A 274,725-nucleotide genomic window follows, 5' to 3' on the forward strand; every position below is an offset into this window, starting at 1 on the left:
AAAAGTCTCCGCTTTCCTTTAATAAGCTCACCGGAACCTTTTTTCCGGTTGCTACTACTACGTACGAAGATGAGAAGATATAATACATAGAAAAGAAAAGCTTACCGAATTATTACCTTTTTAGTAGATTTCAAAATAAAAAAATATTGTCTTATAGAACATTCTTATCTTTTAAGAACAATAAATTATTTAATTTTCACTAATTTAAGTTTCTTTTTGTTGTAAAATGTTTTTTTTTATAATGTGCTAAGCATGAAAGAATTATGAAATCTTTTATGAAACATGTTTTACATGAAATTAATTAACGGAGCTCTAGTAAAACTCAAGAAAAGAAAAGAAAAATATCAACAACGTGATCTTTTTCATTTAAAATAAGTCGTATTGCTTTTCTAATAAAAAAAATGTCATTGTTTTTTTTCATATCTAGCCAACATTAAAAAAAAATCAAATCAATATAAAAGATTCATTTTAAAAATCTTTTGGAAAAATATAGTTTATGATAGTCGACGTATTATAAGCTGATATATAGATAAAAGAAAAAAAAACTAAGGCTGAATAATAATAAAAGAAAATAATTTTCAAAAGTGTAAAATATTGTCCTCTAGCTCTAGCTCTAGCTCTAGCTCGTTCTACTTTCTAAATGGTTGCCAAGATTATGTACGTCCATGAATCAAACCTCAAAGTAGAAAACAGAGGAATATGGCCGATGGATCGTTGATTATTATGCAGTGAATCTTTACCAGAAGTTAGCTAACTATTTATATTACATGTGACTCTTGTTAATTAATACTTGTATATATTGCTACGCAACATAATTAAAGCAGTCAGAATTATTAGAGAAGTAACTTTAAAAATAAATTAATATTATCACCTAATTAATTAAATAAACAGCTAATTTCCTTAAGCAACATGTACAAGATACAATTAAGATAGCATTGGAACACTTCAAATGAGTTAAATTAAGATGCTCATTTTTTTTAGAAAATATTGTTGTAGTAAGAGGCTTGTTTTTTTTTTAAAAAAAAAACAAATTTCATAATTTATTTCATATATTTGAAACTCGGTTTGATTAGAAGAATCGAGGATGCGTTTTTTGTTTCTGAGTTTGATTTTTGAATTAATCCATTGACGAAATAAATATGGAGGTCAGGTGGAGGTTCTAGCTTTAGGTGGAACATTATTCAGCATGTTATTTCTCTTCATTTAATTTATACTTTTTGCATATATATTAAAAGGACAACCACTCGTCTTAAAAAAGTAGATATGAATTTTATTATCATAATTTCTCTTTAATTAATATTTATCTAAACTATTTCTCATCCACCTTAATTATACGCATATTTACTTCCTAATTATTGTTTTTTTATTGATATACCTTTAGCCTGCTCTGAATTAAGTTGTACGTAGCAAAACAATTATTAATTTTCCAACCAAAATTGTAACAATAAAAGTAGATAGATTACTTACTTAATTAATTATCTTTATAAATTAGGCCTTTAAACATCTTCAAAGCAACGACATGGCATCTCTCCTTTGATTAGTAATTGCACAATTAAGTTAGTTCAACGATAATTCAACCTCAACCAACATTTACCGATCGAGCACTAAGAACTCACTTGGGATGGATGCCCTAATTATCCCTCCCACCGCCCATCTTCCTTTATTGCTTAATCTCTACTTAATTATTCTACTCATTCAATGGTTAATTAGGTACTTTACATTTAATTTTTTTTCTTTTAGCTATATATTTTCCTATAAGATTCCAAGATTTCTGACCCAAAAAATAATAAATCAACCATTAATAAAACAGTAATTCAAGAGAAGGGATGGCTATATTTTTTTGTTTTTTGTTTTTTGAGAAATAGGGATCGATCGATGGCTATTTTTGGCTACAAATTAATTAAGAAGATATATATAACCATCTCTAATTTGTTCATAATTTATGACCATAGCTAACTTCATTAAACAGCCCCTTTTCCTTTCAGAATATATAAAGATCCAACCTCTTTTTTTGGATTGGAACAAATTGAGTTGGCTTGGGGAAGGGAAAAAAAATCTATCAAATACAGATATGATTTCATTAATGAAAACCAATTTCGATGGAGAAAAATAAATATGCATATATGCTTGAATGAGATTATACATGTCAACTATTTATTACATGCTACTCCTTTTAAATATTGTATAGCTACGCAACAGAAAGTAGTCAAAATCATTCGGGAAGAAACGTCAAGAGAAAAGATATATACAATCACCAATTAATTAAATAAACAAACAGTTTACTCAAGCTACCTGCACAAGATACAATTAATTAAGATAGCGCAATGAATCTCAAATGGGTACAATTAAGATGCCGATTTTCTTAGAAAAATATTATAATACATAACATCTAAAGCATTAAACTCCATCCAGATGTACCCCGGCTAAATTCAGGTTACATAACATTTTAATTATGGTTTTAAAATTTATTTTGGAGTCGATCTAAAAATAATATCCAGGTAACGACGTGAAAGAATAATTAACTTAATTTTTTGTAAAAAAATTCAAAATATTCATTGTCGCATAACATTTTAAGTATGGTTTAAAATATAATATGGGGTTGATCTAAAAAAAAAATCAGATCACGAACCGAGAGAAGGCTAACTCATTTTTTAAAAAAAATAAATCAAAACATCATTATTTTGGTAAAAAAATAAACAATCATCCATCTCCAAAGCAATGGCATGGCGTCTCCTCTGGGAAGTAATTGCACGCTCAATCAAGTTAGCTGAATGGCAATCCAACGGCCTCAACCAACATTTACCAAGCACCAAGAACAAACCTGGATAGCACTGATTAGTTTCTATCAAATATAGATATGATTTCATCAATGAAAACCACAGATATATATATATATATATATATATATATATATAGGAGGACAATGATTGCGATGAATGGCTAGCTATTCAAGTTTCTTACAAATTTAATGCTGATGCCACTGTATTTGGACATGACAATGCTTGCGATAAATTGCCAATTAATTCAAATGGTTGGATATTGAGTATTATATATCCAAGTTATTTTTTATTTTATAAAAAGATTATCGTGATATGTTCAGTACCTACAAATTAAATGATGTAGTTGGGAGAATTCCTAATTAAGTATTGCTTCATTTATAGTAAAATTAGGACAGTCGTTTTTTTCTTGAAAAGTATCCTTCTCTTCCTTTTCCTTTTCCCTTTTCCTTTTTCAGAATTATCTTAAAACTATACGTATTTTAAGGAATTAGCATTAATATATGAATATAAAAACTGGCCCGCAACGTTTCCTAAGAAAGTGCAACCTATCCCATTTGCCTACCCTAATTTTGCAATTAAATTCACGAGAAAGAAAGGGAAGAAGATCAAAAATGTACAGGCTCAAGTTCTTGCTCAACGCGCGACGGTCAAGGCTTTCCTAAGCTTATCAGCCACAAAACCCCACAATTAAAACATGGATGAGTTTTCTAGGCCAAATTTCTTAAGTCGTCAACTAAATAAAAGTCAATGTTCAATACTTGTAATAAATGATAGATAGGTATAGATTTAGCCTCCCTAAGCTAAGTGCATGCTGCTCCTTCATAACTATTTGAGGAGGAGGGAACACTGGCTCCCAAATGAATAAGTGGTCAAGAGGAAACATCACCTCCTAGCTAAATATCCTGAGACAATACAAATGGTGACCATATTTTCACCATCCATATTTAAATCCTTGAAAGCGAAGAGATCATCACAAACAACATTTGAAGCGCACCCAAATTTGTTAAGAAATAAAAAGAGAGAAATCAAGGTTGTTAACAGAAATCAATAATGGCATGAATGCTGTTTGGCACTCCCTCCTGCTATCCATACATGCACATAATAAACCACATATACAGCTTCGATTGATGATCAGTACGTCAACAAAAAGTGCTGGATCAATGGTAAAATTCAATACTCTGATCCTATGGAAAATTTAAAATCTAAATCCAACTATTTATGCAACAAAAAAAATTTATCAAGCCCGATCCTTACCCGACCAAAGTTAATTAGTCAAACCTGTAACCTGGGTCATGGAATCAATAGGGTTCAACAATTTATTTTTACAATTCTTGATTTAAAATAGACACCTATAAAATTAAGAACTAACAAAATATTAAAGTGATTAGAAAATAAAATAAAACCAAAATAAATCATGTTGCTCAATTAATAATCAATCAAATATTAAGTGATAAAATTTAAAAAAAAAAAGCAAAAAAAACTCAGTCTCTCAGGTTAGGAAGGCCCAGGGATCCTGGGCCTCTAGAAAAAGGATCGGGCACGGGGGTCTTATTATTTTTAATTTTTTTAATGCTTTGAAAAAAAATAGCAGGTGATGTTTCGCCTACATTACCTAGATTTCAATGACCTTTGGTCGCGGGAAAATCATGTTGGTTTATTTCAGACCAAGAGAAGCCCATTTCCAACCATATTTCAACCCGAAAAAACCATAAAAACATCTCAAGCATCTTCTAACATTTACCTAACCTTTAACAACCCGAAAAATGGATCAACAACCCACAATCAATTCAAAACTAAAATTCTTTTCGGGTTCAAATTTACTATTTCATGCAAGTTAAGGGGGGAAACATGCACCTTGTATAAACTTTCTTCATAAAAAGAAACTTATTGACACTAAAACCACTCATTTTCTTAGTCGAAATTAGTCTCAACCAATAATTTATCTCTCTACAACTGAAATTCGATCACTTTCTCTCTCCTCTCTCAAACAAAGAATAAAAAAATAAAAAAAATAAAGTTTGGGATCAAAATGACCATTTAGTCCCAAGTTCAGAAACAGCGTCTTTAATTTTTTTTTTCACGTTTTTTTTTTTTATCATAGCCACCTATGTTTGAATATTATTATTTCTTAATAAATATGTTTTAATTCGTCATTAATTTGGGCCTAAAAAAACAAGTAAATGTGGCAATTTATAATAATTTGTTCTTTAATAAATAATGACGTGGAAAATAGTATTTTCCCAACGTTTTAATAGTTTTTCAGAGTATTTGTTAACGAGAGGCAATATTTAATTCCCCCTTATTGGGCCGGGGTATTTCGTCTGCCACAATTAATACAATTTGTGGCAATAATTTACCCTCTTCCACCGGTTTTTTCTTGCATCAAATTCACTTTCTATCACCTTTTGCTTTCTCCCTTTAATTTCTATCCTTACCCTCTAGCCCTACCCATAATTAATTAGCAACTAAAGAAAACCCCATCTTTTCTGTCCCTTCCTCAAAATCACTATATAATGGTGTAAAGGAAAATCTCAACAAGAAACTCTTGTAATTAGTTGTGGAGGATAGATGCATACTAGCTAGCTACCTAATTTAGGTACTACGTACTGTTCATATTGCCAATTCTACCTTTACCACTTCTAAGACTTCCAATTCTACTTTGATACAAGGTAGGCTATTTTGTTCAAAACTTAAATAGATTTGATCACACCTCTTGTTCTAAATTTTGTTTAACTATTTAATTTTCTGATTTTACTGTTTCATTCATTTTCTAAAGGAAATGAGTAAAGGAGGGAATAGCCCGATGTTGGATTTGAAGCTGAACCTTTCACCACCTAGGCCTAATCAACAGGTTGAATCGCTTTCGAATTCATCTTGGGATATGTCGGCAGACAGCTCATGTGTTTCATCGGAGCCTGAAGACATGAGTACTGTCAACTACCCCAGCTGCCCAGACACAACTCCTATGGTGCTAGTTGGCTGTCCTCGTTGCCTCATGTATATTATGTTATCCGAGGTGGATCCCAAATGCCCGAAATGCAAGAGCACAGTCTTGCTTGATTTTCTCCGCGAGGAAAACACCAAGAAGACAACAAACTGAAAGGAAGATCCTCGCTGGTTCTTCTAGCTGTTCTTCATTCAAAAACAAATGTTACTTTCTTGCCTAGCTAAGGTCTTTTTCATAATTTTGATCTTTATGTCTATCCAGCTTTACCTCTTTTTTATTTTCTAATTCTCTCTCTTCTGTTCAATCTCAGTTTTTGGTTTTGCTATCTTTGTTCAATGAAGTTCTTGTTTGAGAGCAGTACTTTGGTTGCCTACAAGACGGATCGCATACAATTTAGGTTTTTAATCATCAATACAGCTTCTTATAAAAAAATTTAATTGATCATGAGTACGTGTTTCTCTGATTCATGCCATGTTCTTTCTTCTCTTTTTTATTTCATGAATACAAGCCAAGTTCAGTCAGCCTATGTGTATGTAAATCTCTTTCAAGTTTAGTTCCTTAAAGATTTCCAATCTCTACATGAAATCTGTATAGTAATTACTGCATGCAATAGCATGGAAAAAGCACAGGAGTAGTAGTAAATAATTAGTTTCTGCAGCGTACTTTATCATTCCGACGGCGGTTTTTTTAAAAAAAAATTTTGTTATTGAATATATTAAAATAATTTTTTTATTTTAATATTTATTTTTAATATTAACACATTACAATAACTGAAAATTATTAAAAAAAAATAATAAAATTTCATGTAAACAATATCAAATAGACTTGAAGCGCCCAGATGAATCGGCAGTGGTGGCATTTGGTTCCATGGTAAATCAATTAAAAGCCCGTTTGCATCAAAATCAATGCACTCAACTGTTTCGTCGGGGTAGGTGAAACATCTTCTCTGATTTCCTGTGCGAACAACAAATAGTCAAATATCATGAGGCAGACACATGTAGATGTAAAATGATCTGCTGAATCTTTAAAATTAATGACAGGAAATATAAATGGAGCTATTGGTTGAGAGATTGCAATGCATTGTGTAATATCTAAGCAAAACCAAAGTACATCTACTTTATAGTTTGGTTCACATGGGTGAGCATCTGATAGAAGAGAGATTTGAAAGCTCTATTTAATTTGTAGCATCCAAAGAAATTCTCAAGAGTGAATTCAACAAGTGTGAATGTTTGATAAATATTGTGTTTTTTTTATTAAAAAAAAATTGAAATGCATGATATGGTTTATTCTAAAGTTGATTAATTATTTTTCCTGGTAACGAGAAAAAAATTATGGTACTAAAATTGTAATTAGCAATACTTACTCAATATATCAATATATATATATATATAGACTGTGTAAAAAGAGAGAATCATATTATTACATCAAAAAGTGATAAATATATTTTTATCTATTTAAAATTTAATTTTTTTAATTCTTTCTTTTATTGAACAAGTATTCGTCGAATTATGCCATGAATTTTCTCCCTTATAACTCTCGAGTGAGTAATTGTATATTTTAAAATTTGAACTCGAAACCTCAATTTTGAAATTAAATTGGAAATATAATTTAATTATTAATCAGGCCCACAGTCAAGAGATTTGCATATTCCATCTGTGTTTACCGTTGATATTACCGACGAATATATTCCTTCGGTATTTTATAGAGACTTCTAAAATATTTATTACTCATGCCACAATCACCGACGACCAGTCCGTCAGTAATTTACCGTTGGAAATACAGACGGAATAGGTCTATCGGTAAAGTTCTCATGGGAATTTTTTTTGGCGCGTTTCTCCTGTCTGTAAGATCGTCTGTGTTTGGGTTTTTTTTCCCGATCAAAGTAGCGACGGAAATGAGAATTACCGACGATCAATATTTCAACAGACGAATTTCATTGGTGAAGCCGTCGGTACAAATATTACCAACAAAGTGTGTGTCTTACACCGACGGAATGAATTCGTCAATAAAACTGTTTAATGGTGTAGTGGTATAATATTCCTCTAGCGATCATTCATATGTTGATGCAAAGCAAGAAATTTTAATTTATAATAAATCTCATTATCATTCTTTATACCTTGTATATTTTTTAAAAAAAAAAATGATTGAAATATGTGATATTTTTCATCAATTTTATGTCTTGGTTTTAGAATGCACTCTTGTTCCTAAAATCAAGCTGCAATGATCAAAGATGACTTCCAGGTCTCTCTACTTCACACACTTGTTCATATCAAACCCTCTATGCAAATAAATCCCTTCAACTGCTGAAGATCATTTACAGCATAAAACTTCTGGCCGTTCAACTGAGAAGAAAGTCGGATAAAGAGGCTAAGATCACACGAATTGGAATTAGGTAAAGGGTTTGATTGAAGTAGAGGGACCCTGTGTCCTTTTCAGTTGGTTCTTTTGCCCAGTATTAGTACCTCTATCATAAGAACCATTGTCGCATTTAACGATTTTACTGAAAGAGTATTGGTATTACACTCGCAGTTTGTCGGTAAGAATTTTATTGACAAGCTTACAAATAAAAACAATTCGTTGGAAAAATCCTTATTGATAATTTATGGTTTATCAATAATAAATTTACCGATAAATTTGCAGACGGACAAAGCACGTCAAAAAAAATTACTCGCTTTATTATGTCGGTATTTCCCTTAGAAAATTTGCCCTATAACCGATGGAATACCATATGTAATTCCATCAGAGATTAATATTTGCAGTAATTCGTTTCTAACCCTCTGGAATATACCAACATTAATAATATTTAAGAATATTTTTTAAAAAAAACATATATTTAACAGAAGTAGAAAAATAATTAAAATCAAATATATATAAAAATTAAAATAATATAAAAATTATAAATTTAAACATTTGTACGTTCAAATACAATAAATCTAAAATAAAGACGGCGCTGAAGGAGGAGGAGGTTGGTCGTCGTTGGGACTATGGGGCCAATAAAGAGCAGCACATGGACCACCCATGTGTGATCTCATCTTCATTATCACTCGACGGAGTTCTTCATAATCCACAGTGATTTGTGCAAACATCCCATAGTGGTTCGTTGGAATCTTTCAAAAGATCAAAAAACATGGCCACATTTGCATTAGGTTCTTCATCTATGATTGCACATTGATATATCAGCATGACTCTGATTCATTTTCATTGCATCCATAATCATATTCCTATAAGGATTACTATTGTCATCTACAACTCCATGCATGTTACTAGCACTAGAAATTGACTTAATCATCCTCTCTACCATGGTATCGTGAGGAACACATGGTTTTCCGTGTGCATACTAACATATGTATTTCTCTATGAACTATTTTTATAGAAAATGTATCGTTACAACATCTAGATCGATAAGTTTTTTATTCTCACACATCTTGCATGAACATCTAATATTGCCTCCACTAATATTTCTCGGATTAGATAGTGTATAATTAATAAAACCTTGAACCCCATTATAATAATCTATCATTCGCAAACTCCTGGGGTAAATCTTGATACATCCATGGACGATAATTCATTAGTTATATCAAATCTATTTAAATAATGATGACAGCATGTATTAATTAACTATATGTGTTAACTAAATAAATTTACAAAAATATTGGTTTATCTCAATTTTATTCAATCTGTTTTAATAGTTCTCTTGATTAATTATCAATTATACATCTATATAAATTTAAATTTCTATATATTTACCGAAAATTACAACTCGACAATAAAATTAAAAAAATATAAAATCAACTCGTTAAATAAGTCATTATTTATTTCATCACAAAACATCAAAGTCAAAATTTCAACATAAATTTTATTAATTTACAAATAAATCATGTACAAATCATAAATTTATATAACAAAGCTGAAAGTAGCTATTACCATTGTGAATTTATAGAGAAATGGTCCTACTCCTTGTCACTATTTGTTATTACAGACAGCATATATCGTAGAAGAATTCATGGGAGTAGATCCCACGTTGTGGAAATTTAGTCACAGGATTGAATTGTCACAATCACCCGACTAAGACCTAACTGAGAAAGGGGGCCGGAACTAGCAAAGGGTGGAACCATCCCTAATCGTGATAGCCTGACCAAGATGTTCAGCAAGGTGAAGTATATGTTTGTTATTGTATTTAGGATTTTTTTTTATTTAAAAATATATTAAAATAATTATTTTTATTTTTAATATTAACATGTTAAAATTATCAAAAAAAAAAACCCTTGAAAATGTATATTAAAAAAAATTGCTGTCCTGCATATTTGGCTGAGGGAGCTTCAGTACTCTAACCAATATATATACGGACGCAATGTGTCCCGGATAGAGCTAGAAAATAAAATAAAATTAAAAGAAGCTAAATTAGAAGAATTATTCTAAAAAAACTAAAATTTTAATTGTTTTACTATTAAACTATAAACATTATTAAGATTCATTTACTAATATTGAATTGATCTAAGCTACCATAGAGCTTTTCATGGATTGTTTGTGCATGAAAGGGTTGTTTGCTGATATGATTGATAATATTTTTAATTAAAAATACATTAAAATAATATTTTTTATTTTTAATGTTAACTAATCAAAATAATTGAAAATTACCTCAAAATTATCCATTTAATATTTTTTGAAACAAAAAATAATTTGAAAAACAATTTAAGAAATAAATTAAACCAAAAAACAAACATATCTATGCTTTTATTTATAATCATATCTATTTTTTAGAAAGATTCCAAGTGTTAATGAGACTTAGAATGACCTGCCTGCCTTCTCATTTTTTATAACCAAAAAAGAAAAAATTAATGCATAAGGTTAAAAAAGAATTTTCCTTGTGCTTTTGAAGACATTTTTCAAGATTTCAACCGCAGGCTACTTTATATTGTTTCAAATTTATTAGTACGAGCAGCATCGTTGATTAAATAAATAAAAATTGATGAAGAATGAGTCCTCCATTCGTTTGGAAGATACCTTGACTCATGAAGCAACCATATTTGAAGAAAATAAAATGATGAAAAGCCACCAGAAATTCAGGCTTGAGCTTGACCAAGTACTGGTCAACATTTTTTAATTGGATAAGAACACTTCAATACCATTTGATCATGCTAGCTAATTGATTAATCACTTGTTGGTAATTAATTACCTGTACAGCACCTCAGGGATATAGATTATCATGGTCATGGTTAGGCTAGAGGCCATGGTTTTTGTAATTTGTTCTGTTGGATTAAATTCTCTCATCACGCAATTCCAATTACTAACAAGTTTTTGCATGCATAAATAGTTTAAATCTAAGGTTAAAGTCCTAGAAAAAAAAACACAAGAAAATTATGTTTTGTTATAAATACATGAGTTAAGTAGAATAATGTTTAAAATATAATCAGAGTAGTATTTAATTCTATCATGACGTAGTTGTTAAATCATGGCTCAATCCAATAGGTTGACCTAGAAAATTCAGGATTCTAAATTTAATTCGGATTGTATTTCTAACTGAACTGATAAAATTTTATTAATCCATTAGATTCTTAATGATATAGTTGATCTAATTAAATTAATCCAAACTTGATTACATCAACAACAAGAAAAATAATAAGATTTATCTATGAATTGTTAGAGAATAGTATAAAGCATATCTTTTAACATCACCTAAAGGTTTAAACTTTTGGATTGAATTGATTATTTGACATAATATCATAGCCTTGATGACCAAGCGGTCACGAATTCGAATCTCATCATCCTCATTTATTCGATAACAACCAAGCATAATGTAGTGTGCATCTGTGTAAATTTTAAGATTAAAATGCTTTTACTCGAAAAAGTATGTTAGAGAATAATATAAATTATATCTTGTGATATCATTTAATGGCTTAAACTATTGGGTTGAAATGATCTTTTAACATGGATTAACCTAACAACCCAAGAATCCAAGTTTTTTTCGAGTTGATTCATGATTAGGGTCGGGCAACCTTGAATAAAAACATCATTACAAGGAAATTGACATGATGTTAACCAGGGTGTTACTAACGTAGTAAATATGGTTCCATGTCAATGACGAAAGAAAAGGGGCGATGGAGAGACAATCACGGGGCAATAATACAGCCACTAGCAAGAAAATGTCCGAGAAACCCAAGCGGCATGCACAGAAAAAAGCAATGAAAGCCCGAAGCCAACAAGAAAAAGAAGAAAGTGAATGCAGTCTGCAACGCTCCGCTCTATGTAATCATTGGAAAAAAACACGTAATGGCCCCATCTCCTCCTCCTTTCTGTGTCTCTGATCAGCTCCCACTTGATCCCATTACACAACAAGAGTGTCAAACGTACCTACCTACTTCTCTGTAATCTAGACACCCACCTAGGTACATTGAAAATGGTCCAAACTCCAAGTGAACGAGCCCCTACTTGCCCTGAAATAAATAAATAAAATAGACACTTGACCTTCTTCTAATCACCGTCATAAATAGTTAAATACACGGCATCCTTCCATGTTTAATTCTTTGTAGTATTAATAAATATGTATGTTTTTGGTTAGATAATATATCCTTAAATATTGTTTTGTTTTGGAAATGAAACTAGCAATTAGTTCTCAAAATTCTTAAAAATCAAACAATATTAATTCTCTTTTAAAAAATATAAACAAACAATATTTACATGTCACTTTTCAAAATTGTAAACTATTATCTTTTTTTTAAAAAAAATTTGTATCTCTTAATTGCAATAGCATAACGTTAATTCAAACATAAATAAATAATCAAGAGTGTCCTAGCATGTATCAAAAGGATAGAGATAAAGGCAAAACTCAAAAGTAGTAAATACATGATAATAATTAATAATGGAGGAGCCTCATGTGGACCGAGTCCAGAACCGTTACTTCCCTTAGTCAAATTGCGAACGCGCTGAACCTTCGAAGCCATGCACCAACACTGAACCAGCCAGCCCTTCTCGCTTTCCACGCAACTCCCACCTTCTTTTTCCCGTATATATCACCCCCCTCTCTCACGGTCTCTCCATATCCTCAGCAGTTCAACAAGAGCCAAGATTTTTTTTCGCTTCACTCCTCTTCTCTCTTTAATTATCTGTTCCTAGCAAAAAAGAAATGGAAGATAGCAAGGAAATTGCAATTCGTGAAGTTTGGTCGTGTAATTTGGAGTCGGAATTCGAGTTGATTAGTGAATTAATCGTCGAGTTCCCGTATATATCAATGGACACCGAGTTTCCTGGTGTTGTTTTCCGACCACCAGTGGACCCCACCAATAACAGGAATTATTTCCGACAGCTGAAGCCGTCGGATCATTACAAGATCCTTAAATCCAACGTTGATGCTTTAAATCTTATCCAGGTGGGTCTCACGCTTTCCGATGCAGAGGGGAACTTGCCCGATCTGGGAACTGGAAACCGGTTCATCTGGGAGTTCAATTTCAGGGATTTTGATGTGGAGCGTGATGCTCACGCTCCGGACTCGATTGAGTTGCTGAGGCGACAAGGGATTGATTTCGGGAGGAATAGAGAGGAGGGGGTTGACTCGGCGAGGTTTGCTGAGTTGATGATGTCGTCTGGGCTTGTCTGCAACGAGTCGGTGAGTTGGGTTACTTTCCATAGCGCGTATGATTTTGGGTACTTGGTGAAGATTCTCACGGGCCGGGACTTGCCGTCTGGGTTGGTGGAATTTTTGAGGGTGTTGAGGGTGTTTTTCGGGAATAAAATTTATGATGTGAAGCACATGATGCGGTTTTGTAAGAGTTTGTATGGCGGGTTGGACCGGGTGGCCAGGACACTGGATGTGAACCGGGCGGTTGGGAAATGTCACCAGGCTGGTTCGGATAGTTTGCTGACATGGCATGCTTTTCAAAAGATGAGGGATGTGTTTTTTGTGAAAGATGGACCGGAGCAACATGCTGGTGTTTTGTATGGATTAGAGGTGCTTTGCTAGAAAATTACGTGCGTGATTTACGCATAGATTATCTGATTTGTTAAAATAGAAATTTGTAAATTAAGTTGATGAGACTTGGAAAATAATTAAAGAAATTCTCTTGAGGTATGCTACTATTAATTCGTTGATTATGGTTATTTTGATTCGTTGACTCGGTAAGTCAAGAAATAAAATGATTTTTTTTATTATTATTATTAAAAAAAAAGCATCCCCTGTTTGATCTTGCATTTCCCTTGACACCATTTGTCAAATGGTTGACAAGTCCACACTCCACGCTGTTTTCATTTTGAGTTTCTTCGGCCTTTTTTTCTGTTCTTTTTTATTTTTCAAATTTCCAAATTTCTTCTACAGCTATGGTTTAGCTATTTGATGGACTTTGGGTCTCTTAGACGGGCTCCTTTATTATTGTTTAGTTAGGTCTGTTTTGTAAGTGCAATGCTGAGCTTCAGCAGGCCCGTAATCATCTTAAGGTCTATTCATTTTTAAAGCCCATATTAATTACCTGTGCGTCTTTTGACTACAATGGCAGAATGAAATGATCTCGTGAATGAAAATTTGAACCAGCACTGGTATAAAGAACTACCTTACAAGGTGGCTATTAAAGTGATCAGTGATGCTATGTATTCACTCATAAGTTCTTGAGTTTGAATCTTAAAATCAGAACTTAGAGAAATGCAGGTGGCTGATATAGGAAGATTTAATCTCCATTGATATGTAAACTAATGCCTGACAGCGTAAACAATATTGGCTGTGAACCAAGGAGATCCTTAAAGGAATTTCAGAAGGCTTTATGATCATTTCAGATGTAGATAACTGTAATGGTTCTCATGTGTTCATGTTGTAAGATCCACCTAAAAGTAATTAAATGCTAGCAAAAACATTGTAAAAGCGGATTATGATGAATTATTGTCTTAAGATCATGTGGTCGATCCACCCTCAGTTCATACATTTTTTGTTGACCTACCAAATGACAGTACATCTGGTAACTTATGATGACTGGCTATGCCAGCCAGCTCTTCACAGTTGCCACCACATGTTGCTGCATTACTAGTTTCTGACTTGATTATACAGTACAAGAAAGTACTGGTCCATCAGACCAAGACAGTCATGCTCTGTTTTTTATTGAGAAGTGGGATCTACTGTACAAATCTCTTTTGTGAGGTTGCAGTAATGCTCATCATGGAAAGCTCTAAATGATCTCCTGCTTTCCATCCAACCACAGCAAAAGATGCATCTTTTACAGTTAACACACTTGATCCCTATATATGCAACTTGAGAATAGATATAGAGTGCATGAGTGAGATACAGAGACACAAAGGTCAAGAAAATGAAACTCCCTTCAATCTTTAAGAAACAAGAAACCAATTTTGTTTCATGGAAATGGCCACCGTTCAGTATTGGGACATTTCCATTCCAATCTAAGGTGAATGCTTTAAAAAATTTCTACTTTGCTTTACGTGATGCAGCCAAGTTCATGACAATGCTGAATTCCTCATGGTCACAATCAAAGACTATCTCCTTGACGCCCAAGGAATCTAAAGAGGACTCGCTGGAGATTGCTGTTAATAAGGCAGTGAGATCAGAGAGGTTGTTCTTCGAGCCAGGTAACACGAGTTCAATACTAGATGATCATAACGATGAAGCTAGCAAATTCCCATTCCCTGAATGTGTAGCACTAGCTATGGAATCTGAAGATCCTTATGAGGATTTTCGCAGTTCAATGGAGGAAACTGTTGAGACTTGCGGATTAAAGAATTGGGAGGATGTAGAGGAGTTATTGGCATGGTATTTGAGAATGAATAGGCAGCAGCATCATTGCTTTATAATTGAGGCCTTCGTTGATCTATTTTCTGCTGCCCCACCGTCTTTTTTTTCTTGCCCTGTTTCTCACAGTGACTCTGCTTCATCTTCAAAATCAAAAGATTTGTGGATGATTGAAGCTAAGAGGTCACAGCCAGCTATGGAAAAGGGGAAAAGTCTAAAGAATTGCTGAAGTTATGGTTCTAATTAACCAGAAAACTGAGATAAATATCGTGCATCTAATTTTCAGTGTAGAAGCACTCATTTTGTATGTGTACTTCTGCGAAATAACTGGATTAATTACTTGATATCTTTAAAGAGTTGAGGAATCAACTCACCTCCTTCACTTTTTTTTTTAATTTTTCTTCTTGTATTTTCTATTTTTTTATCTCAATTCCATCGTTTAATATTTATTTAATTTTAAATTTGTCCTTATAGATTATTTTAGTTTGCTTCTTATAAGATTATCAAAATATCAAACTAATATCATAACATTTGATTTGCACTTGATTTACGAGTTTATATTTTTATTATTATATAAAAACTATTAAACTTAATAAAAATCATAATATGAATCATGAATTTAGTGGGTTAAGCCATGAAACTCGAATTAATCAATATTTTAATATAAAAAATTATAAAGCCAATTCAGAATCAATTAAATATTAATAGATGAAATTTAAAAAAAAAACAAATAAAAAAAAGTTAATACAAATTTAATATTAAAAAATAAAAATAAAAAAGCCATTAACGATAGCAAGGAGAGCCATCAGCCACCATCACTCAAGTTAATGAAGCTCTGGGTCATTGTGGTTAGGCATCCTGGTTTTGCACCATGAAAATGCATGCCCTGAAAAGTGATAATTAATTATAATAAGAATTAAAGAATGGTACGTTGAAGACAATACATTAGCATCAAATCATGCAGAAGAGGACTTTGAATCAGATAGCTTGCGTGCAATTAATTATAGATTAATTAAAATTACGTTTAACAGGAATAATTTTCAACTGATATTTTTAAATCCAACGCTATAAGAGATTTAGGAATGAGAGCAGATTTCTCTGTCTAGCTCAAAATTAAACTAGACCTCCCAATAAACATACAAAAAGAAGAAGATGAAAATCATATTTAAAATTAAGGACACATTTTGGCATGGGACTGATGAACATATAAAAATGGCCTTTTTGTTTCTCACTTTCTGCAAGTTTAGGAGCCAGATTAACCTCCGTTTTCTTTTAGGTTCCAGAAACACAAAAACTGGCCGAAATCCTTTAGCATCCGTCACCGGGCGGCATCACAAAACCGCCACTTACGCCATCTAATCATGGCCATCTCTTCACAAGCTCAGCTATAGATAGATGGAGTTATCTGAGATTGATCAGTTGGTGCTGTGATATTTGTTAAGTAGATGTGGTGGTGGTTATGGTGGTTCATGCGACAACTGGTAATGGTATCAATGAAGTCAAAATGATGTTCAAACACTCAAAAAGGTTTTGGAAATCCTGTCTTGATTTGAAGAAATATAATAATAAAATAAAGAGCAGATAGATTCTAGGTGCCCAGGGAGCTAGGTGCAGGTTTGGTGGTTATGCGGAGAAAAAAAAACTTTTGACATTTTCTTTTCCATGGGCTAATTACATCTTTGATTCAGAAGATCAAGAAAATCTGAAACAAATTGGATCTTGTAAAATGTCTTTGAGAAAACAATGCTTTTGAAGAATAAAACACACGTCAGGATTGATTCGGATAAAAACCTATATTTCTCGATCTCTTGATCAGTCACGAGTCAACTGTGCCAGTAGCCTCTACCATATAAAAATACACAGCAACAAAGAGATTGCCAACCACTGCCATTAAAAACAGCACAGCTAGCTATAAATGCTAATGTGGGATATGGTTATTATTATTTACATAATTTGTACACAGTTGCAAGAAAAATAAAAACTCACCAGCTGCCAAAGCATTAAACAAAATAAAATCGAAACAACCTTGAAGGTTCATCTCTGGCATCTCTAAGGTTTGGGCTTCTTTCTTTATTAAATATTATAATCTAAGAATCTCATATCCATCTTTTCTCCACTAGAAAGCCCTGTTGCGCCCCCTGATCTTGACCAAACCCTACCGAACACTAATCAAAGTTTCCCCATGTGAATTCAATGCCTTCACGTGGATTTCACGCGAGCAATTTCCATGCACAGCTAGGATTCTTTCATTTTTTGACTCACATGAACTGAGCACAGGGTTTCTTGACGATCCTCTTCGAGATGATCTCATTCCAGATCTCAGTGAAAGCTTGAACGATGACGCTATGGTGGCAAGGAGAATTCAGCTCCAAGAAGCAGTTGAGGAGTTCTTCAAGATCATTTCTTGAGTAGATATTTTTCTCCACGACCATTTGCAACATGGAATGCTTGAAGTCTTGAAATGGGTCGTTAGAATATTTCACCACAGCAATGCTGTCAATAATCTTGGATGCTTTTGGATCGGTTTCAGATTCGGAGTTTTGTGATGATGAAGTGTTGTCTTTGTTCAGAGTGATAGTGGTTGAGGTGTAATCTTCTTCTTCATTGTCCATCAATGAGAAGCCTACACTTTTGTCACAGGAGCTTGAAGATGAACAATTAGGGTTTGGATCTTTTTGGGAAATTGAGGTTCTGCAGGGTCTAGGTCTAGGTTTTGGTATCGGCTCGTATACATCTGAGAGTTTTGGCCTGCCACAGCCACAGCCTGCATTGGATGCGAGTATGGTTTGAAGGGTCTTTTTCTTCTTTGAAAACATTGAAGAGAAGAAAAAACAGAAAAAATAGAGTTTTGCAAGGTTTAATATACTGCTAGGATCGAGGCTGGAGCTAGGAGGTGATCGATCTTGATAAAAGTCCCTTTCAGAATTAACTCTAATTAAGGCCTTTGGGGACTAGAGAGAGGGGGGGGAGAAGTTGTTTTTAGATAGATAGAGTCGTTTTCTTTAGTGTTGTTGAGAGAGGAAGGCTTTTATTCCTATTAGTTCATTTAACTTAACTTATTAGGGGCGAGAGAGAGGTAATGAGCCTTTGTGAAGGGACTTTGGCATTTTCTAAAATGCCTTTCTAGAAGCATTTTTTTTAAATGGTTTCTATTTTCTCATGCTAATTAAACTATAATTGAATCAAATTACATGCTAGCATATATATATAATCAAATTATTAAATTAGATGTTTGATTTTGATTATTTTTTTTAAATCAAACTAAATTTTGACTTTATAGATTAACTTATCAAATTAATTATCAATTTTAACGAGATTAATTTTTATTTAGTTTAATTTAAAGTCAGACATGAATTAAATCTTAGATCAACAAGACACCAAGTTCTTATAGACTCATACTACTTATCATCGTAACATGTTTGGAGAAGTCAAAAGCACTATAGTTAGAGCTTCCTTGGCATTTTTAGATGGGTTAACCAAATCAAATCTATGTACAATGCCTATAGTAAAATCATATTAGGTGATAAATTAACTATTGATGAATGGTCCCAGGATTCCCCCACACGAAATTTCCGTTCCATGTGACATGAATAGAAAACTATTTGAGGGCTTTGAATTGGGATTAGCAACTAGCAATCAAGCCATGAGATTTGCTCACCGGCGTTCTCAATTCATAATGACGATGACTTCCATATATAAAATTATATATTGTAATTAATTTGGAATGATTACAGGTAATTTGATGCTGCAACTTGGACAAATTCCCTTTTTACTTCTTGGGTGTTTTTAGACTTGTAGCTAGCAAGATCGACATTATTGTATTGATCTCCTTCGTGTTGATATATAGATAAAACCTAGCTACGTACCCCTTTGAGACAACTATCACGGAAATGGGGATATAACCTCCACGCTCAAGATATAGCTAATTAATTGGATGTGAAAGGTCATTGATCAGGAGCCTAACAGGATTCTTGTGACTCGACTTTAATTATAGCTAGCTAGGTCAAGTATGAACTACGCCTGCTAGATCGATCAACGAACTTGGAATCAATTTAAACCATACCATATATTAATTTTGGGACTAATTGATGACATGAAGGAACTCCATATATATACAGCTAGGTGCAATGTTTTGTATTCAAGTTTATCTTAAACATTATTTAATTTTTTTTTAAAAAAAAAAAGATGTATGCATCCAGTACCATGGCCATTTTTATTTTTTTAGAATAAGATCAGATACGATTTGGGAAGATATGATTTTTTTTATGATTAAGAAGATCAGTGAAGCCAATGATCAGAAGATGGCTAGAACAAATTAATCACAAAAAAAAAGGAACTAGAACATAAAAGGAAAAAAAAAACTATCCTCCCTGATTAGAGATTAAGAAACTGCCATGCACAATAATGGCAGCAGAGAAATTGTTCAACAACAATTACTAAAGAAACCGCAAAATTCAGCACATGAACTTAAAATTATTGCCACAAGGAATTCTGATTCGCTGGAAATTAACGTCAACGAAGACTTATCCATGAGAATTCAAAGAGTTAAAACATATGACTAACTAGACAGCATAAATTGCTCTTCGTGTCCTATCAAGAGAGCATGTGTAATCTTCCCAACTATGTTGCTGGCTGTTGATGAACTTCAGACAAGTATTCATAGGAGATTAACTTGTTCCAAACGTGACCCCGAAGGTATTTTCTTGAAGCAGTGGTGGTGGTGCTTAATTATGGTTTGAGGCGTAGGTTGTAAATAAACCCATGCAGCCTTTTGGACTGGAAGATTGCTTATTGCTATCTGCTCAGCTGATTGAACAGTACTAAAACCACCTTTTGATAGAGAGGACTTGATGATCCCATGGCTTTTGACACAGAAAATCAAGTCCTTTACTGCAGTGTACGTACGTAAAGGGTAGCGAAGGAGAGCTTAGATCAGTACTATACGATGGTTCTTCACGAAGCGCTCTTGGAAAGCTATAATTGCTTTTAGTCTTGGCTATGAAGGCAAATCTCTTGGATCGAGTTGGAGAGCATTTGGTGTTTTTGCTTTGCCATTGTTTTGGTTCTTCTGAGAAATGTGGAGAATTTTGAGGTTAAAATAAAGAAAGTAGGAAATTAATGAGGCTTAGGAAAGATCACCTTGGATATATAGAATATCGTATATTCTTTTAATTTAATTTTTTTTTTTGTTATTAATTTCAAGTTTAGAATTTGAATATTCTCAATTTAAATCACAATATTCCATGCATATTCAACCATGCATAAATATCCACGTAACATAAAAAATTAAGATAATTTAGTATGAGCTCATCCTTTTTCTTTATTTAACCTCGGAATATATAAATTATCCTTAATATATAATTAAACTATCTTATCGATCATTGTGAAACTGACCTCGATATATATCTCTCCCTCTCTCTCACGTTGGTTATTTATTTTACAATTTAAATCCCTGAATTGTCTATAGTTTCCTTTATGAGTTACAAGATTTGTTTTTTATTAATTAATTACTAGGTTACAAAAATATCATATCTTCCTATTTATCTCCTTTATTTTTACTTTTTATACTTGATAGATATAAAAAAGATATAAATATTTTTTTGTTAGAAAACAAAAACATAAAATAAAATGTCTTCTTAACAATTCTAGAATATTTTTTTGTATTTTCAAAATAAAAAAGATAAAAATTTTATTATCTATATTTCTTCTATTTCAAAATAGTAAATTAATATAAATATCAGAACTCTTTTTATCCTTTAATTCTTCTTAATTTCAGTATTAATAAAAGAATGAAGGTTTTTTTTAAAGAAAGCAAAGAAATGAATTTAAAATGGAGAAGGATCTAATTAATTTCATTTAAGGTAAAACATGTAATTTTTTAAAATCTCTCCTTTTGGAAATATTGGTGTGCTTGTGCAGCTGCTACGTGGCCCTTCCCCTGGCCATATACGTTTTAAAAAGCTAGGAGCCACAATGACCGAATTGTTCTCGAGCTTAACGAATCAATTTTGTTGGGCCCAAAACAAATACTCACTAGCATGTTTCATGGATTAGGTAAATTAACCTAAATAAATTCATATTTTTTAAAAAAATAAACACAAAAAATAATATAATTTTTTAAAAACAAATCTGAGTTTTTGTACTAACTTGCCTCTGTCTATATGCTGGGTCTGTAGTTTAGTAAATCAATTCATAAGTCGAGCTGGATTTCATATTGCATAACAATTAATTTAGCAAAAAGAAATTTAGTAGTTTAATTAAGAATTTTTTTATTTTTTTATTTTAAAAGTGTTTTTGAAAAAAATTAAAAAATACTGATATGTTTTTAAATCCTTTTAATATACTGATATCAAAAATATTTTTTAAAAAAATATTATTTCAATTTATTTTTAAATAAAAATACTTTAAAAAACAATTATTTTATACATAAAATCATTGAATTTGTCCAAAATCTTATGTTTTCCAAGCCCATCTCAATCCAGTCCACTACAAAAAGGCAAAGAAAACTGTGAGGGGTAGTAATGTGATAAAGATTTTCAACTTTTTTCTTTTCTTTTTTCCAGTAATGACCTTTCTTGATTGGCTTAGGTCCCCGATAAAATCTCCTTTTTTTTGCTGTTAAGTTCCAAGAATTTGTGTCACCAGTTAGAACTTAAGAGCAATGGCAATGGCAACAACAACTCTGCAAGTGCAGCTCCCTCCTTTCTCTTCTGCTTCTTTCCTGAACAACAAAAGCTTCAAGAACTACTGCTGCTCTACTTATATTCAACCTTCCAATTCAAGTTTTAAACGCCTTCAAACTAGAGCTATCAAAGAGAAAACTGAAGAGAGGGAAGCCCCATCATCATCATCATCATCATCTTCTTCTTCTTCTTCTGTTGAGGAAGTTACCAAGAAGTATGGTCTTGAAGCTGGTCTTTGGAAGGTAGGTACTCCCTTCTCTAAACTCTTTTCTTTGCTCTATTTTGTTTCAATTCTTGCCTTTCTTGATTTGAATTTTAAGTGCCCATGATGTGGTTTCTTGGTTTTCTTTACTTTCTTTGCATAAATTGCGGTTAAAGAAAGTATAATCAGAATCCTTGTTCTAGCAAAGCTCTATTTTTTTCCTTTCAATTTAGTGTCTTTGCCTATTTGTGGATAAGAAACTAACTGGCCAAACCTCCTTTTCTTCAAAAAATGAAGATATTCAGCTCAAAAGAGGAAGAGAAGGAAGAAGGTGAGAAAACTAAATCCAAGGGAGATCAAGCTAAGGAGCTGCTAGCAAAATATGGAGGAGCATACCTGGCCACCTCAATTACTCTGTCCTTGATTTCCTTCTCCCTCTGTTATGCACTCATTAGTGCTGGCATTGATGTTCAAGCGGTGCTGCTGAAGGTAAAAAACATCTATCCATGAAAACATAAACTGGACTTGGGGTAATTTTTATGTACTGGAGAAGGAGTAATGGATTTGGAACTGGTTATTGTATTTGTATTTTGCAGGTGGGAATTTCGACTGATGCAAATGGGGAGAAAGTTGGGACATTTGCTTTGGCATATGCTGCACACAAGGCTGCATCTCCGATTAGGTTCCCCCCAACTGTAGCTCTTACTCCCATTGTTGCTGGTTGGATTGGAAAGAAAGCTGACAAGGAGAAGTAAATCATCTGGCCATCCTTCAGATTTAGCATACAGCATTTTGTTCCTGGTCTAGATTTGCTATTTTTCTTTGATGTCAGTGATAATTTTCGTGTAATACTCCTTGAGAATGAGACAAACTTTTATAGTGGGTTTTTCTTTTATTCAAACTTGGACCTTGCATGTAAATCATATTCAATATGCAGGCCTGTAGCTTGGAACAATTGGAAACAAAATCTTTGAATTCAGATCTTCATCAATCCCCCCCAAACGAATTATTTCATAGTTTTTCAGTCCCTTAACTTTGTAACTAGCAAAATGACCAGAGTTCCCCTACTTGTGTCATAAACACTGCCAAACATTGGAATTTAGGAATCGTTGCATCACAGAGAAACAATCAATCCATTGATGGAGACGGGGATGATTCAAGGAGGTAGCCAATGCCCTGCAGTTATCAGGGTATGCTTCAACCCTGCCAATTGCTGCCGTGTTGTAGCACAGCAGTAGAGATGCCAACACATCACAAAACAAATCTATTCGGCTTCATTTTCAGTTTCTAAACAAGAGTAATAGTCATCTATATATATATATATAGATGTCAAGTTTCTAAACAATATATATATATATATTGCTGCCTAAACAGATGTCAAGTCAGTAAATACAACAAAGCCATGACGTGGAGAAATATACAAGGACCGATCAGGAGTCAGTTGCCTTCTTTATTTGCCACTAGATCATACGTATCATGTACATTACTTAAGCTGTACAATGAACTAGCTAACTCCCTACCGTTCTTTAGTTTCTTTGGAGGTACCTCAATAGGGTAGCTTGCAGGAACCTTCAATCAAACCTCAGAAGTACTGCAACGGTAACGGTAGATGATGGATGTCATAGGTTCTTGACTAAACAAGACATTTGCCTTTGACTTGATTCGTCGACATTTCCCTTTCACCCGGCAGTAGTGTTAGCAGCAGGAGGCACTTCTGTTGGATTAGATGGAGTTTGGGGTTGTGGTGTGCTGAAATTTGGCATGACATAGTCATTATGAAGCGTATCCAAGTCATTCCATTCAACCACAGCTATTTTTGCAGTCAAGGAAATAAAAATTTTTGCTGGTCCATACTTTATGAAGCATTAGAACACATAAGGTTAAATACAATGTAATATCTTAGCAAGGATACGTTCGTTGCGCCACATGTCTGTGATGCTAACATCAGCATCTGATAAAAGCCAGTAATCTGCATCACTCTGTAGATAAACAACGAAATTAGAACCTGGCAAAACTTATTAACTTTGCAAAAGAAAGTATCGTTCTTTAATAACAGATAATAAGGAACATGCTAAGAACTCAAATCTTTGTTGGAAAAAAGAACAGCATGTTAAACCAATCAATTATTCCCAGGTCAAATCCTACTATTTTCAGACAATTATCTGAACATAAGGTGCTGTCCCTATCCATTATGCTCAATTGTATGTGCTTGCAAGTGTTGTTGACATTCCCAGCAAACAAAAACAGTTGACATCTTGCATCTTTCTGAAAACAATGACAGCAAATAGAAAGAGAATTTACATTAACATCCGAGGGGACAATCTTCATGATCCCACTCACAAAGTCATGTGAGGTGTTAGGTTCTGAGCAGATTCTATGACCATCTTGTTCTTGCATCTCAAACTCCTTTGCTCTGCTCTCCTCTGTGACCATTGTAGTAGCGGCATTTTCATTAAAACCTGAGGTTGACGAGTCGCTTGGAGGTGGTTCAGCACCTTGAATATCTTCAAATTTCTCTTCAAATTGACTGTGGGTGTGGCCGAGAGAGAGAGAGAGATCAGAAAGTCAGTTGCATAAATTCTTGAGTGACCAATTAGTCAGCACCCTGCTAGAATGAAGATTTGGCCTCACCATTTTCATAAAATAAAGGAAAAGTTACCTGACAAGATAAACATCTATTGGACCCATTGTACTCCTGAAGACTATCCTGTATCTCCTCTGGGGATAATCAACTGCCTGCTGAGGAAAGGAAAAACTATAACAAGGAACATATATGCACAAACACTGTAACTTTTTTCCTGAATTGACTACTTTTGGGATTACCTCATCAGGATCTGGAACTTCTAGAGTGGTACCATGTGGAGCTTTGATTGCTATCAAGGTTTCATTCTGTTAACAGAAATAAAATTACATACTAATTGCTACAGCAACAAACAAATTTTGTTTCAGGAAACGCAGTGACATTCCAAGCACCAAGCCTGTTACTTGGAAAGAAAACCAACCTGGAAGCCAGGTAAAATCTTGATGTCTTCCTTAGTGACAAAAAGCCACCTAATATGGTAAAACAGCAAAATGAGCAGTTGTTTAATTAAAATAGGTAACTGCTGTGCAAGTTACTGATAATTCAACTGATAATTCATGCAAACTTGAGGAGAATGTTTACTTTTGATTTTTTTCATCTACACTGAGGTCCCTCAATCTTTCTTGCATTTCTCTGCAGTAAATTAAGCCTCAGCACAATATAGAAGTTTCAGAAAAGCAACGTGGAAATATTGCATAAGCAGAAGGAAAAACAGAATAACCTTGTTTGTTCATCTAATCTGCGTTCCTCAATGGTCAGGTTTTCAACTTCTGCCTGCAAGAAAAAAATAATCATTGATGAAGCAAAACCCTGTACTTCCTAACAGGAGTTGTGTTTTGAAACAATGCATGATCCATTGTTTTGTGACTGAAAATGAAGTCTCAACCTAACTAACAAATTCATAGCAAATAGCATTTGATGCAGCCCTAGGGATTCAAATTTAAGCATTACATTGATCCTACAGCCGATGTTGGAGATGGTGTCCCAAAATGAAGCTCAAAAGGGACAAATTTGCGAGGATAACCTATCTAGTTGGCATATGAGGCACGGTTACATTTACTTTCTGTTCCATTAAATCATCAACATTTCCTGCCCATGGATGGAGGATTTACATCCAAATAGGGCCAGCCAGCAGTTCTAGAAATGCAGTTCAGAAAAAATGAATTGGATTAACTATTATTTTATTGGTTATTTATCAATTTAGAAGTTTTCATTTGTTTTTTTTAAAAAAAAATCTTATGCAGGTTATCCAGCATTGGTTGGATATATGAGATTTTATATTATATGCACACACTAGGGTTTTGGTGTGCCAATATAAGCACAGTGTTTGATGTATTAAAGAGACCTTTTGATGAATGAAACTTGAATTACAATTCTTCATTCTTGTGGATTAAAGAGGTGGTTTCTTGTGGATCCAAGCCTCATAGAGTCATGCGGTTGGCCAGGATGATTCTAGGTTTCCTATGCTTATCAATTTATTTCTCTCTTTGTTCTAAATAAGCTGGCAAAGTTGATCCTAAAACTTTCCATGAAGGAAAAACAAAGTTCAAAACAGCTATAACAAAATACAGAAACACACTTTAAAAAGAGCTTTGCAAAGGCTAATAATCCATGCCAAAAAGGTGCAAGCCAAGAAACAAGTTGTCAGTTGTCAAGATTACAAGAGAGAGGGGGGGGAGGAAAGAGGAGAAGAAAAGTTGTTGGTTGTCCATAACTGTATACCTGCAAAGTAGCAACATTATTATCATCTCCCTCCCTTGACCTTGATACATCAAGTCCCCTGATAACATTCACACAAGTTAATCATACATGAACTTTTTTGTTTAATAATAATGATGATGGGTAATCATGCAACAATTGTAGAGTTCAAAACAAGTGACATCAAATTTGTTAAAAACAAAAGGGATTTAAGTCCATACTTCCACTGAATTCTGTTCTTGAGCTTCTTTTCTATAAGACCAATTCCTTCTAGAACATTTGTTATATCATATATCCGCCTCTTTTGAACCTGAAATGAAAGAAAACCTTCAAATAACAGAATTTTACAACAATATATAAAAATGGATGGAAACTGAACTAAAGTAACCTCCAAAGTATCAGCAGCTTTATTAAGATCAAGGATACCGTCTTCAGCATGTTTGATCAAATTGATGAATTTCTTAGTCAAGAGACCTGAATCAGAATCACAGAATATATTACCACTCTTAGTGTGGTTTTTCTTTGTCCCACAAACTATTTGAAACAGAGTTCATAATAATTACAAACTACTCTTTGTTTCAAAAGCAAATACAGAAATGCATGAACAGGAAATATTACCTAGAGAGCTGTCATAGCGAATTGGACCAGTTGGAGTAACATTATTTCCTGGAGAACCTGCCAATTCAGAAAATGTTTGTCACTACATGTACTTATTTCAACTTCCTTCTTTTCACCAATAATATCAATAAAAGTACAGTCGGAAGAGTGCTTGCAAAGTAAAAGAAATTCACGAACATAACTACTTAGTTGTTGGTTTATACTAAACTGACCAGTGACTAACAAAACTCTAAAATAAAAAATATGAGACACCAGTGCAGAAGTTTAAAACAAAAATCCTCACCAAGAGCTCCAGCAGCACTCTGAGATGCAGATTTACCGCTCTTTGAGAGTCTCGATGTTTTGGGTGTCTTTCCACCTTTTCCTGATACAGGTGTCTGGAGGGGGCTGGTAACTACTTCCATATATCCATGACCAGCATTCCACTCACTGGACTCACCTTGATGATCCGCTGCATCACTTTTCCGCTTTAATGTCTGATATACAACATTTAGTTTTTTTTCTCACTGTTAGTAACATATGACAAAGTTCAAAAACCTAATTACATATTAATGTCTAAAAAATCATAATAAACAAAAAATTGAGGCTCCATTCAAGATTAAATGTGTAATCTTTTGCAAGAAGTAATGTGTAAGAATGGCTAATGCAAGCACAGGAAAATCACTGGCTCAAAGACCATGACAGACCAGCTAGACCAACTTTATCCGAGCCACCTTCATCACTTCACTTGAAACAAGCTCATTGCATAAGCATCACATTCCTTCCAAAATTGCATCATAATGGTCTCGCCATCAGGCAGCCATCTAGAAACTTCATAGGCATCAAAAGATCCTCGATTAGAGGGATATATTGGTAGGGAAAACTATCAAAGCTTGGCGGGAAAAATATTAATCGATCATGTTGTGATTGCAGGCCATTTTTACCAGACATGTATTTCACGATAAGATGTCGTAATTTCTCAGTAGGCACTTGTTGGAGGAAAAAGCAAAATGCAGCCTTTTTATTTAGGCAAAGTACTCATCTCTTTTTGCAGTTGATGAAAGAAGAAGCATAAATCAACTTAACTAGAGAGCAAGGTCTATTGGCCTCATCAAAACCTTGGCAACATTTATCATAGAGTTAGGTGTGTTATGTCTTGACATTAGGACCAGACCTGGAAACAACACAAACGATAAGGAAATTTTTTAAAAGTAATAGGATTCTACAACTTAAAAGTTCCTCTACTGTGCATCATTGCCGTATCCCATTTAAATCTTAGATTCCACACAGTGTGCTCTCATAAGCCAAAAACCACGCACCAAGTTAAACCACTCATACGGTCATACCATTGACCACGAGCTTTTACCATCATTTTCTACTCCCTTCCCCTCATTTGCATAGCTAATGAATAAAGCTGATGAATAACAGATTCTAGTACATAAAGCTTGTGACAGCAATTCACCACGGGTAACAAACAAGCAAAGGCATGCTAATAAGGACAAAAAATTTACTTTATATCGTGTAATAAACACTTAAAACTCTGCAGGAAAACCGAAAATTGACAAACAGAATAAGCTGCCAGAACTAATGTTTTTAAGCAGAGAGTCGAGGTTCTTTACATGAAAAAATAAAATCCCTTAAAATGACATGAAATGCACAAATTCAGCACCAAATAACCTCACTAACACAACAATTTAACCAAACCCTCTTCAATACCATAAAAATAACCCCAAAAATTAAACTCACTAAAATCAAAAAAAAAAAAATCCCAACATAACAAAACCCTAAAAAAACAGACAAACTTGAAAACCAAGCAGATATTCAAAAAATAAAGTCAAAATCCCCCCCCCCAAAAAAAAAAAAAAAACATTTTAAAAAAAATACAAAATACCTACAGGAGGTTTAACAACAATGCCCTCAACATCATGATCAGAAACGGGTCGTCGATGGTCGACACCGAACCGGTGGTAGTCACCAGGAGGCAGAAAATGCGGCTTCATAGAAGAAAACGGAAGCTGCTGATGCTGCTGGCATTGATTCGGTGCGTGACTCTGCATACTATTCTGCTGCGGCTGCTTCATTGACTGGTTGTTTGGTGCTTGTGAGCTCGACATCGTAATAATTTTGAAGTAAAAAAAATGAAAAAAAAAAAAACAAAATCGAGGGTTTGGGGATTTGAAGAAGAGAAAAGAATTGAAAGTAGAAGAAAATGGAATTGGAGAGGGAGAGGGAGAGGGAGAGAGATCTGGAGGTGTTTGGATGGAGAGGAGAGAAAAATTATAAAAATAGAAAATAAAAAATAAAAAAAAGCGGGAGAGAGAAAGAGTGGAAAACGAGGGAAGGGAAGAGGCGGAGGAGGGAATTTGGTTCGGATATACATGTGGAGGGAAACCGATGCTTTTATTATTTGTTTGTTTGATTAATTATAATTTATAATTTAATTCTTTTCTGAAATTAAACCTTCTTTATTTGTTTGGTTGTTAAACTCTACTTGGTTTTGTAGATTGGCTAGCAGAATTCATTAATAGAGTTTTGCTTATATTAAGTATTGAGTTGAATAAAATAAATTTAGTAAGATTTAGTTGACTCGTTTGAGTATTTTATAATCTAGTTAATTTAATCAAAATCCAATTTAAACTTTGATGAATATAAGGAAAAAAAATTGAAGAAAAAATAGCAAATCAATATTGTTAATAAAAATAATTAATCTAAATTTATCCAATAATTAACTCAATGATTCAACCTTTTTTCCCACCTAACTCTAACCCAGGCTAATAAAAATAATTAATATAGATTTATCCAATAATTAACTCAATGATTCAAGCTTTTCTCCCACCTAACTCTAACTCAAGCTAACCATTAATCACTTTGTTAATTCTTGCTTAATGAAATAATGGGTTAATTAGCACAAATCTGTTCATTAGTTTTTGTCACCAGCATGAAAAGTAAGGAACGTTAAGAGTTTATTTAGTTCTTTTATAAAAAAATACTGAAGGGATTTTCTCAAGACTATAAATCATTTACTCATGAGAAAACTGAAAAATTGAAAAGAAAAAAAAGAAGTGGTTAGGTTCGAATCGGCGATTGCGCACCTTTACACAGGGAGAGAGAGAGAGTGGCGATTTTTTCGCGCGCACTAAAAACCCCAAACCTAACCTAACCTCTCTCTCCCCCACCAGCACCAAGGCAGGCACTTTCCCACCTCTTCCTTACGGCACTGTTCACACGGCTCTTTTTTCTTGACTTGGGCTTTTGGGCCTTTTTAAAAATGTTTTTTCTTTGGACACTGATTTTAACCGTATTATCATCACGGCCCATTCACTGCATATCCTTTCAAATTAATGATTATAAATCATAAATCAACAAGGAAAAAGAAGAAAAGAGAAATTGGAATATTTTTTGTTAGGACTTGGGATTATGGGAATGGAATTATAGCTCAACTAACAATTATATCTGTTCTTCTTTTTATATTTAAATGATAAAAGCGCCATCAAAACAGTTTTTATATACCAGACGTGCGACTAAAATAGTGTGTATCATGTTATTTTTCAAACATATTTTTTTGTTTTGAAATATATAAAAAAAATTTCAAGTTATTTTTGTTTTCTACGCACATCAAAACTATTTATAATTACTAAATAAATATTAATTTAATAATTTTTTCAAGTGAAAAAAAAAAGTAGAAAATACCAAACTCTCATGCACTGCGTTAATCTTTTTTTTATTTATTAATTCACAATATATTATTTTCTTATATCCTCTGAACTATAGTTTTAAGACCCGGCCCGGTGACCGGCCCAATCCAAGACCCGGGTTCCGGGTTTTGACCGGGTCACCGGATCGGTTGGGTCAATTCCTCTTTTTAAAATCAAAACGACGTCATTTTAGTAAAAAAACAAAAAAGATAAAAGTCAACGAATTTGCAACCGGGTCTTGCCGGGGACCACCCACTGAGTCACGCCGGTTTTTTCTTTCCCTGTTTTTTCTTCAACCCGGCCCAGTTCCAGTCCTGGATCGCCCGCCGAGACGAGCCGGGTTTCAAAACCATGCTCTAACTTTCAAAATGAATGCTAAATGATAATGTGATGAACAAACTCATTTGCCAACCAAAGTTAAAAATAGTTTACATATTTTCATGACAGCTCATGCAGCATCCATTTAAGTTTTAACTAATAAAATATTTGAAACATTGTTGATGTTTTTTAAAAATTTTAATTTTTTTTATTTAAAATTAATTATTTTTATGTTTTTTGATATGTTGATATGAAAAATAATTTTTTAAAAATAAAAAAAATATTTTAATATATTTTCAAATAAAAAATATTTTAAACCACAATACTCTTCACCTATTCACCATGCCTTTTAAAAATAAATGAACGTGGGAGGTGAATGCATATAGTTAGCTTTGGCCATCCCGTTGACAACCAGGAGTACAAATAGTGTTGCGGACTATATGATGAGATACAGAAAATGGCTTGACTTTACAGTGACTTGGTTGGCCTAATTCGTTGTCATTGGACTTAGATGCCCAAGCTTTTGACTTTTGGCTTCACCAAGACAGAGAGGGCCATGGCCCATGACGAAGAAATGATGGCAAAGTGTGTTCTGCACTCACAGCTCTTTGACTAACTTGAATAAATCCAAAAGGCTGCAATCAATTTACTCACCACTACTGATCTAGTGTTAGTAAACCTGGCCCTGTGAATGATCCATAGCAAGTAACCGCATTTGGTATTAGCGGTAGCATTCATAAGAGGGTGCCAGGAAACTTCTGATTGACTGCTATAGCTGATAAACTGCGATCAGTCATGAACGAAAAGTAAATTTCTCCAGCTGTGAATCACTAAAACATGATCCTAGTTTCTGATACAGTAAATATATGACATAAAGCATTGGTTTCATGAAGAAAAAATTGCGACTTCATATCACCGATAAGCAAAACCCTCCATACCAATGAAATTCGACCGCATTTTAACAATCTCAATAAATTAAGCAAAAGAATAGCATGAAAAAGAAAATGTCCATGCCTAAAATAAAATCATTGGAACTGTAATCAATTTCATTGGTAGCACAACTACTCATACATCAAAAGGAAAACAGTGAGGAAAATACAAGACTCGTACATCAAAACATCAGCAATCGCATATCTTGAACATTCATGGAATCCCAGTTATACAAATCCCACCTAGTGGCTAAAAGACATTTCAAATATAACGGAAAATTACAGGAAAAAAACAAGAACAAACATGTATACCTACATAAACAAATCTTGCATTGAAAATAATGGGCCAACTCCAGTTCACGAACAGCAAAACCACCCTGCTATCCCATTACAACATTAATCACAAGTAGCTTAGAAACACCTTCTAAGAAACAAAACCCATAAACAGAAAAGAACTTGCATCAACATTTTAAATAAAATCACAAGAAAATGAAAAGAATCAACTTTAGAATAGCATAATGTTAGCACAACCAGAATCACCAAAATGAAAATTAGAGAGGAAAAAAAGAAGCAAAAGAAGAACTCAAAGTTAAAATAGAAAATTAGTTATAAGTGCTAATAAAATGTGAAATCAATCTATCCAGCCACAACTAAAGCAGATGTGTAGTGAAATACAAACAATAAGAAAGAAAAATTTGAAACATGGTTTTGCACACTCCTCGCATCAATGGCTGAAGAACATACCTGGATCAACTTAAATGGTTTCACACAATACTGTAAGGTACAAGACCTCTGTATATTCATCTGGCCCCTTCCCATTAGATAGAACTCTCTCAGGCATTCCAAGGTTGTTTCCAGATTTGAGGCGATCCTATATGCCTGGAACTCGTTAAACCATGCTAACATTAAGGCTCAATCCAGTAAACCATTATGGTTGAGAAGAAAATTTAAACCCTAGAACAAATAGTATTTGTGTGGTTTTGATTATACCAGTTGCCAAACCAAAGGATAATATCCCCATCTGGGCGTATGGCAGTGCAAAGGGAAATAACAATTTCCTAATTATTTATAAAATAGGGAAAGCCACCAGATGCTCTTGGAGATTATTAGACAGAAAATAGAAGCTCACGATCCAACCCTTTTACTTGAATCTTGCATGTAAAATTCCATTTCGGTGGAAGTGGACAATCTGCCAATGATTACCATCTTGTCATGGGACACATCACTTTCGGATCCCAGATCTGTCAGAGATCACAACAACCATATTTATGAATTGAGAGAAAGAATGGGAGAAAAGACAAATATGAAACATGTATATTGCAGGAACCAACCAAGTCATCAGGAGCTCTTCATCCAGTTCTTTAATACATGAATATCAACACTTTTAGTAGTAATATCATCAATGAGAGAGCCAGGAATCTTTCAGTTGACTGCAATAACCCGCAGTTGGTAGGTCAAGATAAGCAAATTTCTCAAACTCTAAACCATGTATTTAAAAAGGTGCCAAATCAAGTTCAATAACAGTATCACCTAAATATCCTATACACAACATTAAACATGTATTGCTTATAAACACTCAATAAGAAACAATACTCATAAACAGAAAAGGACTCGTCAACATTTCTAGTAGATAAAAGCAAAAGGTAACTTTATAAATACTCTACCTCTCAGTGCATGACCCAGAGAAAAGGAGGAGAAGGAATCTATAGGAAGAAGGACAGATGAAAGAAAACCTGTTGGTGAACACCCAGAGAACAGGCACTGCTGTAAGAGACTATGACTTCAAAGAAGACCATGGGATCTCCTGCAAACAGAAACTTGAAAACTGACCAATGTGGATCAAAGCAAGCAGAGCCGTAAGGAAACTTTATGCAGACTTGTGAGAGATTGGTGAAAGTCGAGGTCTACTGAGAAAGAGGGGGCAGTTCATATTTGTTCAGAATTTCTTGGTTCACGAGAAGCAATGGATGTTCATCAGATGTTTCCACTAGCAGCCTCATTACTGACTCATCGGGCAGAAATCCTCTCTCAAACATCACATCACACACCCTATAAGCTTCGTGAAGTTTCTTTTCTTCACATAAGATATAAAGCAGCCAGTTCCATCTATACAGGCAAGGCACAAGATGGCAAGCAGCCATTTCTTCAAATATTCTGAAGGCAGGAATGCTCATGTAACTAGCACAAAAATAATGGAGTAACTTTTCAAAAGCAAGCCTGCTCAGAAAGAAGCCCCTCTTGCGCATCGTATGTAAAAGAGATAAAGCATCTATTCTCTACCAGACTCACAAAGGGATTTCAGTAAAGTACTGTATGCACATCTATCAGGAGTACACCCATCTGCACTCATCCTATTAAACAACCCTATTGCACGATCAATTTCACCAGCCCTGCCATGAGCACCAATGAGAATTGTGAAAGTCGCATTTGGATGTATACCCTCCTTTTGCATCAGCTTAAATTGATGGTGTGCATCCTGCATCATATTTGCCCAACAAAATCCAAATATAATAATATTGTAGAGGTAAAGGTAGGGCATAAACCTTGTTCCTTTAATTTTCTGCATGAGCTTCGATGCCAAGTCTTTTAATTCCCTAGGAGAATGAGCAGAAACAGTAAAAACATCTTCTCCAGGCAAGGATTCTGATGAAGCAAATTAAACAGCAATTCTCTAACCCTCTTAGATATTCTCTTTGTCATGTACCATCTTTTCTTGGTGCCAGTGATATTTCTGCAAACACCACTAATCCAAGCGATGTGCAAGATGAGGTCAGCTTTAATCTTACTTCTAACCATCAAATCAACCACTCTGAAGGCATATTTAAACTCTCCCATCCTCAGAAAATGATTGATAAGACAGGTATACAGTACAATATTTGGAACAAAACCCTCTCCCAACATTTTTTAAAGATAAACGCATCCCTCAATACTCATTTTCTCTTCACTAACCCACTTATCAGTGAAGTGTAAGAATAAGAACTTGGCTGGATAGCATTCTCTATCATCTTCTCAAACAAATTGAGGGCTTTATCACCTCTTCCATCCCTAGCATATGCATTGATCATTGTCATATAGGCAACTTCATCAGGATCCAAACCATCCCTACGCATCCTGTGGAAAAGAGTTTCGGCTTCAGAGATTCTCCTCTGTTGGCTTAGACAAGCAATGATGCAGTCATAGATAGCAACACTAGGTTTTGGTCCCATTTCCTTCATCTGGTCCAAAATACCAAAAGCCGATGCTAGATCCTCCTGTTTACAGTATTCATTTACCATAATCAGATAAGTCTCCAAGTTTGGAACTATGCCCTCATTTTGCATAATGTCCATCAGAGACTTGACATCCTCAAACAGCCCGTCCTGGAATAGACGTTTGATCAAAGAATTGAAAGTGAAAAGCAAAGGAATGCATCCAGCACTGGCCACATTTTTAAAGCAGGCCAACGCAGTTTCTGTCTTTCCGTCCTCACACAAGGCACTAACATAGATGCTGCCAGCCACATTACATAGATTCAAGTCAATTCTTGCAATTTCTCTCAGAATTAGCTCAATTTCTTGCTCCAAACCTGCACTGGAATTTATCTTATCAGAAATTGAGAGTGAAGAACGGTCCAACCCACATCCGTTCTTGGCAATTGCCTGCAACATCAACAAACAGAGTTGAAGCTCAAGCCCCTTGGGTTCATTCCTCATGAGTACAAAAAACAAAACATGGTCTGGAACGATTCCACTTTCCAGCATTCTTTCACACAATTCATAAACTTCCAAACACCTGTTCTGCTTATAAAGAGCGGCAATTATAGGTGTATAACAATGCACACAGGGAGCCAAATTGCAGAGAACCATGCTATTCAAAAGCATCTTAGCACAATCTAACTTCCCTTGCTTGCAATAATAACAAATCATTAAATTATAAGTGACCTCATTAGGCTGAATCCCCGAGTCACTCATCAGGCTCCACAATGCCCATGCTTTATCAAACAAGCCCATCTTTAAAAACCCATGAATTAAAGTGTTATAAGTACAAATATCTGGGTCACAGCCCTTCTTTAGCATCCTGAAATAAACCCTCATTGCCATCTTCATCTTCTTATTCTTACCATGAGCATTCATTAGCGAAGTATACATCACCTTGTCCACAAAGAAACCTTGCACCTCCATCTCTTCAAAAACCAACTCCGCCTCCACCAACCACCCTGCCTTGCAAAGCCCAAAAAACAATGTCTTAAACATATGCAGAGTAGGCGGCGACCCGGTTCTTTTGCACATTATATCAAACACTTGTATCGCTTCACCCACATACCGTTGATGACACAAACCATTAATCAAAACAGTATAAACCCACATACCCAATTTCACATTAGCATCACTGATCCTAACTAAATAATCAAATGCTTCCAAAAACCTATCTTGCTCGTAAAACCCTTCAAGAATCATGATACAGGCAGCATTACTAAGCACACAATCATCACTACCAATAAGTCTATCAAAAAGCCTTACAGCATCATCTAATTTCCCTAACTTAGCCAAACAAATAATCATAGAATTGACAATATTCGAGTCCGGTTCAGTACCTCTAGCAATCACATGATCACGATAAAACTCATGCGCCGATAGAGGCTCACCCAAGTCAACCAATTTCCTAAGGAGCTCGCAAGAAATTCCAAGGCCAAGGTCCACGCCACTCGCGGAGGCAAATTCAATGGCGGAAAGTGCATCAGGGACCGTAGGAGAGCTGGCAATGAATCTCTGAATAACTTGCTGGGCAGAGGATAAAAGACCGCGGCGAAGAAGGTCATGGACTAAGGATTGGCAAAGGGAAGTGTGGTCGTTTGAGATTGGTTGTGGGTCTAAAGGGACAGCACAAGTTGAAGTAATTGGTCTTTTTTTGGGTTTGAAGTAGAGAGAACGATAGAAAGGCCTCCTTTTTATCATGTTTTCAACAATTGGGTTGCTAAATTTTCATGTCAAGATTGGAAATTAATGGAAAAGAAATTGTGGGTTTTGAGTAAAACTATGTGAGCAGGTGATGAAATGGAAGGAGGAATTGGCGGTTTAGCCAGTTCAGAGGATTGAGATGTGCCTGCCTGGGTTTAGGCCTTGGGGTTTTAGGAGCTGATGATCAACCGTTGCATTTGTCTGGAGAGGATTTGGCCCACTACTTATGAGTGGATTATGATTTAATCCCTATACTGTTAATATTTTATAGTTTAGTCCTTACACTTTTGAAAATCATAAGTTAATCTCTTTAAGGGTTTATCTGAGTTGACTGTTAATTCCTTTTCAAGTATTAGCATTGCCCTCTTTAAATGCACTTTGGTTTTGCTTATGGTAGGTAATATTGGAAAATTTGAGAAGAAATGGAGGACATTTTAGGAAGAAATGGAGGATATTTTAGGGGGAAAACAATTCAATTATCCTAATGGAATGACTTAAATTATAAACAAGTAAAATTACAGCGGTTCACAATTTTCTTGTTGGTTCAAAATTAATTAACCATCATCAAAAGTATTCTAAACCTACTAAATGCATAATTATAACCTATCATGTTTTATTACGCTCAAATCATGTTTCAAGTAAGCACACATTTACTGTTACTTCTCATCGAAAGTGCTCTACAAGGACGGCATATCTGATTATCTGAAAAGTTTCTTGTCCCACTGGGGGTTTCTGATATTACAAATTATCTGAAGTTCTTACAATGCATTTACAGCAAAACGTATAATAATTTGATAATTTCCCAGCAAATTCCATTGCCCTAATTACACTTTGTGAGAGGATCACCCCCTGCCTTGATTACATGACTATTTACCTGGAAACAAATGAGCTAGATCAGGATCATCCAAGTTCACATCCAACCAACCTTGCAATCGCATATATTCAGTATAATGATCTGGTGGCGTCACTGCCCGGCAATTTCCTGGAGTAAAGCCATGAACCCTCTCAAGATCACGAGCAAGCCACCGGAGATAAGCATGGTCCAATGGAGGCACAACTTTCAAGAGAATCTCTTGCCTGTCCTGGGCCAACGGAAACACGACTTCTCTTTCTTGCTTCGTGGGTTTGTTTCCCATGCTTGACCAGCTACAGAAAGAGAACAAGCTAGCACGCACCTGTAGTAAATTATAGGAAGACATGGAATTGAGGGAATAGATATACTAGTTATTAATTTTATTTCATGTTTAGGATGTGTGCTTTTATTGCATCCACACAAAGTCTCACGTAATTTTGACAATGCAGCAAGTTGTGGTTGATCAGGATTTAGCAACTTCCTCAAAAATAATCTTTACAAGGCAGTTCTTAGACAAATTGTACCTGAGATAGTTGGAGGCAGGATAGATAATGTGCATAAAGAATTCAGCCCAATGAAAGCATTGCCAGTGCTGTAAGCCATGCTCAAATCAAAAGAGAAGTGGTCCTAAATCAAATAAAGAGACACTCAACATCCTGATGGCTGAGAGGAAGCTACAAATTATGATAATGTCAATCGCTATGGCAATTTTTTGAAACCAATAGTCTCCAAATCAAAATTCCATCAAATAAAAGAGTTGAGGGTTGAATCAAGCTTAAAATCTAGTCTGCAGACAGGAGCTAGTAAACCAGAAGGGATTGGTGATGTGCCGCTAGTGAAACATAACTAACATCCTTGGTGGTATTAAAAGCAACAAAAATGGCACTATCATTGCTAGGAATAGCAACCAGATTCAGCAACAAGCTTGAAGCATGAGAAAGAGTTCATCTTATTTGATATGGTTTGTGCCAAAATAGTGTCCCTCGACACTATCACAAGGCTATGCAGCGTGTTTAAGAACGAAATTCATGCTAAGCCTGCGCCATCTAGATTCTGGGATGTCTTTTAACAAGACATATGATACCAAGTCCTTGTTTACAAATAAGTAACCATCCACTGAAAAAAGGCAAGTGAGTACCAAAAGTTTCAGCATCAAGTTTCGAACCATAGAGAAATGGTACATGGCTCAAATTCTTTTGCCTAAAATATGCAAGAAAGTAAGAGTCTTAAACTAGATTAAATGGTATTTGAAGCCCTAGATAAAGTTCGTTGCATGATTAATCATCTGTGAAAATGAGAACTGGGAGTGGCACAACAAAATTCCTCAGCAGAAATTAAGACAGGAAAATTATTAAGGCTGGTCATGTAAACCTGCTGGGAGGTTCAGATGACACATGACAGCTTTCTACTGGTTCAGGACCAATTTTCAATTTGGAACCATAGGAAAAGCCAGAATTATCATAAGAAGGGACATCTTATCTATACACCATGTTCTAGTCTAGAACACAATGTGAAGACATTAGAGATAGAGGGGCAAGGGACATGTCTCCTTGTCCTTTTTGTTTTAAAAAGACAAAAGCTCACTTCATAAACGTCTCGAGGACAAATTTATTTTATGTTTTTGTCTTGATCCTTCCAACCAAACACGTTTCCGTCTCTTCTTTTATCTATCTTTTCTATCTTGAAATATTAACCAAACGTGACCTTAATTCTTTTGTACTTGATTCTCTTTTTCCCTCCAATTACACCTTACAAGTTCAATTCTATTGATGTTAAAAATGTTGAAGATAAAATTTATTCACACTAAGTCTAAAACACTATGCATATACAAACAAATGATCCAAAAACAAAAATTAGATTAAATTAGATTACATTATTAGTTTCTTTCCTTGTATATTTGAAGACAACTAATAAATGTTTAGAGAATCAATAAGATTTAAATTTCACAAATTAGGTAAGCAGATATGTTTTTCCATATAAGCAATAAAAAAAACTTTGGTCATGTTCTTTCTTTTTATGGTCCAAAATAAACAAGCCAAACCCCAATCCAAAAACATAGATTTTATTTTATTTTATTCCATTTCTTTTTATTAAATTTTATTCCATTAATTCTAAAAAAAAATATGTTTTGTCACCAGCAAAATCTTCTCATTACTTTTCAAGAGTTAAAAAATTTAATTAAATACATAAAATAAGTGTTAGTTTATGTGATAATATTTTTAAGTTTTTACAGTAAATTCTAAAAAAAAAACATAGAGATTGATTATAAATATGAAATTACTCTTAACAACTGTCCTAAAAAACACTTCTTAATGAGAAATCAATAATTTCTTGTCTTAAAAATGGAATTTGAATCAATGAAAGTTAATTTTGAACCAAGCACAACAGATTAGACGGTGGCCATTGTCTTCTAGAACCAACACAATGGTCTCTGACATTTTATAATGTGGTGAAACTTTAGTTCCTGTGTACTCCATTCTCGTTTTCCCTCTAATTATACCTTACAAATCCAATTCTGTTGATTTTAAAAGTGTTTAAGCTAAAATTTATTCACACTAAGTCTAAAACATTAAGCATATACAAATAAATTATTCAAAAAATAAGATTAGATTAGGCTATTAATTTATTTCCTTGTATATTTGAAGGCAACTAATAAATGTTTAGAGCATCAATAAGATTTAAATTTTCCCAAATTAGGTAAGTAGATATTTTGTTTCCATGTATATAATCACAGAATCTTTTAAAATAATTCTATTGCTAAATTTGTCACAGGTGTAGACACCTATAAATTTGTGTTGCATACATGAACTTGAAATATATACGCTCTAACATCTTCAACAAGTGAGAGTTTAGATAAAAGAATCGAAGATAATGAAGCTAATTGTCTTTCTCTTGATTTCTTGGGTCGCACTATTAAGCCTCTTCACTCCCACTCAAGGTTAGGGGTGATCAAAGTACTCATGAATAGTACTTAACGATTTGATAGATGAATTTTTGTTTGAAAAAATATTGAATATGTGCCTTTCTTTCTTTCTTTGAAAATGCAGGTCAAATCAAATGGTGCCCAAAGACGGCCAGATTTCCAGGGGGGTGTGGAAACAACGGCAGTCAGCAATGCTTAGTTGATTTTTTATCAAACTATGGTGCAAGCAGCATGCCAAAGAATTGTGTATGCAAAAATGCAGGATCTCAACGACTGTGCTCATGTGACGTTGTTTGTCAGTAAGATTTGTGTCAAAAAAACAAACAAAATCCTGGTGCTTAGCCATGTTTTGTTTCTGAATCTGATGGATGCATAACAAAGTATGGTCAAATAATGTAAGAAGTTGAGAAATAAAACTAATAAAACCATATAATAAGTTCTTTCTGAGTTGATAAACAATTTGTTTTGAGCCCTTTTCAATTCAGCATATAATCTCTTAATGCATCTAGATCAAGCTGCTCTTAAGCTGTCGAACTGCGTGCTATGTCATAAACAGCCAATAATGAATTGCTAAGCCAACTATCAAATACTCCTAGTTACAACGATTATCATTTTAACACAGAATTATAGTATAACTTCGATAAATTGACAAGTTAATAACCTCGACGAAACGATACTTTTGTTTGATCCGACTTAAATTTGAAGTTTAAATAATATCTCAATTAATTAATAAATTTGCATTGTCCAAGGTATTAATTTATAGAGTTTTAACTGTATTGACCAATAATTTTGACAGAAAGCACCAACTATTCTCATTGTTGTATTCTTCAGAAAAAATCTCAAAAACTGCGACATAGAGCATTCTATGAACTAGATTAAACTAAATGGCCACACCCACATCAGTATTTTACCTCATCGAGACTATCAAATAATATTTGCTAAATATTTGTTTTCATTAAACAAGACCCATGATAGTCTTCTCCTAAAATATGCAGAGAGAGAGAGAGAGAGAGAGCAAACACAACACAATACGAATCAAAGTGAACTTATCTTTAACACATGAGAGGCAAGAACTTGGCTTACCTTCGATTCTTGTAGTGTATGTTCGGCCTTGTGAACCGTGGATGACGACGACTGGTGTTGGATAACAGAGAAATGAAGCAAGGAAGAGTGAGTTTCGACGTTCCGACTTTCGAGTTTGTTAGGACGCCTTTGGAACACGAGACGACATGGTATAGGATAACACAAAGTATCATGTGAATCGTTTTTGTCATGTACTGTGTCTAAATTTTTGGCTGACCGCCCCCTAAAGATAAGCTCACACTCTTTGATGGGACAGAACTTATTAAAATATATTTCTTATATTAGCTGGATTCATTTTCTTTAAATTTGAAATTATTCTTTGTTTTTTTTTTTTTTTTTTGATTTTGAACTTTTTTTTCTTATGTCAAACAAGCAATACTCTTTCATTAGTCATTTAACTATCGTTTGGTATAATTTTTTTTAGAAAAATATTAAATATCCAGGTTACTTCAATGTATCTTTTTTAAATAAAAAAACTCAAAGTATAAATTAAAAAATCAATGCAAGCAATATATTTCATAACATAAAAGAAGACATGTATCTAATTGTGAAAATTATTTATTTAAATAAATAAAAGATAAATTTATATCATAAAAAACTCATAGTTTAAAAATTAAACACAAATAAAATTGACTGAATAAACTCACTCCATAAAAGATATTACGCAAGGCCGAACAAATCGGTAATATAATTTTAAAACAAATATTTTTTATTTTTAAAAATAAACTTCATTTCTATAAAAAAAAAATTATAAATGAATTAGAATAATAACTTAAAAAACTAAATAGAAATAAATCAACTAAAAAAAACTTATATTAAAAAAAAAAACTAGAAAAATTATGACTTAAGTCATGAGATCGGGATAAACTTATGAAAAAAAAACTTGAAGATAATCACAAAACCAATATTTAAAAAAATAATATAGAACAATAAGATCGTACGAAGCCGAATTCTCAACAAATTAAATGTCAAAAGATGAAACCAGGAAAAAAATTAATTACATAAGAAGATCAAAAAAAAATGAGGGTGAGAAAAAAACATTAATTAGAGGGATACAAATTTTCAATTAGAGGATTTAATTGAATTAAAAAATAGCTTTAATAAAAGGAAAAAAATCAAAAGAATAAGGGTCAAACTGAAATGATAAAACAACATAAAATTTGATTGAATGATGAAATTAAAAGAAAAAAAAATTCAACAAAAGTGTCGAATAGAAAAATTAGAAATTTGTTAAAAATGAGAACGAAATGAAAAAACCAACCATATGAGAAATTGCATTTGAAAGCCTAAATTAAAAAAAATAAAAACTTCTATAAATAAAAAAGGAACGAAATAAGAAATTAATAGAATGAGGGCTAAAATTAAAAGTAAAAAAAAAAGGACAATAATATACATTACATGTCAAGAGAAAAAAAATAAAAAGGGGAAATCAAATGATTACCGGTAATAATTTGACCACCATAAGCTATCACATGCCACTCTAAATGGAAGATGACACGATGACGCATTTAAGAAGATAACGAACGACTAGTTATGTCCATAGGGTGATGTCACACGCGACGTCTAAATGACATGGACGCTACCCACGTGCCGAGGTGTGTCGAGCACGCTTCAACAGTTTTAAGCATTAAATAATTTGAAAAAATTTTGAAAATTCCAAAATATTCTCGTGACCTCAATAATTACACAAAATACCCACATGAAAGTACAAAAATACCCCTAAATGCTAAGCTTATGTGTTTTGTCTTTTCCAAGATTAAAGATGTATTTGCATTGTATAGTAAAATCTGAAAACCCTAAAACACTATTACCTAGCAACGCAATAATTTGTATTTTTACTGTTAAAAAGCTTATGCAAATTCAAGAAAACCCTTGGTCAACAATTTAATATTTTGCTAATTTTGGGGGCAAATGAGTATTTTTATAAAAAAGTAGAAAAGGACATCAACACCCCCATCAAAGAGGCTTAATTTTTTTGGACTAAAAGGCGCAAGAGTAATTTTACTATATGGATTGGATTACAGTAAAATATCCAGGCCATTTAGTTTTTTAGGTAATTTCTTCGGCAATACAAGAACAAACATCGCTTGCTCTTGAAATTTAAAACTCTTTTAAGTTTTTTTTTTTTTTTTTTTATTATCTTTCCTATAAAATTACCGACTTTGTCATTAAAAGGTTCTTAAGTCCTTTTGATTATTACTATTTTTGCAGGTACTTAGATCTTTTATCATTAATTTGGTGTTTTTTGAGCTAAGAATAAAAAAAACTATTTACTTGAATATCTTAATTAACCATTACCCACAAACTACATAACCTATTACATAAATATTTTAGATTCTGGAACATCATCAGACTCTACATTTCAATGAATCAAGCAACAACTAGGCAAGTATTGTTTGTAAATTGCAAGTCAGTAGATGGAAATCCTCGCCTCAGCAACCTTAAGGCTAAGGCTGAATTCAAGCTTATTTTCATGGACGAACTTTTGGAGTACAGCACTATCTTGGCCCTTTCTACCACTAGGGATCACCATGGCATTGATCTCAACTATAAAATCAATAATAAGAATTCTGTATTTTCTGGGGGTGACAATCTTACATAAACTTTGTTGATTATCGATCTAAATAAATAAAAAAATATTTTATCTAGTCGGATTTGATTAAAACTCAAAAATAAAAAAAATCAAGTTTTGAGTTAAGTATGAATACAGATTTATCTAACCCAAATCTAAAACTCAACCCAAAATAAATAAATAACTTTAAATTAAAAAAAAAAACACATTAGGTTCCTTTAATAAAAAAATTTATCTGAGAATTTATTTTTATTTTTATTTTAAAGATAGCATATGTTAAAGATGATCAAGAGATCCCAGAAATAAAAATAAAAATATAAAATTTACCACATTTTTTCCTCTATCCCCTCCATCTGTAGTCCACATGGAATGTTCATGGTAAAACAATTACAAATCTTTAACAACAAGAATCACTTGCATTTCTCTTGCTTGAACCCTAATCTCTCATTCCTCAAATCATACTCCACGTAAAAATTCTGCATCTGAAAATTCCCCAAAATCATCCCAGGCCCGCCCACCCTCTCCGGCCCCGCCACCCCATCCGTCACCACAGTCAAGCACGCCACCTCACCACCGACAAATGCGAAATAATTCTCCACCGGCAGTGCCACGTCAGCACCACCCTTAAAATACAGCCTCAGTTCAGGAAACGACACCGTTTTGGCATCAGAAACATTAAAGCAAGGCCTTAGCCCAATCGCATCCTCAATTTCCTTAACCCTCCTGTAATCCTTAATTTGTCTAATAAACTCATCACTCAGTGGCTCAAAAGCCTCACGTGCCATGAACGTGAACGTGGTCCCTGAGTCGATGATGACCCCACCATTGCCATCCTCTCCCGGTGACAAGTACTTGTAAGGCACCTTCACATGGTGGCCGCCGACGGTGATTCGCCGGAGACCCAAATAGTAATAAACTGAGAAACTACTTTTGTTGTCAACTTTAGGGTTTTTCACAAATGGAGTGTACACTAAGGCATTGGTTTTTTTATCAGAATCTAACTGTTCCATGTCGAGAACTAAAGAGCTGCTCTTCTTGGTGTCATCATCGAATCTATGAGAGAGTAAACAGTAAGAGAACTTACCTAGACCAAGTTGACTTGGTAAAGATGAAAGTCCACGACCAAATCCAGCAATTCCCGCGGGTTGGTGGGAAGAGAATACGGAGCACCCGACAAGGAAGTTGGGTTTTGATAGGCTATGGAGATGGAGAGTTTCTGATAATGCAACGCCTCCAGTTGTGCCTGATCCGTAGAAGATCATATAAGGTGGACAAGTTTGGTTGAGGCAGGATTTAATACTACAGTCTTGATCGCAGTTTATGTTTGAGTGGTGGATCCAAGAGCATTTAGGGTTTTTGCATCCAAGAAGCTTGGAAGATGAGGATTCTTTAGGGATAAAAGGTTGGATTCTTGATGATGGTGAGGAGGAGGAGAAAGAACAGTGCTTACAAAGGTAGTGAGAGGTGCAAGGGAACCAGACAATGTCACTTCCAGTATCCATGATGAAAGAGAGGGTTTGGGGTGGAGTGCCAAAGCTGAGAGAAACTGAGTAGCCTCCATAGCTATGAGAGAAGAGAGGGGCTGTGGTGGTGGTTGCAGGGGTAGTTTGGGGATTTTTGAGGTGGCGGGCTCTTGCTAGGGAGGTGGTGACAAGGTGGTTCAGCTTTTGGTATTGATCTTGAAACGGGATTTGGTTTGTTTGGGGATGTTGTAATGGGATTGTTATGGAAGAAGAAATGAAGGGAAATAAGGAAAGGAGAGACAGACAGTAGAGCAAAGAAGAAGAAACAGAAACCATGGCTGTTTAATAACTTGTTCTTGCTTAGTGCCTTGGGAAGAGAGAGTGGCCAAACAATAATCTTTTGTTTAAATTTGGTGTAATATTGTTGATAAGGAGACGGTATGGCCTTATGGGACAGTGCCAGGTAGGTTTGGGTGACAGCATTTCGGACCCTTCTTGCTTTAAATGAATGATTCAAAACATCACAACTGTCAATGTGCATGCCTTTAAGGAGATGAAAAAAAGGGCATCTAGATGCTGAATGGCAAGCCAAGGATAAGATCACTGGATTAGAAGCCATTAATCGTTAACTTTCTTCGAAGATGGGGGAGAGAGAGAGATTGTTGATAGATGGAACCTTTTCATAGAAGCCATTAATGTCCTTAAATCAGTGGATGGATATTTAGGTCGCAACAGTAGCAGTTGGATTGGCACCATTTGCACATGAAAGAACAGCTCCATTAATGGGCGGCCTCGAGACCATAAAGGACTCTTGGCGGTTTGTAAATCCTAGGCAATGGGCACATGCTCCATCTTAGAACGTGAAAGTGATTTCCTTTCTGCCTACTTGCCTTGGCTCCGAGCAGAAAACCAGACAACTGTGTACTTCCTTAGCTGTTCCCACCGGAGTTGACCTACTCGTCTCTCGCACATTGAATGCTTATGGAGCAACTTTTAATAAATTTCTGTGACTGCCATACACTTTTGAAAGAGATTTCGGCCCACCAATGCTAACCTTTCATCTACAGTGCTGCTGGACAATGGGCCCTTGTAGTTCTTGTGGTGACTGATCAATTATTTTCTTTGAAGGCTGCCTTCAAGACACTACCAACCATCGTTACAAAACCAAAGATATCTCGTCACTAAAGGAAAAATTTACATGACAAGATGGAAATACAGGTAATATAGCCCTGCCGGTTCCTTGTTCAAGACAACGATATTTTAGCTATAAGGGTTGCACCACGTTTCTAAATTATTATTTTTTTTGCTTGAAATAAATTTTTTTTAATATTTTTGTATCGTTTTGATGTGTTAATATTAAAAATAATTTTTAAAAAATATTCTAAATAAAAAACACTTTAAATCATCATCGCTACTACAATTTCAAACAGGCCCGAAGACAATATAGATAAGAAAACTGCTATTTTGCAGCCCCTGGATCACAATCCTTTCTGCATTACACCGCTAGAGGGTGTCTAAATCACATGCATGTATTAAATTCATGACCATAATTGAATTTAACTTTAAGATTTCATATATATCTCTTAAACTGTATATTTGAATAAGTTGAAATTTTACAAGAAGATATTAGATACATGAAATTTTATTTTAGTAAACTTTCAAGTCAAATGGAGTTCCAGAACATATTGTTTCAAATTATTTCAGAAGATTGAAGTTACTAAACAAATCTTCCATACTAGACTTTTGTACACTGTTTAGGACATATATGAAGCTACAAATGAAATTTTTGTGCGATTCGAGTTGTTCTGGAAACTAGAAATCTCAACCTTTCCAACTATATATTTTAGACTCAATAATTCATCAGACAAGAGAGAACATGTTTAAAATCAGGACTGGAAATTTGCCAAGAATATGCAAAAATCATAGATTCAGGCTACATAGAGAAATTTTAGCATGAAAATTTTGTTTTTATTATCCTATTTTATCTATTTATTTAATGTTGAATAATTATTTTTAATTTAAGTTTGTTCTGGCCAATTGAACATTATTTAGAGGTTTATTTCATTATTGGATTTATGTTAATTGATTACTAGTTCAGATCTAATAGCTTGCAACCCAAAAACAGTCCATTAGGATTAGTTAGAGAAGATTATATTATGTTTTTTTTAGCTGCAAACTTCAGCAACAAGTTAAAAAATAAACGTGAATTTTCCTTTTGTTTGTAACAAAATAACATTTCTTTACAGGGACTTCGTATACTAAGTTATCAAAGATTAACTGGATTCGTGACATCAATTGCATACTTGGAGTTCTTAAATACAAAATTATTTCTAACTCCAAGTTTTTTTTCATTACTTTTGGTTCTTAGATACAAGATTATTTATGAATTAAAATTCTATCAAACTTGATTTTCATAAGAAAAAAATAAATTCTACTTCTTCCTTCTTTTTTTTTTTAAAGCAGAATTTGATAAATTAAAGAGAGACCTACTGAAAGAACAAAGAAAAACAGCTCAAACCTGATTTAGTTTTTTGAGTTGTTATTTAGTTTGTTAAGAGTTGTTCAATCACTTAATTAAGAAGTTCGCATCAATAAATCTATTAGTGGCAACTCACAATTGACAAAGATCATATCTAATCTTTCATCACGTTAACATGAAATTCCAAATAAAGTACGTTAACTATAGGCAAAGTGAAATCATGCAACTCAGCAAGAACGTCAACATATTCCCAGCTTATGACGATATTCGCATTTCTCTAGAATTTTCTAATAGCGTACCTTCATCATCGGCAGAAAAATTATGCGCTTGATATATTTATAATGGACATTGGTCTACTGATGTGACGGATCACAAGACAACAACCACCATAAAAGTTTTCCTTGCAGTGGCCATCGGTCAAATTAATTTATTTGAACGCTTCCATTGTTTAAGCCATCAATGGTAAAGAAAGAGTTCGAAGATCTCAATGGACATACAGTAGCATCCAGCAGTTACCCTCGGGAAAACATGCAATCTACATAAACTGATGGCTTTAATTAGGATAGGGAAAAAAAAAAAAAAAATTCCTCTTGCATCTCAATCACATTACATACCCAAGAAAGAAACAGAGACTTTCTGCTGCTTTGCCTTCTTCCGTGCCAAAAACCGTTCTTTGGCTGCAGCCAGTGCATCTTGATTTCTTTTATGATGATCAGGATTTGGTTGATTGGCTGATGATTGTTCAGCTGGATTTTTTACTTCTGTTGAAGTGCCTGAAATTGGTTTATCAGAAACTGGCTCAGGATCTAATGGTTCAGAACTTCTTCTTGGAGGGGAAGTTTCCTTTTGATGTGCCTCTTTCACACTGGAAGAATCCAATTCAAACTTTGAGTCTGTCAGTGCATGATTTCCGTCAGACGTTTCACCAGCTACTTTATCATAAGGCTTCTCTGGCTTCCTAAATTCAGTTTGCTTATCTTGTTTCTCTTGCTTCTTGGACAGTAAATCTTTCGCACCAAGTGCAACATTTTTACCGAGGTTGAAATAGAAGTCACTCAAGTCACTCTTCTTGGTAACCTTTAAAACAAGAAAACATACACATCTCAGTTCGCAACTCACCAAACAGCATAGCATGTTTCTTATCAGCACAAACATATAAGCTTTATCAAGTGATATGATCAGTTCAAAACTATATTAACATTTATACCTTACATTTGATATTCATTTGACTGCACTTGAAACACAGCACAGCATACTAAGTCTTGAAACACACACCACACGCTAAGCTAAGCCTTAAATAATCAAAGCTGGGCATGAAGCAATGAAAACTAAGGGGGTGTTTGGTACCATTACCCACTTTTGGTTTTCCATTTTAAGGAAACCAAAAACTGTTTATAACCTTCAGTTTTTTGTTTCTGAAAGACCATTTAAAAACCAATCTCAGTCTTAATGAGTATTTGAGAGTGTAGTAGCTTCTGCTTTTAGGTGCGTTTCAAAAGTGTATTTCACTTGAAAAAACATCAATTTGATGTTTTTTTCTAGTGCTTTTCGATGATTTTGATGTGCTGATGTCAAAAATAAAAAAATTATTTTGATACATTTTCAAATAAAAAACACTTTTGAAAAGCATCATGCACCACAATACCAAACACACACAAACTATTATCAAAATCATGATCGTCGTAGTAACCCAAAAACCCAGCTCCAGAAAACATTACTGAAACTTCCACTGGTTTGATTTATCTCGCAGGCAATGAAAAATTAGTCAAACATCTAACTGGTCCATTTCATAACCCATAAATCACAAAGAGAGATTTCTTTTGTTCAAAGACGTCAAGTAAAAGCCCATGCACAATTCAAAGTTCTTCACTTCTCATATAAAAGTTACTGTGAGCTAGATTTCTCAAAGAAGATTGGCAAACAAAATCAAAGCATCTTCGAATACTACAACCTTCATTGCATTTCATACATGGTATTGAACAAAACCTAAATGCTTTCTAATTGGCCGATTGCATCCAAATTGAATTGAACACAACCTAATTAGGCTGCAAATATAGAGATTTCATCTCTAGCAAAACTACCTAATTGCTAATGCCATCATATTCCCTAGCTTCAACAATCTTTGTCTATACTAGGAATGTAGCAAGGTCAATTTGCCACCCACAAACTACAAGTTTCTAGTACAAACTTAAAACCACCTTAACCTTGCTTGATTTAGCATTGAAATCTAAGATAGAAGCATATGTAACCTCACCAGGCATTAAGCCACTTTGTGGTCCATCTTTTAAATCTACAATGCCTGAATGATGAGGGGTAATAAAAATCACCTTCCCTCGACCAAGAGTAGAGACAGGCAGTTCGTGTTTGGGTCAACAAAGCAGCCTTGTTCTATGCTAATCAAAATGCAATGCTTTCAGTTTTATGATATTTTTAACCAAATTCCTGTCTATACCTACAAAGTGAGGTGCGGTTAGTTCGATCAACTTTGGATTCATAAATTTCTTGTTGTACATGTATCAAACACAATGAAGGAAATATCAAGTCATTAATGTTCTTTCATAAACAGGACTGCAGTCCTAAGATTAATTCCCCAATAAGTTGAGGAAATATATTCTAAATCTCTCCCCTCATTCGTAGTGCAAACAATATTCAGATGTGGACAAATACACATCACTAATTTGGTTGCTCTTTCCTATTATGTTTTTTTATGTTTCCTCTTATCTCATTTGTAACGCAGACATTTCATTTTCCTGTAAACAGTCATTCAACTTTTCAGGGGTCATCTTCTAAATGACTACCTTTTGATTAAAACACTCGATTATCAAAAAAAAAATTCTCTCCCCTCAAGGCATCGAAGCTTGACCCAATCAACTGATATGCAGCATTCCTGCTAATCTCCTAGAGATATTTTAACAGCTATAACAAGGCTTCTATATTCTACATCATAAAATCTGTTGGAATCCAGCACTAGACTAAACATAAGTTGAACTAATTTAGAATAAAACCTGTTTTATGTTCTTTTAGGCAGACAAATACAGACCCTTGATGTGTTACTTCCTTGGTGCTATCACAGATCTAGAGTGAACCCCAAGCTTAAAGGTAGTCCAGAATAATCGCATGACCAACATTATCTCAAATGCAAAAACTCCAACTCACACTAATCCATCAGCAACTCACATGACTGTTTAAGAACTCTATCTATATTACGAAGTTGCATTATTCATGATTCATTGCCAACTAGCTACAGAAACATCTCAGAGTATAGAAATAGTAGCATAAAGAAAAACATTCAAATGACAGCAAACAGATGCAATACTACTAGCATTTGCGAATCAGCAAATCTAGTCATTGAGAGCATGGAAAGCATTGACAAAACAGTGATGGCTTAATTAAGAGATGAGATTATATCCAATGAGGACCAAGCAATGACAATGTGCAGCAAAATCAAATTAGGAGCAGAAAAAGTTATACATACATCCTCTTTCTCCTCTCTAAGTTCACGCAAACGCTCTTCCTCCATCCATTTCTCCTGCTCTGCAAGTTTCCTCTTATAAGCAGCTGTCACAAACTTATCCTTGTCTGCAAATAAGTGATCTTCTTTACTTCTTTCTTTCGCAAGATTTTTCTCAAATATTACATCATGTTGTCGTTTTCGTTCTTCTGCCTTCCCCATCAAAGTCTTGATATATTTAGACTGAAAAAGAAACCAACATAATCATCACTCAATTTACCCCTTCTAAACTTTTAAATACCTACTCCCAGTGCATTGCTTCTTCACTCACATAAAATGAGACCCACCATGGTAATTACCGTGGAGGGGCAATGCACCGCGAATACCTAATGAACTGTGCTGATACAGTCAAAATACCTCTCTCTTTTGGCGATCTAGGGCTTTCGGCTGAGCAATTTTCTGCTTCATCTCGTCATAAACTCCATCATAATCAAACACTGATGGGTCTTCTTCTAATGCTTTCTTATGCTGCTCCTCAATCTTAACAATCAAAAGAAAAAAAATTAAAAAAATATACAATAAATAAAAGAAAGTAACAAAAAAATAGAAGACAGTGATTAAAAAAGCTTACTTACATCTTTAAGAGATTTGTTCTTAGCAGCCTGCCGTGAAATCTCCTTCTCCACGTCGTCTTCGTCGTCGTCGCCGAATCCTAGCGCCGTAGGAGGTGGAGGCCGTGGTGGCTTTTTCTGCTGTGGTTGTCTTAGCAGCAATCCATACTTTTTCATTTTTTCTACCTAGGGAGCCAGGCTGGGGCTGGGCTGTTAGTTTTGATCGGAAGTTTCTTTTCTCCGACGAAGGCACCGGGAAACACTATCGGAGAATTCGAACTCCGGTTGTCTGATTGCTCTGGAGGAAAAAAAAATGCAATCTTCCTTTCGAGGGCGGGTTTGGTTTCGGGGTTTTTTCCTTGACTCAAGAAACATCTGGCAGTTAATTTAAATTACGATCCTACCCTTCCTTGTAATATTACTATTAGGGTGCCCAAAACAACCAAATTATCCGGAATATCCATAAAAATTGACCAGAAATTAATTGGAAAAACGGACCCAAGAAATAAAAAAAAATCAGTTAGAATTGTTTTTATAAAAATTAATTTGAATTCCTTTTTTATTTTAGATTTTAAAAATAAAAAAACTGAAAAAACTAAATTAAAAAATCAAACCAAAAAACTAAAATTATACACAATCAAACTTAACCGAACGACTCATTTTTCATTTAAAAAATTAAAGATTTCATGAAAATAGATAAATTCTTTTTTTTTTTTATCTTTAAATTTATTTCCTTTCAACAAAAATAAAACTAAACCCTTTTTTTTCAATCCAACCGGTGGAACCATGTTACCCCTAGCTGCCATTATTAGTTTCGATTTAATTAAAGGGTATAATTGTAATATTACAGTCCCACGTAGGTATGCGTGGTTTCAAAGAGTGGGACCGGGGGAGACCCAACCACTGTCCAAGCAAAAGAAAATTTACACTATTTTATTTAGTAACTGTATTCTAATGGTTTTGTATGTTAGTGCTCCTAAGTCTGAAAATTATAAATTGGTCCTTTCATTACCGTTAGATTGTTGTCTATATTTTTTTTTTTCTTCAAATGCTTAAACTCAAAATTATTAGATATAATAACTAGAATTCATTTTTTATTCTATTTTATTTAAAATCTTGGATTATTTCATCCTAAAATACTTAGAGAGCAGTTCTGCTGCATTTTTTACTCTGCTTGATAGCAGCACCAGCTGATCCATCATTGCTAACAAGTATCTTCACCGAATAAACAGACTCGTTACAAACACAGGGTTCAATTTAAGCATGTTGGAATAATAGAGGGACTGCCAGTGATCTTTATCCAACTGACTGACTGACACCGCCCTTTCAGTTCTAGCAGCATCTTCTCTTTCTCTCTTTTTTTTCTTAAGTAAAAATTAGGTTCCAGCAGTATTTTTTTTAAGTGTTTTTAAGAAAATTAATTATTTTTTTCACGTTGAATTAATTTTTTAATATTAATTTTATTTATTATATTAAAAATAAATCTTAAAAAATAAAAAATATTATTTTAATATATTTTTAAATAAAAAATACTTTAAAAAATAATCAATTCTTAAATACCTTTGATTAATATTTTTTTAATATATTTTTATTTTTTAAATTTATTTTTAATATTACTATATTAAAATAATATAAAAATATTAAAAAACAATAATTAAAAAATTAAAAACATGATTAGAACAGGATACCAATGATGAAGGAAGAAGAAGCTGCTTCTAAGCAAAAACAGAGAATAAAGTGAAAGAAGGAAGAGAAGTGGTGGTCTCTGCCCTCCAATTCGCTTGTACCGATGACTCTCCACCATGCCACCGCTGAAAGGCCCCTTCTTTTTTTCTATTTGTTCTATGTAGGATTTTAAAGGAGGCCAAGTTCTAATCTTTTTGGGAACTGACAAGGAATTTTTTCATGCATCAAATGGGTTTTGTCAATTGGTATCTAGAAAAACTTTTATGTTTTGTTTTTTTTCCGAAATTAATAACCCCATTTTGCTTTCTGTTGAATTTCATATTCTAATGGATTCTCTTTTGTTCAGGTTGGTTAGAGCTGCTCACAAGAAGGGAGCAAACATTATTCTCATTCAGGTAGGGCGGTTATGCTGATATCTCTTTGCTAAATATGAAGACAACTTAGAAGATCAAATGAAATGAAATATTGGCATCACTGCTTAAATGAAATATGAGTTTTTTTTCTAGCAGCTTTGAGTGATTGCCAAGATACTAGTCTCTTGTTGCAGCATGCTATAGAAAATGAAAGTGAAATTGTTGCCTAGCTGTGAAATTTGAATCTAAGATTTCAGGGTTGGTTGTTGGATATTCTCTATCTGAATTTTGTACTTTCTGGAACCCAGTAAATTTGAAGTCATTTTGCATTAACTAGATTACTTATTTCCCAGTTGAACTGGTTTTCTAAGCTAAATTTGCAAAGACTGGAGAAGGTACGAAACATTCACCTTTTTGGGCCTTTTCTTCTGGACACGCCGCGCGCACACACACTGGTTTCTTTTTTATTTGCTATGGTATCCAGAAACGAGTAGGAGCACTATTTCTATTTTGTCATTTTTCCTATAAAGTAATTACATGATGGAAAGTTTGAAGCAGCTGGTGATTTTGTTTATTTTTTAAACATTAGCAATATTCTGGGATCAGTGGTTTCCAGAGGAAGCCCGGGCTATGGCACTGCAGGATGCAGAGATATTATTGTACCCCGCCGCCATTGGTTCTGAACCTCAAGATCAAGGACTTGATTCTCGTGATCACTGGAAACGAGTAATGCAGGGTCATGCTGTGGCTAATTTGGTGAGTTGCTGTACTGGTACACTGGCAATGTATTATATGTTTGGTTTGTCTTGCTGATTCTAACATGTTTTTTTCTATTTTGATCCTTATTTATGCACGCTTTCTCTAAGGATTTTACCTTTGATGTTGTATGTTCCGCTTTATTTAGATACCATCATCGCCTTGAGATTCCCACAAGATCTCCACAGTGTGATATTTGTTATGGAATGCTGCCATAAAAAAGGTCTTTGATGTATGTCCTGACAAATTCAATTCAGGTACCAGTAGTAGCTTCAAACCGCATTGGAAAGGAAATAATCCAGACAGAGCATGGAAACAGCGGGATTACATTTATGAAACTCCTTTATAGCAGGTGTTCAATTATTTGATTTGCGGGGCAAACTAGTCATACGAATGAACATGTAACCATGGTGAAAGAAAACTTAATATAAATGATCTGACTGACAGGACCAGCAAGGGAAATTGTTGCAGCAGCTGATGACAAAGAGGAAGCTGTTCTTGTTGCAAAGTTTGATCTGGAGCAGATAAAGTCAAAGAGACATAGTTGGGGTGTGTTTCGTGATTGGCGTCCAGGTTTATGCAAGGTTCTTTTGACATCAGATGGAAGTAATCCGGTATTGTGATTTAATATATTAATTCCTTGTAAACTCTTTCTAAAACTTTTCCCCTGCCATGAATTATATCTCTAGAATGAACAAGAGAAAGGGGTGGGTAACATTAGATGAAATTCGAGCTTGAACAAAATATCAAAAGGCAAGTGCTTGGGCACATTGACTTGAGCTCCTTACGTACTGTGGTTCATAAAACATCGCTCAATTACCTCCTGTTCCTTTTCCTTTTCTTTTTACTTTGTTGTAGAGTTTTTTTTTTTACATGTATCTGTCGCAATCCACTAGAATCCATTCCTGGAAAATTGCTACGTCAATACATGCCATAATTTTTATACAATAATGCAAAATGATAGAGTGGTCCCAAGTGTTCATCACCTTCACATTTTGTCATCTTGATATCCATGCCTGGTAGCCTGAAATCATTGCCCATGAGGAAGAAATCACGCACATGATTTTAGATAGTGTTTAGATAGATTTTTGTCATGTATTCCTCCTAAGTTCTAATGAGCTAAACCATGCCAACTTCTTGGCAATCATACTCGAGTGATTGGTAGAGCTTTTCTAGTATCAAAGCCACAAATTTAGACTTGCAGCTACTTGGACGTTTCAATTTGCTCCACATAGCTTTTTTGCAAGATATAAACATATTTAGTTCCTTTGGATTTGGGGTGTTAGTCTTGCCATGTGTCAGGCTTTTTTGAAGGAATCTTCTGTTCCCATCCCTGGAATATTCCCAATCCAACATGTTTCTGGAAGTCTTTCTCTCTCAACATCTTTCATGTAGGAAAAAGCTTGCACCAAGAATCTATTCTGGATCACATCGAATGTGTCTGGCGCCAAAACTTGTATTATTTTGGATTCAGGTCGGTTCTTTATGACGTGCTTTCTCCTTTTCTTTTGTCTAGATGTGCACTGAGCAATCAATGTCAATTGACACAGATCATTTTACACTTTAGCAGTCGTAAGCTGAAGCGTGTATTGTTTACTGTTTTCTTAGTTAAGAATAGCTAAGATACAGGACTATGTCTTTCATGTAGTTACATGCAGAAGGAAAGTTAGAAATTAAATAGGTATTGTTGTCCACAGTCTTCCAGTAAAGGTATAGTTTTGGTTACGCATGCCATCACAGTCTTGAAACTTCTTCATTTCTACTTGCCCCATCCCCCCCACCAAAATGAAAAGAGATGAGGCTTGTATATATCAGTCACAATCTACACTTTCCATCTTCCAACTACTGAAGAAGGTGACTGAAGTTATTGAGGTGAAAGTCAATTTTAATTCTTTGTTCGTTCTGGTACTGCCATATTCTTATTTGACTATTTGAGTAAAGCTGAACCAGTGTAATTCATGATTTAGAGTGCTAGCTATCTTTAAGTAATACAAGCATATAACAGCTACTTTGAAGTTCCAAATTCACTCTTTATCTGCTTTTAACTTCTTTTTTTCCTTGTTCTCATTTCCATACGTAATCTGCTTGTAACATTTTTGTCTTGTTTAGATTAGCACTTGATTTTGCTGTCTTGACAGTCAGCTCTGGAATCCAGGATGGCCCAATGAATTAGCCAGGTGTTAGCGTGTTACTGGATTTTGGGGCCATCATATATAAGCAGGTTTCTGTTAGATGACAGACTGGATACCCAAGAATATGGCTACAAGTGGGGTTTGGTTTATTTCTAGTGTTTGGTAATGCATGCTTTACACAAGTGCAGGTTTGGGCTCTTTAGGTGTTTTTCGATGATTTTGAGATCTTTATATTAAAACCATCCAAGAGCATCAATTAGGCTACAACCATGCATAGTATTTTTGCCTTCAAAACATTTATATTTGATGTGACCTTTTACTCAAACTCTCTTTCTAGTTGAATGATAGGCATTTCATTATGTGGTTTTTTAGTTGCCACTCATTTGAAGTGATAGTGATAGAACTAGAACCCAAATGACATGTTTTATAGAGCATTTCATTATTTGTTTAAGGCAGTGGTGACTACTTGTAATAGGAGACAAAATGAATGAGAAACTGAGAGTTTCGAATCAGAGATTGCTGATACTAATTCTTATTCATCCAACTAAATTTGCTTTGCATTATCTTGAAGATGGTTGATGATCCAAGAACAAAATACACTAAAATTGTAGAGGGAGATTTCCATTCTTGAAATGATCTGAAAATTGTTAGGTGCAAGAAGGAAATGGATATTGAAGGGGAACAGAAGAAATATAGAAGTTCAAAGGAGCAGAAAAGGGGATTTAGTATAGATTGTTAAGCTATCTGCCTTCTCTTACTTTACTTATTTGTAACCGGACCACAAAAGCAGAAGCTGTGTGTTTTTTTTAAACTGGAAAGCAAAAGTGTTCCTACCAAAGAAACTGTCATTGACTTTCATGACCGCTTCTTTCGGCCTTCTTTTCATCCATCGTCATCATCGTTGCCTTTTTCCTCATCAGATTCTTCCTGCGAATCATCTTCATAGTCTTCTTCAACTTCTTCCTCATCTCCTTCATCAGTGATTTCATCATTGGGATGAACAAACTGCAGGGTCAACCTCCCATCCTCTCTACATGCACGCAGAAACTCCAAGGTAGGCATCCTCACTTCTTTAAGGACAAACCTACCATCATGCCTATAAGACTTAAAGATAACCTGAGGCTTTCCACTCCTTCCGATACATGAAATTGGCGGGGGGAATGCCCTTCCACCTGATCTTGGCCTGCTGAGATCCTCTGATACAGAACGCCTTGTGATTCTTACTTTCTCCTGGTATCGCCAGTCATCATTTATATCATTCTTAAAGTCTTCAACATCATCAGAACTTTCAAAACCAAGCCCTTCGGTACATAGTTGCAAGCTCTCATAATTCATTCGAGAAAAGTTATCACCATTCTTATGACAACCTGTGTACTGATGATTCTTCAGGGCGGTGCTCGAGACAGAGTCCAATATTGATGGGCTCTTCTTGACCTCCACGCTATCATTCTTGTCGAGTCTTGTTGTTCTGGCTTCCGAGTTCAAATCTAGGAACGATGAAGTTGCCAATAAAGAAGAAGAAGGTGTTTGAGGATCCTCCTTGAAATGAAGCTCACCGAATATCTCAGTTAAGGAGGATGGCTCCATTGGTTTTACAGGCTTGATTTGGTTCCATGATGAGAGGGATTCAAGCAGTGTAGGGTTTTCTGGCAATGGTTTTTCAAATATATGTTGGAGCCTTCCACAGGCAGCCATAGCTAGGTTTTGGCTCCCTCAATCTAGTCTAGTAGTATAAAGAAGATGAGCTTTCTTTTTTCTTGGTGGGGGGTAGAGAGAAAGAGGGAGATAAGGAAACACGAGAATGGCGTGGGGGTTGAAAAAAAAATCAAGAGATGATGCTTCTTGTTCGTTTGGTTAGGGCATAGAGCATCTCTTCCATTGGAGAGGAATAAGGACGGGTGGTTTTGAAGCCAGCTCGAAATTTGGTGGTCATAAATAAATGTATGCATGCAAACTTAATTCAATTCTTGAAAAATCCCAGTATTAAATAAATAGATATTAAATTATATTTTACCGAATTTACCTCTCCAAAAAATCTCAAAATAAAAATTGATGAGGAGATAAACTTCAATCGGTCAAGGAAAGATACAAAAAATATGAAGTGTGGTGGAAATAATATGAAGCAATTTAAGTAAAAAGAGAGAGTATTTGGAATTTAGATAGCTTTTGGATGAAAACATGTTTGGAGATAAAAAAATATATATAAAATAAATCCATGAGATAATTTGGATTGAAGCGATAAACATAGAATAAATCAATGTCTAAGATAATCTAATTGTTATCCTCTTTCTTCTTATATCTATTTTTTCTGTTTTAAAATAGTAACCAGCCAAGAACTACCTTAAAAAATCTGTCACTTTTCTTTGTCCTAAATTCGAGCAAGCATGGTTTTTTTTACCTTAAATAAAACTTTGATTTTACTATAGTCGAATTAATATTTTTGAAAATTTATATATGGCATTTAATAGTCCAATCAGAACCCTCTATTGCTAGGGTTTGAATTTTAGGAAAAACTTCTTTCTTTCTCTTCATTTGATTTATTGGGAGATTCAGTGGACAACGGAGCATATAATAAGAAAAAGCCCTCTCTTATCTCTGATTCCACACTCTTTTCAAAACATTAAAAGAGATAGATTATTTTTGTATTTCAAAAATATTTATTTTTTATCTTAAATTAAATTTTTTGGTGTTTTTAATTATTTTGATATGTTAATATTAAAAATAATTTTTTAAAAATAAAAAATATTATTTAATATATTTTTTTATAAAAAAATACTTCAACAAATTATCAGAGTTAATTGCAGCGTGTGCTACTAAATCGGGAGGATTATAATAACTTTCAATATTACTACTCCATGACATGGGGAAAGAGGGACCGGAGCCTTTTCTTGGGTTCGTTGAACAAGGCGGTTTTTATCCAAATTTCAATCACAGCATGGTGTCTGATAGTGCTATTTAGCTGTACAGACTATACTGATGTTGATCTGGCTGGTCAATATCTTCAATCACCACACATCTTCACCAGTCCATTATCTCTGCGTATAATATATATATTTCCTTTTTTTTCCTGTTTCTTCTCACCACCTTGAGCATCTATCTTGTCAGTGTGATTTTCATCATAAAGGGCACAAAAGTATGATAAGAATCATTGGTTTTGATCATGCACTACCGTGATGAGCAGTAATACATCAATTCATTGACATTAATCCCTTCTATCTTGGTCTGTATTTATTGTAGATTTAGGTCAGATTGTTAGCCACACGTAAGATGGGCTGTGGACACGATCTTTAGGGAAGTCCTGTGAACATCAATTCACTAGTCCATTGCCTTTGTTAACATCATCACCACTCACTAATCTCCATGATTAAGCTCCAATCAGCTGACCCTGTTACACAAAATCTATGTGCTTGTGAGCTATGGATTTATCATTTATCAACCTGAACTAAACACAGGAAACCGTAACAAAGACCCTATGTTACTGTAATCTTTACAGCCAGCAGCTCTTGGAATATTCCCACTGGATCTTTGCACATGTCCAATCCTGTTCCAGGAAATGATTGGCTGTTATCCTTCACTTTTAAAAAGCCTATCTTCAGCTTGATACAGTACATCTTGACATATAATGACAGGGCATTATAGTGCCAATCACTAGGCAAGTAGCTCCTGTTCTAACCGTAGAGTGCCATAGTCGTGTGTGTTTTTTTGCCGCAACATTTTACTGGTTCAGTGGCTTTTCAGAAGCAGCGCCACATCTAAAATCTGGATATTCTGATTCTAGTACAAGTAGCTGCTAAATCTACAGCCATAAGGACTACGTCCAAATATAAATGGGGACAAAAACAAAAGTTTTCAGCAACTAAAAGATGGTATAAAAGACAATGTTCGATTCTGAAATGGAAAGAAAAAAAAGGGAAGGGGGAAAGATCCAAGATGATAATTGCAGAAGACTAACAAAGCTAACATCAATGTTACTCAATTGTTAAAGAAATGAGGCTGTAATTTTAAGTAGAAGATGTTAGTTCCACACCAATGTCATCCATCAAATTGGGAAACCACCAAGCACACAGAAACCTTATGTGAACAATAACAAACGTACTCATTCTTTCCAAATCAAAGATACATATCCTCCTTTTTTGAAGAATCAGTTGGGACAAAACTACTTTTGGACACCCTTCATCGCCAAGCTTCAATACGCTCCGACCTTGACTCTATAAAGCTACTAATTCCTCGAGTCTTGTTAGTAGGCGGTGTTAAATGAAGTACAGATGACTGCCTGCTAAATTTTCCAGGACTTTTTCTGAGACTGGAATTACTTGATTGGCCAGCACTGTTCTTTCGGGTACCTGCTTGAACTCCGGCCTTAACTCTACGACTGTATGTGTCATTGACTAAGTCAACCTCGGTAGCCGTCTCACAGGAATGATCTCCACTGGCAATTAGCTTGTCAACAGAGGTTGCATAACTTAGGTCTTCTTCATCAGCTATGAAATTGTTTTGACTGGAGTTGTGGGAACTTTCTACAACAGGTTCTTTAGCCATGAAGGCTCGCTCAATTGTTTCATTTTCATTTTCTCTACCTTCGGCACAGGACAGCGAAGGGCTCTCGTGACCGTTCTCATCAAATGGCTCAAGACGTGAAGAAGGTGACGAATCCACCACAGAATCTTCTCTCTCTCGCAGTGTCCTTAGGATAAGGGTCTTGAGGAAATTCATCACTTGGACAGCATACATTAAGGCAGTCAGAGGATCTGCCATCTGCAACAAAATTAAGACAAAGGGCGAATCAGCACACCAACAATTGCCCCATCAAAATACCGTTAGTAACTAAGTCTCTGGCTGGTCCATTTGCTGTGCTCTTACATGGCAGAGTACTAGCATGTAGCATCTACGGACATAATCGAAGAAGAGATTGAAAAGGAAAGTGAGAGTTTCACTACTATTAGCTTCCCTGAAATCAAAATAGGCTCTAATCTAAAGAAAAGCAAGACAAATCATTTGGATGCAACAAACAGCATGTAAAAATCAGATCTTAGATAAACAAGAAAAATCATTGAAGTTCAGGAACGTCCAAATAACAATAGACATGTACTTGAGTCATGTTCGGTGCAAAAACTGTGGCTACGTTGTGTGCATTCATCTTGTTCAGGTGTTCTTGTTGGACAACATCAGCCATCAGATTGATCGCCCAATCTAATAGAGCAGCTTCTGTTGGAGGCAGATTTCTTGCAAGATTAGCACAATCCTCTTCAGTTCGACATTCTATTACTTGTTCAGGCGATAATGAATCCAGAACCCCTGTTGGAAGCTCTCTAAACCAAGCCTAGACAAACAGATGCCTTCAAGTCAGTATAGCCATGTGTTGAAAGCAAAAAAAAAAGAAAAAAGAAGTCAATGCTGAGACAAAAAAGGAACACTTTCTACAGATGGAACCCCAGTCTAAGCACAGAAGACAGATGATATGTTCAAAGAAACTGGATTGCAGATGAGATGATGGCAGTGAAATGGGGCAGCCACAGTGCAGCATTTGGCGACAGAGAATATGTGGAACTGAAGCTAGAAATCAGGCTGGTAATGGTGGCACAAAAGAATTGCAGGACCCATGGTTGTAAGCAATCTTCACCGAAAAGCTTAATGATGAAGTGCCGTAGATCCAGCTTTATTGAAATGACTTTCAGAAAATAATTATGTAAGAAGTTGAGTTTTTTGAACTGCAAATAGCATGAATTTATGCAACATAAACAAGTAACTCATACCAGTAAGATAGCATCCAGCAATTGACACAGGATAGATATGATAACTAGATCATCACAAATTTACAGGTCCATAAACTTTTAGAATAAAGGTTAATTTAATTTTGTCGAGCCTTATACAATTTTCCTCTACTTTTGCTCCCCGCCAAGAAAAAGAATTGATTGTTGCTTACAATTTTTTTCTGTCAGCTTAATTATAACAAACACAGCTTACAAGGATGTTATATGTGTGATCTACACATGGCAGCATTTCTTCCATTTTTTTTCCTTGTTTCACTATCTTCAGTGTAGCACTAACCAGTTCAATTCGCCTTACAATGAATATGTAATTTTCTTCACTATTAAATGTGTGATAATTCATAACTCAAGCAGGTGCATAATGGGGAAATGATCCGAGAGTAATTTATGTTGCTATACCTTGATAAGTCCTGCCAGACAATGTACATCAACCCCTTCTGGTACCACCCCACCATTCAGTTGCTCCCTAACATACTCCTCCTGACTGTTTTCTGCAGCAATTCTGAAAATCCCTTCCGCCTGAATGCAACAATTAATAATTTGATGATGACCATAATCAAAATAAAATGAAATCCAACTAATTAAAATTAAAACAAGCCCCAAGATACCTAAATCAGACAATTTCCCCATCTCTGGAGTCAGCATAATGATGCTAACAGAGAAAAATGACAAGGTGATGTACCTGCAAGCCTCCATGAGCATACAAGCGTCTTTGCATTAGCAAGAGAATTGTTGGCACGCTGTTCCCTCTTGAGTCATATGACAACTGCATAGATTCTGTGGAAACTCCAAAAACAGTTGCGCTGCATAATGAAAAAAAATATCAAATTAATAGGCAAAGAGCGAGGCAGCAATTGTACAAGTTAAAATAGCTAACTGCTTTTAATTGGCATGATGTAGAGCTCAGTAGACAGGAATAACTTAAAAACACAGCTTCGGTGCCATAGGTGGTTTGTTTAAACTAGCAGTGAAACAGAACATTCAACATGTTAAATCCTGGAGTGCGTCTGTCTCGCAAACTGATCAAGTGGGGAGTTTGTGATTACACACATACAACTACAACCATAACCAAGGCACCAGTGCAAGTGATCAAGAAAGGGGGCTTCAGTTCATCTGTAATAGTCAAGTTGTGAATAACAATCATTTTCTAATTTATATCACTAACACGAAACAAACAGAATTCAATTCGATAATCAAGAGGGAAACAAGACTTCCATCAGCAGCAGTTAGAACAAATGAATGCCGTAGTGGAATCAAAAGTTTAAGTAGAGTTTGAGAATATTAAATTGGTTAACTTATAATGTTTGGGGAATTGAGATAAAATAATTTCATCGCAAGGGCTGGCGCAAACAAATTGGGCATTCTGACTTTCTATGAAGGCTGAGTATGGAACATATACTCCCTTAAACAAATGAAACTTGGTTCCAGAAATTAAGCATTTGTACAAAGGTCCGTGAAGCGATTTCTATGCGTCAATCCATGCAGAACTAAGTTGAAAAGGTTGTGGTATTTACATGGAAAAGTCCAACTTATGTGGATTCAAATAGCTGGCCAGCAGCTACTCCTCATTCCAAGAATATAATGCATCAAAATAAGACGGGAAAGAGGAGTGGTCTGCCACTTCTCCCCAAACTTGGGGAGTTAACATAAATGGAACTAAAAAGCTCCAATATTTTACAATAAAATATCAGATAATGCTTTCAATATTTGATATAGCTGATGGTTGTTTATGTGCTCAGATCCATGATTCCAACTAGCACCAATATAAAAAATGGGAAAGAGCAAAATTTAAAGGTCAATTTCTCCTATTTGTTTATTACTACAAAGCTTTTCAGTTGAATCTCTTTAATACTTATTGCTTCCAGAAATTGTTTCTGCTGCAAAACTTTACAGTTGAATTCTTCTCTCTCTCTCTTTTCCCAGAAAATGGAACTTCGCAAAAACATCAAACTTCAATGGAGGCGAAAAAAGGACCAAAGAACCTTAAATTAGTTATAAGAAAATCCACAATTTCAAGACTGGATAAGGCAATAGAACCACAAGATTGAATCCATCACTTGGGTACAACAAGCTGGAAAACATTACAACATACAAAAGGGAGCTTTCACCAATTAACTGCTAAAAAGTCCACGTTTATGAGAACTGCATTTGCAGAAACCAAAGAACAAATCAAAGAAACAATAACTTGCCAAAAAAAGAAACTTAACAGTGCCAAGGATTGAAATAACCATAAAAAACACAAGAAGGATAAAAATAAAGAAAACCCGCAATTTCATTTCGATCAAAGAACACAATGTACCTACCTAGCACTGGGAGGCCTCCTGGGGACTTCGGGTTCGAACTCAACAGGCAAACCCAAGAACCCATTAAACCTATCAAAGGTAACATGAGCCACATGGCGCACATTGGTTGGCCAACCAATCTCCATGCTAGCACAAAGTTCCCTTCTATCACTCTTGCAAGCCACTAGAGACTTCCTGAAAAGTGCCACAAGAAGAGCTAGTAAAGAAATCTGATCCCTTTGATTCTTTTCTCTTTGCTTCACCAACTCCTCGTCATCTTCATCAATGCCATCTTGTGTTAAAGGAGATTGTGGGGGTATACAAGTCACGGAGGAGGAGGAGGAGGAGGAGGAGGAGGAAGTTGGTGAAGGAGAAGAAGGGAAATGTGAAGGGGAGTGAAGGACTTCAGTCATGGCTGGCAAAGAAAAGGTCCAATCTTTTCTTCCTTGAAATATTAATAAAAAACAAGAAAAGGAAGTGCTTTTCTCGATTTTTCAAGTCTTTTCTTTAACAAAATAAGATTTGTTGTTGAAAGAAGTCTTCACAGAAAGAGATTTGTGGAGTTATATTGAAGGAATAGACTTTCTTTCTTTGAGGGACGTGAGAATCATTAACTCTCGCAAAGAAAAAAAGTTCATGTATTCTTTCTTTCTCTCTTTTTTTAATATTTCTCTCTCTTGAGAATTGAAGAAGCAAAGTAGATACTAGATAGAGAGAGAGAGAGAGAGGATTTGGTGGGAAATAAATTGATTGTATAGAAAAAAGGGAAAGGTAATTAAAAGGGTGATTAATTAGTAGCTTGAAGTAGAAGGGTTTGATTATGGTGGGTCAATAAATTCTTTGCAGGGATAGCTGTGGCTGTGGCCTCTTCTTGTCTTTGACAGCCAAAAAAAATCACATTTTTTTCAGAGATAGCTGAGCTTTCTCCGGGGGAATTGAAGCGGCCCTGTAGGCTTTTTGAGAAGAGTGGGGGCAAGGGGGCCTGGCTCAAGCTTGCTGTAAAAAAAACTCTACCCTTGGTATGTTAATGTCTATGAATCAGCGCATGAATCAAGTAACAGCAGTAAAATATGGCCATGGCCATGGTAAAGATGAAGATTTTTGCTCTCCCTCCCTGTTACTTCCATTGTCAGACTTGACTGAACTCTACCTAGAAATTACCATGAAATTAAAAATCACTTTTCTTGCTGATGAAGAAGCAATATTGTTCAACAGTTGATAGTCTTTGCTTGTTGAACCAGCAAAAACCTAGATATGAGTTTCTCCAACAATGCAAGACTTGTTTGTTTTGGCAATGGTGAAATCAAACCTTGCCTTAGTTGGCATCCTCTTCTTGAAGTAGATGTGAATAAATGCCATAGATATGCGGGTAGGAGTCGCGTGAGTATGACATCTTGCAAGTTCTTGAATGTGTCGTTAGATTTCATAGCCATTATGCCCCTTTTGTGCTCATCGAGTTAAAAGGTTTGTACATAGTTATTAAACACCCAAGAACGACTCGGATATTAGGTCGTCGGGTCAACCCGAATCTATGTTTTTTTAATATAAATACTATATAGTATAAGCTCTAATAGCTTGTTATCTTTTCATCACTCGTTAAAAATTGTTAAGCATACAGTATAGATTAACGTGAGGAAAAAAAGAAGTATATGAGTGAAAGAAAACATGTGGATTAGTTCTTATGAGAATATTATGGGCGTGCTTGGCACCCACGTAATTGATTCAAGAGATAAAAAGAGAGAGAGAAAGAAATGGATCCTCGCTAATATCATCAATGATGATGACATGATCTTAATTTGCGGACAATCATGCTACTTTTTTATATTGCTTTACTTTAATGCCAGAACTTATCCTTTGATATTTGTGTAGGATATATCCAAAACGAGACCCAATTTAAGATCTGCATATCACAAGTAAGTTAATTTGAATTAATTCAGATTTAAAAAAAAAATTAAAAAAATATTATTTTAATAAAAAAAAAAAACAATTCTTTTCATTTATCCCGTCTAAACAGACCCCAAATTAATAAATTATCAAGTTGATCAATTAGACTTGGCTGAATCTTATAACCATGTTCATAACTACTGGTTGAGAAACAAATGCTATGTTCAATGTTCAACAATTTTTCAGCATAAAAAAATCGGGTCTTAGATGATAGTCAAGTTTACCTGATAAATTACTTATTAAAAGAGGCTTAGTTCATGAATCACAAATTGTTGTCAAATTCTACTATAAAAATAGAAATTATAATGTTCTGATCTTTTACTTAAATGACTAATTACTTAAGAGCAAACTCAATTCTCTGTAGAGAAGAAGCTAGGCAAAAGAAAGACAAAATCTTCAAAATAAAAAATTATGGAAGGTGTGTTCCAACCCTGCTGTTTTCGTGACAAATTGTTGGCCGGCCCACAACTTTTCTTGCACTTGTCTTTGCTTTTGCGTGATTCATGTAAGCTGCTGGCAAGCTAGTGGTTGTTGCTAATACTTGCAAGCAAATTCAACCACCAAATGTCTTGTTTCTTTAGCTACAATAACCAAAATCTGTAGAAGTGGTGAAGACATGGAATTACAAGTGTTTTTGTTTTTTATTTTCGAAAAAAAAAATCACAATCCTTTAAGTTTTCTGGTTATGATAAAATTCTTTTTTTATTCAACGATAAGGATATTTTTAAATTAATTTATGTATTAATTAAGATTAAATTTCTTGTTGAAATTCGAAGGAAGAATTATTAAACCAAGGGACAAATTAGAGTTATGGAACTGGGCTCAATCCAACAAATTAATCTAGTGACTTGTTGATCTGGATTTAATACAAGTTAAGTTTTATATTAAATTAAAGGACAGTTGAACTGGTTAAACTCAATTATTCAAGCAAACTCCTGCTGTTGTCTTGTGATAAGAAGTCCTCCGTTTGTTCGTCATCAGAAATTTAAGATCGAACTGATCCAGAGGACAGGAACCAGGACAGAAGTAAGAGTGTTTTTCTTCTTGCAGAATAGGTTATGGAGAGCAAAAGGGATGGTAGAGAATTCAGCAAGATGAAGGGAATAACAAGGACAACAACCTATTTTGTTATTGATAATTCTGAAATCCCAGATGGGGTTTTGATGGAAATTCTTTTAAGACTTCCATTGAATTAATCTATATTCAAGTTCAAGTGTGTATCCAAGCGATGGCTTTCAGTGATCTCCGATCCTTATCTTGTCACCTCCTTTTTGGCTCAGCTAAAGAAGGAGAGTTTATCACCAGCATGGGACCTTCTCTTCTGCTACATGTATAATGGAGGTGGTGAGATTTCTGCCAAAGATATGGCTCCTCGTCTAACGTTCAAAAACCATCCCGACTTTAAACCTCGAGGTTTTTCCTTGGAATTTCTGACATGTGAAGTACACCCACAAAATCAATCCATCAAAGTGTTAGCCGCAAGCAATGGGCTGATGTTAATGTCATGCCCTCGTATTGTTAGACTGTATATGTTATACTTGCTAGCAATAGTCTACAATGAGATTATGCATTGGCTTGCCTGTCACTTTACAATCATAGCTTACGATCCAAATGTGAATTCTGGTCAATGCCGCTCGATAAACTTGCCGAAAGACTGGCAGTGTCCCCATCTCGGAGTTCTTGGTTTGTGCCGCGAAACGCCTTTGTTATCTCCACGTGGATGCAGGTAGTGTTGAACGATTTCATGAGTGTCTGCGTGTGTGGGAACTCAAAGATTATGATTCTGGGGAGTGGTTTAGGAGGTCCAAACTACAGCCTTCGTAGCATCTTGAACAACCTCATGCGTATTGGCTTTGATACATAATAATTCTTATCTCTCGCTCTAATAAAACATGTGCAAACTCCATTTCAATATCAGCATTGAATTAAACATCCTCAACATGGCGATCTATTACAACATTAAGTTCATGGTTTTCGTTATCCATAGCAATCATACCATTAACATCTTCAACAACCTTATTTCTATTGGCTCGATCCATAATAATATTCAGATTTATTAAGTCTTCATCCTCGTTGGTTTGTCCATAAAAATCTTGCTTTAACTATGGTGAAAACCCTGATTAGTTGCCATTCAATTGACCATACAATACATTATAACATTGAGGTTATGGTTTTCATCCCCCATAACAATAACATCATTAACATCTTCAACAACACCATCCCTGTTAGTTCGATCCATAATAACATCATCGCTCTCATGATTCATCAAGTAAACGCCATGAAAGAAAAAGCTAGCATCTCACAAGAAAATTGGTTCATTTTGTTATTAACGATCCTGATATCACTTTTGAATGAAATTCTTTTACCACTTCCCTTGAAAATTATATTCAAGGGTGTAATGTATCCAAGCACATCGTGTGCAAAATCCTGCTTATTGGTAGCTACTACCATGACTCCAAGGGTGGTAGAAGCAACTAAAAAGTGATGCCTCCTTCATTCTTTTCATTCTTCACAAAACACAATGGCATCAGTCCCGTACTTCCTCTTGCTTCTTCCCACCAGATTTGAGATACCATCCCAGAGCACCAAGAGCTGTAATAGTACCAGCTACAACTGCATAATTCCGGTATTTGTCAGTTGATACTTTTTCAGTGGATGATCCTGGTGGTGTTGAGGAAGCAGCGGTGCTTGCTTTGACATCAGCTGGTGCCGCACCTGAGCCTGAGGCAGTTGTCTCCTCGGGTTTAGGACCCTGAATAAAATAAACAAGTTTGAGCTTCAAGGAATTGATACAGTTCCATCCAAGAAAACCTAATTAAACAACAGTGCAGCCGATATAGTATCTTTTCTGAGAAAGCTGAAAGGGGTGAATTTTTACCCCTGTAAAAGTACCCCAAACCCAAGAGGTAATATTAAATGCTTGAAAAAAATAATCAAGAAGTCCGAAAGATGTATTCTATTCTGATAATAGCACATACGATGGCAATAACAAAGTTCAAAAGAAAATGTGTTGTAACCATACCTTGCGTGCAAGTTTCTCCAGTTTTTCTTGCTCAACTTTCTGCAAAAGCCAAAACAATGTACTGCATCATAAGCTATATGAAAAGAAGTAGAAGTCCTAAGAAATCAGCTATCCTTTCATTAAAATGCTGTAAAACTACTAGATAATAAAGTAGATAAAGATAAAAATATTTAATCAGTTTTACCAGGGCACCAATCAGACATAATGACATTTATTATGATTTCAGTACAGGCAAGATACTCAATTGCTTTGGCGCAAAAAACAACAATAACATACACACAGGGTTCTTCTTTAACTCTTTTGGTGTCATACACATCTTAATAAAATGCCCTCCCAAGTCCCATCTCTTTCTCTCATCTGGTTAAATAATAGGGAAGCACAGTTCTTGACAGAAATAATAGGTAAAGATAATAATTTGAACTTACAACAGCAAGATTGCTGCCTACAAGAATGAGTTGAAATAATGTACTATTCCAATGAAAACTGTACCACCAAAAGTCATCACTCATTTTGAAATTAACCATTTTTTATCCATAATTGGTGCATAAATTTGGATGCTTTAAATCAATGCATCATCCCATCAATTAAAACATAGAAGATGGTAAGATTCGAAGAGACAATTTCCCCTAACAGACCATTCACCTAATCAATCCTTTCCTGAAAAAATGGCTCAAATGCCACATAGAACTCGTATGAAAGCTTTTTTTTTTGTGTTCCCATATGATTTCTCTCTCTCAAAAAGGAAGGCAAGGTGATGTCAATGCAAGAAAGCTGTTCATAATTGCATCAAATGAGTTAGCGGTTAAGAGCCAACAAAGGTAATCAGGCACTAAAATCTAATAGGATTGATAACTAACAGTTCAACACCGCATACATGTCAGTTTACCAAGTTGCAAGTTTAAAGGTTGGCGCTTTTTTTTTCAATCAAACTGTAAAGATAGGGATGATGGCCTTTTCAATTTCTTATAATTACAAAAAGAGAATATCAATTTTTGGCATTTAAACAAAGCACTTTCAACTTTATTCATATTTTACAAATATAAGAAAAACACAAAAGTCAAGCATCACTAGTGTGTTTTGTCCCACAGCTGTGTGCTGGAGCTGAATGAACATCTTAATTGTACAAACAAACTTTTCAGAAAAGGTTTCATTTTCAATAGAATTTCAACCATACTTCCTCACTTTCTATTTGCTTACTGTCACAGGTTGAATACGCTACTAACCATTTCCCACAGGACAAACTTCCCCTAAAATTGAATTTGCCCTTTTTACTAGAAAATGTAGAATAATAAGCTTTTAGATTGTTTTTGCCACAACTTTTCTGGTAAATCAAACAGTTGCCCGAAAACTAATTTCCTCTTGTTTCACTCTCTTTTACCTCAATTTTCCTAGAAATGACATTCCTATACAACTTTCTGACAAGCACTAGGGGGTGCAAAATATTCCCAACAAGCATCTAATCCTCATGCACTACCAAAATTGAAAACATTTTAATTCCAATACATGCAATTTAAAAAATCCCACCCACTAATAACTACAACCCGCAAACCGAAAATGCGAAACAAACACTAACTCGAGCAATCCACCAACATACAGAACACAACAAATATCAGTTTCAGTCTTTCACGATACCCCACAACGAAAACAGTTTACAATAAGGTGGTCTAATAATAATTATTAAGCTAGCATTCAACCCAACAGGCATTGTTTACACCCCATTTCCAACGAACTAACAAATTTTTTCTGTTACAAGAGGCTGGTTCTCTATTCTTCTTAGATCGTAACATAATCAAAATCCCAAATCCACCAATTCCGCTACTATCACTACAAGCAAGCCTTATTTAGGACTAAATTGCACACACACAAAATGACAGATTTTCTTCGTTATAGCAAAAGAAAAAAAGGAACTTTTCAGGACAATATCAAAAATAAAATTGATAAGTTTGCAAAACAAAAACCAAAGGCAAAAACTGTAAAAAATAAATGCTGGGTTTTTCTTTTATTTATTTATATTACCTTAATGTAAACATTTTCTGCAGCCTTTTCCTCTTCGCCAAGCACTTTACCACCACTCGAAAACCTTCTAAGAACTACTCGTCTTGCTGCAGAACCAATTGCCGTCGCCATCGTGAGCACTCCTAATTACCACCTGAAATCATCAACTGGTTAGCAATTTCAATCGAAGAGACGGCAGTGTTGATAGTCTTGGATATTAAATTAGGGATTACGAGATATATTTATTAGCTTACTGAGCAAGATATGCAGCACCGATGCAGTGTGGGAGAGGGAGAGATGGTGTGGGCTCTAGCTGCTTTGCCTGGCTTATAAGGATTAAGGGGGCTGGCTGGCTTTGCTTGGAAATGTTAACGTGGGATGGGAATCAAGTGGAGTTGTCGAGGAAAGAAGATTCTGACCGTTGATTTTGAGTTTTTAGGTGAAAATGATGATGATTTTTTAGTGGGACCGGGTGTAAGAGTCATTCAAGGTTCTCCCGTGTAAAATCTAGATCAATCAAGTTTATCCGAATTTGTTAAAAACATCAAAACAATATATTACTTTAAAAATATATTTTTTTTCAAAAGAAATAATAAGTTTTAATTAATTGATTGAGCCACGTAATAATCTAGGTTTCTGAACTTATCATACAATTATACTAATTAATTTTTTATATATTTATTTTTATAAAATCTAGCCTGACTCTGATGAGAGGTTAACCTGTCGGCTGTCATACTAAAACGAGTTTAATAATAATATAAGGAACTTTCTATGAGGCCGTCTTTAGTTTGCTAGTGTTTCTGATGATTCTGATCTAGACTAGAAGAGAGCGGAAAACGAAAGCTGCAAAAAAAGGTCCCTATATTTTCTGATATTCTCAATTGAGTATCTCCTTCCATATTCATTTATGAATTCATCCAAGTTGTGCTTTAGTTTTTGTAATAATGACGTTGTTTGTAGGAAACATTTGTGGAGAGTTTGGCTAAAAAACTTAATTGAGAATTTTTTAATACTCCAAGGACTCGATAGAGACAAAAAAATATTCTACAGGGACTTAAACGAGACGAGGTTTCTTCTTTCATTTTTCTTTGCCTTTTAGGTATTTTGACAACCTCCTACAAAGGGAAAACCTGTTGTTATTGACCACATCAGATGGTCAGATTTCATTATTGACACAAGCAAATATTGAGCAGATGAATTTGAGCTGGAAAACACAGCAGGCATTTTAGAAACCAGTGACATTAATTAGCAAACCAGCTGCATCCAGTAGAAGTTGAAGCAAAAAAAACCAAGAGAATTGACATTGATTTTGTTCAAGAAAATTTCCTCTGAGAAAGGTTACAAAGACAGAAGGGATATAAATAAAGGACATGATAATACATGATACACAGGATTTGTTCTCTCCAGTACATCAACAAATTATCTCATTTCTAGATACATTTCTCCCATCAAAATGTAGTTTGTAGAATCTGTTGGATAGCTTTTATGGATCTGCAACGTTTCTTCATCTACTCGTTTTTCAACTTGTTGCTCAAAAAACTTTTCGATTTGCCAGTGTAAATAGATTTTGCTAACGATAAGGCTTTTAATGCTGCAGAAGATGCCTTTCTTTTCCAAACGTTTTTACGAATCCGCTTCTTTGTTCTAGAAGTACGTTTTTTTGGAACAGCAGTAACTGCAGTAAAAAAACAAAGAGGTTACATGTTATGCACGTGTGCAAACACACAAGCAGACACGGGTATGAACGTTGCATGCACAAAGCTAAGAATGCTACGCACAAATTTTTAAGTTTTCATATATAGAAATAGTTGCCCATGATACTGTAAAATGATAGAAAAGGGCAAATTCACAAGCATTTAAAAGTTAGTTTCATCTACTGTGTCCTGCACGCGTCCCTCCTCACACAACAGACAGATTGTTTGTCATGCTTGCAACGAACATAAAGATGTAAAAACCTGCTTCTAGACAAACACAGGTAATAATTTTTAATAGGAAGCTAAGTTTGACAGGTAACAACATTGATGTTGCAAAAGTTGTATGCCTCCATGGTGCACTGGGTGTCAACCACAGAGATATCAAGATTGAAAGTGAAACTGGGATACGAACTTACGCCTTCCAAGGTCATCCTCGAGCTCATCGATCTCAAAACCGCTTCCAATCAGAGTGTCAAAACCAATCAATGGTATCTGCATTTTTAATTTTTTTTTGTTAGAGCTCCAAAACTGAGTTGATCTGAAATAAGAACATAAACCATGCTTCCAATCAAGGAAAGGAAAGGGGCATCCTTTTAACAGGACAAAAGAAAAAAACATTATGCTTAAATATTCAAACATTACCTGATCATCCACTATTTCTGCCTCTACCACTCCTGCATTACCAAAAATTATGCAAGGATAAGTTAACTAGTTCACAGGAGCCCATAAAAACCAAATGAAAATACAGAAAGGCAACACAAATCAGTGTTAGCAACAATGCTTCCTAGATCATCCGCATGACAGATTTCATCCTTAGGGGCACCATGTGTTATATTGTTAGGATTAGTATGTGATCCTGTTATCTGAATTTGAAAAAGGCAGTCAAGCATCATGATTGTATATGCATTAATCGAAACAATTTAAGAACCAAAACCGAAACACTTTGCTGCAAATGCAGTGCTTTCAAGTCCTACCTGTTGAAGTGCATCCATTTGTTGTATCACCATAGTAATCCTAGTAAAAAGTCGTGAGTTTTCAAAAAAATATATCAGAATATGGAAAGCAACCTGTATTCAAGTCCAAGTATGATGGAAGTTAAAGGCCAAGAACACTCACCCCTGTAGTAAGACCAGTAACATGAACATTCACAGCTGTAGAACCTATTTAGAGCACAATGCAAACTTCAATAATAGTAAAATTTGCCATGATTATCTAACTTGGGAAGTTAAAAATTCAAACTTCTCAGAAATGAAGCAACAAAAACACAATAAATTAGCTCACTGAAGTCTCAGGAATGCATTCATCACCTAATTTCAAGCTTGAAACTAAATAATTTCAACAGGAAATTGAAAACAACAACATTTGCAGTTAATTTTCGAAGATTAAACATCAAAGAACAAAAAATAACAAATATAGTAAACATACATGAACTCAGCAAGGCCAAAATCATAATGCAGTTAAGACAGAACCCATCAAAAAACAAATTCAATAGAGAAAACCCATTAACCAAAAACAAAAACCAAGCACGCGCATTTACTCTTTTTCTCTAATTTAAAAAGGAGAGAGAGGCAGACCATTGGAGGTGCCATTAAGGACAGCAGCAGCAGCTTTCTTCTTGGTAGCAGTCTTGGCAGCGAGAGAGAAAGAAAAAGATTGAAGTGGGAGACTAACGGAGACGCCATGGAATGAGGAATGATTAGAGGGAAGTGGAGAGAGGAGAGAATGGAGCGTTGGTTGAGATGCTGTGAGTGTTGCGTGGGATGCCATGGCTACTGCTATTGCATTTCTTACGATTTGGGATAGGATAATAATAGAGAGAAATTCTGTAGATAATGTTTAGTGAGCTGAGCTTTCCTGGTGGAGTCTGCTCTGGAAATAAAAGGCCAGTCTTTGCCAATATAGCCCGGTAAAGCTTTGAACTTTTTTATATAAAAAAACAAAAGCCCAATACGAGGTAGGATTTGATAGAAAAACGTAATAATAATAATAATAATTTTGTGTTAGTTATTTGCAAATAATTTACTTGGTTTTATTTATTTTTCTATTCAATAATAGAGGATATTTTAAATTAAATTGATAAGACTAATTTTTCTACTTGATGTAGATAGATTTAATAATTAATGTTGATTTTAATATTTTAATTTACCTTTAAATATAGGAGTGGATTTTTTTTTGTTGGCTATATAAAAGCATTCTTTGAAGAACATGTATTTAGCTAACTCTAATCTAATAACAAAACATGACAAATCCTCGCAGAAAATAATTACACGTGCCTGTAATTTACACCATCAAACTATTACTTATCAGTTTTCATAACACACTTTTCAGATTAAAACCTTAAAATCTCAAAATATATATAAAATGAAAGAAAGAAAAGTTAATTTCGGAGTCAACTACATTGTTGTTTGCACTGTGTTACGGGTAAAATTAATTAATTTAAATATAAAAAAATTATTTAGATATTACAAAAATGTTTTATAATAAAATAAAAATTTTAAATTGTGTGAGGTTGACCCGACTAATTTTATAAGTTTAATTACACTTTAGATAATAGTTAAAAATGTAACTTAACTAGAAAAACAAATATGATATTTTTATTTTAATATTAAGATGGAAACATATTGGATCAATTTAGGTCAACTTGAGTTAATCTATTAAATCCACAATCCAAATCATGAAACAAGATAAACTCATGGAAAACAAATCAAAATAAAATATGAAACTCAATTCTCGTTGATCTTAACATTGAAGTGTAAAATTAAAAAAATAATAATAATTTGAGTCAACTCAGGTTAACTTACCAAAATCACAACTTGATTTATGTGACTAGAATAACTTCATAATAAAAAAAAAATTGAGACAAATAATGAAGCTCAATTCTCAATCAACCTAATATTATGTAATGAAATCGAAAAAAAATCAACTATACAAGAGAAAAAATTTGACCCGAGTTAACCTGGGTTAATCTGTCAAACCTTAATTAGACCGAGATAACCTTACGGAAAGTAAATTGAAAAAAATATAAAGTTTAATTCCGAATCAACCAGATATTGAAGAAAGAGGTTAGAAAAAATAAACTAGAGAAATAAAAAAAATAGAGTTAATCTGTTAAACTCACAACTTGAGTTATAAGATCGGAATAAACAAGCCATCAAAAGAATAGATTAAAAAAAAACTTAAAATAACAAAAAGAAAAAAAAAAAATGTGAACAAGGAGAGTAATAATCCTCAATCAGTTGCTGTTAATTAATCATTTAAATCTTGTAGTAATTTTTGAAATTAATACACCACTGAAAAACTCTATGCTTGCAACATTAATTTAATGGACTGGAATTAGGAACAGGAATAAATTTAAAGAAGAAAAACGCTTGTTGGAGTATAGTTATCAAACAGTGGCAGATCAACTCGTTAAATTGAATTTAATTTAATGTTGATCTGTTTAGAAAGCTGACCCAAATAAATTTCAAGCTAACTTGTGATCTCAGAAAATCAAATGAAATTTTCTTTTATTTATCTAAAACGAGGATGTTTTAGATAAAACAGTAAAAAAACACAACCATACATGGGTTAAACCCACTGATCCAGAGTTAACCGTGTCACATGCATAGCCATGACTCACGAGTAATTAAATTGAGATTTCCTAAAAAAGGCCAGCAAGACCACCTCTGCCACGTAAACCTACCATGAACCCACGTGGCCCAACCCCACCGGTGGATTCCACGTAAATTCCCTCCTCTCTCCCCACTAACTTTAGCTTCCCCAGACCCCCCGTTTGTTTCCCGATAAAATAAAATAGTAATAATAATAATAATAATCTTACCACCTCCACCATGGCGGTTCGAGCCACCGTGTCTCGATTCCCGAAGAACGAAGACGAGCTGGAATCATCGGGGCTACCATGGGGAGTAACAGTAACGCCGTTTGCGTCCAAAGACGAGAACGGACTGTCTCCTGTGTACGGATTGGACGGCGATTTGTTACCTCGCTGCGAGAACTGCTACGCTTACTTCAACACCTACTGTGAGCTTGATCAGTGGGCATGGAATTGTAGTCTATGTGGCACTCTCAATGGACTCACCTCTCAAGCAATCGCGCGTTACTCGCATCCCCGGTCTTGTGCGGAGACGATGTCTTCTTTTATCGATCTCGAGTTGTCTAGTGAGTAATTTGAAGGATTTTGTGTTTAGCTCAGGGTTTTTGAAGTTTTTAATTTGGTTTATTGAGTGACTAGTGTTTGGTTTGTGCAGTGGAGGGATCAGAGGAAGAAATGATGCAAGCGCGTCCGGTTTATGTTGCGGCGGTTGACTTGTCGTGTGAGATTTTATTAATTTATCGTTAATTTTGTTTTATGTTAATATAATTTGAATTAATCAGAATGCATTAGAGTGGTAAACTCGTTATTAATTAAGTCTTCATAAAGTTTATGATGACTAGAAGCTGAATCTGAATGACCATTAGAAGAGTATAAGTGCATTTGCCTGCACTCATTCTAGTTAGAAACTTTTCTAACTACTTTCTGCTCCCGTTGTGATGGCGAGGCAAGTCTTTGCCTTTCTGCAATATGGGCTCCCGTTTTATAATCATGAAAGGTGGAAATAGGACCAAACTCTTAAATCATTTACTATGCATCACGGTAAACATTTTAACTTAGAGTGTGGCGTATAGACCTTTGAATTTAAGAGATGGAAATGACAATGTGGCAATGAAGTTTCTGATTTGTTCTCATTTAGCTGTAATGGAGTGGCAATGTCACTATGGTGGTGCCTTTGTAACTACGTCCATATCTGCTTTACTTGTCATTTTTTTTTTTTTTTTAATTTTGATTCGAGGAGAATAGATTGGCGTGCATATCCAGAAGCAATATTTTTTTTTTTATTTCTGTTTTTAAATATAAGCAGTTTTTAACTTTTTTATTATTATTATTTGGTGTCACTCTGCAGGCTAAGATCTTTCTAATATATGTTTGATTTTTCTAAGAGGTAACAACTTTTGTATTCTGCTGAATTTGTCTGCAGCTTCAGAAGAATTTTTGGAGCTCACTAAAAGTGCATTGCAAGCAGCCTTGGAAGGTTTACCTATTTCTTTTATTATACGATATTTTTAGATCTAAATGATAGATTAGTTCTTAACCACATGCGTTACGTCCTTTGAGGGTGATTTATTGTTTCTTTTTTGCTGCAGCTCTTGCTCCGGGTTCTTTATTTGGACTTGCTACCTTTAGCCACAAAATGGGGTTGTATGATGTTCAAGGGCCTATTCCAGTTGTAAAGAATGTTTTTATCTCTCCTGATACAGAAGGAACCCTACCGATCGAGCTCGAAGATGTCATGCCTTTGTTACAATTCTTGGCTCCTGTATGTTAGGCACACTTTTTTATGTTTTGGGGATTTTTTTATTCTGTTTATTTATTTGTTGCTCTTGATAAAGCTAAACGGGAAAGAAGGATTAACTCATGTAATCAAACCAATGCTTCATAGAATGCTTAGTTGAGCTAGTTTTGGATTTTTCACTTTTTATTGTCATTGAGTGGTTGTAGTGTTCTCTAGCGCGGTTTGTGGCTTGGTAGTTTAATTGACAAGTTTTGTCTAACTTAATGTTGGTACCATCCTAAGTTCAGTGTTGTGCTACAGGTGGAAACTTGTAAAGACCGTATTACAGCTGCGCTTGACACACTCAGGCCAACAACCTCGTGGGAGAGAACCACAGGTGCAGGGCAAGGACTAGAAGGTGTTCTAATGGGCGGGCGAGGTTTTGGTGTGGCAATGGAAGCCCTGGTTAAGTACATTGGATCAGAATATGGAAATACATTTGCTTTAGGTACATGATACATAGAGTCCACATTATAAAAGGCATCCTTTGTCTCTTGTATGTTGGAGATGTGCTAAGTGCTATTTTCCTTTTTGACACTCGTTGCAGCAAGAGTTTTTGCCTTTATGTCTGGTCCTCCTGATTATGGAGCTGGGCAATTAGATACAAGAAGGTATGGTGAACAATATGCTAGTAAAGGAGAGGATGCAGACAGGGCTTTGCTTCCAGAGCAGACTCCATTTTATAAAGATCTGGTAATCTCGTTGCCTTTGTTCACATTCTGCATTGCAAGTTTTGGGAAATGTGAGCATTGACCTATATTTTACAGGCTGTTGTTGCTGTTCAAGCAGGTGTTTGTGTGGACATATTTGCTGTCACAAATGAGTACACGGATCTGGCATCCCTCAAGTTTCTTAGTATTGAAAGTGGAGGCTCATTGTTTCTCTATTCAAGCACTGATGACTCAACGCTTCCTCAGGATATGTGAGTACAATAGACAATAGTAATTAGAACTAAGATATTCCTAGCTCCTTTTTTGTTGTGAGATCAATGAAACTAGTACTATAATTTTAATTGCAAAATGAGTGCAGTGAATGTCTGGTGTTTGTCATCTCTAAGATGTACAATTGTGCATGTTTAACTAGTAAGGCAAATAAATTATTTATGTGCTATAGATACCTGTCTGTTGTTTTATTATAATCCATCTGTAGTGGTTCTATTATCCACGTGTGATTTTATGTGCTATCTTTTTCAAGGTATCGGATGCTTAGTCGACCGTATGCTTTTGGTTGCATATTGCGATTGAGGACATCTTCTGAATTCAAACCTGGTCATTCTGTAAGTGACAGCTATGTTCTTATGAGTTTGTTGAGCAGGGTCTACCATGTTTTTTACTTACACGCTCAAAATATTTCCTGCAGTATGGTCATTTCTTCCCAGATCCACACTACGAGAATGTTCAACACATTATTTGCTGCGATTCTTTTGCAACATATGCTTATGACTTTGATTTTACGAGCACAACTGGGTTTTCCAGGTATCCATGTATTTCTGAGAGCTAATATATACTGTGATCTTTTGTTGGCTAAATACCATTGGAACTTGACAACAGTATCAATTTGTATAAAAAATTGAGGAAAGTTAATTTAGAGCGTATGAAATAATTTTCTCACAGTCCTTTATGTGATTACTAGTGCGTTGAGTATATTAACTTAAAGCAAATTTTACTGTAATCTGAATGGTTTCTGCCCTGACTGAATCTCAGACATAAGTTAAAAAACAAATCCTTAAAAAAAAAAGCTAAAATAACTATTGTCAGAACACATTTTGGAGTTGAGCTATAAATCAACAGTGATGTGGTGATAATCAAAAGCACAACTGGGTTTTCCAGGTATCCATGTATTTCTGAGAGCTAATATATACTGTGATCTTTTGTTGGCTAAATACCATTGGAACTTGACAACAGTATCAATTTGTATAAAAAATTGAGGAAAGTTAATTTAGAGCGTATGAAATAATTTTCTCACAGTCCTTTATGTGATTACTAGTGCGTTGAGTATATTAACTTAAAGCAAATTTTACTGTAATCTGAATGGTTTCTGCCCTGACTGAATCTCAGACATAAGTTAAAAAACAAATCCTTAAAAAAAAAAGCTAAAATAACTATTGTCAGAACACATTTTGGAGTTGAGCTATAAATCAACAGTGATGTGGTGATAATAGATTTCCATTTAGCCATTTATATTCAAAACTTATGAGTGCATTTTGTTATATCTGTTGCAATATTATTTAATCTTATGCTGATAAAATCACAAATTAATTGTTGAATGACAGCTGCTCCTTCTAATGCATTATTTGTGTTGGCCTTTTTGCCATTTCTATGGTCAACCACAAGTCTATCAAGGAACAGTACAGTCGCTTGTCAGTTAGTTAAGAGTAGAGAATTGCCCACTATAGTTCATTAGTTTATTCAGTGTCTTAGATCATGCAATTTCACTTGATGTTTTCTCTCACAAAACTGCATTTTCTCATGTGCAAACAAAGATTTGGATTTGTGAACAGGGATGGAGGATCAATATGTTCCTTCTCTACTGTAACTTGAAATGGAAAGTGCCACTAGTTTTAATTAATGAGCATGGATAAGTATAAATCTTATTGATGACATTATTGCTCTGAAGATGGCACAGTTTCAATAGATCCATCTTTTGCCTTCTCAACTATTATTCTGACTGACAATTCCTTGGTTGGCTTGACTTGGTTTTTAGGCTTCATGTTTTTTATATAATCTACCTCGCTCCTGCCCTCTCGATTTCTTGTTCTTTGTAACTCATCAAATGTATCTAGTTTGTTTGAGCTTCTTTTCAGTAATTAAATTATAATTGCACTTTAAATTCAATAGCTTCATTATTTTTGCAGATATGCATCTGAACAACCTGTACTACAGATTGCATTTCAGTACACAGTTGTGGTGCCTCCTGAGGAGCTCTCAGCTTCAAGATTGGTTTCTGCTAGTAGGTATGACAAAGCTGGTGTGGTTACTGAATATCTTGTTTTGGTATGAATGCCGATGAATGAAATAAAAATTAGGCTTACTGGACCAGTATTTCATAATATATTGTTGATGCACCATAAGGTTCTTGCTAGCATTCCATCTCTCTCTGGGCTAATGTAATTTGTTGTATGTTTATGCAGAGGCAAGCATTTACTTAAACGCCGATTAAGAATCAGAACTTTGCAATTTGGTACTGCTAGAAATATGAATGAACTTTATGACAGTGTTGATCCTGAAGCTGTTCTATCAATACTTGTTCACAAGGTATCCCCCCATTCCTCTTATAGTAACAATCTGTTTAAAGAAAAGAAAAGAAAAAACAATAGTATTTGATTCCGTTGGTGAACCTTGGGGTAGTCGGTACCATGGTCATAATCATAGCAGGCAATTAAATAAAGAAGATAGTGATCAACGTGTACCAAAATAATCAAACAATAAACAGGGAGTATGCAAGAGAGAAATGCTAATTACCTACCTGATTCGCCTTATCCTAAGGTCTGTTTGTAGCTTTTCTGTATAAGGCTTGCTTGCTGAAAGAATTCTTTGCCAGTTCTTTACGCAACATGGGCATCCTCCTCCCTTATTCTCTCCTCCTCCATTCCTGGCATGAGCATGATTTGTCCTGTTGTCTTTCTATTAATTTAAGTGACTTTGCTCCTTAGGCTAATTGATTGTATATCTATTCAGCATCTGTTGATTATGCATTTTGTTGACTCTAGGTTATATTAGCCTCATCGGAGCAAGGAGTCCAGGAGGGCAGGATGTTGCTTCATGATTGGCTTGTAATCCTCACTGCCCAGTATAATGATGCCTCTAAAATTGTTCAGTTTAAGAATGGTGGTTCAATAGCTTCCCAGATAGATGTTGCATTCTCACAATGCCCACAACTGCAGCCCTTGCCTCGCCTAGTTTTTGCTTTGCTTCGAAATCCTCTTCTTCAGTTCCATGAAGAAGGTGTTCATCCTGACTACCGGATATACCTCCAATGCCTTTGCAGGTACACCATGTTTACATTTGAGTTGCAATATATAACTTGGCTGGGGATCATGTTAGAGCATTTCAAAAGACCTTTTTTTCTCTCTCTTTTCTCTCTCTCTCTCTTTTTTTTTTTTGGGGGGGTCTATTCAGCTGTTGAATTATTATTTTTTACTATTGATGAGTTTAGAAGCACATGGATACACTGTGTTCACTGGATAAACATAATGTCATAAGACTCGTCAGTGGTCTGCTTCATCAAGCCCCCTCCCCCCTCCCACTGTCTTGGGGTTGGGAAAAATGTTGCATATTTTTCTTTGACTTAATTTGTAATTTCTACTTTATTATCCTTGGTGTCTATAATAGTTGTTTTTATTTTCATGCATAAGGTGAAACTTTGGGCTTCTATAATTTTTATCACAATTTACTTTTATTGCGGATATCACCACCTAACTTTTTTCTTTGTTGACCATTCAATGGCTTTGAGGGAGTGGGTGAGCTTGGGGACTCCTCTTTAGAGAAGAGGTTCGCCGTCCATTAGGCTATACCCTGGAAACTTTAAACGTGTTACTTGAAAATTAACCCCACTTTTCTTTTGTATGAAAAATTAGAAGTCTCACTTCTCTGAATGTTTTCTCGCTGCAGTGCACTGGAACCAGGTTCCCTTCATCGAGTTATATATCCAGTATTGATGTCATATTCTACACCAGATAAACAAGCGTATCCACGCCACTCTTTGAGTCGTGCTGCGCTGATTACCAGTGGTAGTCCAATATTTTTCCTTGATGCATTTACAACTCTAATTGTGTTCTATTCTTCTACGGCAGACCCCACACTTCCTTTTCCTCCACCCCAAGATTGTAAGTTGTTTTTATCATTGGAATCTGCTTTTATGCAGAAGAAATTATTTCTTCAAAGAATATCCTCGATCCTCTTTCTGAGACAAAAGGTCCTCTTATCAGGTTTATTGAGGAGTACAATTAACAAACTGAAGCAAGAAAGGAGTATCACTCCAAAATTAATTTTTATCCGGGGAGGGCAGGATGACGCGTCTGCCTTTGAGAACTACCTCATTGAAGAACAGGATGTTGATGGTAGTGGCTTTACTAGTGTCATGGGTTTTGTGTCTTTCCTTGAAGACGTTACCCAAAGTGTGATGGAATACATGAAATAGAAGACCAGACAGGAACCTGCGCATAATTCACCAAGCACAGGAAAAGGCACGTCAACACATTCATTGATGAAATGTGCATGTTCATACAATCTGCTTGCAGTTTCAGAACTCGGTTTGCCAATCAAGATTTGAAAGCTCTGTATCGCCATGGAATCAAAGCATCAGATTGTTGATTATCAATTTGCCTACATTAACCAGTTGGAAGTTCCATTGTCAAACTTTGGAACACACTCATCATCTCTGTAATTCAAAATTGCAATCATGGGAGATCTGCCCTCCATCTTGATTAGAATACGAATAGAGGTTAATCAAATTGTACTGCGAGTTGCTTTCTTCGAGGGGGTTTTTTTTATTAGTATTATTTTTCCCCCTGTTGTGTGGGGAACAAATCATTCAATTACATTGAGAAGCAATAGATGCATCATAATACTTCTTCGGGAGTAATACTCTCCAGTCTTTGATTCAGTGGCTCAAGATCAGCTGGAGAGGAAAGCACTGTTCTGTTCTGAGTTGTTTTAGTAATTAGTGCATTTGAAATTTCTAAGCAGAGATTGGTTTATGTTTTCGTCTCTTCGATTATATTTCTATCTCTTTTTATATATAGACCAAGAGCTCTTCTACCAACCATTTCGTTGAGATCTTGGACAACACATGACGTGCAGTTTTTGAGAAGAAATCCTTTTGAGAACAATGTTACAGCATCTTGATCAGTGGACATTGTAAGAGTGAAATATCAGGAGTCAATGTCTCTTACAACGGCCATTGCTCAATATGTTATGACTATGGAAGTCATTGAGGATGCGATGGAAGAGGAGCAGATTTGATATATATATATGCCGTAAAGTTGCAGTGATGATAGCAAAGACTTCTTTTACAGTTAGAGTTCTGAAACTTCACATCGCCCAGTCATCTCGTCTACAGAGGTCTGTCTCTCTGGTAGCAATCTGCTCCATCTTGAGTGTCTCGTTTTTAAAGAGGAAAGAGATGTCCTCCCCATGAGTTCATGGCGAAACAAAACCCTAAAAGGCCCAGAAAGGCTCTCAAGTTCCCCAGCGTCTCGGATCAAACATGTTTTTGCTTTGCAAATCAGTGCCGGAACTGTATGTTACTTCACGGAGGTCCCGGAATCTGAAACTGGACAATTTACTGAAAAACAAACTGCACATATTTGCATCTCATCAAAAGCAATTAACATAATCGCTCCATTGTGCATATTTGATCCTCACGTTGCCCCCCTGTCTATTATGTGTTGATCTTTTAACACTGACAGAGTGATTTTTCTTAAAAAAAAGTGTATTCTTACATGCTTCAAATCATCAATCTAGATATAAATAAAATTTAATAAAAAATAAAATAAAAAAGCTCATTGTTATGAGTCCCAGCACGGGGATACACAACATTCAAACGTTAGAGTCACGTTTCAGGTGACCTTAAAAGTGCTCCATCCAGGCAGTGGACGATGTTTCCGACCTCGTAACAAAACAGCACCTTTTGCTCCTGCGTTGTGAGATAAGCATGTGATACTATAGAATGTGCACGTGCTACGCCGTTGGTAAACCTAATTTTTTTAGATAATGCAAGTGTTTATAAAAAAATAATTCTAAGACTTATGTCATTGAATTCATTGAGTTCAATAATTTTAGCTAATTTAATAAAAAAAATATAATGATAATAAATAAATTATAAAAACTCTTTCCAGATCTGTTCGGATTAGCATGTAAAATATGCGATATGATTATAATACCGAGGTAACCCTGTTTATAGCAAGTTGAGCAAATTTTGTAAGCTTAATCATAAAACAAACCAATGTTGAAAGGCAATATAACTCGAATTATTTTTAAAATCAATGAAAAATCCTCTAAAAATTAAATAAACAAATAATAGAGCTCGGTCTTCAGTTAAATAAATGTTGATGGATAAAACTGAAAAAACATAAACTCAAAAAAAGGAAAGAAAAGACAAGCAAACCCAGGCAAATCTCCCAAACCTGAGTTAATCTTTTAAACTCATAACTATTTAAATCTTAGACTTTAGCTCAGTCAATAAGTTCAATTTTCAACCAATTTAATGTTAAAAAAAGAAATTGAAAGAAAAAATTAAATTAAAATTTTCATCAAAGTAGACAAATATCAATCAAAAGAATGATGATAAAATTTGATAGGAAAAAAATCGAATGAAATCATGAAAAAAAATATTTTTTAAAATCATATAAAATAAAACAAATAATAATTAAAAGAATGATGACCAAAATTGACAGAAAAAAAAATTGAAGGAGCACGAAATTGAAAAACAATTTCAATTTTATAAATTATTTTAAATAAAATAAATAGTAATTAAAATAACAAAGACCAAATATAAAGACAAAACAAATTGAAGGGTTGTTTTAAGAATTTGAAGGGTCAAACACTAAAATTAAAGATAAGAGAGAAAACAAGAAAAAAAATTTGCCAGGTTAGAGGTCCATTGACCACATGTGCCGCACAAAAGTTGAGAGGTTACCGAGACGATATGAACAACACCCTGAAAGCCACCATTTGATCATCGTACCACTTTTTACGCATCGCCTGAATGACATGCCCTTAACTCACATGATGATATGTGCATTGTATGCGTTAACAACTATATTTCTAATATTATTTATATCTATTAAATTATTAAAATACCCCTCAATCAACTTAATAAAAATGATGAAAAGATGAAAAACCTAATGTATATTATATAATTTATTTATTTTTACCTTTAAAATTTAATTATTTTGTTATATTTAAAAAATAAAATGCCAAGAAAGCCCCTTTAACCTAGTTTTAATTTGTTTAAGAGTAATATATTAATTTTATCGTGATTAAAAAATAATAAAAAACAATTTGTCTTGAAACGAACTCAACAATAACCGATTGATCATATTGGAAAAACAATATTAACCCCAATAGTAAGGTCATTAGCTTTTGTTTGGAGGTGCACAAATATTATTATAATGTTTTAATTCAGAATAACTTGTGTCTTGGTTTTTCATGAAAAAAAGGAGCTGTTTTAGATTTTTCTTTTTACAAGAACGCTGTGCCAAATTAATAATTTTGGGTTACCCTAAGAGATGTTTAATTGTTAGGTCAAGCTTCCTTATCCGTATTAAAACAATAATAACACAATCTGTTGGTGCAGATGTTTTTATTTTATTTTATATATATATATTGATTAATGATATTCTGTTTTCTTAAAAATATTTTCAAGCTTCCACTATGAAGTGCTTTAGGGTTTGTTTACCCTTTGAAACAGATTTTTTTTTTTTTTTGAAAAAGTCTTTCTATCAAATCAATTCAACCTCTTTCTCTCTCCCAGCTTGAAGTTGTAGAGCAGCAATTATCGCAGGCAGAAAGCTTCTCCTCTCCTCTCCTCTCCTCTCCAGTACGTTCTCAACGTTTATTACATTTCTCTTCTTCTTGTCTTCTGGGTTTTCTCTTTCCTCTTTCTCGTCCGCTGATTTCTTTTTTTAGTGTCTGTGAAAGTTTTTTTTTTTCTTAACAAGATCCCATATCTGGCATGTGTTGTTATTTCGAACCGAATCCTTGAAAAAAAAAATCAAAGAAATTAGTTAATGATGTAATAATTTTTTAGCTAAATGCATTATTATTATTATTATTATTATTATAGATTTGTGATTAAAAATCTGAAGAAAGGAAATCCAAAAAGATTAAGAGCCAGGCCTTGACTAAGATTTAGCCAAGCTGGAGAACACTGGCATTTTGAGAACTTACCCCATCAAGCCTGGTTAGGGTCTGATCCGTATCGGGTACTTGATTAACTTGATACCTTTTGGGGCTTCATTTTGTAGCTGTACTTGGTAGTTTTAGATTTCTAGCTACGTCATGTATAGAAAAGTTTGATGCTTTCCATGTATTTGACTGCTTTTGTCTACAATCTGTGGTTTATGAAATTCTTTAGGTTTGGACTCGATAAATGTCAAACCTGCAAGTTTTAGATTCACAGTTTATATGCAGGGAAACTAGAATGGTAGAACAAGGTAATATTTGCTTAAGAATCTTGTTTGTTTGCAATGTTTGTTGAGAAATCTGAATTTTTGATAGGCATGTTTTAAAGCAATGTAACAGTAAACTAAATGTATAGAATCTCCTCTGCATCAAATGCGTGTATGACTCGTAGGGATCTTTCATCTTTCTAAGGTTTAGTATGAATGATTCTTTTGTGTCTGGAAACTCTGCACTTGTTATTGAAAACATGTATAAAGTCCATCCCGTTCGGTATGTTTAGTTTGATGTGTCACCTTGAATTGTTGCAGGAAGGTGCACAGACTGGTATGTTAGTCTGGAACTCATATTTTTTTGTGAGATTCGATCATGTTGTGGTTTGATCACCTTTTGTTTCACCCAGCCCTTCACACTTTTATCTGAATGACTTGAAAAAGAATCATGGAGACCTCTTATGTGTAACTTTGATGTGTCACCTTGATTTAGCTCAAATCAGTGTGATTCTCTCCTTAAATTATTCAATTATCTACAAACTAAAAATTTTATTTCTTATTTCTGTTATGAGGTTCTTAAATGTGACCTTTGGAATGAAGCCGCTTCATGCTTAAACTTGAACTTCTATTCCAGGACAGTGGTCGCACCACCTTCCTAAACTACATTGCTGTCATTCAGAAATCTCTTTTGCCTTTCTCTGTTACGACTGCTAATTTTATCATAAATCCTTTAGTGGAAGTCTTTCACATTGCAACCACTTTGAACTCCTTTTGGCCTTTCATTTTATTTCCTCCTTTCAATATGTGTATACATCCCATGAATTCTTGTGGCCTCTGTACCCTCTTCACAGTTGCCTTGCAAGCTTGTGTCCTAAAATATATAAGATGCCAAGTACAAAGGGAAATGGATCAGCAGCTGCTGAGCAAGCAGAGTCTGAAAAGCCAGTTGAGTATGATGAGAAGGTTGATCTTGATGAAGACTATGATCCTGAGGAAATGATGGATGAAGAGGTTGAGTATGAAGAAGTAGAGGAAATAGTGGAAGAGGAAGTGGAAGAAGAGGAAATAATAGAAGAGGAGGAAGAAGTAGAGGTGGAGGAAGAGGATGACGATGATGCTAGCAATGCTAATGCAGGTGACGAGACAAAGGTTGAAGATGAGGATGAGCAGAAAAAATACGACGAGCTGCTTGCCCGCCCTCCTCATGGTTCTGAAGTATATATTGGTGGCATTCCAAATGATGCTTCTGAGGAGGACTTGAGGGATTTTTGCGAGTCTGTTGGAGAAGTTACAGAGGTAAGCTCGACATCTACTCATGATGCATCTGTGTATATGATATTTGTGAAGATGAAGACTCTGGCAAATTTTATGACCACAGGTTCGAATTATGAGAGAAAAAGATTCAAGTGAGAACAGGGGCTTTGCATTTGTGACCTTTAGAAGTGTTGATTTGGCTTCTACGGCAATTGGTGAGCTGAATAATACTGAATTCAAGGTGAATGTCCTTACTTTTCTTTGTTTGTGGTAGTTGTGCTCATGCTTGTTCCAAGATTTTTAAGTATGCTTCTTCAGTTACATGTGTTGATATTTCTCTCACTCAGGGTAAAAAAATCAAATGCTCGACATCTCAGGCGAAGCACCGGTTGTTCCTTAGCAACATTCCTAGAAGTTGGGGAGAGGATGGTCTGAGGAAGATTGTGGCTGAGGTTGGGCCTGGAGTTACCAACGTGCAATTGGTGAAGGTTAGTGAAGTTAATGTTCTACTTGACTTTTTGATACTTTCAAAGTGTTTTTATTTCTCATCTTTTTTATTAAGAAAGAAAAGGGCAGCACGTGCAATTTACTCATTGGTTATAGAACAATTGGTCACAGGAGAAGAGCTCAAGCAATAACAGGGGCTATGCTTTTATTGAGTACTACAATAATGCTTGTGCTGAGTATTCAAGGCAGAAGATGATGGATCCAAAATTTAAGCTGGGTGATAATGCCCCAGCTGTGAGCTGGGCTGACCCTAAAAATGCCGACTCTTCTGCTTCTTCACAGGTCTTGTAAAACATTTGAATTGATTAACCATCTTCATGATCTAGTTTTTTTCATCTGGTTTTCTTTGATTATGCTATGAGATGCCTTGTGCTTTGGAATTTAACTTGGTAAATCTCACCTCAGCTTCTCTCTTACAGGTTAAGGCACTATATGTGAAAAATTTACCAAAGACGGTAACCCAAGATCAGTTGAAAAAGCTATTTGAACGACATGGAAAAATCACCAAAGTGGTTTTGCCACCAGCAAAATCTGGACAGGAGAAAAATAGAATTGGTTTTGTGCATTTTGCTGAGAGGTCTAGTGCCATGAAAGCATTGAAGGATACTGAAAAATATGAACTAGATGGTGATCACTGATTTATCCATCTTATATGTATTTGTTTTCTCATTGCAAGTGAACAAGTTATTTATGCTGGTTTGGTTTGTTGTGATTTTTAGGCCAGCTTGTGGAGTGTGCTCTTGCAAAACCTCAGTCAGAGCAGAAGGCTGCTGGAGGCTCAAACTTGCAGAATACAGGTTTGTTACCAGGTTACCCACCTGGTGTTGGTTATGGTATGATGGGGAATGCCTATGGTGCTCTTGGAGCAGGATATGTTACAGCAGGCTTTGCACAGGTCAGAAGATATGACTCATTGTACACTTAGTAATCTTATTTTGAACTACTTGGTCTGGATGGCTATCTTCTATATATATTTTGCTCATTAACCATTTTGGATATAGCCTTAATGTGAAAGAGGATTACCTGACATCTTTTCTAGTGAATTTTGAGCTTTGGCTGTGGCTTTATGATACATATGCATCAAGATTAACTGATCTCCTTTTCATTCTGGTGAAATCCAGTTTCTGTGCTATTATAATGGGATGGTTTTTATTATAAGCCTTACAATTGTAGATCATTATGTTCCATGTGTCCAACTTTAGGAGAGAAGCTCCTGACTGAAGCCGATTCTTATTGGTGTAGCGTAATTCAGGCACTTGCTATTTTCACCTCCCATCTCCTCATTTTCCTCCCACTCTAGTTTGTTGTTATTCGGTTTGAGCTTCAAACTTTTGGTCAATGAGCTATACAAAAGATGTAATTAAATTTATGCTATTGACACCTCATTAGAAGCTGCAGAATGCTGGGATGATAGATTCTACTAGTACAATTCATTTATTTGTTTCTTCTTTGTTAAAACTTAAATTCTGCAGTTTCTAGCTTTCAGCCAATATTAAAGTCATCCCTTATTTTTTTAGCAGCCGTTGATCTATGGAAGTGGACCATCCCCTGCTGGCATGGCAATGATGCCAATGCTTCTACCTGATGGGCAGTTCGGATATGTGCTGTAAGCTGACCCGGAGATCCTTTACCTTTTGATTTCTTACATTTTTATCTCCGAATGGAGGGTGTGGAATCTTATCAAACTCATCCTTTATGTAGTGTTCAAGGAAGGGAAAACAGAAACAAAAAGTTCAGTTTTCTACCTCACACCCCCTTCCCCTCCAACACCCATTCATTAAACGAGAAAAAAAAGGGAAAAAAAGAGAGAGCTGCAATTAGCATAATCAGCAATGAATCTGTTCAAACAAAGTGATAGTCATCCCTGCCCTGCTCTTTCTGTATTACCCTGTTGTTGCCTAGCTATTTGAATCTGTTCTATTCAATCATTTCACTGTTGGAACCCCCATCCCAGAACCTTTTTGTTACTGACTCCACAGGCTTGAGCACTTAACAGTGCACAAATTAATGTTTACAGGTTGCAATCACGAGTTTAACCTGTCCCTTGAGTTTGCCTCCCATAGAAATCTCAATAACACCTGCAATAGTAAAATATTGGCTCGCAAATAAATTAGTTTTGTAGAACTCAACGTGGCATAATTGGTTGTGCATTCCTGAGGACTGAGAGCCTCTCTGTTTCTTTGCAGGCAACAGCCAGGAGTACAGCTACACTCACCAACTTCATATCAAAGAAATGATAGCAGGAGTGGAAGTGGTGGGCGAGGCAACAAAATGGGTGGCAGTTCAAACAGGGGTAGACATAGCAATGACTCCGGCCATGGCCAGAGATTTCGTCCATACTAATTGCTTTTGCTGCGTGCTTGTAGTCATAGATGAAGAAAGTTCTTCTCATCACTGCCCCTTTTTTTTCCTTTGTTTTATTATCGTAGTGTAATGGAGCTGATTTTTGCGAGCGTTTACGCTTGTATCTATATTGATTATTTCATTACATTTGTTCTTTGTGATGGTGGAAGTTTCACTGGTCCATTTTCTCTCATGAGAAATAAATATAAGGCCATACTTTCTCCACAGGTGTTTCTGGGTGTAAGTTCACTTTTCCACAACTAGCATGGTAGTAACATGATATTCCATTTTCTTTTTCAAAAAGATGAAAAAGAGCCCACCAGTGGCAGATCCAGTTCTCTAGCTAATACAAAAAAGACAAGAAAAAGGCTACAAACAGGGCAACTGGAACAAATGACATGGTTACTTTCAGGTTATGACCTATCACTGGAAGCAGATGCTGGTACGTGCCAGTTTCGTCCGAATGGTAAGATTAGAATTGCGAACATTGGATGATAAATGTCGCTCATGCTTAACATAGCCTATATAGCGTAAAGGCATGTAAGCATCATTTTTCTCCGGTGTCCCCTTTCTTTGGTGTACTTTTACCTCCACTTTTCTTTGACGGCCCTCCTGTTTTCCTCTTCTTTTGCACCTCTTTGTTCTGTGCTGACCCTACCTTCTTTCCACCATTCTTCCGCTTAAATTCTGCAAGACCACAAAAATACCTATGAATTCTTCATAAGAAAGAAATTCCGCATAAGATAAAGTACAAAAAGCAAAACCCATCTATTGAGAATTTGGCAGAAAATAAAAAAGATTGTATGCAGCTCAGTTAGCTGGCATTTAAGAACACTTCAGTTGATGAAAATTATCATCAACACGAAATGACATTCATAACATGGATGCAATAAGCTAGTACAGACATTTCAACAAAAGATTTCAGTTCTATGAAAAGAAAACATTTGGTGACTGTCAAAAGCAATACATAATGAGAGCAGAGAACTTGCCACACAAGTGCACAGACAAGTGTATCCATACTGTGAAATTAGAAGAACAAGGATCAGTGCTACTATGAGCTGATTGACAACTAACAATAACATGAGGCATATGGTTTGACAGCCATCTAGATACATTAGCAATAGATATTTCTGTCATCCTTTTAAAACCCTCTCATCAATAATTTATGAAAACATGCCTTTTATACTGATCTTTCCGCAGCATAATCGATCATTTGACATCATCCAATGATCCTACAACGGATTTTGATTAGATATCATGAGGTAGCTGTTTCCATCCTCCTTTCTTCTACATGTCTTTGCTTCCACATTGATCAGTGTAATTGCAGCTAGATGAGTTCAGACAGAAGTGGTTATGCTCCTAGTATGTACTATTTCCAAAAGAGAACTAACCGTATTAAACTTCCAGGTGGTGTATATCATTGGCGCAGTTATCTTATATTATCTTCTAAACATGCACACTGATAAGAAACTCTTGTCAGATAATAGTCCACCCCAAAATGCTGGTCTAAATTCAATATACATGATGGAAAACCTTTAGAGCTAAATCTAAAGCCTAGAACTTCTTACAGGCAGAATTGATGACCTAATATCTAAACCATGAGGGGCAACTGAAGATAAAAAAATCCCATATTCAAGTCTTTCTTGTAAATATTTAGAAGTCCGTTGGCCCTCATCTCAAATTTTGTATAATTCAGACACGCAACTAGGTCATCATCTAACCGATCAAACCAGATCTACAACTGCCATAAAGTTGCAAAGCTAAGCATGGTTTCGCACTGCCCACCTAACTATCATTCCCAACACATCCACACACAGGAAGTTAACAACCTAGAACACAAACTCATCCCTTTTGAACTCATCTCTACATTAAGCAACAAGAAACTAAGCATGCTTGGAAGATCTTGCCTGGTCATCAGATACTTACCACTCAGGGAGACTTTGAGAGGCCCAACAAACTCAGGAAACTCGATATCTTCAAGCGCTTTAAACACATCATCGGCATTCATTGTTTGCCTCTTTGATTCCTTGCATATGTCATTAGCCCTAATCACACAGTAATTATTAAAACCCATGATCACAAATAAAAAATCTCCTTCAAAAAACAGTACAATATTTAATTTAAAATAAACAGCAAAAATAATTCAAAAAATTTCAATAAACCGAAAGCCCCAAAATCATTTCTACAACTGAAACCTAACTAGACACGGTAATTGAGATAATTAGACCAGGAACCCTGAAGTTTGGATTTTTAGCGTAGTTAAAAAAGAAAAACCCTAAACTGAGTACGTGAAATGGTAGATTATTAAATTAAATTTGTGGGATTGTTGAAAGCTTACGTGGCAGAGAGATAGTGGATGAAAATGCGAGCACTTTCGGAGAAAGCGAGGAGGGCGTCTTTGTGGACGTTAATGTCAGAATCTTCAGGGGAGCAGCGGGAAAGAGTATCCTTCACCACCCGGCGCACAATAGCCTTCGGAAGCTCCTCTGCTTCTGCTACTACTTTCTCCGTTTCCATCTCTCTCTCTCTCTCTCTAAAATGCACAACAGTATTTCCCTTCCCTCTCTTTCTCTCCTTATATAACTCTAGGGGTAGGGTAGGGTAGGGTAGGGTAGAGGCCTTCTCGTTCCCGCCATCAGCAATGAATGAGGATGTCTCGGGTGATCAATTCAGCCGGCCCACCTTCGATCTTGGACTATGTTTTTATGGGCTTTATATTTGCTGGAAAGCCCATGAAACCGTCCACTGTTGTTAAGCACAAACTCGAGTGACACGGCTAGCGAAGAGATAATTAATCCAGCATTTCACTAAAATTTCGTATAAATATCTCGAATATAAATTTGATTATGTTTCATCTTTCCTCAAAGAAAGACGATCATGTATTGATGATTAATATATTATTAATTACACGAAATTAATTCATATATAAAAAATATTTCCTCCTCACCCGGATAAGAATATGAACATATGGTCGTTGGACTCTTCTTCATAATAATACAAAATTATTTTCAATTCCAGCTAATACCAATAACATATAATATAATCTTAAAAAAATATCTAATACACCATAGTTATCAAGTCCTTTTTCATCTTCCAATGTCTAAAATTCAAAGCTTAATTTGTATTTTAATTTTTAATCAAATCAAAGTAGACATTAATTCAAGAATAATTAAAAAAAAAACATTGTTACTTTAACAAAAATAATTAATCTAGTGATATATAAGTTAATCCTATTTTAGGTGTAATTTCCTAATGAAGCATAATTACAAGCATGTAATATAATAGTATTGAATATTTATTTTTTTAATTAATATAAATATTCGAGTCAGTTTGAGTGTATCTTAACTAATTCCATGAATTTTGAAGTTAATAGTTATATAACCCTAAAATTTATGAGATTTGAATTAATAATTTTTAAAAAATAAATTTAAAACCAACCAGTTAAATTATACTTTTTAAAATTAACATTAAATGTTTATTTTCACGAGTGATTGTTGTTTCACAAGTTAAGTTTTAAGATGTCCCTCTCGTTGCCGACCCAAGTCATTCATTCACTCCTGTTTCATGGGTTTTTTTTATATATATAGAATTAAACACGTTTTCGTCGATCACTTATCAACTACCAAAATTTTGTCCACCTCTGGGGTTAGACAACCATTTCACCATTTTCAAACCCCGAAGCTAACTCAAGCAAGCAGCCGTAACCAAAGCCAAGAAGCAAAAGCTAAGCAAGGCCAACAAGCATTAGTAGCCTATAAAAATTCTCTCTTCAGTAATCTCCCAAATACAAAAGCACCTAGCTTTCTTGTTTGTTTCTCAAGCATTTCTTGAATCAAGAACCATGTCTTTTTTCTCTAAAAAACCACGATCATCATCATCATCATCATCATCATCATCTTATGCACCCTCTGCTCCATCTCTACCTGAGTCATATGATCAACGAGGTCAGGCATACAGCACTTCTCATCAAAGTAACCACAGCCAGCAGCAGCAGCAGTCTTATTATGGACAGGGCAATGGTGGTGGCTCTTCATATGGGCACTCAGGTTTTCCACCAGGGACATCTCCAGATGTTATTAGGAGCTTTGAGATGGTTGATAGAGATAGGAGTGGATTTATTGACGAGAACGAGTTGCAACAAGCTGTTTCTTCTGGTTACCAAAGGTTTAGTATTAGGACTATTAGGTTGCTCATGTTTCTCTTCAAGAATCCTCATGATCCTCTACGATTTGGTTGGTCTTTATTTCCTTTTCTCTTGTTGGGGTTTGGGTTTAATTGATGTTCTTGAGTTTTCTTGATTTTGTAAGACAATTCGAGAGCTTATCAGTATATGGGTCCATTGGATGTTAATTTCTTGTCATAGATTTCAACTTTCATTTTTTGAATTGGATTTATTGGTTTAATTCATGACCTGTGACTGGATATTTTGACATGTTTTACCATGCTGTGTACTAGAAAAATTGGATCTTGGATTGTTGTTTGCTTCAATATTGAAGAACTATTTAGGCTTAATTTTTGTATGCCTATGTTTTTGACTTCTAAATAAAATTGGATTTTGGTTCTCTCTTTGATTAATTTCTTTGACCAGTTCAAATTGGGCAGCGGGAGAATGCCTTGATTCTTTTCATCTGCAATGATGTCTTTTACTTTAACTTTTTTGGTATCATTGCATGTATTGATTTGGCTGAACTTTCCTAATACAGGACCCAAAGAATTTGCTGCTTTATGGGGTTGTCTTGGTCAGTGGAGGGTGAGCAGTCTCTTCTTGTTTCTCTTGAGTCGTATTTCCTTCTTATATATTGCCTTTGAGGATGCGAGGCATTTAAACCATTCCATGCTCTTCATTCTTTATAACACCGAGGAAAGGTTAAACATGGAGGAGGATAGCTGATTTGGATTTTGCAGGAAAATGTATTGTGAAACTTAGTTGATTTAGCTGGATGAATTATTTGATAGTGGCCAATGTTCTCATAGCTGTTCTTGATTCTCATTCATCTAAAAAGCATATGCTTTTCTTAACTATTATTAATGGCTGCAGAAGCAAAGCAATTGACAAATAACACTGTTTGGAACTCTTTCACAACATCTATTACTAAAGCTTTTTGCTTCTGATATGGAAAATCAATTATAAAGTTAGCTTTCCATAGAATCGATGATGGGAGAAAGGGGAAAACTAAGAAAAAAAAGTGGTCTTGTTTTTTTTTTTTTTTTAAAGAAGAAAAGTTTACACCAGAATTCTCAATAAAGAAAAATTTGGAATGACTTGGTGATTGGTCTTTCTCGTATAGCTGATGAACATTTGACACAAAATTTTAAGGTTTTCACTGATAAGAGAGGAACATATTTTATATTGCAGAAGGATCAGATTAGTTTGTCAATGCAACCCAATTCTAGGTTCACCATACATCATTTGAGTAGTTAGAATGCTTGGCAAACAATATACTTGTCATTAAGTGGCTGTTGCTTTTCCGGCACTATTTTCTTATGCTATTATATGACATGCTTTTTAGCAATTGAAAGAGAACTTCGTTTTTCTCTTGCAGGGCATATTTGAGAGATATGATAAAGACAGGAGTGGGAAAATTGATTTGTTTGAACTGAGGGATGCTCTTTATAGCCTTGGGTTTGCTATTCCATCTTCGGTTCTTCAGGTTCTGATTTCCAAGTATGATGATGGAAGTGGCCGAAGGATTGAACTCAATTTTGACAGTTTTGTCGAGTAAGTTTTCCCACGCTGATGCTCTTGTTTGCATTTCTAGGATACTTTTACTTCTGATCTGACTAAACTACTTGTTTTATTGTGTTTGACGTGCAGATGCGGCATGATTTTGAAGGTAAGATCATAGTCCTACAAATTTAAACTCTTGTTACTTTCCTCCTTTGATTCCATGTTTGTGTTCCGAAAGTGACCTTGTAAATCCATTGTGATTTCAGGGATTGACTGAAAAATTTAAGGAGAAGGATAAGCGTCATACCGGCACAACAACATTTAATTATGATGAATTCATGTCCATGGTCATTCCATTTCTTGTATCGTATGACTGATCACCAAACTTTTCATTTTACGATACTAGATTGAGATAGTTCTTGTGTGCATTTATTTATTTATTTTCTGTGTGTTGGTATTTTATATGCAAGAGTTCTTGTATTTAAATTTTTTATTTTAGGAAGAACTTGTACATTGAGAGGTGACAAGCGTGTAATGATTTTCATGTAAATTAAGCTACGTTTCAATATTTTGAGAAATGAGAGCAGAGATTTGATTTTTGTCTCTGCCTATGCTATATTCTGAGAATTCCCCCCTGTAAATATACCCGCTAGGCGACTAGGTTGTACAATTATCATCTGTTGCATGCTTTCAAATTTGAACAATGATGTGAAGCCTCAGAACGATGATTCAATCTTACTTTTCGAAGGTTTCTCAGAATGGCAAACTTGAAGTCACTGGAATTTCAAACTCTTCCCAAGACAAATTTGAAGTGATCTTGTCAAAGTAACCAGAAAAGTAAAACTTTTACGTATTCGAAGAAGTGTTAGAATTTATTTGCAGAGACAAAATGTAAAGCACTCGTCTTCACCTTTGCCACTGGAGCAAACACTGTTATCCTGTCATCTCACCTCCTTTTGGCCTTCAAGTATACAGCACACTGTTATTTGATTCAGGATTGTTGACAGCAAACAGCTATGCAAAGCTAAAAGTGACCAAAAAGTGCACTCTCTCTCACACCAACTGGGATCCTTGATAGTTTGAGCACTTACGGTTTGCTTACAAGCAATGCATTAAGTGGCAACTTGCCATTTTCTCTGCCAACTAGGCTAGAATTCCAACTTGGTCATGCTGCAATGCCTTCAGAATTCAATTTTAGAGACATGAAGGTAAGTGATTACCTAAAGAAACAAAAGTAGCCCACAAAACTCATGCTCGAAGCAAAAAAATGAGGCCACTATTCCCCTCCCCTCTGCCTCCTCTCAAAATGGGTTCGCTTTGGTAAATTCTCAGGGGCCAAAAGTAATGTAAATAAAAAATTGCAGTCTCGTAGTGATCCAATTCTTTCTGACATGCAACTGTAAGATATGAAAAGGGGCAAAACTTTTCTGAGCTAAGAGCGTTTGTAGGAACGTGGGAGCATGAAAAACGCGAGACCTTTGAGAAAGCCACACACAATACCACATCGACAAATCACGAAACGAAATATACCCTCTTTGTTATAAAAAAGCAACAACTGATTAGCCAAATCTATCTCTAAATGATTAATTCAAGAGGATCGAGCTTCCGGAAACTCTAGCTACAAGGAACAGGTTAATAAGCCAGGTTGACCGTTCGTGGGCGAATGATTAGAAGACCATTATGACTGATGACTCACTGTACGTATATTTGCCGTATTTTTTTATATTTTATTACAAGCAAAGAAAATATGTCATAGTAATTATTTTATGAGGTCATCGCAAAGCTGGCTTGGATACAATATGTTTTAGTTGGGCGTTGGCCTGATACCTAGTAGCCAAGGGCCAGGGATGCACGTGTGTGTGTGTGTGTGTGTAATCTTTATGTAATTGGCCTCGTGGAGAAGAGCTCGGAATTGGTACTGTGTTCATGTTTAAGATTTCAGGTTCTACTCTTGCTAGGTACAAATAATTCCATGGATTCATCGGATTTAGATAAAGTTCATGAATTAAACGTAATGTACCTGCAAGAAATTCTTTGCTAAGAACTTGTGCGTTTCCATGATTAGTCGGGTCTTCGGAACTTGTGCGTTTCCATGATTAGTCCAGCTAGGTAGTGCTAATCCAAAAAAAAATGTACAGAGCACATATTTGTGTTAGGATTAAGAGATAAGAGTCTTAAAATATATATGGTTTAATGACACTAAATAATACATAGTATAATTCCAAATCAAATCAAATCAAAATATGTATATATCAATCAATGTTAACCAAGAGTGCTTGCTTCTTTAGAGAAGAATGAATTGAAAGCACATTGAGATTGTTGCTTTGCCATATGAACATTTGAAAGTAAAAGTAAGAACATAATGTGATCCTTCAAGATTTTCTTTTTTTATATATAACATAAATATCATAAAAAAATAATATTTTTTTTTGTTTTTAAGTCTAAAGACAGGACATGATTTGTCTAAAAGTCTCGTGACTCGTGTTTCTTTATACCCAACAAAATCCCGCATCAAAAGATATGGGATATAGGTACTCTACAAATCACCCTCTGGTCTATAGCTACCCAAGGAAGCTACTACCATAAAAAAAAAAATCAATTTTCTTAATTAATTTATAAAAAAATTTGATTGGTTCTTGAAAATTTCCATGAATTAAATTATATTTTTTTTGTTTGAAATATATGTATACACAAACATGCAAGGGCAGACTTACATGGAGAAGAAGGGGTAATTTCCACTCTAACTTTCAAAAAAGTTCATTTAACCTTGTTGATTTTAGCAGTTCAAACTTGTCGCCTTTCTTTCACTGTGTTTCTTATAAAGTTTTCTTAGCCCTCCTCCTTATATAAGCTGAAATTCCATTAGAGAATATATATAACCGACTCTTGTGTTAAGAATTTGGAAGGTAGATTCAATTTTTTTTTAATTAAAACAATATTATTTTGATTTTTTAAAATAAAATTATCTTTTTTAATTTAAAACATCATCGATTTAGGAAAAACAATTTGATATATCATACAGATTAATGAGTTGACTGAAATCGAATTTTATAACCGGGATAAATACAAGAATATTATTCATAATTAATTTGTGGCACCCAAAATACAGAAACAAGACTGGTTGAAGCCTTGTAAATCTTCACCGTGTTCTTCCTTATTAGACATTTGAACAAGAATTTGAATTTAACAATTCTACCTAGCTTCTTTTTTTCTTTTTTCTTTTGAGAAGGAAGAACTCTGCCTAGCACATATTCACCTTATTGCCCCCGATATTTCTATAATTTAAATCTATAGAAGAACTACCAATCCAGGATACAACATCCTGACATGTTAGTGATTAATGTCATTTTTTCAATAATAGTACACAATGAAACTTGTATAGATGCTTTGCTAGACTACTGAAACAGCTTTAGTCATATGTTTGTGATAGGAACAAGACCCTCGCTGCCATTCTCTCTCCCTGCATAAAGATACTGTGGCAGTGTAGTAGTCATGTGGTTGAGCAATACATCACAGAACACCAGAAGTTTGATTATAGTTAAAAGCTGTGAACATCATAATTAATTGGTAGCAGCTTATAGTTAAATGCTGTGAACATCATAATTAATCGGTAGCAGCTCCCCAACACACAAAAAGGCCGGCGAGGTGACATGATGTGGATGTCACAGCTTGTGCAAGCCAACTGCTAGCAAACTTGGTCTCTGTTTTTCCTAGACATTTCAACACTACATGGTCTCTAAGAGCCAAACAAGAATATCTAACAAAGCAATTGGGACCATAGAGAGATTGATGCAGCAACTTTTTTAGGTTATGTAAAGGTAGCTCATTAAATATTTGATCATGTAGCGACTGAGAATCAAATATCATGGTAGTAGATAGCTAGTCACTCTATCGAATGGCCAAGTGGAATCGCCTGTATGCATATCTTATCCTTGTTTGGGCCATTTCTGATGCAACAAGAAGTATCTGTGTGAAAGCAGGTTGTCCGTGATGTTGATAGCCACCTGCCTACTTTATGCTCAAGTATCAATTGATGTTACACATGTTGAATATGAATCATAATTTTCATTCAACAAAAGGGTTAAATGTTAATCTTTCACTCGAAGCCACAAGGCTGGCCGAGGAATAAAAACTGCTATAAAAAACCTAAAGAGTCGTTTGTTCTTAGCTTTTCCCAAATAAAAGTATTGAGCTGGGAAAGTGTCTTGGACTTGAATGCTTGAATACCTAGACGTGTTGGAAACTACTACAGCTACGATGCTAGAAAAACTTTGGACCGGACCATCCTTTGGTATTCATGAAATATCAAAAAGCTAACCAGACAGCAATGTTAAGCCTGCTGATGTTCACTTGAAATAGACATGGGAGAACGATACAACTATGGCTGATGCGATAAATTCTCCTTTACGATAGAGATAATAAAGGTATAGACAAAGAGGTAGCCGTCTTTAGAGATAGAGAGCTCAAAGTCAAGACAAAAAATGGAGAGGTATCCATTTTGGAGCATTCAGAAAAAATAAACAATAAAGAAGATATTGAAAAACTGCTGCCGAAAGCCGCCCGGCCCTAGCAGGTTCTTTTCCTGATAGAAGCAAGTTTGGACTTTTGTCTAGTTGAAGAAGGCAAGAATTTTGCTCAAGGAAAGATTCACATGCATTATTAGAGAGAAGGAGGAATATTGGTGGCTCATTGCCATATATAAATATATATATATTTTTTTTTTCAACATCAAAATTAGATTTCAAAACAGCAGACACTATATGTCAAAGCATCCCCACTTGGTGCATGCACGAAGTAGGCAACATCAGATGGGTTCTACCTTACAGATCCTAAGGGGAAAAAAAGTTGCTAAGATGATTCAGAAATCTCAACCATGTGATTTGCAGACTATTCTAAGCAAAACCATATACAGTATCAAAAGTCAACCAATTTGATCTGAACCTAACCAGGTTAGGTAATGAGCAGGCCAACTTTAGTTGAATTCAATTTCTGGAATGAACAATTCAGAACTTGAGATGGTCACTGTTTCAATTAAAATGAACTCAGTATCTCACCTAGAAAAAATCTTCCTGCGGCTATGCGATTTGTGGTGTTAGATTTTGGTTGTTTATCTCTCCCTCCGGAATTCGGGTAGCCTAAGCATGGATCAAGTATGCTAGAACAGATATCACCAAGCTGAAGGTAGACAATGCCTGCAGGATCATTCGAAATGCAATATAAGAGATTAGATTCGTTGTTAATTATATTTAAACCAAAACATGGTGATGATGAGATAAAATATGAGTTACATTTATATTGGATGCCGAGGAATACATTATTCCAGGAAGATTGCCCTGCAATCCGATGTTAAAAACTGGAGTACCGTCGGGATAAAAGAGCCCGTAGTTCCTTTCAGATGTCGGACCAGGCTTTAAATTCTCGTTAAAGAGTGCAAAAACATATACGTCAATCGGCACGGATGGTTTTGCTGGTGTGCCTTGCTTCTGCTGAATTCTCTTCAACAGATTACTATGATATAGCTCTGCGTTTTGTAGTGTTGATCCAACCTCGGTAGGATCCCCCTTGGATGGCCAACCTGTCTCTGAGATCTTAACTTCAACATCTGTATGTCCGATTGCTTTAATTGCTGAATACACAGCATCTACTTGAGCGTACAACATATTATCATAATGCAGATTTGTGTTTGGATCTGTCATCCCTTCGTTAGGCTGGAAAAGGACATAATCTAGAGATATTTGGCCTGGGCTATCCTTGTATGCAAAAAAGGGATATGCGTTGATAAGGAATGGTGACTTGGTTTGAGAATGAAAATCCAAGATCGCATGCATGTATCCGATAATATCTTGCCGGAAAGTCCCGGATGAAGGAGGGTAGGAATTTCCTATGATGGTAAAGGGATGTGCAGTAGTGACAATCACTTGTTTATCTAATCCAAGATTAACAAGAGTGTTATGCACCATCTTCATTGCCGGAAGGAGATTTGACCATATCTGAGTATCATTGCTCATGAACACCTCGTTCCCGACAGAGATGCAAGTGATTTTGGTTTGAGCGAGGTAGGGTTGAAGATGCTGTTGAACCCAGTTTTGAGCTTTGACAGGATCAGCCATGTCTTGGAGGTACTCGTTCCCAATCCCAACAATGAATTCAACACTTGAATTAGAAAAGGCCTGCAGGACTTTCGGATCGGTATCATAGAGTTTTAACCTGCTGACGTCGAGGGATTGAAGCATCACGGAAACACGAGAGGGAGATGGGAGGTTGTCGGCAATCTGTCCATAGTTAATTCCAAACCCAGCACCAAGGACATGGACACCTGAATCCGAAAAACAGAGTTTTAAGTTGAACAAACTAAACCATGATAGGAACACCAGAGAATAAAGGAACAAGAACCAGAATCATCAAGCATCACAACACACAATTCAAAAATGCAGAAGATCCGAGGAATAGCTTCTAGTCAGGATCCGAAATTAAAATATGCGTGCAAAACTGTATTGAAGAAAATATGATCAAGATGCCCACATGAAAAAAAAAAACAACTCTGCTCCAAAAATGAACAAAAAATATCAAAATATTTTTTTTAAAAAAAAACTCCTAAGGGACATAAAAAAACTTTTTGAGTCTAAAACTCGAATAAGAATAAAATTTACTAGCTTTGTATGCCACTATGAATGTTCAACAAGTAACAGGATCCTTTCCAGTTCATAATTATTCCCATCAAGCTTCAGTTAGATTAAAATCCCAGTTCCAAACTCATAAAAGGAAACCCGCCGAGAGAAGAAACACGAAAACAGGTAAATCCCACAGAATTCACCATAGACTTACGAAAAATAAATGCAAAAGGGATCAGTTTTTTTTAATATTGGTGGTAATTTCTCAGACCTTGGTTTCCAAGCTTGAATATACAGTATACAACAATAAAAAAGGCAACCCAGTTAAGCCAGCAACTTAAGCATCTATTTTCTTTCCTCGCACTTTCCTGGAAAACGAACAAGCAGAACAATGCATGCAAAAGGCAGTCGAAACAAGAAAGAACTAACCTGAAAGAGCGAGAAGCAAGAAAAGAAGACGAAGATGGACAGAGTAAGTGGCCATAACTGATCTGATATTGGTTTAAACGAGGCCACACAACAGACAGTTAGACTTTTCTGTTTGCCAACTAACAAAGCAGTATTGCAAGATAAAAAGCTATGGTATTTATAGTGTTTTGCATAGTGTCAGATAGCGATGGCTGCTTGTAGCAGGTTTTCACGCCAGTATGGGAATGCGAATTCAGTTTTTCTGAGCTCTCCTGTATACATTTTTTGTTTTGTAATCCTTTTTTATATATTTTAAAGTCCCACTTGTTTTCTTAGACGTAAGGGGTTTGCTTTTTTCTGTAATTACAAAGTTGTCTCCATCTTGGTCTAGTCACATTTTACATAGCTATAGCAAATTTATCAAATGATTTTGTTCTTGGACGCACCTGCTATCATATTTTGTGGATTTATGATGTGGTTAATGGGGTTTCGAACAAGTTCTAACGGTTAAGGTATTCTCGAGTCACTGCCATACCTTGGAGTTATCATGCGTATCATACGCGTGTCCGGTCAAATGTACGCGTGGGAGTTGATCACGAGCAATGTACATACTGGGATATGGGGCGAGCCGGCCATGGAAACAGGATAAGTGAAGCTTTTTCTCAGGCGCAGTGAAGGATCATTAATTAACGGCGTGAGGAATATCATTGGCTAGCAATAGCCAGCAATTTGACAATTCTCAACGCGGAGTACGCTAAAGAAAGCAAAAAGGAAATTGCTTTGACCAGATGTGTTAAGAAAACAATTATTGAAGAGAAAATGAAAATGGAATTGAATTGAATACACAGTCGGAGATAAGTTGAGTACACCATGTACGAATTTGTGGCGGAAAATTCTATATTTTCAACTCATAGAATTATTATACTATAAAACAAAAAAAACAAAAAAACATGAGAAGGAAGTGAACATGTGCACGTAAACATATAGCGCACACCCTTCGTTGATTAAATAATATATTGCACACCTAATTAAGCATCTTATTGTTCATCTTGTTTTTTTTATTTAATGGTAAACAATAAAAATTATATTTTATTAATTGTGCATCCAGATTAGGACTTTATTGTATTTATTTTACCTTTATTTATGGGGATGTATTTTCATGCTCTTAATTACGATTAGTTTTTTATATATATAAAAATTAAACTAGAACAACATGAAATTAGATGATATTTGTTATAAAATATTTTACAAGGATACAATAACGCAGTTGGGACATGATGAACATATATCTACATGGTAATTAGTAGCAATCATCAAGAGTTTTATTTAGCTCGTGAGTTATTAACTGTGCTATATTCCCCGAGACTAATCACGAGAGCATAGAATCTTTATCCCTCGACCTGAAATATATTCTTCTAGTAGAAGCCATTTATTTTTATGTTTTACAGGTGTTTTAGAAAAAAATTAATTTTTTTTAAATTAATTTTTTTTATATTTTCATAACGTTTTGATATGTTAATATTAAAAAACAAATATTACTATACTGTTAAACACCGTCTTATAAATCAAACAGGGAGTGAAAGCCAATATGATCTTGACACGATGCGCCACCAGCAAGTGTCGATCAGAGAGAGAATCTTGTTTATAATTGATTGATGTGTAGAAAGAAAGAAAGAAGGCGGTGAAAGATAGAGGGAAGAGGAAGGAAAAAAGTGGTCTTTTTCCATGGAGGTCCAAATCAACAAGCGACTGCCCACAGCATAGAGAGAGAGAGAGCGCGAGGGAGGGAGGGAGGAAATCTGAAAACGAAACCAATGAACAGTTAATTAATATTAATCAATAAACGGGTAAAGTCCAGTTTTTGTCCTTACAGTTTGTTAAATAGCTTTTGCCTCTTGAGCTCTGATGCTTCAGTTTTCCAGAGATGACGCATGTTGGTTATTATTATTGGTATTTTAAGAGGATAAAAATGTACAAAGATATATTTATTTAATGTTTTTATTTCTTTATATATATATATAATTATATAATTATATAATGTTTTTATTTTATTTACTCCAGACGAGCGAGCACGCACGTTTATATATATATATCCATCATTTTGAATTAAGACAGCATAGCATACATGTTTTCATACATCTTACGGAGAAGATTCTATAAGTTTGAAAGACACCGGTATTTTTTTTTTATAATCCGGGGTGTTCGGGCCAGCTTACACACCACAACTAATTTTCAGATTCACTAAACACCCTACAAGTTCAATAAACAAATAAAACATCACCGGAGTCATATGCACGCACATTAAAACTCGAACCTAGAAAATAAAAGTAAGGAAACCTTGTCAATACTGTTGGCCCACAAGCCTGTGCAAGACATCAGTTTTTTTTTTTAGTTTAATGTGGGTGTCCGGGTCAGCTTGCATGCACCTCGATTAATCCCATAGGCCCTGAAATTAACAACCATGTAAGCCTCCAGTGGCCATCATATGATCAACCACAAAGCTCGAACCTGAGACCACAAAAAAAAAAATCTCTTAATCTCAAAATTTTACTGTTGGGTCACCACCTCTAGATGGTTAGACATCAGTATTTTTAATTGTTAGTTACTTAGCATTGAAATTAAAACATGTTAAATCACGATCATGGAGGCGGAGAAGAATACAGTTTACCAATTAATTATTATATAATCCAAGCGCTGACGCGAATCCTATGTGGAGTGCCCGTGTTAGCCACCGTCCATCACGCGGCTGCCACGTAAGCAATCAAATGTCGGCTCGCCCCTCAGCATTCGCACGTGTCATGTTTGTTTTTTCTCCAATTAATAAAATCACAAGTTATATTTAATGACTTGAAATCGGATTTTTTTAAAAAAATTCGACACCAAGAGGCAACAACAAAATTGACAACAAAGGGAAAGGGTATCCCTGCTGCCTTCTCATGAATCCAATGGATCTCTACAATTAATAAATTAAACTATATATATAAATAATTGGTGTAAATTTTACAGTTAACAAGAAGAAAGAGTTACAGTTAACAATATATATATATATATATATATATATATATATATATATATATATATATATATATATATATATATTACAGATACAAAAATCCCACCGCCGTATTTTATTTTGTAAAATAAAACAGTCAAAAGTCCAATTCCAGGTTCAGAGTCAACACATACTGCTTGAAGAATTAAAGCTTATCATATTCTAAGCATGTCCCTGACAGATCAAATCTTACACGTGGGGTTACATATTTACATATCTAACCATTTCCATTGACTCGATAGAATTAAACTTTAGGTTAAAAAAAAAAATACAGAATCAAGCTCTCTCTCCCGCAGCATGGTTTTAAATTGGTAAAAAAGATGGACAAGGTCCAAGTGTTTTAATTTGGACTCATCATGAACGATAATGAGGCATGGGCAAGCCGTGCAAGAAGCTCACGGCATTGGAGGCCATTAATCTTGTTCAGGAAACCTCAACGATTATATTAACTAGCTAGCTGGTGTCTTGAAAATCACAATACTCTACCACCTATCACACGTTAACATAACTGCATTCCTTCTGCCTGTACACGCATTTATCGTTTACACTAACATATTTAACTGCGCTTTAATAATATTTTTTTAAAAATATAAAATAAATATAAAGAGTATAGAGTACTAAATCCAACAACCTAGGGAAATCTCAGATTCAATATCCTTTAATATGAATGTGAAGTTCGACCCAATATCATTGGGTCTGGCAAGCAAAACAATTGGGTTTCATTGCTAGCCAAACCCAATAGCCTTAGGTCTGGCTGTGAAGCCACATCCAATATTCTTAGGTAGGGCTGTTCAGCCGCCAGACCATAGGCTATTGGATCTGGTTGGGCTGCCTGACCGAAGGAGCCTTGGGTCCGGCGGGAATGTCAGACCCAATAACATTGGGTAGGGTTTTCCAACGAGATCCAAAAACATTGAGTCCGATTAAACAGTCAGACCAAATATTCTTGGTTCTGGCTGAGGAAATTGACCTAATATCCTTAGATATAGTTGCGTGCGGTTCCAGACCTAATATCCTGGGGTCTGGCAGTGGAGAGAGACCCAGCAATATTTTTTGACTAAAAAACAGTAAAGAAAATGCTCTTTGGTGCTACAGTGTCGTCCACAGTATAAACATTGTGTGTCTACAGTGTGGTCTACAATGTAAATACTATATATACAGTACCTTTATAGTGTTTTTTCTTGGGTCTGGCTGCGGAGCCAGACCCAGTAACACCTTTTGATTAAAAAACAGAAAAGACAACGCCACCTGGTGCTACAATATCGTCCACAATGTAATGAGTCTATGTCCACAGTACTTCCACAGTGTCTTTCCCACGCGTTTTAAAGTATAGTATAATATAAAGTGTAAATTAAACTAATTTAACTTTGATTGGCTGAAATAAATCAAAAAAATAAATTGATTTATCAGGTTAATCTACTTACCCTGGACTTGAGTTTAGTCCCGTATTAACGAGCCATTGAATTGATTCACCGGACAATGCTAGGTTTAATAACATTGTCATACATGACACTCACATTGTATTGCAATGTGATTATGTGAGACTTTAACTTCAATGGTGTGAAGAACAACGAGAGGGTTTGGACATGGAAAAAGTTGTCCTGACGGTTAAAACATCTGTTTCTTCAAAATCACATGCCAGGTTCCAAGATGGAAATATTTTATTGATTTTCAAGTCTTGCATGGATATTTTATCTCTAGATAAAGTTCTGTTGACAGAGATCTAATCCATACACATTCCACGATGGAATCATGTGCTTTTCATCGAATTTCGATGAAAAATAAATTCTCACTGAATTGGATGCGATGGCTTCAAAATGAAAAAAGAAGTCTTAATGTGGTCCCAAACCATGTTCTACCACTGGATTACTAAAATCAAACACCCGTCGATTAAATCATCAGCACTTTAATAATGATTCTTTACCTTAAAAACAGAGCAACACACTTGTGAGAGTACCAACTACCAGAAACCAGATCTCAAGACATCGTTTGATGGCTGATGTTGTCCACCAGGAACATAGTGCTTCTTAAAAAGAAAAGAAAGGAAAATACTGAATTCTCCATTGGTGTTAAAGATGGATTGGAAAGAGGCTTTTTGCTATTCCCCAATAGAATTACACTGAAAAGATATCTGTGGCCATTTTCTATGGCCCAGAAGATTATACTAAATTCTTCACTTTCGTGAGATGTTCATGAAAAGCTTAATCTTGAAGGGCTACAAATAATGACCGGTCTTTTTCCAGAAAGAAAAAAAGGAAAGATTGAAGATACTCATTACATACGAGCATGATTTTTATTAATACATAGTATTTTGTCACTATCTTGATGTACAGGAGACTATGATAGAGAGTGAATGTTGATTTGAATCTAATGATAGAAATTCATTCTAAATATATACTATTTCTATTTTATATTTTTATTTTTGTCACTACAACCAAGCATGTTTTTATTATTTCTATATTTATTTATTTTTATCGTCAAACATTAACTGAACAGGATTATGTGGAAAACTAGGGACGCATCTAGCACCATAAATGCCGCACTACATAGGGTTTTGTCCATTTGAAGGAGAGACTGCTACATGCAAAAGTTAATGGAAAAGAAAGGAATATAAAAGAAGACGAGTCGCTTTCCCCCTTTTTTTTCCTTCATGATTTTCAACTAATGTTGGATTGAAGGCACTGAGAGGTCAAGCATTGATATGATAATCGAAGGGCCAAACCTTGTTTGCGATGCAAGTTTCTTGAAAAAAGTGCTGGATCATTTTTGCTTCACTATCAAGTGTTAAATCGAGGGCTCATCATAATTCACCAACACAGGATTTCAACAAAACATAATTACAGCAATCGAATATTTCCAAGATGTTTCAACTTTGAGTTCCCATTAGAAGATTTTTATAAAAGTATGTTTATAAGAAACCATTAAATTAATAATTTCTTGATGTTTCTGGATTGTTTAAAAAAATACATGAAACTCTAATTCGAATATATTTTGAAAATCACTGTTCAAACGTAGCCCAGACATGTCACTCAAGCGTTATCCAGGCACGAGGAATCCCATCAACCAAATAGATAAAAGGACTTTGGCAGTAAAAATGGGATTTTTTTTGAAAGAATTAGTATGGCTCGTTAGAATTTAGGATGGACAAATGGGTGTTCTGTGTTGTCTTTCGATTCAAGCTTGATGTATTTATCCATGGATATTTCAATCCTGAGTTCCCATCAGATGAATTTTTTAAACAATCCAAGAAGGATAGATTCATTTACAAAATTCTTTCAAGGAAAATTCATTTAGATTTAGATTACAACTGAGATTTTCAGAGATCACGAGAAACAAAAAAGGAAATGGTGCCTCACCGATTCTGTCTCCTGCTCAACCTCTAAAGATGTCAGGGGAACGCAAAGAGATTTCGGTGATCAAGATGCGAAGGCTAAATGTCAAAACTGGTCTTTCGAATATGTGCTTTTAGTCTTTTTGAAACCATAAAGTTAAACTTTCCTCCAGAAAAACAACGCACTAGCTCTGAGGCAGCCTCGTCCACTTGTTGAAGATTCTTGTCCATCTTGGTCTCATCATCCTCCACAAAATCTTCAAGCTAACTTCAACTTACGATCCATTGCGAACACTTCCTGTTAGGATAACACACACACATATATATATTTTTTACCTAGCAAAAAAATCACCCTTGACATCTTTTTCAGGGTTTGGGGGCAGAGCACGGTTTGAAAAACCCAATGAATGCCAAGACCAATCCATCCTTTATGGCATTCCATATTCTCCCATATCACTACAAGTTTCCTTGTTTCTCATGATTTCTTAAATTTCAGTTGTAATCTAAATTCCATATCATCTCATTAGTAAGAAAATTGCAAACCTGTCCTTGTGATTTTCCTGGAAAGAATTTTGTAAACGAATCTGATCATGTTTGTTGAAACATTCATCTAATGGGAGCTCGAATTTAAACTTAGATTGAAAGACAATACCGAACAAACCCTTTATCCATCCTAAATTCTAATGAGCCATACTTTTTTATTCCACCCAATTTATAATTCTCTAGCGGGGGATTTGAACCTGAAACCTTCACTTGGGGGGCAATATCCACCCTTTGTATCTTAAAATCCTTGTATTTTAAGGTTTTTTGGGCTTTATCCGGTGTCTCTAGGCCCGTCTCGTGTCTTTTATTCCTTTCCTTTCTCAACCATATTCAGCAGTGTTTTTTTATTCTTTTTCCTCTTTTAATGGTGCGATTTTTTTGCTTCCACAGGTGCCAGGTTTGCTTAATGTAGATTTTGCTGATGTTCGAGCTATTATGAAAAGATGCAGGCTCTTTCTCTTTTGGGAACTGTAAGTAAGAGATCTAAAAGACAGAACTTGCTGTTTTCAGATATTTCTAGTTCTAGCTATTTATGTGGGCTATACTGGATGAGGTCCAGATGCAATGTCCAATGGAGGTGACTGTCAAACGGTTTTGGAGGCCAAGCCCCACAAGTGATTTAGTAGAGAATGTGTTGGTTATCGTTTTGAGAGCTGTGAGCAGGTTTCTGTTTCTCCTGTATGTTAGGGTTCCCATAAATTGACCCAAGTTGATATAAAGGTCTAATAATAACCTAAACCAAAATGTCTTGAGATTGTGTATGTGGGGCTTGTGGCTTCTGCAAAACACTCGGACACAGTGACTGCACCTATAGAATATTGCCGCCCATGTGATTCAATTTTCATTTAAACTTTCACCAATAGCCTTCGGGGGGGGGGTTGATCATCTCCGTGGGCTACAAAAACAAAAACAAAAACCCTAACAAGAAAAATAGTGATAAAAAATATATGATCAGAGCGTAACCTTCGTAAAGCCCAAATCCTATATATTAATTTGCGTTCCCACCGGAATCTGTTCTCAATTTGGGAGCTAATAACATTAAATTATTTTAACTAGGACTGGAGGGGTGCGCCAGGCCAATGCAATAGTGCAACACAAAGGCGACGCTTGAGAACCCCAATAGCAAGCTACTGTCACGGGCCCTCCCCCTTGAAAAATTAATTTAATATCGTGTGGACCATTGGTCCACGTATCAGATATTAAACTGATAAGAACAGATACTACACTTGATCTTAGCCAAAAGGCCGAGAAAGGTATGCCTGGTTAAATCTCATGCTTCTTTTTTTATACTGTGCGTCTACACTCTTTTGAGCAATACGTTTCGATGTGGGATAGTGAAACCACAAAAACAACAGAGGTGTTAGGCAGCAGCCTCCCTCCATGAGGATATGAAGGCACTGGTTTCTCAAATCAAAACCAAGGACGTGTGTGCTTTCCCTTTGGCGACAAGGGGTTAAACCATCAAACACCCCCTGAATCCCTAGTTCTACTTCCAAGGCCTTGATTCCATCAATTCCTAGATTTGTTTTTAATGATTCAAGAGCAAAACCTCATCTGTTTTTTTTATTTTCTGCAGGGTGGTTGTTATCTTTTGATTGCAAGGGTTGCTCTGCATGATTTGTATCTAGAGTCCAATTGATCTGGCCACAACCCCTTGTCTCGATATGCTCTCTATTCTAGTTTTTGACAAGATTTTCAAATGGAGAAAGAACTGTTACAAAACCATAGCAAAAGTAATCAAACACAAAGCAACTATAATTTTCTTTCTGACCAAAGGAGGAAAAGGGTTTCATGCCTCAATTTTTTTCGCCTCTTTTAATCGATATTTACAATCTTTTCTATACAAAATGTGCTCTTGTTTGTTGATGAAAAGTGGCAGGAGAATAATTTGAATTTGCAGCTTAAAATCTAATCTGACTCTTTAAAATCTATTCAGTTTCGTTTTATCTCTTGAATGTCCTGGGCTAGGCTTATGATAACACGAGTACAAGTCGACCATGGAAACCACCTTTTTATCCATCTCAAGGGCATAACGAAAGCTCATCCCAAACATTGTATGTTTTGGAAGTGGCCATGCCCCACTCTTTATTTCACTGAAACCCCAATATTATTTTTGCTTATGCATGAATGTTGGTTTCTGTTGGTTTTTTTGCCTTGTATTTACCTTGTAGCTGTCACCTTCTGAATTTCTTTGCAGCCATGCTTGCAAGTTTCAACTTTGAGAGTTAAGAGTGAATTAGATTTAGATTACCCCTGAAAACTTCAGAAATCAATCGCAGCATCTATTTATTTACTACAGTACCGTGTAGAAGAAACCATATTGGAATTACACAACAAAGACGAAATCCCTACAGAAATAAAGGTCTATGACAGCCTTTACCATCATTTCAATGATCCATAACAATCACAGAACTACATTCCAAGTCAATTCCGATTTCTGACTGCAAAAGCCCTCAGTAAAGATCACCTTCCTTGTGAGTGTGAATCACACAGTCAGAAGTTGGATAGGAAATGCAAGTTAGAAGATAGCCCTCCCCCATTTGATTCTCATCGAGGAATGAACCATCAGACTGGTCAACAGAACCTGATGCCGCCTTCCCAGCACAGGTAGAACAAGCCCCAGCCCTGCAAGAATAAGGCAGGTCAATTCCTGCATTCTCAGCGGCATCTAGGATGTACACGTCATCTGGAGCTTCAAATTCATGCTCTGTGCCTTCTGGTGTAATCAACTTAACCTTGTACACTGCCATTGATGCTTTGTAATTGGGGGAGCATTTCAAGCCAAATGACTTAGAGACACTCCTTACTGATCCAAGTGAGGATGGGCTCTTGACAATGGCGCTGGTAAACCGATTTTGGAGTGCAGTTTTGAGCACACTTTGGAAGGGAGCGTTCACTGTTGTCATCTTAACCCCAGAACACAAAATAGAAATTGTCAGCTGGTTAATAAGATATTTTGATACTTGTAAGAATCAAATGGTTCCATTCTTTTTGCATGGAATTTGAAAGCCCTAATTCTTGTCACCCTACAGCAAGAAATGAATTGCAGGACAAGGTACCAAATTCCATTTTATAAAGACCATTGTTGAATCATTCATTGGCAGTTTTACACAACAGCCATCTCATTAGAGGTTTTTATATTTGCATAGCACCACAACAAAACGAATCAGACATGCTAAGGAAGCTGCATCATTATTGACAGGAAAAGCAGCACTGATCAAAATTCAAAAGTATTGAGCAAGGAAATCCTAAGAACAAGTAAAAAAAAGGCTCCCTGCTCCTAGCCCATGGATTCTTAAATACCTTCAAGCATACGATCACATCATATTTAGCATGTATGCCTCACTTATATTCACAACAAAATGGAACCAAATAATCCATTCCTACAATGAGAAGGCATTTGATGTTTGGAGCACTATGAGAAGAGCAAGCTAATGGCTCTCTGCTCTTCACTCGAGGCTCCATCTTATAAAAGATAACATAAAGGAAGTAAAAGCCAAGATCAGCTACTCATTCTTGGAAAGAAAGAGAAATAACAATCCCCTACTCTTATGTAAATCGAAGTTCATAAAATTAGTTAGCATGCTAATTGCTAAAGAAGTTTAGCAGTAATAATAAGGAACTAGAAAAACTTGATATCATAGGCAACCCAGATTCAAAACATTCCCAGCTTAGCATGTACAAAAACATAATTTGCAGCAAGCTCCAGAAAACACAGGAACAAAACACAAGAATTAGCTCCACGACAAACAATGCAAGATCAGCTAGCAAGATGGTTCCTTTTCGTTGCAAAGTGAGAGAAAAAACCTTTTAGACTAGAGCTTTCACAGCCCAAATAAGCCCTAATCACAAGGGTGAGGCGCAATAAAAATATAAAAACTCTCATTTTCACCAATTGATTGACTCCTGACACTACTGGTATTACACTTCCAAACCCAGTTTCTCAATTTTCCCTTTCTTTCCAAAATGTCACCCATTTGAAGACTAAACCCAATATCCTAGACCTAACTAGTTAAAAAATCATAAAAGAATTTTAATGGAACATGTAAGAATTAAGAATCAAGCGAGTGGCTTGAAAAAAACGTCAAATAAATCAAAGGGCTATTAATAAGATGTTGTTTTCAGTAATTTTCCTTTCCATTAAACCTCAATATTTTAGAAAACAAAACGAAAAACAGGAACCACAAATTGATTAAAGACTCAAACTTGTTTTGTTCTTGTCGACCAAAACAAGATATAGGAGAGAGAGAGAGAGAGAGAGAGGTTCCCACTTTCTGAAAGACACAGACATTTTACATACCCCACAAATTCCATAGAATCAAGAACTACATCACATAAAAGAAAAAAAAAGCAAAACAACATAAACTTCAAAGAGAATCAAACCACTGAAAAATAACCCAACACTAGGGAGAAAAAGGAGCTTACTTTGGTGGGGTGGCGAGGTTTCTTCAGATGAGGCGGAGAGTACGATGTTGTAGAGAAGAGGTGGTGTTGATATTACTTGAAGAGGTGTTGCTGGTGGCTTTTGGGATCTTCGAAAGGGAAGAGGCGGCTCTTTAAAGCGAAAGACGGATGCCCCAAGTGCTACCACCACTGGCCATGAACACTAGAAATAACCTAGTTGGATTGGAGCCAGCCACTAATTAGTATTTTATTAGTCGTCACTAATCTACCTAATTAACAAATTTTTAATTGATTTTTTTTAGTTGACTTGGACGCCCGCCCAGGTTCAACTCATTTTTTTCCCTTTCCATTTAAATTCTGTTTTTCATGTAATCAATTTTTTAAAAAGAATGGCATTGAATCAAATTCAACATTCTATAAATAAATCAAATTCCCTTTTTAACATCGGTATAATGCTTATGTCTAAGATCACTGAATTTTTATAAGAAGATCTTAATATCAAGAGCCTTGTTTGTAGTTATATTAACTGAATAATTTTTTTATGTAATTATCTGCATTTTTAAAAGGAATTACAACTCTTTAAACAAGTTCGAAATTAACATTTCCAAGTAAAACATTCAGAATCCTAAACAAGTATAAGAAATAAAAGAAAAGAAAATATTAAATTAAGGTTGTAGATTTAAAATTAAATACGAAAATAATAAAATTAAAAAAAATAATTTAAATCTCATTTGAAAATCTTTCAAACATCAAATGGTTATAACGAGTCAACCCATTATAAGTTCAAGTTTGTAAAATTTCTTGAAAAAAATTAAGTTCATGGATTAAATAAATTTTTTTAATTAATATAAGTTGGTGATTATATATTTTTGTGTTGGTGATCACTGCAAGATTATCAATATATATAATATTTTACTTGTTTATAAAATATTTAATTGGTCTGCTTTGATTTTTGATTCATTTTAAAAATTCATCTAATAAAAAAAGCTCAATTTATTATGATTAAAATTAAATATTAAAACCTCTTTTTTTAGGGTAAATAAAATAATCTATCTAACTAGATCTAAACTAGCTTTTATATTAAACAAGATTAGAGACTAATTCGATAAATTTAAACTCAAAATAATAATGATTTAGATTGATATAGTAACCTAAAGTGACCCACCCAACCTGTAACATGAATATTGAACAAGAACATGGACTATATCGAGTTTTATAAATATATCTATCACTGCGATGGAAGGCTAAATACATCGATTAAAATACCTAAATCAAATTGTATCATGGAGAAAAAGTTGTGTTGACTTGCTTGGATTAAGAGTTAGCGGAAATAAAAGGATCACGGAATTCTTTGTGGGTTCATTAGTTTGAAGTACTGGAGAAAAAACCTAGGCAATTAGAGTGTAAAATGAACATAATATATACTTGAATATATATATATATATATACACCACTCCCAGCTCCCAGCATTGTTTTGGTGTCTAGTGAAGCACTGTGCATGAACCTCGAGCCTAGTACAATGAACATCCAGATCAGAAGTGGTTCCAAGCAGCAGCAGCAAATCCTTCATCACACAGATTAAATTATCGAATCTCTGAATTGCTGGAGTTACTTGGAAGCATTATGTCGTAATCCATGAAATGCAAAGCACTTGGACACTGCCTACGTGAAACAGCAGGATGCTTCCTTGGCCAGAATGATGCTGCGAAATGTCCCCACAGATCAACAAATCTATGTCAGATATTGGATATGAGGAGAAATAATGGATAAACAACAACCACACAATGTTTTACCTCACAGATTGATCATAGCTGTCTTTCCTCTTGATGTCTAGCTAGATGATCAAATGCCATCTTTTAATTTTACTACAAGCAAGGGAACACATAATGAGACATATATTGAACTGCAAATTAACTTTTGCTGTAGGGTTTTAGATTCTGTTTCATTAAAAAAGCTTATCATGTGTGTGTGTGTGTGTGGTAGCTCGTGACCTTAGAAATCAGGATAGATTAGAAGAAATTTAGGACAAGATATGCACGCATCAAGGATACTTGGATCAAGATACAGAGGGTCCATTTAGAATCAGATAAAAAGGTTCATAAATACAAGAAGAGAGAGACCATATCCTTTCTTTTTGATGTTGAAGGCAAACTCTTTATTTATTTATTTATCTTTTACATAGTAAAAAAATAATAATTTTAATAGTTGCTTCCCAATATTTTGGATTCTAGCCTTCCTCATTAATTTCTAAGCTTTTTTTTTTTTTTTTAAAAAAAGAAAAGTAGCAAAGGGTAATTTCAGCTGGTTACTGTACATCAAAACTAAATTATTGTTTAATAAAATCTTAAGCAAAACCATTCATATATAGCAGCACTTATAAAAAAGAATATTTCTTGCAACCTGCAGCCCCAATCTTCAATATTTACATCCTTTCCAAATTTATTTTTCAAAGAATTAATTTCAACTCATTAACGTCAATGCACGAGATTCTTATATATGATCTCGAGAAAGATATTCGGTTAACATTACTCTCTTTTTTATACCTATCCTTCTCATGCGTGCGTGAAGCATAATTATGATCAACACAATCATTATTAATATAGTTATCCTGAACTTGGTATATATTAAATTTTAAATCTATTAGCATGTCCAAGAGATCAGGAGCAGACTTCCAAACAATATTCAATAAGATTTTTTTCTCCTCGGACAATCTATTAAGAAAATTCTTTCCTCTTGGCCAACCATTTCCACTATATATCACAGATATTTTAAGAATAAATATTTGTGTATATATGGTATGCATGAGGAAAATATTTTTTTTATATTATTACGCAGTAGATAAAGCCCAGCTGGATGATCAATTCTTTATGAGAATTAAAATATTTTTGTGTGCTGTATCCTTTTTTATTACTGGCACAGCAAAATCAAACGACAATATATATATATCAAGGGAAATTAATTATCTCAAATATGCAAAATTTAAATTTGGCAACGTTTTTCTATTTTTTTTCAGCAATAATATTGGAAAATTGTACTTTACTCTAAGCATGTAATTATTGTCGAAATCTTCATTTTGGAGGGAAAGAAATAAATATGGTAGTAACATTAAATGTTGGAATATTTTTTGAGATTCCTGGAGGGAAGGCCAATAAGGCCCTGTTCCAAGTAGTCTTTAAAGGCTCCACTCTTTGGTATTTACCATCTCTCTTTTCCTTCTTTTTCATCTTCAACCCCTAGCTAATTAAGAAGAAAAATGTTGTTTAATATTTCTTGTTTACGGTTTTTTATTCTTTGCATGGCCTTCATCCCTTCTTGTGTTCTTGGGTTCTCATCACATGGTTTACCTACTTCATCGTTCAATGAATCATTCATTCGTTTATTTGGGAATGATCATGTGATTTTTCTTGACGATGAACGAAAATCAGTTCAAATTTCCCTTGATCAAAGTTCAGGTTCTGGTTTTGCGTCACAACTCACGTATCTCTATTCATATTTCAGTGCTTCCATCAAATTACCAGGAAATTACACCGCTGGAGTTGTTGTCTCTTATTACACATCAAATGCTGATGAGCACACAACTAATCACGATGAAATTGATTTTGAGTTCTTGGGAAATACTGGAGGCAAACCTTGGACCCTCCAAACCAATTTATATGGCAATGGAAGTACAGGTAGGGGACGTGAAGAGAGGTACACTCTTTGGTTTGATCCTACTCAAGATTTCCATTCGTATAGTATTCTTTGGACCAGTACATGGATCGTTTACTACGTGGATGATGTTCCTGTTAGAGAGGTTCAAAAGATTGATGCCATGGGTGGAGATTTTCCCTCTAAGGCTATGAATTTATTTGCTACAGTATGGGATGGATCTAGCTGGGCAACAGGTGGAGGCCAAAACAAGGTTGATTATAAATATGCTCCTTTCATTGCTAAATATTCCAGTTTTGTGCTGTATGGATGCTCTGCCAACCCAGCCCGAGAAGAGTCAGCTGCTGAAACGTGTGGTAATGCCACAGATTTGAATTCTTTCAATGGTTTGACAGCTGAGAGAAAGGGGAAAATGGAGAAATTTAGGATTGAACATTTGATTTATTCTTATTGCAATGATCGTTCTCGATACCCAACTCCATTGCCTGAGTGTAATTTAAGAGGAAAATCTAGTTGATCAATATATCGACTTTGAATGTTTAATATTTATAATTAATTACGAACGAGAATGATGATTGATTTTTTTTAGCAATTAATTAATGGTATTAATTACTTAGCTATTAATTTAATTAACGCGTGTATGCGTGCGCTAATAAAACAATACCTCGAACCAAGCAAGTATGGTTTTAATCATCTTAATTATTAGAACAGCAAGTAATTTACTAGGTAGACTACAAGTAATTAAGTGCATAAGAAGCCTTTTCTCACTCCAATACAAATCCTAAACTTGAGATTAATTTACATATATCCTTGAACAGCTAATTAATACACTTCCACCTAGCCATAATTAAGCCACACTAATCATGTTCTTGCTTTAAAGTTTAATCTACATATCATGTCCCTTAGTTTATATAAGATCAAGAAATAATTAATAAGATCATCAACACATGCTGGCTAGATCATAGCTACTTATATATATGATCTAGCTAGCTGGTAATCAAGGAAAAGGTTTATTAATTAAAGATAATATTATTGATCGTGATCATCAACACCTACTTGCTATCCCCAATCTTGGAGAGCTTCCTTTACGTCCCTCAGCAACAAGGGATTCGCGAGCTGATGAAATTCCATTGGGGGCTAGCAACTCATCAAAGGCGGAACAATCGATCCAATCCTTGAGCGAATCCTCTTGACCCCATGTATCTGGTATCATGACCCTGCCAGCTACCTCTTCTCTATGCTTCTTCAATCTTTCACGTCCACTATCTTTATGCAACAGCGCTTCATGACCAGCCTCACAATCTCCATCATGATGTGGAGAAACTGAGCTGGTACTTGCTTGATCAGTGGAAAATGCAAGAATATTCTGGCTAGTGGATCTAGTAGAAGCAATATTTGAGTGATTATTACCTATATTAATGGTGGGATCTTCTTCTTTCTTGGATGAGAAATGGATTCCTTCCATCTTGCTATCCTTCTTCAATAATGGTGTGATGACAGAGAGAGAGAGAGAGATAGGCAATATTATAGAAAAATAGGTTTAATATTTGTGAGAATAAAATAAAATCAGGGAAGGAATTGAAGAGAGTGCAAGAGAGTAAAGAACAACGTATGGGGGAGCAGGATTACACGTCACGAGTTTTTGCTTCGTATGGTGCATGACATCTCTACGTCTCAGACTTTATGTTAACAGTGAAATTTGTGTGGTTAGTGATCACAGAGAGAGATGTTGAAACAGTAGTTGTTGTTTTTTTTTATTATTATTATTATTATTTTTATTCGTCTAGGGTTATATGTGTACAATATAATATTTATTACTCTCCCAAGATTAAAAATACAAAATAATAAAGATAAATAAAGTATATCTCTCTCTATATATATATTTCTTGGTTAAAAATATAAAAAATTATTTCAAAATTGTCACAAAAACATTTATTTCTATGTTTTTTTATTTTCATTGTTTATATATATATATATATATATATATATATATATTGTTATTTGAACGAGCTCTCCTGGTGCTAGAGGTGGAAAAGGGAGCACGCGGGGATTGTTGTCTGGAAACAAAGATGTGGACAAGTGTGAAACAAAATGCTAGATATTTTAATAGGAACAAGCTTTTAATTATTTCGAGGAAGCTTCGAAAATATGTTCATCAAAATCTATCTTATTTGATTTGGATTTATTCCATCTATAATTAAAACTTGTTACATGTTGGGTGAAAAATTCTACCCTGAAAACTTTTAAAAACAAATGCACAAAAATTTACAAGAATTATCTAATTTTTGTAAGCTTTAATATTGTCTTCGATCTATATTAATGGTTCGATCGACTGTAGTAATGTCAAAAGAAAAAAAAAATGTTTGTCAACAGAAAAATGAATATGGTAAAACACAAAATTTCAAACAGAGGATAATATGCAAGTGGAAGAGTCCTCCTATCTTTGCAAGGATAAATATATAATTATACAAAAAATATGCAGACTGGTTAGATAATCTTGGTCACAAGTTTTCTTTATTTACGATTTAATATTTTAGCACTCCCTTTGATGGAATTCTAACTTTATTATTGGATCATGGATTAGCCATTCTCTTTACTATCATTTAACTTTATTATTGGATTACTGGAGGCTATTTCCCCTCTAATTCAATTTTTATTTTCGTTGGCATAGCTTAGATTATTTTTTAAAATATTTTTTAGATTGTTTTTTTATCTGATGCTTTTTAAATATTTTTGAATGATTTTATGTAATAACAAATTTCCTATTTACAAAAACAACTATGACCAATCAATGGAATTACTCGAGGATTTCATGTCATCATCATGTATATATGAACTAGAATTCTGGAAACATGAGGCTCTCTTGCCACCCGATGATGAACAAATCTTGAAGATTAAACACGAAAAAAAAGAAAGATAAGGAATTGATCATTTAAATATTAACAGCTAATTTATACTCTGAGTCGTTGATGAGAAGTGCAGGCTCTACGTCCCTCAGCAATAAGTGCTTCACGAGCTGATGTGATTCCATCTGGGGCTAACAACTTGTCAAATGAAGAATAATCAATCCAATCTGTAAGCAAATCCTCTTGACCCCATGTTTCTGGTATCATAACCTTACCACTCACTTCTTCTCTATGCCTCTTTAGCCTCTCACGTCCAGTAGAACTTTCTTTGCGCATTAATATCAATGCTTCAGCTTGCTCTTTCACCTCGTTACTAACATTTTCTACTCTAGGATAAGAAGCCAAACTTTGATGAGCTTGTGGCAGCTGATGGTGTTCTTTCATTGAAGACTTCTTCATGGTCTGTGAGGGTTCTGCCCTAGAGGGTGACTTCGGCTGCAAAGAAAATGCAAGAATCCGGGTGGTGGGTTCTCTTGGATTTGAGGAGGGTTGTTCTTCCATTGATGAGAAAGGTGTGCCCTCCATCTTGGAGCAAAGTAATGGGGTTTGCTAAGCTTGGGAGAGAGGCAGCTAGGTTTTTATAAGGCTCGAGCTAGGTTTATAAAATCTTGATTGAGTGTAAGAGAGGATGAAAGGGCAAGTGTTAATACAAGTCACAAGCGTGGATTTTATTGCATGGTATGTGACAGCCCTACGTCTCATCATTCAAGCTTGTTAATGGGGTCAGATTTGTGTGGTCTAAGTTGTCATAGAAAGGTAGATTTCCATAGTATATAGCAGTAGTCTTCCGCTTCCTTTTGTGTGTGTGTGTGTGTGTGTGTGTGTGTGTGTGTGTGTATTGAACGGTCGAAAGTGGCCAACAAGGGCGTGCCCTAATTTGGTCCAATAGGGATGGTGGATTTGATTTGGGATCTAACTAAGGTGGAGGAGTACCAAGATTGATTTTCCAGGGAGCAAACATGTGGATGAGTATAAGAACAGAAGGGGATCACAGAAATTGATTTCTCGAGGCAAAGATTAATTTATGGCATGTATCCAAACAAGATGAGATATGTTCTTGAGAGAAACATACTTAATGCTATGTTTAAGATTAATAAACTTTTCGAATCCCCCCCCCCCCCCCCAAAAAAAAAAAATTAATAATAATAATAATAATAAAAAAATCTCTTATTCTCATCATAAAATTATTGAAAATAAGCAACTAGCACAAGAGACAAGAAAGCTTACAAGGGCCAAAGCAAGAAGAATCACCTTCTAATAATTAAATAATAAGTGGCATCTCACCAGGGTTGCATTATACATCACCCAAAAGTCATAGGTCAATGTCATTGGTGCCCCAAGAATTCATTGTTTCCTAGAAGAAGAATTGGAGGCTTCTTCTACTCACCACAAATTGCAAATTCAGAAATCAAAACGTAAGCAACCAGTTTAAAGGAAAAGGGAAGGAGAAAATTAACAACAAAATCAAATTTAAAGGATTTAATCTAAATAATAATTTTTGAAATTAAATTAAAACTATATTGGTTTCAGATATTGTTGGATACCACCAGATGATATGCCAATAATCCAATACCTTGTGGATTGAGAAACATTCTTTCATGGAATGTGAGATAATTCAATGATAAGATATGTCAAAGTCGATGAACAAATTAATATATATATATATATATATATATATATATATATATATATATATATATATTATACAGTTTTAGAAGAAATTATTTCCAGAGGGAATCTCTGGTATTCCACTCAACTCTAAAGGGCTTGAGGAGAATATCTTAGAAACAAAAGAAAAACAAAAAACAAAGAGAAAGCGGAATATACATTTCTCAATACAAGGATATAAACGAGCAAAAGAGGTCATATTCGTGGGAAGAGAGAGCGGCCCTTCTTCCTCAAGAACTCAGGTATCTCCACAGAGCCTCCTTCAGCGTAAGACGGACGTCTGTTTATTCCAAGAGAAACATCACCATGAGCACGCTGAGTCCCCTGCAATTTTTCCAATCAAAAGGATATAAACAGATGTAAATCTATCATAAAAGGATGGACCTTGAAGACATACCTTTCCTTCACCTTCGTTGCGGCGATTGAATCCAGTGGCAATCAGGGTTATGCTAACCTAAATGATGATAGAAAGACACATCTTTGAGCAATTAAAGTACAATAACTATATTAAGAGAAAGAGATGGTATTATCATGTGATCAAACTTAAAGCTCATGCGGCAAGGAATGATACTTGTAATAACCTTGCGTATCCAAACTAAACATCATAGAACTTCAGCTTCCAGAGTCTTGGAACAGAAGAAAGATCACATGCTAAATTAGTGATGTCAGATGCTGTGTTTGTTAATTACCATTTTAACAACTCGACTTGAATTTATTTTTTACTGATTGTCAATGTTTAACTTAAAGCAAAAGCATTATATCATCTGACATACGAAGGGAGCTGCAATTGCTACACTATGGTTCTCCAGTAACCCAAAAGTTCATTAATATCACTAACTTGAAGGAAATTTAATCATTCATGCAATAAGATTAAAACTAGAAGTTCAAAAGGGAAAACAAAAGGAATATAATAACTTCAGAAAGATTATATAATTGACATTCCTGAGAAATTAGAAGCCGCATATGTTGGGTTTCCTCTGTCCTTTATTGTTTGAAATCCCCTGCGTTATGCTTCATAAATTGATTGGTAAATTCACCTGATGAGTTATTCAGAAATTCATGTGCAATTCCATTCAGTTTTGACTGAGAAACATAGGTATATAACAGGGCATATATCCCACTTACGAAGTTTTGACGCAGAACAATCTTTGACAAAGAGTAACCAGCAGTTCACAGCCACTTTAAAGAAAAATGCTTTGCTAAGGTCAAAGTTGTGATGCTGCAAGGGTAATCAATCTATCTGTATTGTCCATTTCATCCTCGGAAATTTGACTTTTCCCTTTCTTCTTATTCTGTTTTATTTTTATTTTTCTTGAAAACGAATACTCCATATTACATGTTACCATAGTAATCACAAATAAACATGCTTTGCAGTTATTTCTCCGTTGCCAACTTACTTGACCAGTTAGTGATGGATCTATCACCGCTCCAAATATTAGGTTTGCAGTTGGATCCACGAGGTCATAGATAACCTCTGCAGCAGCATTCACCTTCAAGAAATATGACAAGAATTGAAGTCAAAAGTTAGTTTAAAAGCTATATAACAACCAGTTATAGAGAATAATAAAACTATGATAATAACCATATAATTGCAGTCATGAACAAGATTCAGAAATGAATAGAAATATCTTCTTACTGCAGAAAATTACACAGAGAGTCACATGAGAGCCAAAAGCCATGCGGCTACATATTAACCCAATTCGTTATAATTAAATTATTGCCCAAATTCACGTAACATTAGCTAGTGTTTGGACACATGAGAGAGAGATCTTTGCATTGCGACCATTCAAAAAGCATATGAGCAAAGCACTGGAAAGCTTCTCATTTTCTTTGTCTATAACTACAAGAAATAAAATTTCTTTGTATGTAGATCAAACATTGCCTCAGAATAAAACAACAGGGTATCATGTGTGTAACAATTGTACAGTTAGTCATGCACATGTCTCTTCCAAAAGCTGCTCCAACTTCATGTCAAACAGTAGAAGTATGTTATCTATTAGGCAGTAATGATGAGTGTTCACATATAAACAAGTCATAGTTTTCTCAAAATTCTCAGCCTAGCTGGTCTGATAACTTGCTTGAATATTTTTCAAGCAAATAAAAGAATGATGCATGTGCCTATCTGAAGAATCAAAAACCAAGATTCAAGAGATACTTGTACAAACTCCTCAATTTCTTTATCTAATAACAAAAATTAGGGCATACAATAAAGAGTGAAAATATATCATGACGCTAATAAGCCATGCTCGTCTTTAAAACTAGCCACCAAGAAGTCCAGAAAATGTAAACTTCATGAGCATGATAGTTCTAAGGAATTTTACACCTGATGAAAATGTAAGGCTGAAAGAACAGCACTACCATTTCATGAGCTAACATGCCATGCATTAGAAGTAGCTTCGCAATTAATGCATTTTTGTTTTACTTAAGAAATGATAACCTAAGAATTTAGTGCTCCAACTCCCCAAGTCCTACACTCTAGACAGATGGCATGTTCCAACTGATATAGAGATTCCACAAATTCCACTTGCAAAATCATGAATCATAGTAAATCTGAGTGGCAGCCCAAATCAATGATGCTTGCATCCCAGTGGGAACGATACTATCTATTATCAATACCCCTGAAAATATACTAATAAAATGTGCAGAAGATGCATAGTAATGGAATTGAGTTCAGCCATTATACTAGAGAGAGGGCTCACCTCAAACAAAGTTAAATCGGTTCCACCAGTTATATTCCACACAATCCCAGTAGCTCGTTCAATGCCAATATCCAACAAAGGTGATTGGATGGCGTTCAATGCAGCGTCTCTTGCCCTTGCCTTCCCTGCTAATCAATAAAGAAAAGTAATTATTACAGGTAGAAAATTAAACATGCGATCATGATGCATTAAACAGTTTTGTGCAGAAAATTTTGATGAGAACACTGAAATCGAGTATTATATCATGAATGAAGCAGGTGTTTAGAGAACAAAATGGAAAGTACCACAACTCTAGAAATTGATAAAAGAAATGAATATATAACAATGTTTCTCATTTTCTACTTTTTAAGACTTATGGCTGCAAAGAAATTCAGAAGGTGGCAGCTACAAGGTAAATATAGGCATGAAAAACAACAGAAACTAACATCCATGCATAAGAAAAAATAATATCGGGGCTTCAGTTAAATAAAGAACAGGGCATGGCCAATTCCAAAACATACAACGCTTAGGATAGGCTTCTTTATATCCCTTCAAAAGATAAAAGGCTGGTTTCCATAGTTGAGTTCTTTAAAACAATAGAAGAGAATTAAAGAGGCATAAAGACATATGTTATCATAAGCCTAGCCTAGGACATTCAAAGATAATACGAAACTGAATAAAATTTAAAGATAATACGAAACTGAATAAAATTTAAAGAGTCGTTATATTTTAAGCTGAAAATCCAAATTATTCTCCTGCCATTTTTCATCAAAAAACAAGAGCACGCCTTATATGGGATTGTAAATGATGACAGATCCATTATAAATAAAAGAGGCAAAAAATTGAGTCATGAAACCCTTTTCTCATTTGATCAAAGAAAAAAAAATATTGATGCTTTGTCTTTAATTACTTTTGCTATGGTTTTGTAACAATTCCTTTTCCATTTGTAAATCTTCTCCATATTGAAACAAGGGGTTGTAGCTAGATCAATTGGACTCTAAATACAAATCATGCAGAACAACCCTTGCAATCAAAAGATAGTAAGCAACCGTGCAAAAAAAATAAAATATAGGGGTTTTGCTCCTACATGTTACCCAAAATAAATCTAGGAATTGATGGAACCAGGGCTTTGGAAGTAGAATTAGAGATTCAGGAGCTGTTTGATGGTTTTGCACGAGGATTCATATTTGTTCACCTTGAAGTGGGAAACAACAAGCATGTTGGGAATGAACACAGAAGACGAGAAGAAATGAGCAAGAAGATATAATAGATTAATCCCTAATCAAAGGAATTTTTACTCATAACAGACAAAAGGAACCCTAACATACAGGAGCTGCAGAAACTTGCTCACAGTTCTCAAATGAGAACCAACACAATCTCTACTAAATCACTTGTGGGGCATGGCCTATAAAACCGTTTAACACTCATCTCCATCGGACATTGTATCAGGACCTCATCCAATATAACCCATAAATAGCTAAAACTAAAAATATTTGAAAATAGCAAGTTCAGTCATTGGGATCTTTTACTTACCGGTTGCAGTTCCTATTCCCAAAAGAGAAGAACCTGCATCTTTCATAATAGCTCGAACATCAGCAAAATCTACATTCACCAGACCTGGCACCTGTAGAAGAAAAATTTCTCACCATTATGAGAGGAAAAGGCAAAAACACTGCTGAATATGGTTGACAAAGGAAAGGAATAAGAGACAGGAGACAGAGGCCTAGAGACATGGAATAAAACCAAAAAACCTTATCAGATGACTGTAGCAACCTGGAAAAATAATCTTTTGGGGGGATTTGATAAGTATAAATCTTATTCAACAGAAAATGCTGCTACAATTACCATAAATGAAGGGGAATGTAAGGATATATGGGAGGCAGAAGACAAATTTACCAGAAAAAGTGTTCACTTCAAAGAATAATACACCACACACAAACCCACCTACCCACATACACGGAATTTGCATATTCATGTGAATGCTTGCGTCCCAATACAACTCTATAAACACAAGCACTTATTTCTGTATGAAGACCACACTAGTACATGTTATAATTTGATGGTATGAAATAAGAAGATGAATGATAGCAGTAAGAATAGATGCAACAATCAATTATGAAAGCATTTAAACACATTATCGACAATGACAAACCATGAAACCAAAAAAAAAGGGTGATGACCATCTAAGTGATAAAAAATACAAAGATTTTAAGATAGAATGGATGGAGTAGATCTTGTCCCCCAAGTGAAGGTGTCAGGTTCAAATCCCCCACTTGAGAGAATTCTACAAGTTTGGGTGGGATGGGAAAAATGCAGAAGTAGAGAGAAAAGACTACAGATGTTAGTTCAGAAAAAAAGGTCTTTTATATTTACAAAATTAAGGCCTGTAACATGGGCAAAGCAAATTGATCTTCAAAACAGTAAATAAATACTGAATTGTGCATGATTCACAACCTCATGGTCATGGAGTGGCGTGTTAGCACGTAAGCACCACATATGACTGAGAATTAATTTTAACAACTAGAAAAGAAATCATATGAAGCCAAAGATTCAAACTAATTTAACATTTCTCTTTAGTCATTCTATACCATAATGATGTCAGAGATGCCACGAACACCTTGCCGAAGTATATCATCAGCCAAGTTAAATGCCTCTGTCACTGGGGTTGATAGAGAAACAGCAGTCAGTAACTTGTCATTAGGAATAACAATTAATGTGTCAACATTGTTTCTCAGAGCAGCAATTCCCTCCTGAGCTTGAACAGCACGTCTTCGGCCCTCAAAGGAGAATGGTGTTGTCACAATACCAACAGTCAATATTCCCATGGACTTTGCAACACTAGCAATCACTGGAGCCCCACCAGTGCCAGTTCCTCCACCCATCCCAGCCTACAGATTTAAGGCATCGGTGAGATATCATAACAAAATGAAAAAGAGTAGCAATTATCAGGAAATACTGTGATCTATTTGTAACACTTAGGAAGAACTACATTGAGATAAACAATAAAGGGAACCCTCAATCGAATAAAGAAGATGTACAACAATAGTTCAGGCCTGATTTAACATGATATATAGCTATGTCCTAATGCTTTGGATTTGTAGTTCTGCATTTCCTTCAACAACTATAATCTTCCCCCCATCATTTCCAGTTCAGAAAAAAATTTAAGGCATTGCCAACATTTGACTACAGTTGAACTCCCATATCCACTGGCATTACTATTTAACAAGACATCAGCCAGGATGAAAGGGAAAGCCTTGTATGAATTTCACCTTTGCAGTTCTGCAAAACAAGTATCTACCTCCTGCAAGACCCCAGATCTAGTGGGTCAAATTGAAATTATTATGGAGAACTTGGGCTTTCATTTTATTTGCAAGAAAGGCCTCTGATTTTTAATCGTTGGCAGATCTAAATCAATCCAAGGAAAGGAGTTTGATGTGTTAAGGTCTGCTTTTAATGTGCAAAACCAAGTGACCGAATCTATTCACAGCTAATAGGCGTATACAAGCACATGCCACGTGCACAGATGTGTGCCTTTGATCTCAATAGTCTACTGAGCTATGCTAAGCTAATGTATTCTACTTTTCAAAAAGATGATAGAAAGGGAGTTGTATATCTCAGGATCTATTTCCATTCTTTTAATTTATTCAAGCAATTAACATATAGGAAAAGAGCAAAGGCATACTGTTATGAAGACCATGTCTGCACCATAAAGTGCCTCCTCTATTGCTGCTTTACTTTCATTGGCAGCATTCATCCCTACATCTGGGTTTCCACCAGCACCCAGACCTCTAGTTAGCTCTTTGCCAACTTGCAAACGGTTCTCTGGGAGCACTGGTGACATCTTCATTGCCTGAATATCTGTGTTCACTATCCAAAAATCCACCCCGGTCAGGGAACTCTCAATCATTCTATTAACAGCGTTAGACCCACCACCCCCTACACCAATAACCTTGATCTTGGCTTCATTGTAGTTGCTCATAAAGGAGGAATCCCCTGAGCTCTCAGTGACATTTACTCCAGATGTCTCCTTTCTCAGACAAGAGTATGTGTCATTTGCATCACTTCTGAGCATTGAAACCTCGGGGTGCAAATCCAGGAAAGAGTCTTTGCTATGATTTGGGCTGATATTGTGAGAGTTAACCGAACACCTAATTTGTGGGATACTGAAGACATTCCTTTCATATGCACCACATGAACCATTCTTCTTGTCAAACCTTTTGAAGATAACTGTTTTACCAATTCGGTTTTCTGTTGAAATCCTTCGTCTCACTGAAATTTGAGTACCAGATGGCGTGAAAGGTGGAGACACACAAGTCGCCATACTAGAAGGGCAAGAGCAAAATTCTTTAAATTATGATTCAGTAGTCGAGAAGCTTAGAACTTTAGAGCCCAAGCTGCCCAAATCGAACTGTTCTGCTCCCTTCCGTTCTTCCTTAACCTGATCATAAGTCATAACAAGTTAAACCATCAAGATACACACAGAAAACACTTGCATTACAGAAAAAGATTTGGTCTTCAAAGAATTCAACTTGGGTTAGGAAAACAAATCAACATTGAAAAACAAATCAAGGATCCCATAAGCCAAACTCACTCCACATTTCACTTAGAAAACAACACACACTTTCCAACTCCTTTTTTTTTTTTTTTTCTGAAACTATATATACACAAGAAATTAGCAACAAAACACAGATAATTCATCAATGTAGCAATCAAATATGCCTGGAATAATCCGGTAAGAAAAAAAAAACTACCGCATTCAGAACCCCAGACCACTCATTAATGCATCAAATAGGGACAAAAAATGGAGAAAATAACATCTGGGCAGAAGTAAGACTACGTTTTAAGAAAAAAATAATTAAAACATAAAACAAACCCAAGAATAGAATGACCAAAAACACCAATCCAAACATTATAAAAAACAAGTTGGGAGCAAGGTAGAGTTAGTCAGTTACCTGCAAATGCTGACAATTTAGGTATGACTATGGTTTTATTATGCGACTGGGATGATAATGAGCCGAAGATGATTTTAGTACTGGAATAGAAGAGTGGAGAGCGTGGCTCTTGTGTTGTAGAGGTTTTTGTCTTGTCGGTAACTGAAAAGATTTGCCAGAGAGGGTGTATGAAATTTCGGTTATTTTTTAAAATATTTTTTTGTTTAAATTTTATTAAAATTTTATTTTTTTATTTTTAAAAATTTATTTTTAATATTATCATTTTGAAATAATTTAAATATATATATATATATATATATATATAAAAAAAAATTTAACAGTCTTTCGTTTAGTTCGCGCTCCAAAAAGGAAGCGGAGTCTTGTAAAAATCTTAGCAGTTAGCACTCGTCACTACCTGGCTAAAATCTTGGTGGCATGGTTGCTGCTAGAGATGGAGGCTAGAGCTAGCCGAGTCGTTGACTAGATGGACTCATTTATGAGTAGTGCTTGTGCCTCCGTGGCTAACGCAATGATTTTAATTTTTATTAAATAAAATTTTAAAGTATAATTTATATTATTTTTTAATATATTTTTTTAAATTTAAAATTTATTTAGGCTCATATTATATTATCATATAATTAATTTTTATAAAATAAATGGAGATAGTAAAATTCAAATTCATGATCACTTAATCATCAACGCTCTAATATTATGTTAAATAACTATTTAAATCTAATAATTTAAGCTATAAAATGAGTTGTAACATAAGATTTATATTATTTTTTAAGGTATTATAAAAGTATTTTTATAAAAAAATAATATTTATTTTTTTAAAACCTTGACATGCGAGACCACACAAATAAGATAGAGCTGTTTGAGAGTGTGGTAGCGGTTGTTTTTCAAAGTGCTTTTCATTTCAAAAACACATTAAAATAATTTTTTTTTATTTTTTAAAAATTATTTTTAATATTAATACATCAAAATAATAGGAAAACATAAAAAATATATTAATTTAAATTTTAAAAAGAAATTTTAAAATTTTTTAAAATTACTTTCCAGTATTAGACACTCGTACAGCATGACAGTGTAACAACATGCTACTGCTAGGGTTGACACGGACCAATAACATGAAACAACACAAGAGCAGCAACGCCTTATCAGCAGAGGTTTCTCCCCAGTATATGGAACTGAATCCAAGGTACAAGTCAAAATACTGATAAGGAATTGTAGCAGTATAGTTAGGGTTATTCTTGAAATTAACCCAAACCACAAGGCCTTTCCTGTAAATACGAACAAAACTCGCTCGATTTTCTTTTTCTCATGCAAAATCATCAATTCCTTAAGATCTTCACTCTTGCATCGCACGAAACCAGGTGTTAGATCAAATTATATATAAAAAATATACAGCCCTTATGTTTCTTCACAGAACTCTCCCTATCAGGTGATGAGGAAAGTCTTAGTAAATTTATATTTTTCACATGAAAAGAGACAACTTTTTTAACCAAAACCAATTAAAGGATCTAATTGAGAATTGATTGGTATATTGAGAAACTAATCCACATTAAAAATAGAACGGGGATTGAGATATCTAATTAAGATATCTTCTATAGATCAACGACTTTTTCCAGGTTTGCCCTTAAAAAAATAAATCATTAGCAAATAATTACAAATTAAAAAAAACCAATCTTTTTTATTCTAGTTGTTTAAACAAATTCTCTATTATAATTAAATTCAGTTGTCAATTATAATATTTAATTTAAATTTAATTAATAAACAAGTTATGTAGTTGATAAATAAATTGAATTTACATAGTTAAAAAAATAGAGTTTAATTTATTTTATTCTTTATACTACCCTTATCAAATTCAATTATAGTAGAGAATTAAGTAATATAGGAAATAAAATAATTTGAATTTTATTTTTTTCAAGCATGTGCATTCAACTTATCTATTAATTAAATTCAAATTTAACATTGTAATTGAATTCAAGATAATATAAAAAATAAAATAAAATAAATTATATATTTTTTAGAATTTAACTTATTTATCAAACATATGAATACTATAATTTAATTTAATTATAATAGATAATTGAATAACATAGGAAATAAAATAAATTATATCATTTTCAAATATATAAATTTAATTTATTTATCAATTGAATTTAAATTAAATACTACAATTTAATTACAATAAAAAATTAATTCTAAATAATGTATGATCTTTTAAAAAAATAAATATAAAAATACTTTTAAAAATATAATTTTAAATATAATTTTTAAAAATCAAATTTCTTCTAGAATTTTTAAATGATTTGATTTCATTAAAATTTCTGAATTAAATTCAATTTACAGTTCCAAACAGCCTAGCTCATCATGGATTCGTCCAACTTATAATAGGCTCTCTCTCTCTCTCTCTATTCTCCAGGGTGGCGGATCTTTATCAAAGTCACGCCTGGAATCTACTTCTCTCTCTCGATTGTCTCCCTGTTCATCTCTAATCTCTTGTTGATTGTATTGTGTGGTAAGATCTTTGACGACCCTCTTGCGTTTTTTAGTGCTTTTGAATTCAGGGTATCATTTATCGAATCTCATTCTTTTCAATATTCTATTTGGTTAATTAACGTTGCAGTGTGAATGTTTGAATTTGTTTGTTTGTACCCAGATGTCAGATTTTGTGTTTTTGATGGGTTTCGCTCATTGATTTTTGGGTTATTGCCTGATTACTTGATGGTTTGCTGGATTTCTTGCAATTTTTTTATTAGCAAGTCAAAAGGTTGAATATTTTTTTTTGTTGAAATCAATGTAGTTGGTACCCTGATGTTGGATTTTTAGTTTTTCGTTTTCTGTTCATGGATTTTGGATTTATCTGGGTTTGCATATAATTTTTGTTGCTTGCCTTTGTGATTCAATGACTGAGACCTTTTCAAAGTTTGAATTTTTCCTCTAGTTTTTAGCTAGTGCCAATTGGTTGTTTTGATGTGCTGAGTAGCTTTTATGTTTGTGTACTAGATCAAACTTTGGTGTTGCTGAACAAGAAGCTATGCACAGGATCCAAATATTGTTGAATGGTTTATTAGTTAGTGTGTTATAAATTGAGCTGCATCAATTTTTCTGATATTTCTCGTATGAAGTCCTAGTTGTGGTTTTGAAACTTCAGGTATTTGTTTTTCGGGTAATGGAACATCTTCCAGTTGAAGTTATTGGGAACATTCTGTCACGGCTAGGAGGTGCTCGAGATGTGGTGATAGCTTCTGCAACATGTCGGAAGTGGCGAGAAGCTTGGCGCAAACATCTTCACACTCTTTCATTTAATTCCAATGATTGCAATGTCTATCAAGATCTCACAACTAGCCGACTACAGATACTGATAACTCAGACAATATTTCAAACCACTGGGTTACAAGGCTTGTCGATTTTGATGGATGATGTTGATGAGTTCTCTGCTTCAACAGTTATTGCTTGGCTTATGTACACCAGGGAAACCTTGCACCGATTGATTTATAATGTTCGGACTAATCCGAATGTTAATATTCTTGAGATTTGTGGCAGGCAGAAGATGGAAATGTTGGAACTGTCCCACAACTCGATAACAGGGGTTGAACCCAACTTTCAGAGATTCCCTTGTTTAAAATCCCTTTCTTTGAGTTATGTCAGTATCTCAGCATTGGATCTCAATCTTTTGCTCACTGCTTGCCCAAAGATTGAGACCTTGGAACTTATCAATCCAGAGATTGCAATGTCTGATGCACAGGTGACTGTTGAACTGAGCAGTCCAACATTAAAGAGAGTTTATGTTGAAGCAATCAGTTTGGACAAGTTTATCTTGGAGGCAGATAGCATTGAATGCTTGCACTTGAAGGATTGCGCTCTTGAGCTATTTGAACTCATTGGAAAGGGTACTTTGAAGCATTTCAAAATTGATGACGTAAGTGTTATTCATCTTGATATTGGTGACACTGTTGATAATCTTGAGATCATAGATGTCAGCAACTTCACTATTATGTGGCCAAAGTTCTACCAAATGATCTCCAAATCATCAAAGTTGACAAAACTTCGTCTTTGGGATGTGGTCTTCGATGACGAGGATGAGATTGTGGATTTAGAAACTATTGCTGTTTGTTTCCCGCATCTCATCCATCTTGCATTAAGTTATGACTTGAGAGATGGAGTGGTTAACTATGGCCTGCAAGGGTCTTCCCACTTGGAGAATGTCTTTGTGTTGGAGCTCGGATGGACTATAATTAATGATCTCTTCTCTCATTGGGTTGAGGGGCTGCTAAAACTTTGTCCAAATCTCAGGAAGCTGGTAATTCATGGTGTTGTTTCAGAGGCCAAAAGTCATGAAGAATGCCAAATGTTGGCCAATTTTACATCATCCATAGTTCAGCTCATGAGAAAATACATGCATGTAGATGTGCAGTTCGATTATGAATAGAAATCTTGTGATTACTTTTGGTCAATATTCAAGTTTTGCCTAAAAAATGAGTCGTATACGAACATGTTCTGGGTAAGATTTACAGCATTTTAGAACCTGAGCATCCCTTTTCGTGTCCTGTAAATGATCTCTGAATTCTTCCTTATCACGGAAAATTACTTGCTTTTACAATAGAAACGTGTTTTCTTTTCACTTTGTTGTCATTTTTACTCAATTGCTGTATTCAAGCTTTTCTACTGCCAGGTTGAAAAGTTTGCTCTCCCTCTCTCCCTCTCACATACTCACACACAGATACACTGTCCAGCTTGGTGAAATAAGAATGGCCCCGGGCTGAGGATCTTGCGGTAGAAATATGCAGGTCTTTTATTTATGAGGGACAGAAGTTATACAAGGACTGAGTGTCCATGGCTCATTATGCCTTCAATAAATGGAGTATTGTTTGGAGCATTGACACCGTTCAACCCCTTGAAGAGAGGAATTGCAAACATCACCAGTATTCTTGTAACACCCACGAATGACAGGAGAATCTCTGGACATAACTTAGCAATTCTGGATTTGGATGGAAAGTATTGTTCACAGGCACTTACATTTTCGTTAGATTCCTTGGAAACTATTTAATTGCTGCAGGCTAGCAAGACGTAAGGCTCATTTTGTTGTCAATTGTGGGATGCAACCATTATGAACGAAAGTATTGAAAATGTGATTTTGTAGATATATATTCTTCGCCCAACCTAATCTCAAGATACAGTCCAAATCTAACCCAACAAATCTAGATAGAAAAGGGTTGTAAGAGAATTGATTTTTTTCTCTCTTCCCCTCGTTTTCCTCTTCTCGTCGTGACTTTTTCTTTAAACAACACCAAGTATTTCGGTTTTAAGTTGGTGTATTTCGGTTTTAAGTTTTAGTTTGGTTCAAGTATGGTTGAAAAAACAAGCAAGTAATTTTCACTTTTGTTATTTTTTGATTAGGAGTTTGTTTGTGGAAGGATTAAGGAAGAGTTAGAGTTTCATTAAGACCTGTTGATGGAATGATTTACGGGTTTTTAAATTGATGTATGAGGATGTTAGTTGGCTTGAAACAAACCTATTTGATGTCTGGAATTATGAGTTGTTGAAGAATTGTCATGACCTGATTTTCAAGTCCATTACTGGCACATAGACAATGTTCAATTCTAGATTTTGATACTTATACGAACTTAAACTCATATATAAACCTTTTCACATATATAAACAAAACAGAGATCTACGCAACAAGATAACATAACTAATTTTATAATATAAATTGATTATCTTAATACGAGAGTTAATACAAATATTGTAGTTGTGGAGCACTAATTAGACATAAAGAAAAAAAACAATTACAACTAAAAAAACAGGATCTAAAAGTCCAACAAAAGTGACCTACTAATAAGCTATAAACCTGAAAAAGATAAATAATGAAAGGACGAGTTCAACAACTCAGTGAGTAGATAACGTTCAATATACATACACGAGATAATACAACAATGAAGAATGTATATACAAATATGACTTTAAGTTCTTACAGGAAAGTTTCTCAAATAGACCATAACATGAATATCATAAGGTAAGACTTGTCAGAAAATCAAAATGCAATGAGCATGATGCTCCGTGCCATGAGATGATCAGTCGCTATAGGTTGGTGACTCTTTCGACCAACTAGGGTTTTAATACAGTGTGCACAAAGACTAACACTACCCTGTTAGTATGAGTATTCTGATTAGCATACCATTTATATCATAATCAAACAAACAAATTCATATCTCAAGGCTCAACTCATAACATCAATTAAATAAATAAAAAAACTATCAATTCAGAAGTACATAATGGTTCATATCAAAGATTCAATTTCAATAAGTGATCATGCTTAATCATAAACAAGGAAAAAATAAACAAAATAAGATTTACCAAGAAGCACAATCAATTCCATATTAACAATTCAATTATTTATACTAATCCTCTAGCATATGAAAAATTATTCACTCACCTAACTCAAAAGTAGAAATAACACGGAAACAGATATCGAAGGCAATCCTACTGATATTCTACAGGTAGAATACCAGGATTATCTGAATAGAAAATGAGACATATTAAAAAGGACTAAAACATAATGTAAAATCTATTTAATAAACTTAACTAAGGGTCTAAATCATAACTTTATATGTTTATGAACCAAACTAGTCCTTTTTCAAAAAAAAAAAAAAAAAAAACAAACCCAAAAATCAAATGGTTTTCTTGAAATCTAATTTAAAAGAAAAAAATCATAAAACTTGATAATATTTCACCAAATAAACCTCAATCATTCATCAAAACAATCTAAAAAAGTAAAATTACAGCTGGGACCAATATGGAATTTTATCAAATTCTTAGGGGTCAAATTGTAATTTTATCAAATTAGAGGGCCAAACTAAAAATGTTATAAATTCATAACTATACTGAAATTTTACCCATAATCCATCCTCAATTCTGTCTAGAATCTCAAAATTTTCTCTAGGGACCAAAATGTAAATTTTTCCAAAGTTTTGGGACTAAACAATAATTTTCACAAATTGAGGGATCAAAATGAAATTTCATCATCTTCAACCTCAAACTCAAATTTTTCCATAAATCACCCACTGATCTACCAAAATCTCTAACTCAAATTCATCATTTAAATAAACCATAACTTAGAATTATCATCCTTACCCAAAATCAACTAAATAAACCATTATCCATAACAATTAACCCATAATATTTCAATCAACTGTTCAATCAAACCCAAATCAAAATCTTCAAAACCTAATCTTCAAAAAATTCATAATCTTAATTAATACCAACAATTATACACATCAAAACATAAAACTTACATTTTAAATTTATTTTCTCTAAGTCTCTTCTCCTTCATTTATATTTTTTTCTTTCTCTTCTTTTTCTTCTTACAGTTTCTTCTCTTCAAATCTAAGTCCTCTTTTTTTTTTCTTCCTTTTATATTTACCAACTCTTTGTTCGATTACTAAAATGCCATCCATCCATATATACCTAAATATTACTCTTTTAAGGGCATTGTTGTCATTTCATATTAAACCTTTCTTCTTCTTTTTTATTTCAAAGTATTACAAGAATAAATTGCTATATTGTGAATTATGTAGATTTGATAACTAACAGATCAAGATTATGGAAATCCTGATCAACCAGCTGGCTGAACCGGCCGATTGGTTGCTGTCGGTCGACTATTTGTTGTAAATCGACCAACATGTTGGCTAGTTAATACCGGTCGACTGGTTGACCTGTGATAATGATCGACCGGTTAGTCATTCAGTCGATCGGTTGGTCATCTTGGTTGATTGGTTGACTCGAGAGTAGAGTTTTATAAGGTTTGTTAGGTTTGAGTTATGTTCGAAATCGATCGGGTGAATCAGTTTGGTTTTATATTTATGTTTTGGTCTCTAAGCTAAAAGTTTTTAATCTTTTATGTTACTTTATTTTGAATTGTTTTTGAGTGTTTTCTGTATCCGTTATACGTTCTGCTGACGTACCTCCTAATAATCTTCAGTAGACTCAGGTTCTGCATATGTTTGTCTTTTGCTTTTGTTTTCCGGGTGAGTAAGATAATCTTTAACATGCATGTAATATAAATAATATAAGTATGTTGATTATATGATGTGTACAATTGATTAATTCTTGAAAACTATTAATATCTAAGATTTATGTTAAATGTTATTCTCTATGATCTATGTTAATATGCAAATTAACTATTAATATGCATGTAATATAGATAATTTTTATGTTAATATACTTAGTATTTATATTTATATCAAGATATATCGACTTAATTACAAGCTATTAATATCTAAGATCTATATTAAATGTTATTCCTTTGTTGAGTTAGTTGAACTCATTCCTCCATTTTTTTTAATATTATTTCAGGTTTTTAGTTTTTGTTAGCAAGTAGACTTTGTTGAGTGTTCTTACTTTTTCAGTTTTGGTCGATATGTCTTACTTGTTTCACGAGACTTTCCTTTTAGTTTTTGTTTTGTTTCCATATTTTAGACGCTCTACTATTACATTGTTTTAATTAAGTTTGAATTTTAACAATGCAATAAATATTATGAGTTATTTAATTTATTTTGTTTTATCTGATGATGATAATTTTTGAAGTTTTATTTAATTTTATTGATTTTGAATAATATAATATTTTGAAAAATATTAAAATACTATGAAATTTTTATATAATTTTTTTTTTTTTATGATATGTATGTTTCACTATAGATGAAATGTCCATACATCATCGCTCCTTTGTTATTGAAGATGGATCCGTAGTGACAGATTTGATTCTTAGAAACTATTTAATTGCCACGTACAGACTAGCAACACTTTTCAATCAAATCGTATAGGTTAGGGGAGGGTGCAAAAATACAGTTTGAAATGATACCCGACTTGACTAGGCTCTAGATCGACACCTACCATGCACGGCCGGGTTTTATAACTCTTCAAAATACTGTTGTCTTAGGTTTCCTTCAGTTATAGAAGGAGAAGGGAACATCTGTGCTTTCTGAATTGCTGTTCTTAGATTCTTCCTTATCCGGAGTCACCTAGGAAAAAGCCCGGATCATGTCTGAAGATCTTGCAGTAATCTGTTTGAACTTTGTCCATAACTGCAAGGTCATACCATCCTAAGAATTAAGATGCTATATGCAAGTAGAGCCATGTATGTCCAAAACATTGAGTTTTGAGGATCACGATATTGTTGATACTGTTAAGAGGGGTGACAATCTTCGATATGAAAGATCACTTTCAATCTACTCCTATAAGTAGAACACTTCATTTTTTTTGTTGGTCTTGGGATAATTCATTTTTCAGCATGGAATTGTGGTGGTTATGATTGATTCCATGTCAAGCAATCATGGTCATTCAGTTAGGTTGCTCTTAATGTTTTACCACTGATCTTAAGATGGTCATGCCGGTAACAATTTGCAACCCCCACCGTCTCCTGTGGAGGTTATTTTTCATTATCAATGTGTATTTCCTTTCTTCATCTTTAGGGTATTTGAATAGGTTGCAGTGCTGGAAGGGAAGATCCCTCGTAAGTGCCAGATTTTTCATTACATGTGATGTTCTTTTTTTCTGTGAAGAAAGTCGACAAATGTAAGTTGAAGTAGACCTCGTACAAATGTTCTGATTTCAAGGAATTTAAGCTTGTTTAGTTCTGTATTATTGGAGGTGGAAACTGTGTTGCCAACTCTTTTGTAAGAGAATAAAGTCAACTTTCTTGTATCTGAAATAAACCTTCGCTGTGTGCATGAACTTCTAGTCAGAATCAAAATGGGCAGCAGCCCAGCACCTACTACTTGTATTAGTTGGCTTTGGCAAATATTCCACCAATTCTAACTACCAAATGAGTGTTTAAGTTTCAATAATGTATATCTACTTCAAACCAGCAGCCGATTTCAGGAGCTGATGCAGCATCTGGTAAATTATTGATAGCCAATTTGGAAGATTTTGGCACCGAGATGCCAGAATCTGAGAGGATGCTCTGAGTTGGAGGGAAATTTATAAACTTTCTGTACTGTTTTGGATTTAGTGATCAAGTCTATTATGTAGTTGAGGAGACCATCAAGGCTGTTTAGGTTGCTTCAGTAGTATGTTTCGGGTGAAGATTTTATTTACATACAGAGAGAAGGCATCTAAGCAACCGATACAATTATTTCAATAATCTTTCTCACAAGTCATGCAGGAGATACTGAGCTTGTTGTGGATACCACTCATAATTAATGCTGGGAAATTTCTCAGCGTTTTTTTAATTCGATGGTCAAGAGCACTCTCGAATTAGCCGCAGAGTATTCTTTGCGCGCGGAAGTATAATTAATAATGATTTCCCATTATGACTCTGACCTTGTTCAACCATTCTTTAAGATAAAGGTCAAGAACTTGGCTATGAATTGCTTCTCTTCATAGAATTTTCAGCTAAGTTCCTGTCTCAATTGATTGATGAGAAACCGTGGGAGATAAACTTGTAAGCCTTGCTCACGCAACTCTAATAATTATAGAAAACTAGAAAAGGATGCAAGTGGGATAATTGAAGTCAATACTTCATATGTAGAAGCAATATCAATGAATCAATCAATATACATAAATATGTTTTAGTTTCATGCTTAAGTGACAAGCAATGGCTTAATTAGTTACCTAAAATCTTAAATATACTTGGATTTGATCTAGACCAATAACCTCTCTACAAGCATAGAAGCAAAGGAACTTATAAAAGAACCGCAGTTCGGGGGAATGCAAGATTCATGGAATCTATAATCTAAAAGAAGACTCTGAAAATCTTCCATATGAAGAACATGTTGTAAGGAACAAGGTTGGATAAAGTATATAGGGTTTGAACGCATGTTTTTACCTAATCCATGAACCCTACCTCTATGTTTGAGCCAAAACCCTTTTTTAGGCCAATCATTGGGATCATGAAGGAATAATCGGTGCAAGGGCATATACCTACAAAAGTAGCAGATGGGCACAGCATAAAATATTTGTTTCTATCTATCCTGATGAAAGATCATGGGTCCAATACCCCTCTCACTCCCTCTCTAGACACATCCTCCTAATTAACACATATATCATCAATGATGCTTGTCATGGCTATCTTATTAAACCCTCAAAAGTACTGTTTGAACAGCTTTATAATCCATCAATTGACTCTTAACTCTTCTTTTTTGTTCAGACCATTACAAAAGGGTAGTTTTTCACGATTGGCCATATCCGCTCGAAAGAAAAAAAGGTTTCAAGGCATTGACAACACAAAAAACCTTACCTAATGAAGGGATTAAGACCCTAACGAGAAGATAAGATGAATTCCCTGTTACTCTGAGACCTCTTCTATTAAGGGAAAGGAATCTTCATGTGGCATGGTTTTAGGTGATGACAGGGAATGGATGTTGACCTATCAACAAGGGAGATAATACCAAACAAATCCATCTCAGGAACTTGGATTAATATATTACAAGAGGGGTTTTGTTTGGGATCATTATTCTAATGTTTTGGTTGAAATGGTGTAACAACACTCTGAGATAATTCAAATTAGTCCTACAAAAATAATAAAAATTTAATCTCCCTCCCTCTTGCGACCCCGCCCCCTTGAGGTGTCAAAAGGAAACTCAATTCTCTTCTGGGCCATCAAGAGACAGTACAAGAAAGACTTCTCCTATTACCATATTTTGTGAAAGAAAAAACCTTGTCTCATCTTCCATGATATTCCATGTTGAATTTACTGCTAGATAAATAAATCTTGATTTTTTTCCGCTGCTGCAAAGTACTTGAATCCTTGAAGAGCCCCATAAAAAGGACCAATGGGAAAGCACAGGCGGTTAGAAGAGAGAGAAGAGTGGAGTAGGAGTCATTTAGTGATTCTAGTGGGTTCCTGCTAAAGACCCCACCTCCTCTTCTGCTGGTTTTGTTTAATTGTTTATTTGATCATTGAATTTTGTTGCTGTTTTTTTATGTGTTTATTTTTGGCAAAAACCCTCCACGCTACCCAGAGGGCTTGAGACAGCTCTTGCTTGCAAGGACAAGAGTTTTGGTTTGCTACATAGGGGGGATGAGTTTCAACTTTCAAAACCCTGCTTGTTGAAAGAACTAAAGCAAACTCCAAATAGAAAAGAAGAGAAAAGGGCAAAAAGGAAAACAAACTAATCAAATTAGATTAGTTTTCTTCACATAGAAGGAGAGAAAGAGAGAAAGAAAGCAAGAGATAGAGACAGCCATGAAAGAGCAAAAGGTGGAAAGAGTGGATAGAGATTTCTGAAGAAAAAGACTTTGTCCCTTGTTGTAGAAACCTAGATATACACTTTGACAAGAAAGCTAGCTTTGATTTCCCTCCCTCCCTCCCTCCCTCCCAGTTGTGCTCTTCTTCAAGCACAACTTAATTTCCAGCTCTAAATTCAATACCAAACTGAGGTAAACAAAATTAGTGGATTTGAATATGTTTTGACAATAGTTTACTTGCTGTCCAATTCCTCTGTTTCTTACCACTTCTGCTTCTTCTTGTTGTCTAATTCACAACATCTTTTTTAACGTTTGATGATCAGTTAATTCTTGTTGGAGAAAGATATGATGTGTAGAATGGTCTAAAAAAGAGAGAGCTTGCATGGCTAGCCACAGAATTGGAGAGACTGGTTTGTCAGACTCAGGTCCCTCTAATCAGCATCTCCCTTATGCACTTCTCCATGGAATCAACACCCCATCAACCAGTTTCATGTATGTCGCTTATCAGCTTTCAAATTTCTTACAATTCTTTTGTTTATTCAAGTATGCCTGACATGGGATAGTTGTATTTTTGCCTATAGTAATCAAGAAGGATCTGCTTTTGATTTTGGAGAGCTAGAAGAAGCAATTGTGCTGCAAGGAGTTAAGATTAGGAATGATGAAGCTAAAGCACGTATGCTACCACCCTTTTCCTCTCTCTTTCTTTCTATCATTTTTCCTTTTGTGACGTTTGATAAGTATAACCAACTCTACAAAAAGCACAGAGAGGTTTGAATATGTCTAATCTAAAGAGAAGGACAGCACAGGGGGGGTTTCCATTTCCAATACTGTAATCATTCTGAGGCTAGAGAAATCAATGGTGTAAGGCTACAAACATAGTAACCTGACCACCTTGGCATGATTTACTGACTTTGTCCACACATAACTGCAGAAAAGATGGGGATTAGGTGGCAAAGAAAATAGTATTAAAATCTTTATCGTCTTTATTCTGAGGTGATCTGATCTTCTGAGATTTTGCTTTTGTTGATTCTTGCAGCTTTATTTACAGTAACAGGCAGACCTGCAGCTACACTGGAAATGTTTCCTTCATGGCCAATGAGATTCCAAGAAACCCCAAGAGTAGTAGTTTCTTAGCCTCCTTTCTACATCTTTGACCATGTCTTTTGTCTTTTGATATCAGTAATAGATAAAAACAACAGCCTTTGTAAGTCCGAGCAAAGCAAACCTCTCCCACTTTTTCATATCAACAAATTTTCCTGAAAGTCATTCCTGTACTCAAATTGAAAAGTTTTGAACTTTCTTTATGGTTCTTGGGTGCTTTCCCATTTCCAGAATTTAGCTCAATTTTTTAAATGATTCTTGATTCTTTACTGCCCTTTTGAATAATTCTTGTGGGGTTTGCCTTTTGTTTTGGTTTAAATTAAACGTTCAGGGAAGTTCAAGGTCAGGAGGGGAGAGTACTGACTCAGGATCAGCATTAAACACTCTTTCAAGCAAAGCTGAAGCCCATCTGGAACCAGAATCTCCCATCAGTAAAAAAGTTTCTTCTTCAGATCATTACAATCAGGCTTTTTATCAGAAGCATCTACAGTTTCAAGAACAGCAACAAGTAGATATGGCTAATGATACATCAAGAACAGGGGGGCCCTCTCAACAGAATCAATCACCTGCCAAATCTCCCCAAGAAAAGGTTCTTAACACAACTGTTTTGCTTAATTAGACGACCCCCCCCCCCCCCCCCCCCTCTATTTCTCTCCCAAATCCCAAACTCCGGAAAAAGTTTGTATCTTTATCGCTCCCTCTCTCCATATCTTCAATATCCATAAGCACAGATCCCAACTACTCGGCCAGAGCCTTCCCTGATTCCTGAACGATTTCCTGTTCAAATGACTGACATGAAATCAGAGGGGGAGAGAGAGAGAGGGGGAGGGAGGGAGACTTGTGAATAAATATACAAGGTCAAAATGAGAATCATTACACTGTTATTTATTTTCTTGTACAATAACAATGACCCACTTTACTCAATCCCCATAACTATCACTTAAGCCTCTTGTCTTTACTTTTTAGCCTTAAAAATCAGCTTTGAAATCAGGAAATTAGCCAAAGCCCCTCCACAAAATGGAAGATAATGGTGATTATTGCCACCCAGACATTGTTCTTGACTACCAATTTCTAGAAGACTTACATGAAAATGATCAGCAACCAGAATTTCTTCCTGGGAATTCTGTGAGAGATCTCTTTTATCATTTTATCTTAAAATATGCTACACTTAAGACGACTTGCATAAATTTTCTTACTTGGGTTCATTTCTTAGTTCTTGATTGTGGGGGGTATTAGGACAGTGTTTTACGTGTGTTTTATGTCCTGTTGCAGAGAAAAGGTTCAACATCAGAGAAACAACTTGATGCCAAGGTATTTTTCTCTTCTTTTCTTTACCACCTTAACAATGTCCGGAGTTCAAAATTTGTTGCCTTCTATAACTAAAAAAGAAAACTTTGCTTTGCTTTTGGTTCCAGACATTGAGACGTTTAGCTCAAAACAGGGAAGCTGCAAAGAAGAGTCGACTGAGGAAAAAGGCAAGGGTCATTTTCCTTTTCCAACAACTTGGTGACTTCAATTAATGTAATTTTTTTTCTTTAATGTTGTCTTTATGTTGTGTCCCAAAACAGGCATATGTCCAGCAGCTAGAGACTAGTAGAATAAAACTTACTCAGTTAGAACAAGATCTTCAGCGTGCAAGACAGCAGGTCTTTAACTTTGTACAAATTTAGACAACATTTTAGCAATCAATGCAGAATCTTTTAAAATTTTCAATATATATATATATATATATATATATATATATATTTTTTTTTAATTCTGGGTTGCTTTACAGGGGCTGTTCTTGGGTGGCTGCGGTGGTGCCGGTGGCAATATCAGCTCTGGTGAGTTCTCTTGAATTTTTCGTAGTGAAGTAGCAAAAGGGTCAATAAATTTACAAAAGAAAAGGGAAATAAGAGGAAAAAGACTGCAACTTTTATCAAGTTTTCTCTATATTTTAAAATCCTCATGTGACATTTGCTGATTTGTCAAGGGGAATGTGTGACATAAGTGGTGTTCTTGATCTCAATCCAAACTTTGATTAGGTATACTTATTTATTTCTAAGAATAAAATTCATATATAATATATTTTGCTGTTTTGGTCCTTTTGGAAAATATGCAAAAATCTATAAAATATTGTTGCTAAGACATGTCCTGGTTTTCAACTGTCTTTTCAGTAGCTGAATTGGTAAAAAAAGAAAAGAAAATGGTGGTTGATTTCACCCTATGTAAATTTCAGAATTTAAAATTATCCTAATCGCAAGTTATTAGTTCTAGGACTGAGTTTGATATCTTAGCTTTCTCCATAACATAATTTATATAGAAACTTGCTGAAATTTTAATTAAAAAATCCTAAAAATCTCTTTAATCAAATCTCGTGATTCTCAAAACCTTGTAATCCAAATAGTCTTACCCACACAGTCACAATAATGATAGGAATATTGCTGGACTTTTTCCAGGCACAAAGCTACTCTCTTTGGCATCAACTCAATCATCCTTTTCCTCTTTTAAGCAGAAATAACATTTGTTTTAGTTAAAGACTAAAAAGGGACGCAACACAATCTTTACCAAAAAAAAAAGTAGTTTATTTTCAATAGTGTGTCACATTGGTCCACCATGTGATTAACCATGGATTAAAAGTGCAAATGGGTCATGTTCCTTATAACCCTAACTTAACCCCAACCATTAATTTTCATTTATCATCATCGCTGTTGTTCTTGCTGTTACAGGAGCTGCAATATTTGACATGGAGTATGCAAGATGGCTAGAAGACGACCACCGGCACATGTCGGAGCTCCGGACAGGATTGCAAGCACATTTATCGGACGGTGACCTTAGGGTTATAGTAGATGGGTATATTTCACATTACGATGAAATTTTCCGGCTCAAGGTAGTGGCTGCAAAATCTGATGTCTTTCACCTGATTACCGGAATGTGGTCCACTCCAGCCGAGCGTTGCTTCCTGTGGATGGGTGGTTTTAGGCCCTCAGAACTCATCAAGGTTTGAATTTCCTAGTGCATTTAAATTACATCACATTGCATGCTTTCTACTCTAGATACCGCTGCCATTATAGTGGTCAGCATTGGAAATTTACTGAGCACAGGGATCTGTGTAGTGTACAAGGGTTATTGTAGTCATTTAAGGAAAAAGAGAGGCACAGTGAGAGATGGTATACTGTACAAGGAGATGAAATATTCCCTTATAAAGGGCACATTATCCATTTAAAAGAGAGAGATTGAGACAACTAAAGTGTCCTAAAGGAGTGTCCTCTCCTTGGCACAAAAAGAAAAATAAAATTGTCGACAATATCCTTTTTCTCATTAACCATTCTTTAAGTCTTGGGAGACTTTTGGCCCTAAAAGAGCAACACGCACATGCAACTAGTGTAAAATGACTAAAATACCTCCATCAGATACTCTAACAAAAACAATTGTCTTTTGTTTTTTCATTTTTCTGTGAAGCAGATGTTAATATCCCAGCTAGACCCCTTAACAGAACAGCAAGTCATGGGGATTTACAGCCTGCAACAATCTTCACAGCAAGCAGAAGAGGCTCTCTCCCAAGGCCTAGAGCAGCTCCAACAGTCTCTGGTTGACACCATTGCTGGCGGACCGGTCATTGGTGGAATGCAGCAGATGGCAGTGGCGTTAGGCAAGCTTGCCAATCTTGAAGGGTTCGTTCGCCAGGTAAACATATCATTAACCTTGATTACATTGATTAAGCCATTTTTTAGAGGAAAGATCATTATTTAAGAGAAACAAAATCCACAGTAACAGGAGAGGGACTTATGAGAGAGTCCAAAAACACCACTTTCAGTTATATCAGAAGAATTAGAAAATAGTTTGAACTTCATTTGCAAGTAAAGTTTAGTGCTTTCTGACAATGATATAGAAAAGCTGCTCTCAATTCTTAGAGGTTGAAATAAAGCCTAAGATCTATCTCTCACTTGATTTCATGGAAGCTCCCAAATTCCATGCTCCTAATTAGCAACTAGGTGATGCGCCTTAATATACACGTCAAGGTAATAACAGATACAAAAATCATAGCAGAAGTTATTTAATTGGCATAGGGACAAGAGGCATGGAGTGGCAGTCAGGAGTTTTTTTTTATCCGGGGAGGTGTCAAAGAGTAGAATTTTTTTCTTTTCTTTAGAAGGTTGCGGTCCCTGCCAGCCCCGCCCCCCACCAATATTAGAAACATATCTTGTACTATATAACCTATATTAGCCTATATATGGCCACCTCTCATTTGATTTAGCGAGATAAGATTAGGAGTTGATTATTATATCACCATGATTTTATATATATATATATATATCATGCGTGTGATCACATGCAACATACACAGGCCAAGCAAAGAAACTTAGTAGCTGTGAAATAGATGGAGGACTAGCTAGTAGCTAGCTCTAATGTTCCCATGCATCTAGTCGTCTATTCCATTATATCCAGCTTGATTTGCGCCGCCATTTCTACCTGACACCTGAAGGGTAAGAGTCCCGGAGCTTACACTTCATCGGAGATAAAACTTGATTTAGAAATATTTATTGACTTTTTAAACCAAAATATTAAGTATATATATATATATTATATATGATTATGTATACACATGCATGCATGTTGAGTTTTATTTAATATAATTTAGTCAAGAAGATATATGCTACAGTCATGCCCGATGCATTTAACATGGATTTCCCCATCCTATAAATATCTGCGTTTAATGGTGTCGCAGATTATTTACAAAATTAATATACCTCGAAACATCTACTGATTGTTGTGTCTCGAGCTTTTGGTCAACGTGCTAATGATTTAACATGATTCTATACATCAAAACTGATCATTGCCACTGCTTTTTTGCCACGTGTAGGGTGGATGGTGCCTTGACTTGTACTATCACTTATTTTAGTTTTATTATATCCAATCATTTTGAGAAGAATATATCTTTATTTTTCAGCTAAGAAGTCCATTTCCTCAATGTTGATTGCTAGCTAGGGTTTCGATGTTGGTTTTTCATCTAATAAAATGTTGCCATCAGAAGGGTGGGTAGAAAAATGATGTTTGTTGAAATAAAAAAAACCCTAGCTACCTAGACCTATCAACAACATTAAACAATTCTAGAAACTCTTTAATTATTAATCAATTAACAATTAATTACCCTGTCTATTAATTTATTCCAAAAGCTCTCTTATTATTATTTAAAGTAAATTTTATTTTCTCTTTCATGATTTTTATAAATTATACTTTATATCTTGAATCAAATAAAAAATTCAAATAAAATATATCGTTGAGAATGTAAACTACAAACTATTATTAAACATATAAACTATATGATAAAAATAAAATTCATGAAAGTATAGAGAGAAACAAACTATAGAAAGATTTTTATAATCATTATTTTATTATATTATGATTTGAATGGTACAAATCTGATAGATAAGACAAGCTCATGAATTTCAACCTCTTTGAAATGTGTAGGGTTAATTTGTCTACACATGCCGTTGCGCTTGGACCCATCATAGCTTCTACTTGATTTGTTCTTCACACCAGCATGTATTTTGTCCCCCCCTCCCTTCTTTTCTCAAGGAACTGTTTTTTTGGCACTATACAGGCTGATAACTTGAGACAACAAACCCTTCACCAACTCCGTCGAATATTGACTGTAAGACAGGCAGCACGGTGTTTTCTGGTGATCGGAGAATATTATGGGAGATTACGGGCACTCAGTTCCCTCTGGGCATCTCGTCCTCGAGAGTAAGTGAAGGGTTTTCCAAGAGAAATTAATTATTAGTCTTTGAACTTTTAAGGTGGTGTCCAATATTGACTACCATGGAGGTTTCTAATGGAGAAATCATATTGGATAAGACTTTTTTCATCATCATTATTTTTTGTTGACAGTCAGTACATAAACTTTTTTCTTACCTATGAGTACCTTATATTATATATTTATTTATAAATACTTTTAGTAACATATATAATATAATATATGCATGGTGTTTGATAATTATACTCAACTTTTTGGATTATTTTTTCCTCTTGCAGGACAATGATCAGTGAAGATAACTCATGCCAAACCACGACTGATCTACAAATGGTTCAACCTTCACAAAATCATTTCTCCAACTTTTAATATATATATATATAATGTGATACAAATGGAGCCAGATGACAGCAGCTGCCTAGTGATTGACTTCACCTGTGTTGTGGCAAATGTTAATGGGCTGTTAGAATTCGGATTAAGCACTTAATTTAGTGAAGCTAGGGATTTTTATTTTTTTTAGCCTCTCCTTTGCCTTCTTCATTATCTTGATGTTATTATTCACTGTGTTATCTTGTAAATGCAAATCAATTTTATATGCATGTGGAGGCTTCCCACTTGCTTAAAGAAGAGAGATCCACGTGGTATCTTCTAGTGACTCTTGAATCATGCAAAAGGGTAGAGATGTATTGTTAATATATATATAATAGAATATTTAAAGAGCTACAAATTGCATTGCTTTTAAATATTAATGGGTTTTAAAGAATGGTAATAATCAAAGAAAGAACCCTAATAATAATAATAATTAAAAAAAAAAGGAACAAGATGGTACAAGGGAGAGGACGGTAGGAATTCATTTATGTGAAGTGGTTGTGAAGAAGAGGAAGCCATGGATTATTCTAATATATAGAAGACAAGGGAGCGGTAGAGATATATAGGAAGGGCTAGAAGTGCATTGGCTTTTCTTGAAAGGTTTTATTACAAAATTTATAGTGAAAGAGAGAGAGAGAAAAGCTGGTTTACAACTCTTCATTTATTTGAAGTAGGGTTATGATAATTAATCAATTAATAAGAAAATATTTATTTATTTAACATGATAATGCAAAAGGGACGATCAAAAAAGGTGCGAGAGGGAGAGAGAGAGACAAAGTTGTTGCTTTGACCTAACAAACATGGAGGAAGGAGCCAAAAGCAACATGCTTAAAAGAAGGTGGACGACTAAGGAGGGAGCAACTTGCATGAATGGTGGACACCAACAGTTCAACTTTTAATCAATTTCTTAATTAATTATGACACTTGATGTTGTTAATTTGGTTACTTCCCAACAGTTTAAGTTTGGATTAAGGTACATATATGTATACATACACTCTAAAAGACGCATGCATGATCATATATATATATATATATATGCTTCTTTTATTTCATGTAAGTATGGTAACTTCACATAGTTTTTGACAGATAATTCGCAGAAGAACTCGACTTGCCCACATCGATATTTTCCTAGAATCGAAGAGAACTCGTCCTCGAATCTTCGCCATCCATCCACGCCTGCGCTGCTGTATTTACTTTCTGAGATACGATGCTGTACAGGGGGCTAGCTAGCTCAATCGATCGTACAATAAAATAAATGGGAGTGACTTTTCAACTCTTCACGTAATTTTTTCACGTAATTAATATGATAATAGCAGCCCAGAAATATATATATATATATATATATATATATATATAATGGTGAGCCCTGAGGGATTTATTTATTGGCAGTAGCGGTACAGGAGAAAGAAAGGACCACAGAGAGTGCGATAATTAACAAGGCGAGATGGAGATATCTGTGTTTGTTACTGAAGGGAGGGCTAGCTGCTAACATCTGTGCAAGTGCCTTCAGCAGAGGGCATTCATCATGTTACATGTGTTGAGAGCATGCATGCTCAATCTTTTACGTGTATATTTTTTTGCAGATAGAGAGAGAAAGGTCGTGATATATTATAATTTATTACCCCCCCCCCCCCTCTCTCTCTCTCTCTCTCTATATATATATATATATATATATATATATATCTTCTCTCAGATCAGTCCAGTGCTACTCCCAATATTACCATCAAAGTAGGGTTCGCTAATTTCTATAAAAAAATATTAGGCCTGAGTCGATCAAAATGATATTCATTGGAAAACGTTGAGCTTGGCCGATGGACAGTGAAAAATCAGCAGTGTTAATCAACCTTGCCAGGCCCAATCCATCAGCAGCTAAACTTGTTTACTTGTAAAACCAACTCTTAGTTCAAATTTATTAAAACTCGTTTTGTAATGTGGCGCAAATAATTTTTTTTTATTTTTGTTTAAATAAATTTTTTATATAGTTTTATATTATTTTAATGTATTGATGTCAAAAATAATTTTTTTAAAATAAAAAAATTATTTTGATGCATTTCCAAGCAAAAAACACTTTGAACCGTTACCGCTACCACAATTTCAAATACATCTAGTTGATTTTTAAAATATTTTAAAATGTATTATTTTATTTTTTTAATGTTAAAATAATATTATTTTGAATAGTCACATATAAACCTGAATTAATTGTACATGTACCAAACCAAGTTTAATAAATTTGCAGAATAAAGGTAGTGGTATGGATGTGGAAAATATTTCAAGAACATTATGGTAACAATGAAACTTTGATTTCGATATAAATATAAAATCTTAATGCAAATTAACTCATTTCATATATATCGGACCTGCATGCGAAGGAAGATGTATGGCTGTAATTAATTAATTAATTAGTTTATTCCCTCATTGGGACACATTGGATCAAGATATATTATTATTAGTTCACGAATTACGAACGCTTCTTAATTATATGTTTTGACACTATCGAGTCGAGACAAGGGCTACGCCGACAACAAAGCGGAGCAGGTGCCGACATGTTTCTCTTCTATATATATATTGCTCCTGTAGTTTGTTTATTTAATTAATTACATTGATTAACCTTCGTACTTATTAATTCATTGTTGGATTCCTTAATTAATTGTTTAATCTTCTTAATATTGCCTTTTGCCTCTCCGCTTTTGGACCCATTAATTGCCTGCCTAAATTATATTTTTTTTCTCATGCTCTACAGGTTGCTCGCTAACCTGCCCTACACACATTTAGGTTGGGTTGCAGGGGCGGAATGAAGGGGTGGCAAGCAGGGCCCTGCAAGACATTATTTTTTTATTTGGTAATTAAATGTGAGGAGCTGTAATATTTTTTTAATGACATGGGTCCTTACAGTAAATATATTTGTTATCCTTTGCTTTACTTTTGAATTTCTTTGTCTTTGCCTTGATTTTATGTTACCTCCATGCTTACGTGGAAAGAAAACAAATATAATGTTATTAATGTGTTTTGCTACTTTTCTCTACCTACAACCCTAATATAAATACATATGCAGCGCAGCCAGTCAATACAAATCACAAATAAAATTTTTCAGGTTTTTTTATAATTTTATTATTTTTTTTCAAATAATTGTAACAATTGTTTTTTAAATTCTTGATAGTGATTTTTTTTCTAATTAATTAAATATATTTTATTGGTTTGTTTTGATTATGCTTGGATTTTTTTTATGTTTTGTTTTTAGCATAGTCACCAAAATTATCAATTTTTTCTCACGATATATGTTTTGATTTTAGGTTGAACCATGAACAAAATAAGAAGAATTGATTTTTTTTTTTTAAAAAAAGAAAAAATATTTATCCACTAGTTGACAAGTTGATTTGGCTTATTTTAACTCTTCCTATTTCGACAACAACTACTGAACGAGCTTTCTCAGCGATGAAGATTGTTAAAACAAGACTTTGCAATCGGATGAGAATGATTTTTTAGCAAATTATTTGATTGTCTATATAGTAAAAGAAATTGCTGAAAGATTCACAATTGATATGATAATCGATGATTTCTATTTTATGAAAGAACGAAGAACACAATTAAAATTAATATGTAAGAATCATTCTTTATTATTTTTTACTTTATTTCAAAGTTTATCAAACATAAAATAATGTTTCACTTTAACTAATGTTTCTTATATACTTTGTATGTTTATATTTGATGGGTATAAAAACCAACAACATTAAAGTGATGGATACATCATGAAGATGAAATTAACTTCATTGCTTTCATTTAATTTGGTATTGCTCCAAACCTTTTATCTTATACAAAGGTAGTCATTATATGTTTGTAATAAGTTATTTGAATAAAACTAAATTGTGGTGGTTTTTTTTACAACTCATGTACAATAAATTAAAACAAATATTATATCTTGTTATATTATTTTTGGCCATCTCTAACAAATAATCCTAGCTCTGCCCCTGTTGGGTTGAGTTTTAAATTAAATTGGATGAAAATTTATTTAGTTGGATTTAATTAACTTGGTACATCAATTTATAAATTTTATAAAAATCTAGTTTTACTTTAATTTTATTTTATTTTAAAAAATGATATAATTTTAATATTTTTTAAATAAAACAATGTCGATCTGAATTGATCCAAGTTAATTAACCTTCAGGATTTAGGTAGTTTTTAAAATTATGGTAGTGGTTGCTTTTCAAAATACAATTTGCTTGGAAATGCATTAAAATAATATTTTTTATTTTAAAAAATTTAACATCATATCTAAAATTATTAAAAAAATAAAAATTAATTTTTAAACACAAAATCAAAAGACACTATTAGTAACCTTGAATATTGGGGTTAGCGTGACTTAAAAGTACCCTTTTAAGTGCACAGGATACTTGCAAAGCGATTACCTTTTCTTTGTTTACTCCATACATGCCATTGCCAAGCACCCTTTTCTTAGATTAGGTTTTAATTTAATTATCTAAGAGTAATGCTTCTGCTGCTGCTGCTGCTTTTCTGTCAAAAGAAAAGGGTTAATCAGATCATCATGAAGTTATGCATCATGCTTTAGCTAAAGGGTTTATTATAACTCTACGTATTAAACTTGATTTGGGATGTTAAACTAAGATTAATCACTTACCAAATTATGATTTCAAGTTAAAGAATGATACAATATTAGGCTTGAACTAAACGTGCACCAGAATCTTGAGTTCAAGAATCAAATGCTACAACAAATAAATCAAATTGTTTCCAGAATAGATTGATGAATACATCTATAAGAACTGGCACTAAACAATAGCGTATCTTCTTTTCTTTTTTCTTTTTTTCTTTTTTTTAATAAAAGCTTGTTTGACGTTGACTAGCATGATTGCTTCCTCTCACCCCCCCAATCATTCATAAAAAGAAATGGGTAGGGGCCGACGATGGATGGTTAACCATATCCAATTCTTGCCATTGTTTTACATTATCTTTCTTCATCATATATATTTGGTGGTTGTTTTGCTCATATTCTAGTTTGTGGTCAACCATTTATTTATCAGGAAATTGTACCATTCATCGTTGTCCTTTCATAGCAAGTGAGGGATCAAAATTGTTTGTTCTTCATCGGAAAGGTGTAGAATGGTTTTATTTTCACCGGCCATCCACAAAAGAGATGTAGTACTGCTAGGAAAACATAACAAAAACTGGATTTAGAAAAAAATAATAATTAAAATGCAGCACAGCAACAAAATGTTAAGATTAAAAACCCTGGCAATGCTTTGATGTGTAGCTGCAGAGACACTTGTCTGGAAAGTTAGTAGTTATCAGTAAAACCTATATGGATGCAAGGACTCAAGATACTATGGCAGAGGGTGAGAAAAAATTCTCTGTAAAGAGTACTACTTTGCAACATCATCATTATCTTGGTATTATTTTCCCTCTCTGAAACAGTGCTCTCATGACCAAAATTAGCCTGTAGAGCAGAAGTGAAATAATTTTCAAGAGAACTGAGTGTAACTGATGAAAAAAAGGGTCAGTCCACTTGTATATTACCTCTACTTACCAATTAGCATTCAATGTCTAGAGGTAATTCCTGTTAAATAGTGATCAGGTGCATTGATGCTTCATTCATGTTTAACAAGGTGGAAGCGTAGTAGGAGAAAAGGTTCCTATGGTGATCAGAACCGAAACTATGAATACGAACAGGAATCGGATGCAGATGCATTTCAAAATAAGGGAGCAAGAAACGAGAGAAAAGAAAAAAATCCACGCAGAACCGCATCTATACATTGCAATTCTGAAGGAGACATGAATCCCTTCGGACTGAAGCAAGTTCCTTGGTCCGTACAATCAGTATACTTGCTTACAGATCATATACAGGAGAATCGATCATAATTACAACTGTTTTTTGCTTACCTCAACCAGGCCGGTTAGATTTGATCTCAAAAATGGTTTCCATGTTCCAACTTCACCAGCATGAAGCCCAAAGCTCTCTACATAAGCATGTTCAACTCCATAAGGTCATCCATTGGTATTTCAAGACCTATGGAATCATGGCCTTGCAATCCATCCTCACCAATATTCAACCAAGAGCCAAGATCTTGAGGCCCACCGAGGTCAGTAGATCCTCCTAGTTCAATTGTATCAAACTCATTTAGTTGCGAGTGTGGAAAATCACTGGGTTCATCAACTTCTTTAGGGGTGTCCTGAGGAATGTTGCCAAGAGACATTGATCCCGCTCGCTCTATTTTATTGCTAGCATTAGCTACTGAATGATAAGATCCACGAGGTCCGTTTCCTGAATTCAATAAATGAGTACTCTTTTGCTTGGGCTTTGACTTTGTTTTGCGCTCGCCTTTGACTCCGTCCAATGATGAGTGACTGGCTCCAGAAACAGAATTACTTCTTGAATTATCCTTGCTTTGTTCTCTATCTCTATCGTTTCTCCTACCTTTTACTCCACCAAGAACAGTACTGTCAAGAGTGGATGTTACCCTTGATGAAGGGTTGCCAATAACATCATCTATAAACACTTCCCTCTTCTTACTTCTTTCAAAGTTATCACTATGAGAATCGTATCTCTCAAAAGTGCTAGAAACAGCACCTAGTGGCAAGATATGGAAACACAGAGAATCATATACTGCTGTTGGAACACAAAAGCAACTTAAAAATTGCAAAAAATAGAGTCAAAATTGTCTTAGTATACTATTGATGTTCTGACACTTCCCAAGACAGTCTGAGAATCTTGAGAAATGCATATAGCCATTCTAAAGTCTATTCTAAGAGATGATTAATGAGCATCATTAAAGAAAATGAAAAGATTTAACTTGACATACCTGATCCTCTGGCTTCAGCATGAATGTTAGAGACTTCATTGCATGTGGTCCTTGCAGTTCCTGAGCCCACACAACCCACAGATTTGGTGTCGTTGTTGCATATAGGTGCAGAGAAGTTGACCCGCTGCAGTGCAGGCTCGCTGAAACAACTGCTGCCAGTATCTTCAAATTTGTGACATCTAGCAAGAGTGCGCTTGATAAAAGCCAATGAAACTTGCCTTGAAACCTTGCGGACAGTACTTTTTGAGGTACTATTCCCACGACATGCCTGTATAAGTCGATAACAGACTGTCAATGGTATAGAACTGATGAAAGGGCCTTGATTCCCATAATTACATGGAATATTTTGTATGACCAATCCGGAAGAGACCAAATTACACCATGTTTAAACTCTCAAATGTTACATATGTTTTAAACCTTTGATCTCCCAAATGTTACACATGTTTTAAGCCTTTGATCTCCAAATTCTACTCTTGCACATTGGATTTATTGGAAAACTACAGTAAAACATAGATGTCCAAGTTTTCCAGTTTTATGCAGGTGCAATTTGATTTTCTCCATATATTGACATGCATAAACCTAGTAAGTATGACAGGTAAATACAATTGCTATTCTACCTCAGGATCACCCACAAATTCTTAGGGATTAGACTGCTAAACCATATGTAGGTTGAACAACCGAGAAACATATTTCAGTAACTAGCATGAAAACTACTTACAGACACAAAATATGAGCAAACACACTGGGAACGATTTTTCCTTATTCCCCAAAAGAAATGAGCTGTCTTTTTTTAATATATATATGCATGAGACTTGTTACAAAATTAAAAACATCTTACTATCACAAGAAGTATATACAAAAGGCACAGGTTTCATTCCAGGACACTAAAATTACACCTCATGCACATGGCTATCCTCCAACAGGTTCTTTTAATGATTTGTCTATGTTACAAGAAAAGTACTTTTAGGAGTGCAGCAAACAAGTATACATGTTGCGTGAGTAGGAATGCCCAAACATCCTAGTTTTCTAGATCACACTCACACACCTGAGATACATGGCTGTATCCTCAAGCTATTTGAGAAATTCAAAGGTCGAAAAGAAATTGTTGAGAAATGCAAGCCATATATGCCTGTCCATAAGTGTAGGTTTTTTGTCCAAAACTGTTTATTTCCTATTTCAATCAAAGGCTCTCTGATAAGATGGGAAGCAAAATTATACCTCTGCAGGCTAAAGGTTTACATAATAATAGTATTCCTTGATTGCTAAGAAGTTGACAAAAAGAAACCATGGCTCAATGGAAGAATAAAACAAATACCAATTGTTTTTTGTAAGCCATCTGAATAAGTTGGTCCATTGCAACATGTTCAGCGTTCCTGCAAATGAAACCATGTTACTTTGATCCAAACAATATCTATGGATTTCATGACAGCAGGACCTCACAACCACTGTGAAACCTACCTTTTTTCCATATCTCTTCCTTTCTGCACAGCTTTACCAAGTTTCCCTAACTTGTTTTTCATTATTCCAATCTGTCAGTAATGAAAGGTGTTACAAGAGATAACAAGCCAAAAAAAAAGGTGAATTTAAAAGAAACAACTTGAAGTGTCAAAAAAAAATCAAAGAAAAAACAAACAAGAAGAGGAAAGAAATTGTGCAAACACTTTCTGCATTAAGAACAACTAGATAGAGAAAAAGAAACTCGGAGGCACACAACCTGCTGATGCAGCCCTTCTTTAAGCTCCATTATATTTTGAATAATCACTTCTCTCTCTGCTACATCAGGCTGCATGAAAGCATAAGAAGCATATAAAAAAATGAATAAAATTGAGGAACATGATATGCTATCACTTGAGAAAGAAAACATCAATGTATATAATAGAATGTTTACCAGTGTTTCTGGGCATAAACCAATACTTTGTAGCTCAAGCAAAAGTCGTTCATCCAGACACATCAGCTGATATTGGCCATCAGAGGAAGAGAAGCCTGGCATATTTAATTCCCTCATCTGCAGAGCACCTGGATCATTAGAACATATTTCACTGGCATGCCCAGCATCTGAATGTGAAAAGTCATCATCTACTGGCCACTGTTCATTGCTATGCAAAGAACTGGACATGCTTGGATTCCTAATTGCATTTGATATAACACTCTTATCACATGAAAGTCTATCCAAGAAGCAGTTCTTCTGTGTCTGAAAATTCACTTTTGACTCAACTTCAGATTCCATTCTGTCTCTATCTCTAGGTTCAATATCAATCAGATTACATGAACCACAATGAGAGTCATCACTGGCATAGTTAAGAGACATATTCTTCGATTCACTTTGTAGGTAAAATTCTTCACTTTCATCTTCTTCAATTAAAGCAGAAAGAACTCTTTGGTATAACAGAGCACCCTTGTCCAAACTTCCCATATCAGCTCTTCCACATAAAGTTGTCTTGACTGATTCTTGATTAAGGTCCTCCGCTTGAATTCTACCAGAACGTCCTTTTTTATGCACAACAGCGCCCTGAAAGAAACAGATCCTTTTTATCAAACTTCATTCTTGCATTTTTCTTTTATTTTCTTTCTTTTCTTTTCTTTTTCTTTCTTGGGTCTCATCTGAATTTATTTAAGATTAAAATAAAACTGATTTCTGACAGTTGAAAGTCCATAACAAAACTTAACAAATTGGAGGCAAACCACACCGCAAATTATAGGAATGCATGAGAGAGACTGATTAAATAATTAAAGAATATAATTCAAACAGTACCAAAACATTATATGTGGTGCCAAGCATTTGAGAAAAACACTCATCAAGCCCTTGCGCAGAAGTTAGCTGAACAAGCCAGAAAGAATAGCAACGCAAAGAGAAATTGTTAGTCTCTGATCCATGAAAGTTCACAACATCCCAAATCTATCAAAGCATCCCACTTATTACCTGTTGCTTCAAGTAGGAAAGATCCTCTAAGCTGACAGAAGCAAAAATAGAGTCCATCTTCTTCCAAAAAGGACCGGAACAGGCAAGGTCTACAGAAACAAGCATTTTAAAGACAGTTTATGCAATAAACAGAGCTGGCTTTTCAGGATAAGCTTAAGAAAAAGGTAAAAATGCATACCACTAGCTTTCCAAGCAGAATTAGCAGCTGAAAATAGTTCTTCATGATCATCACCAGATTCACCTGAGAATAACATATCAATGCGTGTTAAAATAAATTGCAGCCAAGACTTGCATCAAATGGAATTTTTACAAGCTCTATAGTAAATTTTTACTGTTTTAAATTCCTTGCATACGCATAGACAAACAAAAATAAATACATAAAATTTGTCAATATAAATAATAAAACCAGCAACTTCACAAAAAAGGCACAAATTCACCGGAAGATGTTGATGTCCATGTGATTTATATTCGAGCTGAGTATTTTGGTCATGCCAAGAAGAGAGTTTTGTCCAGTGGAAAAAAAACACTAACATAAATTTCATCCTGCAGCATAGTTTTAAGATATGCAATGCTCATCATGAAGAACAGAGTCTTTCTACACATCACAAATCTAAAAAAGAAAACTCCAAATTTATTGTACAGGTAACAATGAATAGTACCTGTAAAATCTAAGGAACCACTGTTGGGCACCAGTCCAACATGCATTAAAGCCTTCTGATCTTTCAGCTTTTTGGAAGGTAGACGGCCAGTTTTACTGATTCAGAGAAATATATAAAAGCTTCAAAATTCAGAACAGTATCGAAAACAACTTCACAATATAATTTGACCAACCAATAGGTTGCTTTGGAGTAGAGGCAGTTAGGGAAGACACCTCTTATTTTTATCAGAAGCACCCTTTGTACTCTGAAATGGCTTAGCAGCTGGAAGATTCTCTAACTTCTCCCTCACTGGATGACTAGCTGGCCTTGTTAAGGATGAAACTCGTCCACTCCTTCCTTGTCTCCGTATGCCATCCCCAATTTCATTAGTTGATGATTTATTCTTCTTAGTAGGCAATACAGAAGTTCCAACTTTTTGAGTTGCAGAAAGAGAAACCTCACTACTATCTGTTCCTTTGTCCTTTGGTTTATTCTCTCCAGCTCCTGATTCTTCACTTTCAGATAACCCAAAGGGAGATTGAACACTCTCAAGTTCCCTCTTGAACTTTGGAGTGTTAGTATCTAGATTGCTGGCAATCAGAGATCCATTGATTCCAATGGAAGAACTTCTGACACTAAAATCAGAAGTGGGAAAACCTTGAGATGACATCTGAGCTTCAATATGGTTTGAACCAGGAGAAATTACATTTGCCCTCCGTGAACGCGAGTTTTTGTGTGGTCTCTGACCAACCCACTTAGCCATAGCATGTGAAGATGAGCCTGCCGACAATTGACCCCTGTGGTTATTTACCACTCCAGGCACTGGGACTTTATTTGAACTTGTAGGCTGTTCCAAACCTTGAAGGGATGTGGGAGATGGGTGAACTTTAAGCGATGAATCCAGCAGCATGATGGACCCAGTACGTGGTGCTCGAGAAACCTTTGCTTTTATCACTGTAATAGGAGTGCTTGCTAAATTATCCTCATGAGTATTTGACCTGATAAACAGCACCATATAAAAATTAATAGCCTCACACGTCATAACAAACAACCTGATGTAATGAATTGATGCACCTTTACTACAGAGTGATATTAAAGATGAAAATACCTACTTATTTGTTCCTTTTGTCACAGCCTTATGCTCTGAAAGAGCTTTACAGTCTCTTGGAAGAGGACCACTTTCCATTTCATTCTTAAGGACTGAGCCGGTATCTGAACTACTAGGTTCGAAAGAACCATCCAATTTGTTCATTCCACTGATTCCAGCAGACGACTTTGATCTGTAATATATTAGAAAACCATTTATATAACAAAATCTCTTTGAATTTCTTCCTTTATCATGAATGTGGGAAAAGGCATGAACACAATTCAATCAGAGAAGCAATGCACTAGCATGTCAATTATAGATTGCTGCTTTGGAAAGGAGAACCCAAACAAACAATAAAGATACAAGCTTTCTAAACATGATGTCTCCACAGTTGCACTCGAAAGAACACAGTAGCAGATTCCTGATATTAAACAACAATCACAACATAACCAAAAAACCAGCAATGATGTCAATAAACAAACATAATTACCTGAAACCCTGAGCATCACATGATCGCAACTTAGAGTCAGCGCTCATCTTGGAAGGTATAGTTTGTTTTTGTTCTCGATCACCATTTATAACTCTATTACTCATTAGCCCAACAGAACGCTTTTTTTTATTTTTTGTATCCCATCTTTCACCCGCAGCAGGCAATCTGCGGATATTTTCTTCAAACCGAACAGCAGCAGCACCAACATCCTGGAGCATATCTCCACCCTTATCCGTTACCATCTGTTGCCTTGAGGGCATTGTGGACCTACCATCTGCCTGGTAGCACAAGTAATATAAACAGAGTTAAAAGCTTGTGTAAGCCACAGAGAGAACATAAATAATCCCTATGATCGAAGCGGGAGGCAGATTCAACAAAGCATCTAGTAAACTAAACTGCCTAATCTATAATCAAATCTCTGGTTCAGAAATCAATCATGTCTCAAACATTATGAAGATGTAAAAAGGAAGAAAAGTTATCAAGATCAATGTCCAAGTACAAACCCGCACATCTGCCACTGAAGTACGAACACGCTTATTCAGCCCAGTACTCTTGGTCCTGTCCTTCAATCTTTGAGCCATATCATGAGGATTCCTATGAATCTGACCCCCTGCCTTTGCTGCATTCGCTAAATTTGACTTCTCATTCAGTGAAAGCTCACTCCTTTGTCGTTTGTTTGAGCTTAAGGCTTCTCTATACCTTTCCAATTTAGATAAGGATTCGCGCAACAGTTTTGCTCTGTCCCTGTTATAAATACATGACATCTTTAATAACTACTCAAGGTTTGAGCTCTCCAGAAACATGTAAATAAATCATTAAATTGAACTACATCTTCAACACGAAAATCTAAAGCAAAACAAGGATACTATACATGCATAAAGATAGAAACAGCATCAAAGGAAGAATTTTGAATTGCAATAATATGCAGGGGTTGACAAAAGTTTTCCAAAATATACAGGCAAATAAAATATCAGGGGACAGAAAACTTGTTAAGGACTACGAAGATATTTCATCATCTTGTTTATAACATGAAATACAAGCAACTAATTTTTCCATAACAGCATTATCCCATGGCATTGCCATGTCAATAGCGATGCACAGCCATTACACTTCAATTGCAAAAACAATCACATAATGACTTATACGAGTAAAATCCCAAATAACCATAACATGCAGCAGGAAGTTGAAATCTGATGAACAACATACTTGGCCTTTCTAGAAGTATCTTGCACACTTTGTTTAAAATGCTTTAGCTCCTCCGTTGCTACTGGAGGCATCGGCTTGGGATGTGCAACTCCAAACGAATGATCATCTGACGCACTACTGGGAGGAACTCCCAAAACCCTCCTCACCTCTCCGGACCGAGTATATTTCTGATTGCCTAACGTAATTGGCTCCAAAGGCACACATTGTGGAAATGGCGGCATATCTGGTGACATGGCAGAACTTCCTCTATTTAAATTATTATCTCAACTTAAAATTTCGTCTTAAGCTGCTCCGAACAAGTAACTTAATAACACAGAACATCCCTCAATTTATTTTCTCTCCTCAACATTTTCTCAGGAACCAAACAGAAAATATCAAAACTTCCATAAACTAAAACTCTCATTTTTGTCAAATTTACCCTTAAAACCATCAATTTTAAATAGAAAAAACAACCCAAAAAAATCGAGATTCCCATATTAATCCTAAGTAATCAGCTACTAATACTAAATAAATACAACAATTATTGATTGAATTACATGAAATGATTAAAAAATTAGAGAATTTCATGAAAGATTAAGAAAAACCACCCTAGCTACTAAATACAGTAGGAATTATGAGAAATTAAAAGAGAAAAGCTTAGATTACCTCAGAATCGTTGAAGTCAAGCTTCGATAAAAAAGAAATATATTATTATTATTATTTTGGAGAGAGAAAAATCGTGTAATTATTTTAGAGAGAAAAAGAAATGTAAAAGGCTCGCGGGAGTGGGAGAGGAGGATGATAAAAATAATGATTTATATGATCCCTTGAGTATTGGTATTTTTATCGAATCGATACGCTTATTTTATATTTAGTCCGATTGGGTCCTCTATTTTTAAATTAGTAATAATTGAATCCCTAATGAGATGAAAAGTTTTTAGAATTGTATCCCACACTCTTCTTTATTAAAAAGGAAAATTAGAAATATTTGTTTAACCAATGGGCTATAATTAAAGAAGAGATTATTGGATATTAAAGTTGTAGTGCTCTTCTACTCAAATAAAAATATAACCTATCAAAAAAAATTAAAAAAAAACTCAATAAAAAATGTAATAAAAAATGAGAATAATATGGATAAAAATATGTGCTTTAATTACTCATGAGAGAAAAAAAAAAGCTTCATATTTATGAATTTGTAAAACTTAAAATGACATCAAGTTGAAATTTACAAAATATTTTGAACATAAGCAAAATTTCAATTTATAATTTAATTTTGCTAACTGTAGATTTAATATATTGAAGGAAATTAAGATTATATAATTTATTAATTTATAAAATTAAATTAGCAACTCTCGAAAGTTTAAGTGGTTAGATGAGATTTTAAAATATATATTTTTTATTTTTTAATATATTTTTTAAATAAAATATTTTTAAATTTAAAATTTATATAACCTCGCATTATTATTTGGGCATGGAAGTTTTTTTTTTTACATAATGTTATTGTTGTTGTTGTTAAAATGTAACAGATCATGTTGATAGTTCCACGGTTCATGAAGGGTAATAAAAACAGTAATTAATCATCTTCTTCTACAACTAGTTTTTTGTTTTTTTGTCGTTCAAGCCCACCTTCTTCAATGTTATCCTTCATAATTAAACACAACCATATCCTAATCTTCCATCAAAGATTCAAGATGACTCAGTGAGTTCCTCTGTTGAGAGTATTGGATTTGGAGTTTTAGGATCCTAGCTAGATACTGGCTGGCTATGTTGATGTGCTGAAAAATGATGAACTCAGAGTTTTAGCTTGATTCCTACGTACCTCTTGAGTTAAATAACAATTTCTTTTCCCAAAATATTAAATTCATACTTGTTATTCATATTAAAAAAAGAAAGAAAAAAAAGAAGAGAATTCCTTATGGTACCCCAGCTTATTTATGAATATAGTGAAGAGAAGAGCTAGGACAGTAATTAATGACACTAAATTAATATATGGTTTTAACACATATAACTATCACTATACATACGATTGGCCACCTTAACATTCGTCTTCATTGCCTCACCAAGCCAGGCTGACTGTCCTCCTTATGCCCCTCAACTTATCATCTTTCTCTTGTGTCATCTTTGATGATTTCCTTCTCATAACCTGTAATTGTGGGGAATTAGCCATAAAAGAAGATTGTTTTTTTCCCTTTCTTCTTTTGTGTGTGTGTTTGTCAAGGTAGTGGAAGAGTAGGGTTTAAAGAAAATAGACAAAAATCGTAAATAATGAGTAGTGCTGTACCTCTTCCTTTCGCTTCTCCTCTATTTCCTCCTGTTTCAAATTATATTTCAGAAAAAATCAAAAGGGCTAGCTTTTATTAGGGTGCTGATAATAGTACTGATCAGGGGAAATATTATACATATGTTATAATTAATGAAAGACTATCTCTAGTTTTAATTAATAATTACCACAATTTGCTTAAGCTTAGCATTCTCTTCTTTGAGTTGATTCAACTCAAGTTCCAGCTCCACTGTATATGCCTGCAGTATAATACATGTAAGAGATTTTGGTCAGAATATTAACTACAGTAGCGGTGTGTCTATCATGGAAAAAATGATTTCTTGAAACACTACTGTCTACTGGCCTTCATGTCTGCAAAACATGAGGTGGAGACTCAAGTTCAAGTCCCTGCAGTGCATCATTTAATTCAAAAATCAAGAACAAAGAAGTAAAGAATTCCTTGAGATTAATAACATTTGAAGTACTATATAAATTTTAAAACAATTAAACATATAAAATGAACCATTAATTCTAAGAGAAGAACCACGGTTATGAGTGATCTAACATGTTATTATTTCGTTTTTAAAAAAATAAAAAAATTCTTTGATATTTATGTGGGAGGTTTCACTGGATCAATGTGCTTCTTAGATCAACTTAAAATCAACCTGAATAAGATTCTTCTATATATGTCGTGGTTCTCCAAATCATGTATGCTTTTATGTGTGTGAATTAAGGTAGAGAATTATGAGAAGACAAAAACCTGCTTCCTAGCACGTGATCGTGCTGCTGACTCTCTATTCTTTATCATCCGGCGTTGCCTCCGCTCCACGACCACCTCAGGCGGACCATCGTTCATTCTCTTCTTGCTCGATTGTGCTCCTAATTCCATTATGCTTTGACACTTCTCATTCTTAGCATTATTTGGTACAACCTCTCCCACATTATACCCTAATTTGCCTTGTGGGAACATTTGGTAAGCTGCGAAACCATTGCCAGCAGATAAATTTTGGTATCCTAACCCCATCATATGCCCCATTCCAAAGTTCATGTCCAAACATGCATTGTTTCTGTCCTGAATTGGTGTCGCCTTCTTGTGTTGCGAGGACCCTGCAGGAGCCTCTTGAACTACACCGGCTTTTATTAGGAAATCTTCTAATGTTATCTCACCCAGTGTTTGTTGGCGTTGAGGAGGTTCATGATCAGCACCAATGCTGTTGGGATTATGTTGCTGTGGTTCTTCATTTTGTATCTCAAACAATACCTCATCGACAGTTTTCTTGCAAAGGGGAGCAGGGAGAGAGAAAGAGCCTTGTCGTGCTAAATTCGGACATTGCTTCGTTACACCACCATGATCATTATCAGGCCTAACATTTTGGTTGGGTTGTGAGGGAACTTGATTATCATCGGAATTCCACAGGTTAACAAAAAATTCATCCATGTTCATAGAGCCAAAGCTCTTCCCTCTCTTGAGCTGGATTTCATTGAGGGTAAGTGACAAGAGAGAACTTTGCCCATCTAATGGAGAAAATGGGGTGTCCTTCAATGTCTGATCTTGGTGATCTTGTGGTTGTAGCACAGGAGATTCTTGTATGGCATTGCCATAGGCAATATTTTCAGATACCATTCCTTGCATCGAACAGCTAGCAGGTTGTCTAGGAAGTGTCTTGGCCAATGGAGATGATTGCTGAACTAGGAATTTTGAGCTTGTAAACGTTGCAGCGGTTCAAGTCCCTGAACAAGAAAATCTGTTCAGATTAATATTTAGCAGGTAAAATTCTTATACAGGGATTACAGCGCAGTACCATCACTTTCACCTTCAAAAATAAATTGAAGGGAGAATCTACTTTCTTAAACAAAGTATTATGGTGAGAAGATCTGCTTAATTATAAACTAATCAAACACTAATTAGTAACAACTGCATACCTGAAGTTCGTGTATATATATAAAAGGGTTATAGAACAAGACGACAACCAGTTCATTTTTTATATATATAAAAAAAGTAATTTGATAGAGAACTTCTGTTTAAATAATAAAAAGAGATGAGCTAACTAATAAAATGCACATGCATATAAATTATATATGTCGATTGGAGTCTCTCTGCGACTCTCCTCTCTTATCCCATCTTAGTGCCGGATTTTATCAGGCCATCCGGGTCAAGTTACTAAAGTCATGGATTTTACAACTATGCTAATAATAGAATTTGATAATTCTAAAATAAATAAATAAAAATTCTTTTTTTATTTTCAAAAGAAAATTTTCCTTACTGAAATTAACAGTGAATAAAGAAAAAGTGGGGGGGGGGGGGGGGGGGGGGAAGAGTTTCTAGTGCAGGATATTTATTCAATAAGTAAATAATACAGTACTCTGCTGCCAGTGAGATGCATGCAAGGGTCGAATCCCTATGCATGCCCACTAATTAAACAGTCTTTAAAACCCGATTAAGAAATTGCAATTATATATATAATAAAGATGATTGGACGGAGTAGAGTAGATGATTAAACAAATTGATATCCTTAATCAAAACTTGATAATTAAGAGTAAGCAAGTTTTAAAAATGCTATAAAATCTTGACCGTAATTTAAGATAGAAACTCTTGAAGTTCCGGTCGGAGTTACAGCATCTCCACCGCGAAGACAAACGGAGCCAGGCCTCTAGCTAGGCTCTAGCACATTTGCATGCAGCAATTAATCTACCATGTAATTAATGAAAAATAACACTCAAGACATGACCAAATACACACACAGAATAACATGTCTGGCGAGAGGAGAAGAAATTAATGCCATTTCCAAACTAAAAGATGACCTGAAACTGACCAGGAAGATATTTGAGAGAGAGAGCACTAAAAGAACCAGAGCCGGAGAGTTCTCCTCGTCATTTTGTACTTGCTGTCTTTGCTAAGGGAGAAATGGGAATCTATGGCTATGAAGAGGGAAAGAATGAGTTGCTTAAACCAGTGGATCTGTAGGTAGAGACTGGAGAGGGGAGGAGGGGGAGGAGTGGTGGGGGGTTTAGTTTTGGTGTAACTGCCATGGCCAATACCTCAGTACAAGGCCACCCTTAATACATGGCAGAAGTGGCCCCCTCCATGCTGTTCGGGTTTCTTTGACACGTCTATGCCACTTGCCTCTTTTTTTCTTTTTCTGCCAGATAAAACAAACTCCCTTTTCTCACCTTACCATCCATGCATGGCTTTGGCTTTTCTCTGGAAAGGTAGATTTGGGTATGGTTTTGACTCTCAAAAATCTCTATATTTTTATCTACAATTATATCATTTTATTTTTTTAAAAAAATAATTTTTACCATCATTAAGCTTTGAATCATGGGTTTATTAAATCAATCTGAATTTAGCAATTATATTTATAATTTCTTTTGTCTTTCTATATATTTTAAACTTGGGGCTATTAAAACAGACTTTGTTTTTAGTAATTTTTCAAAAAAAATCATGTTTAAAGGTAATATGTCGGATCATTATTGCACTATATTTGGAAAAATTTATAACATTATCGACATCTTCATAAGTTTTGTTTATTTTTAATACTATTGTTTGAATTTATTGAAATAATTGTATATTTCTAGATCTATTTTTTATGACGAAATAGTAGGGGTTCTTTATTTTTGCGGTTAAAATCTCTTTTCATGATTTTATTTTTAAATTTGTTTTTGTTTTAATTTAGTTTTTTTTTATTGTTTTGATATATTAATATTAAAAATAATTTTTTTAAAAAATAAAAATAACTTTTATTATCATTTCTAGAAAGTTAACGAGGTAATTTAACTTTTCAAGCAGTCAAGTCAATCTCATTAGGCTTGTTTTGGTCAATGCCTGACGTTATCCATTGATGTATGGTTATTATTTTTTTCATTAAAGTGATTAATGTATTTTGACTAATTTTAAACAAACCTTTTAGATTTCCAAATCTGGAAAGAAATCACGGATCTCGAAAACATCAATTCAAGAATATTGTTCTTCCTTTTTCGGTTCATCTAACAATAATCAATAATTGTTGTTTTATTCTTACCGTGTACCTCAATTTCATGTTAGAAAACATTTCTGTTTATTGTTGTTGTGTATAATATTTTTAATAGTATTTTTTTATAAATAGATATTAAAATAGTTTATATAAAATATACCTTTGAGATGTATTTTTTAAAATGATTAAAATACTTGTACTCAAACTCAAAAATATATTATTTTAAGTATTAATAATTAGCCTCTCAACACCCTAAAAATTATGGCATTATCACGAACTCACCAGTGTCGTTGTATTTCTTTAATTTTTATATTTTTTAATTTCTTAAATTACTCCTTTTCAGTCTCAACTTACAATAAATGCTATTCTTATTTTTTTATTTATTTTCATTTCGGACGTACATGTGTGCTTTTATTGGCTTTCGTAAAAAACAAAAAACAAAAACAAAAAAAAACGTTTTCATGTACTCTCAGCAATATATACTTTGTTGTCTTCAGTATCATTAATGTTGTCACGTCGACTCTTTTATTATGTCATCCTACTATCCTAGGCTTGCTTCCACACGTACACTTGTGTGCCCAAAATCTGCACTCGTGTTAATTTTAACCTAGTCTATTTACTTTAATAAATCTAGTTGATTAATTCCTATATATATAGTTTTAGAAACTACATATTTAAGCCCTGCTTTTTATTTTTATTTTACAACTTACCCTCTTATTCTTTTTAAATCTATTTAATTTTTTTCTTGAAAAAATAAAACGAATAAAGAGAATTAAATAAAACAGAGAAAAAACAACAAGATATTTTCAAAACAAAAAACTATTAAATTAAGAATAATCAATACTAGTCAAGGAATTGTTTACGTACGAGGACTAAGTTATACCCTTAATCACTATAGTCTTCGTTTCTCTTGATATTGTTTTGATTTCTCACAATTTTATATATGCTCATGTTGTTTCTTCTAGTTCTGATCCTACTGCTTTGTCTTCTTAACTTTTGTACTCTCTTTTTTCAATAAATAAAGAAATTTTTTAAAAATAATTGAAATTCACCCGTTAATTCTCATTCGAGTTTAGTCGAATCATAGGTTAACCTTAAAACTGATTCAAAATAGTGCTAGCTGCAAGTTGGTTTTAACCTATTGGGCCGGGCCCGTTTAATAAGCACGGTTCTGATTAAATCACTGTAAAGGCTGTCTTCTCGGTCTGCAACGTATTCGACAAATGCCAAGCAAGTTCTTAGGTTGCAAGACAATCCTTGCTTGAGTGGTAGCCCTGGTACCAAGGTTGTTACCCAGTTATAGCATACCACATTTGATAGGTCTTTCATCCTTATCAAGCTTGGATATGTATGTAAGATCAGTGGTTTTACAACCTTCTTGGAAGAGCTTGCTATTAGTTCTGTTCGCAAAAATTTCTTCACCAGCATCCTTGGTTTTTGAACTCCTTCCAGGACAGCTCCCAATGCTACCAGGTACCGACAAAACCAAGATTTTTAACTTAGTCTGAGGGTTCAACGTTGTATATATGCTGTGCAAGAACGTCTTTTTTATGGGGTTAAATATGTTTCCCATTTATGCTCATGGTTTGGAGAAGAGAGTGGTGAGTCTATAAGAACATATGATGGAGCAAGTAGTCTTGCTAAAAATCAAGAAACAGTAGCTTGTACAAACAGCTACTCTGTTGAGCAACCTGTACATTTGTTTTTCAGTAAGCATTTTGCTTTGTGTCTGGTATTTTATTCTTACCTCTCAATGACAAATCTCTTCTGTGGCTGTGGGGAAACATTTTTCTGCTGACTCGTGATCATTTTTTATCCAAGGAGTGAAAATCTTCTTTTGAACAAGAACTACATACCAGAATTTGTCCTCATCTCGATTGATGGATTTTAATAGCCACCAGAGTCTCCAACTCTAGACATGAAGCATTTAGTGTCAAAGACTTGGGGGATATTCTGTTGTTAGTTCAAAGGGGAAGATTCTGGCATCTATATTTTGCGCGCGCGCACAAAGGAAAGAATCATATACTCTTCAATCATTCAAATGACAAATGTAATTGACATGCTTACAATCCCTAAAAGTCAATCTACTTACTTGAACATGTTGAACAATGAAATAATGATGTGACAAATTTAAGGTACAAATTATGGATGTATTTGGTCTAATGTAAGAGGCTCTTCTCCTAGCAAAAGTGCTCTCAAAACAGCCTCGCATAAACCAGTATAATGCACAATTAGATGTCCACCTCCAGGAACTTCATGATACTGAATCCAGGGTAGCTTTTTTGAAATACATCTTTGAAGTTGAAATGGCACAACCTTGTCTTCATAACCTTGCCAGATGTGAACAGAGCCTTCATTCTGCAGGAATGGGTTACTTAGTTCCATTGGATCAAATTCCCAGTCTCCAAAAGCCACTATAAAGTCATGACGGAGAGTATCGAAAACATCTCGTTGCCGTATTTTTTCCTGTAAATTGAAAAGACTAGCATTATTATGAGATGACACTTAATTCAGCACATTTATTTAAATGCCTACATGTAAATACAACTGAGCATGATTGATTTTTATCATTTTTCAGTTGAATCCTGCTATAGATAACACTCTTACTAATACTTGTTTTACGAACTGATGTGGAGGTTAAAGATAGATGATATATCAATCATTTCCTTTGAGGATGCATAGAGCCATGTTTTCATGATGTAAACAAGTCTTATTAAAATTATTAGCTACCCTAACATCACTCTAGTTTATCATCTGAAGGCCATTCTCTTTCCCCCTTTCATGCATAATGGAGCATAGCGTTATAGTTACCTGGCTTAGCATTGAGAATCCTGGTATCTTCTTCAAGACTTCTATGTCGTGAGTGTTAAAGAATGCAGCGTTTTTTTCCAGTACAGAAGTTGAAGGGGTCCACTTCTGCGTAACCCACCAGTGCAGGAGTCCAGGAGCATATTTTGCAAACCGGTATGTCCACTGGACAAGATTCCTTCTATAGTCCTCTCTTATCAGCTTTTTGGGAAGAGAAGGCCAATTATAATTCACAACCGGGACTATTAGAGCTGCACCTGCTAACCTGCACAGAACTTTTTGAGGTAAGTAACAAACTCTTATAACAGCATTCGAAAGCAAAAACCATGAAATTAACTAGGATTATTGACTGCTTTGCCTTTGTGGTATGTATTTGAGGCAACTCCAGATGGGGTATGATCCCATTGAGACTCCGATCACATAAAACCTGGATCCTATCTCTAATTGATCAGCAAGTTCTTGAATGTCAAGTGCTTCACTCTTGACTGATCGCCTTAGGTTCGGATCACTTTCTCCATACCCAGCCCGGTCATATAGCAGAAAATATATCCCCAACTCTTCGATCATCCCCTGAAAACTAAAGCAATGAGAACTTCTTCTTATTTGGCATTTTCAATTGCAAGCCACCAATTTGGTCATCGTGGACTGGATTATGATAATTCTTAAATGAATAAATTCAAACATGCATAATAAGTATGTGATCAGGATCACTTCCATGTCTTGTCTACACAAAGTTATTTAAGAAGCTCCTTTGAAAATTCGAAAGGTTCATTCTTGTTATGCAAACATCCTAATTGATTCTCTGCACAGCGTATTGGGTAATTCCATCAGTTCAAACCCATCATAGACTGGTCATTCAAATGCTCATCGTTAACCCATATACCAGTGTATATTACTAGGTCAAGTTCCCTTCCCATTTCATATCCCTTTCCCTGTGCTCTACTTAGATGCAATTCCCAATAAGAATGTCTAAAGCTTATGATGAATGTAAAAGAACTAGAGGAGAAAGTTATATATGTACTTGAGGTGCCAGAAAATTCATTTCTTTGGAGCTTCCAAAACCATGAACAATAATAACGTTGTACTTTGATTGGTTCTTGGGAACTCCTTGCTCCCTGTAAGCCAGATATCTTCCATCTCTAAGTTTGATTCTTGGTGCGTTTCCGGGAGGATTGTCTGGTGACTGATCACTCTGTGGTGGAGGAAGTTCTGTTGCCTGATAAACCATTCCTACAAGACACAAATCATGAAGAAAACTAGTGTTTTTGAGACATCCTCAATAATTAAAAAAAAAAAAAAAAGGTAGATCTTGCAAACACAGTTCAAATTCATCCGTAACAGCAATATCCCAGAAGGAAAGATCCAGTATGAGCTCACCTGGCTGAATCCTTCGAGGTGCTATGCTGAGTTTCAGAAGTCCCAAGGTTGAGTTGATGTATAATTTCTTTTTTCATTTATCTTATTATCGACTCTTACTATATGGTAGCTCTGGCTTTTTTAAACGTAGCAAGCCAGCTACAGCAATATTTTTGACCGCTTAGAAAAAAAAAAATTGTATAATTCTTGATTGCTTGCAACTTTTAAATTATGTAGATATCTCAAGTGGGGTTTCTGCTGCCGCTGCTGCAATTGATGATTAAAATGTTGAGTCACTTTGCCTAAGGGGGTATGACTATGTCATTGCCTTGGTTGGATATTCCTTCATTAGCAAAAAAAATATGGATATTCCTTTTCTAGCAAAAGTATAAAAATTCGTTGAATTATTAAACGAAATATGTGCATTTTTTTTTATATAAATTATATATTAGAATCTCATTATATTAAGATTGATATTTATTATGATATTGGAACCTTTTTTTTTAATTAATAATAAAGATAGTATAAGTTTGTGTAAATTTTAAATTTAAAAATATTTCAGTGAGAGATGTTTAATAATAATATAAATAATATTTTGTGATAATATCTAATAATTTAAATTTTAGATTGAGATGTTTTTTAACATTTTTATTACCTTAAAAATTGTATAGCGTTGCATTTTTATCTGTATTTGGATACATTTTAAAATCATGTTTTTTATAAATTAAATTAATGTTTATTTTAGTATTTTTTAATATATATATATATTCCTTTCACGAGAGTGAGGGCTACTGATTATTTACAGTGTATTTGAAAGAAAATAAATTGAAGAAGAAAGACAGAGTAATAACCCGCTGGGCATAGCTGGCTACTGACAGATAAAATATGTTTCTGCAAGACATGACAAAAATAAAGGCATGCTTCGCCGGGTTGTCAGTTTATGCAAAAACATATTTTATCTGGTAAATATTACAGCATATTATGGTATTGGCTTTTCTTCTTAGGCGGAAATCCATGTGCAGTCTAAAGCTTTATTGCTTTAAATCTTTTAATACAATGGAAAGCAAGAAGACGCAGTGCCTGCGAACCTTTATTAGCGAACTGGTCTCATCACCAGTATGGCCGATAACTCGTTGGGTCAATTTGGTCGATCATAGTTTTATACTATGTTAGGTTTTATGTTGAGTTGATTGATTTGATCAATCAACTCAACAATTTGTTTTTTTCTTATAAGAACATTTGAAAATTATTATGAGTTAGCTTACTTGACCTGACCCGATGCAAAATCCAGGTATTATATTTACTATAAGAACAAGTATTTTTCTCTATGCTATGGTGTCAAGAGATAAATCATGAATTTGATAATGATTATTATGGCTCCCACAGGGCGGTTTATACCCAAATGCGAGAATATTCCGATATGCCGTGTTGGACTACACTAACCCTTCTGAGCATATTAGCACCTCCCCCGTATTTAAGAAAGAAGAGTGCTGGCTTCAAAGAGAGACTTCTAAATAATCTCACTCTGATTATAAAATCTTGGAGTGTAACGAATGTGTCTGGGAATTACTAAAATTTTAGTTTTTATTGATTGTAAATTCTAGCTGTAGATATACTGTTTTTATCTGACCAGATCCTCTCATCATGGGTTATCGACCACATGTTGACCATGGCAGTGATGCCAGCAGGGATAACATGGGGTCCTACTTGAGTATCATGGAATGCCAGCCTACCCCAAGAAAGAAGGGGACCTGGTCAGAACCTGAAAAGATTTTGATGTTACTAGTTACGTGCCCGTGTGATACCGCGGGTCAATTATTTTTTACATTTTAAAAATAGCTAAAATTTAAAAGTGTTAGGTTTTTTTACAAAGTTATATCCAAGAGTCTCAGGTTTGGTTGCAACGCCTAACCCAAGAATAATGTTTATAATATTAATAATAACATTAAACTTGAGTTAACCCTTAGCATAAAAGTATCTGGACTGCAATACCAGATCCAATAGCATTGGACGTGGGTCTGGCTGCAAGGTCGTGTCATAAAAGTGTGATAATTAAATAGATTAGTTAAAAAGAAAAAAAACCAACAGGAAGAAAAAAACTAACGAAAAAAAGAAAAAAATATATGAATTAATAGGGTTAACCCTTCAAACCAGGTTAACCCGTCATACCTTCAATTCGCATCGTGAAAGTTTGATAATTAAAAAGAAAAAAATAAATTAATGGGTTAACCCAAAATTAATTGGGCTAACTCGTCAAACCAGGTTAACCTGTCAAACCCAGAATCCGTGTAATGAAAGTTTGATAACTAAATAGAAAAAAATTTAACATTAACAATTTAAATTAAACGAAAAAAATTAATTAAAAAAAACAAAAGGCATCAGCCTTTTCACTGTGGACTGCACTGTGCAGTCCACAGTCAAAGGCATAAAAAAAAAACTAAAGGCATCGGCCGAGAACTACTTAGAAAAAAATTTAACATTAATAAACTAAATTAATTAAATAAAATTAATTAAAAAGAAAAAAACCTCTAAGAAGAAAAAAAAACTAAATAGAAAGAAATTTAACATTAACAAACTAAACCAAACGAAAAAAATAATTAAAAAGAAAAAAAAAGCAAAAAATAAAATAAAATTCAGGTTAACTCATCAAACCAAGTTAACCCGTTAAACCCGGGATCCGTGTCATGAATGTCTGGTAACTAAATAAAAAAAAAGTGAACATTAACAAACTGAACTAAACAAAAAAAATTAATTAAAAAGAAAAAAAATATGGATTAACTCGTCAAACCATGTTAACCTGTTAAACCCAGTATTTGTGTCATGAAAGTCTGATAACTAAATAAAAAAAAATTTAACATTAACAAACTAAATTAAAAAAAAATATTTATGAAAATAATAATAAAAAAATTGACGGGTCAACCCGGAATTAACTGGGTTCACCCGTGAAACCAGGTTAACCCGTGAAACTCGGGATATGTGTCATGAAAGTCTAATAACTAAATAGAAAGAAATTTAACATTAACAAACTAAACTAAACAAAAAAAATTAATTAAAAAAAACAAAGAAAGAAGCAAAAAAAAATTCCCAAAAAGCATAAAAAAAACAGCTAAAAAAACTTAGACAACTTAAAAAAAAAATACAAAAACAAAAACAAAAACACCTAAGGAATCAGTGTTTTACTGTGGACTGCACTGTGCAGTCCATAGTAAAACACTGATTCCTTTTAGCTATTTATGAAAGTTTGATAATTGAATAAGAAAAAAAAATTACGGGTTAACCCAGAATTAGCTGGGTTAACCCATCAAACCCGGAATCCGTGTCATGAAAGTTTGATAACTAAATAGAAAAAATTTAACATTAACAAACTAAACTAAACGAAAAAATTAATTAAAAAGAAAAACCATAAAAAAATCCGGGTTAACCCGTCAAACCCGGAACCCGTGTCATGAAAGTTTGATAACTAAATAGAAAAAAATTTAACATTAACAAAAAAAAATTTCATTAAAAAAAACAAAGAAAAAAAAACAGCTTAAAAAAAACAAAGCAAAAAAAAAAAACAACTCAGCGTTTCACTTTGGACTGCACTCGAAAAAATAATTAATTAAAAAGTAAACCAGAAAAAAAATCTAGGTTAACCCGTCAAACCCAGAACCCGTGTCATGAAAGTTTGATAACTAAATAGAAAAAAATTTAACATTTATAAAAAAAAAAATTAAACAAAAAAAATTGTTAAAAAAACCAAAGAAAAAAACAACTTAAAAAAAAAACTTTAAAAAGAAAAAGTAAAAAAGAAAAAAGCAAAAAAAAAAAAAAAAAGAGCAGTTTTAGTATATTTTACAATGATGAGAAGATCTGGTCAGAACCTGAAAAATTCAATTCAGAGAGGTTCATGGAGGATGGAGCTAACATCATGGGTTCCGATCTTAGGTGAAGGGTTTGTCCAGGCAGAGCTATGGGGATAGCCACTGTTGAGCCTTGGCTTGCTCGGTTGCTTCAGAGCCTCAAGCGGGTTCCTAGTGATTTTGGGGTAGACTTGTCTGAGAACCCGAAGCTTTCTTTGCAGATGAAGAGCTCTTTGGTGTGCAAAGCCATGCCAAGGATTTCTGCTTGATCTTACAATCTGGTCCAAATTCGAATAAGGTCTCTTCATGGTTTTTGAAACTCCATATTGAAGAAATCAAGACCACGATAATAAAGGAGTTGGCACACCTTAAGTTGAGGCAAATGAAATCCATGGGCTATAGCCAAAACACGTTTCCACACCATATAGACCAGTGGGGTTTCTTGTGAGTTCTGTTGAGTCATCGTCACAAATAGTTCGTCCAGTTCTTGATACTTTCCAGATTAATTAGGAGATCATGTGGATTTACGAGGGTTATTAGAAAATATGATTACAAGGGAGCATGCTGGTGGCTGAATTAGTCTACCATCTTTATTGGTTCTCCATCATACGATTAGGTGGAACCTCCAATCATTTCCTACCAGCAACATTATTTGTTAGGGGCTTGGAACAGACACTTGCGAGCTCATACACCGGAGGGAAGCAAGAGTTCCCTCAGGATGGCTTCAAACAAATTAGTGTCATACATGATCAGGTGTCCTCCATCAGTGACTTCATGATAGCGAATCCACTGCAGCTTCCTGCAAACATATCGCTGGAGTTTAACTGGCACTAATGGATCCTCAAAACCTTGCCAGATGTGAATAAAACTCTCATTGTGTGGGAATGGATTACTTAGTTCCATAGGATCGAAATCCCAACTTCCAAAACCCACCATCAGGTCTCGATGAAGAGATTCAAAAACACCTTGTTGTCTTATCATTGTCTGCAATCAGGGGAGAAAAACATTCATTCTAGATATCAGAAAATCCTTGGTAGCAATGTTGTCGTGTCAATTTAGATGTACTGGGCACTCTTGTGAATGTTACCCACCTGATTATGAGTCAATGTTCCTGACATCATCTTCAAGATTTGTTTGTCTCTATTGCCATATACTTCTGGCACTATCTCCACATAAGAAGATGACGGGAACCATTTCTGGCTCATCCACCAGTATAGTAGTCCAGGAACGTAATGGGCTATCCGAAGTTTCCATTGGTCTCGCTGAAGTTGTCTCTTGTAGGCCTCCCTGGATAGATGACAAGGAATGGAAGGCCACCAGTAATTGACAATTGGAACCACAAGAGCTGCACCTGCTAGCCTGCAATGGCTCAAATTCAAGAACATCAACAAATTTTGTCGGTGATTTTAGCCTAATTCTTATGTAGAACCTCAATAATCCTATTACATTAATGAGTTCGGTATCAAGTATTTTGCAATATTGATAAAAAATAGTTTTGATAACACAACAAAAGCAAATGCTTTTGCGCCCGTTGTAAACCAAATCCACCTCAATGCAAGAGATCTTAAATTTTTTCTCGAATTTTTTTTTTTTGAGAGTAGCAAATAATTTTAACAGGATTGCTCATTCATGAACTAAAGAGGCCAGCATTCGATTTCCATGCCTGTTTGGTATATATTTGAGGCATCCCCAAGTGGGATAGCCTCCCATGGAGATTCCAAGCACATAGAAATTTGATCCTAGCTGTAATTTGTCTGCAAGCTCTTGAATATCAAATGTGTCACTCTTTACCGAGCGATTTGGATTCGGATCACTCTCTCCGTACCCTGCGCGGTCGAAGGAGAGAAAATATATCCTCAACTCAAGAATTAGTTCCTGCATGCAACAAATACAGAAACAGTTCTATTCTAAAAGAGTGACAAAATCTTCCAACGGATATAAAAGAATTTATCATCATTGTACCTGAGAGGCTACAAGAGCCATGTCCTTGGAGTTGTCAAAGCCATGAACCATGATGATTTTGAATTCAGATTTCTCTTTGGCAACCCCTCTCTCTCTGTAAGCTAGATACCTTCCATCGCTGAGTTTGATTCGAGGAGAAGTAACAGGAGGACCACCTGGAAGTCCACAAATATTCGGAGGGGGAGGCTGTATTATAGTCTGATAAGTCCATACCAGAAGACTAATCAACAACACAATCACTGCCTTGGTAAACATATCTGTCACAACATGCAAATCTATATCAGAGTAGGAATACTATCCTGTAAATCATTCAATCAGTGCTTGCAATTTCATTTTATTAGTAAAAAATGTTTGGTTTTTAAAGCAAAAAATGTCAAGTTTTTAATCTATTTATGGCGTGTAATTAAGACAAAGTAACTGTCTCCATTTTAATTTTAAAAAATAGTATAAAAAAGATTTGAAGGGGAGATGTTCTACGGAGAGTAGCACCTACCATGTTTTTCTTCAATCATTCAAGTTCATTGACTTTGATTAGCAGTTCAACTAATTAAGATGGTATTATTGAAATCTTGACAAATCATTTTTACCAAGTAATGTTGAAGGACAAATAATACAATTCTTGGCAGCAACTTAATCTGTGTTTTTTTTATATATTTTAATAGCATCAACATGTATATTTAATGCATACTTTGTTCATAAGACTGTATTCTTTTTTTAATATTATAAAGCTATTTTGCATATATTATGTTTGTGCAAATATATGTTTAGATGACTTTGTTTATCTCTTAATATTAAACTAATCTTTAACATTATATTATGCAAATTGCATCAGCTTCAACTAAACATTATCAGACGAACCTCAATCCTATCAATCAAATCTCTGTTCTTGTCAACAGTAGGAAATCTCCAGAAATTCTTCTTTAAGGATAAAAATGTTTGACTACAACAACGCCACGAAATGCATGACCGTCCTTCGCCACACATAAACATCAATATTCTTTGCGTTTCCCAGCAGCCCAGATATCTTTCTTCAGCCGGAACCTCTCACCCAACTATTATTTTCTGATAAAAAAAACAATTCAACCCAATAATTTAAATTATTAAGCGAGAAGATCCTAAAATATTATTTATATAATTCTTTAATATTCTTTCTCAATTAGCAAACCTTGATGGCCCCATCGGCTGTTTTTGATAATTTTGAGTTTCAACAGTATCTAATACCTATAAGAGTACGTGACCAGGAAACATAGAACACCATGCTTTCAACACTTTTCTGCTCATTTTTTCCCTTTTGTATATTCTAATTTCCGCTGAACTTCAATAGATTGCAACGTAATGTGCAGACAGGCCTTGATTCTGAAGTGCACAAACCTCCAATTATGGATCTAAGCCTGGATTTTTCTTTGCTTTAGATCAAGATCATATCTTTAAATTCACATAAAATGTAATCGCCACCACCAAGTTAAAACCAAAAATTTCCAAGATTCTCATCTTGGAACACGTTAATATTACCGTTATGCCTCGTCGGTTGTAAAAGTGGAGGTGAAGATATTATAAATGGGAAGGAAAATCTCATTTCATAAGCTAGCTAGCTTTTGCGGGGAAGATAGGCACAAGATCACCTAACAGTTTTAATAATTAATTTGATATAAAGGAAAAAAAATAACAATTTAATTCATGCAGTCAAACAAAAATGCAAATATACCATCAAAACAAAAACCTTTTGACAAGAACTTTTAGAAAGATGAGAGAAAACACACCTGGAAAGAGCGGAAAGGAAGAGGATCTAGCTTTGTTTCTTCTAGTACGAGCTCTTGCTGATACAGCCTATATCTTCTTGCCACCACCAACCATTCTGCTCTAAAACTACAGTAAACACACACTGAAAAGGACTATCTTGTGGTCCTGTTCACCACCACCCGATTTAATAATTTTATCGATTGAAATTTTTATCAGTGTTTGCACTAATATTTCATTTATAATTATATTATCACGGAAAATGTCCATCAAAATAATAGTTGTTGAAAAATTTTGGTTTATTGAGTTATAATGAGATTTGCAATAATTATTAACTTTTTAAAATATATTGACGAATTGATTGAGTTAACAATAACATTGATATTTTACAGAAAAAATCCTTCGATTATCCCTTCAATAATAATTTAAAAATATTTTTTTAAAAAAAACTATTAAACAGAAATAGAAAATAATTTAAATATAAAATTAATATAAATTTTAAATATTTAAAAATCAATTATCTTAATATAAAAATCAAATATTTATTATAAATTTATACATTAAAATACAACAAAACTAGAATAGAGACAATATTGAAGGAGAACAGGGTTGGTCATACCCAAAATTATAGAGCTAATAAGAGGGTGTACATATACCACATATATGTGATTTCATATTCATTGTCATTTAATAAAGTTATTTAAAATCAGCAAAGAGTCATTCATATTTTTCATTTAGAATGAGCTTATATATCTCGAGTTATATTCGAGTATGTTTCGGGATAAATTTGATAATATTCATATCCTATCTATTATCTATCAGGTAAAAAAAAATAAGTTGTTTATCCGGGTTAAGTCGAGTCGATATTCATCATGTAATGATTAATTTTTCATCCCTATATGTAGTGTGACAAAAACATACTTGTGCGTGTCTCAATATAAATAGCTTTTATCTTAAAATAAAAAGAAAAAAAAGGAAAAACCCCGCTTCTATATGAAAGGAAATCATATTCTAATTACATGATAGTATATACATGGTACAAGAATATTTAATAAAAATGTTATTTTTACATATAAAAAAAAATAAATGTACATGTAACTTGATCATGTATTTATGATTTTCAGCATACATGCTTTATTTCATTGTTGTGAAACTTACAAACATGTCCTCGAGCCTACTGGATAGGGGCCTAATTGGAGCCTGATAAGTGAAAGACATGCCTAGAGCTCGTAACGAATAGACTCGATCCATCAGATTGCTTATATAATGCCCAAATCATACAAGCCCGTCAACGGCGATTCGAATTTCCCTGGCCATAACAATAATATTGAAGATCACAAAAAAAAAAAAAAAAAAAAAGACTCAAAAGGAAAAAATAATAATTGCTGTGTTAATTGGTAATCATGGTATTAATTGTGGGCCTTTAAATGGCCATAACAAAAGCCCAAAGAATCGAAGGAAAGGGTGTGGATTTTTTTTTTTTGGTGTTGGCGTCTCCTCTCCTTTTCTTATTATCACCACAAAACAAAGTCAGTTGTGGTTTTAAGCTATTTCTGCTCCTCCATTTTGGATCTGCTTATTCTTTTCAGACCATCTTTACTCTTCTTGTAAGTTGATCTTTTCATCTCAAAGCTTCCTAGATCTGTAAATAATACTAGTTTTTTTTTTCTTTTACAGTTGAGATGCTTGTGTTCTTGTACGGGGTTAAGGTTGTATTAGGTGATGATTTAGAGTTGTTTGTATTAGTTTTGTGAAAATAAAAAATGGGTTTTGTGAATGAGATGTTTGTTGGTGGGTTGTGTTTGAATGTTGTTAATGTTGTTGTTGGAGAGTAAGGTTTAGGGTCTCCTAGTGTTTTGTCTGATTTGGAGGAAAAAGAAAGATTCGATTTTTATGAATGTTTGTAATCAGAATGTTAAAAAAGATTTAGTGTTTGTCTTGTTTGGAGAAAAAAAGATACAATTCATAGTGTTCAAGGTAGATTCTAGCAGCTGGGTGGATTAGTTTAGGCATCCCTGTTTATGGGTGTCTCGAGAAAATGGATTCTAATATTTCGTGTTTTGTGTTTATGCAAAAACGTCTCCTATTTACGTGTGTTTTTGTGGGCGAAGATTCCAGTTTTGATGCATGTAAGTTCTGTAGTGTTGGAAAGATTGTTTTGAGTGGTATGCGGAGAAGCTAATATCTTGCCAATTTCTAAGAAATCACTGTTTGAAAGACAAGGATTTATACATTTCTAGGACGAAGAGTGTAAAATGCTCGTGATTTGCAAAATTAGAACTTGAACTGTTGTCCCAAGGCTTTGTCGGGGTTCTCTACTCTCATCTTTCTTCAGTTATTTTTCTGATATAATTCAAGTCTGAATTATTCTTTATATTTGTAGCAAGCGAGCTTTTTTCTTTTTCCTTTTTTTCTCCCTGTGATCCTGCTGAAAAAACAAATGGATTTGCTATAGTGAATTTGTGTTGGCATGGTTTTTTTTTTTTTTTTTTGAAAATTTAATGTAGGCTAGTTTAGAGGCTGAAATTGCTTCTAAATTAGAAATATGTTATCGGAATTTCATTCTTCAAAATTGAACATTTGACTCTTGCATGTATGTCTATTCATATGCGTTTGTAATTCTTCTTGTTTTTTTTCTTTTTCTTTTTCTTTTTCATAGTGAATTTAATTAACAGAAATGGCTGGAGGAGGGGTGATCCACCAGCTTCTGAGGAGAAAACTTCAGTCACACTCTGGTGTAAGACTTTCCTTTCCTTATTTCAATCTGATCTTCCACTGTTGGTTTATATGTTGTTTAGTCAACTTGTGGTCTCTTTTGCATGTGCATTTGTGCTTTGGATTTCCATTTTAGTGTACATATTTAGATGGAATTTTTTCGGGGATGATTCCATCTTTCTTATAATCGTTTGATCCACAGTAGGAAGAGAGGCTTTGGTTTGGACTTTGGAATGGATGTTCTTACTATGCATCTAGGTACTACACTATCAGTTCCTAAGTAGCTTTCACATTTTTGCAGGCCACTTCAGTTTTATCTTCCTTCACTTCAAAAAAAGTTCATGGTGATGCTGGATCTGTGGGTATGAAGTCCCTAAGAGCGTTTGCATTATTTGGAGCTGGACTTTCAGGGTTTCTGAGTTTTGCATCAGTAGCATCCGCGGATGAGGCTGAACATGGGTTAGAGTGTCCAAGCTATCCTTGGCCACACAAAGGGATTCTAAGTTCATATGACCACTCTTCGTGAGTATATTTCTCCATCCTTTCCAGTAAAAACATGCTTAAGCCCACAATTTAACTCAACTTAGAAAAGCCTTAATGGTTATTACATCCATTAAGCTATCTTATGCCCAAGCTATCCTTGGTCTGACAAAGGGATTCAAAGTTCATATGCCATGGTACCTGAGCATGGTTTTTTTTCTTTTTTTTTTCCGCTTATAAAATGTAATTAAGAGCACAATTTAACTTGACTTGGAAGAAGCCTAATGGTTGCTACACCATTTAGCTTATACACACCTAAGGTTTTCCCATGATCTAAAGACTATTCATTTTGACCATAATTCTGGTTCCTACTGTTTCAGGTTTTATATATATGTGTGCGTGCGCGTGTGTGTAAGAGCATGTTATCATAAATTTGCAGCGGTAGAATATACTGCTGTTAAATTTTTTCTTCATGTGTTATTAGTAGAAAGAAAAAAAATTGTTAATTTGTAACTTCTACTTTCTTCCTAGTCTCTGGTAGTGGCTGTGTATGCACAAAAAAATCACCTTGATAACGCGTGCGCGTGTGTGTAAGAGCATGTTATCATAAATTTGCAGCGGTAAAATATACTGCTTTTAAATTTTTTCTTCATGTGTTACTAGTAGAAAGAAAAAAAATTGTTAATATGTAACTTCTACTTTCTTCCTAGTCTCTGGTAGTGGCTGTGTATGCACAAAAAAATCACGTTGATAATTTAGGACATTATCATATGAACTTGTTAGGATATTGCAATAAAATGCAACCTCTGTGCTAATGAGATCAATTTTTCATGAGCAGGATTCGTCGTGGTCAGCAGGTGTACCAGCAAGTATGTGCATCTTGCCACTCCATGTCCCTGATTTCATATCGTGATTTGGTGGGTGTTGCATATACAGAAGAGGAGACCAAGGCTATGGCGGCAGAGATTGAGGTGGTTGATGGACCTAATGATGAGGGTGAGATGTTTACTCGTCCGGGTAAACTCAGTGACCGTTTTCCTCAGCCATATGCGAATGAACAAGCAGCTAGATTTGCTAATGGAGGAGCATATCCTCCAGATTTAAGTCTTATTACAAAAGTAATACCTACCTTCTTGTTTAGGTTTTTTTGAAAGGTGTAATGGTCTATTATAGAAATATCTTACACTCTGTTTTTTTCAGGCTCGTCACAATGGTCAAAACTATGTGTTTGCTCTTTTAACTGGTTATCGTGATCCTCCTGCTGGTGTTTCGGTATTTTCTATTCTACTCAAGTTTCTTTTACAACGCAAGTTTTACATAACACATGTTATTGTTCTTTATTTAGCTGAGAGAAAAGTATGAACCACAATCTTATATAAGATACTCAGAAGTTCTTTGGCTAATTTAGTGAATGGATCCTTTGCTGATTGACAACTTGGGTATAGAAAAAAAATACTTAATTGATTGTGAACTTTGTTTAAGAAAAAACTTTGTTGTGATGCATTATGCATTTTGTGCTCCTCTTCACTTGTAGAAGTCATTTTTTATTGGTGGAAGAGTCCCTTTTCTCTGCTGGAAGGAGCTATCCGTAGGGTTTGCAAAGCTTGCTATTTATCATTCGTCTTTTTTAAATTTCTCAGTTAAGACTGTGAAATGCTTGTAAATCCATCTTCTTCTTCAAAAGGAAGAGTCTTTTTTTGGGTTATTCTTGATGTCATGGACCATGTTCTCTTACAGGCATATCTGTCTTTTGTTGAAATGATGCTTTATCATGAAGTTTATTTATCCATGTTCAAAGTTACAAATATCTTGTTTTCATTCTGCTTCAATAAAAGATTATTATGCTCTGTGTGTACTTGATGATTTTGTTTTCCTCATTTAACCCAAACATGTTTTCAAAATGTTACTGTAGATCCGAGAGGGTTTGCACTACAATCCTTACTTTCCTGGGGGAGCTATTGCCATGCCAAAGATGCTCATTGATGGTGCTGTTGAGTATGAAGATGGTACCCCTGCAACAGAAGCTCAGGTTGGTTTCTTTGTTGTAATTGTTGCCAGGTTTCAGAATAGGCATTAGCTGTAAGATTGGAATATACTTTTTATCAGGTAATTTCATAATTTAAATGTTACTGATTGTGTTGCAGATGGGAAAAGATGTTGTGTCGTTTTTGTCATGGGCTGCAGAACCAGAAATGGAAGAGAGGAAACTGGTATCTTTGCTTAAAAATATGTTTTCATCACCTTGTGCCCTTAAGATTTAACTGTAGCCAACAACATGTGCTTTCTGATGCAGATGGGTTTTAAGTGGATATTTGTACTTTCCTTGGCGTTGCTTCAAGCTGCATATTACCGGCGTTTGAAGTGGTCTGTTCTCAAGTCTCGCAAGCTGGTTCTTGATGTTGTCAATTAGCTTCTTTCGGGTTTCTCATTCCTATTTTTTGAGGACTTGGCTGGCAATAATTGCCTGGTAAACTAGGTTTTATTTTTTGCTGTGATTGGTTGTTCTATTACAATGGTGATGGAGTGACCCAAAGAGTCCTCTGTGAAATTGAGGTAGAAAATAAGCTACTCCATACTTGTAACGCATTAATGCTGCTGCTACTCGGACATATGAAGTTTTGTTAAATTTCTTTCTTGAGTGATGGATATCTTCTCATGCCTGCTTTGCTCTCTTCAAGCTGAAAGGATCTTTGATGTTTTTGGTTTTGGAGGCTATCTGGCCCTTGAGAATTGCCATCACCATATTTAATGTTGATAATTATATAGCATTTACTTGGTGCCACGCTCCTATGGTCTCACCAAGCACACCTGGTCAATGGACAGGCTGTGCCATGACCAGGCCAGCGGATTTTTTCCAGGCTTGGGTCCAGGTCTTGCTGGGATTGTTGGGCTGACTTTTCGTCAGAATATATATATATATATATATATATATATAGTTGTTTGTATGCATTATGTGCTTAAATAAGGGTAAAAAACATTACGTAATCCCTCTGGTTTGACTCTTTAGTAACTAGGTTTAAGATACCTTAAACTTTCAACAAGTAAAGATGGATGGTGAAATTATTTGTGATTGGTGGGTGATGGAGATTGAAGGAGGCATGTTGAAAACTATTATACACTGAATTAATATTTATAAATATAGTAAATACTTATATATATTAATATATAAGTATTTGCTCTAAACAGAGGAAAATATTTTTTCCCTTCAAACCCTAAAAAAAAGGTTTTCTCCTGGAAAGCCAAAAAATAATTATCTCATTATGATAATTGAATTTAATTTTAGTTTAATTAATAAATAAATTGAATTTAAGAGATAAGATTCAATTTATCTTGTTTCCTATATTATCCTTATTATCTTCATATTATTTCTTTAAATATCTTTAATTAAAAACAGATAGATGAGTATTTTAGAAAAATTAGTTGCTCTTTGATTTATTTTGGAAGTATTTTTAGTGATGAAATTTTATTTGAAATTCAATTTTTAATATTTGGATTGAATTTAATTCATATGGTTCCAAACAGGCTATAAAAAAATTCCAATTCCTCCCAAACCCAAAAATAGTTCCCCTTGAAAACAATTCCAGAAAAACAAAAATAATTACCCAAATGTTTTTGGGGGAAATGATTTTTTTTTTGGGGAAACAAATTCTTTTTTAAGATTTGGAGAGAGAATATTTTTTATTTATTTCTCAAACATATATATATATATAGAATTTGTAATTCACTGTATTCATTTGTATTTTTCAACAAAACTCTGTTACTTTCTATCATGAATCTCTCCATCGATCCATCTTCGGTTAACCTATAGATCAACTTAATTAGAGAAATCATGCATCAATGAAAGCTTAGGATCGATCGCACCCAGATTTGTAGTAGAGGGATAAATTTGATAAAAAATTATGTTAAACTAGATCTGGGGCCACGTGTGATTTTTAATAGGGCCAAACTTTGTACCTAAAAACAATATTATGGCAACCTTAAACTTTGAGCAATTTACATTTTAGTCTTAGTATTTATTAAAATTATTAATTATACCCTTCCAAATATCCATTGTTATTTGATTTTCTATCTTATCCTAATTTCATACCCAAAAAAGGCTGTTGGTGTCTGCAATCTTTTTTCCCATGGCTAGTTAGAGAGCACACAAATACCCAATACCCATCATGCATGGCAAAATTAATTTCACGCCCTCTCTCATTGTTAATAAATAATTACGAATCTCTCTCTCTTTTTCTCTCTTCAATTTTTTCACAAATGAAATGAATAGTAACAATTAAAAGATTATCTTGTGGTTTGTAAATTCTAATAAGCTTTAATATATATACGTTTTTAGCTTGACTATTGGATGCTCTAAGAATAAATAGAGATTTTATGTATTATTATTATTATTATTTTGAAACTAAATTAAGTTGTATATTAGGGTTTATTGAGTCTCTTAATTTGTGAGTAATTAATGATCACATAGAATCATGTGCAAATTAACAATATATATATATATATATGTTATTTACCCTCAATGATGAATTATGAATGTAAAAGTAATATTGTATAGAGTAAATTTAGAACAAATTAAAATTAATAAAATCATAAGATTTTAGAGTCATTATAGTAAAACTTATGTAATTCTAAGTACTATAATCTATAGTTGAGACACATAAATTCCTTGTGTATATATTGATGTATTTAGATTTTAACCAATAATATTTTTTCATATATTATAAGATTAACACATAAATTGAGTCCCTCTTGCCATTAATTAACCATGCAAATAAGAAAGAGAAAAATTTAAACATATGTACCTCGTTAAAAAAATATTATAAAAACTCAAGAAATTAAACTACTTGCTAATTAACTGGACCAATCCACGTCAAGATCCTTCAAGTTGTTAAGAAAATTATGATAGTATATGAGTTGAATTATGTATTGTTTTAATCCTTATTACTTTTTAATTAAATTTTTTTCCTTAAAAAATTGCAAAATCAAGTAATACACTTGTATTTATTTTAAAAACTGGCACTAATTAAGAGTTTAAATTTGTTCACAAGCATCGAGAAAATAAATATGTTTATATTCTTAAGATTTATGATTTAATTTTTTAAAATTCAATTTCAATCAATAAAAAACATTAAAACATTGATACCAACTTGAAAAAAAATACTCTATAAATTTGGATTAAGCAATTTTTACTTCTATTTAAACCCAATAAGAAAAACATAAATACAATCAATATGACAATTGTACACAAACAAGATTATGATAATATAGTTAAATCACCGACGAATCAATTATAAACGAATAATCAAACAAACAGAATTATATATTTCACCCCGATAACGCAAATTAAGGCATACAAAGATAATTGATAATGAAATCATCATATATATGCTTGAGGTTTCCCTCTATTTTTATTATCAGTAGAAATTGCTAATTAAGAATACAAAGATAATATATAAGAGGTCTTACTCTTAGGGTAACCAATTCACTCAACGATAAATATTGATCTGATGTACTGTTATATTATTCATAGCTTAAACCATCCATAAATACTAATTAATTAATAATTAAGTGTGTTTTTTTTTAACCCTCTCCTGCTGCATGAAGTACAATAGTAGGGCATGACAATATTGCATGGTTATTATTGAATCTTCTTCTTGGAAGTACCCTTTAGATCTCAACGTCTCCTTGCAGCTGTTTCCCTTTGAGCATTGAAGAAGACAGCTGCTACCGGCAGGTCAAGCTCATTTTCTTCAGCAAATTTCCTCGTGTTAAATTTGTCCCTTGAGGATGGTGTGCTCACTGTTTGTCTTCCTTTCTGCCTGAAAAGAAGGTAAACAAACCTGTGGATCCCGATGTTAGGCCTTGGCATCTCATAGTTCACCACTTCCCTTCCTGCAAGAGTATATATATATATATGGTTTATTTTCATCCCCCAAAAAACCATTCACATATATATTATGATGATTTTTCTTTCTAGATTATTAGGGTGAGGAATCATACCGAATGTGGCATCTGTGGTGCCTGGGATATCAGTTACTATCCTGTAAACATATTGGCCAAATCGAGATCAAGTAATTAATGATCATGTATTTTGCTAAAAATGTATACAAGTGATCTTAACCTTTCTTTTTCCTACTATTTTGGTGCTACGAGCACACCTTTTGCACTCACAAGTTTTACGAAGAAATCTGGAAACGATAGAATCAGCCTTTTTAACTCGATCTCCTTTCGGATTGTTACTAGAATTCAATTATTACTACTACTTTTTCACTTTTCGTTTATGGAGATAACTCTTTCCTAGCTTCAGTTCTATATAAAGTGAACAAAATTAGAGGAATTAATATATATATATATATATATATATATATATATATATATATATATATATATATTTATACCAGTGTAGGTGCTCCCTCAGGTATGGATCACTAGGTCCTGGAACATCTGGGTCTGTCATGATCTGCAGTCATCAAGGTATATATATATATATAGCTAGTTAGAATAACATTGATCATGGTACACATACAAACATCAAAGAAAAATGAAATTCATGGGCATATCGGGAAGTAACAGGAAATTACAAAACCCTACCAGGGTGAAAAAAGATCTCATATCACCACCATGGACCTCAACTTTAGGTTTATGAGTGACAGCAGATGGGAAAAGCTCATGGCCATTATAAACCTGCTTGTTGGAGTTATAAGTGACAGTCATTTTCACATTTGGAGTGAAATAATCAATTACATCTCCAATCACTCTCCCAACCACAAGAGGATCCGACAGATTTGCCATAACAAGTATATATATATATATATAGCTAGCTAGATCAGTGGTACGTAGTTGTAGAGAATAAAGGAATTAAGCAGCGAAGAGAATAGTAAATAAGCAAATAACAATAATAACAATAATAGTAAGACTCTGTTTTCTTCAGCTTTGGAAGGACTCGTGCTGGGGATTGAGGGTGGGAGCCTCTCATACTTATAGTGCTCAGATGTATCTTTCAAGCTGCTTTGGATCCATGGAAACTCGTGAGCCTCAAGGGAGGTGGGGTTATAAAGAAAAGAATAGAAAGTGGGACATCAAGAAAAAGGGTGTGTACGTACTAAAGCTACGTTTGTCCACGTGATAAAGAATATATTTTTTCAAGCCTTTAAAACAAGCTAAGCAATAGCATAAGGGCGGTAAAGCTAGGCAAAAAAAAAAAAAATTCTTACCGAATGTGCGGTAGACCATTACTTGCAACAAAGGTACAAGACTGAAGACTCCTATATATCCATAATTGATAGATAATTGTGGAACATCATTAATTCACTGCAGCAGCAGAAGTGTATGATCTGGTCTATGTAATTAATTAATAGCTTCTTAATTAGGAGGTAATTTGAGGATAAAATCTAATTAATTTACTTACTAACTAGGGCTTTATTAGGCAGCTGATCATGGTTTTTTTGCCCCCTCCTTTTCGACTTTTGCATACAGTAAATTTGCTAGTGACCATTTGACCTCTATATATAGATATTAACTTTACCAACTATTACAACTAATTAATTTCTGGAGGATATATATATATATATATATATATATCCTTCAGAAATTTTTTACTCCAACACTAACTCGTTCAAATAGTTTAATTAATTATGTATCAATCAAGATTAATCAATGTAATTAATTCAGAAACAAAGACGGTACTACTCAATACATACAAAATAACTCATGACTTGATTTTAGCCATCTATAAGACTAGATCAAGCTACCTAGCTATACACACATAATTAATTGGATTATTCTTTCATAAAAGAAAATAATTGGATTATTTAATATTTTAATTTATGACTCTTTGAATCTATAAATTAATTACGCACTCACATTGATCCTTGATTAGCCAAAAACCAATAGATAATCAAGTAGTAATATTCTTCCAAATTAACAACTCCGCTACATGTGATTATTATATTTCTTTGTGCATGGCAGAGTTGGAGAGTTTAAAGTGTGATGTAGGTATCCACTGAAGCAACTCCCACTCTTTTTATGGCTTTTTTTTTTTTTTTTGAACTTAGAAGAAGACGGATAGAATTTATTAAGCAGATCCTGCTAAGACATTCTGATCAAGCTAGGAAATACTCGTGATCTTTTATATTAAAGGTAAAATTCCTGAGATGGGTGTTGCTAGAACCTTTCCAAGATTTGCCATCACTTATGGTTTGCTTACCCTATTTGGACGTATTTTTTTTTTATGAAGGTTTAGCGCATAAAGGAACTCCACCATGCATGAGCCTGTAACGAAGACTGCTAGTGCTTTGGGGTCATTTCATGTAAAGAGATTCATTGTTGGGGGGGTCCTTCGTTTTCTTGTTTCTAAACAAAGTAAGTTGAAGTTGGATTGCCCTAAATGGAAGCTCAAGCATTCATCTTTTTCTTCATATTCCACACTCTTACCGTTTTCTCCCACCATCCTTTTCTTCTCTCCTTCTTCTTCTGCCACTATATATGTATTCTTTCTTTTTTCCAGGTTTTGTGCCACTTCTCGTAGCTAGGTTTCACACTGTTCAAAAAGCCTATTCATGCTTTTAGAATCATGGGTTCTCATGGTGTCCAAGTGGAGGCTTCGTGATCAATTATACGATGACCAAGTACTCCTACTGTCATTTTATTTGATAACCTAACATGCAAGCATTCAATGGGAATTTGTTTTAAATATATTGATCACTCATCGCAATACGTCTCGATCCACTATTTAGTACGAAAAAAACATGTAAGAAATAATTGCCTATAAAAAAAATTATGAAATAAGAACAATAAAAAAAATAAATAATCAAATGATGCTGTCACTAATAAACCCACAAATATTCCCACAAACGACTAAGATTTGGTCTAAGGATAGTTGAAAGTCTTGTGTTTAAGTATTAATTATAGCCTTAAATAGCTTGTGAATTTCTTGAATTTTGTTCACCATCCAATCTAAGATTTTTTTTCAAAAATATAAAATAAAATAAAGGTAATTTAACTTTCATAAGGACCTAGCACAAGTACTGTCTCTAAACAATTAAAATTAATTATACAAACGAATGGTTTCTTCTTCGTATTCCCACCTAATTAATGAAGGTTTTGAAATCCATAATTAATAGTGACCATTAATTAAACCGAAGGGGGGGAAAAGAATCAACGATTTAATCTAGATAAAACTGGAGTTGATTAATCATCTCATTATAAAAATCTAGAATAATGATTGAGAAGCTGAAATTATTTATATATATATATATATATATATATATATATATATATATATATTGATGTTATTTTATATGTTTATTATTAATGATTTAGATATTTTTTAGAATATTTTAAGTTAGAGAAAAAAAAACTAAAACAGTTAGAATAAAAACATATTTAATTAAAGAAATAAAAACACACACATAAAAATAAATAATTACTTAAATAATTTTAGAGTGTTTTTATATATTCAGTGTAATATTTGTATTATTTAATTCAACCCAACTCATTAAAATCAGATAATATATATAAATATTATAAATGCTAATTCATAAAAAAATCTAATAAATAAATATCATAAGTTGGGTTAAGGTTAAAAGTTTTAAAACCGCTCAACTTGATCTAACTTGTATAACCCAATATAAATAATTAATGCAAGTCCTTGATATAAATATTATTTTTCTCTCTCTCATCTTCACACTCATAGTCATCTCTCTCTTTTAATCTCTTTCTCTTCTCTTAATTCTCCAATTTCACATAAATTATAATTGCTTTTTTTAAGGTTTGATATGATAATGCGACAATATATTTTACAATTCCAATCTTTTTGTTTGATAACCAAGAAATCATAAAAAAAATGAAAATTTCAAGAATACAAATTGAACTTTTATTTTCTCAATCAAATCACAAATCTGAAAACATTTTATAGTTTATTCCTGCTAGTTTTTTTTTCTATCATATTATTCCCTAACTATTTGATAAAATATCTGACTATAATTTTGTTTTTATATGGAATTGTGATAATTTTTAAGTTGTTCTTAATATATGCATTTTAAGAGTTTTATTTAATTCTAACAATTGCAACCTAATTTTTTTTTAAGATCGTTGAATAAAAAAAAAATTAATATGCTCAACATGTGAATATTTGTAATATCTATAAAAATTTTAGCCCAACATGATATATTAAACCCTTTCAAGTCTAAAAAAAACTGAATTGATTGAATTTATATTTTGTAACATATCAAAAATTAAGTTAAATACAATTATGAATCAAAATCCAACCCATTATATCCAAGATCACCCCTAAAATCAGCAAGAAAGCATTCCGTGATATATTTCTTCTGTTGTTGCAGTATAAATTAGTATACATCATAGCCAATAAAAGCTACTATCGATATTTCACTGATGTTTTTTTTTTTTTACCAAGGAAAAGGAAGGCAAGGAGCGAATATTCATAGGGAAATTTAAAGCTTCTCTTGGTTCATGATTCCACTGGCCATACTATTTTCAATGTGTGAGAAAAGGGAATAATTTCGAATTTCCTACAGACCATTTCAAACCTTTGGCTTCGTCAAATTTGAAGCATTAATTATATTTATGCGTGCATCTTGTCAGCGTACATCGATCATGCCGTTTTCCTTTCCTTTTATTATCCAACTGATTTTTTTAAAAAAATTTATGTTAAAAAAAATACATCCTATATATATATATTCAGTAATTATGTGATCTGCAGTATGCCGTGGATAAAATATTTTTATTTCTTATATATATAGATTTTTTCAACATATTTATGTAGTTTAAAAAATTTAAGTTCCAATAAAGATTTATATGCATACATGTAATTAAATAAATCAAGAATAATATATATAAATAAATAAATAAAAAATCATTAACAATACCTAAAAATAAAATTTAAAAAATTGAGATATGAATGTAGATCAATATATTTAATCTCGAAAGACAGAACATTTACCCGGTTGTGTTTGCTATATTTGTTTATTAATATATATAAATTTTTTATTCAAGTAAATATGATAATAAAAATAGAGACACAAATTAAATTGATCGAATAAAATAAAATAAAAAATAACACCAAGGCAACACATATTAGAAATATTACCTGAAAATTTTTTTTTTATTTTGAAAAATAAAATTCATCCACACAGAAGATAAAAAAGAATTTATAGATAAATTAAAAACTCTTCAAATTTAAATACATAACTAAGAAAATAATTATAATTTAAAAAAAACTCTTCAAATAAAATGACAAAAAAATTTTGGTAATACAATTGAAAAAAAATTAATAAATTTCAAAAATATAATTGAACCACAATTCTAATTAATCTGTGCGTAAATTAGGTGAAAGATTAATTCTTCTTATTTCTATATCTCCACATAATTTTGTACGAGACCTAAGCATTAACCATAAAAATCGAGTCCAAGCCAAAAAGTTAACATAACTAAAATGATCCCATTTATTTGAGTCTTGCAATATTAATTTCAGAGAAAGAGTCTCTTCAAAAAAAATAAAACGAGAAGGGGGTGATAATTTAAATATAAATTAAAAAAATAGATGAAAAACATAAAAATATCATTATTTGTTTTTTAAAAATCAAAGGATAGATGATATTGCACTTGGAAAGCCAAGCCAGCTACCCTGCCCTATTTTATTAGGGCCCATGGGTAGGTTTGCGCAATTGAGCCTCTAATTTTTTCTTTGTAATTGGGGCCCGCCCCAAGTTTTTTTGAAAAAAAAAATCTAACAGCGTGTCATCTGATTTGTCCAGATTCTGCCCCACTGTGATGGTTGAAAAATTAGGGTTTAGTTTTTAACCCAAAAACCTGTTTTTCAACCCATTTTTGACCCAAAACATTGTAAGAACCGTGACAAACCTATTTATGACATTGAGAAAAAAAAAACGCTCCAAAAACTGAAATCAACTAGAAATCAAAAATCAACCCGAGCTTAAATATATATTTTTTTATGAACTTTAAAGATAAAAAAAAACATCTAATATGAACTTCCCTCATCAAATGGAACCATTTGACATAAATATCGTTTATTTTGGTGAAATAAATCGGTATCAATAACATTTTTCTCTCTCTACTATAGAAATCCAACGACCTCTTTCTCTCATCTCTCAACCAGGGACTAAAAAATAAAAAAATAAATTTTTATACCAAAATTGAATTGAGAAAATATTGAGGTATTAAAATTATGAGAAACTTATAACATGTCACTTATGTTTGACACCTTTTGAATTCACTCTTTTTTTTTTCCAATTCCGCCCTTTCATAAGAAATCAAAACTAAATAATCTTTAATTTGGACTAAATCGTTGAAAAGAAAAGTTTGGAAACCAAATTGAAAAAACAAAAAAAATTACATAATCTATCTACAACCCATCTATAGTAATGTGCGAGACAATGAAAAACTCATATATTTTAGAATTATACCTTATGAGAGTGAAATAGTTGGTGGTTAATTCTTTGAAGCACAAGCAACTTATAAATATAGTAGAGAAACGTTACATTTATTGACATTTCTTATAATTCATATTATAAATTCACTGAAACTTGTATAGGGATTGTTTCACTTATCATTGAGTTGATAAATCTAACGATAATTTTGATTACTCGAGCTTTTTTTATATATATTTTGAGAGTAGTGTATGAAAGCTCCATGTATCTGATCTCTCTCTTTTTTCTTTTTTTTTTCTACATATGAAAACTTAGGTTTTTGTTACATGAAGAAAAATAGTTAGCATATATTAGGTGGAGTGATTTTCTCTTCTAGATATATTAGGTACAGATTGTTTTTCAAAATGTTTTTTTGTTTGAAAATATATTAAAATAATTTTTTTTATTTTTTAAAATTTATTTTTGATATCAACATATCAAAATAATCTAAAAAACACAAAAAAAATAAAATTGAAAGAATTTTAAAAATACAATTGAATCAGAATTCTAAACGGTGCCTAAATTAGGTGAAAGATGAATTCTTCTTATTTCTACATGATTTTGTACGAAACCCAAGCATGAACCATAAAAATTGAGTCCAAGCCAAAAAGTTGACATAACTAAAATGACCCCATTTATTTGAGTCTTGCACTATTAATTTTAGTGAGGTGAGTGCCCTGGTAAATTCAATCTCGAAACCTTGTATTCTTTTATTCTTTTGAGGTCTGACCTCATGTTTTATTTTAAGTAGGTGTGTATTTGATATTGAAGTGCAGAATGTTTTTTATTTAAATATATACTAAATTATTATTTTTAATTTGTTTTTATAATTTTAAATATAACCACATAGAATCATTGAAAAATACTAAAAAAAACATTAATTTATAATTTTTTTAAAACAAAAACATTTTTAAAACAATTGCAAATACAGTTAAAAACACAGTAAGAAACTGGAAATTAAACATTTATTTGAGTCTTACTATATATATATATATAGAAAAAGGAACCTGGCGGAAAACCTTTCGCTTCTCTCAAGGACGTTGGCAAGTAGATAAAAAGAAGAATTGGCATTAGATCCCTTTGTCAACGGGCATTCAAATAAATGTTAGTGGCCAATCAATGATATAAGAAATTATTTCTTGAATAATAATAATAATAATATAATAAGAAGAAATGGATGGACTTTAACTGTCCAATTATTCCTTAAGAGTCATATATATTCACATAGCTTCCTTGCCAATCAAACAATATATTATTCAGAGAGGAGATTCCTTGCAAATTAAGAAATTAATTAAATAAAAAAAAGAACCAAGTGCTTCACAATTAATTATGGATATAGGATGTAGCATTTACATTTAGGGCGTATAATCAAGACCCACAACCTCGAAATGTAAAGTCATTGATTTGTGCTCATCCCGTGGGAGGGAGCAAGGAGAATCTGAATTTTGTCTCTTTTTCAGGATCCCCTCTTGCTTCGCCTGGAAAACACATATTACTGATGCTATATATAACCGTGTCTCTGTGTGTGTGTGTGTGTGTTTATTTCTCAATTACGTCTAATTATTTATCAATTACGTCTAATCTGAAGGCTTGTTAATTTTCAGATATAGTACAACTATCAGTTCCTTTAGCACCTGAAGGGTGGTCTGCTAGCAACTTAAGAGTTAATGTCATTTTATATATATATATATATATATATATATATATATATATATATATATATATATATATATATATATATATATAGACACACACACACACGTTCTTAAACTTAATATAGATGGAGTGTTTTTATCACATCCCTTCTTAATTACCGGTTATGAATCCGGGATGCGGGTCATGACACTACTATAGAAGAATCAATAACTACAAGCTGGTACCTTTCTTATCATCTAAATATACATAATACTATGTGCATATAGACTAATTACAATGAATCCGATATGCGGGTCATGACACTACTGTGGAAGAATCAATAGCTACAAGCTGGTGCTTCTCTTACCATCTAAGTATACATAATACTATGTGCATATAGACTAATTACATTTCGTTAGCATGAAGTTACTAACAGGTATACCGATATCAAGATATAATAGATACTCGTGTAATTATCAAAGCAACGTATATCGTATCAAATAGAATTTAGTTAAATATGAGTACTCGAAAAATAAAACATGTATAAATATTCAATAAATTAATAGCTGTACTCATCATATAATCAACACACGTATTTATTTATATTACATGCATATTAAAGATTATATCACTCACACGGAAAACAAAAGCAAAAGACAAACGAATGCGGAACCAGAGGCTACTAAAGATTGTTAGGAGGAACGTTAACACTTAACAGAACCTATAACAGATACATAAAATACTAAAAACAAAATCCAAGCAAAGTATCATAAAAAGATTAAAAACTCTAAATTTAGATACCAAAACGTAAATATAAAGCCGAACTGTTTCACCCGATCGATCCGAACATAACTCAAAATGATCGAACCTAATGTATTCAGTAAAACTCTACTGTTGGGCGTTCATCAATCAACCACCATCACAGACCAACCGGTCAGCCAGCTTAGACTTGTCGGTCGACCAACAGCAAACAATCAACCGGTCAACTGATTTAGAACAACTAGTTGATCGGGATTTCTAAAATCTCGATCAGCCAATTTTTAAAATTGCAGATCACACAAAAACATAGTCTGTTTCTTCAACAACTCACGATTCCATTCATCAAATCAATTTGTTTTATATCAACTAACATCCTAATATTTTAATTAAATTCCTTAAATCATTCAATAATCAATTCAAAATGAAACCTAAACACTTCTTAAATCTTTTCACAGTCAAATTTCTAATAGAAAAAAAAAAGAAAAAGAATTGCTTGCTTGTTTATTCAACTTTTCTTGAATAAAAAGTAGTATATTCTTTAAATATCCAAGTTAATTGGGTTGGGTTTTGAACTGAAATTTTGACTCGAGTCTGTTGGGCCAAAACATGTATCTTCCATTTTAAATAACTAATCAACTTGAAATTTGAACAGGTTGGAAGAAGAAGCAAAGTGCAAATGGGATGAAGTTCAGGTACCTTCAAGATCAGCGTGCACAGTTCTGGCGCCAATAGTATTTGCCTATCCGAGTCAACAAGCCCGCCCTTGTCATGGTATTCTAGATGGGTCAGGTATACGAACGCAAACTGCTTTATCAATGATGGCTTCTCATCGATCAGGATCAAAATGTGGATGCCATGACAAGGCGCACAGTAAGAATATGATCCGAAACCAACCAAATAATACTGTCCTATAGATACAAAATCATTGCCCAGATTTCGCTCCATCCTTTAGCCTCCACTGACTGAGAGTAGGCTTGCAAGTAGCGGTACCCTACTCTCTTCCCCAACACCTTAGTAATTAGGGTTTCTTCCTACTTTTTATGTAATCTCCTTTTCTCAGCAGCGGACAATCAGATCGCAGGACAATCCTCCTCCTCCTCCTCAGAACAGTATCCTTCAAACAGTCCTTCCTTGTCGACTCTGTCCCCCATAAGAGTACCCTTACAGGACTTGCACTTGGGCTCCTCCATATTCACAGGCTCCTCGTCCTCTCTGACAAAGCCCGTTCCTTCCCCATCCATGACGTCTCCAACACCAACTTTTACTTTTTTGTATCACCACGTTCCTCCAAATCTTGCTTTTCAACAGATTGGGTGTCCCCTCGCCGAACACAGAGTGTGTACATTTTTTAGTTAGTTGATAGTCCAGCTTCCTATCTAATTTAATTTAGATCATAAACTAGGTATATACTCAAATTCTGGTGCAGGACTTTTTGAGTCCTTGAATTTTCAATCTGGGATAAATCTAATCTCCATCATCTATTCCATTGACAATTTATATGCTAAAAGTCGAAATTCATATTTATTTTGCTGTTTTAGGCAAGGCACTTGGGATTTTTTGTGGGTTGGGTTGCCTCGACCTAATTGTGATTATTCACGTTATTAGTTATTAATTAGTCTTAATAGCCATTTAGTGGTGCCTCCCTTTGAGAACTCAAAACCATTTGCTTGTTCCAGAGCTCAAGATTCCAATAAAGGATGGAGCAATATAGCTGAAATGGGTGAAACAAACGCGAAAATTTTCATTCAACTGAACAATCAGGGGCAGGTTCTTATTAATACGTTCCCTGATTCCCTCACAACCAGAAAAGAAAAGCCTAATCTTATTTGGGAGGAAAAGAAAAAGAATAACAGACACTATAAGATAATCCTGCAGTAGAATAGGATTAACTTGTATAGCAGGGGAGCGGGGAAGAACGGTGGCACGATACTTGCACAGGAAGACATGATAGTATGAAACAATGGCTATTAGGGGGCAGAATTCCTGGTACGGATCAGTCCAGATTAGCAATGACAGCATCAACCACCTCTTGTGTGGTGCTGTCTCCACCAAGGTCTTTGGTTCGACACTTCCCCTCAGATATTACATGCTTCACTGCAGTCTCAAGTCTATCAGCAAATGAAGGAAACTGAAGGTGTCTCAGCATCATGGCAGACGAGAGGAGCAAAGCCACTGGATTTGCCTTCTTTAGTTCCACCATTTTTTCTTTTCCCACGTTTCCAGCAGAAGCACCTTGCTCAAAAACAGCATAATCAGCTCCCACATTACCTGTAGTCACCAAAAACTAAATAAATTACAACGCAAGCTTATAGAGCTGATAGTAACAGAAAAGGTCCGAAGGACGTGAAACAATCAAGCTCCTAACAGCTTCAAGATTAGGATTCCTTAACCTATAACTCCTTAAAGAAGGTAGGTAAAAGTCTTTTGCAGAATTAGAACTTTAACCAAATTCATACCTCCTGGCATGACACCAGTGCCTCCAGCTATACCAGCAGCTGTATTTGCCACAAGATTGCCATAAAGATTAGGAGTAACCTGTACAGAGCATAACAGAGCTTTCATTAGTGAAAGGTCTAAAGTCAAAAGTGCTAAACAGTTGACAATCAAGCATGCATAAGACTATTGATTGCAGACAGTAGCCACTGCAAGAAGCTCAGTGAGGAGACGTGAAAAGACAAAACTGCAAGTCTAATTCTCAATTAGTTTACACCATGGTTTTAGCATCCTTGTATTATTAAATAGGGTGCTTCATTTAATCACAAGACAATTTTTTTCCCTAACCATATGAACTGATAATTCTCTCACCACAGCAAATGCTACCGAGAGACCTGCTGCTGAACAACAGACTTGTTCCGACACATCAAAACCGAGGTTGCATACCAACACCATAAATACATAGAAATCACCTAATAATGAATAACATCCCCCATAGACACCAATTCAAACAATAATGAACAAAAGTTTTCAAAAATCACGTACCATCACATCAAATTGCTCAGGTTTCGAAACCAGCTGCATACAGCAATTATCCACAATAATCTCAGTATACTTTATACTCGGATATTTCTTCGCAACCTCTCTGCAAGACTCCAAAAACAACCCATCTGCAAGTTTCATAATATTTGCCTTATGCACTGCCGTCACTGTCTTCCTATTATTCAAATAAGCATACTCAAATGCATACTTCGCAATTCTCTCCGAGCAAAACTTTGTTATCACCTAAAAACACATTCATCACCATCAACACACCATTATATATATATATATAAAAATAACGAACAAATCACACACAACAAAAAGTAATTATTCAAAATGAAACAAATAATCGTCAAATCAGTTATATAAGATTTCAATCTACCTAAAACTCAAACTTGAATAAGCAAAACATAATTATCACAGGAGAGACTATTGATCATGAGGGGCTATAGAATAATACTAGTTTAGGTTCTTCCCGGAATCACTTCCGGGAAAATCCCTTCCATCAAATCAACATGTCCCTTTAGTGGGTCACAAATATTCAATGATCATGATAATTAACAAAACCATTAACAAATCATTAACTAATGATTAACACAATAAACAACAAAACAATTCACTAAGTCAAACAAACAATAAAGGTTGATTACTTTAAGGCTTTCAACAACACCAGGAACCACCTCATGCTCAAGCCCAGCGTATTCCCCTTCAGTATTCTCTCTAATAACAACAATATCAACATTTTCGTGCCGTGTAGGCAACCCTGGCAAATTAAAACAATTAACCAGCGAAGCATACAAATCCAATTCCTTCCTTAACGAAACATTCAGCGAGCTGACACCACCACCGACCGGAGTCCTCAATCCTCCTTTCAGACAAACTTTGTTATTCTTAATCGATTCGATAACTTCTTCCGGAATGCGATTCATGTCGCCGTGGACTTCGTATTTCTCGAAGTAAACCGGTGCGTGCATCGCTTGCATTACTTGTTCTACTGCGTTGGTGACTAAAGGCCCGATTCCGTCTCCGGGGATGAGGGTGACTGCGCGTGGTGTTCCGTCTCCGGGTCGCGGCATGTAGGTAACGGACCGGGAAGTTGGGATGGGGGTTAGAGAGAAGGAGGTGGTGGGTTTGGTTAGGGATTTGAGGAGGGAGAAAGACCGGCGAGCCATGGAGGCTTAGGGATTTTTTGTGTTTGATTTTTGGAAATTAGGGCTTGGAGGCCATCAAAGGAGAGGGAGAAAAGAGCGGGTATTTTGGTCATCGAGGAGACTAGAATAGAAAGGAAGAGGAAAGTGAAAATGTTGAGGAAAGTTTAAATTTAGTCCCTATTGTATATATTATTCTCAGTTAAATTCTAAAAGAAGAGACTCTATCAATCAGATATTAGATGTTTTGAAATTTTTCGGTTAGGTCCTTCGGAGAATATTTGTTAATATTGTCCATATAATAAATATAAATATTGATACAAATCCGGATATAACCCAACTAAGGACCCGAAAAGCTTAATAATTTAATACAAAAAAAAAAAAAAACAAAGTTATACATCAATCTACCTATTTGTTTTTAGTAGTGTTTTAACACTTTGTTTTAATTAAGGGAATTATATCCTTCATTTGACAAAAAAATTAAAAAAATCGAGTTAAATTCAACCCTTCAATGTTTTGAGAAACAATTTTTTATTTTTTAAGAGAAAAATAGGATTCAATGTTGAATATATCCCGTGTTCCTCTTTGCTAAAGTCAGCTTCGGGCCTTCAAAGGTTCATCAACAGCTAGAGAAGCTTACACCTATAATACCATTACCTGCTGCCTTCCTTGTCTTTGGTCGAACAATCTGCATCGTAATTGCCTGTAAACTACATCACATCACATCACATCACATCACATCAGGGTTCTTAGTTTGGAAAGCTTCCCTCTCAACAATTTATCTTGGAAGGTGATGGGATATTTGAACCTTTTAAAGCTACAACGATGATTAGGGCAATTATAGAGCTCACTTGGCAGTCTGCATATAGCAGTTCGGTTTATCATTCTGCATCGGAACCAGGATATTACTCGGCATAGAGAACGTAAATTCGGTGATCCTCAAACTCAAACAGTTGAGCTCGGAAGATGATGAAATATACAAGGAGTACCCGACCCTAGTTGTCACCAGTAGCTATTTCTTCCAAAGTTTTGCAGCCTGATAATGAACAATGACAAGGAAATGCCAACATCTGATGCCTAACTCATCAAACAACAGATCAGATAAAAGGAAGGTTGGATTAAAAGATGAGGACGGCAAAACCATAGGCATCCTGATAGATCGCCTACACACGCAATTATCAAGCACTCAATTCTTCATCTAACAAATGTTGAAATAATTGAACGTTCATGCATACAATGTACGGATTAAAACTAACAAATAATTCTCTAGCAATCACATTTGCGAAAGAAGAAATGAAATATTTTTTTTTTCTAACCATACAAAGATTAACTTCAATGAAGCTCAGAAAACCTTTTTTAATGGCGGATACCATCTCTCAATATAATGAACATAAAAGGGATCCTTCCAGAGTGTCAAAGAAAGTCAAAAGTTCTATTTGAAAACGCCTCCATATAGCGTTATACCCAAGAAATAAGAAAACCTAATTCTCAGCTATTAACCAGCTTCAAAACCTTTTCTGCCAACAATCCATTTATGCTGAATCAACATTCGTAGCTCCTTTCTTTCACGCATCAACCATGAAACAGCTGGCCTTAAAATGCACATACAAAAATACCTGAACTAGAGGGTTGGAGCAGGAGAAGCCGCAGTACTACCCAATCCCATCTTCTGCCCCAACACTGTAAGCTGCTCAACGAACTCAATTCCAGTGAGGATTTCTGTTGTTCCATATATAACATGCTTGACAGGCTGCTGACGCTGTGCAAATTCTTGTAAGCTTCCATACTCCATATAATTACCACCACCGATCATAAACACTATAGCTTCTTTATATGGCCCTTTCAGATGGCTGCCACTGGTCCCAGAGCCTGACTTGGGAGCTCGAGGATCAAACACAAGGTAAGAATCCACATCAGGATTTGGCCTCCCCTCCATCAAAGCTTCCACAATCCTCGTTAATGCCAGCTGCCTATCACTAGATAATAAATTCTTCACACCAGCTGTCACAGCGCTAATTGACTGCCCATAAAGTTTTTCAGCCCAATCAACAATGTTACTTCGACTGGCAGAATTTGATGATGCCAATGACACATTTAAGGACTTCATTTTCTTCACATACTGGAATGCACAAGTATCAACCTCAGACTCCCTTAGAGAAGTTTCAATGGCTTCCACTTCTGCCGGATTAATACTTTCAGAACATATAAGGTAAATGATTGCAAATCTGAGCTTATCCATCTTGGTTCCTTTCCCTCTAAGCACACCCAAAAGTTCATTCCGATCAATCCCTCCTCTGACCATCATGTCATTCTCTTTTTTCGCATAGGAATCAAGAGACCTCTCCTTGATCTCACCCAACAAAACAGTTGCAATGTTTGTGTGCTTATCAATCACCTGCTTCCGCTCTGTCAATTCAGGCAGAGAGTTCACAGCATTCATCAAATGCTTGGTGTTCCCAATCAAGTCCGTCCCATCAAACTCAGCCCCATCAGTTCCTCCAGTCCTCCTATTAACCTCATCAACATCCTTCTTATACTTGTTCAATTGAGTCTCAATTTCCACTGCAACTTCAGGAAACTCCAGGGACCCATTTGCCACCCAAAATGGATCAGAACTATCCAATTCATATGACCTCATCCCACCCTTTTCCCCTGGCACACTCAACCTGTTAAGCCTCAAGCCAAGAACATCATGAACAAGAGGAAGATACCTAAAATCATGTTGTATTCCAACTGACAATTCAAAATTTCGATCAAATATACACAAAACTGGCCTCTGAAATGAGCTCGCAAAACCCCCACCTTCTGTAAACAAATTGTTCTTTGACAATAAATGATCTCTCAACTTCTGATCTAACACCGACGCCACCATCTCTGCTGGCCCTCCACTTGGACACCTAATAACTGGCACAACAGCGAGTGTTGCCAACACACAAAATAACCCACTAGCAACCTTCTCAACAATCTCCTCAATCTCTCTATCACCAGCAGATGGATCATTCAACTGAACATAACAAAACTTCTGCGCCAACGAAAACAAGTTATGCTCCAAAGTCACAAACTCCAAATACTGGTCATGCACCTTCAAAATCTTATCTATGGACTCCGAATTCAATGTCCCTGATGCAAGATCCTCAAGAAGCGGACGAGGAATAGATGATGAAAAATTAAGGTGCAAGCTATCATAAAGCGAGCGTGACGCATCAGCAACAATCCTCTGAACATTAACTTGACTTGGTTGAACAAAGTACACAGCAGGGACATCATGGACATGCTTTCGATCCTTGTCAATAAGGAAATAAAGAGTAACCCCATGTTTTCTCAGATCCTTGACATGAATCAATGGAGATAATATATTTTGACAAAATTTATCATAGATCAAGATCTTGTAAACCTCTTCATTAGCAGTACCAGTTGCATTCAAAGGTTGGTTCAGATTTAGCATCCGGATTATACATTCTGCAGCCCCAAAAAAAATGAAATTACAAAACTTGTTCAATAAACACATCAGATTAAACAAAAAGGAAAAAAACTTTTAAGTGTAATTTGGGATCGAATCTAAATAATACAAAATGGGTTCACATCAAAATCAAAACTTACTCACTAAATACATGAAATTAAGCAAAAAGGAATGAACTTATGAGGTTATTTGGGCTTAAAACTAAGTAATAACAAATGGGTTATTGCTTCATTCCACAAGAGATCTAAAGAGAGATAGGGAGAAAAGGCACTGACCTGTTTGTTTTTGACGCAGATTGAGAGCCATAACAGTAGGAAAAAGAAAAAAAATCTGAACTTAGTGAAATCTCGGAGTGTAAATTTGTTAGTTGTTACTCTCTAGTCTCTCTCTCTCTCCCTTCAATTTATCCCTTCATTGTTAGCTTCCCTGTCTCAAATGGAGAGATCAGGGGTTTGGCTATATATGTTGGATTCAATGACGTCGGCTTCATTATAGTGTGATCTTGATTATCCGATAAAATTATAACACGTCATATGTTTAGAATTCATTTTCTTGACTTGTTGATTATTACTCGACCTAACCAATGAGGAACTGCCACGTAATTGACATTAAGTATTAAATATGTGGTCATCTGCCCCATTTTTAGAAACAGGCAAAAGAAGAGGGAGGGGAGTGTGGAGGAGAAGAGAGAGACATTCTGGCTATGGAAAAGAAATTGTGTTTGAGAAACAAATATTGGGTTTTAAGGCATGGAAAGAGCATTCCTAATGAAAAGGGTCTCATTGTTTCCTCTATGGTGTTACTACCTATCTTTTTAAAAACTCTACCTTTTATTCCTAAACCTGTTTCAGTGCTTGTTCAGTTTATAACCAGTGGGTGATTTTATAACAGGAAAATGGGATCAAGGAAGAATACCAATTAGCAGATGAAGGTGTTGGTCAGGCACAGTTGGCTGGAGAATTGTTCCTTAAGGTGTGTATTTCAGTGTGAAGATTGCATTTTTAAAAAAGATAACATTTTTCATGTTTTATCCTTCTGATCTGCGTTCAATTTTCCTATGTAATCTATTTGCATAGACTAGCTGGTTCTTAGGCTTTGTTCTAATTTTATGGGTATCGTAATTCACAAAATAAAAGGGCAATTCTGATTGTATTTTGAAAAAACACCTTTTTCGGGCAAATCTTTGAATTCCTAGAGTTAGAGAGGTTTAGGATGTTATAGTCTATGGCTTGAGGTTTTTCAATTTCATAAGCAGCAAAGCATGGAAGGTCCTTTAGAAAAACTAAGAAGTTCAGGTTTCTGATGATGGTTTGAATATTCAAAACTGTTGAAGATGCCAAACCTTGGGATGAGAAGGAATAGTTGAGTTGATTATGTGAGTTTTCAAAATTATGTACTTCAACTTGCTTTCTATGCCTGTTTGAGCACTACCCAAAACTTTTGCAAACTTTGTACCGTAAAGACATAAAAGGACCAAAGAAATCAAAGTTTGGCGTGTCTTAAAATTGACAAGAGATTATGGGAAGAAAGTAGTTGTTTCCTGTAGGAGTTTTGTTGAGGGTGGACAATCAAATACTATTTGCAAGAGAATATAAACGTATGCATGTCAGCTGGGAATATCACTCTAAGAATTATGCAAGAATGGGGCACATTGGAAAATGATGGTATTCTGAGTTTGGATAGGCTGTGGTATCACTTTGTTGGAAGCATTTGTGGATGACAAAGACCGAAAATGAAAGATTTCTAGGATGTTGTTGTAGAGATAATTGACGTGTGAGAGAGTTTAAGGAGGGAATTTGAAAAGCCAATATTTAAAAATGCTTGATGTTGTTATAGAGGATGGTTTGACAAAAGGTTTTCAATAAACAAGGAGAAAGTAAAGACTGAACAATATGGCAAATGAGAGTGGAGACTCTGGGTGGGGAGTCGGCACTTGGTAGCTAGCATACAAGGACATATCATGCTGAGCATCAAATAACTTTGTTTATGCTTTTGTGAATTCCTTTTGCCAATGTTATCATGGTTGGCAGTATAAATAAGGAGAAAGCTACAATTGCTAATGGCTTGATGGAACTCTTTTTTATCCCTTAGTAATTGGCTTTCTTTAACTGCTGTTGTTGATTCCCCCCTTCAGCAAATTTAAGAGTCCGCTGCATATCCAGCTAACTGTATAATCTGTGCAGGAATTGAAAGAGAGAAACATACCACTTGAAAGTGTTCGCATCTGCTACTCTCCATTTGCAAGAACGAGCCACACTGCCAAAGTTGTTGCATCTGTTTTGAATCTTCCCTTTGAAGGTCCTCAATGTAAAGTGAGTTACCGAACCCAATGAGCATTCTTTATTTAGTGCATCTACTTATCTGCTGCACCGAAGTGCTTGAAAAGTGTCGTTCCTCATAATGCCATTCACTAGGAAAATTATCTATAATTAGCAAGGGTTGGCAGACCAGATGTTATGACCCCCCCTCAACATGCAAAGAAGTTGCATGGTTATCTTTCATTTTATTGGGCTGCTGGCCATGTAAGCTCCTCCGATGACCTGAGTCTATGGTGCTACTTTGTTACCATCTGAAGAAAATAATCTGCTGAACATCTGGTCTCTTTTCTATCAGAAACCTGTGTTCAGTCAATTGAATGTAATGAGTTTTTTCTTGTATGTTTGTTGTTATTCCTCATACTCATTATAAAGTAAATGCTACTTGGCAGATGATGGGAGATCTTCGAGAACGCTATTTTGGTCCTTCATTTGAACTTTTTTCACATGATAAGGTAACACATTCGTGGAGTTTATTTTAGATTTTCTTGCCATAAGGCTACTAGATTAAGGGTCTTTTGTACATGTATATGGTAAGATGGAGTACTCACTGCAACAATGGCCTCACTCAATAACCCGCACCATCTAAGCCAAAGAAGCACAGCCCTTCCCACTAGCAATTGAGGCTTACTTTTTTTTTCTTTCTCAATCGACAGTATCCTGAGATATGGGCACTTGATGAGAAAGATCCATTCACTCGACCAGAAGGTGGAGAAAGTGTTGATGATGTCGCTACTAGACTTGAAAGTGCTCTGGCAATTATCGAGTCAGAATTTCAAGGGTAAGCATGTCCATGTTTCTTTTGCATTATGAAAAGCATGATCCAGAAAATGAGGAAACAGTTTTAGTACCCTCAGTATTATCACCTTATAATCCATCAAAGTGTTTTTAGGAAATATTGAACGTTTCTGGGAACATATAAAAGAAACCCATTCTTTTTCAAGTTGCATTTTAATGTGAACGTTGGCATTGGCTGTAAAGGCTTTGTTTTAATTATCAATTGTTGTGCAGGTGTGCAGTCTTGATTGTGAGCCATGGTGACCCCTTGCAAATCTTGCAAACAGTACTAAATGCAACCAAGCAAAACACAGAGTCGTCCTCTAATGACTTGGCATCAATAATTCAAGCAGTCAAGGTCCCTTCTGTCTTGTCTCAGCACCGGAAATTTGCACTGGTTACTGGAGAACTTAGGCCGGTAGAATAATTTGCAACTCATGTTGAGTGATGTGGTTTGAGACTTCAGTGATTTGATTTTGTTTAGACTTGAAAAATATCCCCTGAAGCAACAATGATTCTTCTGATGAGCAATAGCATAGTCTGCTTAAGATCCATTCTGTTTCAATGTGTTTTCGATAAAATATACTTGATAGGTAGAGGATTTTGCCATAAATGAAATGGTTTGCAATATATAGGCGAACACCAAACTGATGGTATAATTGGCAAGCACCGAAGCTTGGGTCACATATTTGTGATTTCACACAATAACACAGTTCCAAGCAGACACAAGGACAGCAGCAATAACAAAAAGAACAGAGTAAACAGAGTTTATGAGAAGCAAACTCTTGTTTTTCTGCACACCAAGTCTCAGTAACTGAGTCAATCCAACGGAGGTTCCCAACATGAAGAACTGCTTCAGATAAGCCTGGCACCCCATGAGACATAAGATCCTTGAACGTCCCATGCTTTGGGTCAGAAGAAACCAGAGCCCTGCATTCATACTCCAACATCGTCTCACCGTTCTTCAACAGGCATAAAACTTTAACAAATCCGCTGTTCAAATAGAACTTAGAATCCTTGAATGATTTATCTTGTTCCAAACCCCTTGGCAAGTAAGCTCCCATGTTGTACTTCTTGACCCATGACTCCACCGCTCCATATTCCATAACCATATCTCAAATTCTCCTTGGTTGCACAATTGGAGCCACAACCAGTTGATAGAATAACAAGTTGATAGCCACACCTATTGGAGCCACAACCATTAGGTTTTGGGACTCCTTGCAATCGATCATCTGCAAGATGAAAAGAGAGAATAACGGGAAGTTTATAATGCATGCGAATCCAACTAAGCCAATGAAGCCTTCCATTAAGCAAGACCCTAGTGGAGTCACAATTAGATGGTAAGATATTTGATGGGTGGGTCTTGCATGGGATCAATAAGGACATACAAGGTGGTGGCTCTGTTGAGTTTTAATTTCACGTTTTTGGTGGTGGACCACCGTTATTATGTTAAGGGTTGTGTTGAGTTTTATCCAGTTGGGCCACTATTGTTCAAGGTTTTGTGTAATGACCTGGTGGTTGAGATTTCGCCGATTCGGGAGCTTGATTGGTGGATGAGCTACATGTACAAGGAATAAACAACGCATGGAGTCGTAGTTATGCATTGCTGGGTTTTTTTAAATCATTTCTTCGTGATGGAACAGGCAGACTAAATGATAGATGATTTCTCATCTTTTATGGCCAATAAGTACAGCAGCATGTGAAGTCCACATATTGAAGCACGTACACGTTAATTTAACAAGACTCAAACGTTAAAGTAACTCAATAGCTGTGTTGGTTTTCACAATCAGGGCTTTTAAAACTTTAATACGACATTTCGAAAACCAAATATGTGATACATGCCTAGCAAACCCATCATGAAGGATCTTACAGTTGATGTAAAGATGGATTCAGATGAAAATTTGAGATTTTCTCATGCATGTCAGCCAAAAACCATCCCATCGGAGAAAATTAATAGCTCATGTGATTGGGATGCCAGGACAAGACATCTTTTTGACTTGAGTTTCCTCCGGTTGTTCTTTGACCCCTGATCTGATACCCCTGAATTTGTTTCCGTAAAAAATGGAATAAAGAAAAAGGACTCTAATCTTTAGTGACCCATCTACGACCCCTGACCTGATATGCACCATAGCTTTGATCGCTGCTACTTTCTCCCCCGCTTTCTCCACTGATATATCCTGATTTCCTGCGGTTGTGCTTCTTCCCCCTTGCTACCCCAGTGTCACTGAAGCTCCCAATTAAAAGAGGGTCATCAATTCCACGAATGACCCTCCGTGTGGGTGAAGGTGTTGCTATGCAACTATCATCCTTTGTTCTTCTCTTGTCTTTGTTGTGCTGCTTCATATTTTGAGAAATTCTATGCAGTTTCTCGTTGAACTTTATAATTCCCTTCTCCACAGGCTCCACTGCTTGGTTTACAGTGAACTTCACATCATTCACAATCTGCATGGGAGACAACAGCTGATTCAGCAGGAGATAAATGTGATGTCATGTGCTTCACCAAACCAAATTAACAGTGCACATTGCCAGATTTGTGTTTTACACTGTAATTTTATCACATTTTCACATATGGACATTGACTGGCCTTCAGTTTAATTTATTACTAGACTGGCAAAGCTGATACTGAACCAGCAACTCCTTTTGTTTACAGTATCAATAAAGTTTCAGGTTAGTGACTGCACAGCTATACTCCAATTGCATTCCTATTATAAGCTAAATGAAAGAAACTTACAAATCCACCACCACCAACGACAACATCTCGTACACTTTCTTTTATGGTCATTCCACTCCTAACATCAATGTCGGGTTGAGGAAGGCGTAGCTTTGTTGGCCGCTCACTGTCTCTAACCTCATCAGGATCTACAGGGCAATCAACAGATACATAATCTCCAAGAACTGCAACACTTCCAGGAAACCGGTCTCCCATTAGCTCATAAGGCTTGGCAGGGAACACATACAGATGAACAATAGAAGCAATGCCCATCTGTGCTGGATGGATACATTGACCTGTTAAACTTCAATATTTTGAATGAGAAAAAACAAAAGCAGTTATAAACTTTATTGAAGAGATCTAGACATTGATGACTGTTGCACTCCCCAGGAATATTGTAACAATAGCTACAAGAAAAATTCACCAATCAAATTTAACCATTAACACATGTAGCACATTGCAGTGAAAGACACAGGACCAACCACAGTTCATAACTTTGTTTACACCATAACCATTAAACAGGAGGCCAAATGCCAAAGTTCACCAGCATGTCTCGGTGAATAATCACTGTAACTTTGTATCAGACGCCTCTCGTCTATTCCATCGCTAAACCTACTGCAGAACACCCATACTAGTAGAATAACATATTTTTTTCACGTAGTTCTAAAGCAAATGACAAGGCAGAAATCCCCAGAACAACAAAACAAAACGAATTGCCCCATAAAACATTCTATAAGCAAGTTTAAACAGCCATATAACAGAAATTATCAGTCTGGCCCCGCCAAATAATGCAAAGGTGGTGTGTCCAGCATTTCAGATTGGTAGTCCTTGAGAAATGACATCCTAAACATGCTACATGAGCAACCAAACAGTACATCCACTTGAACACCTTTTATTTTGTCCTTTTTCTTGATTGATAAGATTAGGCTCAAGTCTATTTTATTCAAACTCTTCCTCTGCCCTTCACCACTTAAGCTAAAGCCCAAGGGCACTGCATTCAACTCTTTACCACCCTCCTTCTGAACTGTGACATCTACGACCATTATCTGCTCCTCTCCTCACTGCATCCCCTTATTTCAACAACTTGAGACAGACTGCACTGGCCCTAAATTGCAGAACACTGCCAATTTACTTTTTACTTGACCATTGCCCTAAAGCTCATCAATCAGCAACATGCCATAGTTTCCTCTCTAGAGAAGCAACTAGACAAGCATTTCCAGTTCCCAGAATGCTTAATTTTCTCATATAACCATCCACAAATAATAGAAGGCACACGGACATGCACAGATGTTTTATTGAAAAACAAAATCTTGCTTTTGCCCTGTCATAAGAATTCCAACACTCAAGTTGGAATTACATAACTTTTGCATTTATCTTGTGATAAAATCTTGACTTGTCCATGAAAGAACCTAGTGGCATTTGAGTAGTTCAGAATTTTGATTCACCCAAGACATTAACCTATTCACTTCATGATGTCAAAGACAGCTACTAGTACAGCAACAGATTATCTTACACCACCAAGAGCAAGAATAATATACGTATGGAACAGAACAGAAAAGGAGATACTATGGAATGGAAGCTATCTACCTCTATACAAATGATAAAGTCTTGGATACTTGACTTAAATTGCAAGCCTTGAGCTATAGGACTTTTGAATAAACCAAGAGAGTAGAGAAGAGCAATTGCCACTCCTTGCCACCAAGTCAAAAATACAATTGATTTAAACGTCAGGAACTTGTATAAAGGTTTTATGTGAGCCAGTTCATCCTTTATGGCAGTGTAAAATTGCACCAAACAGTACAAAGCCCAAGATTGACTGAAATTTAGAACCACCGCCATGTAAGGATACCTACAAAACCAGGGGAATGCTAAGGTATTCAGTGATTTTTGACAAGAGATATCTGTTAAAAGAGAGTACACATCAATTGGGGCCAATTTAGAAGTAGGAATCATTATATACACACTCGCAGATCAGACAACGAGTCCACATGGAATGACCATTTTAAAGAATATGCAATTAAACTATGAACCAACAAGTGCATTGGCATAAGGATGATAATTCTCAACCTCTATCATTCCCATGAAAACCTTTACAGAAAACAAAAGGTTCAAGTTTCAATAAAGAAAAGAAGCAATGGACCTCACAAATGTAAAAATCAAGATCAGCTTTACCCGCATCTCAATTTAAAATCTCCTTCACAATATACACCAAAGGCTTCAAGAAGTACTGCTAAAACTGCCGTCAAAGACTTTATTAACATCTGTCAAAAAAGATACAGATCATAATCTTTTCCAATCCAAGAATGCTGGAATTGGGAAATGTAAAAAGAGCTGCAAAATATAGAACTTCTCAAAAGAAAACATACATATTGAACAATACCGAACTTTACAACTTGGTAAAACCACTGACCAAGCTTCCATGGTTTAAAGATATAATTCATTGGAAAAGGGTGTTTTATAATTCCCCTTTCATGATTATGTTCTAAAAGGGGTGCCTTAGAACTCGAGCGACCTTCTCTTTCCAAAAACTCAATAGTTCTTTCTTCCCCACCTTTAAGAAGTAGATAAAAGAAAACAACTATCAATAACAATATCAACACCAGAAGAATAAACAAAATGAAATCAGGAAAATAATTAATTAAAACCATAGGAAAATACCTCATCCATATGTATAATTACAAAACTATAAAATCATAGAAGACTCGTATGCCTTGTTAATAAACAATACTAAAAATCACACAGCAACTAGATCAAACTTTTACTTTTTTATATAGAACAAAACATCCACTTATAAACATAATTATAGTTTGCAATTTGACATAAATGCTGTAAGATGACATTTAAAACTAGAATGGCACCCAGCCAGACATGTGCATTACCACACGTGCAATGTAGAATGTATTTGACTATGTTCACATACTTCTCTGAATGTGTACGAAAGAAGCATGAACAAATGAATCCAATACATCATAATGACAATGCCAGAGAATTTCTTCCAGCCAAACTTGCCAATTTCGCCTCTTATATTACTTTACCCATAGATTATTTAAATACGTGCGCACATGTTTTAATTTTTGCACATTTCAAAAGAAACTAGCACACCCTTGAAATTGTCAGAACAGGAACAAATACATAAGCCATGTTCAACAAGTTTTTTTTTTTGTTTCATGGCAGCTTGTATTCAAGAAAACTCCATCATGACCATCTGGGGCCTTAGGACCAAAAAGCTTGACTACAAACCATAGAAGGAAACTGTCTTCGGCTGCTAAAAAACCCCCAAGATTCTGACTTCCACAAGAGGATTCATGGACAAAAGCATGGAAATGTCAATTCCATGAAGAGGAATATATCAGACCATCCAGAATTAGTAAACAACTTCAAAGAACTACCACTACAGAATCTAGGAAATGACAAAATTATACGAGATGAATTAAACTGAATTTCGGATAAAACCCTTCATTGCACACAAAAAACTTTTAGTAAGAAACATACCTAAGCAAGCAACAAGGTATCTTCCAAAGCAATACATAGCAAATGATTCATAGCAATCCCGCAGTATTTCGATATCAACACTAATCGACGGATCCAGCAATGAAACAAACTATTCAAAATAACCCAAGTTAGGAAAAAAAAATCAAAAACTTCCATCCACCTCTCCAAATTCAAAAACTCAAACAACCCATTATTCAAAATTCAAACTTTTCACAGAATAAACCTCAATCAAGCAGAACAATCACTTACTCACCGATTCTACAGCATAGCAAGGAACCATAAGGATAACCCCGATCAAAAACTTCTGCTCCTGAGAGGTAAAAAGAGTACCAAACAGTCAACCAACAAATATCAGCAAACTCATTCAAAACCGAAAGCAGGGCAATCAAACAAGGAAACAAATAGTCACCTCAGGATTCCTGTACGCGGAAAGATGCTCGAACAAGAGGTAGAAAGACGAAGACAAGGATACAAGTACAAAAGCACCAGCAATCAAAGTATCCCATAAGGGAATTGAGAATGTCAAAAGATAATAAACTATGAGATCCTGTAAATACTTCATCGCCTGCTTCTCTCTCAAATGCGAAATATCATACAGCATAATTTGAATTTCGCAATATCCATAATCAATCTAAAAAAGATGAGATTTTGAATTAAATTTCTAATCAATTCATTCATCAATCGTAATAGAGAATCCAAATCAATGAAAGTTGAAAATAATTTACTTACAGCTGAGTCCAAATTGAATTGAACAAGGCAAGGAAACTGGAGGGGTGAGTGGGGATAGGCGAAATGATTCTGCTCCGCGACAAAGAGTGATTTTTATTCACTACATTATGGTGTAGGGAGGAAAGACTTTCATAAAAAAAAAATCGCAGCCATTCAGCTACTTTGGTCCCTACTATAATATATTTATGATTAATGATTATAACAATTCACTAGCCAGTGAATATTTTGTTGTTTCCATTTTAGGAGCAGGTGATATCTTTATATAGTTTTTCTTCAAAAATCTTTATCATAATTTGCAATTAAAATAAAAATGAGACTTATTTGAATACTTAAGATTAAATCATTTAATAAACAAATGTGATTTGATTATATATAGTTTTTGTTTGAACGTTAGTGTTCTAAGATAAAAATGATAAATAAAAATGAGATAAAATTACAATTAATTAAAATGATGAAGATAAGTATATAAAAATAATCTAAAATAAATTTTTATTTTTTAAAATAAAAAATAATCTTTTTTATCCGAACTATATTAATTTCTTTTATCTCAAAATAACAATAAAATAAAATAAAACCATGATATTAGTGACTTATCTAAGAAGAGTCTTTCGATTTCAAATGAAGTTGTGATTCTGGTAATATCTTAGGGACGATATTGAGGTTTGCCCAAAACTGTTTAAGTTAAGGAAAAATTCAAGGAATAGCCCTTCCAGTTGCAGTCAGCTACGAAAATGGAGAACACGAGTATGCTAAGAGAATGGTTCGAGCGAGTTGACTCTGAGAAAACTGGAAACATCACTGCAATTCAGCTCAAGGTCATTCTCCTTCTCCCTCTGTCTTCTGTTTCTCTTCTTCTTCTTTTTTGTAGCTTAAAAAGGCTAAACTCTTTGATCAACTTAATTAATTAACCATCTTATTATTAATGATAATCAGAGTGCCCTTGCTGTTGGTAATCTTGAATTCCCTCTCTCTGTTGTCCAGCAAATGATCAGGTAACCCACTTCTCAACACTCTTCTTTAATCTCTCTTTTAATACAAATCAATTGATTTAACGAAGTTCTTCAATTTTTGTGTTGTAGGATGTATGATTTTGATAGGAATGGAACTATGAGTTTTGATGGTGAATTTCACTTTTTTGGCTTCAAGTTTTAGAATTTTGAATTGCGTTTTGTTTATTTTTTCCTGATTTGTCAAATGTCTTTCTTTTTCTAAATGCAGAATTTGTTGGGCTTAATAAGTTCCTTTTAAAGGTTTGTGCTTTCATCATGAATTGTCCATTTCAAGAAGTAAAAGGCTATATTTTTGTGCGTTATGTTCTTAACTAGCTAATTATGAAATACTTTTGTGATGTCTGTATTTGAGTTTTGCACTCGTGTTCTTTGCAGGTTCAACAAGCTTTCTCGGATCTCGAGAGGTAAATATTAGTGGCTTTTCTGCTAGAAAGTAGACTTTGATTGTTCTGTCTCCTGCCTTTTAAACTGTTTTCATGGTTTGATGTAGTCTAGCCATATAAAAGCATTCAAATAGGAATAGATAAGATAGTTATCTTTGTTTCCACATTAATGATGAATGTTAGCTTTGGTAGAGGCTGAAATGAAATGTGATTATGATTTGGTTAGTTGGTTCTGTAGTCATTTTAGTATGGTTAGTCATTGGTTCTGGTATTTGGTTGGTGTGAGGGCATCGTTTAGCAATAAAATCTTCTGGATTCATGGACTGTTTCCAGCTTTGAGTTTGTTTGGCTTTACAAAATCTGAGCTTTTGAAATTTTGTGTTTGAGTCAATGCTAATATCTGCAATGATGAGCAAGTGCTTGAACTCTACACTTTTTTCCTGTCTCTCTTTTCCTAAATTGGAAAAGGTTGGATTTGCTTGTGTAAAAATAAGTAACTGGTCTTTGCTTCTATCTTATTGTTACAGGGGCCTTGGATATCTTGTTCCTGATGATGTCTACAAGGTAGTTTTTTGAAGAATGTTATTTAGCTGCGACTGAATAAATATACTTTTAAATGCTGCCCATGATTCTTGGCACAATATGTCCTATGGAAAATAAATTCCTACATTTATTATATAGTTTACCTAATCATAATCTCCGTGCTTCTGTTTATATTGTTCTTGTTTCACGAGATATGCTTGAAATAGAGTACATGGGTTTCTTCAGTTTCTATTCTCCTCTTCGTTTCTTAATTATCTGGTTTCTCATGACTCAAACTTGTTGCAGGGATTGGTGAAGATTGGTTTCTCATTGGACTCTCCTTCTTTTTACACAGTTTGTGAGGTAAAGGCCCTTTCACTCCTATATTATGGGTGAGATCATAAAATTCTGTCACAGATATTATATGCAACCTTCATTCTTTAAAGATCTGGCTTGATGTTATGTAGCATGCTTGTATACGGAATTGTATATTTAATTTACTTGTGTTTGATAACCCTATCAGTGGGGAACGTATTCCTGCCATTCTCTTGATCTTGTTACAAGTGCTGAAATGTGAAATCTGCCCATTGTTGCTCAGAGCTTTGACCAAAAGAAGAATGGAAAAATTCGTCTAGATGACTTCATATGTCTCTGCATCTTTGTACAGTCTGCTCGGTGTGTGTCCCCTTGATCATTTATGATGCATTCTTTAGATCGAATAGTCTACATTAAGCTCTTACAGATAATTTATCATTTCTTTTACTGCAGGAATCTTTTTAATTCATTTGATACTACAAAGCAAGGCAGAGTTACTCTTGATTTCAATCAGTTGGTGTACTGTAGTAAGTAAAAACCAATTCAATATCAACATAAACTACTTGATATCATGGTGCAATTTGTTAAGGTTATTTCTCTGTCGTGCAGCTGCAAATTGTAGAATATGAAATCACCAGCAGTGCTCAAAACTTCCATGCCCGTTCATACTTCCAAGTTAATAATGATTGATGAGCAGGACTGCATGTTCTTCAACAATGTAAAAAATTGTGGTCTTAGGTACTAAAATTTTCTTCCCTGGTGTTTATTTTTGGGACGAGGCCATTGTCAGTTTTATTCTTATGTATGATAATAGTTGAAAGTACATATGTTGATAATGTGATTGGTTGGAAGTTTTTTTAAAAGGGATGAATTACAACATAGCTCCTTCAGATTAGCATGATATTGATGAATTACAACATAGCTCCTTCAGATTAGCATGATATTCACTAACATCCTTAATTTGAAAACCAAAGACCTCAGAAATCTTATTCTTGAAAATGATGAAAGAAGTGTCTAAAATTAAGGTTGTGTTTAGTTAGTGTCTAAAAAAAAAGGACTTAAACGTGTTTGATTGGAGGAGCAGAGGTAGGAATATAAAATAAATTTGTCTTTAAAATAATTTTGCAATGGATTTCAAAACAAAAAGTAAAGAGAGACACGTTGTTTTTATTTCAACTGTATTTATATTTTCAATCACGAGACAATAACTCAATGCAGTGCTTTGTACATTCTTCAACAAGTCTTCGCCTACAACTTGTATATAAATGGAAATTAGTTTCGTTTTATCAGCACTATAAAATATGAAAATAACGTTGCCATAATAGCTATTTCATTGTCAGCTTTGAGCAGGAGCCATGCAAAATTAGAGTCCAATAACTGAAACATGTGAGAAGATGCTCTCCAGAATCCAAACTCCAACTGGACTTGTGTTTTTTAAGCTCTTTGTTACCCGTGGCATGATTGGCTTCTACAGAAGAGCCAATTGTGTGGACTGTGGGTAGTGCCCTTTTTTACCGTTCTTTCTTTCTACAGAAGAGCCAATATTTTTCGTTCAAATATATGTTATTGAAATCATGCAATGGGGATATCTAAGAAAATGTATCAGCAAAGGATTATAGTTCTGCTAGAAATTTAAAGTTTGTTTGTGATCAATGGTATCTTGAGAGTTTTTGAGAGTATGATCTTGTTTTATTTCTTAATTTTCACGAACCTGGTTGTAGTTAATGACAATATTAGTCATTTGTAAAGACATGTGCATAAAAAGATGAGTGAGCATCAGTGTAGGGATGGATTTAAATGAAAAACTGATAACGTTAAGAAATCCACAAGGATATACTCGTCATTAGACAACAACAGCTTGAAGTAGGAACATGAGCAGCAAAAAAATACACTCTTTAGTCTTATCCCTCGTTTTTTACAAAAAGTGATTTCAAACTTTTCAATATTTATTTGTTATTAAAAAAATTGATAAAAAATATTCTTCATTTTCAGAAAAATTATTTGGAGTAGAAAACATTTTTTAAAAATTATAAAAGATTTAAAAATATCATATTATTTAATGATTATATCAAATTTGATTTTCAAACTTTTAATTGTTATATATATATATATATATATATATATATATATATATATATATATATTGTTTTTTCAATTTCATCCCTTAAAATTTGATTTTTATATTAACTTTGATCCTTATTTTTATAATTGTTATTTGTTTTTCTCTTATTATTTTTTAATTGAAATTTTTTATCTATCAAATTTGATCTTTATTCTTTTAATTATTACTTATTTTATTTGAAATAATTAATGAAAAGGTTATTATTATTTTAATTTCTTCATCTTTTAATTTTTTTATTTATTAGATTTGATCTCTATTATTTTAATTATTATTTATTTTATTTGAGATAATTTATGAAATTATGTTTTTTTTTAATTTCATTCTCATTCAACTTTTTAATTTGTAAGATTTATTTTTTATTATTTTAATAAACTTAAAAAAAATAAATTATTAATAAATTATTTTCCAATTTATTTTTCATGATATAACCAAACAAATAGGTCTTAGGTTTGTCTAATGTTAATTTTTCCGGTTCTAAAATAATATAAATTTATTTTATGTCGAGACAGAAGAGAGAAATGGGAACAAAAATAACTTATATTCTCGTGTCTTTTAAATTTTAAAGGGATATTTATTTTATATTTTATTTTTATCGCTACGACTAAATATGTTTTTGTCGACCGTGGAAAAATTATATTAGCTATCTTTTATGTAGTTATAAACAGAGCTGTACTAGTTAAAATGAACAGTGCAACTTTTCACCCCACAGCTGCTGCAGCAAATGTTGATTGATCTTATTACAAAGAAATAACCAAATTTTTCTACCATTCAAACCCACAACTTGCGAAGTAGAGGTACGACATTGGACCGGTAATATACAAATGTATGTATGAACGCAGAGACTCGAGTTGTTTCTCAGTTGCAAGCAGAAAGAACATAGGCGTTCAGAGCCCTAAGAGAAATAGGGCTGGTTCAGCTTTTGCTGCATAACCAAACTTGGATGTGCTGTACTTCCTATGAACTCCAGTGAGTTTCCCATATCCAGCTTTCTGATGGAAACTAACCATCATTCTTGAGCATTCCCTATCGGCATGTAAGAGCAATTCATCAGTATGAGAATTAGTTTGGTTACAAAGTTGAGGTAGTAATCAGTGATGCAAAATACTCACAAAAGCTGATCTTCTGTGTAGCTGGTGTGCCACTCGCTGGTTTTAGACCACTGCTTAAACTGGTACAGACTACACTGAGCAGTGTAAATCGCTGCAGCAGCTAGTAAAGATGGGGGGAACCTAAGCATCTCGTACTCAACTAGGCACACCTCAATTATGAAGAAGGAGAGAAGCTCAAGCTGTTCATTACACATCAATAATTTTAAAGGTGAATTTGTTTTTCCCCAAGAACTTCTAATTCGATAAAAACCATCACCAGTGAGTGAGTGATTTACCTTCTTGTCAGATAGAGCTGCCTTGAGGAATCTCTTCATGAACATATAAGGGGTTGGCACAGACATGTTGAATTGTAAAGTGTTCACCATTAGTTTCTCCTACAAGCAACATTAAAAATAGTTAAAAAAAAATGCCACTGATGGAAAGGGAGAAGGAAAGTAATGACTACGAAGGAAAAAATACCATATCGAGGACTTCTATCCTTGTGTAAGCGTTGTCTGATATCAGCACAAAATCTTCCACGAGTGGGACTGAGACCTCCTCATACTTGCATGCTAATAGCATTGCTGTCACACCAACCAGTTGAAGTTTCTTTCTGACCACTGTGCAACGCTCCAAGAATCGGTCAATAAGATTGATGGCTAAGAACAATGTCTCGTCCATAAGCTCAAATTTGTAGTGGACCTATTGAACAACCAGACTTCTTTCATTAGATAGAGGATGACAAGGTTTGAAAACCAAAAATTAGAGATGGACTAGAGCTGTTTCTATTTGATGTAGCATTTGGTTCTATTCCAGGCAATTGACCTATTCTACAAATGGATCTCAATCTCTAGTAAGATGGTGAATTGTCATTAAGGATACTGGTTAAACATATGGGCAATTGTTTCAATTTCCATGGAAAATTCTGTCCACGGAAGTGCTGTTAAACGAATCAAAAAGTGAATTCCAACATTTTCCTTCAAAGAAACAACACAAGGTCAGAGGAGTATACCTTAATAAGCCAGTCGATAAGGATGGCCCTCATCTTCTCGTTGATGTCAGATTGACGATCCATGTAAGTTGGAGAGACACAGCCAGAGCTCTGCATAAATGAATAATATTCAATAAACAAGATTGATCCATGTCCCACAGAAGATTGCTGCATCCAATGAGCTACTTGTTTTGGAGGAAATTCATGCCGAAAGGATACTTAGCCTTTTGGAAATCAAGTGGTATCACAATAGAATTTTAATTAAAATTTCATCTTTTTTTCTCAAGAACCCACATCTTTCAAAAATTCAAGAAAAAACAAATAAGCCTTAGATGCATTTGTTAAGAAACAAAGTAAAACCAATACAGAATGAATCATCAATTACATATTTCTAGCGTGGATATCAATCATAACTAATCAATCAGATGTTACTTTCCACGGTTAGAAAGAACCCTTGTTGAATAAATCAACAAATGGATTAGACTCATAGCATATCTAATCAAAGTCATTTGGAACATATGCAAACCTCACTAGTAAATTGACTGGTACTTTCAGTAGCTAATTCAAGCTTAATGCTGCTTTGGATCCAGATAAAAGAAAAACCTTTTACTTCATTTGGAACATATGCAAAGGATCATCCAACACACATGAGTTTCGTAAAAGTAAATCCTATGAGTTGAAAGGTTTTTCTTTTTCTGTGTATTGTCTTCATACAATTATGCCCATCACACATTGAGGATAATATATCCCATCTTTTATTGCTGATACAATCAACTCTAGTGACAGTTTTTAGATTGATGGCATTTTTACTCAACATTGAGACTAACAAGGTAGTCTCAATGTACAAAAGCTGCGAACAAGTTTAAGGAATGAATTCCTAATGCAGACTGGATTACCTCAGATTTCTTGTAGTAGGCATATATGTCATCTATATACTCAACAACTGCCAATGTATCTTTCAAATCGCCACAGTCAATATCCACAATTGAGTCCTCTGCATCCTCCATTTCAACCTCCTACGAAAATTCAACGGAGTTAGTGATAGTTTCCTTTAGCCCACGCACACTGAAAAATCTTATTTAAATGTTTAGGCTTGATAAAAAGAAATACCATCCTATCAATTTCATCTAGCATAGCCTCTGTGTGCTTCACAAACATCGGTATCGCAGCATCATCATACTCTTCCACTTCTATTACTGAACAGTCTTTAGATTTCCTAGTCTCCTGATATCATGATCAATCCCAACAGTTCAAGTCAATTTCATGTTTTCACCGAAACATCAATTCAGTTTGCTTAAAAAATAATTAAAACTCTATAAATTTACTTCATAGCATTGTTGCTTGTTGCTGACCATTTCTGCTGCCATCTCCCTAAACAAAAAAGTTAAGTGAATTACTTGCAACTTTGGAAAGCATAACAAATACTGAGTTCTTTTCACATATTTTTTGTTTCCTATGTATAATACAACTCAGATAAACAGGTGTAATAACATAGTTGTTTTAATTAAGGAAATAAATCCAATCAAAATGAAGTTGATATAGGAGTTACTCTGAGCTATCTCTCTTGTTGACCACACATGGGAAGTGAGCAGCCCCAACAATGTTCTGATTGATGCTGGCTAATGCCCTCCTTTGATTCAGCCCCATGTCCTTCACAAACTTCGAACCCCCCAGTCTTGGTCCTTCTACAAGACCAAGAAAGATTGATCTAAATAAATAAATACTTCAACTGAAAAGCTGCAAGAAAGACAAGGAAGCAATATTGCCAAGTTACCTTGAAGGTTTAAAGGTACAAAGAGACCAGGATTGTTCTCATTTGATCGACCCATCTTCAAGAAACTGGAATGAACAATAAAAGAAAAATCCCTTTAAAGATCATAGAAAATCAAAACACATTCATGATCCACCATGTAGCAAAGAAAACCAAAGATTTTATGATACTAAACTTCAAGAAGCAAAAAGAAACCCAGTTCAGCATTGGATCAAACCGAGTCAAAAGGCATGGATTTAATCTTATTCACCTTTAATTCCAATCTCCAAGCAAGAACAAGAAAGAAAAACTCTCTCTCTCTCTCTCTGAGCTCCGGGGTGTAGAAGAAGAAAAAGGAAAGGGTTTTGAAAATAACGGCTAGTTAGTAGTGACCGTTGGATTATAATAAGATGAAAAGTTACGTTGGTCTGGCAACGGTTAAAATAAGGAGTGTTTGGGCCATAATTGGAGCGGGCAGTTTTTAAGCATTAAAAAAAAGCCCAGGTCCGCTCCTATTTCGTGGAAGGAAGCTTCCCAACTCCCAAGGAAGTAGTGACCGTTGGATTATAACAATTATTATTAAATAATACAAATGTATTTTATATCAAACAATTTGGATTTATTCTATGAAGATTTCTTGATAGAAAATATTAAGTTTCCTGAAAAACAAGACAGTGTTGTTTTCTTTCTTATAAAAAAGTAGAATTCAGGTGGAATTCATGAATGAGAAAGACATGGATGGACTGGAGATTTAATTAAGAGTGTTCATAACTTAAGAGACAAAAATATAAACTGGAGAATTAACTTATTGAGCTGGCACTCACTCATCAAGAGTAGTCTACTCCACCCCCTCCTGAATCTGATGACAGTTAAACAGGACTTCCAACATTATTTGCCTAGTACTGCAGGAGCTTCCAACATTATTGTTGTTGGATTAGTGTTCCTTACGATGGTTCCAAATTGCCTTAAATTAGATAATCAACAAAGTTGCCACCCGATCCTTCCGATGTTCCCACACTGCACATCGGTCCACCTTTTCTCATTTTCTTTCTTTCTTTCTTTACTTTACTAGCCATCCTGCACCCTGCATTCAACCAAGTTTATTTTTGCTACATTGTAAGCAAAATTGGATAATTTATATATGCAGTCCATTTGGGTTTTTTTTATTTTTTATTTTTAACCAAGTGATGCAGTAATAGTATCTTTATATATGTATATTTTTAACCAAGTGATGCAGTAATAGTATCTTTATATATATATATATATATATATATTTAACCAAGTGATGCAGTAATAGTATCTTTATATATATATATATATATATATATATTTAACCAAGTGATGCAGTAATAGTATCTTTATATATATATATATATATATATATATATTTATAATTTAATTATCAAGATATGATTTGCATCATTGGAATTAAAATATGCATGTTTTTCAGTACCGACATAGTTAGCGACTGTGTGTTCTAGAACTCGTGTAACGGGGATGGTATTTGCACCCTTTTTACGATATTTTTCACCTTCAAATCCACTTTCCTTGAAAATCATACAAAAAGCGATTGATAAAAGGGACCCATCCGGGAAAACAAATAATAATAATAATAAAAAAAAAAAACAAAGTGGGGAGCGATCCTTGGATCCACACGACATCAGATAAGTCGCACGTGAAAACGCGTCTCCTTGTCTTAAAACCGCGTCACTTCCTCAATTTCCCTTCCATTTTATTCGCAATTTGTATTATTTTAAATGTAAACTTCATAAATTATATATCTTCACAATAACTCGTATGTATGTATACTTTTATTTTATAATTCTCTGCAAACCTAAGAGACACGTCTGTGTATGTTAATCCCATTCTCACAAGATTTATTTCTTAATTATTATTCATCTTTATTGTTAAATATTTTCTTAAAATATAAATTATATATTAACACAACATATTTATTATTTAGAGAATAATTAAGTTATTTCAAATATTGGTACAATAAAATATCACAATGAAATGAATCCTTATATCTTTTCTGGTGATGCTATAATTACTTAATTATTTCTTACTATAATTTATTAATTGTTCTTTGTTCATGTGTTAGAAAAGCACGTGATCAGTTCCTATGTCATTCTAAATGGATGCAATGTAACATAAAAAAAAAATTCAAACAAACCATCCTATAATTAATAGCTGAATTAAATAAGAAAAAACAAATAGAGAATCAATAAATAAAAAAACCCCATTTATTTCGGGTGGTCTATGTAAAAAAAAAAACTCACTCCAGATCCAGGTGGATCTTGTGCGAGGCTTGAGCGGGTTAATCTTAGATTTAAGAAGGTTAAAAAGATATAATTTTAATTTATTTTTAAAATAAATAATCTTTTTATTATATTTGAATTAAATTATAAATCAATTTAAATCATATGAATATGAATTAGATCATGGTTTAACCTACCAGACCGGCTGGGTTAAATAACCTTGCCAAAGGGCCGCCGAAAAAATCAAAGCCTGTAATGTAGGCTCTCTCGTGCATGTAACTCACAGTAACATTAACAGGCCATACAGATTGGATATAGACATAGCACATGAACATACACGCGTATATCTTCCAAGATTTAACTGTATCTTTGCAAATTTCCAAAGCATTAATCCTTGTTTCAAGCTTCCTAGCTAGCTGCTTCTGTTTCTTACATTCTTTTCTTGAGGAATCTATGCATCTGTTTTTGGTTCCAGCCATGTGTTGATCGACATATTTGTATTTTTTTTCCGGATCAATCCGTGTTTATTATACTAATGTTAGTGTGTTTTTCAGTAACTGGGTTGATTGATTTAAGATTTATTTAGAAAGTTTAGGATCCCCTTTAGGACATTAAGCTTAGCTTGAGTGGCTAGTGAGAAATGGAGAGGCAGAGAGTGGTGGAAAGAGGAGAGAAGGCAGGCGTGTCAAGTTCATCCAATGGTGGAGGTGAAGTTGATGTTGTGGTGGAAATGATGGATGTGATTGAGGCCGTTGGATTGTATGTGGGGTACAGGAGGACACAAAGAAAGGAGTGCTTGAACTTGGCGAGGAGATTGAAGCTACTACTTCCTCTTTTGGAGGAGATAAAGGAGATTGGTAATTATAAATTGGTTTCTAGTGAGGGTTTGAAAACTAGTTTGGATAATTTAAAGAAGGCCCTTTTGGGTGCTAAGAAGTTGTTGAAGAAATGTAGCTGTGGAAGCAAGATTTATCTGGTCAGTGTTCATTTTTGTCTTTTGAATTCTTGTCTCTCTCTTGGTTTTTCCTAGTGGATTTGTGTTTCTTGTTGTGGGTGATCAAGAAGTGTTTATCGATTATGTTTAACTCAATTAGGCAATGGAGAGTGAAGCAGTGATGAGTAGCTTTCATGCTGTATATGAAAAATTAAATCAGGCTTTGGATGATTTGCCCTATGATGAGCTAGGGATCTCAGTTGAAGTTAAAGAGCAAGTAAGTCTCCTCCTCCTCCTCCTTGTCTTTTATTTCCCTTTTGCCTTGGTGTTTCTTGAGGATTCTGGAGTAATTAGTTAAGTCCCCATTTGGTTAGGGCTACAGTTCAGAGAAAGATTTGGCAGAATATGGTTATGGTTTCTTTTTTCACAGTGCTAAATCTTGTCACATACTTCAAATTTTGTGATTGAATCAGAAATGGGAAGTTAGGAATGCTCAAAATTTAGTTCTCCCATCTGTCATTTCATTTTTGATGTCAAAAAGGGAAAGGAAGGGTACATATTTATGGAGCACTGGCCTTTTGGCACATATTCGATTGTGAAAAAATCGTTGTAAATCGAGCTTTGGCACCGAGTTATGCAGAGTAATATTGCATGAGTCTAGTAGCCTCCTTCGACAGAAGATGGGGTGAACAACCGATTTTGCTCGGATCTTCTAAAGGAGTCATGATGATTTACTACCAGATTGATTTTAACGATGTCCTTGCATAGGCATGCCATGTTGCTTATGTAAAATATCATGTAGTCTCATGTCCATTTCGCAATCGTGGGTTTCTGACAGCTGCTAACGGTTCTGTTTCAATGCATTATCAGAAGTTGTAGGGTGAATTGTCTATTATGTTGCCAAACGTTATAACCGCTTTCATCTTTCACGTAACAATGCAGATGTTGTGATTCAAGGAGTAGAAACTTTTCGTAGAAAATTGGACTATGTTATTGATAATTGGGAAATACATTTTGAGCTCTTAGTTGAAATTCCAATTGAATCATATCTCCAGTTTTACATGTGTGATTGTGCTATTGATATGATTCAGGTTGAGCTAACACGGATGCAACTTAAAAGAGCAAAGAAGCGGTCCGACACCCAGGATATAGAACTGGCAATGGATTTGATGGTTGTATTTTCTAAAAAGGATGACCGAAATGCAGATAGTGCAATCCTAGAGAGACTGGCCATCAAGTTAGAGCTGCATGCTATTCCAGACTTGAAAGCAGAAGAAATAGCAGTCAGGAAACTAGTTAAAGAGAGAGGGGTTCAGAACGCTGAAAGCATGCAGCAAATTAATGACCTTTTGGGAAAATTCAAACAGATTGCTGGGGTTGATGAAACCATTGTTCTTGATGGCCCTTTTTCTTCGAAAAGCCTTCAGAGGTGTCGGTCTTTGCTTATCCCTCATGAATTCCTATGTCCAATTACTCTGGAGATCATGGTGGATCCTGTCATTGTGGCAACTGGACAGGTAATCTCACATTAAACGACTAAAATCCTTTTGATCAGACATGTCACAGTTGAATAAACAAGTTTTTTAAGAAAGTTTTAATGTTACAGAAACTGAGGTAGAAATTTTAAATATCCCAGTTATTATTCTATGGAAGCTGAACCAGATTTTTCTTTTGTTTTAAAAGACTTATGAAAGAGAGAGCATACAGAAGTGGCTAAATTCTAATCATCGAACCTGCCCGAAGACTGGTCAAACTTTGGGTCATTTGTCTCTAGCATCGAATTTTGCACTCAGGAATCTTATACAGGAATGGTGTGAGAAAAATAACTATGAACTACCCAAGAAGGATGCTTGTTTAGGCTCTGATGGCGTTTCTGCTGAGCTTAAAGAGGAAATCTCTTCCTTGGTTCAAAATCTGTCCTCCTGTGAGTTTGAAGTGCGACGAGAGGCCATCAAGAAGATCCGAATGCTTGCAAAGGAGAATCCAGACAACAGAATTTTGATTGCCAACTATGGAGGGATTCCTCCGTTGGTTCAGCTCTTGTCCTATCAAGATCCCAACATTCAAGAACACACTGTAACAGCTCTTTTGAACTTGTCAATTGATGAAACAAACAAAAAACTTGTAGCCAGAGAGGGAGCCATTCCTGCTATAGTTAAAATTTTGCAGCATGGAACAAATGAAGCTAGAGAAAACTCTGCTGCGGCTTTGTTTAGCTTGTCAATGCTTGATGAGAACAAAGTTCTAATTGGAGCTTCGAATGGAATCCGTCCCTTGGTACACCTTTTGCAGAATGGGACTATACGAGGTAAAAAGGATGCTGCAACTGCACTCTTCAACTTGTCTTTGAACCAAACCAACAAGTCCAGGGCCATTAAAGCAGGTATCATACCAGCATTGCTCCATTTGCTCGAGGAGAAAAACCTTGGCATGATCGATGAAGCCCTCTCCATATTTTTACTCCTTGCATCACATCCTGAAGGGAGAAATGAAATCGGCAAACTATCTTTCATCAAAACCCTTGTTGAAATCATAAGAAACGGGACTCCCAAGAACAAGGAATGCGCCCTATCGGTCCTTCTCCAGCTGGGGTTGCACAATTCATCCATCATCTTAGCAGCACTTCAGTATGGAGTGTATGAACATTTGGTAGAGCTTACAAAAAGTGGAACCAACAGGGCTCAAAGGAAAGCAAATTCTATATTACAGCATATGAGTAAGTACGGACACATTCCATGAAATTCTTGCACCAAATTAACAGATTGATCATATCTAGCTTCCTATAGAGAGATGCCTGCTTGTGTGTATGAGGGTATATAGCACAACCTTTTCCTGTGTGTCCAGCACTCAATATGGTTTTTTTGTTTTGCACCATTATTTAGGACTGTGTATGTACTGTGAATACACCAGCGTAAGAAATTCTTACAATACAATTCTGGTGATGATAGAAATGTTTATAAAAGGCTGCCAAAAGCAAATAAATGGCTGACCATCTAGTAATTTTAACCAAGCTTTTTTATCAGACAAATGAGAGACAACTCATTTGGTACTTGTTTGTTGATTCAGTTGATGTCTGGCTAATCCATAAATTAATTATATAACCCGTGCTACTCTGTAACTAGGATTCTAGGTTAATCTTTAACGTAAGATAAAAAAAAAATGCTGATATTATGGATACATGCATACCCATGTCTGTCAAAATATTTAGAACAGACTATAAAATCTCAAAATCCTAATACAGAAAGGAATTCATATTCCTGCTTTAATAGGGCTAAACTCTGCCGGCTGTGTACTCTCTTCTCTGTATATTTGCATATATAACTGGTCTCGTATATTATTGTTCTCCAAAGAAATCTCTCTGTCCCCCTCCCTCCCTCATTAATCCCTATAAAGAATTCGGCATTCCATAGTTACCTCTTCTTTTTGGTGATAAATTATCATTCATTCGTAGAAGACGGCTACATGCAAGCTAGAAGAAGGTTACTCCTCAAAAGAAGCTACCAGGCTAATGGTTCTTAATCAAGAAGAAGCTCTGAGAGCTGTCGCAGACAACGTTACTCCTCAAGTTCCATGGCTATAATGGTTCCTGATCAAGAAGAAGACTGTAAAGAATTACACTCCTTTGATCTTCTTCTTATTGAAGCTTCCAACCCTCATTCAAATTTGGATACTTCAAATATAGTATGAGACCAAATCTATTTTGTGAGTACTGTTCTTTTACATGTAAGAAATCGCACATCAAATTTATTATCAGATCCGTAAATCATAGTAGAAAAAAGAAAGAAAAAAGGATGCCATCTGCTATATGATTATGATCAAACTATCGATTGATTGAATTGATCAAACTGAAACGAAGATGACAGATCAAAAGGTTTATACATGACAGAATTAGGAGTAGAGGGATTGCTTTGGTTAAATTTATTGTAAGGATGGATTGATATGGTCAAAATCATAGAGTGAATATTGATTTGATTTTTGAGTTATCCCAGTAATCATTATCTAGATGGATATTTTACGCGACTATTTGTTGTTCATCATATCGGAAAAAAAGAAGAAGTAAACTTCTAACAAAGTTTCGATTGAATCATTATTTAGACCCGATTAGTTACAAGTCCAAATAAAAACCAAACTATATTTATAAACCCCCGGCCATGATGTCATGATTCAAGTTAAGAATTTAACATCATAAACTTCTTCTGGTCATTAAAAATTTTATGGTTGTTAATTTTAGAGTTTGTAGGATTAATCGAGGTACGCGCAAGTTGACTCGAACATCTATATTAATTAAAAAAAAATTAAAAATTTAACATATTAATCTAAATTGATTTGAATTATTATTTAAAAATTTGTGTTTTTAAAAAATTAGAATTGCATTGTTGATTATATAAATTTTAACATGGTTAATCAGATTATAAATTTATCGAATTAGCTTTAATCTGATTTAAAAGGTGTTTGTTTGGAGTTGTGGTTGGTTTATTTTGGTAAGATCTACATAAAAATTATGTATTTCTTGCTTTTATAAAATATGATTTATGCTTTAAAAAAGTTGTGTTAAAAAAAAAAACAACCCCACATCCAAATTAAAAATACATTTAAATAAAGCAAATATGTATGTGTATATACCTACATACTACAAGAGTACAAGTATAAAAAACAGTAAACTTCCTGCAAAAGAAAAGAACATTCTACATTTATTATATATAAAAAAACCCCATAAAAACTCGAAACCCTCGATCGCCCTATCTCTCTCTCTGCCCTTCCCAATTTACTTTGATTTCAATTACTTTGATTTCAATTACTCTGATTTCCAATTCCTCTTTGATTTCTCTTACTTCGATCTCACATTTACACAGAAACGGAATCGCACTCTTTTTTTTTGTTAAAAGAAAATTAATTGATTGATTGTGGGGTTAGGGTTTTTGATTGATTATTCTGTATAATAATAATATGGGAGCTGCTGGCGATTCGAGCGAGTCAAAAGTGATTAATGAACAGCAAGGGCAGGGAGAGGAGGGTGCTGTGGTGATTAATATTCGGTGCTCTAATGGTACAAAATTTACTGTGAGGACGAGCTTGGAATCAACGGTTGGGGTTTTCAAATCTCTCTTGGCTCAAAATTGTGATGTCCCACCTGATCAGCAGAGGTTGATTTATAAAGGTCGGATTTTGAAGGATGACCTGGCCCTTCATAGCTATGGTGAGTTCATTTCTTTCTTGTATTATCGTTTTTTTTTGTTTTATATATTTTTGAGTGAGAAATGGGACTCTTAGCAATTGTTGGGTCTGATAATGAATGGGCAAGAATTTTGAAAAGAAAAAGGTAGGATTTTTCGCCCTTGTGTGGTTGATTTACATTAAAAGGGGAAATAAAAGAAAAATGCGGCAGTGCTTCTATCTGTTTAATGGCTAGATGATGATGATAAGAGCCTCCTATTGATTGATTTTCTTGATTAGAAAATTAAAGATTTGGGTATTTTTATTTTCTGACTGATAATTTTTCTATGATGAATTGAAAAATGATGTAGTTATTAAAGTAGTGAACATCCTAATGCAATTGCTTCTCCATATCCTAGGGTTGACGATTGAATTGTTTGTTCTCTACTTTTGCTGAAGGTCTGCAAGCTGATCACACCATTCATATGGTTCGTGGTTTTTCCCCTGCTCCATCAGCTCCTGCTCATGCTCCTGCTCCTGTCGCTGCTGCTAACCCTGAAAATCCTGATACTACAACAGGGGTTACACGGGGTGTTGGTTCCAATGAAGGTAGGGCCTTTGGACTTGGGGGTGCTGGTATTGGGGCATCTTTGTTCCCTGGACTTGGCTCGCTAGGTGGCAGCAGCCCATCTGCTCTATTTGGAGATGGGCTTCCTGAATTGGAACAAGTACAACAACGGCTGACTCAGAATCCCGACATGATGAGGGAAATAATGAATACACCTGCTATGCAGAGCCTGATGAATAACCCTGAGTTAATACGGTCCATGATGATGAGCAATCCTCAGATGCGTGAGATTATGGACCGAAACCCTGAGCTTGCACATGTTCTTAATGATCCAAGCATTCTTAGACAGACATTAGAATCTGCTAGAAACCCTGAGCTCATGCGTGAGATGATGCGACACACTGACAGGGCTATGAGTAATATTGAATCAACTCCTGAAGGATTTAACATGCTCCGGAGAATGTATGAAAATGTTCAAGAACCATTTTTAAATGCCACAACAATGGGTGGAAATGCTGGCAATGATTTGGGTTCAAATCCATTTGCAACCCTATTGGGGAACCAAGGTGGGACTCAAGTCAGGGACGCTTCAAACAACCCTTCAGCCACTGGTTCTGAAACAACCACAGGGCTTGCTGCTCCTAATACAAACCCTCTGCCCAACCCTTGGAACAATGCTGCTGGTGAGCTTCACACCTCTTTGCTTCAGGAAAATCATTTAGATATCTTTTTTTTGCTCGAAAGCCATATTCTGAGATCCAATTCAGGAAGTTCTAACAGAGAAATGATAATCATATGTAGATGCCTGTGAAACTTTTAGGTTGAGAAACATAGTTCCTTGTCTCGAGGAATTCTTGCTCTTGCACATTTATTTAGTTGATCTTGAATATCTTGAATTGCACTTTGCTGGAAGAAACTCTTGTAAAGTTACTGTTTTTAAATGATAATTGAATTATTCTTGATGTTTAAAATGGTGAATTACTAGGAGGAACCCAGACAAACTCTACTGCGAGGCCAAATCCTGCTGGGAGGGCATCAGGTCTTGGTGGTTTGGGTCTGGGAGGGCTTGGTCTCCCAGGAATGGACAATTTGTTCAATAGCATGCCTGATTCGAATCAAATGACTCAATTGTTGCAAAATCCAGCTGTATCACAGATGATGCAAAGCCTACTCTCCAATCCTGAATATATGAACCAGGTACTATTGTTATCGAAAGGGTTTTAGCTTATATGATATTCATTGTATGGGTTCAGTTTTGACAATTTGCTTTTGAATTTTAGATGCTCAACTTTAATCCCCAACTACGTGGCATGGTTGATTCAAATCCTCAGTTGAGAGAGATGATGCAAAATCCTGAGCTTCTTCGCCAATTAACTTCTCCTGAAACAATGCAGGTATGCTACTTTGAACAGTCCAAACATGGAATAAAAACCTCTCTCTCCCTCTCTCTCTCTCTCTCTATATATATATATATATATATATATATGTATGTATGTATGTATGTATGTATATGCGATAGTTGCTGCATTAGGTTAAATTTGTTTTCTACCTTTGACCCTTTGTTACTTCTCTATTTGCAACAGCAAATGCTAGCTTTACAACAGTCCCTTCTTCCGCAGCTCCGACAGCAGGCTACTCAGTAAGCGAGGACATTTGTTTTTGGTTATTTCCCATGGCTGAAATCTTAGTTGCCTATAATTATATTAGTGTTGAGATCATTAAAGGACCTGTAATTTATGCTTCCATTGCGCGACAAAATCAGATCTCTATTTAGTCATTGCTTATCCTGTATTTGCTCACTTTCAGGGAATCAGCACAGCCTGGCGCCCCTACAGGTACCCAAGGAAGCAAGAAATCTAGTGAATGCATTTAGAATTTTCTTAAGCATTTCATGAGCGCTTCTATGACCTTGGCAGATTTGTCTGTTTCCCCTATTAAGATTATGCTAAAGTTTTCTTGAATTAACAGGAACACCTAATAATGCTGGGCTGGACATGTTGATGAACATGTTTGGTGGTCTTGGAGCAGGCAGCTTATTAGTACCTAACCAACCCGATGGTTAGTTTCTTTCCACCTTTTTTCTCTTTATGTAATATTACCTCATGGCAATTACTCAACGTCACTGAAATTTTTGTTGCTTTTGTAGTACCCCCAGAAGAACTTTATGCAACTCAACTATCACAACTACAAGAAATGGGTTTCTTTGATACCCAAGAGAATATCAGGGCATTGCGGGCTACAGCTGGAAATGTACACGCTGCAGTAGAGCGACTTCTGGGGAATCTTGGCCAATGAGTTGTTTTTGAAAGCAAAACCTTGGAAATGAAAGAAGGGATCTTTCTGAGCAAGGGTTCGTGTTTTTCCATGTTTAAGTCTCTGAAAATGTCTATAGCAGAATTGCCGCTGCTAGGACACAAAAGTAGAAAAAACATAAAAAAAATGTACAAATTGGTATTCTTTCATATGGCAACTGCATTTGATCCTCCTTTTCTTCTCTTCCCTCTTCTTCAGTTTCTTCGAAACCTCCTTTCTCTATGTAGAAAATTTTATTAATGATCGACAGTGGATGTATTTTACAGCTCAAATTACTTGGTAGCTCTATGATCTTTTTCATTTGGCCATTAAGAGTACCATTGTTGGATTAAACTGTGAGATGATCTTTTTCCTCCAATTTTTTAGATTTTGTTGATGTTTACCGTTTCTCTTTTGTCAAGCCATGCCATAACTTGCTTGCTTTGAAAGCTTTGTCGGTAAGTTAAGTGCATTCTAGAGCTGTGCCTTCGTAGATTCCATGAGGTGGCCAGTCTGGTGTATGCCTAGCTTCCTCATGTTTAACTTGTGGTAAAAAATGTTGATGTACAAGCTTAAACCCGTGGCCGTGGGCTTGCGCAAAGCTGAATGCTTTGTGGCCTAAGTTTATCAGATATCCAAACTTCAGAAGCTTTGAAACGGGTAGGACCTGTGACAAGGTCTAGAGAAAAGTGGAAACCTATATTTTCTTGAAAGGAGGGATAGCTGGGAACATTTCAAAGCGAAATACGTCATCAAGGTTTTGTGCTGGCAATAATACTCTCTGCTATGCGGCTGGTGGAACGTTAACACTTGAACATTGAACTTGAACGGGTGCGGGCCATACCAGGAAATTAAGAGCAGCCAGGGTTGGCATTCCCTCAAGAGTCAACTGTAAAACTCACCACGGAAAACAGAGGAGTGTTATCAAATACTCATCCAATAGGGAGTATTATCGTATATGATTACCATGGAAGCAGAAGCAATTTGAGGCACCCTACTGGATTCTCCATTTCAGCAAGCCTAGGCTTCATGGAAGGCTCATCCTAACACATGCACTAGTTTGGTGGTGGTTTTGCAGTTCTAATTCCTCAATTAAGATTAACTTCAGTCACCTTAAGATTCAAGAATCAAGACTCATGACATAAAAATTCAGTTGCTAAAACAGAGTCTAATAAAAAAGGCCAATGCTCCTTCACCTCACTAGCTCTAATCTTGATTTTTCAATCCTCATTATTCTATATTCCTTTATTGTTAAATATCAAAATATATCTAATATCAAATGCCACAAGTCTCAATTTACACTTCTTCAAGGGAAAAAAAAAATCATGTGAATGTGTCTTACATTGGAAATGTGTACAAATCATTGACAAGTCCCCATAATAAACAGATTAATCAATAAAAAGAATAGAAAAACAACTTTATAGCACAAATTAATCATCTTTTAGTTGTTTTTCGGTCCCACTAAAAGGCTCTTAAGAGGAAGTGCTGGACCAAATTCTAAAAATTGAAGTAACTTCGGGGTACTTTATGGAAAAAAAAGAGAGCTCAAAGTTGGGACAAAACATAAATAGCCAAACCTACTGTGGTTAAAATGAGATACTAAAAAGTTAGAGAGCTAAATAATAAATCTCTTAACTATTTTTTTAGAGCCAAAGCTTCTTTGGCTTTTGAAACCCCTCTCTTTCTGTCTTCCACTCGCTTTCTCACACTGCGTTTCGATGAGCTAAGGTAATAATGCCTTCCCCTCTCTGTTTGAATTCCAAATTTTCTCTAACCCCTTTTCTCCTTAGTATATTACTCTTAATCTCTCATTTATTTGCTTTCTGTGAAGTTTTTTTGTTTTTGGAGATTAATGGTGAAATTTTAAGCAAAATGGATCAATTTTTGTAACTACGTGTAGACTAGGTTGTTATTGTAAATTTTGCATTTTTATTTGATGGGTGTTGTTTCTCCAGGTGATAAACAGAACCCATGTTTCAAAATTGCTGTATTTAATATTCTGGGTTTCTGTTTTTTTGGCCACTTCTGCTTAATTTATCTTCAATGTTGCTCAAAGATTAAGGTTTTATGTAAGATGTATAGGAATTATTGAGTTTATTTTGTTATTACCTGTGGGATTCTCTTGATTTGGTTGTTGGTATTGTTGTTGCTGTAATGTTAAGTTATTTTGAGCTCAGCTTTTGCTGATTATGCTTAATAAATGCCCTAAATGTGTAATGTGGTTGTTAAGTAGTTGAAATTTCAAGGTGATAAATGTATATAGTTTACTCTAGATAATGAAGAAGGATATGTCAATTTCTTTTTTTCTTTTGAGTTTACATGATTTGTTAGGATTTACTTGTGAATCTAATGCAAAAGGAAAATGCTGCCTTATGGCTTTGTTGATAGTAAGTATATTGGATGAGTGTTCAGGAAATGGTCATTCAATCAAGAATTAAAAAAGAAAAAGAACTTGTATTTGTTGGATCTGCTTTCTTGGGTTCGATGTTCATTGACTTAGTGTTAAGAAATCTGAAGCTTCTATCCTTTATTCAACTTGCATGGGTGATTATACTAAACACAATGAATTCTTTCATTGTGTTTGGCTTGTATCATTTATTAGTTTTAGTTTCCAAAGGTTTCTGATCATTAGACTTCTTGTATAGTTAAGTTCTGAATCTCTCACGTTTTTCTTTACTTCAGATGGTTCAACAAACGATAGATTCAAAATTTAGTGAGTATGGGCTCAGCAATACTGATACTAACTTGTCCACACACGATAAGCAATTCCCACTTGTTTTAAAGAAGACAGCATTAAGAGATGTGCAGAATGAAAATAGAATTCCCAAATCTGTTGGAAATTCTCCATTATCAAAAGACAGAGGACAGACCATGAACAGCTTTAAGGTTTCTGGAGCCAAGAGACCATCGTCTGAGGGCCTGATGAACCCTCCGGTTCTCCGATATGAATCTTCATCTAGTGGTGCTCCAAATTCTCATCTTGTTTATGTCCGCAGGAAATCTGAAGCAGAAACAGGCAAGCTTGGTCATCATGAGGAGACTGTTCAACCAAAACCCTCCCAGATAAAGGAGCCAACAGTCTCTTCCTTACAAGCATTGGCACCTATGCCTGTGGCTTCCCCAATAAGTTCATCTGGAAAACCTTCAGTTCCTCTTCCTCTTGGACAGTCTAGCATAAGGTTTGCACCAGCAGAATCTAGTTGTCATCCTGTTGGTTCCACTGCCCCTTCATCTAATCCAATGGCAGAGAAAAATATGCATTGGGAAGAGCGGTATTGTCAATTGCAGATATTATTGAAGAAATTGGATGAATCTGATCAAGAGGAATATGCCCAGAGTAAGTCTTGGAGTTTCAAATTGAGATAATGTATTTAACCACTGCTAAGCATTGATTTCCTTTCTCTCTCAATGTTTTTTTTTTCCCCTGCTGCAGAGCTTCGGTCAGTTTCCTCAATTGAGCTTAGCAGACACGCAATTGAGTTGGAAAAGAGATCAATTCAACTTTCACTGGAGGAAGGTAACGTGAATTTCCGTTCTTTGTGCCTTTCGTTTTCCTTCGAATGTGTGTATGGTAAGGTAAGGTCAAACACAACCCTCATAAACTGTAATATGGATATGATTAGGGGAGTCTGCATGTTTGAGGTGGGCTTAATGTGCACCACATGTAAATGAATGTGGCCTGCATAGGCATTGTATTGCATGAGTTGCACAATGAGATTTGAAATGGACAGCAAAATATCTCTAATTTTGAAGACCATTAATAATTTACCACTTGAACTCGTCGCCGGATTGCCAACTATATCTTCTCTATAGTTTCATTATGCTTTTGTGACTGTCAACTTTTACACTTAATTCCATAATTTACCACAGTTATGCTATTGTAGGATTGTGTGCTTTGCTTTAGTTTCGAGCAAGTTTTCTGCAAATCGTCATATTATATTTGTCAGCCATGTCTTCTTCACGGTAACTGCACAAGTTGTAACAGGTGGTGCCATTACCTATTCTGAGGTCCATGACTGTTTCAATTCTACTTTTTCTCGGTACCATTAAAATAGGCATTTGTTGCTACTATGATGTCTGTTCATGCTTGATAAATTCTAGTCCCTTTCACTATTTTGAGATTATTGGAGGCTAATACATCACTCTAATTCATTCCCAATTTTTACAGCAAAGGAGTTGCAACGTGTTACGATATTAAATGTCTTGGGGAAATCGTTGAAGAATTTTAAAGCACCCTCAACTCATCAAAGCCAGTCAGAGAAATAAGAGGATGTTGGAATACCTTACTGTGTTATATACTCTTTGACTAAAGAAGGGTGAAAAAAGACCCGTCTGCACTTATTTTGACTCTACTGCAGTGGCTGTCGACATTTGCTGTAATATTGCTCTGGCAGCATCAGCCGTACATTAATCTCTAGCTCCAAAATCTATTGACAGTACTGAATTCTAACCGTGTTGTAATATAATGTTTAGTAATGTTCATCTTAATTGTTTGTTTTTGTTTTTCCCTGCCTTCCAATTCCAGTCCCAGCAATGTTCTATTCACAAGTATCTAAACATATGGGAATTCATATCCTTTTGCAGAAGTTAATCGCTAAATTACTTCTGTCGAATTATTGTGTTAATCTGTTAATGGCTAATTATTCCACCTTACTTTGTAAACCCATGTGGTCAAATGTTGGGGAGATCTGTACTGGGGGGGTTCGTATATGAGCTTGCAGGTGCGAATGTTTAAAAGACATCATTTTAATTCGAAAATCTAAACTACGTGATATTCCCCATTTATATGTCAAAAACTCGGCAAATATTATTAGAGAATTAATGCTGGCTTAAGTTTTTAAATTGAAATTATTTTTAATATTCAATATTATATTTTTAATAATTAAAGTGGGTTCAACTTGCGAAGCATCACCCACATTTTCCCACCTAAATCACCAATAATTAGCCTCAATTGGAGACAGACACTATTTTTCCAAGAGTAAATTACTGGTATTCTAGTGTTAAATTAATTAGCAGAAAATCCTTTTTATGGCCATAATCTCAACGTGAGAGATTAGTGTGGGTTAGGCAGTTTGATTAGTGCTAACAAAGAGTCACCATGTTTCAAGCACCTTGTGGATAACTACAACAAACAAAACACATAGAAACCGCCACTTCCTCACATTCTATTAACTGCCAATAACTGCCATTACATCTACATAAGCAACCTCTTCTCCGGTCGTTACATTTTTTTTCTTTCTTTCTTCTTCTTTCTCGTTCAATCTCCATAACCTTTACTTCTCAAACAGTGATGACAAGCCATAATACTGATCCCGACCCTGATTTCTGCCTTCCATCATCTTCTTCAATCCCTACCACATACCACCATCAAAACCCACGTAAAAAAAGGACTAGGCTGATCAAGATTGAACCAAGTTTGCTTCCTTCTAGTACAATATCTAGGCCAAAATATTACAATAAACCTGACCCTTCTGCACCAAAGATCACAAGACCTTGTAGTGAGTGTGGCAAGAAGTTTTGGTCATGGAAAGCACTCTTTGGTCACATGAGATGTCACCCTGAAAGACAATGGCGTGGCATTAATCCACCTCCCAATTATCGTAGGCCCGTTTCGCCTATTGATCAGCCAGTAAGTATTGCTAATCCTACTAACTGGGAAGACATGATGACTGCAGAGGATCATGAGGTGGCTTCTTGTTTGTTAATGTTGGCTGATAGTGATGGTGCAGCAATGTTGGAGGGTAATGATTTTGGCGGTGGGGTTGGTGCTAGTAGTTCTCATCAAGTTCAAGATCATGATCTAGTGAATTGTACTCGTTTCGAGTGTTCAAGTTGCAGGAAGGTTTTTGGGTCACACCAGGCACTAGGGGGTCACAGGGCAAGCCATAAGAATGTGAAGGGTTGTTTTGCATTAACAAGGAGTGATGGTTGTGAGGTTGTTGAGGATCATGGTGGGAGTGGTGATGTGAAGGAGAACGTGGAAGATAACAGCAAGGCATTGTTGGTGTTAGGGCACAAGTGCAGTATTTGCTTGAGGATGTTTCCCAGTGGACAGGCACTTGGTGGACACATGAGGTGCCATTGGGAGAAAGGCGAAGAGAACTCATCATCCATGAATCAAGGACTTCATTTCCTTACAGCAAAGGAAGGTTGTGGGTTGGACCTCAATTTGCCTGCTCCAATGGAAGATGAATCATCCTCTTCTTATTCATCAGGTCTCACTTTGGACTTGAGATTGTGCCTCTGAAGGAAGTCTGGGCTCTTTCCTTTTAAGGGTTCTTTCACTAAAAATTTGTTATGTAACTGACATGTAACCTTAGCTTAATTAGGATATACTAGTAATCTGTGTATCATTGATTCTGCTGCCCCAAATTTGGGAGGCGTTATATGTATGCACTTACAAGTATGCAAAAACTCTTCACTACTGCTTATCAATAGTATTTTTCGGAGTTCAATCCATAATTTTTGAGAACACAAATGAATATTTATTTAACCACAAGGACTGATCATTGAAACACTGACGAACCATGTTCCCCTCCCTCCCTCCCGCCCTCCCGCCCTCCCTCAGGTAGCTCCTCTCCTTGAAGTTTCATGTTCTTTTCCACTCGGCGACGTCCATTTCAATCTTTCAAGTTTTTAAAACCCCTGGATTTTTGGCTAGAAGCCCCTCTCCTTGGGAGCCAGTCTCCGTAAGCATATAATGTGTCGTTAGTGTCTCGTCAACTGGATGGGATATTCATTCTTAGGGCCTTGAAGTGGAAGAAGCCCCGGCTGACTAAGCCAATGAAGAGAGAATCAGGCAACGTACTGAAATGGGATGTGAAAGGTGAAAGCCTTACCCTCCACACTCTTTTAGAAAGCTAGCGCCATCTATCTGTCAGCAAAGCCCCCCTTTTTTTAATAGTAATATAAAATCAGACATGAAGGGGAATCCAATCTTTTTTACAAATGGCAACTCATTTCCTGATAAAATATGTGAGTTTCTTTAGAGGTTAGTTATTAGGTCATGCTTGAGAAAACAAAGACACCAGACTGACCATATATCGTCGTATTGATTCCGATGATGAGCAGCAACATATACAAGTGGTCAGGTTAGTTGTTGATCAGCAGTACTGTACAGTTTAACACCTGGTATGTGGCAACTGGATTTGTGGACAGCCCAATATTTGTTAATTGCCTGAACATTTAGCGTAAAAGTGATAGATATGAAGAAGAGTGCACGAAACCCATTTAGCGTTAATTGCCTGAGGTTCATATATAAGAAATTTATTTCTCATAGTCTCTCTGAATGACTACCTATAACGTGAAGAGCAAACCCACTTATCTGCGCTAGCTTCTAAGGATCTCTACGGACACCAAAAAGTGTATATCAGAAGGATAAAACACGAGGATCGCGACGAAATTGATAAATGAAAGTATCATAACAAAGCTGCAGTGCTTTTATAAGCTATTCCTAGGCCAAGGATTAGTGGGGAGAGCATTCAAAATACAAAAACAATGTTTTGAGATGTATAAAACTGCTTTCAGCAAAGACAAATTATCATCCAGCTCACCATGCTATGATATTTGGTTAGCGTGCTGCCATAGTGATTCCCCTCCAAAGCATTTATACGTACCGAATTTGTGTTGGAGTTATTCTCTCCAAAGGATTGCCAAGACATTGAAGAACAAAACAAAATGTAGGAGATATTTCCCATTGCTATACAACAGGCTTGCTGGAGCTTAAAAATTGTCATGGACAAGGAGCTCAAGGAAGAACCGAACTGGAGAATCATAGCTGCTTCTGATGGAAGACTTAATACAGGAGAAAATCAGAGTTTTGCATCATCTTCTCCACAAGATGAATCATCTTGGATTTCACATATGGCGGGGGCCCAAAAAAAGGGGGGAAAAGTGGCTGTCACATGGAACTGTGCACAAGAACCTAAAGAAGAGTTCAAGGTGATAACTGATTAGGATGACTCTCAGGTGGAATTAGACCATAAGCAACTACTTTCAGAGTTGGGTCAACTTCAAAAATATTCTAGACCCAAAAGAAATATTGAGGGTCATGGAGTTTCTTCCGTTTTTTGGTAGACGCCGCTCATTAGGCAGAGGAAAAGGTAAGAAGAGAGACCAAGAAAGAGATGCAGAAAATCATCTTGCAATGTAGAGAGCCTTAAAGATGCTGCTGAAAGTATTGGTGGTAAGCAAATCGCTTATTACAACTGAGGTTACTTGTAATAATAGGTATAATGAAATCACACATTTCATTATACCTATTATTACAAGTAACCTCTAGCAATTCAATGAAAGATGTAACCATTCGAAACCTTAAAAACTGTTTCATTTGTTTCATCTACGTTGCTGTCATCAGTTATCAGACCCTGCTGTGTGTGTGTGTGTTAGGATTAAGCTATACAGACAACAAGGTGCTTACACTGTTTGCTCTAATTGCAGTTTTCCCTACCCTACATCTCTAAAAAGGATACGCAGGCAACACGGTATCACACAATGGCCTTCTCGAAAGATCAAGAAGGCTGACCACTCCTTAAGAAAACTCCAAAAGATGATTGACTCGGCCCAAGGTATTAAGGGTTCCATTCAGATTGAATCTTTCTATTCAGCCTTCCCTGAACTAAGTGAGAATGCGTGAGACTCCGAGAAGTGAAAGAGGGCTTTTACTCCAAAATTTTCATTTCAATCTCCTTCATCATCATTCAAGATGATTGACAATTTAAAGCATTCAAACTCTCCACCTAAGACTAGCAGTTCTGGCAGTAAGTGCTCTTGTTCAAGTACCTGCTGTTCTGCTCAAGCAAACCAGCGCATGCCACTAGCAACCTGCCAGGATCGAGCAATGGAAATGCTTTAACAGTAGAAAACTCAAATTTGGTGTTATAAAAACTTGCAGAATCAGAATTATGTGCCTTGAATCAAAAGGTTATATCCCAGATTCACAAAACAGTGCGTGAGCTCCAAAGTCAGCTAGAACCTGCACAATTTGGCCAGAGTTTGCGAGAGGAAGGTGTCTTCAGAAGTCAGCCATTTTCGGAGAAGAAAAGGTCCTGCTAGGCTTGAAACCAAACTGGGATTTCAGGGACTTGCAACAAGAAATTGGCAAGCGTTTCAAGATAGATGATTTTCAATGGCACTGATCTCAGGTATGTGGATGATCATGATGTTAGTGAGGTCGCTAGACCTGTGATGGTGACCTTGAGGAGTGCAAAGAGACACACAGTAGATTCTCTCAAAGCATCACAATCAAGATATCCCTTCACAATTCTCTTACTGCATTTGGTTGCAGAGGTTCAGTCTAATCCCATGATTGGTTTCTAGTTTTTACTTTCTAATGCCTTGTATCTACGTGACATGACTGGTCTGGAGTTTGGACACAGAACGTAGATGCTACAAAATCATGAATTTGTTCGAAACTTTTGAAGTTTGGCTTCAGAAAAACAAGTCACCGAGGAATGAAAATGATTAAAAGAGGAATCCTGATATTCTTTAATTGCTGAATTTGCTTTGTATATGCTTAATGTGATGAACAACAATAGAATTTGGATAGGATAAGCATGTTCTTTTCATAGCCATTGCACTTGAAATCCAACGGTGAAGACTGAAATACTCTCAACAATCACTTTTTAACTGGAGAATTCTTTTGATCCAATAGCCGAAGGCCCATAGTTATGCGTAATATATATACGCGCGCGTTGTAATTAGACGTTTCTGTTTTTGAGAAGACGATATTTATAAATGAAAAAAGAGAGCCATCAAGCTGCAGGTGCCAGGTGGGGCTACAAAAACAAGAGCAGGACTGCAGAAGACTAAAGACGATGCGTAGTTGTTAGATTAGGTTGATGCCGTGCTATTCCGCACATCCGTATTATTTCCCTATTAAAATATTTAGGTATTATTAGTGTTTTTTTTTTTATATAAAAAAAATCCAATAACTATTGTCTCCCTCAACTAGTTTTATTTAAATTATATAAAAAAACCGATCAATAAAAACTAAAATAAATAAAAAAATAACACACTATAAAAAAATCATAAAAATAACATACATAAACAAACTTAAATATGTAGAATTTTTTAACGGGTTTTTTCATAAAAAATTATAAATATAAATTGAAAAACTTTTACACATATTCAATTAAATAAATTACGAACCATTTTGTAAGTAAATAAAAAAATATTAGCAATAAAAAAAACATAATTAGAAAAATCAAGAGATCAATATAAATTAAAATATTTAATATTGCAATATAAGTCATTTACCTAGTTGTGTTTAATGAATTTATTTATGAAAATCAATTTGAAACAAAGATTAACACACAAATAAAATTTAAAATAAAAATAATAATAATATGCAAGGTTGCACATATTAAAAATATTATAAAAAATAAATATTTAATCTATATAAAATATACAAAAAAAACCTATGAAAAAATTAAACACACATAATATAATTAAAAAATAATTTTTATTTAACATAGGCTAAAAAATCCAAAAAAAATCATAGAGAAGTGATATTAATTAAAATATAAATTTAAAAATTATTTTAAATAACACATATAGAAAAACCATTAATATAAAAAAATAAAAACTTTGAAAAACAAAATGATGCTAGGCGTAGTTGGGCCTGCGCTTGGCCCAATCAAGAAAAGGCCCTCGTGCGGGCCTTTAATATATTTTATTCAGTTTAATAGGGTGGATGATATGTCGTTCACCTTAGTTGCTTGGAACAAAAAAGATGACGTGTTGTTTGATAATCCTAGAATCCAGTCACTAGTGTGGCCGGAAAGACAAAGTTGTTTTTTTTACCTAAAAACCACCTTTCAACCCATAATTGACCCAAAACTCAAAATAAAAAATCTTTCCGAGCCCAGACATGTTTTTCTATGTGTTTTCAAGGTAAGAAAAAACACACCTAATATTAATTCTCTCATCATATGAAATCTTTGGATACATAAAAATCGATCATTTTGGTGATCAAAACCTTTCCTAAACAATAATTTTTTTCTTTTGAGCCGGAATCTGACACCCCTCTCTCAACACCACCCAAAAAAAGCAAAAGAAAGAAAAGGGGATATTCTGGTTTTCCAGATAAATTAATAATAGACGCAAATGGTTTAGCTTTAGATATTGTGGTTAATCAGGTCACTGGGCACATATATATATATATATATATATATATATATATATATATATATATATATATATATATATATATATATGCAAGTGGTCCTCCTCTAGTTGATTAGTTGATCAGCACAGTATATTTTAACATACTCGTCCCCGGGGAATTGAACGTGGACAGCTTGGTGTTTGTTCATAGCATGAATTATAAAAGGATTCTTAGACCTCAAAACATCTAGTATAAAGTCATAAATATATTAAGGAGGATGTCCAATTCAGGACTCTCTCTTCTCTCTCTCTCTCTCTCTCTCTCTCTATATATATATATATATATATATATATATATATATATATCATTTCAAATGTAAAATGTAAAATTAATGTTAGAAGGAAAAGCTAAAAAATAAAATCATTGGATATTCGGCATTAATTGTTGATCTGAGTAGGAAAATAAAGCTGGTTTGAAAATGGTGTGCACAGTGATATAAGAAGGAAGGTCGGGAATCCTACCTAACGATTGACGTACTCCAATCTTTCTTTTTTCTTACTTGAGAATATATTGTTAAGAGATCTAGGTCTCCATTATTGATTTCTTTTTTGAGTAAATTATTCCTCCCATGCCGGCCTCTGCTTGTGTGCAATCTGTACAGCCATACAGGGTTATTTATTCCTCGAATATCCGCATCTCAATTCCGTTGGTTATAGATTACCTAACCAACCAAGTACATCCATTGATACTATTGTAAACATGTTATGCTCTGCATGTGAGCTTCCAGGTCTTCCTTTTGCATCAGCCCTCAAGGTTATGGCACAAGCTGCCAATTAAAAACCTGCATGACCAATAGAGTTGATCAAGAATCTAAGACACCGTGTAATAATGATTAATAGGACTTATATAAATGGTTTAACAAATATTTTTATTGATTAATAGGATAAATCTAGGCCTAATATATAGGAGTTTTGATCATGTTGTTTGCACCTTAAAACAACAATAACATACGGGAGGAGGTCTGATTATTAGATTGGACTTAGATTTTTTCAGGAAATTTTATATACATTTTTTTTTTTTATGAAAAGCCACTTTGTTACTGATAGAACCGTTAGATCTTCTAGAATTAGGCTTGAAAGTTGTTGTTTTAGCTATTTTTTTTAAATTTGAATTTTTGTTTTATTTCCTTAATTTATGGTTTTGGATTTCTAGTTGTTTCTAGTAGATATAGAGTTTTCTAGCCTATTTAAAGATCCAATAAACTAAGGAGACAACCACCATTTATTTATGGATAGTAATGGTTCATATCTACAAATTTTTTTGCTCATTAAAATAATTTTAGCAATGTGTCATTGTTATTTTCCTTAATTGCTTCCGCGTGCCTGCGTCAGGTAAGTTTTATATTTTTGAATCTTGATTGCGGTTGTGCAGCTCATCAGATTATTTCTGGTTTTGTTCCTGGATTCAAAGAATTGAAGCCAGAACGAAGAAAAAAAATAAAAAGTGTAGTGACCCGATCGAGAAGAGAAAATAAAAAGAAATGAAGCAATTATAGAGCACCACAAGGCTGGCTAGCTCCCACTTGTCTAGAAGGTCAATTAATGTATATATATGAAGATGCAAGCTGATCATGGTGGTTCACGCAAGGAGATAATGCAATATATAATTAATACAATAATCAACAGGATTAATGATTAAATAGCTTTAATTAAAGAATTGGATTATTATTTAGATAGCAAGCAAGACATGTCTAAATCCAACATCATATTGTGGATTCACTCATCATGATTTATTTATCTGTATTTTCGATTTCTTCTGCGTTCTGTTGATGTCCATTTACATATTAAATTAAAATGGAGGAAAGCAACTTGACATTTTGAAGAATAATTCAACCTGACATCAGTTTTTGAGCTTTGACTAATTAAGCCTAACCATAGAGGTTCAGCACCATTTGCGTCTGTATTATATGTTTGATTTCTTGATGTTTGTAATTAATGATTTCCCTAGCTTTGCTTCCTGTAAAGCAGCACATGATGGTCACCAATTAAGGCAATGAAATATTAAACAGGCACGCACTCTCCACGAGAACAACACAAGTCTTGCTTGACTCTGAGGTTTCCACCATGTTCAGGACCATCAACACTGAACTGCTCTTTAGGGTGGTAATTATTGTTAATGTGGCAAATCTGTCGGCGGTGAATAAAAATGAATTCATGGCCCCAACTATATATATAGGCGTTGCATCACATAGAGATACGTTGCAGAAAACTGTCATTAGCCCTTCCAACTTGTCCTTCTTAGCACTTAGCAGACTGTCCCATAACGTGAAATCTTCCGAAACGATAGCAGAAATCATACAGGGTTTTTAGTTTCTAGAGCTTCAAGTGCCTGCTGATACGAAAGGCACAAAATGAGAATCTTGAGCTAGTTACCTTGGTAGGTAAAGGTAAAAATGATTGACAGTTAAGCTTTAAGTCGATGAAATTGAACTCAGTTTATGACCAGGTGAATTAAATAATAGCATTAGACCCTTTTTTGTTGAGTATTGCTTCATTTTGTATACTTAAGCATATATAAGCTTCATCTCTCTCTCTCTCTCTCACACACACACACACACACACACCCCTCTTCCTCCTCATTTCCCCCTTGATTGCTTATCTTTTGAATGGTTGACTTTATAGCCAGAAATGACTACATAGACACACATATATATAAGGTGATGATGGAGTATGTGATCTCAATATACGCATTTAACTTCATCTCCTATTCCTTTTCTTCTGTTTCTTGGTTGGTGCAGCCTGAGTACCCAATCTTCTGTCTGTGAAACTATAGCAGTACCCTGTGTAATAAACCTACAAGATATATAGTAACCCTCTCATTTATCAAATTCGGGGATGCATGAGGTCTAATAAGAGAAACAGAAACAAGTTTCACCCAAAAAACAGTCTTGGTTATTTTTGTACTGCTGCTGCTCTTGAATTTGATAAAGGTTCACAGTTCACTGCTTTCAGCAAGGCATGGTACACCGACAGGAAGAGAATCTGGCCTATCTGAATCAAGAGTCTTCAGAAAGTGAGTTTCTTTCTTGCTTCATGTTCCTCTTCTGTTAATTTAATACACGGCTTAGTATAAATGAAAGTCCAATCCTGTAAGATTTCATAGAAACAAGCATGTTAATTAATTAGTTTATGATTTGCTTTGAAATGCATTTCAGAGTACAGTTTTAATGTAAAGAAAGTACGCGGTAATCCTGGATTTTTCTCTTTTTGTTCATGTTTTGAGTTGTACTCGTGTGTTTCAGGTTGAACTTTCCTAATTTGGAGTATATATAAGCTTTGGTCGGTGTGGTGCAAGTTTCAAGCAAGTTGACTATATGGATGACCACGGTTCCTCTACCCCTAATTCTACATTCGATATTTTCTCAGGAAATGTCACGAACTGGGATTTCATGGATGAAATCTTGTATCAAGGGTGGTTTGAGAAGGATGGAGGGTTCAACTTTCTGCAGCAAGGTCTCTCCACCTCTAATGTTCTACATGACCCTTCACTATATTTTCCCGTTACGGGGACTACTAATTGGAGTATAGCCTCAAACCAGCAGGACTATCAAGAAGAAACAGAAAGGCATTGCCATGGAAAATCACCACTAGATTATCCAAACAGCACGGAACTTGTTCAGACTGAACTTCAGGTTGAAGATTCTGTGGAGACTTCCACACCTTTCTCGCACCCCGCAAGCTGTCGAGTAGAAGCTGCTGGATTGGGGTTCGAATGGCAGATGGTGCAGAGAGTAAATCCAGGGACTTCATGTTCTGTGAAGGAGAGAGTAATGCAAGCCGTTGGATACTTAAAAAATTGTATACAAGATAGAGATATTCTTATCCAGATTTGGCTACCCATGGAGAAAGAAGGGAAAAGAGTACTTGCTACTATTGATCAGCCATACTTTGTCGATCCGAGTTGCAAGAGTCTTGCAAGTTATAGAAAGGTTTCAACAGCCTATCATTTCCAAGCAGAAGAGGATGCAAAATGTTCTGTAGGGTTCCCCGGTCGGGTTTTCTTGGAGAAGCTGCCTGAGTGGACTCCTGACGTACGTCTCTTCAGAAGTGAAGAATATCCACATAGAGATCATGCAGTACAACATAACATTAGAGGGTCTCTTGCACTCCCACTTTTCAAACAAGGCAGTGAGACTTGCTTGGGCATAGTTGAGATTGCGACTACCATTCAGAAGATAAGCTATCGTTCAGAACTACAAGACATTTGCAAAGTTCTCCAGGTTTGTTCGTTTCCTATGTATCTTGCAAAGGTTTCAATTAGCTATCAATGAGACTGTTGTTATATTATTTTATGTTAGTTGCATATAGACTTCATGTTTCTTTCATTTCATATCCCTTGACTTGCATTTAACTTTCAGATTTTTTAATGATCGAAATGCCTTTCAAAAGTAACAATGGCTATCAATTTCTTCAAGCCTGTGAAATAAGCAGAGAACTTTCCTGTTTTTTGGTCTTTATATGCATGTTGGTTTGCAGGCTGTTGATCTAAGAAGTTCTGAAGACTTCTGCTCTCCTGGTGTCGAGGTACGTAGATACTAGACATTTTAAAGACACTAGACTCAAGGTTTCTGAAATTTTAGCGTTCATAACTAAGATCACAATTGTGTTCCTTTTATCACAGACTTGCAATCGATTAAATCGAGCTGCGGTGCCTGAGATTTCAGATATTGTGAAATCTGTTTGCAAGACATATAGTTTGCCCTTGGCTCTAACATGGGCCTTATGTAGCCGGCAAGGTAAAATTGGACGCCAGCAGTTTCCCGAGAGGTTTAGCTCTTGTATTTCCACTGTGGATTCTGCTTGCTTTTTAGCCGACAGAGGTTTTTCAGGTTTTCACATGGCGAGTTTTGAGCAATACCTTTTCCTAGGTCAAGGGATTGTGGGGAGAGCTTTCACAACACAAAAGCAATGTTTCACGAATGATATAACTTCCTTCAGCAAGAAAGATTATCCACTAGCTCACCATGCTAAGATATTTGGTCTTCATGCTGCCATAGCGATTCCCCTGAGAAGCATTTCTACTGGATTGGTTGAATTTGTGGTGGAGTTATTCTTGCCAAAAGATTGCCAAGAGACCGAAGAACAAAAGAAGATGTGGGATTTATTGCCTATTGTCTTAAAACAGGTTTGCAGGAGTCTACAAATTGTCATGGACAAGGAGCTTCATATAGGAGAAAATAAGAGTTTTGAATCATCCCCTTCGAAAGAAGCTCCACCCGACGAATCATCTTGGATTGCCAGCATGCTGGAGGCCCAAAAGAAGGGTAAAAGTTGCATTGTCACATGGGACTATCCAAAAGAACCTGAAGAAGAGTTCAAGACGATCATTCATTGGGATGACTCTGCGGTGGAAATAGACCAGAAGCAAGTAATTTCAGAGTTGGGTCGACTTCAGCAACATTCTAGACCCAATATCAATATTGAGGGTGATGGAGTTTCTTTTGCTTTTGGCGGACGTCGCTCGTTAGGAAGCACAAAAGCAGGTAAGAAGAGACGGACCAAGACAGAGATTCAGACAATCAGCTTGGGAGTTCTTCGACAATACTTTGCCGGGAGCCTCAATGATGCTGCTCAAAGCATCGGCGGTATGAAAATGTCCTATCACAACTGAAATCACATGTTTACATGTAAAGTAATGAATAGCATTTCACTGTTAGATTTGAGGCATCCTTTATTAGATTAATCATTATAGTCCTTTCAATATATTAACTTCTTAAAAAAAAAAAAAATTATTATTATATTCTTTTTAATATATTGACTTCTTCCAAAAAAGATATTATCATTACAAGACAAACATTTGCTGGATACCAACTTGATCTAATCTTCCAAAACCTTTATTACCATTTTCCTTTGTTCAGCTAGGTCGCTTTCTTAAAATATCATCTGTTAGCTAATCAATGGTGTGCTCACACAATTTGTTCTAATTGCAGTTTGCCCGACCACTCTGAAAAGGATATGCAGACAACACGGTATCAAACGATGGCCTTCTCGAAAGATCAAGAAGGTTGACCATTCCTTACGAAAACTGCAGCAGGTGATCGACACAGTCCAAGGTGCCAAGGGAGCCGTTCAAATTGAATCTTTCTATCCAGCCTTCCCAGAGCTGAGCTCTCCAAAACTTTCAAATCATACTTCTTATTCATCATTCAGGAGGATCGATAATTCAAAGCACTTAGACTCTCCACCTGATGATTCTTGCCCTTCTGGCACTGCCTCAAAATCCCATTCTTCTCCGTGTAGTAGGAGCTCTTGTTCAAGTAACTGCTGTTCTGGTCGAGCACAACAGCATGCTGCCACCACAATAACTGGCTCAAGCAATGGAAATGGCTCTTTACTTGCAGAAACCTCGAATGGGATTTTTAAGAGGACTTGCAGTAATGAATTAGCAGAATTGCATTCCTTGAATAACCAAGGTGGACCGGACTTTCTTGTAAGATCGCAAATTCACAAAACTAGGACAGTCAGTGATCATATTCATCAAAATGAGCTAGAAAGTCCACCACGTTTTGGCCCGAGTTTACGAGAAGGAGGTGTCTTCGGTGTTAAAGCCATTTATGGAGTAGAAAAGGTTAGGTTAGGCTTGCAACCAAAGTGGGGTTTAAGAGACTTGCAACAAGAGATTGGTAAGCGTTTCGAGATAGATGATTTCACATGCATTGGTCTCAAGTATATGGATGATGATGGGGAATGGGTTCTTTTGACTTGTGATAGTGATCTTGAGGAGTGCAAAGAGATACACAGATTCTCTCAAACAAACACAATCAAGATATCCCTTCACAAATATTCTTCTCCATTTGGTTTCCGAGGTTCGTTCTAAGGCTTCCATTGATTTTATGAATAGTCTCTACAACATACATGATTGGTTTGGAGTTACGACATGGTACGTAGAAGATGTTTTCTAAGATTTCTATTCTGTTGGAAAGTTTTCTTAGAAAAACAAGCCATTGAGGAATAAACAACCACTATCAAGATACCAGACTTCTTCTTCTTTGTGTTCTACATTCATGCAGGAATAGAACAATTGATCTTCTTCCTTTGAAAAATTTGCTGTATTGTTCTCTCTATAGTCATCTTCCTTGTTTTTTAGCTAGCAGTTTCTGACAGAGTGAGTGGAATTTTTACATCTGGTACACTTGTAGAAACAATCTTGAGTTTTATAACCAGTTCTCTTGCAAACTCCTGAAAATCTTCTCTGCAATTCTTTTATCTAAAACATTGTCTCCACAACTTTTGATTTGATTGATAATTTCAGTGGTTCTAGAAGAGAAGTCTTTAACCAACTCACTATCCTTCATTGTAAGATTTTTAAACTATCTCCATAAATTCTGCAGCCGAATAGAAATGGCTTTCTGAGAGCCCTGAAATTCATTTCTCAATATCTCCTATGCTTCTCTTGCCTTCTTAATAGAGAAGATTCTGGGATAGATGGATTTGCTTACTCCTTGCTGTATTATTCTCAAGGCAGTTGCATTTCTCTGCACATTCTGCTTGTAATCCTTTACGTCTTCTTCTGACTAGTTTGAAGAACATCCTTCCTGGGGTGGTTCTGCTAACCCCTCATCAACTAATGTCCATAAGTCTTGTGAAATGAAGATAGTCTCCATTTGAGAACTCCAGTATTCGTAATGATATCCATCAAAGATAGGAATCTGCGTGGTTGTATAGGAGAAGGTAGAAATGCTAGATGAAGAAGCCATAGAAGAAACCAAATGGCTCTGATACCAAATATGTTGGAAATAAAAGCGAAAACAAAGAAAAAAGAGGAATTGGAAGGATAAATGGTAGAGTTGTAGCTCAATACCAGAAGCAAATCTTGTTATATTTACTTGTTGTTCTGCTCACCTTTTATAGTACAAGGAAGAGTAAAAAAACTACAAAGCTTAATTAATGAAGAAGTAGAAACACTTCCTCTTAATAAAAGACCATAAAAGCTAATAAAAGACAACTGAAAAAGACCATAAAAGCTAATAAGATATTGAAAGTTACAAATTATATTTAACACCATAGCCTTCCCTTTAAACCTCACCCCCAAAAACCTGTTCAATCCTTTTCACAAGTTTTAAAGTTTTGTTTTGAGAGATTCCCACCTTGGCTAGATTACCAAACCTTAAGAAGAGCTTTCCTTAAGTATGGGAATGTTACCGACCTCTTTCATCTCAAGGAGGAAGAATCAGAAAAACTGGAGATTCGGTTTCGTATCAATGAAATCTTGGTTCTCCCAAACTGAGCTCCTCCAATACTTCAATGACTTTTTGATTCCTTTAATCTGCGAGCAAACCTAGCGTGTTTTCATCGACAACCTCGTTCTCCCAAAGTCAACTCACAACGACCACGAGCAAGGGCGGAGCCATGAATTTTTCCTGCCCTAGGCTATTAAATAAATATATAATTTTTTTTAAAGATAAATTATTAACTCATGTACATGAATTTTTAAAGTTAACAGTAAAGTTTTAATTCAAATATACACTACCCAAAATATTAAAAAATAAATTTGAAAGTATATAAAATTAAAGTGAAAGTAAAAATAAACTCACTATTAAAGTTACATCCTTCGATGTTTTGTGGAATATAATTCATCTATAATCGAATCTGAATCGATATTATAACAACCCCTCAACTTGGATAAAATAACAATATCATGTCAACTGAAAAACAAAGTAATTAAATTTTTTTCCTCTCTCAATTCCTCCTTCCTTCACTTGATTCTTCCTTAGATTAGTATTTTATAAGTTGGATTTTATAAGTTTACAAGGTTATTCTCTCACTTTTCTTATTTTTTTTTCTTTGATTTTTTTTATGTTTTTCCCTTACTTTTCTCTCTCTCTCTCTCGCCTTTTTTTTCTTTCTTTTTCTATTATGCTTCTGCCCAGTCGGCAACATATAAAAGAAAGAAAGAACTGATTTGTTTTATTTTTTAATGGCAAATAATCATTTTACCCTTAATGAGTCGTTTTGCTTTTATTTGACGTTTTTTTTGTTAGCATTATCAAACTCTGTTCATCTTAAAATTTTAATTGATTTTATTCAATATATTTTAAGATATCTCGTAAAATTTCAGCTCAATCTGATGGTCGAATTGAAAATTACACCCAAGAACGTAAAACTGGTCAAATTGTGATTTTTTTTCAAATTTCTGAATTTCTCCAAAAATTCTGAAATTTTAACCCTAGCTAAAGCACCATATTAAAAAGCTCCATATAAATTTTCAGAATTTTTTAATACCTCAATTGAGAATTATAATTTTTTTTTACATAAAACTAATAAACAAAATATTGATAAAATCTTTACCTAGGCTAGCACACCGCCCTTGACCACGAGCATCTTTGTCCCTATCCGTCAACGTGATTCTAGAAGCTATGCAGAAGCTGTGAGAGCAATACTCCTGCTGCCGACCTCCTCTACTATACAAACACAAGACTCGCAAAGCTCTGAGTGCAAAACTCCTCCTCTCCATATTGTGCAGCTCGATATTGTTGAAGAAGACAAAGCATGGTTGAAGAACTCCTTAGTAGGACAGATTGCTAACGGGGTTAACTATCAATGTATTAAGAGAGGTCTTATAGACAGTGGAGTGATTTTCAGTGGATTCAGATACATGGGAGCCTCTCAAGCGTTGATTTCTTTTGATTCTTTGAAGATGGCATTAGATATGGACAGTCAAGCTTGGAAGACCTACTTTGAGGCGCCAAGACCATGGAAGAGTAATTGGGTTTGACAAAATAAGCCTACTTTTCAACACTTTGGATACCTTGAAATTCTTGATTGCTACTAAACTTACAAGCACTATTAATGAAGATATTGTCTTGTGCTTGGAAGGGAAGGATTGCTATATACATATCCAGGAACTTGATAACCAACATTTTCCAGCCTTTGAAACAATAGAGTACAGTATGCAAACTTTCAGCCCACACATGGAAGATGAAGAAGAAACCGACTCTGAATCTAATCCTGATAGTCATGCCAAAGTTGCCCAGGTTGTAAATAAGCCAGAATTCAAGGTTGACGGGGACACTTGGGATGTCTCTCTCTATCACTGCCGGGATAGTTATGCCAACTTTGCAGCCTTGCCTAAAGAGACCCTTTTTCCAGGAATTTTGGAGGTTCATTCATCCAATTGGCTCTTGAACCGAAACATGAGAAGCCAATTCTCCAGTGACACAATTTCCATGGGGGACGAGGACAGCTCTGCGTAAAAGATGGTGTTGTTTCCTTCTATACCAACCTCTTCTCTATGTCTCACTACTGAAGAGCTAATATGGGAGAAACGGGTTTCAAGACTATCACTTCTCAAATATCAGTGTCAAAGAACCATCTCAACCCAATTGCTTAAGCTGTTAGGTAAGGTCCAAGATATGATTTATATTATTCTCTGACATACCCCCTCAAGTGAAAGCCCTTTGGGCTTGAAACTTGCACAGACCCACATTACTTTGTGCTTAATTTTTATCAAATAAATGGGGATGGTGAGATTTGAACTCGTGACCGCTTGGTCATCAAGGCTCTGATACCATGTCAAAGAACCATCTCAACCCAATAGCTTAAGCTGTTAGGTAAGATCCAAGATATGATTTATATTATTCTCTAACAGTCAGAGTGGCTAGAGCGGGGTGTTTCTTTGGATGAAGTAAAACAAGCAGTCTGGGATTGTGATGGGTCTAAAGCACCTGGACCTGATGGATTCAACTTTACTTTCTATAAGAAATCATGGCATTTAATCGATCAGGAATGAGCCTCTTATCATGGTGAATGAAATCTTTAGATTCGGTAAGCTATCAAAAGGCATTAATATCTCCCATGCGGCATTGTTTTCAAAAATAAAATCACCAGTTGGCTTCTTCGAATATAGCTTAGTGCATGGTCTATATAATTAAGATTGTAGCCAAAAAAACTGTCCACCAGGCTGAAATAAGTAATGCCTCATGTGATTAGCACCAATCAAACAACTTTTATAGCGGGAAGAAAAATCCTAGATGGTTTCATGATTGCAAATGAAATGGTTCACACGATCAAGAAAAGTGGTGGACATGGTCTCATTCTTAAGGTAAATTTTCACAAAACCTTTGATTCGGTCCAATGGGATTACTTGGATGAGGTTATGATGTTCATGGGCTTCAGCACCAAGTGGAGGACTATCATTAATTATGAATGCATCTCTGGTTCTCATCTCGCCATTCTAATCAATGGCTCTCGGAGCCAAGAATTCAGTGTCAAAGGAGGTTTAAGACAAGGTGACCCTCTTTCTTCTTTTCTCTTTGATATTGTTGCAGAGGGTTTGTTCGTGCTATTTCAAAGACCATCTGCATCTGGTTATTTTAAAGGTATTGAATACCGAAATGGTGAATACCTTAGCCATACACTTTGATTTTTATACCTAATGACTACAATTCATTGACTTATGCTAAGAGGATTGCGAGATGGTTTGAGTTGGTCTCAAGATTACGAGTGAACTTTCACAAAAGCTCATTGATAGGAATAAACTTGGATGATGAGTTTACAGCTAGCATGGCAGGTTCAATCTTTTGCATGGAAATCAAAGGGCTATCTCCATGGAAACCAATGATTTCATGTACCCGTTCAAGGCTGGGATGTGGAAAGGGAGGCTGCAAAGCATGGGAGGCCATGTATGTTTGATTAAAAATGTGTTGAACGATCCCTACCTTTTACTACATGTCCATTTTTATTATGTCAAAACAAAGGGCATTGCTCATGTGATTAAATCTATTCAAAGAAGATATGCAATTTAGTGGTGAGTGAAAAGATTAGAGGTGGTTTAAGAATGGGTTCCTTGGCAGGAAAAAAAAACAAAGCTCTACTTTTTAAATGGCTTTGGAGACTTGCAAGAGATAATATCCAAGAAGTATAAACCTACCTTTCAGAATGGGCTTCCTTCTTTCAATACTCCTTTATTTGATACTTGGCTATGCATTTACTCAATTTCCAACACTCTAGGTCAAATTTCAGTAGTTCTCAAATACAACATTTTTATCAATTGTTTTTCAAATTAAAATCGGTAATGAGAAGGATATTTGTTTTTGGATAGACTGGTGGTTAGAAATTGGCATTCTTAAGCATCTATTCCCTCAGCTATTTGTTCTCTCTATTAAGCCAACAGCTAGAACCGGAGAGATGGGGTTCTGGAATCATAATTGTTGGTCTTGGAATCTATCTTGGAAAATGCCTCTAAGATCTCAAGAACTTAAACAACTTAATCTTCTTCTTACAAAGCTAAATGGAGCTTGCTTGCAACAACACCACGAAGACTCCAAACATTAGAGTATGGAAAGAAATGGGAAATACGCATTGACTACTATTTCTTACCATCTTTGCACTGCTCTGTCCTATCTAGACAGTCCAGCGTCATCAACTCCATATCCAACAGCACGACTTCTGCGGAATCTCACATCACCATTGAACTTGGAATCTAATGGTTAAGACTGAAATACTCTCAGCAATCACTTTTTAATTAGCTCAAATAGTAACTCTTCGATATGAAAAGGAGAGATGATCAGGCATCGAGCTAGTGGGTCTACAAAAACAAGGGGCAGGCCTGCAGAAGACGATATGTAGTTGTCAGTCAGTGATTTTGCAGATAAACTAATAATATATATGGACGTGGTTTTGCCTTGGATCTAGTTAATTAGGTCATGTCAGTTGAATCTGATGATAAGCTACTTAGGTATTTAAATGCAAGTGGTCCTCCTCCTGTTGATTAGTTGATCGGTACGGTATAGTTTAACATCTAAGTACTCGGGGAATTGAATGTGGACACCTTCTTGTTTGTTTATTGTATCAATTATAAAAATATTCTTAGACCTCATCTTTTATTATAAAGCCATAAATTAAGGAGAATGAAAGAGATGTACAATCGTGCTGTACCAGCACTGAAATTAAGAATAAAATATAAGGATTAGCATTTGATTAATTAATACGCTTACATGGGATTTGTCATGACTGAAATCCCGGGTCTATAATCAACAATACAGGAGCAGTATTGTAGAAACACCACATTTATGCTAAACCTCATAATATACATATTATAAAATAAATTATATAAAATTACTTAGCATTTCATAAACTTTCAAAAATATCGGGTTCATAATACATGTCACATTACATAAAATCCAAACTTTGAAATAAAATCTAAACTTGAATGAAAACAGCGTAATAATAGAACGTCTAAGATATTGAATCACAAATAATAATAAAAAAGCCTCATAGAAGCAAGCAAGATATACCAACAAACAAAGTAGCAGGAACTCTCAATCAAAGGTCAACTTGTTAATGGAAGCTAAGAACATGAAATAATATTAAAATAAAGGGGTGAATTCAGCATACTCGGTGATGGAATAACATTTAATATATATTTTATCTATTTATAAGAATAAGGACGATCAGATGAGGTTTGTGGCCTCGATCACTGTGAGAAGATCAGTCGTCATAGGTTGATACCTCTCTCACTAGCTAGGTATACAAAATACTATGTATACATAGACTAACTATGCTCTATTAGTATGAATTTACTAACAAATCCAATATCAAAACATCATACATATTCATATAATTATCAAAGAAAATGAAAGTCATATCAAGTAGAGTTTATTAATTGTACTCATCATATAATCAACAGAATGCGAGTGCGAAATCAAGAATGGATGAGTACTTAGAAAATAAAGCAACATATATAGATATTCAAGATTTTATCAATTGTACTCATCATATAATCAACAAACGTATATTATTTATATTACACGCATATTAAAGATTATCCCACTTACTAGAAAAACAGAAGGAAAAGACAAATGGATGCAGAACCGGAGACTACTGAAGATCATTAGGAGAAACATCAACAAAACTTATAACAGATACGAAAAACACTGAAAAATGACTCGAAACAAAATAACATAAGAGATTAAAACTCTAAACTTAGATACCAAAATGTAATTATAAAGCTGAACTGATTCACCCGATCGATCCCAAATGTAACCCAAACTAATTGAACCTAACAGACTCAATTAACCTCTACTACTGGGTTAACTAGTCGACCGAAATGTCCAATCGGTCGACCGCTCCCTCAAGCCAACCGGTTGACCACCACCCTGCAAGCCAACTAGTCAGTAGATTGAGACCAACCGGTCGACCGACAACACAAGCCAACTGGCCGGTCAATTCAGACCAACCGGTCGACCGTTAGCACATAAGCCAATTGGTCGATCGATTTATACCAACCGAATGACTGATTGATCGGGATTTCCAGAATCCTGATTTGTTAGTTCTTTAAATCTTCAGATCCCAAAAACAATATGTTCTTCAAGAACCCATAATTCCAGTCATCTAATCAGTTTGTTTTAAGCCAACTAACACCCTAATACGTCAATTAAATCTCGTACATCGTTCAATCACCAAATTAATATAAAAACCCTAAACACTTTTTTAATCCTTCCACAATCAAATTCCAAATAGAAAATAAAAAAAGAGGAAATCATTTACTTGCTTTTTCAACCCTTCTTAAAACCAAAACTTAAGTTTGGAACTAAATTCCTTGGTATAGAGAGGAAAGTCATTGTAGAGGGAAAGAAAAAAGGAGAAGAGGAAAAGCAATTTCTTTGGTAACCTTCTCTTTAAATACCTAGGTTAGTTTGGATTGGGTTTAGGCTGAATCTTAGACTTGGATCTGATAGGCCAAGAATATGGGTCTTTAGACTTGCTAAGAGGATAGAATGTTAGTTAAGTTGGTCTAATAAGTCTTGGACTTTTTTTTTTGGTTGTATCTTTTTATCTTTTGTTGTTTTTTTATTCTCTCTTTCTTTTTTTTCATGTTTGTTCATATCAGTTTCTGTAACTTTTAATTCTAGTTTGCTAGACCTTTATTGGCACCCATTATTGATTTCTATTTTTGGAGTAAATTATTCCTCACATGCATATGAAGAAGTAAACTCTTTTGCATGGAGTCTGTAAAATGTTATTCCTCCAGTATCCGCTAGCTTCTCGATTGCGTTGGTTATATAGATTCTTGCTAATACATGCATGATTTACCTAGCAAACAAGTACAACGTGATACTAGCTATATATTGTAAACAGGTTTTGCATGGCTGTTGCTGCTCTGACCATGTAAGCTTCCTTTTGGACTCTCGCCCTCATTTGGCTAATATGTAAAAAAGAAAAGAAAAAAGAAGCAGGCTATGCTATATATGCATGTGAGCTTTCGGTCTCCATTATCGCCTCATCCCTCAAGATTAATGTGGCACAAGCTGGAAAATCGTTGCATGACCAATAATAGAGTTCAAGAATCCAAGAAATAGGGTAGGTTTTATATTTATGAATCTTGATTGCAGTTATGCAGAAGATTCTCATTTATCAAAGAATTGGGGCCGGAATGAAGATAAAAGTAAAAGTGTAGACCCGATCGCCGATCGAGAAGAGAGAAATAAATAAAAATGAAGCCATTATATATAGACCAACCTCTCACTTGTCTATGAAGGTCAAATGTACATGAAGATGCAAGCTGATGGTGGTCCACGCAGGGAGATTGATAATTCAATGATGTACAATAATGAATAGAACTAATGATTAATTAGCTTTAATTAAAGAAATTAAGAATTAGATCATTATTTGGTCAGCAAGGAAGACATGTCTTAATCTAATTAACATATCATATTGTGGATTTACTCATCATGATTATTTAATTTATATGTGTTTTCGATTTCTTCTGTGTTTTGTTAACATCTATTTACATATTAAATTGATAATATGGTGGAAAACAACTAGCTTGTTGATTTTGTTTTTTTCAGTTTAATATGCATTTTGATCACCTCTGTTGGTTCTCAATGGCCAATCAAGATCAGTACTAATGCAGCTGCCGCACTTTTGACTGCTAAAAAATGGGATGATCAGCTGCTATCTATCTTGCAAATAAAATTAAAATTCATTGCTGGTAAAAATTAGCAATGAAATCAGTAATGAAAAATATCAGATGCAGATTTGTGGTTGTTTATTTATCAGTAATAAAAATTAACTAAGTTACTGATTTTCGTTGTTGATTTTAGAATTAGATATTTTTTTTTTAGGTAACTTGTTGTTTTGCAGCAACATATATATTTCTTGTTATTAATTCTATTGCTTATATTAAAAAAAATTTTATATATACACATTTTATTGCTAAAAGTAGCAACTAAACTATTCTGTTGATAAAATCCGATATGCTAATAGCTCTATTTTTGTGATGTTTTGAAAAATAAGAAAGAAATTAATAAAAAACAACAATGCCCTTGAAGGCTTAAACAATAGGTATAAATGAATGAGGGGTATTATAGTAATTGAACAAAGAACTTTATAAATATAAAAGGAATATATATATAAAAAAAAGCCTGAAATTGAGAGAGAGAGAACTTTATAAATGAATGGCTTGTGAAACTTTCCTATAAAAGTCTAAAGCTAAAATTATGTATGTTTATCTTTCTCGTATTACCTCGTATGTATATATTAAACGTTATCTACTCATTGAGTTGTTAAACTAATCCTCTTATTTTTTATCTTCTTCAGGTTTATAATAGCTTCGTTAGCAGGTCACTTTTGTTAGATTTCAGAACTTGTTCTTTTATTGTAATTAATATTATTTCGTTATGTCTAGTTAAATAATTACAATATTTGTATTAAATCTTGTATGAAAATGTTAATTTATATTATGGACTTTAATTATATTATCAATGTTGTGTAAAACTCTATTTTAAGTTAAATAAAGAAAGAATTTATATGTAAGTTTTGGTTTCGTATAAGTATAAAAATGTAGAGGGGGATTATTGCCGTTCATTGGATGCAGGCCGTGACAATTTTTTTTAGTAATGAAATTTCATTTCAAAGAATACGTCAGCCTGGCATCAGTTTTGAGTCAGCCTGGTATCATTTTTGAGCTATTACCAATTAAGCCTAACCATAGAAGTTGTGCACCATTTGTATATGTTTGATTTCTTGAGGTTTGTAATTATTAATTTCCCCTGTTAAGCAGCACATGATGGTTTCCCCTAATTGAGGCAATGAAATAGTAAACAGGCACTCTACACGAGAACACCACAAGTAGTCTTGCTCGACTCGATCCTGAGGTTTCCACCATGTTCAGGACCATTAACATTAAACTACTATCTAGGTTCGTAATTATTGTTAACGTGGAAAATCTATCGGCGGTGAATAAAAATGAATTCATGGCCCCTAAATCTGGAGCGGAGGGGCATTTCATGGCAGAGATACGTTACTAAAAACTGTCATCAACCCTTCGAACTTGTCCTTCATAGCAGACTGTCCCAGAACGTTATTATTTCTTCTGAAATTCTCTGGGAAGAGGACCATACTGCATTTCTTAAAACTTCAATGGATTTTGAGCCAATATTTTTCATGACATTTCTCCAGAAAACATGGGGCACGTACTTATGCCATTGGATGCACAAATTAAAACAAGCACACCTAATATAGCAAAGGACACAGTACAGCAGAAATCTGACAGGGTTTTTAGTTTCTAGAGCATGCATGAAATGTCTTGAGCTAATTACCTTGGTAGGTTAAGGTCCAAATGATTGAAAGTTAATCTTGAAGTCAATGAAATTGAACTCGGTGAATTAAATAAGTACCTTCTCTGTTTAATAAGTATTGCTTCATTTTGCGTACTTTATACATATAAATGCTTCATTTCTCCCTCTCTCTCTCTCACATGCAAACACCTCTTTCTCTTCATTTTACCCTTGATTGCTCACCTTTTTAACTGTTGATTTTATAGCTAGAGCTGACTACACACATATATATAAGGTGATGATGGAGTACATTGAACTGTATCCTCTCTATTCCTTAATTTTCTTCTGTTTCCTGCTTTATACAGTCTGAGTCCCCAATCTTCTGATTGCGAAACTAGAGCTAGCTGTACCCTGTGTAAATAACCGAGAGGATATATAGTAACCCTCTCATTCACCCAAAAAAAAAGTCTTTGGTTATTTTTGTACTGCTGCTACTCCTGAATATGATTAAGGTTCACAGTTCACTGTACACCGACAGGAAGAGAATCTGGCCAATCTGAATCGAGAGTCTTCAGAAAGTGAGTTTCTTTCTTGCATCATGCATGTTTCTCTTCTGTTATTTTAATACACGGCTTAGTATAAATGAAAGTCCAATCCTGTAAGATTTCATAGAAACAAGCATGTTAGTTTATGATTTGCTTTGAAATGCATTTCAGAGTACAGTTTTAATGTAAAGAAAGTACGCGGTAATCCTGGATTTTTCTCTTTTTGTTCATGTTTTGAGTTGTACTTGTGTGTTTCAGGTTGAAACTTTCCCAATTTGGAGTATATATAAGCTTTGGTTGGTGCAAATTTCAAGCAAGTTGACAATATGGATGACCACCGTTCCTCGACCCCTAATTCTACATTCGAAACTTTCTCAGGAAATGTCACGAACTGGGATTTCATGGATGAAATCTTGTATCAAGGGTGGTTTGAGAAGGATGGAGGGTTCAACTTTCTGCAGCAAGGTCGTCTCTCCACCTCTAATGTTCTGCATGACCCTTCACTATATATTCCCGTTACGGGGACTCCTAATTGGAGTACAGCCTCAAACCAGCAGGACTATCAAGAAGAAACAGAAAGGCATTGCCATGGAAATCCACCACTAGATTATTCAAACAGCACGGATCTTGTTCAGACTGAACTTCAGGTTGAAGATTCTGTGGAGACTTCCACACCTTTCGCGCACCCCGCAAGCTGTCGAGTAGAAGCTGCTGGATTGGGTTGCGAATGGCAGATGGTGCAGAGAGTAAATCCAGGGACTTCATGTTCTGTGAAGGAGAGAGTACTGCAAGCCGTTGGATACTTAAAAAATTGTATACAAGATAGAGATATTCTTATCCAGATTTGGCTACCCATGGAGAAAGAAGGGAAAAGAGTACTTGCTACTATTGATCAGCCATACTTTGTTGATCCGAGTTGCAAGAGTCTTGCAAGTTATAGAAAGGTTTCAACAGCCTATCATTTCCAAGCAGAAGAGGATGCAAAATGTTCTGTAGGGTTCCCCGGCCGGGTTTTCTTGGAAAAGCTGCCTGAGTGGACTCCTGACGTACGTCTCTTCAGAAGAGAAGAATATCCACATAAAGATCATGCAGTACAACATAACATTAGAGGGTCTCTTGCACTCCCACTTTTCAAACAAGGCAGTGAGACTTGCTTGGGCATAGTTGAGATTGCGACTACCATTCAGAAGATAAGCTATCGTCCAGAACTACAAGACATCTGCAAAGTTCTCCAGGTTTGTTCGTTTCCTATGTATCTTGCAAAGGTTTCAATTAGCTATCAATGAGACTGTTGTTATATTATTTTATGTTAGTTGCGTATAGACTTCATGTTTCTTTCATTTCATATCCCTTGACTAGCATTAACTTTCAGATTTTTTAATGATCGAAATGCCTTTCAAAAGTAACAATGGCTATCAATTTCTTCAAGCCTGTGAAATAAGCAGAGAACTTTCCTGTTTTTTGGTCTTTATATGCATGGTGATCTGCAGGCTGTTGATCTAAGAAGTTCTGAAGACTTCTGCTCTCCTGGTGTCGAGGTACGTAGATACTAGACATTTTAAAGACACTAGACTCAAGGTTTCTGAAATTTTAGCGTTCATAACTAAGATCACAATTGTGTTCCTTTTATCACAGACTTGCAATCGATTAAATCGAGCTGCGGTGCCTGAGATTTCAGATATTGTGAAATCTGTTTGCAAGACATATAGGTTGCCCTTGGCTCTAACATGGGCCTTATGTAGCCGGCAAGGTAAAAGTGGACGCCAGCAGTTTCCCGAAAGGTTTAGCTCTTGTATTTCCACTGTGGATTCTGCTTGCTTTTTAGCCGACAGAGGTTTTTCAGGTTTTCACATGGCGAGTTTTGAGCAATACCTTTTCCTCGGTCAAGGGATTGTGGGGAGAGCATTCACAACACAAAAGCAATGTTTCACGAATGATATAACTTCCTTCAGCAAGAAAGATTATCCTCTAGCTCACCATGCTAAGATATTTGGTCTTCATGCTGCCATAGCGATTCCCCTGAGAAGCATTTCTACTGGATTGGTTGAATTTGTGTTGGAGTTTTTCTTGCCAAAAGATTGCCAAGATACCGAAGAGCAAAAGGAGATGTGGGATTTATTGCCTATTTCCATAAAACAGGTTTGCTGGAGTTTACAAGTTGTCATGGACAAGGAGCTTGATCAAGGAGAAAATCAGAGTTTTGTATCATCACCTTCTAAAGAACCACCACGGGATGAATCATCTTGGATTGCCTGGATGGTGGAGGCCCAAAAGAAGGGTAAAAGTTGCTGCATCACGTGGGACTATCCAAAAGAACCTAAAGAAGAGTTCAAGATGATAACTCCCTGGGATGACTCCGAGGAGGAATTAGACAATAAGCAAGTAATTTCAGAGTTGGGTCAACTTCAGCAAAATCCTAGACCTAATAGCTGTATCGAGGGTGATGGAGTTTCTTCTGCTTTTGGCGGATGTCGCTCATTAGGCAGCAGGAAAACAGGTAAGAAGAGACGGACCAAGACAGCGATCCAGACAATCAGCTTGGAAGTTCTTCGACGATACTTTGCAGGGAGCCTCAAAGATGCTTCTCAAAGCCTCGGTGGTATGAAAATGTCCTATCACAACTGAAACCACATGTTTATATATAAAGTAATGACTAGCATTTGAATGTTAGATTTGAGCCATCCTTTATTCTATGATTACCATTGCACAGACAAACATTTGCTGCAGACCAACTTGATATAACCCTTATTATCAATATCAATTCCGTTTGTTCAGCTGGTTCGCTGTCTTCAAATATCATATGTTAGCTAATTAATCGATGGCGTTCTCACACAATTTGTTGTAATTGCAGTTTGCTCTACTACTCTAAAACGGATATGCAGACAACACGGTATCAAACGATGGCCTTCTCGAAAGATCAACAAGGTTGGCCATTCCTTACGAAAACTCCAGCAGGTGATCGACACAGTCCAAGGTGCTAAGGGTGCCGTTCAAATTGAATCTTTCTATTCAGCCTTCCCAGAACTGAGCTCTCCAAAAATTTCAAGTCATGCTCCTTATTCATCATTGAGGAGCGACAATTCAAAGCACTTAGACTCTCCACCTGATGATTCTAGCCCTTCTGGCACTGCTTCAAAATCCCATTCCTCTCCGTGTAGTGGGAAGTCTTGCTCAAGTAACTGCTGTTCTGCTCGAGCACAACAGCATGATGCCACCACTATAACTGTCTCAAGCAATGGAAATGGCGCTTTACTTGCAGAAACATCGAATGGGATTTTAAAGAGGACTTGCAGTAGTGAATTAGCAGAATTTCATTCAATGAATAACCATGGAGATCCAGACTTTCTTGTAAGATCACAAATTCACAAAACAAGGACAGTCAGTGGGCATATACATCAAAGTGAGTTAGGAAGTCCACGTTTTGCCCAGAGTTTACGAGAAGGAGGTGTCTTCGGAGTTAAAGCCATTTTTGGTGTAGAAAAGGTTAGGTTAGGCTTGCAACCAAACTGGGGTTTAAGGGACTTGCAACAAGAGATTGGTAAACGTTTTGAGATAGATGATTTCACGGATATTGGTCTCAATTATATGGATGATAATGGGGAATGGGTTCGTTTGACCTGCGATGGTGATCTTGAGGAGTGCAAAGAGATACACATATTCTCTCAAAGAAACACAATGAAGATCTCCTGTCACGATCCGAATCTCGTGTCCATGACCAGCAATACAGGAGCAACATTGTAAACATCACATCTACGCTATGCCCTAAAACATACATATCATAAAACAAATTATATAAAATTAACGCATCATTTTGTAAAGTTTCAAATATTCCTCAAAACCAATAAAACAATTCATAATTCAAAATACTTATTCCATTAAATAAAATCTAATATTGGAAATAAAAATCTAAACTTGAATAAAAATAGCGTAATAGTGGAGCGTATAAGGTATCGAATCACAAAGAATAAGAAAAGCCTTGCAGAAGCAAGTAATGCATACCAACAAATAAAGTTGCAAGCACTCTCAATCAAAGGTCAACTAAGAACCTGAAATAATATTAAAATAGAGATGTGAGTTCAACAAAATCAACAAGGGAATAACATTTATATATATTTGAGTTATTTATAAGTGTAAGGAATGAAACTGTCATGACCCGAATCCCGGGTCCATGACCGGCAACGCAGGAGCGGTGTCATAAGAACATCCTATTTATGTTAAGCCTCAAAACGAACATATCAAAAGAACATATCACAAATCAAATGACACTCAAAGGTGACCAGATGACACCCAAAAATGACTAGATAGTACCCGAAGGTGACCACCATGGAATGATCAGTCGTCACAGGTTGATATCTCTCTCACCAACTAGGTATGTAGAATACTATGTGCACATAAATTAACTATTCTTCATTAGCATGAAGTTACTAACAAGTCCTATATCAAGGCATAATAGATATTCACATAATTATCAAAGCAATGTATATCATATCGAATAAAATTTAATTCAACAGAATGCAAGTGTGAAATTCAAGAATAGATGAATACTCAAATAATAAAACAACATATATAAATATTCAAGAATTAATCAATTGTACTCATTATATAATCAACATACATATATTACTTATATTACATGCATATTAAAGATTATCTCACTCACCCGAAAAATATAGAAGTTAAAAGAATATTAGATGAAAGACCTGAAAATCCTGTTGAGGATCGTTAGAAGTACGTACAATGAATATACAGAATATACTAAAAAACAACTTAAAACAACACAAATAAAAGACTCCAATCTATAAAAGAAAACCAAGTTTAGTCTCCTAAGTTTAGGGACTAAAATGATAATTTTTAAAAATCAAGGACCAAAACATAATCTTACCAAAATTGGATGACCAAACAGTAAATATCAGAAATACATAACCACACTAAAATTTCACCCATAATCAATCTTCAATTCTGTCTAGAATCTCAATTTACATTCCAGGGACAAATTGTAATTTTTCCAAAGTTCAGAGACTAAACTGTAAATCTCTAAAATAGAGGGACTAAACTGAAAATTACACAAATCATTTATCAAACTGAGATTCATCATCCTTAATCTGAATATTGCTTAAAATTAAAAACACATTTCAAGGGTCGAATTATAATTTTTCAAAGTTTAGGGACTAAATTGTAATTTTTATAAATCAATGACCAAAATAAAATTTGGTCATCTTAAACTTAAGACCATTCTGTCTAGATTTTCTAGTAAAGTTGAAACAAATTTCTTAACCTATAACAAATCAATTCACAAATTCTTATTTCTAACAACACACCCAAAATCAATCATTTAACCTTAAACCCATAATAATCATGAATCAATCTTATATAACAACATAAACTTCAAATCTTTATAAACCTTAATCTCTTCTTCGATCCTTCCATAAACAAATCATAATCGAAAGTAACATGAGAGGGAACCACTTACTTGCTACTCCTACCTTTTTTTAACCCAAAAACTCAAGATTAAAAACTAAAATTCTTGGTTTGATGAGAGGAGCGTCACAGCAACCATAAGAATTAGAAGAGAAAAAACAATTATCTTGCAATTTTTTCTTATATACCTAGGTTAATTTAGGTTGGGATTGGGTTTGGGCCAAAAGTTTGGGTCTTATAAAAACTATCACGACCTGAATCTTAGGTCCATGATCGATCGGCAACATAGGAGCGAAGTCATAAGGATACCCCCACCTACATTAAGCCTTCGAAAACATACATATCATAAGAAAAAATTATGTAAAATTTTTGCAGCATTTCATATTTTTTCAAAATATAATATTCTTCAAAGCAATAAAATAAAATGATACTTCAAAACTCTTTATCCTCAAATAGAAAAAAAAATTCATAATACTTATTACATTATCAAAATCCAAACATAAATAAAATAGTGTAATAGTGGAGCATCTAAGATATCAAATCAAAACTAAAAGAAAAGCCTCACGAAAATAAGCAAGACATACCAATAAACAAAATAGCAAAAACTCTCACTCAAAGAACAACCTACTAATAAAAACTAAGAACCTGAAATAATATTAAAATGAAGGAATGAGTTCAACCAACTTAATGAAGGAATAACAACTAATATACATCTTAGTTATTAATAATTTGTAAGTCGTACATATCTTGATATAAATATACATACTAAGCATATTAACATAAGGTAGTGGAGTATATTTCAAAGATTAGATGAAACTCAAAGGTTACCACTGTGGGAGGATCAGTCGTTGCACGTTGGTGCTTCTCTCACCAGTTAGGTATACAGATATGACGTGTGTAAGACCCAAAGTTTTGGCCCAAACCCAACCTAATTTAACCTAGGTATATAAGGAAAAGTTGCAAGGGAATTACTTTTCTCTTTTCTAATTCTTATGGCCGTCATAACCCTCTCCTCATCAAACCAAAGATTTTAGTTTTTGATCTTGAGTTTTTGGTTCAAGAAATGTGGAAGCAGCAAGTCATTCTCTCTCATATTATTTTTTATTATGGTTTGTTTATGAAAGGATTAAATAAGATATTAGGGTTTATAAGGGTTTCAAGTTCATGTTGTTAAAATTGATTCATGATTATTATGGGTTTAATGTTAAGTGATTGATTTTGAATATGTTGTTAGAAATAAGGATTTGTGAGTTGATTTGTTTAAATTAATTTTTATGGGTTAAGAAATTCATTTCAACCTTGCTGGAAAATTTGGACAGGATGGTCTTGAGGTTGAAGATGGAAAAATTGTATTTTGGTCCTTGATTTATGAAAATTACAGTTTAGTCCCTAAACTTTGGAAAAATTATAAATTAACACCTAAATGTATTTTGAGGTTCTAGATAGTGTTATTATGAGGTTAAGGAGGAGGAATCTTATTTTGATAATTGATTTGGAATATTTTCAGTTTGGTCCCTCGATTTTGGGGATTTACACTTTAGTCCCTGAACTTTTAAAACAAATTACAGTTTGGTCCCTGGTTCGTTCTGGACAGAATTGAGGATGGTTTATGAGTGAAATTTCAGTATGGTTATGTATTTACTGTTAGGTCCAATTTTGGTAAAATTACGTTTTGGTCCCTGTTTTGGAAAATTAACATTTAAGTCCTTAAACCTAGGAGACTAAACCTGGTTTTATTTTATGCATTGGAATCTTTTATTTGTGTTGTTTTGAGTTGCTTTTGAGTATATTTCATATATTTGTTGTAGGTTCTCCTAACAATCCTCAGTAGGTTTTTCGGGTTCTTCATCCGATATTCCTTTTAGTTCTATATTTTCCGGGTGAGTGGGATAATCTTTAATATGCATATAATATAAATAAATATGCATGTTTATTATATGATGAGTACAACTAGTTAATTTCTTGAACATTTATATATTTTGTTTTATTTTCCGAGTACTCATTTATTCTTGAATTTGCACTT

The 274,725-nt window shown here is 34.8% G+C and overlaps 42 protein-coding genes, 2 long non-coding RNA genes, 1 other non-coding gene and 1 pseudogene across 102 annotated transcripts; 20 read left to right on the forward strand and 26 right to left on the reverse strand.

Moving 5' to 3' along the window:
* Positions 1-5,083: 5,083 nt before the first annotated feature.
* LOC7478028 (uncharacterized) lies at positions 5,084-6,171 on the forward strand. The gene is made up of 2 exons (XR_002983705.2): positions 5,084-5,449; positions 5,557-6,171. It is a non-coding gene; the product is annotated as an uncharacterized LOC7478028 (long non-coding RNA).
* A 6,415-nt stretch (positions 6,172-12,586) lies between these two features.
* On the forward strand, positions 12,587-13,792 carry LOC18102215 (probable CCR4-associated factor 1 homolog 9). The gene has a single exon (XM_006379296.3). It carries the CDS (start codon positions 12,851-12,853, stop codon positions 13,682-13,684), a length of 834 nt encoding a protein of 277 aa, XP_006379358.1. The 5' UTR covers positions 12,587-12,850; the 3' UTR covers positions 13,685-13,792.
* Positions 13,793-15,011: 1,219 nt separating this feature from the next.
* Positions 15,012-15,677, forward strand: LOC7460073 (transcription repressor OFP13). The gene has a single exon (XM_002313563.1). It carries the CDS (start codon positions 15,012-15,014, stop codon positions 15,675-15,677), a length of 666 nt encoding a protein of 221 aa, XP_002313599.1.
* A 2,029-nt stretch (positions 15,678-17,706) lies between these two features.
* On the reverse strand, positions 17,707-18,264 carry LOC7474914 (transcription repressor OFP6). The gene has a single exon (XM_002312795.3). It carries the CDS (start codon positions 18,262-18,264, stop codon positions 17,707-17,709), a length of 558 nt encoding a protein of 185 aa, XP_002312831.1.
* Positions 18,265-22,007: 3,743 nt separating this feature from the next.
* Positions 22,008-23,320, forward strand: LOC7460072 (uncharacterized). The gene is made up of 3 exons (XM_002313562.4): positions 22,008-22,373; positions 22,631-22,822; positions 22,930-23,320. Exons 1-3 carry the CDS (start codon positions 22,110-22,112, stop codon positions 23,086-23,088), a joined length of 615 nt encoding a protein of 204 aa, XP_002313598.1. The 5' UTR covers positions 22,008-22,109; the 3' UTR covers positions 23,089-23,320.
* A 264-nt stretch (positions 23,321-23,584) lies between these two features.
* Positions 23,585-29,593, reverse strand: LOC7460071 (transcription factor E2FB). 2 transcript variants are annotated; one of them, XM_052455918.1, is made up of 14 exons: positions 29,105-29,593; positions 27,514-27,706; positions 27,231-27,287; positions 27,001-27,086; positions 26,834-26,922; positions 26,637-26,694; positions 25,636-25,688; positions 25,497-25,547; positions 25,336-25,384; positions 25,157-25,222; positions 24,993-25,072; positions 24,635-24,860; positions 24,246-24,312; positions 23,585-24,143 (listed from the first exon to the last, which is right to left on the reverse strand). In XM_052455918.1, the coding sequence occupies exons 1-14, from the start codon at positions 29,321-29,323 to the stop codon at positions 24,013-24,015; spliced, it is 1,425 nt and encodes a 474-aa protein (XP_052311878.1). In that variant the 5' UTR covers positions 29,324-29,593; the 3' UTR covers positions 23,585-24,012. The 2 variants fall into 2 exon arrangements, with proteins under 2 accessions (XP_052311878.1, XP_002312830.1); XM_002312794.4 differs by having other exon boundaries at positions 24,993-25,069; positions 29,105-29,591.
* A 1,939-nt stretch (positions 29,594-31,532) lies between these two features.
* Positions 31,533-37,299, reverse strand: LOC112328701 (pentatricopeptide repeat-containing protein At5g62370-like). Of its 13 annotated transcripts, none has more exons than XM_024609181.1 (5): positions 33,885-37,299; positions 33,483-33,581; positions 32,896-33,392; positions 32,468-32,528; positions 31,533-32,005 (listed from the first exon to the last, which is right to left on the reverse strand). In XM_024609181.1, the coding sequence occupies exon 1, from the start codon at positions 37,083-37,085 to the stop codon at positions 35,082-35,084; it is 2,004 nt and encodes a 667-aa protein (XP_024464949.1). In that variant the 5' UTR covers positions 37,086-37,299; the 3' UTR covers positions 31,533-32,005; positions 32,468-32,528; positions 32,896-33,392; positions 33,483-33,581; positions 33,885-35,081. The 13 variants fall into 13 exon arrangements, with proteins under 13 accessions (XP_024464949.1, XP_024464945.1, XP_024464951.1 ...); XM_024609177.1 differs by having other exon boundaries at positions 33,816-37,299; XM_024609183.1 differs by having other exon boundaries at positions 32,896-33,030; positions 33,289-33,392; positions 33,483-37,299.
* LOC7460070 (pentatricopeptide repeat-containing protein At3g04760, chloroplastic) lies at positions 32,906-34,986 on the reverse strand. The gene is made up of 4 exons (XM_024608803.1): positions 34,828-34,986; positions 34,432-34,627; positions 33,885-33,955; positions 32,906-33,022 (listed from the first exon to the last, which is right to left on the reverse strand). The coding sequence occupies exons 1-4, from the start codon at positions 34,984-34,986 to the stop codon at positions 32,906-32,908; spliced, it is 543 nt and encodes a 180-aa protein (XP_024464571.1).
* Positions 37,300-37,786: 487 nt separating the features above from the next.
* On the reverse strand, positions 37,787-42,160 carry LOC7460069 (uncharacterized). Its single transcript, XM_002312792.4, has 2 exons — positions 41,948-42,160; positions 37,787-38,263 (listed from the first exon to the last, which is right to left on the reverse strand). The coding sequence occupies exon 2, from the start codon at positions 38,222-38,224 to the stop codon at positions 37,955-37,957; it is 270 nt and encodes an 89-aa protein (XP_002312828.4). The 5' UTR covers positions 38,225-38,263; positions 41,948-42,160; the 3' UTR covers positions 37,787-37,954.
* Positions 42,161-44,822: 2,662 nt separating this feature from the next.
* Positions 44,823-46,770, reverse strand: LOC7460067 (probable aspartyl protease At4g16563). Its single transcript, XM_002312790.4, has one exon. The coding sequence runs from the start codon at positions 46,316-46,318 to the stop codon at positions 44,930-44,932; it is 1,389 nt and encodes a 462-aa protein (XP_002312826.2). The 5' UTR covers positions 46,319-46,770; the 3' UTR covers positions 44,823-44,929.
* A 2,000-nt stretch (positions 46,771-48,770) lies between these two features.
* On the reverse strand, positions 48,771-52,875 carry LOC7474913 (uncharacterized). Of its 2 annotated transcripts, none has more exons than XM_002312789.4 (5): positions 52,548-52,875; positions 52,330-52,452; positions 51,937-52,155; positions 49,076-49,538; positions 48,771-48,996 (listed from the first exon to the last, which is right to left on the reverse strand). In XM_002312789.4, exons 1-5 carry the CDS (start codon positions 52,698-52,700, stop codon positions 48,974-48,976), a joined length of 981 nt encoding a protein of 326 aa, XP_002312825.2. In that variant the 5' UTR covers positions 52,701-52,875; the 3' UTR covers positions 48,771-48,973. The 2 variants fall into 2 exon arrangements, with proteins under 2 accessions (XP_002312825.2, XP_024464628.1); XM_024608860.2 differs by having other exon boundaries at positions 48,771-49,005.
* A 1,323-nt stretch (positions 52,876-54,198) lies between these two features.
* On the forward strand, positions 54,199-56,086 carry LOC18102217 (N-carbamoylputrescine amidase). 2 transcript variants are annotated; one of them, XM_024609126.2, is made up of 5 exons: positions 54,199-54,454; positions 54,556-54,604; positions 55,169-55,318; positions 55,576-55,670; positions 55,766-56,086. In XM_024609126.2, the coding sequence occupies exons 1-5, from the start codon at positions 54,429-54,431 to the stop codon at positions 55,794-55,796; spliced, it is 351 nt and encodes a 116-aa protein (XP_024464894.1). In that variant the 5' UTR covers positions 54,199-54,428; the 3' UTR covers positions 55,797-56,086. The 2 variants fall into 2 exon arrangements, 1 of the variants encoding a protein (XP_024464894.1); XR_002983849.2 differs by having other exon boundaries at positions 54,201-54,454; positions 55,152-55,318; positions 55,766-55,914.
* A 5,321-nt stretch (positions 56,087-61,407) lies between these two features.
* Positions 61,408-66,398, reverse strand: LOC7474912 (rho GTPase-activating protein 5). Its single transcript, XM_002312787.4, has 5 exons — positions 65,522-66,398; positions 63,901-64,021; positions 63,618-63,737; positions 62,540-62,770; positions 61,408-62,205 (listed from the first exon to the last, which is right to left on the reverse strand). The coding sequence occupies exons 1-5, from the start codon at positions 65,911-65,913 to the stop codon at positions 61,624-61,626; spliced, it is 1,446 nt and encodes a 481-aa protein (XP_002312823.1). The 5' UTR covers positions 65,914-66,398; the 3' UTR covers positions 61,408-61,623.
* A 3,345-nt stretch (positions 66,399-69,743) lies between these two features.
* Positions 69,744-72,882, reverse strand: LOC7460063 (uncharacterized protein At2g27730, mitochondrial). The gene is made up of 4 exons (XM_002312786.4): positions 72,716-72,882; positions 72,483-72,615; positions 70,467-70,505; positions 69,744-70,196 (listed from the first exon to the last, which is right to left on the reverse strand). Exons 2-4 carry the CDS (start codon positions 72,591-72,593, stop codon positions 69,972-69,974), a joined length of 375 nt encoding a protein of 124 aa, XP_002312822.1. The 5' UTR covers positions 72,594-72,615; positions 72,716-72,882; the 3' UTR covers positions 69,744-69,971.
* An 859-nt stretch (positions 72,883-73,741) lies between these two features.
* Positions 73,742-76,019, reverse strand: LOC18102218 (superoxide dismutase [Cu-Zn], chloroplastic). Its single transcript, XM_006379300.3, has 6 exons — positions 75,730-76,019; positions 75,272-75,315; positions 75,130-75,169; positions 74,798-74,829; positions 74,572-74,647; positions 73,742-74,136 (listed from the first exon to the last, which is right to left on the reverse strand). Exons 1-6 carry the CDS (start codon positions 75,920-75,922, stop codon positions 73,970-73,972), a joined length of 552 nt encoding a protein of 183 aa, XP_006379362.1. The 5' UTR covers positions 75,923-76,019; the 3' UTR covers positions 73,742-73,969.
* Positions 76,020-77,913: 1,894 nt separating this feature from the next.
* Positions 77,914-85,222, forward strand: LOC7474910 (protein transport protein SEC24). Its single transcript, XM_002313560.4, has 14 exons — positions 77,914-78,313; positions 78,403-78,468; positions 79,171-79,224; positions 79,337-79,509; positions 79,786-79,972; positions 80,072-80,217; positions 80,292-80,446; positions 80,719-80,800; positions 80,884-80,999; positions 82,379-82,477; positions 82,655-82,778; positions 83,234-83,511; positions 84,135-84,349; positions 84,452-85,222. The coding sequence occupies exons 1-14, from the start codon at positions 77,986-77,988 to the stop codon at positions 84,661-84,663; spliced, it is 2,235 nt and encodes a 744-aa protein (XP_002313596.1). The 5' UTR covers positions 77,914-77,985; the 3' UTR covers positions 84,664-85,222.
* Positions 85,223-87,837: 2,615 nt separating this feature from the next.
* LOC7460062 (heterogeneous nuclear ribonucleoprotein Q) lies at positions 87,838-92,968 on the forward strand. Of its 5 annotated transcripts, XM_024608478.2 has the most exons (10): positions 87,867-88,065; positions 88,958-88,973; positions 89,491-89,935; positions 90,018-90,134; positions 90,241-90,381; positions 90,512-90,682; positions 90,820-91,027; positions 91,120-91,295; positions 91,918-92,006; positions 92,587-92,890. In XM_024608478.2, exons 3-10 carry the CDS (start codon positions 89,525-89,527, stop codon positions 92,741-92,743), a joined length of 1,470 nt encoding a protein of 489 aa, XP_024464246.1. In that variant the 5' UTR covers positions 87,867-88,065; positions 88,958-88,973; positions 89,491-89,524; the 3' UTR covers positions 92,744-92,890. The 5 variants fall into 5 exon arrangements, with proteins under 5 accessions (XP_052311724.1, XP_002313595.1, XP_024464246.1 ...); XM_052455764.1 differs by lacking the exon at positions 88,958-88,973 and having other exon boundaries at positions 87,838-88,065; positions 91,921-92,006; positions 92,587-92,968; XM_002313559.4 differs by lacking the exon at positions 88,958-88,973 and having other exon boundaries at positions 87,838-88,065.
* A 41-nt stretch (positions 92,969-93,009) lies between these two features.
* On the reverse strand, positions 93,010-95,311 carry LOC7474909 (DNA polymerase II subunit B4). The gene is made up of 3 exons (XM_002312785.3): positions 95,082-95,311; positions 94,670-94,788; positions 93,010-93,430 (listed from the first exon to the last, which is right to left on the reverse strand). Exons 1-3 carry the CDS (start codon positions 95,258-95,260, stop codon positions 93,291-93,293), a joined length of 438 nt encoding a protein of 145 aa, XP_002312821.1. The 5' UTR covers positions 95,261-95,311; the 3' UTR covers positions 93,010-93,290.
* A 1,030-nt stretch (positions 95,312-96,341) lies between these two features.
* On the forward strand, positions 96,342-99,010 carry LOC7460061 (probable calcium-binding protein CML48). Its single transcript, XM_002313558.4, has 5 exons — positions 96,342-96,975; positions 97,447-97,493; positions 98,287-98,462; positions 98,559-98,577; positions 98,678-99,010. Exons 1-5 carry the CDS (start codon positions 96,585-96,587, stop codon positions 98,786-98,788), a joined length of 744 nt encoding a protein of 247 aa, XP_002313594.1. The 5' UTR covers positions 96,342-96,584; the 3' UTR covers positions 98,789-99,010.
* Positions 98,824-105,686, reverse strand: LOC7460060 (glucan endo-1,3-beta-glucosidase 14). Of its 8 annotated transcripts, none has more exons than XR_008060092.1 (5): positions 105,452-105,686; positions 103,700-104,727; positions 103,466-103,603; positions 100,432-100,526; positions 98,824-99,581 (listed from the first exon to the last, which is right to left on the reverse strand). XR_008060092.1 is itself a non-coding variant. In XM_006379302.3 (3 exons), exons 1-3 carry the CDS (start codon positions 105,504-105,506, stop codon positions 103,547-103,549), a joined length of 1,140 nt encoding a protein of 379 aa, XP_006379364.1. In that variant the 5' UTR covers positions 105,507-105,686; the 3' UTR covers positions 101,458-103,546. The 8 variants fall into 8 exon arrangements, 1 of the variants encoding a protein (XP_006379364.1); XR_008060091.1 differs by having other exon boundaries at positions 98,824-99,590; XR_008060093.1 differs by lacking the exon at positions 100,432-100,526.
* Positions 105,687-113,417: 7,731 nt separating this feature from the next.
* LOC112328713 (U2 spliceosomal RNA) lies at positions 113,418-113,613 on the reverse strand. The gene has a single exon (XR_002983902.1). It is a non-coding gene; the product is annotated as a U2 spliceosomal RNA (small nuclear RNA).
* Positions 113,437-114,797, forward strand: LOC127905759 (uncharacterized). The gene is made up of 2 exons (XR_008060094.1): positions 113,437-113,780; positions 113,933-114,797. It is a non-coding gene; the product is annotated as an uncharacterized LOC127905759 (long non-coding RNA).
* LOC7474908 (uncharacterized) lies at positions 114,618-116,986 on the reverse strand. Its single transcript, XM_002312783.4, has 2 exons — positions 116,782-116,986; positions 114,618-115,262 (listed from the first exon to the last, which is right to left on the reverse strand). The coding sequence occupies exon 2, from the start codon at positions 115,260-115,262 to the stop codon at positions 114,810-114,812; it is 453 nt and encodes a 150-aa protein (XP_002312819.1). The 5' UTR covers positions 116,782-116,986; the 3' UTR covers positions 114,618-114,809.
* A 3,404-nt stretch (positions 116,987-120,390) lies between these two features.
* LOC7460058 (uncharacterized) lies at positions 120,391-122,028 on the reverse strand. The gene is made up of 2 exons (XM_002312782.4): positions 121,465-122,028; positions 120,391-120,803 (listed from the first exon to the last, which is right to left on the reverse strand). Exons 1-2 carry the CDS (start codon positions 121,871-121,873, stop codon positions 120,667-120,669), a joined length of 546 nt encoding a protein of 181 aa, XP_002312818.2. The 5' UTR covers positions 121,874-122,028; the 3' UTR covers positions 120,391-120,666.
* A 1,331-nt stretch (positions 122,029-123,359) lies between these two features.
* On the reverse strand, positions 123,360-123,839 carry LOC7460057 (protein BIC1). The gene has a single exon (XM_002312781.3). The coding sequence runs from the start codon at positions 123,837-123,839 to the stop codon at positions 123,360-123,362; it is 480 nt and encodes a 159-aa protein (XP_002312817.2).
* Positions 123,840-124,908: 1,069 nt separating this feature from the next.
* LOC7474907 (cell division protein FtsZ homolog 2-1, chloroplastic) lies at positions 124,909-132,780 on the reverse strand. 7 transcript variants are annotated; one of them, XM_052455998.1, is made up of 8 exons: positions 132,613-132,780; positions 131,343-132,098; positions 130,249-130,548; positions 129,194-129,284; positions 127,682-127,806; positions 126,380-126,472; positions 125,380-125,436; positions 124,909-125,297 (listed from the first exon to the last, which is right to left on the reverse strand). In XM_052455998.1, exons 2-8 carry the CDS (start codon positions 131,979-131,981, stop codon positions 125,178-125,180), a joined length of 1,425 nt encoding a protein of 474 aa, XP_052311958.1. In that variant the 5' UTR covers positions 131,982-132,098; positions 132,613-132,780; the 3' UTR covers positions 124,909-125,177. The 7 variants fall into 7 exon arrangements, with proteins under 7 accessions (XP_052311958.1, XP_002312816.2, XP_024463839.2 ...); XM_002312780.4 differs by having other exon boundaries at positions 124,909-125,306; XM_024608071.2 differs by having other exon boundaries at positions 127,682-127,809.
* Positions 132,781-134,949: 2,169 nt separating this feature from the next.
* LOC7474906 (F-box/LRR-repeat protein At1g67190) lies at positions 134,950-137,218 on the forward strand. 2 transcript variants are annotated; one of them, XM_024608268.2, is made up of 2 exons: positions 134,950-135,112; positions 135,601-137,218. In XM_024608268.2, the coding sequence occupies exon 2, from the start codon at positions 135,767-135,769 to the stop codon at positions 137,024-137,026; it is 1,260 nt and encodes a 419-aa protein (XP_024464036.1). In that variant the 5' UTR covers positions 134,950-135,112; positions 135,601-135,766; the 3' UTR covers positions 137,027-137,218. The 2 variants fall into 2 exon arrangements, with proteins under 2 accessions (XP_024464036.1, XP_024464035.1); XM_024608267.2 differs by having other exon boundaries at positions 135,749-137,218.
* A 7,034-nt stretch (positions 137,219-144,252) lies between these two features.
* On the forward strand, positions 144,253-152,242 carry LOC7460056 (transcription factor TGA9). Of its 2 annotated transcripts, none has more exons than XM_024609137.2 (13): positions 144,253-144,972; positions 145,104-145,272; positions 145,362-145,453; positions 145,817-145,902; positions 146,213-146,470; positions 147,154-147,192; positions 147,297-147,356; positions 147,450-147,527; positions 147,656-147,704; positions 148,590-148,861; positions 149,326-149,547; positions 151,466-151,608; positions 151,897-152,242. In XM_024609137.2, exons 2-13 carry the CDS (start codon positions 145,163-145,165, stop codon positions 151,982-151,984), a joined length of 1,497 nt encoding a protein of 498 aa, XP_024464905.1. In that variant the 5' UTR covers positions 144,253-144,972; positions 145,104-145,162; the 3' UTR covers positions 151,985-152,242. The 2 variants fall into 2 exon arrangements, with proteins under 2 accessions (XP_024464905.1, XP_024464906.1); XM_024609138.2 differs by having other exon boundaries at positions 144,260-144,972; positions 145,817-145,899.
* Positions 152,243-157,714: 5,472 nt separating this feature from the next.
* LOC7460055 (uncharacterized) lies at positions 157,715-165,910 on the reverse strand. 5 transcript variants are annotated; one of them, XM_024608752.2, is made up of 16 exons: positions 165,780-165,910; positions 165,135-165,357; positions 164,432-164,672; positions 163,929-164,206; positions 163,464-163,631; positions 162,585-163,349; positions 162,373-162,467; positions 161,892-161,954; positions 161,714-161,802; positions 161,546-161,611; positions 160,682-161,302; positions 160,508-160,576; positions 160,252-160,322; positions 160,109-160,166; positions 158,794-159,061; positions 157,715-158,561 (listed from the first exon to the last, which is right to left on the reverse strand). In XM_024608752.2, exons 2-16 carry the CDS (start codon positions 165,353-165,355, stop codon positions 157,951-157,953), a joined length of 3,684 nt encoding a protein of 1,227 aa, XP_024464520.1. In that variant the 5' UTR covers positions 165,356-165,357; positions 165,780-165,910; the 3' UTR covers positions 157,715-157,950. The 5 variants fall into 5 exon arrangements, with proteins under 5 accessions (XP_024464520.1, XP_024464518.1, XP_024464519.1 ...); XM_024608750.2 differs by having other exon boundaries at positions 165,135-165,380; positions 165,780-165,902; XM_024608751.2 differs by lacking the exon at positions 165,780-165,910 and having other exon boundaries at positions 164,438-164,672; positions 165,135-165,751.
* A 1,103-nt stretch (positions 165,911-167,013) lies between these two features.
* LOC7460054 (ABSCISIC ACID-INSENSITIVE 5-like protein 1) lies at positions 167,014-170,434 on the reverse strand. 3 transcript variants are annotated; one of them, XM_024608541.2, is made up of 5 exons: positions 170,176-170,421; positions 168,134-169,104; positions 167,562-167,633; positions 167,395-167,424; positions 167,014-167,256 (listed from the first exon to the last, which is right to left on the reverse strand). In XM_024608541.2, exons 2-5 carry the CDS (start codon positions 169,004-169,006, stop codon positions 167,170-167,172), a joined length of 1,062 nt encoding a protein of 353 aa, XP_024464309.1. In that variant the 5' UTR covers positions 169,007-169,104; positions 170,176-170,421; the 3' UTR covers positions 167,014-167,169. The 3 variants fall into 3 exon arrangements, with proteins under 3 accessions (XP_024464309.1, XP_002312814.2, XP_052311638.1); XM_002312778.3 differs by having other exon boundaries at positions 170,187-170,420; XM_052455678.1 differs by lacking the exons at positions 167,014-167,256; positions 167,395-167,424; positions 167,562-167,633 and adding an exon at positions 167,660-167,781 and having other exon boundaries at positions 170,187-170,434.
* A 2,920-nt stretch (positions 170,435-173,354) lies between these two features.
* LOC7460053 (uncharacterized) lies at positions 173,355-175,697 on the reverse strand. Of its 2 annotated transcripts, XM_024608308.2 has the most exons (5): positions 175,530-175,697; positions 175,174-175,382; positions 174,511-174,722; positions 174,156-174,417; positions 173,355-173,810 (listed from the first exon to the last, which is right to left on the reverse strand). In XM_024608308.2, exons 2-5 carry the CDS (start codon positions 175,378-175,380, stop codon positions 173,487-173,489), a joined length of 1,005 nt encoding a protein of 334 aa, XP_024464076.1. In that variant the 5' UTR covers positions 175,381-175,382; positions 175,530-175,697; the 3' UTR covers positions 173,355-173,486. The 2 variants fall into 2 exon arrangements, with proteins under 2 accessions (XP_024464076.1, XP_024464077.1); XM_024608309.2 differs by lacking the exon at positions 175,530-175,697 and having other exon boundaries at positions 174,511-174,729; positions 175,174-175,317.
* A 4,221-nt stretch (positions 175,698-179,918) lies between these two features.
* Positions 179,919-183,237, reverse strand: LOC7474905 (uncharacterized). Of its 2 annotated transcripts, XM_024608419.2 has the most exons (6): positions 183,073-183,228; positions 182,171-182,374; positions 181,313-181,569; positions 181,014-181,225; positions 180,442-180,709; positions 179,919-180,334 (listed from the first exon to the last, which is right to left on the reverse strand). In XM_024608419.2, exons 3-6 carry the CDS (start codon positions 181,565-181,567, stop codon positions 180,035-180,037), a joined length of 1,035 nt encoding a protein of 344 aa, XP_024464187.1. In that variant the 5' UTR covers positions 181,568-181,569; positions 182,171-182,374; positions 183,073-183,228; the 3' UTR covers positions 179,919-180,034. The 2 variants fall into 2 exon arrangements, with proteins under 2 accessions (XP_024464187.1, XP_024464188.1); XM_024608420.2 differs by lacking the exon at positions 182,171-182,374 and having other exon boundaries at positions 183,073-183,237.
* A 1,262-nt stretch (positions 183,238-184,499) lies between these two features.
* Positions 184,500-188,882, forward strand: LOC7460052 (cytochrome c1-2, heme protein, mitochondrial). 2 transcript variants are annotated; one of them, XM_002313554.4, is made up of 8 exons: positions 184,500-184,656; positions 185,709-185,786; positions 186,066-186,286; positions 187,083-187,362; positions 187,445-187,516; positions 188,157-188,273; positions 188,389-188,454; positions 188,538-188,882. In XM_002313554.4, the coding sequence occupies exons 2-8, from the start codon at positions 185,727-185,729 to the stop codon at positions 188,652-188,654; spliced, it is 933 nt and encodes a 310-aa protein (XP_002313590.1). In that variant the 5' UTR covers positions 184,500-184,656; positions 185,709-185,726; the 3' UTR covers positions 188,655-188,882. The 2 variants fall into 2 exon arrangements, with proteins under 2 accessions (XP_002313590.1, XP_024463744.1); XM_024607976.2 differs by having other exon boundaries at positions 184,512-184,656; positions 185,725-185,786.
* A 2,741-nt stretch (positions 188,883-191,623) lies between these two features.
* On the reverse strand, positions 191,624-193,266 carry LOC7460051 (CEN-like protein 2). The gene is made up of 4 exons (XM_002312775.2): positions 192,833-193,266; positions 192,640-192,701; positions 192,242-192,282; positions 191,624-192,133 (listed from the first exon to the last, which is right to left on the reverse strand). Exons 1-4 carry the CDS (start codon positions 193,031-193,033, stop codon positions 191,916-191,918), a joined length of 522 nt encoding a protein of 173 aa, XP_002312811.1. The 5' UTR covers positions 193,034-193,266; the 3' UTR covers positions 191,624-191,915.
* A 9,532-nt stretch (positions 193,267-202,798) lies between these two features.
* On the reverse strand, positions 202,799-205,354 carry LOC7460050 (isocitrate dehydrogenase [NAD] regulatory subunit 1, mitochondrial). 2 transcript variants are annotated; one of them, XM_024609154.2, is made up of 4 exons: positions 204,738-205,354; positions 204,061-204,300; positions 203,538-203,616; positions 202,799-203,349 (listed from the first exon to the last, which is right to left on the reverse strand). In XM_024609154.2, the coding sequence occupies exons 1-4, from the start codon at positions 205,227-205,229 to the stop codon at positions 203,075-203,077; spliced, it is 1,086 nt and encodes a 361-aa protein (XP_024464922.1). In that variant the 5' UTR covers positions 205,230-205,354; the 3' UTR covers positions 202,799-203,074. The 2 variants fall into 2 exon arrangements, with proteins under 2 accessions (XP_024464922.1, XP_002312810.1); XM_002312774.4 differs by having other exon boundaries at positions 204,708-205,352.
* Positions 205,355-206,380: 1,026 nt separating this feature from the next.
* On the reverse strand, positions 206,381-209,132 carry LOC7474904 (SEC1 family transport protein SLY1). The gene is made up of 2 exons (XM_002312773.4): positions 208,941-209,132; positions 206,381-208,664 (listed from the first exon to the last, which is right to left on the reverse strand). Exons 1-2 carry the CDS (start codon positions 208,969-208,971, stop codon positions 206,827-206,829), a joined length of 1,869 nt encoding a protein of 622 aa, XP_002312809.2. The 5' UTR covers positions 208,972-209,132; the 3' UTR covers positions 206,381-206,826.
* Positions 209,133-209,296: 164 nt separating this feature from the next.
* On the forward strand, positions 209,297-212,322 carry LOC7460049 (metal-independent phosphoserine phosphatase). The gene is made up of 6 exons (XM_024609146.2): positions 209,297-209,461; positions 209,557-209,637; positions 210,849-210,977; positions 211,373-211,435; positions 211,637-211,761; positions 211,992-212,322. The coding sequence occupies exons 1-6, from the start codon at positions 209,369-209,371 to the stop codon at positions 212,182-212,184; spliced, it is 684 nt and encodes a 227-aa protein (XP_024464914.1). The 5' UTR covers positions 209,297-209,368; the 3' UTR covers positions 212,185-212,322.
* A 1,135-nt stretch (positions 212,323-213,457) lies between these two features.
* Positions 213,458-218,887, reverse strand: LOC7474903 (protein LAZ1). Of its 6 annotated transcripts, none has more exons than XM_002312771.4 (9): positions 218,689-218,875; positions 218,369-218,590; positions 218,213-218,269; positions 217,960-218,068; positions 216,834-217,018; positions 216,640-216,728; positions 216,055-216,316; positions 214,489-214,740; positions 213,458-214,199 (listed from the first exon to the last, which is right to left on the reverse strand). In XM_002312771.4, exons 2-9 carry the CDS (start codon positions 218,558-218,560, stop codon positions 213,840-213,842), a joined length of 1,506 nt encoding a protein of 501 aa, XP_002312807.2. In that variant the 5' UTR covers positions 218,561-218,590; positions 218,689-218,875; the 3' UTR covers positions 213,458-213,839. The 6 variants fall into 6 exon arrangements, 5 of the variants coding, with proteins under 5 accessions (XP_002312807.2, XP_024464911.1, XP_024464910.1 ...); XR_002983871.2 differs by having other exon boundaries at positions 214,066-214,199; positions 214,489-214,652; positions 218,689-218,884; XM_024609143.2 differs by lacking the exon at positions 213,458-214,199 and having other exon boundaries at positions 214,544-214,763; positions 218,689-218,887.
* Positions 218,888-219,294: 407 nt separating this feature from the next.
* Positions 219,295-221,781, forward strand: LOC7481693 (uncharacterized). The gene is made up of 10 exons (XM_002313552.4): positions 219,295-219,503; positions 219,622-219,680; positions 219,768-219,808; positions 219,907-219,938; positions 220,074-220,102; positions 220,609-220,645; positions 220,910-220,966; positions 221,202-221,278; positions 221,372-221,445; positions 221,528-221,781. The coding sequence occupies exons 1-10, from the start codon at positions 219,420-219,422 to the stop codon at positions 221,545-221,547; spliced, it is 510 nt and encodes a 169-aa protein (XP_002313588.1). The 5' UTR covers positions 219,295-219,419; the 3' UTR covers positions 221,548-221,781.
* A 1,935-nt stretch (positions 221,782-223,716) lies between these two features.
* LOC7474902 (G2/mitotic-specific cyclin-2) lies at positions 223,717-227,112 on the reverse strand. The gene is made up of 11 exons (XM_024608463.2): positions 227,066-227,112; positions 226,894-226,958; positions 226,669-226,804; positions 226,445-226,490; positions 226,230-226,343; positions 226,016-226,135; positions 225,141-225,230; positions 224,609-224,830; positions 224,425-224,523; positions 224,150-224,328; positions 223,717-224,063 (listed from the first exon to the last, which is right to left on the reverse strand). Exons 1-11 carry the CDS (start codon positions 227,095-227,097, stop codon positions 223,925-223,927), a joined length of 1,242 nt encoding a protein of 413 aa, XP_024464231.1. The 5' UTR covers positions 227,098-227,112; the 3' UTR covers positions 223,717-223,924.
* Positions 227,113-229,338: 2,226 nt separating this feature from the next.
* Positions 229,339-233,824, forward strand: LOC7474901 (U-box domain-containing protein 15). Of its 3 annotated transcripts, none has more exons than XM_024608043.2 (5): positions 229,339-230,103; positions 230,222-230,338; positions 231,153-231,578; positions 231,745-232,777; positions 233,513-233,824. In XM_024608043.2, exons 1-5 carry the CDS (start codon positions 229,768-229,770, stop codon positions 233,578-233,580), a joined length of 1,980 nt encoding a protein of 659 aa, XP_024463811.2. In that variant the 5' UTR covers positions 229,339-229,767; the 3' UTR covers positions 233,581-233,824. The 3 variants fall into 3 exon arrangements, with proteins under 3 accessions (XP_024463811.2, XP_024463813.2, XP_002313587.4); XM_024608045.2 differs by having other exon boundaries at positions 233,516-233,824; XM_002313551.4 differs by lacking the exon at positions 233,513-233,824 and having other exon boundaries at positions 229,340-230,103; positions 231,745-233,071.
* Positions 233,825-234,724: 900 nt separating this feature from the next.
* On the forward strand, positions 234,725-238,368 carry LOC18102222 (ubiquitin domain-containing protein DSK2a). The gene is made up of 8 exons (XM_006379307.3): positions 234,725-235,258; positions 235,675-236,466; positions 236,769-236,980; positions 237,064-237,177; positions 237,367-237,422; positions 237,590-237,618; positions 237,752-237,841; positions 237,930-238,368. Exons 1-8 carry the CDS (start codon positions 235,009-235,011, stop codon positions 238,076-238,078), a joined length of 1,692 nt encoding a protein of 563 aa, XP_006379369.2. The 5' UTR covers positions 234,725-235,008; the 3' UTR covers positions 238,079-238,368.
* Positions 238,369-239,649: 1,281 nt separating this feature from the next.
* Positions 239,650-242,580, forward strand: LOC7474899 (uncharacterized). 2 transcript variants are annotated; one of them, XM_002313550.4, is made up of 4 exons: positions 239,650-239,803; positions 240,758-241,412; positions 241,509-241,592; positions 242,244-242,580. In XM_002313550.4, exons 2-4 carry the CDS (start codon positions 240,758-240,760, stop codon positions 242,339-242,341), a joined length of 837 nt encoding a protein of 278 aa, XP_002313586.1. In that variant the 5' UTR covers positions 239,650-239,803; the 3' UTR covers positions 242,342-242,580. The 2 variants fall into 2 exon arrangements, with proteins under 2 accessions (XP_002313586.1, XP_024464208.1); XM_024608440.2 differs by having other exon boundaries at positions 241,509-241,651; positions 242,244-242,377.
* A 413-nt stretch (positions 242,581-242,993) lies between these two features.
* Positions 242,994-244,597, forward strand: LOC7474898 (zinc finger protein ZAT3). The gene has a single exon (XM_024608002.2). The coding sequence runs from the start codon at positions 243,366-243,368 to the stop codon at positions 244,320-244,322; it is 957 nt and encodes a 318-aa protein (XP_024463770.1). The 5' UTR covers positions 242,994-243,365; the 3' UTR covers positions 244,323-244,597.
* Positions 244,598-245,138: 541 nt separating this feature from the next.
* LOC112328681 (protein NLP2-like) lies at positions 245,139-246,199 on the forward strand (annotated as a pseudogene).
* Positions 246,200-251,778: 5,579 nt separating this feature from the next.
* On the forward strand, positions 251,779-271,148 carry LOC7481692 (protein NLP2). 6 transcript variants are annotated; one of them, XM_024608459.2, is made up of 6 exons: positions 251,779-252,254; positions 252,608-253,461; positions 253,718-253,765; positions 253,863-254,826; positions 255,172-255,245; positions 270,210-271,148. In XM_024608459.2, the coding sequence occupies exons 1-6, from the start codon at positions 252,200-252,202 to the stop codon at positions 271,023-271,025; spliced, it is 2,811 nt and encodes a 936-aa protein (XP_024464227.2). In that variant the 5' UTR covers positions 251,779-252,199; the 3' UTR covers positions 271,026-271,148. The 6 variants fall into 6 exon arrangements, with proteins under 6 accessions (XP_024464227.2, XP_052311584.1, XP_052311585.1 ...); XM_052455624.1 differs by lacking the exon at positions 255,172-255,245 and adding an exon at positions 269,035-269,883 and having other exon boundaries at positions 253,863-253,977; positions 270,136-271,148; XM_052455625.1 differs by lacking the exons at positions 253,863-254,826; positions 255,172-255,245 and adding an exon at positions 268,920-269,883 and having other exon boundaries at positions 270,136-271,148.
* The last annotated feature ends 3,577 nt before the right edge of the window (positions 271,149-274,725 follow it).

Source organism: Populus trichocarpa, chromosome 9 (assembly GCF_000002775.5).
Source record: "Populus trichocarpa isolate Nisqually-1 chromosome 9, P.trichocarpa_v4.1, whole genome shotgun sequence".
Lineage (NCBI taxonomy): Eukaryota > Viridiplantae > Streptophyta > Magnoliopsida > Malpighiales > Salicaceae > Populus > Populus trichocarpa.

Excerpts from the sequence above, each read along its gene's own strand:
- LOC18102215 (XM_006379296.3), top strand. The coding sequence starts at position 12,851 with ATGGAAGATAGCAAGGAAATTGCAATTCGTGAAGTTTGGTCGTGTAAT.
- LOC7460073 (XM_002313563.1), top strand. The coding sequence starts at position 15,012 with ATGAAACTCCCTTCAATCTTTAAGAAACAAGAAACCAATTTTGTTTCA.
- LOC7474914 (XM_002312795.3), bottom strand. The coding sequence starts at position 18,264 with ATGTTTTCAAAGAAGAAAAAGACCCTTCAAACCATACTCGCATCCAAT.
- LOC7460072 (XM_002313562.4), top strand. The coding sequence starts at position 22,110 with ATGGCAATGGCAACAACAACTCTGCAAGTGCAGCTCCCTCCTTTCTCT. Across the intron at positions 22,374-22,630 it reads TTGAAGCTGGTCTTTGGAAG|ATATTCAGCTCAAAAGAGGA; the intron begins GTAGGTACTCCC and ends CAAAAAATGAAG. Across the intron at positions 22,823-22,929 it reads TTCAAGCGGTGCTGCTGAAG|GTGGGAATTTCGACTGATGC; the intron begins GTAAAAAACATC and ends TGTATTTTGCAG.
- LOC7460071 (XM_052455918.1), bottom strand. The coding sequence starts at position 29,323 with ATGTCGAGCTCACAAGCACCAAACAACCAGTCAATGAAGCAGCCGCAG. Across the intron at positions 27,288-27,513 it reads GAGTGCTGCTGGAGCTCTTG|GTTCTCCAGGAAATAATGTT; the intron begins GTGAGGATTTTT and ends CTGAATTGGCAG. Across the intron at positions 25,223-25,335 it reads AGATTTTACCTGGCTTCCAG|AATGAAACCTTGATAGCAAT; the intron begins GTTGGTTTTCTT and ends TTCTGTTAACAG.
- LOC7460070 (XM_024608803.1), bottom strand. The coding sequence starts at position 34,986 with ATGGGAGAGTTTAAATATGCCTTCAGAGTGGTTGATTTGATGGTTAGA. Across the intron at positions 34,628-34,827 it reads CAAAGAGAATATCTAAGAGG|GATGCACACCATCAATTTAA; the intron begins GTTAGAGAATTG and ends AATATGATGCAG. Across the intron at positions 33,023-33,884 it reads CTCTGGGTGTTCACCAACAG|GATCGCCTCAAATCTGGAAA; the intron begins GTTTTCTTTCAT and ends CCAGGCATATAG.
- LOC112328701 (XM_024609181.1), bottom strand. The coding sequence starts at position 37,085 with ATGATAAAAAGGAGGCCTTTCTATCGTTCTCTCTACTTCAAACCCAAA.
- LOC7460069 (XM_002312792.4), bottom strand. The coding sequence starts at position 38,224 with ATGGGAAACAAACCCACGAAGCAAGAAAGAGAAGTCGTGTTTCCGTTG.
- LOC7460067 (XM_002312790.4), bottom strand. The coding sequence starts at position 46,318 with ATGGTTTCTGTTTCTTCTTCTTTGCTCTACTGTCTGTCTCTCCTTTCC.
- LOC7474913 (XM_024608860.2), bottom strand. The coding sequence starts at position 52,700 with ATGAAAAAGTATGGATTGCTGCTAAGACAACCACAGCAGAAAAAGCCA. Across the intron at positions 49,539-51,936 it reads TTAGAGAGGAGAAAGAGGAT|GTTACCAAGAAGAGTGACTT; the intron begins GTATGTATAACT and ends CTTGTTTTAAAG. Across the intron at positions 49,006-49,075 it reads AGTCTCTGTTTCTTTCTTGG|TTTATGTAGATTGCATGTTT; the intron begins GTATGTAATGTG and ends TAAAGCCATCAG.
- LOC18102217 (XM_024609126.2), top strand. The coding sequence starts at position 54,429 with ATGCATCAAATGGGTTTTGTCAATTG. Across the intron at positions 54,455-54,555 it reads CAAATGGGTTTTGTCAATTG|GTTGGTTAGAGCTGCTCACA; the intron begins GTATCTAGAAAA and ends TCTTTTGTTCAG. Across the intron at positions 55,319-55,575 it reads GTCATGCTGTGGCTAATTTG|GTACCAGTAGTAGCTTCAAA; the intron begins GTGAGTTGCTGT and ends AATTCAATTCAG.
- LOC7474912 (XM_002312787.4), bottom strand. The coding sequence starts at position 65,913 with ATGACTGAAGTCCTTCACTCCCCTTCACATTTCCCTTCTTCTCCTTCA. Across the intron at positions 62,771-63,617 it reads GTCTGGCAGGACTTATCAAG|GCTTGGTTTAGAGAGCTTCC; the intron begins GTATAGCAACAT and ends CTGTTTGTCTAG. Across the intron at positions 62,206-62,539 it reads TTGCACCGAACATGACTCAA|ATGGCAGATCCTCTGACTGC; the intron begins GTACATGTCTAT and ends ATTTTGTTGCAG.
- LOC7460063 (XM_002312786.4), bottom strand. The coding sequence starts at position 72,593 with ATGGCGACGGCAATTGGTTCTGCAGCAAGACGAGTAGTTCTTAGAAGG. Across the intron at positions 70,506-72,482 it reads CAGAAAATGTTTACATTAAG|AAAGTTGAGCAAGAAAAACT; the intron begins GTAATATAAATA and ends TGGCTTTTGCAG. Across the intron at positions 70,197-70,466 it reads TGGAGAAACTTGCACGCAAG|GGTCCTAAACCCGAGGAGAC; the intron begins GTATGGTTACAA and ends TATTTTATTCAG.
- LOC18102218 (XM_006379300.3), bottom strand. The coding sequence starts at position 75,922 with ATGGCATCCCACGCAACACTCACAGCATCTCAACCAACGCTCCATTCT. Across the intron at positions 74,830-75,129 it reads AAATGGATGCACTTCAACAG|GAGTGGTAGAGGCAGAAATA; the intron begins GTAGGACTTGAA and ends TTGGTAATGCAG. Across the intron at positions 74,137-74,571 it reads CGAGGATGACCTTGGAAGGC|TTACTGCTGTTCCAAAAAAA; the intron begins GTAAGTTCGTAT and ends TTTTTACTGCAG.
- LOC7474910 (XM_002313560.4), top strand. The coding sequence starts at position 77,986 with ATGGCGGTTCGAGCCACCGTGTCTCGATTCCCGAAGAACGAAGACGAG. Across the intron at positions 79,510-79,785 it reads TGTTACAATTCTTGGCTCCT|GTGGAAACTTGTAAAGACCG; the intron begins GTATGTTAGGCA and ends GTTGTGCTACAG. Across the intron at positions 82,478-82,654 it reads AGATTGGTTTCTGCTAGTAG|AGGCAAGCATTTACTTAAAC; the intron begins GTATGACAAAGC and ends ATGTTTATGCAG.
- LOC7460062 (XM_002313559.4), top strand. The coding sequence starts at position 89,525 with ATGCCAAGTACAAAGGGAAATGGATCAGCAGCTGCTGAGCAAGCAGAG. Across the intron at positions 90,382-90,511 it reads CCAACGTGCAATTGGTGAAG|GAGAAGAGCTCAAGCAATAA; the intron begins GTTAGTGAAGTT and ends AATTGGTCACAG. Across the intron at positions 91,028-91,119 it reads TGAAAAATATGAACTAGATG|GCCAGCTTGTGGAGTGTGCT; the intron begins GTGATCACTGAT and ends TGTGATTTTTAG.
- LOC7474909 (XM_002312785.3), bottom strand. The coding sequence starts at position 95,260 with ATGGAAACGGAGAAAGTAGTAGCAGAAGCAGAGGAGCTTCCGAAGGCT. Across the intron at positions 94,789-95,081 it reads ATCCACTATCTCTCTGCCAC|GGCTAATGACATATGCAAGG; the intron begins GTAAGCTTTCAA and ends CTGTGTGATTAG. Across the intron at positions 93,431-94,669 it reads TCTCAAAGTCTCCCTGAGTG|AATTTAAGCGGAAGAATGGT; the intron begins GTAAGTATCTGA and ends GTGGTCTTGCAG.
- LOC7460061 (XM_002313558.4), top strand. The coding sequence starts at position 96,585 with ATGTCTTTTTTCTCTAAAAAACCACGATCATCATCATCATCATCATCA. Across the intron at positions 96,976-97,446 it reads TCATGATCCTCTACGATTTG|GACCCAAAGAATTTGCTGCT; the intron begins GTTGGTCTTTAT and ends TTCCTAATACAG. Across the intron at positions 97,494-98,286 it reads GTTGTCTTGGTCAGTGGAGG|GGCATATTTGAGAGATATGA; the intron begins GTGAGCAGTCTC and ends TTTCTCTTGCAG.
- LOC7460060 (XM_006379302.3), bottom strand. The coding sequence starts at position 105,506 with ATGGCCACTTACTCTGTCCATCTTCGTCTTCTTTTCTTGCTTCTCGCT. Across the intron at positions 104,728-105,451 it reads CTTGCTTCTCGCTCTTTCAG|GTGTCCATGTCCTTGGTGCT; the intron begins GTTAGTTCTTTC and ends TTTCGGATTCAG. Across the intron at positions 103,604-103,699 it reads CCTCGGCATCCAATATAAAT|GCATTGTCTACCTTCAGCTT; the intron begins GTAACTCATATT and ends ATGATCCTGCAG.
- LOC7474908 (XM_002312783.4), bottom strand. The coding sequence starts at position 115,262 with ATGACAACAGTGAACGCTCCCTTCCAAAGTGTGCTCAAAACTGCACTC.
- LOC7460058 (XM_002312782.4), bottom strand. The coding sequence starts at position 121,873 with ATGGAAGGAATCCATTTCTCATCCAAGAAAGAAGAAGATCCCACCATT. Across the intron at positions 120,804-121,464 it reads TCCAAGATTGGGGATAGCAA|CTGTCAAACCATTGAAAGAA; the intron begins GTAGGTGTTGAT and ends CCTTTCTCTCAG.
- LOC7460057 (XM_002312781.3), bottom strand. The coding sequence starts at position 123,839 with ATGGAGGGCACACCTTTCTCATCAATGGAAGAACAACCCTCCTCAAAT.
- LOC7474907 (XM_024608070.2), bottom strand. The coding sequence starts at position 131,981 with ATGGCGACTTGTGTGTCTCCACCTTTCACGCCATCTGGTACTCAAATT. Across the intron at positions 130,549-131,342 it reads CAGACATGGTCTTCATAACA|GCTGGGATGGGTGGAGGAAC; the intron begins GTATGCCTTTGC and ends TTAAATCTGTAG. Across the intron at positions 125,307-125,379 it reads GCAACGAAGGTGAAGGAAAG|GGGACTCAGCGTGCTCATGG; the intron begins GTATGTCTTCAA and ends GAAAAATTGCAG.
- LOC7474906 (XM_024608268.2), top strand. The coding sequence starts at position 135,767 with ATGGAACATCTTCCAGTTGAAGTTATTGGGAACATTCTGTCACGGCTA.
- LOC7460056 (XM_024609137.2), top strand. The coding sequence starts at position 145,163 with ATGGCTAGCCACAGAATTGGAGAGACTGGTTTGTCAGACTCAGGTCCC. Across the intron at positions 146,471-147,153 it reads CCAAATCTCCCCAAGAAAAG|AGAAAAGGTTCAACATCAGA; the intron begins GTTCTTAACACA and ends GTCCTGTTGCAG. Across the intron at positions 149,548-151,465 it reads TTGAAGGGTTCGTTCGCCAG|GCTGATAACTTGAGACAACA; the intron begins GTAAACATATCA and ends GGCACTATACAG.
- LOC7460055 (XM_024608750.2), bottom strand. The coding sequence starts at position 165,367 with ATGTCACCAGATATGCCGCCATTTCCACAATGTGTGCCTTTGGAGCCA. Across the intron at positions 163,350-163,463 it reads GTGACAAAAGGAACAAATAA|GTCAAATACTCATGAGGATA; the intron begins GTAGGTATTTTC and ends GCTGTTTATCAG. Across the intron at positions 162,468-162,584 it reads GCTTCTGATAAAAATAAGAG|TAAAACTGGCCGTCTACCTT; the intron begins GTGTCTTCCCTA and ends TCTCTGAATCAG.
- LOC7460054 (XM_024608541.2), bottom strand. The coding sequence starts at position 169,006 with ATGCAAGGAATGGTATCTGAAAATATTGCCTATGGCAATGCCATACAA. Across the intron at positions 167,634-168,133 it reads GATCACGTGCTAGGAAGCAG|GCATATACAGTGGAGCTGGA; the intron begins GTTTTTGTCTTC and ends ATTATACTGCAG. Across the intron at positions 167,257-167,394 it reads AGGAGAAGCGAAAGGAAGAG|GTTATGAGAAGGAAATCATC; the intron begins GTACAGCACTAC and ends CCACAATTACAG.
- LOC7460053 (XM_024608308.2), bottom strand. The coding sequence starts at position 175,380 with ATGGTTTATCAGGCAACAGAACTTCCTCCACCACAGAGTGATCAGTCA. Across the intron at positions 174,723-175,173 it reads TGAATTTTCTGGCACCTCAA|GGGATGATCGAAGAGTTGGG; the intron begins GTACATATATAA and ends TTTAGTTTTCAG. Across the intron at positions 174,418-174,510 it reads CTCAAATACATACCACAAAG|GTTAGCAGGTGCAGCTCTAA; the intron begins GCAAAGCAGTCA and ends AGTTCTGTGCAG.
- LOC7474905 (XM_024608420.2), bottom strand. The coding sequence starts at position 181,567 with ATGTTTACCAAGGCAGTGATTGTGTTGTTGATTAGTCTTCTGGTATGG. Across the intron at positions 181,226-181,312 it reads TGGCTCTTGTAGCCTCTCAG|GAACTAATTCTTGAGTTGAG; the intron begins GTACAATGATGA and ends TGTTGCATGCAG. Across the intron at positions 180,335-180,441 it reads GAACATTGACTCATAATCAG|ACAATGATAAGACAACAAGG; the intron begins GTGGGTAACATT and ends CCCTGATTGCAG.
- LOC7460052 (XM_002313554.4), top strand. The coding sequence starts at position 185,727 with ATGGCTGGAGGAGGGGTGATCCACCAGCTTCTGAGGAGAAAACTTCAG. Across the intron at positions 187,363-187,444 it reads ATTTAAGTCTTATTACAAAA|GCTCGTCACAATGGTCAAAA; the intron begins GTAATACCTACC and ends TGTTTTTTTCAG. Across the intron at positions 188,455-188,537 it reads AAATGGAAGAGAGGAAACTG|ATGGGTTTTAAGTGGATATT; the intron begins GTATCTTTGCTT and ends TTTCTGATGCAG.
- LOC7460051 (XM_002312775.2), bottom strand. The coding sequence starts at position 193,033 with ATGGCAAATCTGTCGGATCCTCTTGTGGTTGGGAGAGTGATTGGAGAT. Across the intron at positions 192,702-192,832 it reads TGAGATCTTTTTTCACCCTG|ATCATGACAGACCCAGATGT; the intron begins GTAGGGTTTTGT and ends TGATGACTGCAG. Across the intron at positions 192,283-192,639 it reads CTGAGGGAGCACCTACACTG|GATAGTAACTGATATCCCAG; the intron begins GTATAAATATAT and ends ATATGTTTACAG.
- LOC7460050 (XM_002312774.4), bottom strand. The coding sequence starts at position 205,229 with ATGGCTCGCCGGTCTTTCTCCCTCCTCAAATCCCTAACCAAACCCACC. Across the intron at positions 204,301-204,707 it reads GTGTTGTTGAAAGCCTTAAA|GTGATAACAAAGTTTTGCTC; the intron begins GTAATCAACCTT and ends ATGTGTTTTTAG. Across the intron at positions 203,617-204,060 it reads CTGAGCAATTTGATGTGATG|GTTACTCCTAATCTTTATGG; the intron begins GTACGTGATTTT and ends TGCTCTGTACAG.
- LOC7474904 (XM_002312773.4), bottom strand. The coding sequence starts at position 208,971 with ATGGCTCTCAATCTGCGTCAAAAACAAACAG. Across the intron at positions 208,665-208,940 it reads TCTGCGTCAAAAACAAACAG|AATGTATAATCCGGATGCTA; the intron begins GTCAGTGCCTTT and ends TTGGGGCTGCAG.
- LOC7460049 (XM_024609146.2), top strand. The coding sequence starts at position 209,369 with ATGGAAAAGAAATTGTGTTTGAGAAACAAATATTGGGTTTTAAGGCAT. Across the intron at positions 209,638-210,848 it reads CTGGAGAATTGTTCCTTAAG|GAATTGAAAGAGAGAAACAT; the intron begins GTGTGTATTTCA and ends TAATCTGTGCAG. Across the intron at positions 211,762-211,991 it reads ATCGAGTCAGAATTTCAAGG|GTGTGCAGTCTTGATTGTGA; the intron begins GTAAGCATGTCC and ends ATTGTTGTGCAG.
- LOC7474903 (XM_002312771.4), bottom strand. The coding sequence starts at position 218,560 with ATGCTGTATGATATTTCGCATTTGAGAGAGAAGCAGGCGATGAAGTAT. Across the intron at positions 217,019-217,959 it reads ATACCTTGTTGCTTGCTTAG|GTGGGGAAGAAAGAACTATT; the intron begins GTATGTTTCTTA and ends TACTTCTTAAAG. Across the intron at positions 216,729-216,833 it reads AGTTCGGTATTGTTCAATAT|ATGTTAATAAAGTCTTTGAC; the intron begins GTATGTTTTCTT and ends CTTTTTTGACAG.
- LOC7481693 (XM_002313552.4), top strand. The coding sequence starts at position 219,420 with ATGGAGAACACGAGTATGCTAAGAGAATGGTTCGAGCGAGTTGACTCT. Across the intron at positions 219,681-219,767 it reads GTTGTCCAGCAAATGATCAG|GATGTATGATTTTGATAGGA; the intron begins GTAACCCACTTC and ends TTTGTGTTGTAG. Across the intron at positions 220,967-221,201 it reads CTTTTTACACAGTTTGTGAG|AGCTTTGACCAAAAGAAGAA; the intron begins GTAAAGGCCCTT and ends ATTGTTGCTCAG.
- LOC7474902 (XM_024608463.2), bottom strand. The coding sequence starts at position 227,097 with ATGCTGAACTGGGTTTCTTTTTGCTTCTTGAA. Across the intron at positions 226,959-227,065 it reads GTTTCTTTTTGCTTCTTGAA|TTTCTTGAAGATGGGTCGAT; the intron begins GTTTAGTATCAT and ends TGTTCATTCCAG. Across the intron at positions 224,329-224,424 it reads CAGCTCTATCTGACAAGAAG|CTTGAGCTTCTCTCCTTCTT; the intron begins GTAAATCACTCA and ends TGTAATGAACAG.
- LOC7474901 (XM_024608043.2), top strand. The coding sequence starts at position 229,768 with ATGGAGAGGCAGAGAGTGGTGGAAAGAGGAGAGAAGGCAGGCGTGTCA. Across the intron at positions 230,104-230,221 it reads GTGGAAGCAAGATTTATCTG|GCAATGGAGAGTGAAGCAGT; the intron begins GTCAGTGTTCAT and ends TAACTCAATTAG. Across the intron at positions 230,339-231,152 it reads CAGTTGAAGTTAAAGAGCAA|GTTGAGCTAACACGGATGCA; the intron begins GTAAGTCTCCTC and ends GATATGATTCAG.
- LOC18102222 (XM_006379307.3), top strand. The coding sequence starts at position 235,009 with ATGGGAGCTGCTGGCGATTCGAGCGAGTCAAAAGTGATTAATGAACAG. Across the intron at positions 236,467-236,768 it reads CCCTTGGAACAATGCTGCTG|GAGGAACCCAGACAAACTCT; the intron begins GTGAGCTTCACA and ends GTGAATTACTAG. Across the intron at positions 237,178-237,366 it reads CTTCTCCTGAAACAATGCAG|CAAATGCTAGCTTTACAACA; the intron begins GTATGCTACTTT and ends TATTTGCAACAG.
- LOC7474899 (XM_002313550.4), top strand. The coding sequence starts at position 240,758 with ATGGTTCAACAAACGATAGATTCAAAATTTAGTGAGTATGGGCTCAGC. Across the intron at positions 241,413-241,508 it reads TCAAGAGGAATATGCCCAGA|AGCTTCGGTCAGTTTCCTCA; the intron begins GTAAGTCTTGGA and ends CCCCTGCTGCAG. Across the intron at positions 241,593-242,243 it reads TCAACTTTCACTGGAGGAAG|CAAAGGAGTTGCAACGTGTT; the intron begins GTAACGTGAATT and ends CAATTTTTACAG.
- LOC7474898 (XM_024608002.2), top strand. The coding sequence starts at position 243,366 with ATGACAAGCCATAATACTGATCCCGACCCTGATTTCTGCCTTCCATCA.
- LOC7481692 (XM_024608804.2), top strand. The coding sequence starts at position 252,200 with ATGGTACACCGACAGGAAGAGAATCTGGCCTATCTGAATCAAGAGTCT. Across the intron at positions 252,255-267,662 it reads GAATCAAGAGTCTTCAGAAA|GAAATGTCACGAACTGGGAT; the intron begins GTGAGTTTCTTT and ends AAACTTTCTCAG. Across the intron at positions 268,520-268,774 it reads ACATCTGCAAAGTTCTCCAG|GCTGTTGATCTAAGAAGTTC; the intron begins GTTTGTTCGTTT and ends GGTGATCTGCAG.